At 38.5% G+C, this 253,512-nt stretch overlaps 17 protein-coding genes and 4 long non-coding RNA genes across 44 annotated transcripts; 10 read left to right on the top strand and 11 right to left on the bottom strand.

Moving 5' to 3' along the window:
• Positions 1-315: 315 nt before the first annotated feature.
• si:dkey-238d18.4 (TBC1 domain family member 15) lies at positions 316-6,347 on the bottom strand. Its single transcript, XM_042423473.1, has 10 exons — positions 5,586-6,347; positions 3,989-4,174; positions 3,743-3,858; positions 3,210-3,313; positions 2,466-2,533; positions 2,208-2,354; positions 1,820-1,910; positions 1,538-1,686; positions 1,272-1,413; positions 316-1,177 (listed from the first exon to the last, which is right to left on the bottom strand). The coding sequence occupies exons 1-10, from the start codon at positions 5,773-5,775 to the stop codon at positions 1,009-1,011; spliced, it is 1,362 nt and encodes a 453-aa protein (XP_042279407.1). The 5' UTR covers positions 5,776-6,347; the 3' UTR covers positions 316-1,008.
• Positions 6,348-8,444: 2,097 nt separating this feature from the next.
• On the top strand, positions 8,445-10,799 carry LOC121905331. The gene is made up of 3 exons (XR_006098398.1): positions 8,445-8,810; positions 8,909-8,935; positions 9,130-10,799. It is a non-coding gene; the product is annotated as an uncharacterized LOC121905331 (long non-coding RNA).
• A 701-nt stretch (positions 10,800-11,500) lies between these two features.
• On the top strand, positions 11,501-14,665 carry LOC121905319 (sialic acid-binding Ig-like lectin 10). Its single transcript, XM_042423504.1, has 8 exons — positions 11,501-11,582; positions 11,738-11,798; positions 11,886-12,257; positions 12,356-12,382; positions 12,597-12,708; positions 12,925-12,999; positions 13,186-13,267; positions 13,357-14,665. The coding sequence occupies exons 1-8, from the start codon at positions 11,544-11,546 to the stop codon at positions 13,441-13,443; spliced, it is 855 nt and encodes a 284-aa protein (XP_042279438.1). The 5' UTR covers positions 11,501-11,543; the 3' UTR covers positions 13,444-14,665.
• A 1,442-nt stretch (positions 14,666-16,107) lies between these two features.
• On the top strand, positions 16,108-17,711 carry LOC121905324 (sialic acid-binding Ig-like lectin 14). The gene is made up of 4 exons (XM_042423508.1): positions 16,108-16,244; positions 16,344-16,392; positions 16,463-16,837; positions 16,960-17,711. The coding sequence occupies exons 2-4, from the start codon at positions 16,353-16,355 to the stop codon at positions 17,241-17,243; spliced, it is 699 nt and encodes a 232-aa protein (XP_042279442.1). The 5' UTR covers positions 16,108-16,244; positions 16,344-16,352; the 3' UTR covers positions 17,244-17,711.
• A 1,010-nt stretch (positions 17,712-18,721) lies between these two features.
• Positions 18,722-26,207, bottom strand: LOC121905296 (sialic acid-binding Ig-like lectin 14). Of its 3 annotated transcripts, none has more exons than XM_042423466.1 (10): positions 26,117-26,207; positions 24,640-24,694; positions 24,153-24,515; positions 22,759-23,049; positions 20,633-20,881; positions 20,278-20,538; positions 20,081-20,165; positions 19,606-19,698; positions 19,420-19,483; positions 18,722-19,328 (listed from the first exon to the last, which is right to left on the bottom strand). In XM_042423466.1, exons 2-10 carry the CDS (start codon positions 24,671-24,673, stop codon positions 19,284-19,286), a joined length of 1,485 nt encoding a protein of 494 aa, XP_042279400.1. In that variant the 5' UTR covers positions 24,674-24,694; positions 26,117-26,207; the 3' UTR covers positions 18,722-19,283. The 3 variants fall into 3 exon arrangements, with proteins under 3 accessions (XP_042279400.1, XP_042279403.1, XP_042279402.1); XM_042423469.1 differs by lacking the exon at positions 26,117-26,207 and adding an exon at positions 25,272-25,353; XM_042423468.1 differs by lacking the exon at positions 26,117-26,207 and adding an exon at positions 25,214-25,298.
• LOC121905333 lies at positions 24,677-26,786 on the top strand. Of its 2 annotated transcripts, XR_006098401.1 has the most exons (4): positions 24,677-24,753; positions 24,958-25,561; positions 25,704-25,766; positions 26,701-26,786. It is a non-coding gene; the product is annotated as an uncharacterized LOC121905333 (long non-coding RNA). The 2 variants fall into 2 exon arrangements; XR_006098400.1 differs by having other exon boundaries at positions 24,958-25,766.
• A 1,679-nt stretch (positions 26,787-28,465) lies between these two features.
• On the bottom strand, positions 28,466-37,136 carry LOC121905299 (myelin-associated glycoprotein-like). Of its 2 annotated transcripts, XM_042423474.1 has the most exons (11): positions 37,051-37,136; positions 36,237-36,958; positions 35,279-35,333; positions 34,818-35,180; positions 33,578-33,868; positions 31,483-31,731; positions 31,293-31,388; positions 31,090-31,180; positions 30,656-30,748; positions 30,470-30,533; positions 28,466-30,378 (listed from the first exon to the last, which is right to left on the bottom strand). In XM_042423474.1, the coding sequence occupies exons 3-11, from the start codon at positions 35,310-35,312 to the stop codon at positions 30,334-30,336; spliced, it is 1,326 nt and encodes a 441-aa protein (XP_042279408.1). In that variant the 5' UTR covers positions 35,313-35,333; positions 36,237-36,958; positions 37,051-37,136; the 3' UTR covers positions 28,466-30,333. The 2 variants fall into 2 exon arrangements, with proteins under 2 accessions (XP_042279408.1, XP_042279409.1); XM_042423475.1 differs by lacking the exons at positions 28,466-30,378; positions 30,470-30,533 and having other exon boundaries at positions 30,681-30,766.
• A 1,431-nt stretch (positions 37,137-38,567) lies between these two features.
• Positions 38,568-52,537, bottom strand: LOC121905295 (sialic acid-binding Ig-like lectin 14). The gene is made up of 14 exons (XM_042423465.1): positions 51,225-52,537; positions 50,931-50,976; positions 48,495-48,650; positions 46,483-46,616; positions 45,681-46,402; positions 44,723-44,777; positions 44,262-44,624; positions 42,862-43,152; positions 40,747-40,995; positions 40,392-40,652; positions 40,189-40,279; positions 39,784-39,833; positions 39,608-39,671; positions 38,568-39,516 (listed from the first exon to the last, which is right to left on the bottom strand). The coding sequence occupies exons 6-14, from the start codon at positions 44,754-44,756 to the stop codon at positions 39,399-39,401; spliced, it is 1,521 nt and encodes a 506-aa protein (XP_042279399.1). The 5' UTR covers positions 44,757-44,777; positions 45,681-46,402; positions 46,483-46,616; positions 48,495-48,650; positions 50,931-50,976; positions 51,225-52,537; the 3' UTR covers positions 38,568-39,398.
• A 22-nt stretch (positions 52,538-52,559) lies between these two features.
• Positions 52,560-59,980, bottom strand: LOC121905297 (myelin-associated glycoprotein-like). 3 transcript variants are annotated; one of them, XM_042423471.1, is made up of 9 exons: positions 59,894-59,980; positions 58,941-58,995; positions 58,480-58,842; positions 57,080-57,370; positions 54,971-55,219; positions 54,616-54,876; positions 54,413-54,503; positions 53,836-53,899; positions 52,561-53,744 (listed from the first exon to the last, which is right to left on the bottom strand). In XM_042423471.1, the coding sequence occupies exons 2-9, from the start codon at positions 58,972-58,974 to the stop codon at positions 53,700-53,702; spliced, it is 1,398 nt and encodes a 465-aa protein (XP_042279405.1). In that variant the 5' UTR covers positions 58,975-58,995; positions 59,894-59,980; the 3' UTR covers positions 52,561-53,699. The 3 variants fall into 3 exon arrangements, with proteins under 3 accessions (XP_042279404.1, XP_042279405.1, XP_042279406.1); XM_042423470.1 differs by having other exon boundaries at positions 52,560-53,899; XM_042423472.1 differs by lacking the exons at positions 52,561-53,744; positions 53,836-53,899 and adding an exon at positions 54,072-54,089.
• A 6,069-nt stretch (positions 59,981-66,049) lies between these two features.
• Positions 66,050-73,269, bottom strand: LOC121905302 (myelin-associated glycoprotein-like). Of its 2 annotated transcripts, XM_042423478.1 has the most exons (9): positions 73,178-73,266; positions 72,826-72,880; positions 72,339-72,701; positions 70,949-71,239; positions 68,880-69,140; positions 68,683-68,767; positions 68,235-68,327; positions 68,049-68,112; positions 66,050-67,957 (listed from the first exon to the last, which is right to left on the bottom strand). In XM_042423478.1, exons 2-9 carry the CDS (start codon positions 72,857-72,859, stop codon positions 67,913-67,915), a joined length of 1,236 nt encoding a protein of 411 aa, XP_042279412.1. In that variant the 5' UTR covers positions 72,860-72,880; positions 73,178-73,266; the 3' UTR covers positions 66,050-67,912. The 2 variants fall into 2 exon arrangements, with proteins under 2 accessions (XP_042279412.1, XP_042279413.1); XM_042423479.1 differs by lacking the exons at positions 66,050-67,957; positions 68,049-68,112; positions 68,235-68,327 and adding an exon at positions 68,330-68,345 and having other exon boundaries at positions 73,178-73,269.
• A 9,019-nt stretch (positions 73,270-82,288) lies between these two features.
• LOC121905332 lies at positions 82,289-88,739 on the top strand. Its single transcript, XR_006098399.1, has 3 exons — positions 82,289-82,376; positions 82,869-82,906; positions 87,306-88,739. It is a non-coding gene; the product is annotated as an uncharacterized LOC121905332 (long non-coding RNA).
• A 10,742-nt stretch (positions 88,740-99,481) lies between these two features.
• Positions 99,482-104,491, bottom strand: LOC121905316 (myelin-associated glycoprotein-like). The gene is made up of 9 exons (XM_042423501.1): positions 104,347-104,491; positions 102,533-102,608; positions 102,031-102,426; positions 101,630-101,926; positions 101,185-101,284; positions 100,981-101,016; positions 100,824-100,856; positions 100,471-100,516; positions 99,482-99,713 (listed from the first exon to the last, which is right to left on the bottom strand). The coding sequence occupies exons 2-8, from the start codon at positions 102,576-102,578 to the stop codon at positions 100,507-100,509; spliced, it is 918 nt and encodes a 305-aa protein (XP_042279435.1). The 5' UTR covers positions 102,579-102,608; positions 104,347-104,491; the 3' UTR covers positions 99,482-99,713; positions 100,471-100,506.
• A 6,392-nt stretch (positions 104,492-110,883) lies between these two features.
• Positions 110,884-116,299, top strand: LOC121905303 (myelin-associated glycoprotein-like). The gene is made up of 13 exons (XM_042423481.1): positions 110,884-111,136; positions 111,492-111,567; positions 111,674-112,069; positions 112,174-112,470; positions 112,816-112,915; positions 113,084-113,119; positions 113,551-113,583; positions 113,707-113,748; positions 113,993-114,019; positions 114,250-114,285; positions 114,385-114,456; positions 114,585-114,612; positions 114,709-116,299. Exons 2-13 carry the CDS (start codon positions 111,522-111,524, stop codon positions 114,769-114,771), a joined length of 1,176 nt encoding a protein of 391 aa, XP_042279415.1. The 5' UTR covers positions 110,884-111,136; positions 111,492-111,521; the 3' UTR covers positions 114,772-116,299.
• LOC121905273 lies at positions 115,569-124,559 on the top strand. 8 transcript variants are annotated; one of them, XM_042423420.1, is made up of 19 exons: positions 115,569-115,600; positions 117,770-117,814; positions 117,928-118,311; positions 118,403-118,687; positions 118,772-119,068; positions 119,168-119,545; positions 119,641-119,928; positions 120,018-120,311; positions 120,407-120,451; positions 120,551-120,889; positions 120,999-121,295; positions 121,402-121,516; positions 121,677-121,724; positions 123,049-123,075; positions 123,275-123,301; positions 123,378-123,425; positions 123,742-123,804; positions 123,912-123,960; positions 124,403-124,559. In XM_042423420.1, exons 2-19 carry the CDS (start codon positions 117,778-117,780, stop codon positions 124,427-124,429), a joined length of 3,048 nt encoding a protein of 1,015 aa, XP_042279354.1. In that variant the 5' UTR covers positions 115,569-115,600; positions 117,770-117,777; the 3' UTR covers positions 124,430-124,559. The 8 variants fall into 8 exon arrangements, 4 of the variants coding, with proteins under 4 accessions (XP_042279354.1, XP_042279355.1, XP_042279356.1 ...); XM_042423421.1 differs by having other exon boundaries at positions 123,381-123,425; XM_042423422.1 differs by lacking the exon at positions 123,378-123,425.
• A 2,752-nt stretch (positions 124,560-127,311) lies between these two features.
• Positions 127,312-129,413, bottom strand: LOC121905325 (urokinase plasminogen activator surface receptor-like). Its single transcript, XM_042423509.1, has 4 exons — positions 128,977-129,413; positions 128,734-128,880; positions 127,954-128,064; positions 127,312-127,829 (listed from the first exon to the last, which is right to left on the bottom strand). The coding sequence occupies exons 1-4, from the start codon at positions 129,071-129,073 to the stop codon at positions 127,627-127,629; spliced, it is 558 nt and encodes a 185-aa protein (XP_042279443.1). The 5' UTR covers positions 129,074-129,413; the 3' UTR covers positions 127,312-127,626.
• A 6,918-nt stretch (positions 129,414-136,331) lies between these two features.
• On the bottom strand, positions 136,332-151,071 carry smg9 (SMG9 nonsense mediated mRNA decay factor). 5 transcript variants are annotated; one of them, XM_042423455.1, is made up of 15 exons: positions 150,985-151,071; positions 150,691-150,812; positions 143,034-143,201; positions 142,873-142,947; positions 141,653-141,887; positions 141,420-141,517; positions 141,214-141,326; positions 140,269-140,380; positions 139,965-140,060; positions 139,701-139,786; positions 138,834-138,940; positions 138,627-138,734; positions 138,291-138,416; positions 138,063-138,207; positions 136,332-136,948 (listed from the first exon to the last, which is right to left on the bottom strand). In XM_042423455.1, the coding sequence occupies exons 2-15, from the start codon at positions 150,781-150,783 to the stop codon at positions 136,870-136,872; spliced, it is 1,641 nt and encodes a 546-aa protein (XP_042279389.1). In that variant the 5' UTR covers positions 150,784-150,812; positions 150,985-151,071; the 3' UTR covers positions 136,332-136,869. The 5 variants fall into 5 exon arrangements, with proteins under 5 accessions (XP_042279389.1, XP_042279388.1, XP_042279390.1 ...); XM_042423454.1 differs by having other exon boundaries at positions 150,691-150,786; positions 150,985-151,070; XM_042423456.1 differs by lacking the exon at positions 150,691-150,812 and having other exon boundaries at positions 150,985-151,065.
• si:dkey-79d12.4 (zinc finger protein 585A) lies at positions 144,260-168,840 on the top strand. Of its 2 annotated transcripts, XM_042423438.1 has the most exons (3): positions 144,260-144,342; positions 145,199-147,230; positions 168,597-168,840. In XM_042423438.1, exons 2-3 carry the CDS (start codon positions 145,230-145,232, stop codon positions 168,648-168,650), a joined length of 2,055 nt encoding a protein of 684 aa, XP_042279372.1. In that variant the 5' UTR covers positions 144,260-144,342; positions 145,199-145,229; the 3' UTR covers positions 168,651-168,840. The 2 variants fall into 2 exon arrangements, with proteins under 2 accessions (XP_042279372.1, XP_042279373.1); XM_042423439.1 differs by lacking the exon at positions 168,597-168,840 and having other exon boundaries at positions 145,199-147,555.
• Positions 165,000-167,407, top strand: LOC121905334. The gene is made up of 6 exons (XR_006098402.1): positions 165,000-165,176; positions 165,280-165,423; positions 165,934-166,013; positions 166,121-166,312; positions 166,418-166,501; positions 166,633-167,407. It is a non-coding gene; the product is annotated as an uncharacterized LOC121905334 (long non-coding RNA).
• An 85-nt stretch (positions 168,841-168,925) lies between the features above and the next one.
• kcnn4 (potassium intermediate/small conductance calcium-activated channel, subfamily N, member 4) lies at positions 168,926-192,798 on the bottom strand. Of its 2 annotated transcripts, XM_042423459.1 has the most exons (10): positions 192,034-192,798; positions 185,759-185,854; positions 183,785-184,221; positions 180,531-180,666; positions 178,486-178,503; positions 177,809-177,919; positions 175,090-175,211; positions 171,386-171,455; positions 170,292-170,458; positions 168,926-170,162 (listed from the first exon to the last, which is right to left on the bottom strand). In XM_042423459.1, exons 1-10 carry the CDS (start codon positions 192,484-192,486, stop codon positions 170,159-170,161), a joined length of 1,614 nt encoding a protein of 537 aa, XP_042279393.1. In that variant the 5' UTR covers positions 192,487-192,798; the 3' UTR covers positions 168,926-170,158. The 2 variants fall into 2 exon arrangements, with proteins under 2 accessions (XP_042279393.1, XP_042279394.1); XM_042423460.1 differs by lacking the exon at positions 178,486-178,503.
• A 912-nt stretch (positions 192,799-193,710) lies between these two features.
• On the bottom strand, positions 193,711-201,874 carry si:dkey-79d12.5 (maternal B9.15 protein). The gene is made up of 5 exons (XM_042423503.1): positions 201,691-201,874; positions 197,945-198,122; positions 197,637-197,774; positions 197,074-197,404; positions 193,711-194,996 (listed from the first exon to the last, which is right to left on the bottom strand). Exons 2-5 carry the CDS (start codon positions 198,115-198,117, stop codon positions 194,784-194,786), a joined length of 855 nt encoding a protein of 284 aa, XP_042279437.1. The 5' UTR covers positions 198,118-198,122; positions 201,691-201,874; the 3' UTR covers positions 193,711-194,783.
• A 33,099-nt stretch (positions 201,875-234,973) lies between these two features.
• On the top strand, positions 234,974-239,593 carry LOC121905313 (sperm acrosome membrane-associated protein 6). 4 transcript variants are annotated; one of them, XM_042423494.1, is made up of 9 exons: positions 234,974-235,216; positions 235,386-235,472; positions 235,687-235,758; positions 236,018-236,041; positions 236,131-236,208; positions 236,731-236,834; positions 237,997-238,153; positions 239,063-239,249; positions 239,401-239,525. In XM_042423494.1, exons 1-9 carry the CDS (start codon positions 235,003-235,005, stop codon positions 239,477-239,479), a joined length of 1,002 nt encoding a protein of 333 aa, XP_042279428.1. In that variant the 5' UTR covers positions 234,974-235,002; the 3' UTR covers positions 239,480-239,525. The 4 variants fall into 4 exon arrangements, with proteins under 4 accessions (XP_042279428.1, XP_042279429.1, XP_042279430.1 ...); XM_042423495.1 differs by having other exon boundaries at positions 239,074-239,249; XM_042423497.1 differs by having other exon boundaries at positions 235,124-235,212.
• Positions 239,594-253,512: the final 13,919 nt, after the last annotated feature.

The following is a 253,512-nucleotide window of genomic DNA, read 5'->3' on the forward strand; positions in this document are numbered from 1 at the left end:
TTCTGAAAAACTCTTGATAGCCTTAAACCTCTGGAATCATGTACATAAACACTCAGTGTGCACTTTGTCTTATATAAATGTTTGAGAATAGTAAAAAAAACCCCTCAAATCTCAGTCAGATGTTAATACCATCTGCAGTGTAGGGACTGAAATTTGAGGTAGCTCATATTATTAGCTCACTAGAAATACAACTTGGTAGCAGTGTACATTAATTTATGTACTTGCACAAAAGACACATTTGAAGTTTTTCAGAGGTGGAGATTAAATCAGTAGTTGTAGAAAAACATTGTTTTTTATGTTTCTGTGAAGGATGTTGGAATTTTTTCTAGCACCACATAAAAAACGATCTTCAGTAATTTTATTGAGGTATAATTTTCAATGGAAGACCATTAATAGTGCAGCATTAACATTTTAAGGTTATTTACATTGTGAGTCAAGTAAAACACATGTGCTTCATTCTCTTAGCTGTGCAGTAATAACCAGTCAAACTTTTCCTTTCCCTTACTGCACGCTCCCTCTGCCAGAGCTCAAAAAGCGGATATCTATTCTCGTTACATAGGCCTCTTTGACACATACGCCATCTGGCATTAAATATAACTTCAGTTTGTTAGAACACCGCCTGTTGCACCACACCAGATCTTAGTTATCACATGTGGCAGTCTTGTAGCTGTTTTCTTCCGGTAGCTGAATATTGCATAACCTGCAAAAAATAATCATTTAAGATCTGATTCTGTGGTACTGAGGTATTTGTCGAAAGCTTTTCATATTATGACAGTTTAAGAGAGCAACTGAGACTCACAGTATGTGTTGTTCTACTTTCATACAATAAATACTATACATTTATAATAAACAGCAATAACTCATGAAAAAGTAAGCAGCCATCAGTACATCAGTGTGTTTCCCTCGGTAGTGTAAAGAATATATGCCATCAAAACTCAAAATAGGGATTATCAGTCCCTTGTTTCAAATTACAGTTTCAAAAGGCGTCAGGTATTTAAATAGTAGCTATCACTTTAAAACAAATAAACTACGGAGCTGATAAAGAAAGTCTTCTTCTTTGCTCTTGTGTGCACTACAGCGCCCATTCATGTAGTCCCAAGCACAGCGCTTGCAGTAGTTGTAGAAATGGTGCTCTGCCTTCTTTAGTGTGCTGTTCAGGTCCAGTGTTCCCTGAAGGCTGCACAAAAAGCAAAGTTTTTACCAACACATTCAAAGAGCACAGAGCATTCACAAATGCACAACAATTTGTATGTCTCAGCATACAGACAAACCTGCTTGTAAACTGGATGAGCTGTACATCATCTCGGCACCGCAGCAGAGACTCTCTGTTGTCTAACAGAATGGCTGCACAGATGAAGAGCTCAAAGGTGAAGTCAGTGTTGATGGCCTGCAGTTCCGACTGTGAATTGTCCTCTGCAAACATCAACATCAAGGCAGACATATCACTAAATAAATTAAGACATTTAACAGAGGTAAGTGTTAGTACTTTTCCACATACAGCCTCATTTATTCTGTCAACTTGAACTCTGGATTTCACCTGTGCTGTATTTCCGTGCCAGCCTTTCCTGATAACGGGCTCGGTCTACTTGTTGGGAAATGAGCTCCAGGTGGTCACAGCTCAGGATCTCGAACAAACGTAGAGCGTCACTGTGTTCAAACTCTCTCTGGAAACCCAGCAGTAGCCATCTAGAGGGAGGAGCAACACATTGCACAAACCAAATGTGCATATGTTATATGAACACATACAACCATATGCATATGTAGAGAATTAAAATACAGAATGGTGCCAAAGATGTATACTGCTGTGCTCACGCAATACCTGTGGCAGAAGGTGAAGCTCTCCATGTTGTCTGTGACTAAGTGAGTGTAAAGCTGTGGGTCCAGTTCTTTTAACAGGGCTGCCTCCAACTCTAGAGGACACAAGTGTTTCAATTGCTTGTACATTATACAACATAATCTAAACAATCTATCACTTTCTTATACTTATTTGCAGACAAAAACTTTTGCTCTAGACAGATTTAATTTTTTGAGTCCAAGAACTGTTCAATGTCCTTGTTTTACCACTAGAGGTCCTGAAACTTTTTTGCAATTACAATAGCAGACAATTCTCATTTTCACAACATATTGTGTATATCTTGAGAATATAACTTCTAATAAATAATGTTTTTTCTTTCTTTCTTTCTTTTTGTTCTCTTTGCTGATCTCACCTATTTTTCTGTGCAGACCATCAGCCCTGAAGTCCTTAGAGAACTTCTCCATGTAGCAGGAGAAACTCCAGAAAGTGTCGACCTCAGAGTCGAGGACCTCCAGGAACCGGCTGCACAGGTCATTCATTCCCTGGGCATAACTGACCTCTGGGTCCACAATCAAGGGGTGCACAAAACAAAAGAGTCAGTGTAACAAATACAGGCTATCACTGCTGTCTCATCTGGTCAGTGTCAATAAAACTGAGATGGGTTGCTTACCTGGATGAAAAGCAGCATAAGTGATGAGGATATCTCTCAAAACCAACAGATTGCCTGAACCCTCACCCCTGCAGACACATAAAATATTAGTGTGGCATAAGTGAGCAAGATTAGTTGAAAACCTCAACCTTAATCACTGATACAAAGCCTAAAAGGATATGACAATATTTATAGAGCAGATAACAACAAAGTTAGATTTCCCCAAACATCCTAACATTTAGGAAAGGCAGGAGCAAAACAGTAAGGTTGGTTCTGGAGCCCTGGGGGGCAGGAGAAACAAATATCTCGGTAGCTACAAATCAAGTTAGGTTAGTTTTTTTTCCTATGTTTATCTAAATTCAGAACACATGCATGAAGCATTAAAGTCTGATCCAAAGAGGAACTGCTTGACTCAGCAAGGTCTGAGTGCTTGTGCTGAGTGCTGTGCAATACTATGATTTGTCTTGTGTAAATATTAAAAAGTTGACATGGCTGTAAGTGTTACATAAGAAACTTGTTTTAAAAGCAAATTAAACCTGACATAACACAGTCTATTGCTCTCTTTGTTTGGCTTGTTTCTGTGTCAGCCCAGGGGAGCAGAAAGTCAGTAATCTCTTTTAGCTGCTCAAAACCTCTTGTCCGGATGTTTGCTCCTGCTAACTTCTTGTTAAGGTTCAGCAATCGAACTTCATACATTACTCCATGACACATATCTTAAATCTACTTTGTAATGGGCAAAAAAACACAATAATGGCTACCACTCACTGGTAATAGCTCAGGTCTCTGTTAGTTCTTGGGACATCTTTGTCAATGATTCGTATGGCTTCCCGCAGCTCTTCATGGTCAAAAGTGTCCCGCTCAAACAATATCTGTTAACAGAAAAGAAATGTAGATAATGGAGTAAAAAAAACCTTTTATTCTATCTTGTTTTATTAGAAAAGGGAGTAAAATGTATTGGCTGTAAATTAGTGTCACTAGTTCCTTGTTTTCTAAGTGCTGAACACTTCAGTCTCGCTAGTGCAAGAAGGTCAACTGATACCATAGGTAAATAAATGACAAACAGTGTGTTTAACAAAATTAGATCCTGCTGAGTAATTACCCTGAACATACTCCTCCCAAGTTAAACAGTTTCTTTTCCACCAAACAATGCCAAAGAAAATACATTCACTGGAACCACAGAGATGTAATTAACAGAACCAAAGCAGAAATGTACTGCATAGAAAACAGAAATACATAGAAAATATAAAATACAAATATATAGATTAGAATTATACTAACATATATTTAACATATCAAACCTGTGCCTGCAGCTCTAAGAAAGTCAGCCTGTCCCTGACCTCACTCTGGTCCAGGGCCTGTTGCTGGACCCGTGCTTGCCTCTGGTCGAAGTACCTGACTGCTGCCACCAACTCAGCTGGCATGGAGATGGATGAAGTAGAAGAGAAAGAGAAATCGAGAATGATTAGGTGGACACACTTGAGAGCCAAGTTGACCAAGCCAACTTCCGTCAAGACGACAGAGTTTGTGCATGCTTGGGTGTTTACCATCAGTGCCATTGAGGTGCATCCGCACGGCTGAAGGAAGGAATTGCTGCCACTTTCTCTTCATGACCTGGTAGCGTATGGCCAACTGCTCCTGCAGCAGAGGGCGCTCCAAAGCTGTTGAGCTGCACGGGTACATCCCAAACAGGAAGCGCCACGCCAGGCCACGCTCAGAGGGTGACACGCCACCTTGACAGGGATTGAAAACCTCTGGATCATTTACAGTGGACAAATATATAATTGACTCTTGTGTTTTCAAGCTTGGAGGTTAGACATGTAACAAAGACCATCAGACCAAAACAAATCCTAAATGGGTAACATGTAAGAATCAGAGCTTTGCAGCTAAGAAAAGAAAAGAAATAGAAAACAATAGCTGCTCCTAAATTTGCTGAACTTTCCTCAGTTCTCAGGGGGATTTGAGACAATATCTTATGTAATGTCTTGCTCTGTGGGTTTTTTAATCTTTGGTTTCTTTGTAGGGATGGAATGTGTATAAAGGTCAGAGGGCCACAGAAAAGGAGGCTGAGCTTCCACATTCCTGCTCACAGTTGATAGATTCAGTGTGATGTTTTACCCCAGCGACGACTCCTCTGGTTAGATGTTTATTACCCTGTGACCCAATGTTGCTGAAACCTTGAACATTTGCAGCAAGGAATTACCTTTTATGTACTGGAGACACCTCTGAAACACTAATCCAGTGCTATCCTCATTTCTTAGCTTCACACACTTCACCAGATATCTTTGTCTGACTGTGGAATCTCATGTGATTTTATTCTGCTTCTTAGAAATCTTGCCAACTCTATAAATGGTATTTGTTGTTTTATCAAAGTGGTCACGCTGGGGTTCTTTGCTCGAGGGGGTTCAATGCACACGTAAATGTTAGATTTTAGTGAATGGCTTGACTGTGGCTGAGATAATATCCTGAAGCAAAGCATCACTTGACTTCCTCTTGGTTTGTAGGAATGACTATGATAACAATTCAGCATGTTGGGGCTGACCCCTCATGCATGTGATCATAAAAGGTCCTTCTTGTGTTATTTACTTAAAAGCAATGCTTGTGTGGGCATAGTTTTTATTTGTTTTTTTGCATTTATACAAATTTGCTAAATGCAATGTAAGTCAAAAAGTTTGAAATAAATCAGAATTATCAGTCCTTTCACCTTGTTATGTCCTGTTTAGAATGATATACTGTATGTGCAAGATTACACATGTACATATACATTTCTGTAGATGCAACTATTCAACAGCCTGTGCTGCATGCCAAGCACAATCTCTTGGCTCTTTCCTGTCATTGCATACCCTACTAATACAGAAATGTAAATGTAACAGGATTATCGAAGACTTTATATTTCTAAATGGGCATTATGAGATTACTGAAGATTTCCCTTTGCCCTGGTGTGACCTCATAATACTATACTCTACTGTATCTGACAATTAAGTTAAAACTGAGCCTCTGTCAAATACTCAGCCTATGTTGTATACAAACAGTTCTTGCATATGAATGAAGGTTTTCATTATTTTGTATTTAGGAAAACCACTTATTTAGATAGATAGATAGATAGATAGATAGATAGATAGATAGATAGATAGATAGATCTACCGTTTTTGAAAATGTGCATCCTCAGTCTTGACTCGTCCACCCTCCCCTCAGCGTCCATGACTCCGGGTAAGGTGAGACGTGCAGCGGACAGAGCAGGAGAGCTGACCATGGCTACTCGCCTTTGGAAACAGTGTGAGCTGTCCTCCTCTCCTGCTGTCTGCCGGGGACTCCCGTTAGTCAGATATTCCATCTGTGCCTGCGGTATTCGCAATCACACCGTGCACAGGTGAAGAAAAGTTTGTCTGACGCAGCGCATCCACGGAGCCACAACGGACAAGAAACTGTCATCCTCTTATACTGCCTGAACAACAGCTCTCTTCACGACACCCATCTCCCTGCGTGACCTGGAGGCTGAAACCAGCCAGGACGGATTTCTTCTAACAGAGTCGGATCCTTCAAGAACACGAAACTTAGTTTAGTTTAGAAAGTTAGTTTCAGAAAACCATTTCCAGCTTTGTTGACTCGCATTCAGCCATCTGGGAGTCATATGACTGCACCTTGAGATCCGAGTTTGGCCCACATTCCAGGTGGAGTCCGGACTTCAGTGCCAAAGTTCACTTTGGATTTGCGAGCATGTCTCGCTCCACCTAGTGGTTTTATTTAAGAGCATCAAGCACCAATAGCTTTCCACAACAGTTTTACTCATCAATGGCCCCAACTAATATTAAGTGTTCCTGAATATAGCAGACAGACATCTCAACATAGTTACCTTGCCTTTCTGAGTTTGAAATGTTCTATATGACAAATTAATGCTGATCAGGGTAATATTGTTTTTTCAATTAAGGTTAACTAGAGAATTATGTTATTACACCATACTTACAAAATAAAAACAGGGGCTGTTATAAGAAAATTTGATCACCACTCTTCTTTTAGAAGTGAAAGCAGAATTGAAATGTTATTCATTGTCTACAGTCCTGCATGGCTTTGCTCAACAGTACCAATGACTTTAAGAAATGCTTTAAGAAATGGGCCTCTCAGAGCTAATAGGTCATCTGGTCCAGAGAGCAATCTGGTGGCTCTAAGGTTAACTCCAAATTTGTGAACCAGCTTTCGGTTATGATGGTTAAAACTGCTGGAATACTCTGCCAGATGCCAGTTGTGTACTAATATTGACATTTAAGTAAAAAAAATCTACCTGATCATTCCTTTTCCCCTGCAGCATTAGATTCACTTTTGTTGTTTCCATTTTTAAACAGTATTTAATTGTTTGAATTGCTTCTTTAAACTGCATGGCCAGATTAACCTGTTAGGGGGCCTTGGGGCAACAATTTGCTGATGGGCCCCTTTTGACACCCCACATACCACTCTGTGCATTGTGTATATTTGTACCAGAATGCTACTATTAGCATGGCCCCAGCTTTTCTATGTATTAGTTAATTTGCTGTAATTTGATTAAGTTCAACTTTATTTAGGAATATGCACCGTGTGAGCGCAATATAACCTAAAATAATAAAGGTATTAAAACTGTATTTTGACTCAGGGCCCTTCTACAAGACAGGGGCAAAACATTAGCTGATAATGCAGGACCTATCTTAGTTGAATTGTACTCAAGTGGTGCAAATTTACTAACCAATATGGAGTTATCAACATAGACTGACGTGTGCTTGAGGTCAGGGAAGTTGCCCACTTTGCCCAGTTGTTTGCGCATGTATGAATGTTCTTTGTATTTCTCTCAGAATGAAATGTGGCAATAAATAAAGTTATCCTGCTCACCTTTGCTGATAGAGAAACACAGGAAATGCAGGAATAGCAGATTGAAAAGCTTTTAAATGATCTCATAAATGAATTGCGGTGTACAAGTACAAAAAATATTACATGAGGAAAATAAAGTATCAAAAGCAGGCAACTGGATTAATTTATTTAGTGGCCAAGCAGTTTATGGCCTTTAGATAACATGGTAGAAGGTGACAACCTTTTCACTTTCTTGTTCTCTGTTGCTGTGAATGGATGCATATAACATTTTTCAGTCCTGATACTACTTTTCTTTTCTTTATCACATCTATTCAATGTCTGTGCGTACTGGAAGAGGAATCCCTGCTGCGTTCTGAGAACAGATGTATAATGTCTTATGTGGTTCTGGAAGCAGCTGTCTAAAGATAAAAATCACTGGAGAATTATGGCACTTGATCAATAATACTCATGCATGAAAACAATCAAAACTAGTCTGTGGAGCCAGCATCAACTAAAGGGTCATTGCATAGTCAAACTGCTGAGTAAATGTTGCATTGGAACAAATACACTGTTGTCAATGTTTGACTCAAACGTCTGGTCACATCCTCTTCCACAAAGGCAATGTGTTAAAACATTTAAAGAATTCACTGAAAGGTCAAAGGTCAAGATTTAAGATACTGTAAGCGTTGCCATCACCACTCTCCAATAAAACAGAAGAACTAATACTCTGGCCGTCACATTACATGTCATACTGAAAAATAAATGTCGGCCTCACATAGTGTCTGAGTAGTTTTAGGTCTCTACGTTTCTGTTGATGTGAAATCTCACACATATTATACACTCATGTGATACTGATATCTCTGTCACCTTGAAATGACTTCCTCAGTATCTTTACACTTATGAGTCTTTGTTGTTTTGACGAATGTCAGTGATTGCAAGAGATGTAAAAATACACTTTAGCTTCAAGTGGATAATATCATTTATATCCAGCACACTGTACAGTGTTTGTATTTTTAAATGACATGACAGGTACAGACTATAAGGAACAGCCTTACTGTTTTCTTTCATTATTCTTGATACATTTCTGTATAATGTTTGCCTTCACACTCATCAGGAAAGTTATGCAATGGTCAAAGTTCCCCTTTTTCCTAAAGTAAATGTCAATTCTGCTTTTGAACACAGGTGAAGGCTGGACAGTTAATGTCACCAAAACAATTCATGCAAAATTGGGTGATAATGTGACCATACAATGTACGTTTACATATCCGAAAAAGAACCACACAAAAGAGCCTGAGCTTTACTGGAAATTGCGTAGGGAAAGTAACAAAAAAACCTATGACACGAAGAACGATTCCATATACCTTTATCACCCAAATGAAATACATGTGGAAGAGAAGTACAGAGGAAGGACCAAGCTCATCGGAAACAGCAGTAATGGAAACTGTTCCCTCAAGATCTTCAACATCACGGATAATGAGCCAAATATCTATTTGAGAATTGTTGCACGTGACAACTATAGTTTCTCAAAGACCCCTGTCTCCATTTATGTGTCCGGTAAGAATTTCATTTTAGTTGTGATTTAAAACTATATTTACATGCTTGAGTAAAGTGAAATGTAACTAATACTTCATATGTTTCTCCCACTTGGCCAGGTGCTACACCATTCACCATTAACCCAGGTATAACTTTTACATTTCTATTATCTCATTATTACATGGTTTGTTTCTGTACCCAATAGTTGTAACAAAAATGTGTCACAGGGTAATATATAATCATAATGAAAACAAATGGTAAGTTTGATGTTTGCATTGTTGATTTTAAAGTGAAAAATTTGAAATTCAGTTTCTTTTATTAAAAAGATCACTGTTCACAGCAATCTTCACGGAGACCACACCCCAGCCGCCTTCAGGACCAATGTATGCCGCCATCTTTGTATCAGCTGCTGCAGCTCTGATCATTATTTTTGTCATTGGATTTTTTTTATTCAGACACAAAAGGTGACTTCCCTTTAAGATCAACCAGCATTTATTTCTACTGGATGTATGATTTGCTTGTGTTACATACAGACATGTTGAATTTGATAAATATCTTTAAGGCAGACATACTATGCTAGAACAAGGCCACGATAAACTGTCATGCTCTATATTACAACTTAATGCTGATTAGGGTAGACTTATTGTTTAATTAAGGTTAATTAGGGAATTATGTTATTACACTGTACTTACAAAATATAAACAGGGGTCGTTATAAGAAAATTTGATTACCACTCCTCATCTCTGCCTTGGCTTCCAGTTAGTTTTAGAATTGAATTTGGAATAGAAATGTTATTCATTGTCTACAGTCCTGTATGACTTTGCTGCAATGACGTGCTTTAAAAAATGGGCCTCTCAGAGCTAATAGGTAATCTGGTCCAGAGAGCCATCTAGTGGCTCCAAGGTTGACTCAAAATTTGTAAACCAGCTTTTGGTTTGATGTTTGTAGCTGCTGGAATACTTTGCTTGACATCAGATGTGTACAAATATGGACATTTAAGTCAAAGACAACCTACCTGATCATTCCTTTTCCCCTGCAGCATTAGATTCACTTTTATTGTTTCCATTTTTAAACAGTATTTAATTGTTTGAATTGCTTCTTTAAACCGCATGGCCAGATTAACCTGTTAGGGGGCCTTGGGGCAACAATTTGCTGATGGGTCCCTTTTAACACCCCACATACCACTCTGTGCATTGTGTATATTTGTACCAGAATGCTACTATTAGCATGGCCACAGCTTTTCTATGTATTAGTTAATTTGCTGTAATTTGATTAAGTTCAACTTTATTTAGGAATATGCACCGTGTGAGCGCAATATAACCTAAAATAATAAAGGTATTAAAACTGTATTTTGACTCAGGGCCCTTCTACAAGACAGGGGCAAAACATTAGCTGATAATGCAGGACCTATCTTAGTTGAATTGTACTCAAGTGGTGCAAATTTACTAACCAATATGGAGTTATCAACATAGACTGACGTGTGCTTGAGGTCAGGGAAGTTGCCCACTTTGCCCAGTTGTTTGCGCATGTATGAATGTTCTTTGTATTTCTCTCAGAATGAAATGTGGCAATAAATAAAGTTATCCTGCTCACCTTTGCTGATAGAGAAACACAGGAAATGCAGGAATAGCAGATTGAAAAGCTTTTAAATGATCTCATAAATGAATTGCGGTGTACAAGTACAAAAAATATTACATGAGGAAAATAAAGTATCAAAAGCAGGCAACTGGATTAATTTATTTAGTGGCCAAGCAGTTTATGGCCTTTAGATAACATGGTAGAAGGTGACAACCTTTTCACTTTCTTGTTCTCTGTTGCTGTGAATGGATGCATATAACATTTTTCAGTCCTGATACTACTTTTCTTTTCTTTATCACATCTATTCAATGTCTGTGCGTACTGGAAGAGGAATCCCTGCTGCGTTCTGAGAACAGATGTATAATGTCTTATGTGGTTCTGGAAGCAGCTGTCTAAAGATAAAAATCACTGGAGAATTATGGCACTTGATCAATAATACTCATGCATGAAAACAATCAAAACTAGTCTGTGGAGCCAGCATCAACTAAAGGGTCATTGCATAGTCAAACTGCTGAGTAAATGTTGCATTGGAACAAATACACTGTTGTCAATGTTTGACTCAAACGTCTGGTCACATCCTCTTCCACAAAGACAATGTGTTAAAGCATTTAAAGAATTCACTGAAAGGTCAAAGGTCAATATTTAATATACAGTAAGGTTTGCCTTCACAACTGTGGCCTCGCATAGTGTCTGAATAGTTGCAGGTCTCTACGTTTCTGTTGATGTGAAATCTCACACATATTATACACTCATGTGATACTGATATCTCTGTCACCTTGCAAAGACTTCCTCAGTATCTTTACACTTATGAGTCTTTGTTGTCTTGACAGTGATTGCAAGAAATGTAAAAATACACTTATATAATCATTTATTTACATTTAATCATTTAATACACTAATAATATCATTTATATCCAGCACACTGTACAGTGTTTGTATTTTTAAATGACATGACAGGTACAGACTATAACGAATGGCCTTACTGTTTTCTTTCATTATTCTTGATACATTTCTGTATAATGTTTGCCTTCACACTCAATGTTATACGAAAGTCAAAGTTCACTTTTTTGACCCAACTTCCTTTTTTAAAAAAGAAATTCGTCACAGTTATAGCAACAGGAAACACACCCAAGAATTTCACACCGTGTTAAGATCTAAGACATGTTGCTCATGTCAAATGACAAAGCACCACAACCTCTTCTGGGTCACTCTCACAGTGAGTATTTACTTTTACACAGTGAATGGTGTTTAACTCCAGATTGTTGTAGTTTATGGGCAACCAGATGTGATTGATACAGTTGTAAAAGTGAACTAACTAGTCAGGATTTGAGGATTATGTTGGTTAACCTCAGAATGTCTTCCTTGGATCAGATGAAGCTGCAGCCCCTGGTTGAGCTTAGTCTCATTTTGATCCTGGCCTCTTATGCAAAAGGTGGGTGACGTATTTCAGTGTTTGTTTTGAGGTTTTGCTCATGAAGTATGCACCTAAAGTAAATATCAATTCTGCTTTTGAACACAGGTGAAGGCTGGACAGTTAATGTCACCAAAACAATTCATGCAAAATTGGGTGATAATGTGACCATACCATGTACGTTTACATATCCGAAAAAGAACCACACAAAAGAGCCTGAGCTTTACTGGAAATTGCGTAGGATAAGTAACTATGACAAGTACGACAAGCAGAACAATTCCATATACCTTTATCACCCAAATGAAATACATGTGGAAGAGACGTACAGAGGAAGGACCAAGCTCATTGGAAACAGCAGTAATGGAAACTGCTCCCTCAAGATCTTCAACATCACGGATAATGAGCCAGAGATCTATTTAAGAATTATTGCACATGACAAGTATAGTTTCATAAAGAACCCTGTCTCCATTAATGTGTCTGGTAAGAATTTCATTTTAGTTGTGATTTAAAATTATATTTACATGCTTGAGTAAAGTGAAATGTAACTAATACTTCATATGTTTCTCCCACTTGGCCAGGTGCTACACCAGTCACCTTTAACCCAGGTATAATTTTTACATTTTTATCATCTCATCTTATGTTGTTGTATATATGTTTTTTTCCGTACCCAATAGTTGTGTCACAGGGTAATATATAATCATAATGAAAACAAATGATAAGTTTGATGTTTGCATTGTTGGTTTTAAAGTGAAAAATTTGAAATTCAGTTTCTTTTATTAAAAAGATCACTGTTCACAGCAATGTTAATCTTCTTCACAGAGACCACACCCGAACTGACTTCAGGACCAATGTATGCCGCCATCTTTGTATCAGCTGCTGCAGCTCTGATCATTATTTTTGTCATTGGATTTTTTTTATCCAGGCACAAAAGGTGACTTCCCTTTAAGATCAACCAGCATTTATTTCTGCTGGATGTATGATTTCCTTGTGTTACATACAGACATGTTGAATTTGATAAATATCTTTAAGGCAGACATACTATGCTAGAATATGGCTATAATAAACTGATAGTCATATATCTTTTTTCACAGTTATTTTATAACTTCCAGTAATATACATGCCTCATAGCAATAACCTATCTTCACAGAGAACAATCTTTAACCAGGGAGGATTCTGGATATTATGCAAATTTTAGCAGAGCGTCGTCAAACCAGGCCACAAGGTTTGTGTCATGATACAGCTGCAAACATGTATGTGATGTGTGTGTGTGAGCAATACAGGAAATATTGAAGATGTTTATGGATACCTTTGACTCTATAGGGAACAGTTATTCCACCAGAACAAGTGAATTACAGGCATTTCTAGTGTTCTGTTTCTCAAAACTAGAATTATCTTTTGTCTTTTTTAGAAAAGAATTGTGCAAAAAACAAGACAACAAAGAACTACCTGACCTGAAGACATTCGATGACCCTGTCTACATCAACATGGAGGTACAATACCCCCACTCCATTGGGTTTTCAATAGTAGCTCAGACATGCTCCTTTAATAACTAAAGCTAAACCAACTTCTGTCTTTGCAGGCCCCAGCAGGTCAGATGGACCAACATGTGGATCAAAGTGTGGATCATACAGACAATATATATGCAAATATGGATTATCATAAATAGTTGAAAAGCTGCATCTCACAACTCTATTTGGACTTTATTTTAAATGCTATCTTTGTATTCTGCAATGTTTTGTGTACATGTGTGTGAACATGTGTTGTGTGTAGTAGAATGCATAATGTCAGGATTCTCTTATCATGAGGAAAAAAGGATGCACAGTTTCCTTTACCTGATTTCATCAAAGAAAGACTACATACCACTGCGAAACAAAGACCAGCTAGGTTAGAATGATTACTTATTTACCGACTCATGGATGCAGGATTTGTGAGATGAGAGCCAGAAATAGTTGTGGATTTATAAAACATGAGCATTGTTTGCTTCATAATGTGTTTTAGAGTTTTTGGTGTTTCAGAGAAAAAATCATGTCTGTTATCTTTTTTTTTTTTTTAATGAGGAAGTAACGTACTGTGTATCACAGCTGAGCTAACAATGGTGGTCTCAGTCACCAGTGCGGGGAGCACCACTGCTAAAAGCTACTGATTCAGTACAATCAGTTCAGTTTGATGGTTCAGTGTTAGATATTTGTTTGTACATATTTACTCAACACATATTGTCAAGAATAAACATGTCTTGTCTGGCAATAAGGTTTGCAGCTCAGCCAGCTTACCTGCTTCTACTGCTGCTACATCAAACTCTAGCAGATGCAGCCGGTGAGCATTTACAATGTCATAAACAACTAAAATAATAGTACACAACTCGTAAAAAATAGAATTAGAATAAGAATTTGTAACATTTCCAAACATGATATTATATTCTCAGGTTGTTTTTCAGAGTTGTTTTTTTTTATTATCGTATATTGCAGTTCAGTGAGCACTGAGGCTGCTCAACTTAGTGCTGTGTTGTGCCACTGCAGGACACAGGAAATGATACCAAGCATTTAGCACATCCATTGCGCAAGGTGTTTGTAACAACTGAACTGGAGTTCTGTTTTCTGTAGATTTTTTTCATGTAATCTTAAAAAGACAGTCAAAAGCATGGGAGAGGTTAAAAGCTGTATAACTTTACTTGACACATTTCACATTTGGTGATGTTATAAACTGTGAATTTCTTTTTCTAGTCTTGCTTAATACGTTTGCCAATTCACTTCCTGTGTCATCTGTATTGGAGCAGAAACTTCTGTTTTATTTTCTGATTTGATCTCTTATGCAGAGAGTAAAAGATTATTTGTAATGTGACATTTAATTGAAGGACTGTGCCAAGAATAAAGTGTTACTCCTTGTCTTCAGTGATGTACAGTGTCTAATCTTTTTTTCCACTGCATTGCCAGTTTGGTAAGTGATAGTTTCAGAGGTCCTTGAACTTTGTATTCAGTCCCTTTCACACTTTCAGACTCTATTAAGACACAAATTACAGAAGAAAGAGGTAGTATAGTGTCAGCTACTGTGTAAATGAGTGTGCTGTCAACGCTGATCTAATCATTTCCCGCTTTGTACTTCCTCAACTACAATGATAAGTTATTGATCAGTTAACAGCTGGTGTCCTAATCAAAAAAGATGCATTTTTCAGGGTCACATGTTATAATCTTGTCATAAGGAAGGAATATGAATACTTTATCTAGAAAAACTAAATCCATAAACCGATGAGTCAGACTTGGAAAGCTACTTTATTCCAAACAAGAGAGGCTGAAAAGATTTTGCTGAGGAAGAAGGACCTTGGTTGTATCAATGTCCTGCATACTTGGCCCTAGCTTATCATCATAGCCGAGAGTCTGTCGTCTTCCCACAGTTTGTCTCTCATCCTGTTTCCAGGGTGTTTTCATGCATCCAAACTACAAATGCTTGATACAGAATGGTTGCTGTGGCCCATCAGGTAGAGTGAATTGTCCAGTAATCAAAGGGTTAGCAGTTTGATCCCTGACACTGAACCCTAAATTAGTCATGATTAGACCAATGCCCTCATGTTGTGCAAATGGGTGAATGAGATGCAAATTGTGAAGCACTTTGGTAAAGGCATAGCATTTGTTAAAACAATACCACCTTGATGATGATCATATTACACAATGCTGTAAAGTTATGTCCAAACGAACCATATTTTCAAAATATGGCAATATGCTTTGACAGCAAGGGAAGGGGTATTTCCACAATTTCGATTTCCTGAAAAAGAAAGTTTAGTTAAGTGTGGCATTTCCCTTTAAAAGACTTAAAAATAACTGATTGCTGAAAAGCAAATTGTTCATGTGTTGATGTCTTGAATAAACACATTATTATAATGTGATTAATAATGTTACAATTAATAACATTAACATTACACAATCCTGTAATCAGTCTGTCACGTAATGTAGACTTTGGTGCAGCTTTCTTAGTGATCAGAGTGCCTTTAATTTAAATTACATGAAAAAAAAAATTGTGTTAACAACATGTGATAGCCTTAACCACACAACATCCCTTTACTAACTCCTCTTTTTTTTTTTTTTTTCTTAAAAAAAAAATGTGTCTCTTTTTTCATCTGTAGTTTGGGAAACTGTATCTTCTGTCCACAACTGGAACTCAGTGTTCTGTGAAATTTTTCTGTATTAATTTGTTCATGGTAAAAAAAAAAAAAGTAAAATGTAAAATGTAAAATGTGGAGCAGTGGATAAACAATGAGAGAGTTATCACATATTGCAACAACTTCTGTCTTCTAAGCGTCTGCTGTAGCTGTATGAATACCAAATACTCACACTATGTGTTTGTTAAACACTTGGTAACACTTGCATTTCTAAAGGGCAAAGCTAGACTATAAATATGACATCCAATAACACTGAACACATCTCACCAGCACTGAAGTTAAAGGCACATTCATTCAGCCATTAAAGGGATTCAGAGGTGAGTCAATTATTGGTATATCTGCAACATACAACAACAGAAAAACAATTTACTATGTTTTTGACTGCCTTTGTTTAACTTTAAATTCCATTTCCTCAGTCACCCGTGATGGAGCTGAAGCTTTGGTTTTCCCTCCTGTTCTTACACGGTAAGTTTCAGATTTAAATAAACTCTTCATCTTATAAGAAATGATGACTCAATAGTGTATGTTTTTTTAGTGATCCATGATGCCCAGTCCTCTCGTGGCCTCTGGACAGCAGACGTACCAACAAAGATTCCTGCCCTGCAAGGCTCCTGTGTGGTCATTCCCTGTACCTACACTTACCCCAAGCCTGCTTCAAAGTTACTGAACAGGTGGAGAGGATTCTGGAGAAAAGGGAATAAGATAGTCGCAACCAATCTCCCCAAATGGAAACTGAACGAGGAGTACAAAAAGCGAACCCAGTTTTTGGGAAATCTGAAAACACGCAACTGTACCATGCTGCTGGACGGTATCAGGAAGTCTGATGTTGGTCCGTTTTATTTCAGGATTGAAATGCCACAATACAAAAGCTACTCCTACACAAAAAACATGGTCTCCATTGAGGTTCTACGTAAGTATTGTTTAGAATATTTTGTTTATTTTTGTGGCAATACACCCAACTTTTTATTATTATTATATTTTATTCTAAGTATCACTGTATGAGTCACTTTGGTATAATATTTAAACCAACAGGTGATCCGCAACCACCGTCTCTGTCTGTGAAGGTGGATGATGACAAGGTCACTGCCTCCTGCTCCGTGTCTCACTCCTGCCCATCTATTCCCCCTGAATTTTCCTGGAGTCGCTCTGGAATTGTCACCCGCCGATCCAAGAAGCTGAATAAATGGAAGTGGGAAACGATGTCAACCCTGACCTTTCAACCTCGACCCTCTGACTTCAATAAGCATTTAAACTGCACAGTGCTGTACAGAGGAGGGAAGCAGGCGAAGAACTCCACAATTCTTCAAACATGGTGATCGAGGTGACCCCTGTGCATGACCGAAATATCACTTTTCACTCTGCATGGTAAATTAATTCATGTTGCATATTGTATGTCATGAGATTTTAAAGTCATTGTTCAATGTCTTACAGTTCCTACATTTAGACATGTTTACTGTTCATACAGATTATATGATATATAGTATTATCCTACTGTGGTTTGATGACTGTTGATTGGACCAAAAGTGAATCTACAGAGTACAAACTGTGCACTATGTCTACACTGGGAATTAAGAAACACAATCAGTCCATTAAGCAACACAGAATATTTCACTGCGCACTGTAATGTCTAATCAATGTCACCTTCATGATCAGTTATTCATCACCTCGTATCTAGTGAATCATTGATGATCAGAGCCGTTTTACTCTGTAAATGCTTCACTGTTTAATGCTTCTTTAAAAGTTTTCTGTCTGTCTGATTCACAATAAATACTATTTCAATGTAACTGGTCTTTGTGTATTTACTGTTTTAGACAGAAAACAGAAAACAGAAAAGCCATTGTACAGCAACAATTTTCTTGATTAAAGAAAAATATTAATCATCTAACCACATGAAATACACACACAGCTTTGTGGGGTTTGGTTGGAGGCAGGAGTGGATATTTTATCCATTTGTTTTTTTTTTGTTTATTTTTGTTTAGTTTTGCTTATTCTTACTCAGTAATGCTCAGAAGTACTAGATTTGTGTTTTCTCATGTGGTATAATAATATGCTGCTCATTATGTCTTATTATATAGTTAAATTATAAGGACTGTGCTGGTTGCTGGGTCTATACAGTACTTGTACTTTTCTCCTTGTGATTTATTGCTTCTCTCTCTCTTTTTTGTAACTTGCTAGTAAATGCTTATTTTTACACCCACTGCAATCTAATACAACAGCCCTGCAATAAATCTATTTTCATGAAGGTTATAATGTTGAAGCTGTTTTAGAGTTTGATTCACCTTTACGGTCATTTTTGAGTTTAATGTTTCTGTGTTATGTTGGGAGGTGTCTCTAATATCTGATAAAGAAATACACTGAATGCTTTGTCAAGGCTGACACAGAAGTTGTGCACTAATGTGGGATATGACATTTGGGCTGAAAAGTATCCAAAACAAAAAAGTAGATTTTGATTTACAGTTTATGATCGTTTGAGGTCTGTGAGGTTAGAGAAAGTTGCTTTTTGTGTGTTCATGATGTGTGATGCAATCACTGTTGTGCTCTTATCTATCAGCCAAAATGGTCACCAGCTTCCCCTTTATCTTCCTGTCAGTGTAAACTGAAGCCACATGAGGGTTATCTCCACATTGTCTTGAGCACACGAAGAGTGTTTTCACTTCTACTGTTTTAATTGATGGATGGGTCAATACAGTCTGTGAGGGTGTGTGAACCTGCAGCTGTCATGTCTTCACACATACAGACAAATTTAGCACAGTGACCATGTTGCTTTTCTGACAGTACACAAAAAGGTCAAGACTTTCTTTACCTTATTATTTTATTCAGGGGGAAACAAGCATTACAAAATTCTACTCTTATCTGTCATTCTGATAAAGCTATCGTGAACTCTAAAGAGGAAATTCAAAAGGTGCACTTCAATGTAACTTGTGAAGCAATGTGTGCTGGTAATGGATGACTGATACAGAGCAAAAACAAATAATTATCAAACATATTTACAAGTAAATTAATATATGAATTAAACCGTGATACTTTACAACACACACACACACACACACACACACACACAAGCAATGCAGGTTACTGCAAAACAGTTTTGTTTCTGGACTACAGAGAAACATGCAGACACAAAAGATCATGAATAATAGGATTATTTTCAAACAGAGTACTTATGAAAAATATATGTGAACAGATAATAATAATAATAATAATAATAATAATAATAATAATAATAATAATAATAATGATAATAATAATGATAATAATAATGATAATATTAACCACATAATAATCACATCAGTGAGAGGACACACAGATGGACCGCAGCAGTTCTCTTGGACCAATCAGGAATGTTCTTGTTCACATTATGCATTGGCGTATATTGCATCATCATCTGTTGTCCATTCAGTCTGTTTAAGAAATAAGATGAACTTACTCTCTTCTTTTATGCATGGAAATAATAAAATAAAACTCTTGAGCAATAAAGAAAACATAACATACCTCCATGTTGCCATATATATGATCATTGCTAGGGTACTGTTCATCATCATAGCACATCTCTTTCCTGAGGACAGAAAACAAACACGATTTCACATTAATTACACACACACACTCTCTTGCAAAGTCTTACTGCAAGTTTTGAAACTAATCATTTGTTTATTCTAAACTGAGGTGAATATTTAAAACCTTGGTGTTGTAGAGTAATGGGGGACCTCCACAGTTTTGTGTGTTGTCATGGTCTGCATTTGAGATGGTGGCACACCTCCAGATCTCCCCCTACTGGTAGAATAATGGTATCTAATTTAGGACATTGAAAACCTGTTGACATGCTGAGCACACACTATCACTCTCTAAAAGCACTTGCAAGCTGATCTGCTCTGCAAATTGTGGTCAAAAGCACATGCACCCATTTCCACTCCATACACAGACATACATTTCCGTGCAGTACTAACATATGCATAGACACACATGACCTATATTTGACAAGCAAATTGAGCATTGTCGTACATTGCTGCATACATTGTTGTTCTGAAGTTTTTTTAAAATGCTACACACTTTTTAAATGCAGTTAAATATTGTTAGAAAACATAGCTAAAAAGAGAAACATGATTCTTCTTCTACATACTTTCAATGACATCAAACATTTTCTGTAAAGGCCTACCATTTCTTAACCACTGCCACCACTATTAGTATCACCAAAATCGCAGCTGCAGCTCCACCGGCGATGGCAAGAGTCGGTATCTGACCTGTTTAAACAGAAACCATATGGTGTCAGTTTCCTCTTATCTATATGGTAACAGTCTGGAGGCACATCATACAGACATGTAATACATACTTGAAATTCTAAATATTTCTTACTTTTATCCGGAAAAGTTAGTGTGATGTTGGCATTGCCCACCGTGTTGTTTGCCACACAGTGGATGAATCTAAATGATCCCAAGTTTGCCTGCAGAGTCCCGATGGAAACAGGTCCATGGATTTCTACCTTGGTACTTGACAGGACTCTGTTAGAAAGCAAAAAATGGACCATGCTGGAGGGCTTGGATTCTACAATGCAGATGCACTTCACCATATCCCCCTCTGAGGAGCAGGAAGAGACGTTCTTAATCTCAGGGGCATCTGTAAAACATAAAAATTAGATACCAGATTATAAATTATGAGCCCCCCACACTCAAATCAAATTCTCACCTTCATCATTACACTGTTCACTTACATGACACGTTGAGCTGAACAGGGCTTGATCTGCCTTGTCCCATTTTGTTGATGGCAATACAATACAGGGCACCTGTGTGTCTGGAGACGTTTTTCAGCATGTAGAGGTTTCCCTTGTGCAGTTGAGCACCAGTGTCACTTCGCCACTCAAAGTTGCTGGCAGGGTGAGCATCACTGGTGCATTTCAGCCTCACATCCTCTCCCTCCTTTACATTTGACTTGTATTCAACCTTCACATTCACAGGGGCATCTGAATGGAAACACATAATTAAAGGATATGGCTGGCAATTTTCTATATTTTTCTTGTTATTGATAAATCTCATGTGCAATGCCAAACCAACAATGAACTGAACCCTACTTACAAGTATTGCGTGTGTATCCAAAGCCTGATGTAAGTTCTTTAAGAAATTTACAATGTGGCACAAGTATGATATTTCAGGCTTTGGATACAAACAAAATACTTGTAAGTAGGATCAGTTCATTGGTGCTTTGAGCTAAATGTTAACAATAGCATTGCAACGTCTTTACTGACAATGCCAACATGCTGATGTTCAGCAGGTATGATGTTTAACATGTTAACTATCCTATATCATAGCTCCCTTTAGCGTGTTAGCAAACTGATAATGAGCACTACACACAAAGTGCATCTGAGGCTGGGAATGGTGTATTTAGTCATAAACCAGAGAACCAGACCATTTAAATTTATTTTTGATTTGATGGAAAGGTCAGGGGATTAGCAAAATGATTACAATTCATGCTGAGGGGCAATTAATGTGTGTAATCAATCCATTTGTTGAAAAATCACAAATGTTAACCTCATGGTGTTGCTAGACAAAAAGTCAAGGAATCATCCTTGAATGTTTGTACAAAATTTTATGACAATCCATCCAAGAGAGATATAGCTGAAAGGGGCCAAAATAACTTCATAAAGCCATTAAAGAAAAGGTTCACAATTTTTCAAGTGTGTCTTAAAACAACAGTCAGGTGCCCATATGAACACTGAAAGAGGTTTTCCTTGCAGTAATCATTCCTCCTGTTCATACTGGCCATTAAAAGATCTCCTTCAAATGTACTTTCAATGTAAGTAACAGGGCCAAAATCCACAGTGTGTCCACATGTCATTTTGTGCAAAAGTGCATTTAAAAGTTTATCTGAAGCTGATATGAGGCTTCAGCAGTCTGAGTTAGTCAAATCAAGTGGATATCTGCCACAATTACAGTCTTTTTAGCATCAAATTCCCTCTTTGTGTTTCCTCAGACAGTGTTTCCCTGTTGAGCTGCGGTGGAAGTATAATAACAAAAAGAGGAACTTTGGCACTAAAAAGACTGTAACGTTGAAAGATATCTACTTGATTTGATTAATTTGGGCAGCTGAAGCTTCATATTAGCTTCGGATGAACTTTTAAATATATTTTAGCACATAAGGAGGCTTGTAGAATCGTTGCAACTGTACAATCAACTTTCATTGATTGTACACTTACTTACAAGTACATTATGAGGGGATCTTCTAATGGTCAATATGAACAAGAAGAATGATCATGGCAAGGAAAACATTTCAATGTTTATTTGTGCACCTGACTGTTGTTTTAAGACAGACTTGAAAAATTGGGAACCCATCCTTTAAGCAGGTTTTTAGCTGCAACTGAAGAATCACAGAAGCAGACAGATTGGATGAGATAATGTCTTGATGCAGCCAGCTCATCCAGTGTACAGTAAGTGGTGCAGCATAATGCAGTTTTTCCTACAGTATGAATTCTGTACTTGGAGTCCTCTGATTCATGAAGCCATGGGAGCTTTTTTTATACAGAATGTTTTATATAGTATGTGTGTGGATGTGGGTTGTTAGCTTACACATTGGGAAAAAAAATAATCCAGTATGTATAACAACATATGGTTTGGTTGATTTAAATTTCATTTCAAGATTTATTCTCAAAGGCATTTAACTGATGCCTTTTAACCCTGATTTGGTCTTATTCTTTAACAATTTTCACTTGATTTTGATATTTATTCAAAATCTTTTTGTCATATTTTTGCACTCACTGTAGTGCTATATGAACAAACTTTTACTTACCTACGAAGCATATTTTCAGCACTGGCTTTTATTATTGCCACTGCCATAGACACTTACATTTTACGTTGAGGACCTTGGATGTTTTCTGGTGCTGCCCTCCCTTGTATGTTACGGTGCATTGTAAAGGCTTGTTGTTATCAGTGCGGGTGGGTTGAAAGGTCAGCGTGGACGTTGCTTCCCACTGGCCATTTTCAAGCTGCTGTGGTTGGAAATGTTCTTGTCCAGAGTGACTCCAGGTGAAGACAGGGGGAGAGGCGGGGCAGGAGTGAGACACAGAGCAGGACGCAGACACCTTTACACCCTCCTCCACTTCCTCTTTCACAGAGAAATTGATGGGATTTGGTTCAGCTAGAACAACACACAACAAGTTTCATGATAAGAAAAGATCGTGAAGGCTTTTGTACAGAAAAAGGAGGTGAGAGCACATTGTGTCTTTTATATTCTGTTTATATATTAAATAATTTTATAAGCACTTAAGTTGACAAAGATAAAATAAAAAATCTTGAAAATCACAAATCATGAAATTGCTGGAATGACATAAGGTTACCAAAATACAACACCAGAACTGAATATTAAAATATGTTATGAAGGGATGTGGGGTAAAGGTATAGAAAGATTTTACTGTTTTATTCAGATTTATTCAGTGTTTCCAAAAAATAATAATATATTCAGCTCTTGTCCAAAATTGTATCAGTGTTCTAAAAGTGTAGAAATTATTTTATGTTGCTACCGATCCAACTTTGTTTCACACCCCAATCACATCTCAAATTCAAAGATTTTCTGTCTGATTTTGAGCTTCAGGACAGATAAAAATTGACTCAACTGCCCTGAGACTGAAAGAGCATTTCTGTTGAATCTCATACATCTGTCTGGAGAAATGAAACTGTTTAAATGTTGTATGATCAAAGATATTTAAAGCGAGTGGAGAACACTCCGTTATGATAGCATAAATAAGGAAGTGGGCATAGTTTGCATAGTTGTCGAAATTATAGTGTTTGAAACCTAAATGACCATTATTACCAACAAATGTGTGCTGTTCCTGGACTTTTTTTGAGGAAGTTACAAATGTAACTTTGCAAGAAAGATAACTGAAACAAACCATCGAGGTGAAGGCTGCTGTATGGTTAAAAAGTACCTTTACTGTACCAGTGCTCATGAGCCTTTTTTGCTAATTATTGTAATGGAATCTTGGTTCATTGTAAAAAGTTACTGTAAAATCACATTTGTAAATAAAAAAGGAATTCAATATCATGTGGAAAGCAACCAAATTACTGTAAGATGTTCTTGAGTACTGCACCTCAACCTCATGCTGTTCACTGATCTCTGATCCGAGGAAATGACCAGTGAAGTCAAGAAATGCAAAGTACTTAAAGGAAAACATCATGGGAACAACACTTAGATTAAAGACATACTGTTAAAGATGCTTGTTGAAAGTTGCTAATCCAACTTACTTATCATTGTAATGGAGACTTTGTTCTGCAGGTAAGAAAAACTTTCATAGTTTCCAATTTCGATCCTGAAATGAAAAGGCCCACGGTCACTTTGTTGAAGAGGATCAATCTTCAGTGAACAGTTCTTTTGTCTGACATCTCCCACCAGCTCGGTTCGACCTTGATACTGCTGCATGATTTTAGAGGCAACAGGGTGATAGATAAGCTTATTTGTGTCCTCCTGCCAAATCCCAGTGAATTGAGTGACCGTCTTCCTCGGATCAGGGTAGTTATATGAGCAGGGAATCACCACACAGGATCCAGGGAGGCCTTTAATTGAAGATGGCACCTGAAGCGTCCAAGACGAGGCTTCAGCTTGAATAACTGAAATAAAATGCAAAGGAAAATGAAACTGAGAGAGAGCAGATGAAAAGGTATCTTTACTTGTAATTGTACTTCTTGTGAGCAGTAAATTATTTCTGCTGGATATTCAGAGAATGCGCCATACCTTTCAGGAAAAGGAAGAGAAACAGAGTTTCCATCTTGTTCTCTCACGGTCAGACCTGCAAATAAAGTGACAAATATTTCCAGGCTTGTGTGGCACCACTGTCATTTCCCTCTGGTGAGAGATGACTTGTCAAGTTTCCATTCCACTTTTAATACTCCACACATCCGCAGTGTCAAACACAAAACCAGACTGTTGTCTCATCTGATTTTGATATTGAATTAATCATAATTTATTATAACTTATAATTTAATTTCTGTATTCATTTTTGCCATGTCCTGTGCTCTCAACCATTCTCACCCAAGCTCTATATTTTTTCAGGTTTTAATGTCATACACCAATACATAAAAGAAAAGAAGAAAAGAAGAAAAAAGTGCCCAGTTCCTTCTGATATTTCTTTTAATACAGTTAAAAGCATTGGCTGCAATATGTATCACACTGTGAGTGCCACCCTGCTGCTCCCACTTCCCTCTTCAAATAAAGGCTACAAGATTTTGACTTATTTTAGAAATCCTAACTTCTCCAATTTTGTTTTTTAACCACTTCATGAAACTTTTTTCAGCTCATGTCCACTGACCAACAATCCCAGCCGGCACATTTTATGATATGGAGATCTGAAAACCTCACTTAAGCACCTTTAATTGTTCATTAAGCCTTATAAAGCACTGTATTATGGTGTCATTTGCTATAGTGCTACATATTATAGTTTAGATGCACAGGTTGTATGTGTTGCCTGTGTTTTTTGGCCTTTTCCTCTCCTGTATATTGCTCTACCCAGGTCATCTACACTTAATCAGTCCACAATGAGGTGCACCTGGCCCAGGGAGGAAGAGGTTGAAAGTTCCAGGTTCTTGTTGCAGGGAGAGGCTTCTTGTTCGTGGACTGCTGGTCTTGCCTCTCAACCTGGGATTTTATGTTATTTAGTGTAGTATCTATCTCTTTGATTGTTTATAGTAGTCATTTAATGTCTTGGTTGTTGTGTATGTTTTGTTAATAAATGCCATAGTTTGGGTGTTTTAAAAGGTGTTTTACTTTGGGTAAATGGTGGATTGTTGTTTTCCCCATAGGGCTGGGGCGTAACAGTGCTGAACAAAGAAAACAATACAAAGCAGTAAACAAACCTCAGAGAAGTGAGTATAATTAATGTCAGGTAAATCTCTGCACTAAAATCAAATCAAGAAGCAACACACTCAGCTGGAAGGTTGAATGTATTTGTCCAACAAGCTTGTTTACATATAAGGTAACAAACTGTATTTGCTTCAGAGAAACTATCTCGATAACAGTGTGCTCAGATATAATATAAGATCCAAGTTGAAAGGAAGGGCATATAAACTCATTGAGAGGTCAATGTAAAAAGCAAGTCTTCCATGAGTATTGCCCTTGGTCAATTGTTAATACAAATAACACAGTTATCTTCATTGAGAAGCTCAGTTAATGAGGAGAAAAACTTTTTCTATCAGGAAAATGGCATTTACTGTACCTTACACTGGTATGTGTCTATCACTGATGCAGATGAATCAAGAAAGGATTTTCTTTGCTCACTTGATGTTTACAGATCCTGAAGTCACAGGATGTCTTGTGTCCTGCGTGTATTATTATCTTAACATCGATTTACATCAACATCAAAACTGCATTTGCACCCAGTGCAAAATTAAAAAGAACACCTCTCTACTTTTGCTTCATTCTCCACTCTCACGTTACACTGAGGGCTCACTTCCTGTTCTATTTTTCACTCCTACGGTCCTGTGGTGAGAATGATCACTCTCTTAGCTGAAGCCCTCTATGACAGACATAATCTCTCATGTTACAGGAATATCACAGGTTTTGCTTCTTTGAATATTAAATCCTTGAGGATCTTCTTGCTGAGTTTTTGTGTAGGTTTAATTGTCCACATGGAGTTGAGCAGTTCACGGACCCTGATCTCCAACAAAAGCAGGGTTCAGCATTCTGTCCCTGTTTGGATAAAAACTCTCACTGTCTTGAACAGCTAGGTCAGCATAACGGATGCTGTGTGTGAGGTGGACCTTTTTCACAGAGAAGCTTTTCTTTGTTTTAACACTCCAGAAGTCCTCTTCATATTGTGTCAAGAAATCCTCCAGCTTGACTGCGTCCTCTTTCAGGCGTCCCCAAGACAGTTTCTTAGGAGTAGGAGTGATGAAGCCGGTGGATGCCGAGTTACCCATGACAGGATATTCAATGAGAAAATCTGGGAATTAAAAAACAAAGAAAATGAATGTCTGTTTGTAATTAACTAAAAAATACATGCATGTCAAACTGAAAAATTACCTGAGTTATTACCTGGTTGCCAACAGGTCACAATGATGTCCCCTCTCACCTCTGGTTTAACACTGAATGAAAGGTGGTCAAGCTCCACCATTTTAAAGACAGTTCTGCTGGGCAGATGGACGGCCTGACTCTGTCTGTCATCAAAGGAACAATTAGTCAGATCTCTCTGAATGAGGTTAAACACAGCAGTAACAATGTAAGTTAATCACTTCTGATGAATGGATCTTACAATCAGTTGTTTATATTAATCAGTCAGTCAATCAATCGATCACAAACCCACTCAATCACAAACACACAATCAAAGAATTAAAACATTTCTTTATGACAAAGGTACCCTTTGTGAATATGTATTCACTGTTTCTATACTGTTGCTGTGTACTAAAAACTAGAATAGCTCAATTATATTCACCACATTTGATAGTAAGATCGTATGAATGTTCTATTACCTCTAAATGTCTCAAGAAAGTCTGATAAACATAAAATTATACTGTCACTGCTCTGAGGATCTGTGAAACCATGATTAAAGTAACTCCTAGAAAACAATTTTTCCTTTCAAAGGTCATAACCTGCAAAGAAATACAACGATGTATGATCTAAAGATGTGCAATGTATAACATTATTCATATGTGCGCTTCACTGAACCTTAAGTATCTGTATTTTTGTTTATTACAGAATGTGCGTTTGTGTTGCCGCTGTTACATTTGTCAATAGTTAATTCTCCTTTGACATTTTCAGTTTCAGTTTCCCCATATTTCACATTTCAGCTTTGTTTTCATGTAGATGGGTTGTTTGAATATTATGATCTGTTTCTACAGTGCTAATAAACTATTTTAGCATGACTGGTTTAGGCCTTATCTCCCAAGCTTCAAATAAATATTTACAAACAAAACCAACCATTTTGTTACTTTGCAGCATCTCTACTTTAACTTAAGCTGCAATTAACTGTAAAATAGATCAATTGTTTATTGATCTTTCTGTAGCATCTCACTCCCCAAAGTCAAAAGTCAGTTTTTCTAACCTCCAAGACAGTCTGGAAAGCCGGTTCCACATGCTAAATGTGACCAAAAATTAAAACAATACATAAATCACATTCTCATAATGCCATGTGGAAGAATTGAAGATGCACATCAGTGAAGCACCACACATTGAATCTGATCTACAACCTTTTTGTATTTACCTGCTGTGAGAGAAAATGCAAGAGAGAAATGCTTATTTGTGAAGGAGATGTTCAAATGTTCAGTATATGGATATATGTTCATTAAAGAATGTTTTAATAAATGCCCTGCAATAATGATTTAATCTGCAGGGCCTCTGTCTCTCTGACATTCATGGTCTCTCACAAAAGAGACCATGGTTGCATGATCTGTGCTATTCTATAAGAACTGACTGTTTCCTGTAATCCTTTAAGTTTTTGTTGAGACCGTATCCATGTATACGTTGTGCCAAAAGCTTCTGTGACATCAGATGTTCATTTTCAATAAACTTCATGTATTCAAGTAAGAATCAACTGGAGCCTGTAAAGTTTCTTTATCTTTATTCTTCATCAAAGTGTATATTGGACAGATATTGATCAAGTACAAGATTTCTCCAACAAACTGCCGTTGTCGGCAAGGAATCCAAGACAGACGGACACTGGGTAAGTAATAAGAATTATTTTATTTTCTTTGTCTTACCCTGTGTGCCTCTTGACAATATTCCAAAAAAACAAATTAGAAATTGTACTTAAAAGGAATATTTGGCTTAATATATGTGAATTGCAGTGACTGTTTTTCCCTTGCTTGAAGTGTGCTTAGGGCATGACTCACTCTGGCAGCAGAGAGAAAAAGGAGGGAGAGAAACACACTCTGAGTGTGGTGTAGTAATCCCACAGCCACCACAGATGCCTTTAATTCACAATCTAAATGTAAACCCACAAGAGCATCCAGTTGCATCGAATGTATGAAATATATGTTGTATTGTGTAAGTTGATGCTGCTTTAGTTACCTTACAGGAAACTACCTCATGTTACTCTAACTCATATGATACTGTTTGTTGTTCTCATCCATCTCTTCTAAAATCTGTAAGTACAAAACCTTTTTTCCTTTTGTTTCTTGGTTTATGATCCTCATCCATTGTTACCGTTCAGTAAGTAATGAAATGTGCCTCTAAAACGGCCTCGAACAACACTAAAGCTCAGGCAATAGAAATGACACTTCCGGAAATTCCTAAACACTTACAATCCAAAATAAACCAGATTTGAAGGGAAAAACAAAAGGCAAACAAAGATGTCGCTTTAGAAGCTGGATAGTACATTGTATTGCCCTTTATTTATGAAATAAGTATGTGGACTGACGGAGAATGGCCAATTGCTGGGTCATTCTCCTCCAAAAAGATGAAAATGATGACGGACATCATGAAATCCAGGAAAAGGACAGCTGATTAGGAATATCGGTAAATGTGCAAGTGCATATCACAGTGGGAAAAGATAGCATCAGAAGTCTGCTCTCCAAAGTCACCAAAGACACCTAAAAGCCAACGTGTGTCTTTCTCTGGGTCCCCAGATGACTCAGATGAAGTTAAAATGGTCATATCAAAAATAGATGAAATTTACAAAATATGCACAAAGATAAGCTCCAACACTCTCCCACTGCTTAGTAATGCTATAATGCTGAAACATTCTGAAATATGTCAGATCAAGCTTAAACATCTGAACCAAGTGGAAAAAGAAGCTGCTGCCATGTGCTATGCATGGGCTAATTTGCACCCGCATCCATGGTTTCCTTTTAGTGAGAGTTGTGTTTTTAAAATTGCTGGCCTTCATGCAAAAAGAACAGCTAATCACACTGGCAGTTTATGGTCGTTTATAGAATATGCCACCGCGCTGCTGAACACTGATGTTACAGTCAGGGATACAGATATAAGAGTAACTGCAGGACCCTCTGCACCTCCCTTAGATTGGCCGCCATCTGACAGTGAATCCAGTAGCGCAGGACCAGTTCAGACCTCCGCTCAGACAAGCACTCAGACTATTGCTCAGACAGGTAAAAAGTTAAATAGCTGGGAGAGAGATGCAGACAGAAAAGGTAGAAACTAAAATAGTTAAACCTAGTGACACTGTGGGCAAGAAAACAGACAATAAAGCTTCACAAAAAGCACTAAAACAACAAATAGAACAGGTGACTGCAATAAAGTTTTGTTTCTGGACTACAGAAAAACATGCAGACACAAAAGATCATGAGCAATAGGATTATTTTCAAACACAGTACTTTTGAAAAATATATGTGAACAGAATATATGTGAAATGTACTGTACAGAAAATAGCACATTAACAGTTGTAACTGTCTTGACCCACATAATAATCACATCAGTGAGAGGACACACAGATGGACTGCAGCAGTTCTCCTGGACCAATCAGGAATGTTCTTGTTCATATTATGCATTGGTGTATATTGCATCATCGTTTGTTGTCCATTCAGTCTGTTTAAGAAATAAGATGAACTTACTCTCTTCTTTTATGCATGGAAATAATAAAATAAAACTCTTGAGCAATAAAGAAAACATAACATACCTCCATGTTGCCATATATATGATCATTGCTAGGGTACTGTTCATCATCATAGCACATCTCTTTCCTGAGGACAGAAAACAAACACGATTTCACATTAATTACACACACACACTCTCTTGCAAAGTCTTACTGCAAGTTTTGAAACTAATCATTTGTTTATTCTAAACTGAGGTGAATATTTAAAACCTTGGTGTTGTAGAGTAGTTGGGGACCGCCACAGTTTTGTGTGCTGTCATGGTCTGCATTTGAGATGGTGGCACACCTCCAGATCTCCCCCTACTGGTAGAATAATGGTATCTAATTTAGGACATTGAAAAAAACCTGTTGACATGCTGAGCACACACTATCATGCTCTAAAAGCACTTGCACGCTGATCTGCTCTGCAAATTGTGGTCAAAGGCCCATTTCTGCTCCATAAATAGACATACATTTCCTATGCATAGACACACATGACTTATATTTGACAAGTAGATTGAACATTGTGGTACATTTCTGCATACATTGTTGTTCTGATGTTTATAAAATGTTTCACACTTTTTAAATGCAGTTAAATATAGTTGGAAAACATGATTAAAAAGAGAAACTTAATTAATTTTAGAACATTTTCTGTAAAGGCCTACCATTTCTTAACCACTGCCATCACTATTAGTATCACCAAAATCGCAGCTGCAGCTCCACTGGCGATGGCAAAATAAAGAGTCGGTATCTCACCTGTTTAAACAGAAACCATATGGTGTCATTTTTCTACTGTCTATATGGTAACAGTCTGGAGGCACATCATACAGACATGTAATACATACTTGAAATTCTAAATATTTCTTACTTTTATCCGGTAAAGTTAGTGTGATGTTGGCATTGCCCACCGTGTTGTTTACCACACAGTAGTAGCAGGAAGAGTCATTCCTAATCTCAGGGGCATCTGTAAAACATAAAAATTAGATACCAGATTATAAATTATGAGCCCCCCACACTCAAATCAAATTCTCTCCTTTATCATTACACTGTTCACTTACATGACACGTTGAGCTGAACAGGGCTTGATCTGCCCTGTCCCATTTTGTTGATGGCAATACAATACAGGGCACCTGTGTGTCTGGAGACGTTTTTCAGCATGTAGAGGTTTCCCTTGTGCAGTTGAGCACCAGTGTCACTTCGCCACTCAAAGTTGCTGGCAGGGTGAGCATCACTGGTGCATTTCAGCCTCACATCCTCTCCCTCCTTTACATTTGACTTGTATTCAACCTTCACGTTCACAGGGGCATCTGAATGGAAACACACAATTAAAGGATATGGCTGGCAATTTTCTATATTTTTCTTGTTATTGATAAATCTCATATGCAATGCCAAACCAACAATGAACTGAACCCTACTTACAAGTACTGTGTGTGTATCCAAAGCCTGATGTAAGTTCTTTAAGAAATTTACAATGTGGCACAAGTATGATATTTCAGGCTTTGGATACAAACAAAATACTTGTAAGTAGGATCAGTTCATTGGTGCTTTGAGCTAAATGTTAACAACAGCATTGCAACATCTTTACTGACAATGCCAACATGCTGATGTTCAGCAGGTATGATGTTTAACATGTTAACTGTCCTATATCATAGCTCCCTTTAGCGTGTTGGCAAACTGATAATGAGCACTACACACAAAGTGCATCTGAGGCTGGGAATGGTGTATTTAGTCATAAACCAGAGAACCAGACCATTTAAATTTATTTTTGATTTGATGGAAAGGTCAGGGGATTAGCAAAATGATTACAATTCATGCTGAGGGGCAATTAATGTGTATAATCAATCCATTTGTTGAAAAATCACAAATGTTAACCTCATGGTGTTGCTAGACAAAAAGCCAAGGAATCATCCTTGAATCTTTGTACAAAATTTTATGACAATCCATCCAAGAGAGATATAGATGAAAGGGGCCAAAATAACTTCATAAAGCCATTAAAGAAAAGGTTCACAATTTTTCAAGTGTGTCCTAAAACAACAGTCAGGTGCCCATATGAACACTGAAAGAGGTTTTCCTTGCAGTAATCATTCCTCCTGTTCATACTGGCTATTAAAAGATCTCCTTCAAATGTGCTTTCAATGTAAGTAACAGGGCCAAAAATCCACAGTGTGTCCACACGTCATTTTGTGCAAAAGTGCATTTAAAAATTTATCTGAAGCTGATATGAGGCTTCAGCAGTCTGACTTAGTCAAATCAAGTGGATATCTGCCACAATTACAGTCTTTTTAGCATCAAATTCCCTCTTTGTGTTTCCTCAGACAGTGTTTCCCTGTTGAGCTGCAGTGGAAGAATAGTAACAAAAAGAGGAACTTTGGCACTAAAAAGACTGTAACGTTGAAAGATATCTACTTGATTTGATTAATTTGGGAAGGTGAAGCTTCATATTAGCTTCAGATGAACTTTTAAATATATTTTAGCATATAAAGAGGCTTGTAGATTGAGGCCCCCATCACTTACGTACATTGTACACTTACTTACAAGTACATTATGAGAGGATCTTCTAATGGTCAGTATGAACAAGAACAATGATCACGGCAAGGAAAACATTTCAATGTTCATTTGGGCACCTGACTTGTTTTAAGACAGACTTGAAAAATTGGGAACCCATCCTTTAAGCAGGTTTAAGATGCAACTGAAGAATCACAGAAGCAGACAGATTGGATGAGATAATGTCTTCATGCAGCCAGCTCATCCAGTGTACAGTAAGTGGTGCAGCATAATGCAGTTTTTCCCACACTATGAATTCTGTACTTGGAGTCCTCTGATTCATGAAGCCGTGGTATGTGTGTGCATGTGTGTTGTTAGCTTACACATTGGGAAAAAAATAAATCCAGTATGTATAACAACATATGGTTTGGTTGGTTTAAATTTCATTTCAAGATTTATTCTCAAAGGCATTTAACTGATGCGTTTTAACCCCGATTTGGTCTTATTCTTTAACAATTTTAACTTGATTTTGATATTTATTATATTTATTCAAAGTCTTTTTGCCATATTTTTGCACTCACTGTAGTGCTATATAAACAAACTTTTACTTACCTACATAGCATATTTTCAGCACTGGCTTTTATTATTGCCACTGCCATAGACACTTACATTTTACGTTGAGGACCTTGGATGTTTTCTGGTGCTGCCCTCCCTTGTATGTTACGGTGCATTGTAAAGGCTTGTTGTTATCAGTGCGGGTGGGTTGAAAGGTCAGCGTGGACGTTGCTTCCCACTGGCCATTTTCAAGCTGCTGTGGTTGGAAATGTTCTTGTCCAGAGTGACTCCAGGTGAAGACAGGGGGAGAGGCGGGGCAGGAGTGAGACACAGAGCAGGACGCAGACACCTTTACGCCTTCCTCCACTTCCTCTTTCACAGAGAAATTGATGGGATTTGGTTCAGCTAGAACAACACACAACAAGTTTCATGATAAGAAAAGATCGTGAAGGCTTTTGTACAGAAAAAGGAGGTGAGAGCACATTGTGTCTTTTATATTCTGTTTATATATTAAATAATTTTATAAGCACTTAAGTTGACAAAGATAAAATAAAAAATCTTGAAAATCACAAATCACGAAATTGCTGGAATGACATAAGGTTACCAAAATACAACACCAGAACTGAATACTAAAATATGTTATGAAGGGATGTGGGGTAAAGGTATGGAAAGATTTTACTGTTTTATTCAGATTGTGTTTCCAAAAAATAATAATATATTCAGCTCTTGTCCAAAATTGTATCAGTGTTCTAAAAGTGTAGAACTTATTTTATGTTGCTACCGATCCAACTTTGTTTCACATCCCAATCACATCTCAAATTCAAAGATTTTCTGTCTGATTTTGAGCTTCAGGACAGATAAAAATTGACTCAATTGCCCTGAAACTTTAAGAGCATTTCTGTTGAATCTCATACATCTGTCTGGAGAAATGAAACTTTTTAAATGTTGTATGATCAAAGATATTTAAAGCAAGAGGAGAACAATCCGTTATGATAGCATAAATAAGGAAGTGGGCATAGTTTGCATTGTTACATTACAATATTTGAAACCTAAATGATCATTATTACCAAAAAATGTGTGTTGTCCCTGGACTTTACTTTACTGTACCAGTGCTCATGAGCCTTTTTTGCTAATTATTGTGATGGGCTCTTGGTTCATTGTGCAAAGTTACTGTAAAATCACATTTGTAAATAAAATAGTAATTCAATATCATGTGGAAAGCAACCAAATTACTGTAAGATGACCAGTGAAGTCAAGAAATGCACATTACTTAAAGGAAAACATCATGGGAGCAACACTTAGATTAAAGATATACTGTTAAAGATGCTTGTTGAAAGTTGCTAATCCAACTTACTTATCATTGTAATGGAGACTTTGTTCTGCAGGTAAGAAAAAATGTCATAGTTTCCAATTTCGATCCTGAAATGAAAAGGCCCACGGTCACTTTGTTGAAGAGGATCAATCTTCAGTGAACAGTTCTTTTGTCTGACATCTCCCAGCAGCTCGGTTCGACCTTGATACTGCTGCGTGATTTCAGAGGCAACAGGGTGATAGATAAGCTTATTTGTGTCCTCATGCCAAGTCCCAGTGAATTGAGTGACCGTCTTCCTCGGATCAGGGTAGTTATATGAGCAGGGAATCACCACACAGGATCCAGGGAGGCCTTTAACTGAAGATGGCACCTGAAGCGTCCAAGACAAGGCTTCAGCTTGAATAACTGAAATGAAATGCAGATGAAAAGGTATCTTTACTTGTAATTGTACTTCTTGTGAGCAGTAAATTATTTCTGCTGGATATTCAGAGAATGCGCCATACCTTTCAGGAAAAGGAAGAGAAACAGAGTTTCCATCTTGTTCTCTCACGGTCAGACCTGCAAATAAAGTGACAAATATTTCCAGGCTCGTGTGGCACCACTGTCATTTCCCTTTGGTGAGAGATGACTTGTCAAGTTTGCATTGCACTTTCAATACTCCACACATCCACAGTGTCAAACACAAAACCAGTCCTGTGCTCTCAACCATTCTCACCCAAGCTCTATATTTTTTCAGGTTTTAATGTCATACACCAATACATAAAAGAGAAAAAAATGCTCAATTTTCTCTGATATTATATTTCTTTTAATACAATTACAACAAATACAACTTCAAATATAGGCTACAAGATTTTGACTTATTTTGACCAATTTTATTTTTGTTTTGTTTTGTAAGGCATGTTAACCACTTCATGAAACTTAGACCTCTGTTCAGCTCATGTTCACTGACCAACAATCCCAGCCAGCAAATTTTATTGTATGGAGATCTAAAACCCTCATTTAAGCCCCTTTAATTGTACTTATACAGCACTGTATTATGGTGGTATTTGTTATTTTGCTACATATTATAGTTTAGATGCACAGGCCGTATGTGCTGAACAAAGAAAACAATACAAAGCAGTAAACAAACCTCAGAGAAGTGATTATAATTAATGTCAGGTAAATCTCTGCACTAAAATCAAATCAAGAGGCAACACACTCAGCTGGAAGGTTGAATGTATTTGTCCAACAAGCTTGTTTACATATAAGGTTACAAACTGTATTTGCTTCAGAGAAAATATCTCGATAACAGTGTGCTCAGATATAATATAAGATCCAAGTTAAAAGGAAGGGCATATAAACTCATTGAGAGGTCAATGTAAAAAGCAAATCCTCCTTAAGTATTGCCTTTGGTTAAATGTTAATGCAAATAGTTAATGAGAAGAAAAACTTTTTCTATCAGGAAAATGGCATTTACTGTACCTTACACTGGTATGTGTCTATCACTGATGCAGATGAATCAAGAAAGGATTTTCTTTGCTCACTTGATGTTTACAGATCCTGAAGTCACAGGATGTCTTGTGTCCTGCGCGTATTATTATCTTAACATCGATTTACATCAACATCAAAACTGCATTTGCACCCAGTGCAAAATTAAAAAGAACACCTCTCTACTTTTGCTTCATTCTCCACTCTCACGTTACACTGAGGGCTCACTTCCTGTTCTATTTTTCACTCCTACGGTCTTGTGGTGAGAATGATCACTCTCTTAGCTGAAGCCCTCTATGACAGACATAATCATGTTACAGGAATATCACAGGTTTTGCTTCTTTGAATATTAAATCCTTGAGGATCTTCTTGCTGAGTTTTTGTGTAGGTTTAATTGTCCATATGGAGTTGAGCAGTTCACGGACCCTGATCTCCAACAAAAGCAGGGTTCAGCATTCCGTCCCTGTTTGGATAAAAACTCTCACTGTTTTGAACAGCTAGGTCAGCATAACGGATGCTGTGTGTGAGGTGGACCTTTTTCACAGAGAAGCTTTTCTTTGTTTTAACACTCCAGAAGTCCTCTTCATATTGTGTCAAGAAATCCTCCAGCTTGACTGTGTCCTCTTTCAGGCGTCCCCAAGACAGTTTCTTAGGAGTAGGAGTGATGAAGCCGGTGGATGCCGAGTTACCCATGACAGGATATTCAATGAGAAAATCTGGGAATTAAAAAACAAAGAAAATGAATGTCTGTTTGTAATTAACTAAAAAATACATGCATGTCAAACTGAGAAATTACCTGAGTTATTACCTGGTTGCCAACAGGTCACAGTGATGTCCCCTCTCACCTCTGGTGTAACGTTGAATGAGAGGTGGTCAAGCTCCACCATTTTAAAGATAGTTCTGCTGGGCGGATGGACGGCCTGACTCTGTCTGTCATCAAAGGAACAATTAGTCAGATCTCTCTGAATGAGGTTAAACACAGCAGTAACAATGTAAGTTAATCACTTCTGATGAATGGATCTTACAATCAGTTGTTTATATTAATCAGTCAGTCAATCAATCAATCACAAACCCACTCAATCACAAACACACAATCAAAGAATTAAAACATTTCTTTATGACAAAGGTACCCTTTGTGAATATGTATTCATTGTTTCTATACTGTTGCTGTGTACTAAAAACTAGAATAGCTCAATTATATTCACCACATTTGATAGTAAGATCGTATGAATGTTCTGTTACCTCTAAATGTCTCAAGAAAGTCTGATAAACATAAAATTATACTGTCACTGCTCTGAGGATCTGTGAAACCATGATTAAAGTAACTCCTAGAAAACAATTTTTCCTTTCAAAGGTCATAACCTGCAAAGAAATACAACGATGTATGATCTAAAGATGTGCAATGTATAACATTATTCATATGTGCGCTTCACTGAACCTTAAGTATCTGTATTTTTGTTTATTACAGAATGTGCGTTTGTGTTGCCGCTGTTACATTTGTCAATAGTTAATTCTCCTTTGACATTTTCAGTTTCAGTTTCCCCATATTTCACATTTCAGCTTTGTTTTCATGTAGATGGGTTGTTTGAATATTATGATCTGTTTCTACAGTGCTAATAAACTATTTTAGCATGACTGGTTTAGGCCTTATCTCCCAAGCTTCAAATAAATATTTACAAACAAAACCAACCATTTTGTTACTTTGCAGCGTCTCTACTTTAACTTAAGCTGCAATTAACTGTAAAATAGATCAATTGTTTATTGATCTTTCTGTAGCATCTCACTCCCCAAAGTCAAAAGTCAGTTTTTCTAACCTCCAAGACAGTCTGGAAAGCCGGTTCCACATGCTAAATGTGATCAAAAATTAAAACAATACATAAATCACATTCTCATAATGCCATGTGGAAGAATTGAAGATGCACATCAGTGAAGCACCACACATTGAATCTGATCTACAACCTGCTGTGAGAGAAAATGCATGAGAGAAATGCTTATTTGTGAAGGAGATGTTCAAATGTTCAGTATATGGATATATGTTCATTAAAGAATGTTTTAATAAATGCCCTGCAATAATGATTTAATCTGCAGGGCCTCTGTCTCTCTGACATTCATGGTCTCTCACAAAAGAGACCATGGTTGCATGATCTGTGCTATTCCATAAGAACTGACTGTTTCCTGTAATCCTTTAAGTTTTTGTTGAGACCGTATCCATGTATACGTTGTGCCAAAAGCTTCTGTGACATCAGATGTTCATTTTCAATAAACTTCATGTATTCAAGTAAGAATCAACTGGAGCCTGTAAAGTTTCTTTATCTTTATTCTTCATCAAAGTGTATATTGGACAGATATTGATCAAGTACAAGATTTCTCCAACAAACTGCCGTTGTCGGCAAGGAATCCAAGACAGACGGACACTGGGTAAGTAATAAGAATTATTTTATTTTCTTTGTCTTACCCTGTGTGCCTCTTGACAATATTCCAAAAAAACAAATTAGAAATTGTACTTAAAAGGAATATTTGGCTTAATATATGTGAATTACAGTGACTGCTTTTCCCTTGCTTGAAGTGTGCTTAGGGCATGACTCACTCTGGCAGCAGAGAGAAAAAGGAGAGAGAGAAACACACTTTGAGTGTGGTGTAGTAATCCCACAGCCACCACAGATGCCTTTAATTCACAATGTAAATGTAAACCCACAACAGTCAGGGATACAGATATAAGAGTAACTGCAGGACCCTCTGCACCTCCCATAGATCGGCCGCCATCTGACAGTGAATCCAGTAGCGCAGGACCAGTTCAGACCTCCGCTCAGACAAGCACTCAGACTATTGCTCAGACAGGTAAAAAGTTAAATAGCTGGGAGAGAGATGCAGACAGAAAAGGTAGAAACTAAAATACTTAAACCAAGTGACACTGTGGGCAAGAAAACAGACAATAAAGCTTCACAAAAAGCACTAAAACAACAAATAGAACAGGTGACTGCAATAAAGTTTTGTTTCTGGACTACAGAAAAACATGCAGACACAAAAGATCATGAGTAATAGGATTATTTTCAAACAGAATACTTTTGAAAGATATATGTGAACAGAATATATGTGAACTGTACTGTACAGAAAATAGCACATCAACAGTTGCAACTGTCTTGACCCACATAATAATCACATCAGTGAGAGGACACACAGATGGACTGCAGCAGTTCTCCTGGAGCAATCAGGAATGTTTTTGTTCATATTATGTATTGGCGTATATTGCATCATCGTTTGTTGTCCATTTAGTCTGTTTAAGAAATAAGATGAACTTACTCTCTTCTTTTATGCATGGAAATAATAAAATAAAACTCTTGAGCAATAAAGAGAACATAACATACCTCCATGTTGCCATATATATGATCATTGCTAGGGTACTGTTCATCATCATAGCACGTCTCTTTCCTGAGGACAGAAGACAAACACAATTTCACATTAATTACACAGACACACTCTCTTACTGCAAGTTTTGAAACTAATCATTTGTTTATTCTAAACTGAGGTGAATATTTAAAACCTTGGTGTTGTAGAGTACTGGGTGACCGCACATCTCCAGATCTCCCCCTACTGGTAGAATAATGGTATCTAATTTAGGACATTGAAAAAAACCTGTTGACATGCTGAGCACACACTATCATGCTCTGAAACCACTTGCAAGCTGATCTGCTCTGCAAATTGTGGTCAAAGGCCCATTTCTGCTCCATAAACAGACATACATTTCCACGCAGTACTAACCTATGCATAGACACACATGACCTATATTTGACAAGTAGATTGAACATTGTGATACATTTCTGCATACATTGTTGTTCTGATGTTTATAAAATGTTTCACACTTTTTAAATGCAGTTAAATATAGTTGGAAAACATGATTAAAAAGAGAAACATAATTAATTTTAGAACATTTTCTGTAAAGGCCTACCATTTCTTAACCACTGCCACCACTATTAGTATCACCAAAATCGCAGCTGCAGCTCCACTGGCGATGGCAAGATAAAGAGTCGGTATCTCACCTGTTTAAACAGAAACCATATGGTGTCAGTTTCCTCTTATCTATATGGTAACAGTCTGGAGGCACATCATACAGACATGTAATACATACTTGAAATTCTAAATATTTCTTACTTTTATCCGGTAAAGTTAGTGTGATGTTGGCATTGCCCACCGTGTTGTTTACCACACAGTGGACAAATCCAGATGATCCCAAGTTTGCCTGCAGAGTCCCGATGGTAACAGGGCCATTGATTTCTACCTTGGTGCTTGACAGGACTCTGTTAGAAAGCAAAAAATGGACCATGCTGGAGGGCTTGGACTCTACAATGCAGATGCACTTCACCATATCCCCCTCCGAGGAGCAGGAAGAGACGTTCTTAATCTCAGGGGCATCTGTAAAACATAAAAATTAGATACCAGATTATAAATTATGAGCCCCCCACACTCAAATCAAATTCTCACCTTCATCATTACACTGTTCACTTACATGACACGTTGAGCTGAACAGGGCTTGATCTGCCTTGTCCCATTTTGTTGATGGCAATACAATACAGGGCACCTGTGTGTCTGGAGACGTTTTTCAGCATGTAGAGGTTTCCCTTGTGCAGTTGAGCACCAGTGTCACTTCGCCACTCAAAGTTGCTGGCAGGGTGAGCATCACTGGTGCATTTCAGCCTCACATCCTCTCCCTCCTTTACATTTGACTTGTATTCAACCTTCACATTCACAGGGGCATCTGAATGGAAACACACAATTAAAGGATATGGCTGGCAATTTTCTATATTTTTCTTGTTATTGATAAATCTCATGTGCAATGCCAAACCAACAATGAACTGAACCCTACTTACAAGTATTGTGTGTGTATCCAAAGCCTGATGTAAGTTCTTTTAGAAATTTACAATGTGGCACAAGTATGATATTTCAGGCTTTGGATACAAACAAAATACTTGTAAGTAGGATCAGTTCATTGGTGCTTTGAGCTAAATGTTAACAACAGCATTGCAACGTCTTTACTGACAATGCCAACATGCTGATGTTCAGCAGGTATGATGTTTAACATGTTAACTATCCTATATCATAGCTCCCTTCAGCGTGTTAGCAAACTGATAATGAGCACTACACACAAAGTGCATCTGAGGCTGGGAATGGTGTATTTAGTCATAAACCAGAGAACCAGTTCATTTAAATTTATTTTTGATTTGATGGAAAGGTCAGGGGATTAGCAAAATGATTACAATTCATGCTGAGGGGCAATTAATGTGTGTAATCAATCCATTTGTTGAAAAATCATAAATGTAAACCTCATGGTGTTGCTAGACAAAAAGTTAAGGAATCATCCTTGAATGTTTGTACAAAATTTTATGACAATCCATCCAAGAGAGATATAGATGAAAGGGGCCAAAATAACTTCATAAAGCCATTAAAGAAAAGGTTCACAATTTTTCAAGTGTGTCTTAAAACAACAGTCAGGTGCCCACATGAACACTGAAAGAGGTTTTCCTTGCAGTAATCATTCCTCCTGTTCATACTGGCCATTAAAAGATCTCCTTCAAATGTACTTTCAATGTAAGTAACAGGGCCAGAAATCCACAGTGTGTCCACACGTCATTTTGTGCAAAAGTGCATTTAAAAATTTATCTGAAGCTGATATGAGGCTTCAGCAGTCTGACTTAGTCAAATCAAGTGGATATCTGCCACAATTACAGTCTTTTAGCATCAAATTCCCTCTTTGTGTTTCCTCAGACAGTGTTTCCCTGTTGAGCTGCAGTGGAAGTATAGTAACAAAAAGAGGAACTTTGGCACTAAAAAGACTGTAACGTTGAAAGATATCTACTTGATTTGATTAATTTGGGAAGGTGAAGCTTCATATTAGCTTCAGATGAACTTTTAAATATATTTTAGCATATAAAGAGGCTTGTAGATTGAGGACCCCATCACTTACGTACATCGTACACTTACTTACAAGTACATTATGAGGGGATCTTCTAATGGTCAGTATGAACAAGAAGAATGATCATGGCAAGGAAAACATTTCAATGTTCATTTGGGCACCTGACTTGTTTTAAGACAGACTTGAAAAATTGGGAACCCATCCTTTAAGCAGGTTTAAGATGCAACTGAAGAATCACAGAAGCAGACAGATTGGATGAGATAATATCTTCATGCAGCCAGCTCATCCAGTGTACAGTAAGTGGTGCAGCATAATGCAGTTTTTCCCACACTATGAATTCTGTACTTGGAGTCCTCTGATTCATGAAGCCATGGGAGCTTTTTTTATACAGAATGTTTTATATAGTATGTGTGTGCATGTGTGTTGTTAGCTTACACATTGGGAAAAAATAAATCCAGTATGTATAACAACATATGGTTTGGTTGGTTTAAATTTCATTTCAAGATTTATTCTCAAAGGCATTTAACTGATGCCTTTTAACCCTGATTTGGTCTTATTCTTTAACAATTTTCACTTGATTTTGATATTTATTCAAAGTCTTTTTGCCATATTTTTGCACTCACTGTAGTGCTATATAAACAAACTTTTACTTACCTACGTAGCATATTTTCAGCACTGGCTTTTATTATTGCCACTGCCATAGACACTTACATTTTACGTTGAGGACCTTGGATGTTTTCTGGTGCTGCCCTCCCTTGTATGTTACGGTGCATTGTAAAGGCTTGTTGTTATCAGTGCGGGTGGGTTGAAAGGTCAGCGTGGACGTTGCTTCCCACTGGCCATTTTCAAGCTGCTGTGGTTGGAAATGTTCTTGTCCAGAGTGACTCCAGGTGAAGACAGGGGGAGAGGCGGGGCAGGAGTGAGACACAGAGCAGGACGCAGACACCTTTACGCCCTCCTCCACTTCCTCTTTCACAGAGAAATTGATGGGATTTGGTTCAGCTAGAACAACATACAACAAGTTTCATGATAAGAAAAGATCGTGAAGGCTTTTGTACAGAAAAAGGAGGTGAGAGCACATTGTGTCTTTTATATTCTGTTTATATATTAAATAATTTTATAAGCACTTAAGTTGACAAAGATAAAATAAAAAATCTTGAAAATCACAAATCATGAAATTGCTGGAATGACATAGGGTTACCAAAATACAACACCAGAACTGAATACTAAAATATGTTATGAAGGGATGTGGGTAAAAGGTATAGAAAGATTTTACTGTTTTATTCAGATTTATTCAGTGCTTCCAAAAAATAATAATATATTCAGCTCTTGTCCAAAATTGTATCAGTGTTCTAAAAGTGTAGAACTTATTTTATGTTGCTACCGATTCAACTGTTTCACACCCCAATCACATCTCAAATTCAAAGATTTTCTGTCTGATTTTGAGCTTCAGGACAGATAAAAATTGACTCAACTGCCCTGAGACTTTAAGAGCATTTCTGTTGAATCTCATACATCTGTCTGGAGAAATGAAACTGTTTAAATGTTGTATGATCAAAGATATTTAAAGCAAGAGGAGAACAATCCGTTATGATAGCATAAATAAGGAAGTGGGCATAGTTTGCATAGTTGTCGAAATTATAGTGTTTGAAACCTAAATGACCATTATTACCAAAAAATGTGTGTTGTCTTTGGACTTTTTTTGAGGAAGCTAAAACTGAAATTTTTCAGGAAAAGACAACTGAAATAAACTATAGAGGTGAAGGCTGCTGTATGGTTAAAAAGTACCTTTACTGTACCAGTGCTCATGAGCCTTTTTTGCTAATTATTGTAATGGAATCTTGGTTCATTGTGCAAACTTAAAGTAATATCACATTTGCAAAAATAAAATAAAATAGTAATTCAATATCATGTGGAAAGCAACCAAATTACTGTAAGATGTTCTTGAATACTGCATCCCGACCTCATGCTGTTCATTGATCTCTGATCCGAGGAAATGACCAGTGAAGTCAAGAAATGCAAATTACTTAAAGGAAAACATCATGGGAGCAACACTTAGATTAAAGACATACTGTTAAAGATGCTTGTTGAAAGTTGCTAATCCAACTTACTTATCATTGTAATGGAGACTTTGTTCTGCAGGTAAGAAAAAATGTCATAGTTTCCAATTTCGATCCTGAAATGAAAAGGCCCACGGTCACTTTGTTGAAGAGGATCAATCTTCAGTGAACAGTTCTTTTGTCTGACATCTCCCAGCAGCTCGGTTCGACCTTGATACTGCTGCGTGATTTCAGAGACAACAGGGTAATAGATAAGCTTATTTGTGTCCTCATGCCAAGTCCCAGTGAATTGAGTGACCGTCTTCCTCGGATCAGGGTAGTTATATGAGCAGGGAATCACCACACAGGATCCGGGGAGGCCTTTAACTGAAGATGGCGCCTGAAGCGTCCAAGACGAGGCTTCAGCTTGAATAACTGAAATGAAATGCAGATGAAAAGGTATCTTTACTTGTAATTGTACTTCTTGTGAGCAGTAAATGATTTCTGCTGGATATTCAGAGAATGCGCCATACCTTTCAGGAAAAGGAAGAGAAACAGAGTTTCCATCTTGTTCTCTCACGGTCAGACCTGCAAATAAAGTGACAAATATTTCCAGGCTCGTGTGGCACCACTGTCATTTCCCTTTGGTGAGAGATGACTTGTCAAGTTTGCATTGCACTTTCAATACTCCACACATCCACAGTGTCAAACACAAAACCAGTCCTGTGCTCTCAACCATTCTCACCCAAGCTCTATATTTTTTCAGGTTTTAATGTCATACACCAATACATAAAAGAGAAAAAAATGCTCAATTTTCTCTGATATTATATTTCTTTTAATACAATTACAACAAATACAACTTCAAATATAGGCTACAAGATTTTGACTCATTTTGACCAATTTTATTTTTGTTTTGTTTCATAAGGCATGTTAACCACTTCATGAAACTTAGACCTCTGTTCAGCTCATGTTCACTGACCAACAATCCCAGCCAGCAAATTTTATTGTATGGAGATCTAAAACCCTCATTTAAGCCCCTTTAATTGTACTTATACAGCACTGTATTATGGTGGTATTTGTTATTTTGCTACATATTATAGTTTAGATGCACAGGCCGTATGTGCTGAACAAAGAAAACAATACAAAGCAGTAAACAAACCTCAGAGAAGTGATTATAATTAATGTCAGGTAAATCTCTGCACTAAAATCAAATCAAGAGGCAACACACTCAGCTGGAAGGTTGAATGTATTTGTCCAACAAGCTTGTTCACATATAAGGTAACAAACTGTATTTGCTTCAGAGAAAATATCTCGATAACAGTGTGCTCAGATATAATATAAGATCCAAGTTAAAAGGAAGGGCATATAAACTCATTGAAAAGTCAATGTAAAAAGCAAATCCTCCTTGAGTACTGCCTTTGGTTAAATGTTAATGCAAATAGTTAATGAGAAGAAAAACTTTTTCTATCAGGAAAATGGCATTTACTGTACCTTACACTGGTATGTGTCTATCACTGATGCAGATGAATCAAGAAAGGATTTTCTTTGCTCACTTGATGTTTACAGCTCCTGAAGTCACAGGATGTCTTGTGTCCTGCAAGTATTATTATCTTAACATCGATTTACATCAACATCAAAACTGCATTTGCACCCAGTGCAAAATTAAAAAGAACACCTCTCTACTTTTGCTTCATTTTCCACTCTCACGTTACACTGAGGGCTCACTTCCTGTTCTATTTTTCACACCTATGGTCTTGTGGTGAGAATGATCACTCTCTTAGCTGAAGCCCTCTATGACAGACATAATCATGTTACAGGAATATCACAGGTTTTGCTTCTTTGAATATTAAATCCTTGAGGATCTTCTTGCTGAGTTTTTGTGTAGGTTTAATTGTCCATATGGAGTTGAGCAGTTCACGGACCCTGATCTCCAACAAAAGCAGGGTTCAGCATTCCGTCCCTGTTTGGATAAAAACTCTCACTGTCTTGAACAGCTAGGTCAGCATAACGGATGCTGTGTGTGCGGTGGACCTTTTTCACAGAGAAGCTTTTCTTTGTTTTAACACTCCAGAAGTCCTCTTCATATTGTGTCAAGAAATCCTCCAGCTTGACTGTGTCCTCTTTCAGGCGTCCCCAAGACAGTTTCTTAGGAGTAGGAGTGATGAAGCCGGTGGATGCCGAGTTACCCATGACAGGATATTCAATGAGAAAATCTGGGAATTAAAAAACAAAGAAAATGAATGTCTGTTTGTAATTAACTAAAAAATACATGCATGTCAAACTGAAAAATTACCTGAGTTATTACCTGGTTGCCAACAGGTCACAGTGATGTCCCTTCTCACCTCTGGTGTAACGTTGAATGAAAGGTGGTCAAGCTCCACCATTTTAAAGACAGTTCTGCTGGGCAGATGGACGGCCTGACTCTGTCTGTCATCAAAGGAACAATTAGTCAGATCAGTAACAATACAACTTAATCACTGCTGATTAATACATCTTACAATCAGTTGTTTGTATTAATCAGTCAGTCAATCAATCACTCACAAACCCACCCAATCACAAACACACAATGAATTAAAACTAGAGATGCACGATATTGGATTTTTTGCCGATATCCAAGTCATTGTGGCCGATTGCCGATACTGATATATGCACTTTTTTTTCCAGCTGGCTGAGACTATAATGCATGCAAGCATAGATTGTACTAAGTATGATCAAGAAGGACAATATATGAAGGAAGAACTTAGGAAGACTGGAGTTCAGGAGCTCAGCATTAAAACTTTAATGAACCTGCCAAGTGGGTGGAGCAGTAGAGTTTTCTTTGAGTTTATTAGACAGACAGGATTAATGTGTAGGATTTAATCTCTGGTCCACACTCTGGAGCAGAAGGTGGCGGTAATGCACCTAATACACTGGTTGCCAGCTGCCATTACAAATCAAAATGAAGAAATTTTCCCAAACAGAGTGGTACATCCTGTCAGACGAAGTGTTTCCTATCTGTTTGGCCGAGTATAGCAGCTCCTCGATGGACTGTTTCATCCTGACGGTCTTGGTATTTCCTTCGCAGGCTCTACTTCACTCAAGCTGCCCGTCAGACCAGCTGCTTCTTCCCACAACCAAGCCCCGGTTTGTCACTCAGGTTAAAGTGGGAAGAAGCAGCGGGTCTGACGGACAGCTGAGTGAAGTGGAGCCTGCAAAGGAAGCCCCTGGATTGTCAGGGTGAAACAGTCCGTCGAGGGAAGCACAGTCAAGTGGCATTGGAGAAGGCGACATATCGGCCTCTCAAATCAGCAGACTTTGCTGATGCCGATATTTCATTTTAGAGCTTTTATCGCCCGATACCGATGATGTGCCGATAATATCGTGCATCCCTAATTAAAACATTTCTTTATGACAAAGGTGCCCTTTGTGAATATGTGTTCATTGCCTCTATACTGTTTCTGTGTACTGAAAACTAGAATAGCTCAATTATATTCACCACATTTGATAATAAGATAGTATGAATGTTCTGTTACCCCTAAATACCTCAAGAAAGTCTGATAAACATAAAATTATACAGTCACTGCTCTGAGGATCTTTGAAACCGTGATGAGAGTCACTACAAGAAAATAATTTTACACCTAAAACTGTTCAGTATCCTCCCCAAAGTCATGTCTAGCTCAAAGAATTATCAATGATATGAGGATCCAAACCTCCCTTTCAGAGGTCATAACCCGCAAAGAGATACACTGATGTATGATCTAAAGATGTGTCATGCGTAACGTTATTCATATGTATTTTTGTTTATTATACAATGTGATTTTTGTTGCCACTGTTACATTTGTCAATAGTTAATTCTCCTCCAACATTTTCAGTTTCAGTTTCCCTATATTTCACATTTCAACTTTGTTTTCATGTAGATGGGTTATTTCAATATTATAATCTGTTTCACCAGTGCTAATAAACTATTTTAGCATGACTGCTTTAGGCCTCATCTCCCAAGCTTCAAATAAAGGTTCACAAACAAAACCAACCATTTTGTTACTTGGCAGCATCTCTACTTTAACTTAAGCTGCAGTGTCATAGTGGGCAGAAAGACAAATCAGGGAGCGGTTACTACCCTTCACTCACTTTTGTTAGTTAAATTTGCATCACTATAACCAAACTGCTGCAAGTAAAACATCTCCACAGATTAAATAAAAATAGCCTCCCTCTGCTCAAAGAAAACTTTACTTCAATTCTTCTACGTGCTTCAACTTGAGCTAACTTTAACCAATCTGATGAGAAGAACTACTGAATTTCATGAACTCTTCATCACGCTTCACTTACTGAGTTTGTCTCCAGGCATTGTTTCACTCTTCAGTGACATCTACGGCTGTGTATCAGTCTTAGAGCACCACCATCTGACATGAAGGAGTACTGAAAGTGGCCAATTCATTAAAAACATTCATGGCAGTCGGGGTGTATTTCATCTCATTGTCCACACTGCAAAAAGGAAATTTAAGAAAGTTATATCTTATTTTAGGATGATTAAATCTTATTTTTTCTTGTCAAAGACAAATAATCTTGTCAAGCACCATATGCACTACACATAATGGACTGGATTCAAGGTAACTGGTCTTAATATGCTAGGTTTTGTTGAAATGTTAATATACTATGTATTCCACGTGTTGAAACAGTGCCGCTGCTCTGTATACGCAGAGTATGCAGAGCGCGTGGGGCGCAGTACCAGGCAGGCTGGCCCCCAAAATTGAGGTTGATAAAAATGTCATGATAATTATCACATTATTACATTTTAACACAAATTGAAAAAATATATAAATTACTTATGGACAGGCCCATCGTTGGTTTTTTCATTGTATGTACTCTATCACTCAATTCAGGCAAATTAGATGTTTTTACCCAATGTAAGAAAGGAGCCCCCCCCGAAAATGGTACAACTTTCAAAGCCCTCGTCTGTTCGCTTTGAATGAGGCCATAAGCGGAGAGACTATACTGGTAGAGGGGGTGGCGGCCCCAGGGCCCACGCTCAGTAGGGGCCCGCTGGGGGCGTGGCGGTTGACCTCGCGGGTGCAGCAGGAATAGGAGAACTTAACTCTCTCAGCTTCTTCTATTCACTCTCTATGGTAGTTCTTATCAATGGGTTGCAATGGCAGATGGCGCTGTCCGTATTTCTGCTCGTTAACTCTGCGGGAAGTGAAGACCGCAGAAACAGCGATTCAAAGTTTATGACTGACTTCGCTGAAAACTTTATCCAAAATATATTATATTCGCGTCTTTTTATATTTAAGGTGAATGAAACTTGCCAGACAAAGTTTCAGCCTTCTGAGGCTCATTAAGGGCTATTTGCATTCATGTTTGAATGAGGCCAAACTATCCAACCTCACTTTGCTGTGTGTTGAGCGGGACATAAACACTAATAAGGACTAAATGGTTAGCAGGTTTGCCACCATGAAGGAGAGGAGGATGAAGTTTTAAAAGGGACCGTGAAATGTACAAAGTTTGTTAAACTGTGCGCATTATTTTGCTCCACGGAGGATGGAGAAATACACAAATGGAACTAACGTTACACTAAACTACAGCAGTCTAAGCAGGGGACAACAACTGGTGAGTGAAACATCCATAATTAGTCTTTATTAACATAAAAGTTTTAATGTTAGATTAATGTGTTGTTTAACTCCATGCTTGCCGCATCTCAGCACCTGTCTGTGTCACTGCCTGTGGTGTTGTAGACTGTCCACTTTGTATTTGAATAGGCCTTACAGTGTTGTAGACAGCTGTGTCTATTTTATGTTTGTTATTCCCGTGTTAGAAAGACATGGTACTGAGACAGAGCAGCTGGCTTGTCGCTATCTATTGGTGGTGGTGCTGAACTGTTCGTCAGTCAGTGTATGTAGAGCACCACATGCTGTCCTGAGTGCTGAAACATTTGAATGCGGCTGGCAACCTGTTTTCTTTTTTGTTCTCCAGAACAAGCCTGTCTCAAAGTGGCTTCACTGTATGTTTCCTGAGACATAGGCTTGCATGGCTCAATAACAATTTGTGATTATGAATAGGATATATCAGCTATTTTACAGTTGCGCATTTTAAAATAACTGTTTTAGAAAGGCCCCTTGAGAATGCTTTGCCCCCTCTGTGCTGAGAGTCTAGCTCCGCTCCAACATGAATCTCTGAAAAAAAGCTGAAAAATGGAAGAAGAGAAAACTGGGCCCCCATGACCAATTATGCTCAGGGCCTCCAAATGGTTAGCAGCGGCCCTGTGTTGAAATGTAGATATTCAATGTTCCTGTGGTTTGCAGAAACGTAAACTGCCATGGTTTTATTCTGGTGACCAGGCTGGACATAGCTAATTTAACTAATAACTAAGGGCAAATATGTCAGATTGTGAAATTTTCATGAAATTCGAGTATAGCCATCACTCAAAGTTTACTGAATGTCGAGGGTTTGTCATTCAATACCCCCCTCCCTCCCCCATAGAGGACAAAGGCATTACAATCGAGCAATGATGAAACAACCACTACAGAGAGAAGACAATTCAAGATTTAGGCTAATGCACAAGAATCAAGGTTTACAATACTGAAACAAGAAGTTGTTATTATTAGATGGAAAAACAGGTTTACAACATTTCTCATTTAATGTAGTCACTTGGAGATTAAAAACATTTTTCAATTTGATGTCAAGGTTTATGAAGGTTGTGTGAAAATCACACATTTAAATTAAATTCTTAAATGAAATTCTACATGATGAATCAAGGAAACTTCTCACCTATAGCAGTGAAGTTCTGTTTTTCACTTCTCATGTTTAGACTCTTCTGATTCGTACATAGAAAAAGGAGAACAAAAAATAACAGGATGATATCTGACATATAAATACAAGCACTTGTTTTATCAAAAGTAACAAGAATACACCCAATCAGATGAGTGACGCATTGATGTGTGAAGGTTTGCGGTCAGAACAAACCAGAACTAGTTGACCGTAATTAATTGTAAAATAGATCAATTGTTTATTGATCTTTCTGTAGCATCTCACTCCCCAAAGTCAAAAGCCAGTTTTTCTAACCTCTGAGACAGTCTGGAAAGCCGGTTCCACATGCTAAATGTGACCAAAAAATAAAACAAAAATTAAAACAATACGTAAATCACATTCTCTGTGGAAGAATTGAAAATGCACATCAGTGAAGCACCACACACTGAATCTGATCTACAACCTTTTTGTATTTACCTGCTGTGAGAGAAAATGCAAGAGAGAAATGCTCATTTGTGAAGGAGACGTTCAAATGTTCAGTATATGGATATATGTTCATTAAAGAGTGTTTTAATAAATGCCCTGCAATAATGATTTAATCTGCAGGGCCTCTGTCTCTCTGACATTCATGGTCTCTCACAAAAGATGTTTTATGTTCGGGGCGCCAGCATATGAGATAAGGTGGTAGCCTTGGATGGGTAACAAAGCTATCTTTGTTATTTACAGTTAAAGTTCACTCTGATCCTGTGTGCCGAAGTGTTCCTTCCTTTCAGGTTGAATGATCTGTGCTATATTATAAGAACTGACTGTTTCCTGTAATCCTTTAAGTTTTTGTTGAGACTATATCCATGTATATGTTGGGCCAAAGGCTTCTGTGACGTCAGATGTTCATTTTCAATAAACTTCATGTATTCAAGTAAGAATCAAATGGAGCCTGTAAAGTTTCTTTATCTTTATTCCTCATCAAAGTGTATATTGGACAGATATTGAACAAGTACAAGATTGTTGGCAAGGAATCCAAGACAGACGGACACTGGGTAAGTAAAAAGAATTATTTTATTTTCTTTGTCTTACCCTGTGTGCCTCTTGACAATATTCCAAAAAAACAAATTAGAAATTGTACTTAGAAGGAATATTTGGCTTAATATATGTGAATTGCAGTGACTGCTTTTCCCTTGCTTGAAGTGTGCTTAGGGCATGACTCACTCTGGCAGCAGAGAGAAAAAGGAGGGAGAGAAACACACTCTGAGTGTGGTGTAGTAATCCCACAGCCACCACAGATACCTTTAATTCACAATCTAAATGTAAACCCACAAGAGCATCCAGTTGCACTGAATGTATGAAATATATGTTGTATTGTGTAAGTTGATGCTGCTTTAGTTACCTTACAGGAAACTACCTCATGTTACTCTAACTCATATGATACTGTTTGTTGTTCTCATCCATCTCTTCTAAAATCTGTAAGTACAAAACATTTTTTCCTTTTGTTTCTTGGTTTATGATCCTCATCCATCGTTACTGTTCTGTAAGTAGTGAAATGTGCCTCTAAAACGGCCTCGAACAACACTAAAGCTCAGGCAATAGAAATGACACTTCCTGGAATTCCTAAACACTTACAATCCAAAATAAACCAGATTTGAAGGGAAAAACAAAAGATAAACTTTTAATTCCACCTGGGTCATTCTCCTCCAAAAAAATGAAAATGATGACGGACATCATGTAATCCGGGAAAAGGACAGCTAATTAGGAATATCGGTAAACGTGCAAGTGCACATCACAGTGGGAAAAGATAGCATCAGAAGTCTGCTCTCCAAAGTCACCAAAGACACCTAAAAGCCAACGTGTGTCTTTCTCTGGGTCCCCACCGACGACTCAAGATGACTCAGAGGAAGTTAAAACGGTCATATCAAAAATAGATGAGGCCTTGTGCGCAGAAATTTACAAAATACACGCAAATGTAAGCTCCAACACTCTCCTACTGCTTAGTAATGCTATAATGCTCAAACATTCTGAAATATGTCAGATCAAGCTTAAACATCCAAACCAAGTTGAAAGACAGGCTGCTGCCATGTGCTATGCATGGGCTAATTTGCACCCGCATCCAACCAAAAAGAAACTGCTCCTACAAGTAATCACAGGAGGATTTAGTGCTGAGTGGTTTTCTTTCAGTGAGAGTTGTGTTTTTAAAATTGCTGGCCTTTATGCAAAAAGAACAGCTAATCACATTGGCAGTTTATGGCCGTTTATAGAATATGCCACCGTGCTACTGAACACTGATGTTACCTTCAGGGATACAGACATAAGAGTAACTGCAGGACCCTCTGCACCTCCCTTAGATCAGCCGCCATCCAACAGCGCATCAAGTAATGCAGGACCAGCTCATACTATTGCTCAGATAGTTAAAAAGTCAAACAGTTGGAAGAGAGAGACAGACAGAAAAGGTAGAAACTAAAATACTTAAACCAAGTGACACTGTGGGCAAGAAAACAGACAATAAAGCTTCACAAAAAGCACTAAAACAACAAATAGAACAGGTGACTGCAATAAAGTTTTGTTTCTGGACTACAGAAAAACACGCAGACACAAAAGATCATGAGTAATAGGATTATTTTCAAACACAATACTTTTGAAAAATATATGTAAACTGAATATATGTGAAATGTACTGCACAGAAAATAGCACATCAACAGTTGCAACTGTCTTGACCCACATAATAATCACATCAGTGAGAGGACACACAGATGGACTGCAGCAGTTCTCCTGGACCAATCAGGAATGTTCTTGTTCATATTATGTATTGGCGTATATTGCATCATTGTCTGTTGTCCGTTTAGTCTGTTTAAGAAATAAGATGAACTTACTCTCTTCTTTTATGCATGGAAATAATAAAATAAAACTCTTGAGCAATAAAGAAAACATAACATACCTCCATGTTGCCATATATATGATCATTGCTAGGGTACTGTTCATTATCATAGCACATCTCTTTCCTGAGGACAGAAAACAAACACAATTTCACATTAATTACACACACACACTCTCCTGCAAAGTCTTGCTGCAAGTTTTGAAACTAATCATTTGTTTATTCTAAACTGAGGTGAATATTTAAAAACTTGGTGTTGTAGAGTACTGGGTGACCACACATCTCCAGATCTCCCCCTACTGGTAGAATAATGGTATCTAATTTAGGACATTGAAAAAAACCTGTTGACATGCTGAGCACACACTATCATGCCCTAAAAGCACTTGCACGCTGATCTGCTCTGCAAATTGTGGTCAAAGGCCCATTTCTGCTCCATAAATAGACATACATTTCCTATGCATAGACACACATGACTTATATTTGACAAGTAGATTGAACATTGTGGTACATTTCTGCATACATTGTTGTTCTGATGTTTTTAAAATGTTTCACACTTTTTAAATGCAGTTAAATATAGTTGGAAAACATGATTAAAAAGAGAAACATAATTAATTTTAGAACATTTTCTGCAAAGGCCTACCATTTCTTAACCACTGCCACCACTATTAGTATCACCAAAATCACAGCTGCAGCTCCACTGGCGATGGCAAAATAAAGAGTCGGTATCTCACCTGTTTAAACAGAAACCATACGGTGTCATTTTTCTACTGTCTATATGGTAACAGTCTGGAGGCACATCATACAGACATGTAATACATACTTGAAATTCTAAATATTTCTTACTTTTATCCGGTAAAGTTAGTGTGATGTTGGCATTTCCCACCGTGTTGTTTACCACACAGTGGACAAATCCAGATGATCCAAAGTTTGCCTGCAGAGTCCCGATGGTAACAGGGCCATTGATTTCTACCTTGGTGCTTGACAGGACTCTGTTAGAAAGCAAAAAATGGACCATGCTGGAGGGCTTGGACTCTACAATGCAGATGCACTTCACCATATCCCCCTCCGAGGAGCAGGAAGAGACGTTCTTAATCTCAGGGGCATCTGTAAAACATAAAAATTAGATACCAGATTATGAATTATGAGCCCCCCACACTCAAATCAAATTCTCACCTTCATCATTACACTGTTCACTTACATGACACGTTGAGCTGAACAGGGCTTGATCTGCCCTGTCCCATTTTGTTGATGGCAATACAATACAGGGCACCTGTGTGTCTGGAGACGTTTTTCAGCATGTAGAGGTTTCCCTTGTGCAGTTGAGCACCAGTGTCACTTCGCCATTCAAAGTTGCTGGCAGGGTGAGCATCACTGGTGCATTTCAGCCTCACATCCTCTCCCTCCTTTGCATTTGACTTGTGTTCAACCTTCACGTTCACAGGGGCATCTGAATGGAAACACATAATTAAAGGATATGGCTGGCAATTTTCTATATTTTTCTTGTTATTGATAAATCTCATGTGCAATGTCAAACCAACAATGAACTGAACCCTACTTACAAGTATTGTGTGTGTATCCAAAGCCTGATGTAAATTCTTTAAGAAATTTACAATGTGGCACAAGTATGATATTTCAGGCTTTGGATACAAACAAAATACTTGTAAGTAGGATCAGTTCATTGGTGCTTTGAGCTAAATGTTAACAACAGCATTGCAACATCTTTACTGACAATGCCAACATGCTGATGTTCAGCAGGTATGATGTTTAACATGTTAACTGTCCTATATCATAGCTCCCTTTAGCGTGTTGGCAAACTGATAATGAGCACTACACACAAAGTGCATCTGAGGCTGGGAATGGTGTATTTAGTCATAAACCAGAGAACCAGTTCATTTAAATTTATTTTTGATTTGATGGAAAGGTCAGGGGATTAGCAAAATGATTACAATTCATGCTTAGGGGCAATTAATGTGTGTAATCAATCCATTTGTTGAAAAATCACAAATGTAAACCTCATGGTGTTGCTAGACAAAAAGTCAAGGAATCATCCTTGAATCTTTGTACAAAATTTTATGACAATCCATCCAAGAGAGATATAGATGAAAGGGGCCAAAATAACTTCATAAAGCCATTAAAGAAAAGGTTCACAATTTTTCAAGTGTGTCTTAAAACAACAGTCAGGTGCCCACATGAATACTGAAAGAGGTTTTCCTTGCAGTAATCATTCCTCCTGTTCATACTGGCTATTAAAAGATCTTCAAATGTGCTTTCAATGTAAGTAACAGGGCCAGAAATCCACAGTGTGTCGGCACGTCATTTTGTGCAAAAGTGCATTTAAAAATTTATCTGAAGCTGATATGAGGCTTCAGCAGTCTGAGTTAGTCAAATCAAGTGGATATCTGCCACAATTACAGTCTTTTTAGCATCAAATTCCCTCTTTGTGTTTCCTCAGACAGTGTTTCCCTGTTGAGCTGCAGTGGAAGAATAGTAACAAAAAGAGGAACTTTGGCACTAAAAAGACTGTAACGTTAAAAGATATCTACTTGATTTGATTAATTTGGGAAGGTGAAGCTTCATATTAGCTTCAGATGAACTTTTAAATATATTTTAGCATATAAAGAGGCTTGTAGATTGAGGACCCCATCACTTACGTACATCGTACACTTACTTACAAGTACATTATGAGGGGATCTTCTAATGGTCAGTATGAACAAGAAGAATGATCATGGCAAGGAAAACATTTCAATGTTCATTTGGGCACCTGACTTGTTTTAAGACAGACTTGAAAAATTGGGAACCCATCCTTTAAGCAGGTTTAAGATGCAACTGAAGAATCACAGAAGCAGACAGATTGGATGAGATAATATCTTCATGCAGCCAGCTCATCCAGTGTACAGTAAGTGGTGCAGCATAATGCAGTTTTTCCCACACTATGAATTCTGTACTTGGAGTCCTCTGATTCATGAAGCCATGGGAGCTTTTTTTATACAGAATGTTTTATATAGTATGTGTGTGCATGTGTGTTGTTAGCATATACATTGGGAAAAAATAAATCCAGTAGAACAACATATGGTTTGGTTGGTTTAAATTTCATTTCAAGATTTATTCTCAAAGGCATTAAACTGATGCCTTTTAACCCTGATTTGGTCTTATTCTTTAACAATTTTCACTTGATTTTGATATTTATTCAAAATCTTTTTGTCATATTTTTGCACTCACTGTAGTGCTATATAAACAAACTTTTACTTACCTACGTAGCATATTTTCAGCACTGGCTTTTATTATTGTCACTGCCATAGACACTTACATTTTACTTTGAGGACCTTGGATGTTTTCTGGTGCTGCCCTCCCTTGTATGTTACGGTGCATTGTAAAGGCTTGTTGTTATCAGTGCGGGTGGGTTGAAAGGTCAGCGTGGACGTTGCTTCCCACTGGCCATTTTCAAGCTGCTGTGGTTGGAAATGTTCTTGTCCAGAGTGACTCCAGGTGAAGACAGGGGGAGAGGCGGGGCAGGAGTGAGACACAGAGCAGGACGCAGACACCTTTACGCCCTCCTCCACTTCCTCTTTCACAGCGAAATTGATGGGATTTGGTTCAGCTAGAACAACATACAACAAGTTTCATGATAAGAAAAGATTGTGAAGGCTTTTGTACAGAAAAAGGAGGTGAGAGCACATTGTGTCTTTTATATTCTGTTTATATATTAAATAATTTTATAAGCACTTAAGTTGACAAAGATAAAATAAAAAATCTTGAAAATCACAAATCATGAAATTGCTGGAATGACATAAGGTTACCAAAATACAACACCAGAACTGAATACTAAAATATGTTATGAAGGGATGTGGGGTAAAGGTATACAAAGATTTTACTGTTTTATTCAGATTTATTCAGTGTTTCCAAAAAATAATAATATATTCAGCTCTTGTCCAAAATTGTATCAGTGTTCTAAAAGTGTAGAACTTATTTTATGTTGCTACCGATTCAACTGTTTCACACCCAAATCACATCTCAAATTCAAAGATTTTCTGTCTGATTTTGAGCTTCAGGACAGATAAAAATTGACTCAACTGCCCTGAGACTTTAAGAGCATTTCTGTTGAATCTCATACATCTGTCTGGAGAAATGAAACTGTTTAAATGTTGTATGATCAAAGATATTTAAAGCGAGAGGAGAACAATTCGTTATGATAGCATAAATAAGGAAGTGGGCATAGTTTGCATAGTTGTCGACATTACAGTGTTTGAAACCTAAATGACCATTATTACCAAAAAATGTGTGTTGTCTTTGGACTTTTTTTGAGGACGCTAAAACTGAAATTTTGCAGGAAAAGACAACTGAAATAAACTATAGAGGTGAAGGCTGCTGTATGGTTAAAAAGTACCTTTACTGTACCAGTGCTCATGAGCCTTTTTTGCTAATTATTGTAATGGAATCTTGGTTCATTGTGCAAACTTAAAGTAATATCACATTTGTAAAAATAAAATAAAATAGTAATTCAATATCATGTGGAAAGCAACCAAATTACTGTAAGATGTTCTTGAGTACTGCATCCTGACCTCATGCTGTTCACTGATCTCTGATCCAAGCAAATGACCAGTGAAGTCAAGAAATGGAAAGTACTTAAAGGAAAACATCATGGGAACAACACTTAGATTAAAGACATACTGTTAAAGATGCTTGTTGAAAATTGCTAATCCAACTTACTTATCATTGTAATGGAGACTTTGTTCTGCAGGTAAGAAAAAATGTCATAGTTTCCAATTTCGATCCTGAAGTGAAAAGGCCCACGGTCACTTTGTTGAAGAGGATCAATCTTCAGTGAACAGTTCTTCTGTCTGACATCTCCCAGCAGCTCGGTTCGACCTTGATACTGCTGCGTGATTTCAGAGGCAACAGGGTGATAGATAAGCTTATTTGTGTCCTCATGCCAAGTCCCAGTGAATTGAGTGACCGTCTTCCTCGGATCAGGGTAGTTATATGAGCAGGGAATCACCACACAGGATCCAGGGAGGCCTTTAACTGAAGATGGCACCTGAAGCGTCCAAGACAAGGCTTCAGCTTGAATAACTGAAATGAAATGCAGATGAAAGGGTATCTTTACTTGTAATTGTACTTCTTGTGAGCAGTAAATGATTTCTGCTGGATATTCAGAGAATGCGCCATACCTTTCAGGAAAAGGAAGAGAAACAGAGTTTCCATCTTGTTCTCTCACGGTCAGACCTGCAAATAAAGTGACAAATATTTCCAGGCTCGTGTGGCACCACTGTCATTTCCCTTTGGTGAGAGATGACTTGTCAAGTTTGCATTCCACTTTCAATACTCCTCACATCCACAGTGTCAAACACAAAACCAGTCCTGTGCTCTCAACCATTCTCACCCAAGCTCTATATTTTTTCAGGTTTTAATGTCATACACCAATACATAAAAGAGAAAAATTTTCTCTGATATTATATTTCTTTTAATACAATTACAATTACAACAAATACAACTTCAAATATAGGCTACAAGATTTTGACTTATTTTGACCAATTTTATTTTTGTTTTGTTTTGTAAGGCATGTTAACCACTTCATGAAACTTAGACCTCTGTTCAGCTCATGTTCACTGACCAACAATCCCAGCCAGCAAATTTTATTGTATGGAGATCTAAAACCCTCACTTAAGCCCCTTTAATTGTACTTATACAGCACTGTATTATGGTGGTATTTGTTATATTGCTACATATTATAGTTTAGATGCACAGGCCGTATGTGCTGAACAAAGAAAACAATACAAAGCAGTAAACAAACCTCAGAGAAGTGATTATAATTAATGTCAGGTAAATCTCTGCACAAAAATCAAATCAAGAAGCAACACACTCAGCTGGAAGGTTGAATGTATTTGTCCAACAAGCTTGTTTACATATAAGGTAACAAACTATATTTGCTTCAGAGAAAATATCTCGATAACTGTGCTCAGATATAATATAAGATCCAAGTTGAAAGGAAGGGCATATAAAATCATTGAGAAGTCAATGTAAAAAGCAAATCCTCCTTGAGTATTGCCTTTGGTTAAATGTTAATGCAAATAGTTAATGAGAAGAAAAACTTTTTCTATCAGGAAAATGGCATTTACTGTACCTTACACTGGTATGTGTCTATCACTGATGCAGATGAATCAAGAAAGGATTTTCTTTGCTCACTTGATGTTTACAGCTCCTGAAGTCACAGGATGTCTTGTGTCGTGTGCTTATTATTATCTTAACATCAATTTACATCAACATCAAAACTGCATTTGCACCCAGTGCAAAATTAAAAAGAACACCTCTCTATTTTTGCTTCATTCTCCACTCTCATGTTACACTGAGGGCTCACTTCCTGTTCTTTTTTTCACTCCTACGGTCCTGTGGTGAGAATGATCACTCTCTTAGCTGAAGCCCTCTATGACAGACATAATCTCTCATGTTACAGGAATATCACAGGTTTTGCTTCTTTGAATATTAAATCCTTGAGGATCTTCTTGCTGAGTTTTTGTGTAGGTTTAATTGTCCACATGGAGTTGAGCAGTTCACGGACCCTGATCTCCAACAAAAACAGGGTTCAGCATTCCGTCCCTGTTTGGATAAAAACTCTCACTGTTTTGAACAGCTAGGTCAGCATAACGGATGCTGTGTGTGAGGTGGACCTTTTTCACAGAGAAGCTTTTCTTTGTTTTAACACTCCAGAAGTCCTCTTCATATTGTGTCAAGAAATCCTCCAGCTTGACTGCGTCCTCTTTCAGGCGTCCCCAAGACAGTTTCTTAGGAGTAGGAGTGATGAAGCCGGTGGATGCCGAGTTACCCATGACAGGATATTCAATGAGAAAATCTGGGAATTAAAAAACAAAGAAAATGAATGTCTGTTTGTAATTAACTAAAAAATACATGCATGTCAAACTGAAAAATTACCTGAGTTATTACCTGGTTGCCAACAGGTCACAGTGATGTCCCCTCTCACCTCTGGTGTAACGTTGAATGAGAGGTGGTCAAGCTCCACCATTTTAAAGACAGTTCTGCTGGGCAGATGGACGGCCTGACTCTGTCTGTCATCAAAGGAACAATTAGTCAGATCAGTAACAATACAACTTAATCACTGCTGATTAATACATCTTACAATCAGTTGTTTGCATTAATCAGTCAGTCAATCAATCACTCACAAACCCACCCAATCACAAACACACAATGAATTAAAACTAGAGATGCACGATATTGGATTTTTTGCCGATATCCAAGTCATTGTGGCCGATTGCCGATACTGATATATGCACTTTTTTTTCCAGCTGGCTGAGACTATAATGCATGCAAGCATAGATTGTACTAAGTATGATCAAGAAGGACAATATATGAAGGAAGAACTTAGGAAGACTGGAGTTCAGGAGCTCAGCATTAAAACTTTAATGAACCTGCCAAGTGGGTGGAGCAGTAGAGTTTTCTTTGAGTTAATTAGACAGACAGGATTAATGTGTAGGATTTAATCTCTGGTCCACACTCTGGAGCAGAAGGTGGCGGTAATGCACCTAATACACTGGTTGCCAGCTGCCATTACAAATCAAAATGAAGAAATTTTCCCAAACAGAGTGGTACATCCTGTCAGACGAAGTGTTTCCTATCTGTTTGGCCGAGTATAGCAGCTCCTCGATGGACTGTTTCATCCTGACGGTCTTGGTATTTCCTTCGCAGGCTCTACTTCACTCAAGCTGCCCGTCAGACCAGCTGCTTCTTCCCACAACCAAGCCCCGGTTTGTCACTCAGGTTAAAGTGGGAAGAAGCAGCGGGTCTGACGGACAGCTGAGTGAAGTGGAGCCTGCAGAGGAAACCCCTGGACTGTCAGGGTGAAACAGTCCGTCGAGGGAAGCACAGTCAAGTGGCGTTTGAGAAGGCGACATATCGGCCTCTCAAATCAGCAGACTTTGCTGATGCCGATATTTCATTTTAGAGCTTTTATCGGCCGATACCGATGACGTGCCGATAATATCGTGCATCCCTAATTAAAACATTTCTTTATGACAAAGGTGCCCATTGTGAATATGTGTTCATTGTCTCTATACTGTTGCTGTGTACTGAAAACTAGAATAGCTCAATTATATTCACCACATTTGATAATAAGATAGTATGAATGTTCTGTTACCCCTAAATACCTCAAGAAAGTCTGATAAACATAAAATTATACAGTCACTGCTCTGAGGATCTGTGAAACCGTGATGAGAGTCACTACAAGAAAATAATTTTACACCTAAAACTGTTCAGTATCCTCCCCAAAGTCATGTCTAGCTCAAAGAATTATCAATGATATGAGGATCCAAACCTCCCTTTCAGAGGTCATAACCCGCAAAGAGATACACTGATGTATGATCTAAAGATGTGTCATGCGTAACGTTATTCATATGTATTTTTGTTTATTATACAATGTGATTTTTGTTGCCACTGTTACATTTGTCAATAGTTAATTCTCCTCCAACATTTTCAGTTTCAGTTTCCCTATATTTCACATTTCAACTTTGTTTTCATGTAGATGGGTTATTTGAATATTATAATCTGTTTCACCAGTGCTAATAAACTATTTTAGCATGACTGCTTTAGGCCTCATCTCCCAAGCTTCAAATAAAGGTTCACAAACAAAACCAACCATTTTGTTACTTTGCAGCATCTCTACTTTAACTTAAGCTGCAGTGTCATAGTGGGCAGAAAGACAAATCAGGGAGCGGTTACTACCCTTCACTCACTTTTGTTAGTTAAATTTGCATCACTATAACCAAACTGCTGCAAGTAAAACATCTCCACAGATTAAATAAAAATAGCCTCCATCTGCTCAAAGAAAACTTTACTTCAATTCTTCTACGTGCTTCAACTTGAGCTAACTTTAACCAATCTGATGAGAAGAACTACTGAATTTCATGAACTCTTCATCACGCTTCACTTACTGAGTTTGTCTCCAGGCATTGTTTCACTCTTCAGTGACATCTACGGCTGTGTATCAGTCTTAAAGCACCACCATCTGACATGAAGGAGTACTGAAAGTGGCCAATTCATTAAAAACATTCATGGCAGTCGGGGTGTATTTCATCTCATTGTCCACACTGCAAAAAGGAAATTTAAGAAAGTTATATCTTATTTTAGGATGATTAAATCTTATTTTTTCTTGTCAAAGACAAATAATCTTGTCAAGCACCATATGCACTACATATAATGGACTGGATTCAAGGTAACTGGTCTTAATATGCTAGGTTTTGTTGAAATGTTAATATACTATGTATTCCACGTGTTGAAACAGTGCCGCTGCTCTGTATACGCAGAGTATGCAGAGCGCGTGGGGCGCAATACCAGGCAGGCTGGCCCCCAAAATTGAGGTTGATAAAAATGTCATGATAATTATCACATTATTACATTTTAACACAAATTGAAAAAATATATAAATTACTTATGGACAGGCCCATCGTTGTTTTTTTCATTGTATGTACTCTATCACTCAATTCAGGCAAATTAGATGTTTTTACCCAATGTAAGAAAGGAGCCCCCCCCCCCAAAATGGTACAACCTTCAAAGCCCTCGTCTGTTCGCTTTGAATGAGGCCATAAGCGGAGAGACTATACTGGTAGAGGGGGTGGCGGCCCCAGGGCCCACGCTCAGTAGGGGCCCGCTGGGGGCGTGGCGGTTGACCTCGCGGGTGCAGCAGGAATAGGAGAACTTAACTCTCTCAGCTTCTTCTATTCACTCTCTATGGTAGTTCTTATCAATGGGTTGCAATGGCAGATGGCGCTGTCCGTATTTCTGCTTGTTAACTCTGCGGGAAGTGAAGACCGCAGAAACAGCGATTCAAAGTTTATGACTGACTTCGCTGAAAACTTTATCCAAAATATATTATATTCGCGTCTTTTTATATTTAAGGTGAATGAAACTTGCCAGACAAAGTTTCAGCCTTCTGAGGCTCATTAAGGGCTATTTGCATTCATGTTTGAATGAGGCCAAACTATCCAACCTCACTTTGCTGTGTGTTGAGCGGGACATAAACACTAATAAGGACTAAATGGTTAGCAGGTTTGCCACCATGAAGGAGAGGAGGATGAAGTTTTAAAAGGGACCGTGAAATGTACAAAGTTTGTTAAACTGTGCGCATTATTTTGCTCCACGGAGGATGGAGAAATACACAAATGGAACTAACGTTACACTAAACTACAGCAGTCTAAGCAGGGGACAACAACTGGTGAGTGAAACATCCATAATTAGTCTTTATTAACATAAAAGTTTTAATGTTAGATTAATGTGTTGTTTAACTCCATGCTTGCCGCATCTCAGCACCTGTCTGTGTCACTGCCTGTGGTGTTGTTGACTGTCCACTTTGTATTTGAATAGGCCTTGCAGTGTTGTACACAGCTGTGTCTATTTTATGTTTGTTACTCCCGTGTTAGAAAGACATGGTACTGAGACAGAGCAGCTGGCTTGTCGCTAACTATTGGTGGTGGTGCTGAACTGTTCGTCAGTCAGTGTATGTAGAGCATCACATGCTGTCCTGAGTGCTGAAACATTTGAATGCGGCTGGCAACCTGTTTTCTTTTTTGTTCTCCAGAACAAGCCTGTCTCAAAGTGGCTTCACTGTATGTTTCCTGAGACATAGGCTTGCATGGCTCAATAACAATTTGTGATCATGAATAGGATATATCAGCTATTTTACAGTTGCGCATTTTAAAATAACTGTTTTAGAAAGGCCCCTTGAGAATGCTTTGCCCCCTCTGTGCTGAGAGTCTAGCTCCGCTCCAACATGAATCTCTGAAAAAAAGCTGAAAAATGGAAGAAGAGAAAACTGGGCCCCCATGACCAATTATGCTCAGGGCCTCCAAATGGTTAGCAGCGGCCCTGTGTTGAAATGTAGATATTCAATGTTCCTGTGGTTTGCAGAAACATAAACTGCCATGGTTTTATTCTGGTGACCAGGCTGGACATAGCTAATTTAACTAATAACTAAGGGCAAATATGTCAGATTGTGAAATTTTCATGAAATTCGAGTATAGCCATCACTCAAAGTTTACTGAATGTCGAGGGTTTGTCATTCAATACCCCCCTCCCTCCCCCATAGAGGACAAAGGCATTACAATCGAGCAATGATGAAACAACCACTACAGAGAGAAGACAATTCAAGATTTAGGCTAATGCACAAGAATCAAGGTTTACAATACTGAAACAGGAAGTTGTTATTATTAGATGGAAAAACAGGTTTACAACATTTCTCATTTAATGTAGTCACTTGGAGATTAAAAACATTTTTCAATTTGATGTCAGGGTTTATGAAGGTTGTGTGAAAATCACACATTTAAATTAAATTCTTAAATGAAATTCTACATGATGAATCAAGGAAACTTCTCACCTATAGCAGTGAAGTTCTGTTTTTCACTTCTCATGTTTAGACTCTTCTGATTCGTACATAGAAAAAGGAGAACAAAAAATAACAGGATGATATCTGACATATAAATACAAGCACTTGTTTTATCAAAAGTAACAAGAATACACCCATCAGATGAGTGACGCATTGATGTGTGAAGGTTTGCGGTCAGAACAATACAGAACTAGTTGACCGTAATTAATTGTAAAATAGATCAATTGTTTATTGATCTTTCTGTAGCATCTCACTCCCCAAAGTCAAAAGCCAGTTTTTCTAACCTCTGAGACAGTCTGGAAAGCCGGTTCCACATGCTAAATGTGACCAAAAAATAAAACAAAAATTAAAACAATACGTAAATCACATTCTCTGTGGAAGAATTGAAAATGCACATCAGTGAAGCACCACACACTGAATCTGATCTACAACCTTTTTGTATTTACCTGCTGTGAGAGAAAATGCACGAGAGAAATGCTCATTTGTGAAGGAGACGTTCAAATGTTCAGTATATGGATATATGTTCATTAAAGAATGTTTTAATAAATGCCCTGCAATAATGATTTAATCTGCAGGGCCTCTGTCTCTCTGACATTCATGGTCTCTCACAAAAGATGTTATGTTCGGGGCGCCAGCATATGAGATAAGGTGGTAGCCTTGGATGGGTAACAAAGCTATCTTTGTTATTTACAGTTAAAGTTCACTCTGATGTGTTCCCTCCTTTCAGGTTGCATGATCTGTGCTATATTATAAGAACTGACTGTTTCCTGTAATCCTTTAAGTTTTTGTTGAGACCATATCCATGTATATGTTGTGCCAAAGACTTCTGTGACGTCAGATGTTCATTTTCAATAAACTTCATGTATTCAAGTAAGAATCAAATGGAGCCTGTAAAGTTTCTTTATCTTTATTCTTCATCAAAGTGTGTATTGGACAGATATTGATCAAGTACAAGATTGTTGGCAAGGAATGCAAGACAGACGGACACTGGGTAAGTAAAAAGATTTATTTTATTTTCTTTGTCTTACCCTGTGTGCCTCTTGACAATATTCCAAAAAAACAAATTAGAAATTGTACTTAGAAGGAATATTTGGCTTAATATATGTGAATTGCAGTGACTGCTTTTCCCTTGCTTGAAGTGTGCTTAGGGCATGACTCACTCTGGCAGCAGAGAGAAAAAGGAGAGAGAGAAACACACTTTGAGTGTGGTGTAGTAATCCCACAGCCACCACAGACGCCTTTAATTCACAATCTAAATGTAAACCCACAAGAGCATCCAGTTGCATCGAATGTATGAAATATATGTTGTATTGTGTAAGTTGATGCTGCTTTAGTTACCTTACAGGAAACTACCTCATGTTACTCTAACTCATATGATACTGTTTGTTGTTCTCATCCATCTCTTCTAAAATCTATAAGTACAAAACCTTTTTTCCTTTTGTTTCTTGGTTTATGATCCTCATCCATCGTTACTGCTCTGTAAGTAGTGAAATGTGCTTCTAAAATGGCCTCGAACAACACTAAAGCTCAGGCAATAGAAATGACACTTCCTGGAATTCCTAAACACTTACAATCCAAAATAAACCAGATTTGAAGGGAAAGACAAAAGATAGACAAAGATAAACTTTTAATTCCACCTGGGTCATTCTCCTCCAAAAAGATGAAAATGATGACGGACATCATGAAATCCAGGAAAAGGACAGCTAATTAGGAATATCGGTAAACGTGCGAGTGCACATCACAGTGGGAAAAGATAGCATCAGAAGTCTGCTCTCCAAAGTCACCAAAGACACCTAAAAGCCAACGTGTGTCTTTCTCTGGGTCCCCACCGACGACTCAAGATGACTCAGAGGAAGTTAAAACGGTCATATCAAAAATAGATGAGGCCTTGTGCGCAGAAATTTACAAAGTACACGCAAATGTAAGCTCCAACACTCTCCTACTGCTTAGTAATGCTATAATGCTCAAACATTCTGAAATATGTCAGATCAAGCTTAAACATCCAAACCAAGTTGAAAGACAGGCTGCTGCCATGTGCTATGCATGGGCTAATTTGCACCCACATCCAACCAAAAAGAAACTGCTCCTACAAGTAATCACAGGAGGATTTAGTGCTGAGTGGTTTTCTTTCAGTGAGAGTTGTGTTTTTAAAATTGCTGGCCTTTATGCAAAAAGAACAGCTAATCACATTGGCAGTTTATGGCCGTTTATAGAATATGCCACCGTGCTACTGAACACTGATGTTACCTTCAGGGATACAGACATAAGAGTAACTGCAGGACCCTCTGCACCTCCCTTAGATCAGCCGCCATCCAACAGCGCATCAAGTAATGCAGGACCAGCTCATACTATTGCTCAGATAGTTAAAAAGTCAAACAGTTGGAAGAGAGAGGCAGACAGAAAAGGTAGAAACTAAAATACTTAAACCTAGTGACACTGTGGGCAAGAAAACAGACAATAAAGCTTCACAAAAAGCACTAAAACAACAAATAGAACAGGTGACTGCAATAAAGTTTTGTTTCTGGACTACAGAAAAACATGCAGACACAAAAGATCATGAGTAATAGGATTATTTTCAAACACAATACTTTTGAAAAATATATGTAAACTGAATATATGTGAAATGTACTGCACAGAAAATAGCACATTAACAGTTGTAACTGTCTTGACCCACATAATAATCACATCAGTGAGAGGACACACAGATGGACTGCAGCAGTTCTCCTGGACCAATCAGGAATGTTCTTGTTCATATTATGCATTGGCGTATATTGCATCATCATCAGTTGTCCATTCAGTCTGTTTAAGAAATAAGATGAACTTACTCTCTTCTTTTATGCATGGAAATAATGAAATAAAACTCTTGAGCAATAAAGAGAACATAACATACCTCCATGTTGCCATATATATGATCATTGCTAGGGTACTGTTCATCATCATAGCACATCTCTTTCCTGAGGACAGAAAACAAACACGATTTCACATTAATTACACAGACACACTCTCTTGCAAAGTCTTACTGCAAGTTTTGAAACTGATCATTTGTTTATTCTAAACTGAGGTGAATATTTAAAACCTTGGTGTTGTAGAGTACTGGGGGACCTCCACAGTTTTGTGTGCTGTCATGGTCTGCATTTGAGATGGTGGCACACCTCCAGATCTCCCCCTACTGGTAGAATAATGGTATCTAATTTAGGACATTGAAAAAAACCTGTTGACATGCTGAGCACACACTATCATGCCCTAAAAGCACTTGCACGCTGATCTGCTCTGCAAATTGTGGTCAAAGGCCCATTTCTGCTCCATAAACAGACATACATTTCCACGCAGTACTAACCTATGCATAGACACACATGACTTATATTTGACAAGTAGATTGAACATTGTGGTACATTTCTGCATACATTGTTGTTCTGATGTTTTTAAAATGTTTAACACTTTTTAAATGCAGTTAAATATAGTTGGAAAACATGATTAAAAAGAGAAACATAATTAATTTTAGAACATTTTCTGTAAAGGCCTACCATTTCTTAACCACTGCCACCACTATTAGTATCACCAAAATCGCAGCTGCAGCTCCACTGGCGATGGCAAGAGTCGGTATCTCACCTGTTTAAACAGAACCCATATGGTGTCATTTTTCTACTGTCTATATGGTAACAGTCTGGAGGCACATCATACAGACATGTAATACATACTTGAAATTCTAAATATTTCTTACTTTTATCCGGTAAAGTTAGTGTGATGTTGGCATTGCCCACCGTGTTGTTTGCCACACAGTGGATGATTCTAAATGATCCCAAGTTTGCCTGCAGAGTCCCAATGGACACAGGTCCATGGATTTCTACCTTGGTGCTTGACAGGACTCTGTTAGAAAGCAAAAAATGGACCATGCTGGAGGGCTTGGACTCTACAATGCAGATGCACTTCACCATATCCCCCTCTGAGGAGCAGGAAGAGACGTTCTTAATCTCAGGGGCATCTGTAAAACATAAAAATTAGATAAAAGATTATAAATTATGAGCTCCCCACACTCAAATCAAATTCTCACCTTCATCATTACACTTTTCACTTGACACGTTGAGTGGAACAGGGCTTGATCTGCCTTGTCCCATTTTGTTGATGGCAATACAATACAGGGCACCTGTGTGTCTGGAGACGTTTTTCAGCAACACACAATTAAAGGATATGGCTGGCAATTTTCTATATTTTTCTTGTTATTGATAAATCTCATATGCAATGCCAAACCAACAATGAACTGAACCCTACTTACAAGTACTGTGTGTGTATCCAAAGCCTGATGTAAGTTCTTTAAGAAATTTACAATGTGGCACAAGTATGATATTTCAGGCTTTGGATACAAACAAAATATTTGTAAGTAGGATCAGTTCATTGGTGCTTTGAGCTAAATGTTAACAACAGCATTGCAACATCTTTACTGACAATGCCAACATGCTGATGTTCAGCAGGTATGATGTTTAACATGTTAACTGTCCTATATCATAGCTCCCTTTAGCGTGTTAGCAAACTGTACAAACTCTTTGTACAAAATTTTATGACAATCCATATGATATAGATGAAAGGGGCCAAAGTAACTTCATAAAGCCATTAAAGAAAAGGTTCACAATTTTTCAAGTGTGTCTTAAAACAACAGTCAGGTGCCCATATGAACACTGAAAGAGGTTTTCCTTGCAGTAATCATTCCTCCTGTTCATACTGGCCATTAAAAGATCTTCAAATGTGCTTTCAATGTAAGTAACAGGGCCAGAAATCCACAGTGTGTCCACACGTCATTTTGTGCAAAAGTGCATTTAAAAATTTATCTGAAGCTGATATGAGGCTTCAGCAGTCTGAGTTAGTCAAATCAAGTGGATATCTGCCACAATTACAGTCTTTTTAGCATCAAATTCCCTCTTTGTGTTTCCTCAGACAGTGTTTCCCTGTTGAGCTGCAGTGGAAGTATAATAACAAAAAGAGGAACTTTGGCACTAAAATGACTGTAACGTTAAAAGATATCTACTTGATTTGATTAATTTGGGAAGGTGAAGCTTCATATTAGCTTCAGATGAACTTTTAAATATATTTTAGCATATAAAGAGGCTTGTAGATTGAGGACCCCATCACTTACGTACATTGTACACTTACTTACAAGTACATTATGAGGGGATCTTCTAATGGTCAGTATAAACAAGAAGAATGATCACTGCAAGGAAAACATTTCAATGTTTATTTGGACATCTGACTGTTGTTTTAAGACAGACTTGAAAAATTGGGAACCCATCCTTTAAGCAAGTTTAAGATGCAACTGAAGAATCACAGAAGCAGACAGATTGGATGAGATAATGTCTTGATGCAGCCAGCTCATCCAATGTACAGTAAGTGGTGCAGCATAATGCAGTTTTTCCCACACTATGAATACTGTACTTGGAGTCCTCTGATTCATGAAGCCATGGGAGCTTTTTTTATACAGAATGTTTTATATAGTATGTGTGTGCATGTGTGTTGTTAGCTTACACATTGGGAAAAAATAAATCCAGTATGTATAACAACATATGGTTTGGTTGGTTTAAATTTCATTTCAAGATTTATTCTCAAAGGCATTTAACTGATGCATTTTAACCCCGATTTGGTCTAATTCTTTAACAATTTTGACTTGATTTTGATATTTATTCAAAATCTTTTTGCCATATTTTTGCACTCACTGTAGTGCTATATAAACAAACTTTTACTTACCTACGTAGCATATTTTCAGCACTGGCTTTTATTATTGCCACTGCCATATACACTTACATTTCACTTTGAGGACCTTGGATGTTTTCTGGTGCTGCCCTCCCTTGTATGTTACGGTGCATTGTAAAGGCTTGTTGTTATCAGTGCGGGTGGGTTGAAAGGTCAGCGTGGACGTTGCTTCCCACTGGCCATTTTCAAGCTGCTGTGGTTGGAAATGTTCTTGTCCAGAGTGACTCCAGGTGAAGACAGGGGGAGAGGCGGGGCAGGAGTGAGACACAGAGCAGGACGCAGACACCTTTACGCCCTCTTCCACTTCCTCTTTCACAGAGAAATTGATGGGACTTGGTTCAGCTAGAACAACACACAACAAGTTTCATGATAAGAAAAGATCGTGAAGGCTTTTGCACAGAAAAAGGAAGTGAAAGCACATTGTGTCTTTTTATATTCTGTTTATATATTAAATAATTTTATAAGCACTTAAGTTGACAAAGATAAAATAAAAAATCTTGAAAATCACAAATCATGAAATTGCTGGAATGACATAGGGTTACCAAAATACAACACCAGAACTGAATACTAAAATATGTTATGAAGGGATGTGGGGTAAAGGTATAGAAAGATTTTACTGTTTTATTCAGATTTATTCAGTGTTTCCAAAAAATAATAATATATTCAGCTCTTGTCCAAAATTGTATCAGTGTTCTAAAAGTGTAGAACTTATTTTATGTTGCTACCGATTCAACTGTTTCACACCCCAATCACATCTCAAATTCAAAGATTTTCTGTCTGATTTTGAGCTTCAGGACAGATAAAAATGGACTCAACTGCCCTGAGACTTTAAGAGCATTTCTGTTGAATCTCATACATCTGTCTGGAGAAATGAAACTGTTTAAATGTTGTATGATCAAAGATATTTAAAGCGAGAGGAGAACAATCCGTTATGATAGCATAAATAAGGAAGTGGGCATAGTTTGCATAGTTGTCGACATTACAGTGTTTGAAACCTAAATGACCATTATTACCAAAAAATGTGTGTTGTCTTTGGACTTTTTTTGAGCTAAAACTGAAATTTTGCAGGAAAAGACAACTGAAATAAACTATAGAGGTGAAGGCTGCTGTATGGTTAAAAAGTACCTTTACTGTACCAGTGCTCATGAGCCTTTTTTGCTAATTATTGTAATGAGCTCTTGGTTCATTGTGCAAAGTTACTGTAAAATCACATTTGTAAATAAAATAGTAATTCAATATCATGTGGAAAGCAACCAAATTACTGTAAGATGTTCTTCAGTACTGCATCCCGACCTCATGCTGTTCACTGATCTCTGATCCAAGCAAATGACCAGTGAAATCAGGAAATGCAAATTACTTAAAGGAAAACATCATGAGAGCAACAGTTAGATTAAAGACATACTGTTAAAGATGCTTGTTGAAAGTTGCTAATCCAACTTACTTATCATTGTAATGGAGACTTTGTTCTGCAGGTAAGAAAAACTTTCATAGTTTCCAATTTCGATCCTGAAGTGAAAAGGCCCACGGTCACTTTGTTGAAGAGGATCAATCTTCAGTGAACAGTTCTTCTGTCTGACATCTCCCACCAGCTCGGTTCGACCTTGATACTGCTGCGTGATTTCAGAGGCAACACTGTGATAGATAAGCTTATTTGTGTCCTCCTGCCAAATCCCAGTGAATTGAGTGACCGTCTTCCTCGGATCAGGGTAGTTATATGAGCAGGGAATCACCACACAGGATCCAGGGAGGCCTTTAATTGAAGATGGCACCTGAAGTGTCCAAGACGAGGCTTCAGCTTGAATAACTGAAATAAAATGCAAAGGATAATGAAACTGAGAGAGAGCAGATGAAAAGGTATCTTTACTTGTAATTGTACTTCTTGTGAGCAGTAAATGATTTCTGCTGAATATTCAGAGAATGTACCATACCTTTCAGGAAAAGGAAGAGAAACAGAGTTTCCATCTTGTTCTCTCAGGGTCAGACCTGCAAATAAAGTGACAGATATTTCCAGGCTTGTGTGGCACCACTGTCATTTCCCTCTGGTGAGAGATGACTTGTCTAGTTTGCATTCCACTTTTAATACTCCACACATCCACAGTGTCAAACACAAAACCAGACTGTTGTCTCATCAGATTTTGATATTGAATTAATCATAATTTATTATTACTTATAATTTAATTTCTGTATTCATTTCTGCCATATCCTGTGTCCTGTTAATTACAGTAAATCTTCATTGAGAAGTTCAGTTAATAAAAACTTTGTCTATGACATTTATTGTACCTTACACTGGTATGTGTCTATCACTGATGCAGATGAGTCACGACAGGATTTTCTTCGCTCAGTTGATGTTTACAGCTCCTGAAGTCACAGGATGTCTTGTGCCCTGCTTGTATTATTAATATCTTAACATCGATTTACATCGACATCAATCAAAATTAAAAAGAACACCTCTCTACTTTTGCTTCATTCTCCACCCTCACGTTAAACTGAGGGCTCACTTCCTGTTCTATTGTTCACACCTACGGTTTTGTGGTGAGAATGATCACTCTCTTAGCTGAAGCCCTCTATGACAGACAAAATCATGTTACAGGAATATCACAGATGTTGCTTCTTTGATTATTAAATCCTTGGGTTTTTGTGTAGGTTTAATTGTCCATATGGAGTTGAGCAGTTCACGGACCCTGATCTCCAACAAAAGCAGGGTTCAGCATTCCGTCCGTTTGGATAAAAACTCTCACTGTCTTGAACAGCTAGGTCAGCATAACGGATGCTGTGTGTGAGGTGGACCTTTTTCACAGAGAAGCTCTTCTTTGTTTTAACACCCCAGAAGCCTCTGGTGTAACGTTGAATGAGAGGTGGTCAAGCTCCACCATTTTAAAGACAGTTCTGCTGGGCAGATGGACGGCCTGACTCTGTCTGTCATCAAAGGAACAGTTAGTCAGATCTCTCTGAATGAGGTTAAACACAGCAGTCTTACAATCAGTTGTTTGTATTTATCAGCAGTCAGTCAATCAATCTCTTACAAACCCCACTCAATCATAAACACACAATTAAAATATTAAAACATTTCTTTATGACAAAGACAAGAATAGCTAAATCATATTCACCACTTTTGATAGTAAGATGTATGAATATTCTGTTAGGATCTCTGAAACCATGATGAAAGTACCGGTAACTACTAGAATGCAATTTTACACCTCAAAATGTTCCAGTATCCTCCCCGAAGTGGTCTTTAGCTCAATGAGTTATGAATGATTTGAGGATCCAAACCTTCCTTTCAGAGGTCATAACCTGCAAAGAAATGTACCGATGTATGACCTCAAGATGTGTCATGCATAATGTTATTCATACATGTGCTTCACTGAACTGTAACCCTTGTGCCTGAAGCCATGATTTTTGGCAAAGGTGTGTATTTTTTATCCAATTTTTATTTGATTATATTAAGTCTATAATACACTGTGTAGAAACAATACTAACTTTCAGCATGTTAGGGCCCTTTTAGGTCCCACTGAAACCCATTAAAACCACACATTTTTTGATACCATGGTTGCTACTGCATAAATTCATGCATTCCGTTTTATAAGACTTTAAAACTGAAGCCCTAGCTTCAAAATTTTAGTTTTTACTATTTTTCAGCTGATTGAGCCACTTTCTCTTTTTAAACCCTTTGTGCAAAATGCATGCTACTTTCATGGTTCCACTAGGGGCATTGATCCTTTATTATGATTACTGCAGCCAAGTATATTACAGCTTCAGTGAGTTGTATGTGTGGGTAGGGATGTCTAAATGTGATGTATGTGTGTGTAAGGACAAATTGGTGTGTTTGTGTGTGGCCAAAATACAGACACTCAAATCCTTATGGAAAACAGCCCAATGTAAACCCATACAAACTGTATTTTTTGATCCCCTGGGCCACAATATTGTATAAACATGCATTCTATTATATTAGGCTTTCAAACTGAAACCCTAGCTTCAAAATTGTAGTTTTTACTATTTTCCAGCTGATTTTCTCCTGTTTGCCCTGAAGAACAAATACCATTAGAATTTCTCTCCACTAAGGGCTATGCCAGGGGCATTTCATGCATTATCAAGTTTTGCAAGACATTGTACCAAATTCGTTCATTTAAAAATGGTCTGTTTGTATTGATATGGATGTCCAAGGGTGGTATATGTGTGTGTATGGAAAAACTAGTGTGTGTGTGTGCGCAGATAAAAAGAGGTCATTTATATGGGCTGCAGGACACATTACTCCTTTCTCCCTCTCTCTCTCTCACAGAGACACACATTCACACACCTTCAACCCCCTGCTCGCACTCATACACACATGCACGTGCAGGCCTTCTGACTCAATAAAGGATATTATACCTGATACAGATGCCTACATGAGTTACAGTACAGTATGTGCTATTGAGCTTTGAAGAGGCATGTGTGTGTGTGTGTGTGTTTGTGTGCACGCGCACGTGCATGCTTGGAGTGACAGAACAAGTGCATATCTGTCACTATGTGTGTACGTGTGAAACAAGAAAGCAAGCAAGCAAATTTTATTTATATAACACCTTTCACAGACACCGGTCACAAAGTATTTCGCAGTCAAAGAAATAAAATCAAATACAATCAAAATAAACAAAAACAAAGACACCAGATAAAATATAGTACAGACAAAATAGAAAAATTAAAACGTAAAATTCCACATGCTACCCGATTCCACATGCTACCCAAAAGCCTGTCTGAACAGATGGGTTTTTAGCTGCTTTTTAAAAGAGTCCACAGTATCAAAGGACCTTAAGCTTATTGGGAGACTATTCCAAAGCTTAGGGGCTGCTGACTGGAAGGCACGATATCCCCGAGTCTTAAAATGTATCCGAGGTGCACTTAGAAAGCCCTGGGTGGAGGACCTACGAGCTTGGTTTGTGATGCAGAAAGTCTGTCATATACTGCGGAGCCTGGCCATGTAGGGCTCTATAACTGAGCACCAAAATTTTAAAATTCATTCTAAAATTAACTGGAAGCCAGTGCAGTGAGGTTAAAATAGGAGTAATATGTGACCATCTTTTGGATCATGTTAAGAGCCTAGCAGCAGCAGCAGCATTTTGGACAGTTTGTAAGCAGTGTATGGAAGATTTATTAAGGCAGGTAAAAAGAAAATGACAGTATTCCAAACGTGATGAAATAAAAGCATGTATTAGCATCTCCATTTCATTTCTTGATACAACAGACCAGAGTTTGGCTATGTTTCTCACGTGAAAGAAATCAAGTCAGCGTCTTAATGTGAGCTTCAAAACTCATGAATTAGTCAGTCTATGACACACACACGTATGCATACACGCACACACATGCACAGACACAGACCTACTCACTCACTCATTCATTTCTGTTCTGAATTTTTGAATGTTAAATGTGGAATTTTATTAAATTTTGTAAAATAAATGTTCAAAGTGATTTTGTATTTATGCTATATTTCTAGAGCAAAATAAGGAAATATGCTATTAGAAAGTAAAAACTTTGAAGGGTAATAGAACAATCTTTCATGTTTTGGATTTTATTTATTATAATTTCTTTTTGTTTTTACTTTAAATCAATTTTTAAATTTTGTTTTAAACTGTGCGATATAAATAATTATTATTTAACGTAATGTGAAAAGGGTCACTTGTAGTAACAAACCAACAAAGAATTATCACACAATTCTCTGCAGCCCTCAGACCTTTGTTGCCTCTTTTAGCTAATTGTTTTAAGTGTGTGGACTGCATACTGAGGTCCAATCACAATGACAGCAGAATTATTGATTAATGAAATAATGCTTATTAAATGCAAAGGCCTGCGATCAGATGTCCAATGAGACAATGTTGCTCTGTGTCTGCTAGTTGTGTAAGCAAACAACTGTGTGTGGACCAGCTTGTCTTAGATTTCTTCTGCCTTATTGTGGCCAAAAAAGTATCGATGCAACTTTGTATAATTCTTAAAAAATGCATGTCTGAGTGAAATGTGGTTAAAGTGTAAATTCTACACAATTAATGAAGGAAACTTCTCACCTATAGCAGTGAAGTTCTGTTTTTCACTTCTCATGTTTAGACTCTTCTGATTCGTACATATAAAAAGGGGAACAAAAAGCAACACGATGATATCTGACATATAAATAAAAGCACATATCTTATCAAAAATAACAAGAATACACCTATCAGATCAGTGATGCACTGATGTGTGAAAGTTTGCAGTCAGAACAATACAGAACTAGTTGCTAAAATATCTGTGAAGATACAAAACCCTTACACTGCCTCTTACCTTTGGTAAGAATGGCCGACTGTTATTAACTGTAAAATAGATCAATTGTTTAATGATTTTTCCGTTGCATTTGCATTTTGACTACTTTAAGGATTCAGCACCCTGCTGTATTATTGTGAGTTGAGCACGTTGCATCATAGTTTTCCATGTCTTTCTGTAGCATCTCACTCCCCAAAATCAAAAGCCAGTTTTTCTCATTTCGGAGACCTCTAGAAAGCCACATGCTAAATGAGACAAAAAATTAAAACAATACATAAATCACATTCTCATAATACTGTGGAAGAATTGAAAATGCACATCAGTGAAGCACCACACATTGAATCTGATCTACAACCTTTTTGTACTTACCTGCTGTGAGAGAAAATGCATGAGAGAAATGCTCATTTGTGAAGGAGACGTTCAAATGTTAAGTATATGGATATATGTTCGTAAAAGAATGGTCTAATAAATGCCCTGCCATAATGATTTAATCTACAGGACCTCTGTCTCTCTGACTTTCATGGTGATCTAAAAAAGTCACATCAAAAATAGATGAAGCCTTACACACAGAAATTCACAAAATATGCACAAATGTAAGCTCCATTACTCTCCCGCTGCTTAGTAATGCTCTTATGCTCAAAAATTCTGAAATATATCCGTGGAAGTGGACGTGGTTGATGTTCAGCTGCAGTAGAGAGAGGTGTAGAAATGGCTCAGGAGAGCAGTGCCAGGTGAATTGATTGGCACAGCTGGTGTTTGTTGGCTAATTGTACTCTCCCTTTCAAATGCAGTAGCGTGCAGTAGTGTGCTGGACCTCAGATGACTGCTGCACATCACAGAGACAGACAGGCTAACTGTCAGAGATTGTTTGGTGAAGGCCGAAACTATTATTTGGTGGGACTGAGTTCTCTGTGACTGATCTGTTGTGTTGGTGTTGTATGCTGAGGGAACTCACGGTAGCAGCTAGACTTGCTACAATACCAGATCAAATAAAAACATCCGAACCAAGTGGAAAGACAAGCTACAGCCAAAGAGAAATTGCTCCTACAGGTAATCACAGAAGGATTTGGTGCTGAGTGGTTTCCTTTCAATGAGAGTTGTGCTCTTAACTTTGCCGACCTTTCTTATAAAAAGAACAGCTAATCACACTGACAGTTTATGGCTATTTATAGAATATGCCACTGTGCTGCTGATCACTGATGTTACAGTCAAGGATACAGACACAGGAGTAACTGCAGGGTCCTCTGCACCTCCCATAGATCAGCTGCCATCTGACTGTGCATCCAGTAGCACAGGACCAGCCCAGACCTCCATTCAGACAGTTTATAAAGTCAAACAGCTGGAACAAAGGCCGACAGAAAAAGCAGAAACTAAAATAGGTAAACCTAGCAACAATGTAGTCAAGAAAACAGACAAAGCCACATAAAAAAGCACTAAAACAACAAATGGTTAGCAATGCAACACACCTGCTTTTCTCATACAGAGTCAATATATTTGAATGGATAGTTAGTCATTATTTTATTTTTGTTATCCTCATTTTAGACAAAGAAATATGCCATCATCCTCCACAGAGGCCAAGAGTGAGTATAAATATCATGGAAATATCTGGATATCAGATCTTGCCTATTGTGATTTCAATAGGACATTTTACATACACTTTAAGTCGAAAGTTTTTTTTAAAAATCCTCCTTGCCTTTCATATATAGAAAATATTTCAATGTGTTTTTTTAATAAAAATTAGTGGTATCATCACAAAAACTGGCATTTCAAGGGTTAAAATTCTGAAAATTAATGAATATATGGTAGTCATGATCAGGACTGAAGTTAGTTAAAAAATTAACTCAATCAAAGAGGAAAAAAGTTTGATATATAATATTTTTATGGCAGTTTTTGATGGGGACCTTTTAAGTCCCTAATATGCTCTATTGATACTATAATAAAGCGAGGCCCAAAGGTTAAGTATCTGTAATTTTGTTTATTAATCACAATGTGAGTTTGTGTGCCACTGTTACATTTGTCAATAGATAATTCTCCTCTAACATTTTCAGTTTCCCTGTATTTTGCATTTCAACTTTGTTTTCATGTAGATTTGTTTCATGTAGACCAGTGCTAATAAACTATTTTAGCATGACTGCTTTAGGCCTCATCTCCCAAGCTTCAAATAAATGTTCACAAACAAAACCAACCATTTTGTTACTTGGCAGCATCTCTACTTTAACTTAAGCTGCAGTGTCATAGTGGACAGAAAGACAAATCAGGGAGCGGTTACTACCCTTCACTCACTTTTGTTAGTTAAATTTGCATCACTGTAACCAAACTGCTGCAAGTAAAACATCTCCACAGATTAAATAAAAATAGCCTCCCTCTGCTCAAAGAAAACTTTACTTCAATTCTTCTACATGCTTCAACTTGAACTAACTTTAACCAATCTGAAGAGAAGAAACACTGAATTTCATGAACTCTGCATCACGCTTCACTTACTGAGTTTGTTTCCAGGCATTGTTTCACTCTTCAGTGACATCTGTGGCTGTTGATCAGTCTTAAAGCACCACCATCTGACATGAAGGAGTACTGAAAGTGGCCAATTCATTAAAAAACATTCATGGCAGTCAGAGTGTATTTCATCTCATTGTCCACACTGCAAAAAGGAAAGTTATATATTATTTTAGGATGATTAAATCTTATTTTTTCTTGTCAAAGACAAATAATCTTGTCAAGCATCATATGCACTAAACATAATGGACTTAATTCAAGGTAACTGGTCTTTATTTGTCTTAGTAAGGTATTCAGGGTATTTTTCAGCTGGAGCTGAAAAGAAACAAGTCTGAAAAGTGGATTGTACATTTATCACACTACTATCTCTATTATGAGAGCTTTGCTTATTTAAAAAAATCAGACCACAAACTAAAGAGCTTGAAGATATTAATTCCTAAACTGAGCCAAATCAAAAGGTAGGCCCTGGTAGACTTCTGTTTGAGACGCATGGCACAACTCATTAACTGAGGTGACTTTAAAGACAAAAACTCTAGTTTCAAGCATCTTTAATGTGAATTTCTGACAGTTCATTGCTTACTGTATATGAAATACTAGTTTAAGGTTAGATTGTGTTTGATAGTGACTAGATTATGATGCTAGTTTCAAGAAAACTTAAGTAATGACACATTTTCTTGCTTGAAATGATGAAATTTCAGTAGTTCCAAGAATATGTTGTATTATTTCTATTAGGGGAGTTTTTTTTGTGCAAACAGCAGTTTCTCTGGCACCTCTGGTTTCTGAGCTCCAGATTTGACTCCAGTCAAAAGGCTGTGGAATAAAAAAACTAAGGGATAATATAACTAATAACTAAGGGTAAATATGTCAGACTGTGAAATTTTCATGAAATTCGAGTATAGCCATCACTCAAAGTTTACTGAATGTCAATGGTTTGTCATTCAGTTGACTTTCATGTTTTGGATTTTATTTATTATAATTTCTTTTTGTTTTTACTTTAAATCAATTTTTAAATTCTGTTTTAAACTGTGTGATATAAATAATTATTATTTAACGTAATGTGAAAAGGGTCACTTGTAGCAACAAACCCACAAAAATCACACAACTGTCTGCCACTCTCAGACCTTTGTAGCCTCTTTTAGCTAATTGTTTTAAGTGTGTGGACTGCATACTGAGGTCCAATCACAATGACAGCAGAATTATTGATTAATGAAATCATACTTATTAAATGCAAAGGCCTGCGATCAGATGTCCAATGAGACAAAGTTGTTCTGTGTCTGCTAGTTGTGTAAGCAAACAACTGTGTGTGGACCAGCTTGTCTTAGATTTCTTCTGCGTTATTGTGGCCAAAAAAGTATCAATGCGACTTTGAATAATTCTTAAAAAATGCATGTCTGAGTGAAATGTGGTTAAAGTGTAAATTCTACACAATTAAAGAAGGAAACTTCTCACCTATAGCAGTGAAGTTCTGTTTTTCACTTCTCATGTTTAGACTCTTCTGATTCGTACATATAAAAAGGGGAACATAAAACAACACGATGATATCTGACATATAAATAAAAGCACATATCTTATCAAAAATAACAAGAATACACCCTTCAGATCAGTGATGCACTGATATGTGAAGGTTTGCGGTTGGAACAGTACAGAACTAGTTGCTAAAATATCTGTGAAGATACAAAACCCTTACACTGCCTCTTACCTTTGGTAAGAATGGCCGACTGTTATTAACTGTAAAATAGATCAATTGTTTAATGATTTTTCCGTTGCATTTGCATTTTGACTACTTTAAGGATTCAGCACCCTGCTGTATTATTGTGAGTTGAGCACGTTGCATCATAGTTTTCCATGTCTTTCTGTAGCATCTCACTCCCCAAAATCAAAAGCCAGTTTTTCTCATTTCGGAGGCCTCTAGAAAGCCACATGCTAAATGAGACAAAAAATTAAAACAATACATAAATCACATTCTCATAATACTGTGGAAGAATTGAAAATGCACATCAGTGAAGCACCACACCTTGAATCTGATCTACAATCTTTTTGTACTTACCTGCTGTGAGAGAAAATGCATGAGAGAAATGCTCATTTGTGAAGGAGACGTTCAAATGTTAAGTATATGGATATATGTTCGTAAAAGAATGTTCTAATAAATGCCCTGCCATAATGATTTAATCTACAGGGCCTCTGTCTCTCTGACTTTCATGGTGATCTAAAAAAGTCACATCAAAAATAGATGAAGCCTTACACACAGAAATTCACAAAATATGCACAAATGTAAGCTCCATTACTCTCCCGCTGCTTGGTAATGCTCTTATGCTCAAAAATTCTGAAATATATCCGTGGAAGTGGACGTGGTTGATGTTTAGCTGCAGTAGAGAGAGGTGTAGAAATGGCTCAGGAGAGCAGTGCCAGGTGAATTGATTGGCACAGCTGGTGCTTGTTGGCTAATTGTACTCTCCCTTTCAAATGCAGTAGCGTGCAGTAGTGTGCTGGACCTCAGATGACTGCTGCACATCACAGAGACAGACAGGCTAACTGTCAGAGATTGTTTGGTGAAGGCCGAAACTATTATTTGGTGGGACTGAGTTCTCTGTGACTGATCTGTTGTGTTGGTGTTGTATGCTGAGGGAACTCACGGTAGCAGCTAGACTTGCTACAATACCAGATCAAATAAAAACATCCGAACCAAGTGGAAAGACAAGCTACAGCCAAAGAGAAATTGCTCCTACAGGTAATCACAGAAGGATTTGGTGCTGAGTGGTTTCCTTTCAATGAGAGTTGTGCTCTTAACTTTGCCGACCTTTCTTATAAAAAGAACAGCTAATCACACTGACAGTTTATGGCTATTTATAGAATATGCCACTGTGCTGCTGATCACTGATGTTACAGTCAAGGATACAGACACAGGAGTAACTGCAGGGTCCTCTGCACCTCCCATAGATCAGCTGCCATCTGACTGTGCATCCAGTAGCACAGGACCAGCCCAGACCTCCATTCAGACAGTTTATAAAGTCAAACAGCTGGAACAAAGGCCGACAGAAAAAGCAGAAACTAAAATAGGTAAACCTAGCAACAATGTAGGCAAGAAAACAGACAAAGCCACATAAAAAAGCACTAAAACAACAAATGGTTAGCAATGCAACACACCTGCTTTTCTCATACAGAGTCAATATATTTGAATGGATAGTTAGTCATTATTTTATTTTTGTTATCCTCATTTTAGACAAAGAAATATGCCATCATCCTCCACAGAGGCCAAGAGTGAGTATAAATATCATGGAAGTATCTGGATATCAGATCTTGCCTATTGTGATTTCAATAGGACATTTTACATACACTTTAAGTCGAAAGTTTTTTTTAAAAATCCTCCTTGCCTTTCATATATAGAAAATATTTCAATGTGTTTTTTTAATAAAAATTAGTGGTATCATCACAAAAACTGGCATTTCAAGGGTTAAAATTCTGAAAATTAATGAATATATGGTAGTCATGATCAGGACTGAAGTTAGTTAAAAAATTAACTCAATCAAAGAGGAAAAAAGTTTGATATATAATATTTTTATGGCAGTTTTTGATGGGGACCTTTTAAGTCCCTAATATGCTCTATTGATACTATAATAAAGCGAGGCCCAAAGGTTAAGTATCTGTAATTTTGTTTATTAATCACAATGTGAGTTTGTGTGCCACTGTTGCATTTGTCAATAGATAATTCTCCTCTAACATTTTCAGTTTCCCTGTATTTTGCATTTCAACTTTGTTTTCATGTAGATTTGTTTCATGTAGACCAGTGCTAATAAACTATTTTAGCATGACTGCTTTAGGCCTCATCTCCCAAGCTTCAAATAAATGTTCACAAACAAAACCAACCATTTTGTTACTTGGCAGCATCTCTACTTTGACTTAAGCTGCAGTGTCATAGTGGACAGAAAGACAAATCAGGGAGCGGTTACTACCCTTGACTCACTTTTGTTAGTTAAATTTGCATCACTGTAACCAAACTGCTGCAAGTAAAACATCTCCACAGATTAAATAAAAATAGCCTCCCTCTGCTCAAAGAAAACTTTACTTCAATTCTTCTACATGCTTCAACTTGAACTAACTTTAACCAATCTGAAGAGAAGAAACACTGAATTTCATGAACTCTGCATCACGCTTCACTTACTGAGTTTGTTTCCAGGCATTGTTTCACTCTTCAGTGACATCTGTGGCTGTTGATCAGTCTTAAAGCACCACCATCTGACATGAAGGAGTACTGAAAGTGGCCAATTCATTAAAAAACATTCATGGCAGTCAGAGTGTATTTCATCTCATTGTCCACACTGCAAAAAGGAAAGTTATATATTATTTTAGGATGATTAAATCTTATTTTTTCTTGTCAAAGACAAATAATCTTGTCAAGCACCATATGCACTATACATAATGGAATTAATTCAAGGTAACTGGTCTTTATTTGTCTTAGTAAGGTATTCAGGGTATTTTTCAGCTGGAGCTGACAAGAAACAAGTCTGAAAAGTGGATTGTATAGTTATCACACTACTATCTCTATTATGAGAGAACAAGATTGCTTTGCTTATTTAAAAAAATCAGACCACAAACTAAAGAGCTTGAAGATATTAATTCCTAAACTGAGTCAAATTAAAAGGTAGGCCCTGGTATCCTTCTCATTGAGCCACATGCCACAACTCATAAACTGGGGTGACTTTAAAGACAAAAACTCTAGTTTCAAGCATCTTTAATGTGAATTTCTGACAGTTCATTGCTTACTGTATATGAAATACTAGTTTAAGGTTAGATTGTGTTTGATAGTGACTAGAGTATGATGCTAGTTTCAAGAAAACTTAAGTAATGGCACATTTTCTTGCTTGAAATGATCAAATTTCAGTAGTTCCAAGAATATGTTGTATTATTTCTATTAGGGGAGTTTTTTTCTGTGCAAACAGCAGTTTCTTTGGCACCTCTGGTTTCTGAGCTCCAGATTTGAGTCCAGTCAAAAGGCTGTGGAATAAAAAAACTAAGGGATAATATGACTTCATGAAACTCGAGTATAGCCATCACTCAAAGTTTTCTGAATGTCAATGGTTTGTCATTCAGTTGACTTTCATGTTTTGGATTTTATTTATTATAATTTCTTTTTGTTTTTACTTTAAATCAATTTTTAAATTTTGTTTTAAACTGTGCGATATAAATAATTATTATTTAACGTAATGTGAAAAGGGTCACTTGTAGTAACAAACCCACAAAGAATTATCACACAATTCTCTGCAGCCCTCAGACCTTTGTTGCCTCTTTTAGCTAATTGTTTTAAGTGTGTGGACTGCATACTGAGGTCCAATCACAATGACAGCAGAATTATTGATTAATGAAATAATGCTTATTAAATGCAAAGGCCTGCGATCAGATGTCCAATGAGACAAAGTTGCTCTGTGTCTGCTAGTTGTGTTAGCAAACAACTGTGTGTGGACCAGCTTGTCTTAGATTTCTTCTGCCTTATTGTGGCCAAAAAAGTATCAATGCGACTTTGTATAATTCTTAAAAAATGCATGTCTGAGTGAAATGTGGTTAAAGTGTAAATTCTACACAATTAATGAAGGAAACTTCTCACCTATAGCAGTGAAGTTCTGTTTTTCACTTCTCATGTTTAGACTCTTCTGATTCGTACATATAAAAAGGGGAACAAAAACAACACGATGATATCTGACATATAAATAAAAGCACATATCTTATCAAAAATAACAAGAATACACCCATCAGATGAGTGACGCATTGATATGTGAAGGTTTGCGGTCAGAACAATACAGAACTAGTTGCTAAAATATCTGTGAAGATACAAAACCCTTACACTGCCTCTTACCTTTGGTAAGAATGGCCGACTGTTATTAACTGTAAAATAGATCAATTGTTTAATGATTTTTCCGTTGCATTTGCATTTTGACTACTTTAAGGATTCAGCACCCTGCTGTATTATTGTGAGTTGAGCATGTTGCATCATAGTTTTCCATGTCTTTCTGTAGTATCTCACTCCCCAAAATCAAAAGCCAGTTTTTCTCATTTCGGAGACCTCTAGAAAGCCACATGCTAAATGAGACAAAAAATTAAAACAATACATAAATCACATTCTCATAATACTGTGGAAGAATTGAAAATGCACATCAGTGAAGCACCACACATTGACTCTGATCTACAACCTTTTTGTACTTACCTGCTGTGAGAGAAAATGCATGAGAGAAATGCTCATTTGTGAAGGAGACGTTCAAATGTTAAGTATATGGATATATGTTCGTAAAAGAATGTTCTAATAAATGCCCTGCCATAATGATTTAATCTACAGGACCTCTGTCTCTCTGACTTTCATGGTGATCTAAAAAAGTCACATCAAAAATAGATGAAGCCTTACACACAGAAATTCACAAAATATGCACAAATGTAAGCTCCATTACTCTCCCGCTGCTTAGTAATGCTCTTATGCTCAAAAATTCTGAAATATATCCGTGGAAGTGGACGTGGTTGATGTTCAGCTGCAGTAGAGAGAGGTGTAGAAATGGCTCAGGCGAGCAGTGCCAGGTGAATTGATTGGCACAGCTGGTGCTTGTTGGCTAATTGTACTCTCCCTTTCAAATGCAGTAGCGTGCAGTAGTGTGCTGGACCTCAGATGACTGCTGCACATCACAGAGACAGACAGGCTAACTGTCAGAGATTGTTTGGTGAAGGTCGAAACTATTATTTGGTGGGACTGAGTTCTCTGTGACTGATCTGTTGTGTTGGTGTTGTATGCTGAGGGAACTCACGGTAGCAGCTAGACTTGCTACAATACCAGATCAAATAAAAACATCCGAACCAAGTGGAAAGACAAGCTACAGCCAAAGAGAAATTGCTCCTACAGGTAATCACAGACGGATTTGGTGCTGAGTGGTTTCCTTTCAATGAGAGTTGTGCTCTTAACTTTGCCGACCTTTCTTATAAAAAGAACAGCTAATCACACTGACAGTTTATGGCTATTTATAGAATATGCCACTGTGCTGCTGATCACTGATGTTACAGTCAAGGATACAGACACAGGAGTAACTGCAGGGTCCTCTGCACCTCCCATAGATCAGCTGCCATCTGACTGTGCATCCAGTAGCACAGGACCAGCCCAGACCTCCATTCAGACAGTTTATAAAGTCAAACAGCTGGAACAAAGGCCGACAGAAAAAGCAGAAACTAAAATAGGTAAACCTAGCAACAATGTAGGCAAAAAAACAGACAAAGCCACATAAAAAAGCACTAAAACAACAAATGGTTAGCAATGCAACACACCTGCTTTTCTCATACAGAGTCAATATATTTGAATGGATAGTTAGTCATTATTTTATTTTTGTTATCCTCATTTTCGACAAAGAAATATGCCATCATCCTCCACAGAGGCCAAGAGTGAGTATAAATATCATGGAAATATCTGCCTATTGTGATTTCAGCATAATGTATTTTTTTTTATTTGAGAATGATTTAAACTAACTGCACTTTTTAACATTAAATTACATCCATTATACCCTCATAGAACACACTACCGACTGGTAAAATATGGAAAATAGAAATATAATATAAAATATGTTAAATTTAATAAAACACCAAGTTTTCATAGAAAGGTGATACTGTTTTCTTTTCGTGTTACAATCAACAGGACCCAAAAATAACCAGCTACATTTGCTGTGGGGAAAAACAAACAAAGGGAGATCATCAAGATCAACTTTGGTCTGTATGCCTGGGTCCAGTGGTTCAGCTAGGGGGGCGTGGTTTGGAGAAACCTCCTCCCCTTCTTTCATTGGTGCCTTAGAGGAAGAGCTGTGCCAGATGTCCCGGTGATCCACTGTGGAGAAAATGACCTTGGGAACATCAAGAGCATCAAGCTTGTCGCAGGGATCAAGCAGGACCTGCAAGATCTCCACTGACAACTCCCTCAGATGAAAATCATCTTCTCTGCCATCACCAAGCGATGCTGGTGGAGATCTGCCCACCCTAAGAAGATAGACAAAGCCCGGCGCTTTATTAACAGTGTGATGGTTACCTTTGTTTTGTCTGTAAGTGGAAGCATTGGACAACATACTCAGATAAAGCATCGAGGTCCTAGCAATATTTTGCATGACAGAGTTCATTTCACTGTTCTGGGAAATAATATATTTAACAAATATTGCCCAGTGTCTGAAAGACCAAATCCAATAGGATGATGCTGGATTTGGATTTCCCACTAATGTTTTGGCAGCAAAAAAGAGGCCAGGATTTTACACTTTGTGATGTTTGTGCCTTTTTTTTTTTCTTTTTTTTTTTTTTTCAAACAACATACGAGGGTAGCCATCACACTTGTCAGTTCTGTCACAGCTTTTCCTCTCCCTTCTTCTTCTCCAAACCCTTACCTTTACCCCAGCCATTTCACCTGATGTACTTCCTCAGTTGTTTATCCCCATGGTGAATGCAGCCAGGGGTTTGTGCAGTCAGACAAAAGTTCTGCCTGTTTTTGTGCAAATATTTTTTTTTAACTCTAGTATGCATGCCTCTGATTTACTGTGGTATTACACACTATTAGAAGAACAAACAGTTTATGTGAAAGAATTCCTGGGTAAAGTTTTTTGCTTAACATACAAGTAAAGACCTTTACCTTACATCACATTAGGTTTTATTTAATGCTGTCAAAGAAAACATACATAACAAAACAAATGCATTTCTCATATACCCCTGGGGCAGTTGACAACAGTTAATGTTGAACATGCCTCTCTAAGATCAACTGCTTTTGAACTTTCTTAAACACTGATCTGAGTGACAGTTTATGCCAATAAGTTTAAGGCTAAAGTATTTTTGTCCCTGACTTCCATATGTTGGATTGTTGGACAAATGTGTAGCCCCTCAAGTAAATAAACTCCAAGATGGAATACTTGCACAGTCAACACATGGTTGTTGTTGTTAGGTGCAAACCACTGAGAACCACTTGCGCTTCTGGCAGAATGATGTTTGTGAATAGTGCAGTATACTGATCATTTTCCTGTCCACACACTCAACAGATACAACAGCCAACAAAAACAAATTAAACACAACTTCTAACTTATATTGGTTAACTTTACTTCATTGTCTTGTGTTGGGATACTACATCTTCCTCTCAACTCCTCAAGAGGTCCTCCACTGGAACTGCTCCTGTCCTTATTGGTGTCATCACTGTAGTCTGGGTTCATGTGTGCGAAAGAAAAGAAATGTCAAAAAAAATGTTCTTGAATACAACAAGATGAAATGTTACCTTTGTTCACAAGGTAACAAAGGGAAAATAATCATTTGTGGTAATCAAAAACAAGATATTTGATGAAAACCTGGACTATTAAATGGTAAAATACATTTATTTCAAAGATATAACCAAGAAACACTCAGTCATGACTGAAATAACAGGGAATGAACACAGGTAATTTCTGACCCATGTGCTTTAGAAGGGTAGTGATACAAAAAAGATTTTTATTCAAAAACTAAGAGAGGAAAAATGAAAATAAGGATTTGTGATGATGAATTGAGGAATGCCTGGAATACTGAATGATGAAATTAATTTATTGCAAAAATATAGAAAATAAAAACTCAGTCTGGTCACTTTTCACACATTATGTGCACAAGCATGATAATCGACATAAAATACATAGCTACGTTACCTTTCAAGATGAAATTACTCGCTGCCTGAGAAATCTTCCATTTGTCAGCCTTTCCCCAACTGTGGTGAAACTTTCCAACTTCCAAGTAAACTCGGAGATTCGCTCATTTTTAACTCATATCGGTCTCTGTCTTCTCACATGTATTAATGTTATAGCCTGTAACAAACAGACGAAGATAGTAAATTACACATCGATGGCGGAGACTCAGATGATGTAGTTCAATAGTGCATTCGCGACTCAAATCGATGGTTGAAACTTTTAACGTGACGTGGTTTGTCCAAGTGTTGGTGTACCTAGATGTCAAAAATGGCGGAGCGGCTCACATTGACTCAGATTGCGCAGTGACAATCGTCTTGCACTCACCCAATTCCATATAAAACATGTGTCTGTTGGCATATAACAAATGTCGTGTCCCTCGTTATCTGACCATCAGATGTGTAAAAAGATGTGTGTGTATATGTGCGTGCGTGCGTGCGTGCGTGGGTTAGTTGAAAGAGAGGGAAGAAAGAGGAGGGAAAGCGACCGTGACGGAGAGGGAAGCGGTTCCTTTGTCCACAGAAAGCGCATGTGCGGACGGTAGTCTGTAGCGCACATTGTCTGGTTTCTGATCGACAAAGCAACTTACTATCTCACTCGGGTGTTTGTCCCGAGTGGAACAAACACTAAAACAATCTAGCGTGGGGAACACAACTAAACAGGCAGCAAAGTTCAAATACTCCTCAGAGTAAAGCAGAACAAATGGACTCGGCAGTCCATCAATTCACACAACAAACATAGTGATGAAGCTTAAGAAGCTAAAAGCTAACAACAAGACTGATGCTGAGAATAATACACTATAACACTGTCTCTGCCCAGACTTAAGCCTCTTACTTGGTCGCTTCAGAAAGCGAGCAGGGTGTGTGTTTGGGTCCGTCTCTGGGTCCAGCTCAGTTCCTCGGCTCGGATGTTGACGGGGCCTTCCTCATGCTTTCGGCGGGTTTCACGGCAGCTGGTCCTCGGCGGCGTGGCGAAGAAAACACCAGAGTCGACTCAGTTGAAGAAGTGCGGGGCAGAGAAGTTATCTGCGTCTTCGTGAAGAAAATCCTTTTCTTCATCTGCAGGCAATGAGAGTGCTGGTTGCAGCAGTGGTCTCTCTCGGATCCGGTAATTGTGTTCGGTTGAACACAAGCGAAGTCTCGTCTCGTCCAGCAAGGGGAGAGTCTTCCAGTCGGTGTGGGAAAAGCAAGTGCACGGGGTTACCGCCTTCAGTAAACTGGCTCAAGGAGGCAGCAAGTCTTCCCCTAGGGGTGGTGACGTCAGGGCTGTGTCGCCGGGACTTCCTCTGTGCTGGAGCATCTCTGCCAATGAGAGACTACAGTTGCGACCATTTCTGGTTTAGCACCTAGGTGCGAACTGAACAGTGCATATTGGGTAATGGAGTCTGAAATGGACTTTCTTTGTTCTCAACTGGGTGCCCTTTCCTGTTATCAAGCTGTGTGGGTTGCATGCAGGCCTGCCTTTGTCTCATGCACTGGAGTATAAGGCCCAACAACTTTAATTGTAAATAACGAAGATAGCTTTGTTACCCATCCAATGCTAGCACCTTATCTCATATACTAACGCCCAGAACATAAAACATAGAAAATTTGAACATCTCCTTCCCAAATGAGCATTTTTCTCATGTATTTTCTCTCACACCTGCCTTCCTAACTTTGGAGCTCTGCAATTCGATTCCTCAAGCAGACAGAAAAAAGAATGTGCCTTATATTGAGGAGCACATACTGAACACAAACTTCCATGTGTTAAAAATGAATCCGGGGTGAGAGAAGAGATGTTATTGCTGATCTGATCTGCTCTGTCTGTAAGTTTGTCAATTCAGTTCAATTTTATTTATATAGCGCCAAATCATAAAAGTTATCTCGGGGCACTTTTCACATAGAGCAGGTCTAGACCATACTCTTTAATTTACAGAGACCCAACAATTCCAAAATGAGCAAGCACTTGACCACAGCGGCAAGGAAAATCTCCCCTTTAACAGGAAGAAACCTCAAGCAGAACTGGGCTCTAGGTGGGCAGCCATCTGCCTTGACTGGTTGGGTTGAGAGAGAAAGAACGAGGGAGGGGGAGAGGGGAGAGAGAGACACAGAGAAGCATAATAACAATAACAGTGATAATAATAATAGAGATATGACTAGTGTTGGGACAGGCATTAGTGCGTTTGGTTATTAGCAATAATTCATAATTATCATAGATAATTATGAAATCAAGATATTGTTAACCTTAATCGATAATTCGGGCACCAACTGTTGGATCTGTGAGGAACACAGTTGATTATTTGCAATAATTATCAATTATCAAAGATAATTAACTAATTATAACGATTAATAGAATTATTAATATGAATTAACAAATACGGAGCACCACCCGGAAACCGGGACCAATAACCAAACAAGGTAGTCTCATAAAAGGGAGTTCACCTAGAATGTTAATATCAGAGATATCAACATTCAAGGGTGAACAAAGAAGGGTTGAATTAGAGCTCTGACTCCTTCAATCAGCCACTTTCCACAATATGTTACACACAATAATGACAAAAGAACTTCTCTTTAAAGATATAACAGTGTTTATTAAACTTAGCAAAATTAACAAAGTTAACAAATGCTTCATTCAATAAACAACTATCCTAAAATCTAATCCTACCAAACAAAACACAACAGCTACGTACAGGGTTGGACACATGCAGGGGAATGCATGTATGTGTGTGTGTGTGTGTGTGTGTGCGCGCAAAAAGATGGCGACAGGGCCTGACGTGATGACGTCGTCGGTCTGCGACGTGGACGTGACTATGGGAGGAAGTCACGTCACGTCTCGTGTGACATCCCCCCTTTGGTCTGAAGAGTGGGGTGCTGGCCACAATCTTCAGAGCAACCCAAGGGCCAAGCAGTCCCTGTGGGTTAGAAGTAACCTGGTTGTCACACAGTCCATGTGCTCCAGGGACAGGTGGAAGGCTGGAACAGTCCGTATTTCCTGAGAACAAGAAAAGGTTGAAACAGTCCATACAGTTCACAGAGTTCAGAGTTCAGAGGCTTGTCTGGGCAGCTACTGAGGGAAATCTGAGGCAAAGTTTGAGGCAAAGTCATGCTGGGGTTGGGGGTACAGTCCACCCCCCTTCGATGTGGAGGCTGCTCCATGCGTCTAGGGAGTGGAAATGGCTGAAAAAGCTCAGTCAGGGGGAAGGTCTGGTCATCACCCTTGTGGTTTTGTTTCCCACCCTGCCAGCGAGGTGGTCGGCGCCTGGGAGGTCCTGTTCTGCCATCCATCTTGGCGCGAGGCATCTTGTTGCCTTCCAGCGCTAGGTTGGCATTTCCTGAGGTGTGGATCCACAGGACTCCGGCGTCGTCTTCTTGCCCTCTGGCAGGACGCGTGAGGTGAGGTGACTCACCCTGGTAGCGTTCAACTTCCTGGAGATAGTTGTCGATGTCTGAATCTTGACTATCAGAGTCGAAGCATTCGACGTCGCTTGTGAGGGACTCAAGCTGTCGAGTGCGCAAGCGTTGGCGTCGATGTGGCGGCGGACTGTCTGCAACATCAGAGACTCCAGAGTCGCTCAGGTTGCCATGGCGATGAGGATGACTTCTTCCTCTTCGTGGTGGTGATGGAGTTCTGTGATGGAGTTGGTGCAAGCTCTGCGATGCGTTCAGCTCACTGGAGGCATTCACGCCGCTCTCCTCTTGGGAGTAATCCTCCCCCGTTTGATCTGAGCATGAGAGGGGTGCACCATCAGAGTGAGGGGCACCTCCTTCTACCGGGTGGGCCGATGGAGGCACTTGGCAGTCATCTGGACTGAGGTCGGGGACTGCATCACCAGGGGTCGCTAGGCTACTAGCTTGCATCTCCTGGTGGACTGGGGACAGTCTCTGTAAGAGAATGTGATGGTCAGTGATGTCGAATGCAGCACTAAGATCTAACAAGACAAGTACAAAGAGAAGTCCTTTGTCTGATGCAATTAGGAGATCATTTGTAACTTTCACCAGTGCTATATCTGTTATGATGCTCTCTAAATCCTGACTGAAAAATATGTGAGTGTGTGTGTGTGTATGTGAGTGTGTGTGCGTGTACGTGAGTGTGTCTATAGTTGGCTAAAATGCCTGATTGAAGTTAGTTCAGGGTGACCAATAGGGGAAAAACAGTCTAAATGTACATCAGGTTTTACAGCTGTTTCTAAGGTTCCTGTGTTTGGAGATAGATCTGTGCTTGTTGAGGGCAAAAGGTGATTCATTTTGTCTCTAATAGTTAGAATTTTATCATTAAAGAAGGCAGTGTTTCCCCTATATTCATTCAGCAGCGGCGCACTGCTGCAAAATTATGAGCGCCACTGCTAAAATTTCAGACGATCAATAATATCAATGGGCTACTAATAATTTTCACTTGCACACTGTGCGAGCACAATAACACCCTGCATTATTGTGGAGGTCAAGTGTCAATCGCAGTGAGCCTGCGGCACTATCAACAACATTATCAATATGGGAGGGACTAAAGTTAGCATGAGTAACCTCTTTAGTATTGAGACATGGCATTGAATTCAGTACTGATGGTTTGCTTCCTTAAATTTAGCTATAGCACTATCAGATAGACATTTAGTGAAGAAATTTTTGTCTAATGGCATGTAGTCTAGTAATAGAAATTGAAAAGTTATTAAATAATGGTCTGATAAAATAGGATTTTGTGGAAAGACTATTAAATGTTCAATATTGATGCCATATGTCAGATCAAGGTCGGGGGTGTGGTTAAGACAGTGAGTGGGTTTATTTACACTCTGAGAGAAGTCAATTGAGTCAAATAACGAGATAAATGCTGTGCTAACACACCATTATCGACATCAACTTGAATATTAAAGTCACCTACTATAATTATTTTACCTTTACTAGGACAAAGTTTGATAAAAACTCTGAGAATTCAGATAAAAGTTCAGAGTACGGGCCAGGAGGGTGGTATACTATAACAAATAGAATTAGCTGTAAAGTTTTCCAGGTTGGGTGTGAAAGACTAAGAACAAGGCTTTTAAATGAGTTATAATTATGAAAATCAAAATTAACCACCGCACACTGTAATGACTTTACTGTGACTTTATTAAGAGCGAACAACGTGTTTTGCCTGTAGCCTCTTCAGGTTCGCTCAGCACAACTGCTGAGTAGTAACTTGTAACCTAGTAACTTGGTAACTTGATTAACCAACTCTTAAGAAGGGAGGCATTTTGGATTTATGAATTGAATACTATCAAACCTTATGGACTTTATGAAACACAGGATTTGAGTTTTTGTCTGAGATATGTATATATATATATGTGTATGAGATATTTCATCATCATGATCTTTAATTTCAATCATTTGCATTTGTGGGGCAGCCTTTCTTTAACTTGGGTGAATGAACAGGATATCATGATATCACAGGATGTAACCAGGGCGTTAAGATTTTTGGCAACAGTGGCGGTCCACTCTCCAGTAAACACAGGGCTGCTAATATCTGAAAGAGAGTAACGGAAGATGCAAAGAAACACATTAATTCTGGGAGTTTAACCGGGGTGAGAGAGATTTGAAACAAAGGGGTGACTAATCATGTTACCTGCCAAAAGCAAACAGAATATCATATTTCTCTGATTCTCCATACCTCTCTGACTTGTTGCTGGTGTATTAAACTGTGGGATGTTTAAATGATAATGATCAAAATGACCCTGAACTGACCTCTTTGCAGAGTGGGTGTCAGGACATTACCCATAATTTAAACACTGTGAAAAAATAAGAAACCATTTCTGATCATTATTTGAATTATGACCTGAACTAAAGCATAAGCTGACCCTAAGGCCACTTGGACTGGAGAAAAACCAAACAGCTCCCACCTTAAATGGGACACAGACTCTCTTATCTCACCAGACCAAAGCCATGCTGAGGACTTTTGTGAAGCCTCCCTGCAAATCTGAGCCAAACCTGAATTTCATGTAAATTAAATGTCTAATCATTATGCAAGTTATGTAATGTTATTTGTCATATAAATACATGAAGAATTGTATAACTTTCATAGTTGTGTTGAAAGAGTGTATTGAAAGAGTGAATTTTCTATAGTAACAGGAATGTAAAGATGTAATGTTTGAAGGATTTCAGTTTGAAGTTTTCTTTTATTATCAAACAATAGTTATATTGAATGTTTCATCTTATGAGGTAAGAGTTGTGTTGAATTTATATTTGAATATATACATATACATATATATATATATATATATATATTTTTTTTTTTTTTTTTAATATATATATATTTTTTTTTTTTTTCTGAATGTTCTTTTAAGCTCACTGAATTGCTGCTTTACCTCTGTTATTCACTCTATTACAGCAGGACGGTTATTATCAGAAAATATTATGAAATATTTGAGCATTATGAAAGGAATGTGTTTACAACTTCAATGTTGAAGTGTGAGTTTTGCATGTAGACACTCAGAATTAGACTTCCCCAAAAATTCCTTGTATTTCAGAAGTTTTTGTTGTTGTTTTGTTGTTTGTTTTGTTTTTGTTTTATTTGTAACATTAAGTCTCATGTTTCCACATACAGCATTTTATTTTTCAAGTAAACACTGCTGAAGATTTGAGTGTAGTCAGGTTAAACTTTATTTGGCATTCAGCTCAGATTACTACAAGCCAACCAAAGCCTGAATCCTCAACTTAAACTCCTGAAGAAGAAAACAACGCTCTAACTGGACCTCTGCTTACTTGAGAGAGCAGTATGGCAAATGAGAGTTTAGCTGACTCAAAGACTCACTCTCGAGCAGCCTGAAATGGCTTGACTCCCATCCACCAGTGTAAAAGACCTATGCACCTATGAAGACTCATCTGCAACATGGACCACTCTGCACTGCCAAGCTGGCACTTGCAGCCAACTACCAAAACAACACCGGACCTGCCGAGATGACACCTCTACCACAGCGAAACACGTCAACAGTAAGGCATAACACGGCTTTGTGATCAAGGGTTGATGCTGAATAACATTTATATTAAAAAGATGATTTCTTTAGAGAAGTTGAATTAGCTTTCCCGTTGTAATATGTTAGCTCGAGCCACTCTTATTGAATATTTCTTTATTTTATTTTCACTATCATTTATAGGCCTTATTACTCTGTTTATTTATTATTTTTTTGTGTATTATTCTATGTATATCATGTGCTCTTCAGGCATTTGGCTATATAATACATGTCTGTCTTAATCAAGAAGTTGTTTGCATTCTTCTGAATAAGAAGAAAAGAGTTCACTAATTTTCAAATGAGAGTGATTCATTAATTAAATTGAACAAGAGTTCAAGAGTTGGTGCTTCCTCCTGGCACTAACAAATCCTAACCAAAAAGGAGGTGGTGCTCCCAATAACGAGGTAATTAAATAATAAAGTATTAATACTCCTACACAATAAAGTTGCAAAAGTGACTATGACTCAGTATTGACATGTAGACGTGTTCAGGTCGGGACTCTTATCAAGCATGAGAAATTTGGTGCAGGTTAGACCATGTACATTGAAGTTACAACAACTTCCTGTTTCATGGCGAAACATCGAACAACGGCATTCAATGAAATCTCAAGATTTTAATAACTTTTCATCACAAAGGTCTGTAGATGACACCGATCAATTCTGGAGTCAGGTTAAAACTCTAGGAGGAGTTTATTGTCACACTGTAACAAATTTCCCTGTAAAATTACGGTAAGCTACTGGCAGCTGTAGTTGCCAGCATTTTACCATTTTTTTTAAAGCGTCATCCCTGTAATTTACTTTAACAGTTAATTGCTGTAAAATGATTACAGTGTTCAGCTGTAGAATGTGAGGTTTACAGTTTGATACTGTAGCCAGGCCTGCAGTAATATACTGTATTTTTAGAGTGAGGCTATTGTAATCTACATGAACAGTTTCTTACTGTAAATGTTACAATAAACAACTGAAAAGTTTTATTCTTAGTCATATTAATAAAAACAACTATAAATTGCAGACATGTAAATAACAATAACAGACTGTAAATAGCAATGTGTCCTCAATCTTAGTGGTCCAGTAATGAGATCAGCTCAGTTTTACATTTAAAAACATGTAATTCTTAACATCTAGCACAAAAGAGGATGAGAAAAGTGATAGTTTTATGGAACTGAACATTTAGTTTTCAATACGCTAAGTATATTCAAGTATGCATGTTTGAAAAAATAATTCTCAAGGTGCATGCCCTTTCACAGGGGGTCAATGTAAATCTGTTAATTACAATATCATGAGCTGCCAGTAAAACTTAGTCTCGAGTCTAAACAGCAACTGCTTTGCAAACTACTGTTGAAAAATAACAAATAAACAGATTACAAGATACACAATTTGTAATGCCTTCAAATGTCCTCTGTTATAATTGGCAGAAGGTTGACATTCAGGCTTCCAGGCTCACAGCTCACAATGAAGTACCTGAAAAGAACATGTAAAACTTGTATGAGTGAACAATATTACCTGGAAATCACCTATTAAGTCCCAGGTTTTACCACAGCTTGGCAAAAAACTACAGTTTCTTTGCAGTAACCTAGCTACAGCTCAGAAACACATTTGGGTTGAGCTAAGATAACCAGTATGATCACTCTGTCTTTTGGGGCTCAACAGCAAACATATCTTAGATATCTTACATATTTGAAAAAACTTCAATTGTTGTGTGCTTTAGATAGTAGGCTATTATTAATTATGAAATTCAAGTAGGATAAACAAGGTGTAGGTATAGACAAGGCCGGACTAACATTAGCATTCACTGATGTATAGTTCAACAGAAAACAGTCATCCAAAAATAATCTTTAAACTAGACTTGCAAGCAGCAGTGAAAATAATGTTTAAATACCATAAAGTCAAACTTCCAACTGCTGAAGACAATACCTGAAAATGCTCTCTTCTGCCTGCAAAAATTAAACTTATCAGCCACTAATTGGTTAACCAGATGCACAAATGTAGTTCTATTTTCTGAGTAAGATGTTACTGAACTTTTGGTTTCGATTCCACAAAGGAGGATGAATGATGATTATATGATGATGATGTTGATGGTTACATGTGGCTTCTGTCCCTCCATTACTGCAGCAGAGAAAATGAAAATACTGTATTTTACTGTCAAATCTTACAGTAGCCTATTGTAAATGTCCGTTCTTGGTTTTGGCTCCAAAAAGCATCAAAATTTACATTATTTTAGCGTATTTAGGAAGAACAGTACCTTACTGCTAGAATTTGGCTGTATTTTCTACAGCAGTTTATTACAGTGTATGGCAATCAGGGTGAATTGCATCTCATTTCCCACACTGCAAAAAGGAAATTTAGGAAAGTTGTAGGATTATAGGTTATTTTATAGGTATATAGGTTATGGATGATTAAATTATTAATCATTATTAATTATAATTATTAATTATTACTTATTTTTCTTGTCAAAGACAAATAATCTTGTCAAGCATCATATGCACTATAGATAATAAACTTAATTCAAGGTAACTGGTCTTAATTTGTCTTAGTAAGGTATTCAGGGTATTTTTCAGCTGGAGCTGACAAGAAACAAGTCTGAAAAGTGGATTGTACAGTTATCACACTACTATCTCTATTATAAGAAAACAAGATTGCTTTGCTTATTTAAAAAATTAGACCACAAACTGAAGTGCTTGAAGATATTAATTCCTAAACTGAGCCAAATTAAAAGGTAGGCCCTGGTAGACTTCTGATTGAGACGCATGGCACAACTCATTAACTGAGGTGACTTCAAAGACAAAAAAATCTAGTGTCAAGCATCTTTAACTTGAATTTCTGACAGTTCATTGCGTACCGTATATGAAGCACTAGTTTAAGGTTTGGTAGTGTTTGATAGTGGCTAGATTATTATGCTAGTTTCAAGAACTTATTAAGTCATTTTTTCTTACCCCATTGGCACATTTTCTTGCTTGAAATGATCAAATTTCACTAGTTCCAAGAATACGTTGTATTATTTCTGGTAGTCAAAAGGCTGTGGAATTTAAAAAAACTATGGGCTAATATAACTAATAACTAAGGGTAAATATGTCAGACTGTGAAATTTTCATGAAACTCGAGTATAGCCATCACTCAAAGTTTACTGAATGACAATAGTTTGTCATTCAGTACCTTCCCTCCCCCATAGATGACAAAGGCATCACAATTGATCAATGATGAAACAATCCAAGATTTAATGTACAAGAATCAAGGTTTACAATACTGAAACAGTCATTATTAGATGGAAAAACAGGTTTACAACATTCCTCATTTCATGCAGTTGGAGATTAAAAACATTTTTCATTTCGATGTCAAGTTTGGTGCCCCTCACTGGTGGCATCTGGAGCTACCAGCTGGTGTTTCCTGAAGTTTGGTCACTGCCTTTTATAGTTTCCTTTGATCATCTGAAAGAAGAGGAAAATAATAATAATAATAATAATAATAATAATAATTATTATTATTATTATTATTATTATTATTATTATTATTATTATAAACATTTGATGCAATTAGATTTTTTTAAAACATGTTTGATGTTTAAAGCTGAATTAAGCAATAGTATATTAACTTTGAGTCAAATTATGACCAGCAAACATAGTATCCACTTTTAAATCTCTTCTTAACTGTTTTTTATCTTATGGCTTCTAATAGTTTGAGTAACAATTTTTCAATTTAATTTTTCTTTGTTTGTTTTTACTGTAAATCACTTTTTAATTTTTGTTTTAAACTGTGCAATATAATTAAAATTATTATCATTATTTAATGTAATGTGAAAAGGGTCACTTGTAGCAACAAACCCACAAAAATCACACAACTCTCTGCCACTCTCAGACCTTTGTAGCGTCTTTTAGCTAATTGTTTTAAATGTGTGGACTGCATACTGAGGTCCAATCACAATGACAGCAGAATTATTGATTAATGAAATAATGCTTATTAAATGCAAAAGCCTGCGATCAGATGTCCAATGAGTCAAAGTTGCTCTGTGTCTGCTAGTTGTGTAAGCAAACAACTGTGTGTGGACCAGCTTGTCTTAGATTTCTTCTGCCTTATTGTGGCCAAAAAAGTATCAATGCGACTTTGAATAATTCTTAAAAAATGCATGTCTGAGTGAAATGTGGTTAAAGTGTAAATTCTACACAATTAATGAAGGAAACTTCTCACCTATAGCAGTGAAGTTCTGTTTTTCACTTCTCATGTTTAGACTCTCCTGATTCGTACATATAAAAAGGGGAACAAAAAACAACAGGATGTTATCTGACATAAATACAAGCACGTATTTTATCAAAAATAACAAGAATACACCCATCAGATCAGTGATGCATTGATGTGTGAAGGTTTGCAGTTGGAACAGTACAGAACTAGTTGCTAAAATATGTGTGAAGATACAAAACCCTTACACTGCCTCTTGCCTTTAGTAAGAATGGCCGACTGTAATTAAATGTAAAATAAATCAATTGTTTATTGATCTTTCTGTAGCATCTCACTCCCTAAAATCAAAAGCCAGTTTTTCTCACCTCCGAGACAGTCTGGAAAGCCGGTTCCACATGCTAAATGTGACCAAAAATTAAAACAATACATAAATCACATTCTCATAATAATGTAGAAGAATTGAAAATGCACATCAGTGAAGCACCACACACTGAATCTGATCCACAACCTTTTTGTACTTACCTGCCTTCCTGATTTTGGAGCTCTGCAATGCGATTCCTTGAGCAGACAGGAAAAAAAATTACTTTTTATTGTGGAGCACATACTGAACATAAACTTCACAAACTTTCATGTGTTAAAAATGAAACAGGGTTGAGAGGAGAGATGCTATTGCTGATCTGATGTGCTCTTGCTATCAGTTTATGTCTGTAAAATGAAATAACTCACTTGTATTTTTTCATCATGAAAATGCAGAGGCCTCCAAAGATCACAGCAGTGCCGATCCCCACTACTGCAGGAATGATGATGTGGTTATAGTTTTCTTTACCTGCAAACAGACAGAATTCATATATGAGCAATTCATCCTTTATTGCACAAACAGAGCAGAGACAACATCCAGTATATGCTTCAAAATAATAGACATTCTAAAAATTCAATACAGCCAATGTTAGTATGAGATTATATGTGGATATTATGATGAGCTACACTAAAGCTGATATCAGTATCCTCAGTGTCATGCTTATTAAGCCAATGATCGACTGTTCATGTAATAAATAGCAGCAGGACTTTATCATCATGGACCAATGTTACCTTCAATATGACCACTCCCACTATTAAGCTTAAAAGATTCACAAATATTCTCTATTGGACAAATGAACAAATGAGATCTCACGTTTTATATAAAGTGTCATTTTTTCAGTGGATGTCTTCAGTCCATTAAATTTGGCTGTGCAGGTGATGTCTGTGTGGTCGTCCTTCTCCTCAGGGATGACAATCAGAGTGGACTGAACCTCCCAGAAGCCACCATGAATTTCTCTGTGAAGTTCATTGATATCATCTGCAGTGCCTCTGCTCCATGTGAGTTTAGGTATATGGGAGGGGCAGGTATGGCGGACTGAACAGGTGATGGTGTAGGAACGACCTTGAACTGCTGTCTTTGGGTGAATCAGAGTTGGTTTTGGAGGTTCAGCTATGAATGAAAAAAGGACAAGGCAGAGATAAAGAAAGAGGTACATTGTTGTTACATAGAAAACTGGTATGGATTTAAGAATTGTTGGAAAGTTTGTGACATACTGATCATTTTAAAGCGGACGCAATCGTTAACAAAGGAGAACTTGTCAATTTTGGATGTTTCAGTCCCTGTTGGTACTAATTCAATCCGAAAACAGAAAGGGCCATCATCATGATCTTTAATTTCAGTCATTAGCAAGGTGCAGTTTCTGTCGCCCAAATTTCCCAACAACTCTGTGCGGCCCCGAAAGTTTTCCACGATCTGCGTCTGATCCTCATGATAGATGCAGTCATCTCGGCTTGCTGGACGATGCCAGATCCCCCTGAGTCTGGAGTGGGGCAGCCTTTCTTTAGCTTGGGTGAATGAACAGGGTATCACGACACAGGATGTAACCAGGGCGTCAAGGTTTTTTGGAACAGTTGCCGTCCACTCTCCAGTTAACACAGGGCTGCAAAGAGCTGAAAGAGAGTAACAGAAGATACAAAGAAACAATAACTTCTTGGAGTTTAACTGGGGTGTATATAGGAAAGAAATTTGAAACAAAGGGGCAACTAATCATGTTACCTGCCAAAAGCAGACAGAATATCATCATCTTTGTCTCGTTCTCCATACTTCTCTGACTTGTTGCTGGTGTATTACACTGTGGGATGTTCAAATGATAATGATCAAAATGAAGTGGATGATTTTCAAGCAAGATGACATGCAAATTACAATAAAGTTGCAAAAGTGAAATCTCTTGAAAGGGTATTGGATTCATATCACAAATATGGACATTAATAATATCCTCATATAAGATATATTTATATTAAATAATCAAAAGTGAAAATATTTATTATCTCATTATGTGAACAGGTAATCATGTGACAACAAATTAAAAAGGTATAGTTCACATTAGAGTGGTAAGCAAAACAGAGCAAAAAAATGCTTTTTGTCATGCCAAGTAAATTCATCATGTTACTAAAGTTATCAGTCTTGTATCTTAATTAAAAAAGATAAGTTTTGGACATTATTACATGTTAATTTAAGTCAGTGTAAGCTACAAAACAAGGTAATAAACTCAGCATAATTGTGGATCTGAGCCACTGTGTGAAACAGTTTTGTCAAAATGGAGGTTGTGGGGTAAAATGTGCCAGTGATGTTGGGGCAAGTTGAGTCAATGGCTCAATTTACCCCCCAAAATATTTTCTGATATTCTAGAGACTAGAGACCCTGTTCATGTTAATGTTTGATCATTGTTACAAGTGTTACAATGTTGATGAATAAATACCTAATTGTTGACTAATGTTAAGTTTAAATTAAAGGAAAAGCCAACATAAAGTGTCTTAGTAAGGTGTTGGGCCACCAGAACAGCATCAATACACCTTGACATTGAATCTACAAGTCTCTGAACTCTACTGGAGGGATGAACACCATTTATCCAAAAGATATTCCCTGATGTGGTGTTTAGATGACGGTGGTGGAGAGTGCTGTCTAACACGTCAGTCCACATCTCCCTTAAGTGTTCAGTTGGGTTGAGATCTGGTGACTGTGAAGGCCATAGCATATGATTCACATCATTTTCATAATCATCAAACCATTCAGTGACCCCTTGTGCCCTATGGATGGGGGCATTGTCATCCTGGAAGAGACCACTCCCATCAGGATAGAAATCTTTCATCATAGGATAAAGGTGATCACTCAGAACAACTTTGTATTAATCAGCAGTGACTCTTCCCTCTAAGGCAATAAGTGGACCAAAACAATGCCAGCAAAGTGCCCCCCACAGCATAACAGAGCCCCCAGACCCCCTCACTGTAGGGGTCAAGCATTCAGACCTGTACCAGTTTTTCCTTTAATTTGTCACCTGTCTGTTTACACAAAAGCACACTTACACACACATTCTTTCTGTAACTAACACTCACAGTTTAATCTTTACTGAAAGTGTTGAGGTAACATGTTGAACAACTGGACACAAACATATCATTTTACTTAAAACTATGAGTTTTTGCCTTTGTTAAATTGATTGCATTAATAAAGCTCAGAATTATCTCAAATTTGTTTGATTTTATGTAATTTTTATATCAGTATTTAATGGTAGCACTAATTACCCCTAGAGCACTCAATTTACCCCATCCCCATGCTCATTTTACACCTACCTTGGGGTAAGTTGTGCCATAGGACTAACTTTTTTTGATGGCTCATTGTCCTAAAACCATAATAATTAGATAACTTGTTTTAATTTCTGTGGGTACACAACAACCTGAGGTATATATAGTAACTATTATTTGAAACAAATACACTTTCATTTTGCAGTAAAATCATCAAATGTAAAAAGTGGCTCATGTTACCCCGTTCTCCCTACTATATTTAAGTAAAATGTGGTGTTATCAGAATCTTACCTGATACCGCTGTTGTCTGGATGATCACAGCTGTTTGTGTCTGCTATCCTGGAGTTCAGTTCATGAAGACATGAACTGAAGGGGTTTCAGGAAACACTGTAGGCAAAACAACTAAAAAAATCTTCTTGTGTGCGGTGGGAGGGTTAGAGCAGCTACAGTACTGTATTGTAGAGGCAGTGGCAGTAGAGTTCATGGTCTAGAAGGCAGGAGGTTGTCTCTTCTCTATGTGCATACTACAGTAATACACAAGACCTATCCCTTGGTGTTGTATATACTTTTTTCTTGACTTAGATCTTGGGTTTTAAAATCAACAGCACTCTGGTGGATAATGTGTGATGATCCATGATTCCCATGAGTGCATCTTTAAGACAGAAACCCCTGGCTCTAATTTCATGGACATTCTGACAGTGAAGTCAGAAAGTTGTTTTGGCTCTACACTGGCACACTGGATTTAAAATGAACCAGTGTGTGATGTTTAAGTGACTTTCAGCTTTAAAGGATTTAGCTGGTGATTTTCTTTATTTTTCTTAGTGTCAACAAATCTCACGTCAGAGCCAAACCAAAAATGAACTCATTCTACTTACAAGTACTGTGCATGTATCCAAAGTCTGATGTGTCATATTCCTCTGTGCCATAGACCTCTGTTGTCCAAAAACTATTAAAAACACGTCATGCAGGTGAGTCCTCCAGCCAGCCAATCACAAAGCTTCAAATTCTGGATTCAAAATCCAATTCATCCCCGGGGCACTCTTAAATCTATGTTTTTTTATTGAAAGATCATCATCAAAGAGTTACATAAAATAACACAAATTACATAACAGCTCAAATAATTATTACACTATGCAAAGACAATGATTCAAATAACATGCAGCTGTGTGGTTTCAGCCATAGACTTTAAAAAATATGGACATAGTCGCTGTGATGTCACCCATCGCTTTGTGGACTGCAGTTTTGAATCCTCAAGTTTAGCGTTTTGACCATCACCAACTTGGATTTGAGCTTCGCCATGTTTGATTTTTGGAGCCAGAAGTGACTATATTTGGATGACAGGATGGAGCTGACCTGAGCTCATTTGCAGTCTATGGTTAACTGTGATCATGTTAATAATAATATTAATTTCTGCTTGCAAAAAACAGGCCAGAAACCAATCAAACTAAATATACTTACCAGAGAAACAGAAAGCTGATTCCTAAGAGAGTCTTTTAGTACAACCAAATGCTGAACTATAACACTATTTATAGGTGACGAAAATGTTATGATTAACTTTCATGAACTGAAAGCACATTGTGAAATAACAGCAGCTGTCTTAAGTTCACAAATATCCTTATTTTTTTAAATTCTCAAACTTTAAAAAAACAAAATGTTCTATTCACAAAGTAGTTACAGCACATATTTTCACAGAGGTCAGCAAGTGCTTTTGGTTTTAATTTGTGCTTCTGAGAGTAAAAGGTAAATTGAGGAAAGGTGGAGTTGATCGGATGAACAGTTTAAGAGATATGTGAAGGACATACAGACATATAGAGATTCCCTTTCTGGATAGTTTATAGCCACTTGCTGTAGAATTTTCTGAAGTTATTGAAAATTAATTAACATTTCTTTGGAGTTGTTGATTTATAAGCTGCAAGTGGCATAACAATTAAACATTAACATCAGAGGTTTGGTTGACACTGACATTGTTTTTGTTAACTTTTGTTTTTGCAGGGCAGAACAGGTGCAAAAAGCCCAGGAGGAAAACAAAACCACATGAACGCCTTGGTAAGGGAAAGATAGTCAATTGTTTTCCTCCTGCCAATATTAAAGGAATCTTTAAGCCAATAAACAATAACAAAGCTTTTTTAATTGGCCCACACTAACTATTTTAAAACCCCCAAAATGCTGTGGTAATATGCAAGGTATTCCCTTAATATTTACATGTATAAATCTTTTCAACTAAAATGTTAAATATGCAAATAAATGAGTGATCTGTGAGCCATACACCGGCAAACACCTTTTACAAATCTTGCAAATATTGTGAGTTGGGATGCAGATTTGGTACAAGCAGAGGAAACCATCAGATCAGTGCAGCCATACTTAACATGGTTTCAAAGTTGTAATAAGTCATATTATAAATGTGGAGAAATTGAATTTTTGACCTACAGTTTGGGTTTCTATTTACAATCTGGTTTCTTTTTTTTATAGCGTGTCTCAAAAATGCTGATGAAGGGCTTGATCCCAGGAGGAAACAAAAGCAGCAGTGGTCTCCACCTGAGGTTGCAGCAGCGCTGAGACATTTCAAAGGTCTCATCAACAACGAGAAACTAGCGACAGTGATTGAGTGTCAGCAGTGCAAGACTGCTGAGCATCCTGCTCTAGCCAATCGCACAGTTCAAAACATAAGAGACTTTGTCAGCAATCGTGGCATATCCTTAAAGAAGAAAAGTGGTGACTGAACAGCCGCCATTTTTGTTTTCATTTGTGAAGATCTCCTTATAGTTAAAGCTAAAGGTTTATATCTGAATTATAGAATTGTCATGCTCTGACAAAAAACACAATTAAATTTAAGGCCTTGTTCACTGACTTCTGCATGTGGTTTAATTTCCTTATCTATCATCTATCCATTACAAGGCTGTACCTGATGTAGATAACCAGTTCACATAAAAAGCATCACGTGTTTTAGTAACATGCCAGTATTAGCCCTTTGTTATAAAATGGTCCTCACAGATCAGGTATGTCTTTCCATTTCTCAGTGCTGTTGTGTAAAACAATTTGTCCTCATATATTAGGTGTGTCCTTTTAATGCACACTGCCTTCATTTCAGTGTTTGTGTGAAGCCAAGTTCCATTAAGTCATGATAGACCCTTCAAGTCACTTCAGTGACACGTTTGTGTGTGTGTATATAACCACTGTCCTTATAAACTGACTAGGTCCTTATAGTTTCCATTTTTGTGATAGGCGGGGCTTATGCACCTAATTATCTATGTCCTTACAAGGATGCGTGTTGTCAGGTTGTTATATTTTCAGTTGCTTTGTGTGTATTCAACTTTTGAAGTGAGATTCTGGTAGTATGGCTCAAAATAGATTTTTTGATACTGACCACGTCTTTGTGGAGCAAGTGGAAAGGGGGGTCCATCTAATACAGCAAAAAACTTGTTTGAAAAAAATGTCCTTGTAATACATAAAGGCGGGTATGTGTGTGTGTAAAATAAAACTGGTGGCCTCTGTCTTCCAGTATATCTTCCAGTATATCTGCATATCGTGTGTTTCCACCAAGTGACTACAGGTCACAAACAGCTCTTTGTGTTTGACTGTTATTCTGTTTAAAGTCATGAAGCCATTGCGCTTCCACAGAGGTAGTTGGCAGGAAGAACTGAGACACATATAGTTGAAGTCAATGCAATTTACAAGCATTTTGAAACCCCATGCCACGGCCAGTTGGAGTGTGATTAGAGTGCCAGTGATTTCAGCTTATTGGGAGGACTGGGAGCCCAGCTGGAACTACCTGTGGGCAATATTTGTTTGCAGTAGTGGAAGTAGTCAAGTAGTTTTCATTGGGCCAAAAGTTCATCTTGGTGCCATGATGTTGGCAAGGTGTTGGTAGTTATGTGTGATATTTTGCTAACCTCAGTTGCTTTTGGTTGGTCAGGTGGGACACTGCATGCAAAGGTTCTGGTCCCAAGAACATAGCATTGAGCTTCAGTATTTTGGGGAACCAGGGAAAACAAAAATGTATCACTTCTCTTCATCAAATAAAACATTAAAATGTTTACCATTATGATCATTTTTATACCTTAATAGGGCAAAATATCCTGGGAGATACAATCACAAATCCAAAATATACAAAATATTTAAAAAAAAAAAAAAAAAAAAAGTGTGACAATGCTTTACTTAGGTGCAAATGAGATAAGTAATAATTTTTTACAACTCATTTTCCACTCTTGCCTGTTTAAGGGTTATTGCTCTTTTTACTGTAGTTTCTAAACAAACTACAGTAACCACTGTCTACAGGGACAAAGGAAAATGTCACCCAGTGCAACGGTGTGGTTTGATTTGTTTTTAGTTTTTGGACAGCTCAAGGGAAAAGGCTACACAAGGGAGCCACAATAGGCCCATTCTAAGACAATAGATCTAGTAGAAAAAATAGGAAAAAAGGAAGGAATGAAGAATAGGGATAGGATAGGGACAGACCTTCATGTCTCCAATATCTGACATGCAGGAGAAAATAAAAAATAAAAAAGATGATTTGAAATGCTTAGAGCTTACTCTTACTCTCAATGTTGAATTATGGTTTAAGAACTTTCTATGATTATGTTGATTAATGTTAAAAATCTCTTTTATAATCATGTGTCTTAGAATGACTATATGAAGAGTTGACCATAAATGTACTGTTCAGTGAAAATGAAACTCTTAATGATGGGAAAGTACGGGGGACTTGGGAGCAGATAGACAATCACAAGGAGGCTAAGTGTAGAAGAGGGTAGTGGAAAAAGGAAGTAGCAAAATAGAATGGCACAATTTGTATTTTTATGTCATGACTCACAACGGTGTCAGTTTTCAGTTTTCTTCTTTCTCAGTGACTTTAAGTGTAACATGCTGATTGGCTGTTTACAGTTTGGCATCTTAAAATGATCAGTTAAATAATTTGGTGCATGATTTTCAGTCCACAAGCCATTATTAACGTTATTATTTATCCATATGCTTTTCCTGCTTTGACAAGTCAAAATGTCTGCTGTGAAAGGGTCCATTCTTTCTGCAACTCAGTCTCCCAAAGATTACGTTTTTAAAGGCTACAACTGGGTTATGTTTCACATCAACGTAATGAAGAAATTTTGTTAACCAGCATATCTGGCAAGTCAATGTACTGAATGTTCTGGATATTGAAACTGTTATAGTAAAAGAAGATCTGTCATTAAGTGTTTTACTCTGTATCTTTACAAACAGGTTAATAGGGATGGTAGTGTGAAAGGCTTTCGTAAGAAGATGTTTAATTTGTCTAATTTGGCACATATTTTGTAGGTAAATGGGGACATATTTTTGTTCGGTGCACTTGATGTTACTCACTTCTCTGTTGAAAAGTCCCTGGTGGTTTGATTGGGGCCGTCACCCTTGGAGCAACTGCCTCTCATGCTATGCTTTTTGGTGAAATGCTGCCCAGCAAATACTCTCTGGCCAGGGACCTCCTCGCCACGTAGCCGGGGCTGAAGCCAAAGCCGCAGCATCTGTTGACAGGTGGAGCCCCACCTGTCAACAGATGCTTCAGTTGGGTTTAAAATAACCCCTTGAGCAGTAATGTTGACCAAAAATGGCCCCATTGACTAGTGATAGCGGATTATCCAAAGTGAATCCCAGTTGTCTCCAATAAGAGTCTGTATAACTACCCTTTGTAAAAATAGTAACTATGAGTATGTGCACTCCAGTATCTATATAGAGGGAGAGAGGTCTTGCTAGTAAGCCCTCTCTTCATCGAGCCACCATTTCAGGCCTGCCCAAAAAATCCTGAACACAGAAATGGAGAAAAACAGTTTAGCATTCTAACTCCACAATTCAGTAATACATGGTTCAGTCTTTCCACGTGTTTTCAGCAATTATTTTCCTAACATGTATAATGTGTTTAAAAGTGTGTGTTTAATGTGTTTCTTTTACATGGAGTTTAATACATGACATTTATGTGCCAGAGGGTCCAACCACAGACTTCATGTCTGGGGACCCCAGGTCATATAGAATTCCTTCAAAAGTTTAAGGTACCACTTACACCTCAAAAATATGCCAAGAGCATCATGCAGTGAGATTTTTTGAAGGGGCACAGTTTCACAATGTATATATTAATGTTCCCACCAAATCACGTTGTTACCAGTAATTATCTGCTTTGGCTTCTATGTTTATTGCAATTCTATCAGTAACTATAATTGAATGACACTTATTATTAATGCTATATTGCATTTAATTACAATATTAAACAAGAAAATGCTGGCAAAAAGGCTTTAAACTCAAGAATAACATTAGCTGGTTAACATATAGTGATGTGAGCTCACAAACCACTGTTTTTACTTACACTATTTAGCTCTTGATCATTATTATTGTTGCTCGCTGATGAAACCAAACAGCACATTAACACAATCACCTCATCAAATAAGAAGAAGGCTATTAGAACAATTGCTCTGTTTTGATATATTTATTTATTTATTCATTTATTATCCCTGGTTTATATAATTGTTAATGGCTTTTATGTTTGAATAAAGTTATTAAACAAAAATCAAATGCCCTGTGTACCATTTCTGTAATGTTCTGAAGCCAACTTTCACATCAGGCCAGCTATGCAGAGATGAGAAAAGAGCCAGGGTTTTCACTTCTCTTTCTGTCACTTTTCACATGAACAACCCAGTATGAAACTGTCTTCCAGGAAAGACAGCCTGAATGTACTTATTTCCATTCTGCATTTGCAGTCTTGTTTTTTGGTTTTTTTTGTATACTTCCCTTATTTTACCTGCAATTTTGTCTGTTACCCCCAGAGGTCATATCCTCATAAATTCAATGCCACAACTCTGATATCATGTACACAGAGAAGAGTCCACCCCTTGATTTCTGCACCATTAACTCTACTGCTATTGTCTCGGTTTTCAGAGGAAGTGGCACACTCCCCACACAAAGAAACATAAAGGTATTCTTCTTGCAATTCAGCTTGCAGTTTTTTCTGTTGCCTTTAGAGTTCGTATCTTTGTCAAATCCAAAAAAGCACACCACAGGTCATCACTCTGAGGGAAGTATTTTTAGCCCGTACAAACAGCTCTGACCAGCCAGACAGCAGCTTCACCAGGTAAGATTTGGGTAGCGCTACATTATACAATGTACATTGGTCAGTATATTTTCTTTGTGCTCGGTAATAATTCAGTTGAGCAATTCTGGATATTTGGGTTTGATATATAGGCACCACCACAGGATTTTATTTATCATTGTTGTTTGTTTGGCTGACTGATTGGTTAGAAGGAATAGATAAGAGAGTGCTGGCAATTCACACAATCACGTGAAAAGGAAATATTTCTGATGAGGAATTTTAAATGGTTCATGTATCGTGTTGTTTAGGATGTGTTTCATAACTATGTTGTAACTTGTATGTGGTGATTTAATATGTTATATTTTGTTTGCGTGGATGTCACTTAAACATCCCACAGTACAACACACTTGCAACAAGTCAGAGAAGTATGGAGAACGAGACAAAGATGATGATATTCTGTCTGCTTTTGGCAGGTAACATGATTAGTTGCCCCTTTGTTTCAAATTTCTTTCCTATATACACCCCAGTTAAACTCCAGGAAGTTATTGTTTCTTTGTATCTTCTGTTACTCTCTTTCAGCTCTTTGCAGCCCTGTGTTTACTGGAGAGTGGACGGCAACTATTCCAAAAGACCTTGACGCCCTGGTTACATCCTGTGTCGTGATACCCTGTTCATTCACCCATGCTAAAGAAAGGCTGCCCCATTCCAGACTCAGGGGGAGCTGGCATAGTACAAAAAACAAAGATGACTGCATCTATCATGAGGATCAGACGCAGATCGTGGAAAACTTTCGGGGCCGCACACAGTTGTTGGGAAATTTGGGCGAAGGAAACTGCACCTTGCTAATGACTGAAATTAAAGATCATGATAATGGCCCTTTCTGTTTTCGGATTGAATTAGTACCAACAGGGACTGAAACATCCAAAATTGACAAGTTCTCCTTTGTTAACGATTGCGTCCTCTTTAAAATGATCAGTATGTCACAAACTTTCCAACAATTCTTAAATCCATACCAGTTTTCTATGTAACAACAATGTACCTCTTTCTTTATCTCTGCCTTGTCCTTTTTTCATTCATAGCTGAACCTCCAAAACCAACTCTGATTCACCCAAAGACAGCAGTTCAAGGTCGTCCCTACACCATCACCTGTTCAGTCCGCCATACCTGCCCCTCCCATATACCTAAACTCACATGGAGCAGAGGCACTGCAGATGATATCAATGAACTTCACAGAGAAATTCATGGTGGCTTCTGGGAGGTTCAGTCCACTCTGATTGTCATCCCTGAGGAGAAGGACGACCACACAGACATCACCTGCACAGCCAAATTTAATGGACCGAAGACATCCACTGAAAAAATGACACTTTATATAAAACGTAAGATCTCATTTGTTCATTTGTCCAATAGAGAATATTTGTGAATCTTTTAAGCTTAATAGTGGGAGTGGTCATATTGAAGGTTACATTGGTCCATGATGACAGAGTCCTGCTGCTATTTATTACATGAACAGTCGATCATTGGCTTAATAAGCATGACACTGAGGATACTGATATCAGCTTTAGTGTAGCTCATCATAATATCCACATATAATCTCATACTAACATTAGCTGTATTGAATTTTTAGAATGTCTATTATTTTGAAGCATATACTGGATGTTGTCTCTGCTCTGTTTGTGCAATAAAGGATGAATTGCTCATATATGAATTCTGTCTGTTTGCAGGTAAAGAAAACTATAACCACATCATCATTCCTGCAGTAGTAGGGATCGGCACTGCTGTGATCTTTGGAGGCCTCTGCATTTTCATGATGAAAAAATACAAGTGAGTTAATTCATTTTACAGACATAAACTGATAGCAAGAGCACATCAGATCAGCAATAGCATCTCTCCTCTCAACCCTGTTTCATTTTTAACACATGAAAGTTTGTGAAGTTTATGTTCAGTATGTGCTCCACAATAAAAAGTAATTTTTTTTCCTGTCTGCTCAAGGAATCGCATTGCAGAGCTCCAAAATCAGGAAGGCAGGTAAGTACAAAAAGGTTGTAGATCAGATTCCATTTGTAGTCTACACTGATATCTACCATCAGACGTCACTATAAAGTCCCCCTGACCAAAAAAAAAGAAACACTGGAACTCCTTCATTCCCACTGCCATAGGCATTTTAAACAAACCTTGAAACAACAATGAACTCTTACATATGCACTATGCCACTTTGCACACACAAGTACCATGTTTTTTATTCTGTCAAAGTAATTTGTGTTGTATATTTTATTTTGTTTTAGGTATAGGTATTGTATATTTTAGTAGAGTTTTGTACAGTACGCTGTATGCTGAACCACGTCTAAGACAATTTTCTGTCACAACAGACAATAGTTTTCTGAATCTGAAATCTGAAGCTGAATCTGAATATCTTTATTTTCTGTGATTACTTTAATGTTATTTTCTGTCACATTTAGCATGTGGAACCGGCTTTCCAGGATGTCTCGCAGGTGAGAGAAAACTGTGATTTTGGAGTCTTTTTCTTTTTTCATCCTTAAGAGTTGCCAAGGACAGTGTTATCTTAGTAACTTAGTAACTTTAATAATGACACATTTGATCTGTGGAAATTTCAGGATTCGTTCTGATGGCCCAGGACCATCTCATACTGATCGAAGGCAAGAGGCATTTTAATGTCTTTATCTCTCTAAGTGCGGTACAGAATGTAATTTTATTGACTCATTTTGTACTGTCCCTTCTGCAGCTTTGTACAGACCACAGAATGGTGGTCCCTCTGTGATTTGCATACAAGTGCAGAAGTGTAGTGCAGTTTTTATTTGGTTTAAGGAAGGATAAGATCTTTGCTTTTATTTATATGCCTCACATCATTTGCTTACTTTCTGTTCTCTTTTTTTTGTGCAGAAGATCTATTTGGAGCAGATTTTCGAGGTAAGACATGAAAAACTTTGATGGTAGCACGCTCGCTTCAACTGAGAAGTTTCACAAGTTTCTTCATTGCTTGGTAGTTTTTACAGTTCAAACACACTTGAAGAAACTTTTTTTGTTCTGTTGAAAGTACATCTCTGTATTTTATTCTCTGCATTAATATGTTAATTCTTTTTACTACATTATATACAAAAAAAAAAAAAAAAAAAACAATAAATCTACTTCTTTTACAGAAGGCCTAATGCTGACAGGTCAGATTTGGATCATATGTAAGTGTGTTTTAAAAAAAAAAAAAAAAAAAAGTAAAGAATTTTTAATAGCTAATTGTTTTTTTGTAATTATGTAGTGGAATACATTTTAACCCACAGGCCCAATAACGAAAGTTCAAAATCCGGTGCCTACCAGAAAACCTCCAAGCCTCGTTTCCCATCCCCCAAAAGGTACCTGGCTCACTTCTCTTGAACCTTGGCAAAATATAGACATCATATACAGCAAAAATTGGGTTTTTTTCTAATGCCATTCTTTTTCTCTGTCTTTTTGTGTTGTTGCTGTTGTTAATGGGCCTCAGCCAGCCAAAATCCTACAATTACAAAGAGGTATTGGTGAACTACCAATTATTTCTATTCAAAAATGATATACAATACACTGGCACTATCGACATATGTCACACTAATAACTTTTATCTCCCACAGGACCTTGATGATGGTGATGATTACATAAATACTGCCGACCTCAACGTGTATGGAAACCTCTGAAAAAAGAAAAGCATTTGTACCCACAGCAACCAACAAACCAATCATGCTTACAATGATCATTTGTATTAAGTCCATTTACTGCTAGCAGTTTTGTTCTCTTCCATTAATTATAATAATAACTTTATTTGTATAGCACCTTTCATACAAAAAAAATGCAGCTCAAAGTACTTCACAGCAAAGGAAATTACACACACAAAGTAATTTACATTAAGCACAATATATCTAATTCTGTCACTGTAACTTTATGTTTAAATATACAATATTATATATAGAATGTTTTTGAATGGCTGCCATTATGTTTCTGCATAACTGTAAGTATGCCATGTTTAGGCATGGTGTCACCAATGTTGGTCCTAATCAAAATGCCACAGTGATTTTGAATTAAATAATCTGATAATAAGATGAGGAGATTGATACCACTCTTCTGGCTGTCTGTTAAATGTAAGGCCACAGCCAGCATCTTAGCCAACAAGCACATCTTACACTCATTGTTAACATGCTGTTAATTAGATATATTTTAAAGAGCTGGAAGGCAGTTAGCTGTTTACAGCTGTTTTTATGCTTGGCTGAGCTCCATTAATATCTATTTGCTAGTGCTAATGCTAGTGTATTTTATATTTCACAATCATTTGCAAGAATGTTTCCATGTACTAGCAATGTAAACCAAGTTTGGTCAGATACATGGATTTCATTATAGAATTTAAAAACCCTCCTTGTGGCAAATATCCTCCACCCACGTTTTTGGGGAAGTTAGGCTACTTAAAATGATGCGTGGCCAGGGACTTTTGCTAAAGGTGGTGGAACTCTTCATAAACATTCAACTCTAGTGGTAAGTCATTTTAGTCTTTTAAAAAAAGCTACATAAAAGAAAATTTTCAGCATTCTTAAAGTGTTATTAGTTAATATGCTGAAACACTGTATTTTAAAGCATTTGATCAAATTCATGTATCTATTTTTTTGTGATATCATTGCTTCTGCATAGTGACAAAAAGTAGCACAGACTGGTTTTTATTAGAAATCTGACACAGTTTAGACTAAATTTAAGCGCAGCCAAGCTCAAGAAATCACAGACTTGCATGTTACAAAAATATCTGTCTCTGTCTTACAATTCAAAAACAAAATGTAAAATTCTGATTCCTGTGGGGGAGAAATGCACAAAATAATATTTCTTAATAGCCTGAGATCATTTTGCTTGTAACCATGAGTGTCTCAGGAGTTTTCTCTTCCTGTTTTTCTTTTTTATACCATATTGCCTATAGCAATAACTGGCCTGAACTTAGAACACTCAAATTTTAAGTAAAGCAGTTTAACCGCTTTAGAAAGAAGTGAAATTATCTCAGTCTATTTACAAAATTGGTGTATGTTTTTAGATGTAACATAATGTGGTTTGTTTTTTTTAAGTGCCTTTAGATTGTGTGTTTTCTATGGCATTTCTGTGATAAAAAACAAAAACAAAACATGTATCTCATTATGTTATTTGCTGTTATGTTATTTGTTATTAATATACTTAATATACTGTTTGTCTGCACATCTTTGTCATTGCTGCCTATATTTACCAGTATGTTTAAATCATTAAATCATCATGTTTACCTATTAAAATATGTTTAATTAAATTAAGAATAAAGAAATAAAGAGATTAAATGTGATTTTTTTTTTCAGTACATGTACATAATGTAGCAGGCAGGCGCTGTGTTATTGTGTTATTACTATTTTACAAGCGGTCCATACAAAATCATTTGTGCTGTTCATGTACACACCTGCTGTAACATGCATGTGTGATCTCCCTTTTTAGTATGAGGTTTTTCATTGTTTTTTGGACTTTTTTTCTGTCACAAAAAACCCGTTCTGGTTGAATAGTCAACGGGGCCCTTAAAATGATTCTTCTCCAAAATCAATGTACAAAGAGGAACTCTCTGTAGTCTTGAAAGGTGGCTTTTGGACCTTAACACATACAAGCAAGGATACTTTGGCTTGTACTGCTTTAGCCGCGTTTCCATCAAAAGTCTCAGGGCAGGGACTAGTGTCTAGAATTTGACTGCCCTAGCCGGGGCTGTTTCTGGGCATTTTAGTGCCCTTGGTGAGATGTCTGGCGCCTCTGAGGTAATCAATCCTTTCATTATATTTTGAATTTATTATTAGGACAGCCCCTTGAGATGCAGCATCTCATTTTCAAGGGGTTCCTAAAAACAAAAAATACAAAATATAACACATACATACAGAGACATTGTTACATAATAAACATACATCCTGAAGCGATGGAAAGCGGTAATAGATCTAAGAGAACGAGGAAGATTATTTCAGAATATTTTCTGTCATTTCTGTACTGTGGTGCAAGTATTTTCTGTATGAGACTTTCACTTCTGGCTCCTCTGGCCACAATATTTATTTTAATTCAGTTTTTCCCCTCATTATACAACCTACACAGCGCACTTCAGGCATGCATTAAAATTAGTAAAGTAACTTAGATATGTTTTACAGCAGAATTACATATTAAGATAATTAAGAAACGTGCTTGTTTTCCTCTATTGTCCTATTTATAAATATAATATCTAAGTATCATAAAGTATCTTCGACAATATCCACACAGAGGATCTCAGTGTGAATCTGTTGCGGCAGGATGGTCTAAACAGGATTTCGACAGACAGGAACTGACTTCTGCATCAACAAAATACTGAAGTTTTCTGCCAGCTGCAGCACTTTATGTGGTCGCTCACTGCTGTTGCTTTCATATTATTTAACTGTTTTTATTTGATGCTCCTTAGTTCAGTGATTCACAATGCTGTGCCTTCAGTGTTTCAGCGGGTGATTTTGACAGGTGTCATTCCGGGAACAAACAGCTTTTTAATTGTTTTTAGGGTGAAATCTGTCTTTTCTGGAGAAGGCACTTCTGAGAAATATGAAAAAGGAACCACAGATGTGTATCCTAAGAATATGTTTTATTTCTGGGTGTAAACTTTCAATGCATAATACTAAGATGGACATTTCTCATATGTTTTAGGTCATAAGATGTCTGGCCATTTCCTCCTGAGCTTCTGTGTTCTAGGTACTACAACTTTGTAGTGTGCTGTTCTCTCTAACTTTTGTTTATCAGACATATAAAAACTGACCTGGTCTTCACATTTGTAATTCTCTCTTTGCATAATGGTCCTCTTGCAGGATACCTTTTCAGCAATGTCAGGGCTTGGGTTGTAAAGATGCCAAGCCATATCAAAGGGATGAAGGGTTCCTGCCTTGTCATCCCTTGCACATTTGACTACTATCAATACCCACCCATGAGACCAGACCGTGTGGTTTGGTACCAGTATGTGAACCGCGGATATCCTTTGGTTTATGACAATTGGTATCCAAATGCTGTCATTTGGATATTTAACGGCAAAACAAGTAAATATCCCTCTACATATGGCAAAGACTGCAGTCTTCAAATCAACCCAGTGGATTGGCATCACCACAGACAGAAGATCTACCCCTGGGTAGATCCAGAGAATGTTGGGAAGAGTACCTACCGATTCTATGATACAACTGTAACAATTGAAGTAGTGGGTAAGTTGTCAGGGTGAGCTCATAAAAAATTAAAAATTTAGGTGGATTATATTTATTTTCATTAACACATCTTCACATTTTCTTTGTAAAGACAGGGCAGAGGAACCAGAAATTATGATCTCTGGAGACATGAAGGTGGGACAGTCTGTGACAGTGCAATGCAGTGTTTATCACACCTGTCCCACATATCCACCAAAGCTGAGTCTCAACATCCCAGGACGCACCCGTCTCACTCATAGTTCCCTGTCTGATGGCACATCCAAAACCACCTTGACAATCAAGCTGAACATAGTGAGAGACCAGCAAACTGTGGAGTGTGACGTTCGACACACTGGTGGTCGCACTGCAAAAGCGTCTCGAACCTTTTATGCTCAGTGTAAGTGATGGGTGTGCAAAAATAAAACCAGTTTTCCTTTAATGTTGACCTGAAAATTTAAACCTTTTACCTTTTATATCTCAGGCTCCATTTTACCACTGACTATCAGCGATACATCAGAAGAATTTCTTGAGGGATATCCCAAAAAAATAACCTGCACTTCCTCATACACATGCTCTCAACATAAACCAACTCTCACATGGAACGATGGTAGCATGCCAGCCTCCACTACTGACATCAAGAGTGGAAATGCTCAGTGGCAAACTGTCTCCACGCTGACATTCACAGCATCAACTAATGACCATGGAAGATCTCTGACATGCTATGCACGCTTCAATGGAGGAGAGACGCAGCAAACAAGCATTACCCTACGAGTTAAGAGTGAGTAGAAATAATAATAATCTTTAACAACTGAACTTTATTTACTTGGTTTAACAAATTGGTTCTTCACATAAAATATTTCTTTCTATTTTCTTAAAGGAAATATGCTGTCCCGGGGTTGGTCCTTCACCACCCCTGGCAGCATCACAGGTATGAGAGGTTCCTGTGTCATCATTCCTTGCAGATTCACTTACAGTACCTCTCAACCTGCTGACCTCCAAGTTATATGGTTCTTGTACCAGAGCAATGGATACCCACCTGTATTTAGCCAAAGACAGGATGTTATTAGTAAGTTTCGTGGGATAACCAGCTTGACTGGATCTGTGAGCGAGGGGAATTGTAGTCTTAAGATTGAGAGCCTAGAGATGTCACACAACCAGGAGAGACTTTATCCATGGGTGGATAAGAACCCAATTACCTCCTACCACACCCAAGGTTTCACATTTTATGATAAAACGACTCAACTTATTGTTTCAGGTAAGTATCTGGGTGCATGTTCTCCATCCTCTTATTATATTCCAAATTTCAAAAACGCAGTTATTCAAATACCTATTGATGCTTTGATTTTCTAGACCATGCCCAGGACCCACAGCTGAGTCTCAATGGTATCCCCAGGGTGGGAGAGCAGAGCACAGTGTCCTGCAGTGTGCAGCATACATGTCTCTCTCTTCCACCCATCCTGAGTCTATCTGGCATACCTGGAACCGACCATGTTATGGACACTCTGGTATCTGATGAGATTTGGGAGAGGAAAGTGGAGCGAACATGGAGTGTAACAGAGGAAAACCAGGGTGTGAAGTGTACTGTTAGTTACCATGGTGGTCAGAAAGCCACAAGTGAGCTCAAGCTCAATGTCCAATGTGAGTACAACTTGAGGCGATGTGGTATTTGAATTCAAATGAAAATGCTGTTGTTTAGAGGTCAGCATCACTTTCGCATTTCTGCTCAGGTCCGTATGACGACATCAGGATGGATGAGTGGCAAGGCGAGGCGACAGAGGGTGTGGCAAAGAGTGTGATTTGCTCTGTTTCCTACAAGTGCGAGAAAAATACACCAAACATTGTGTGGAATTACAAAGACATGCAGTATTCATTACACACTGAAGAAATCTCTAGCAACACCTACAAAACAGTGTCAAATCTAACCTTCATTGGCTCTCTAGAGGATGATGGTAAATCTTTGACCTGCACTGCTCGGTTTATCACTGGGGAGACTTCAGACTCTGTAACACTTCATATAAAAAGTGAGTTTCTACATGTCATACATTGTAGTCAATAAAAAATGGGAGAACATTAGAGGAAGATTTTATTGACAGTGCCTTGTTGTCATTTTTTCCAGAATATGAAAAACCAATTGAAGAAACAGATCCACATGAAAGAGACAGTGGGTGTACATCTCATTTAATTCATTTCATTGCCATATTACAACCCAAGTGGACTCATCTTTACAAGCAATCCAACATGGCCTTTTCTCCTTTTACAGTGTTGAGCAATCTGGCTGCTGACGTTCCTTTCAGATTCACCGCCCTAACCCGCTCCTGTGTGGTGATTCCCTGCAGCTTCGAGCACCACGAGGTTCTGCCTATGACACGTGGGATCTGGTCCAAAAAAGCCGGGGGTGTTGTCTATCATAATGGCAAGAGCAATGTGCTTGACCATTTCAAGGATCGCACCAAACTATTAGGACATCTGCAGGAGGGAAACTGCTCACTAGAGATTGATGACATCAAGCCCTTTGACAATGGGCCCTTCTGTTTCCATGCAGAGAGAGGAAACGATGGATACAAATTCAACAACAGCTGTGTTTTTATTGTTATGAAAGGTCTGGAGTCAACACTAACTATTTAGCTTAGTGAAATATGTCAAGCTATTCATCTGTTTGCTTCTAATCTAGAAAAAAAAGTACTCTTCTTTGTGTCTCATTTGCTCAGCTTCCCCAGAAAAACCAGTGATGACCCCAGTCCCAGCAGAAGTCGATGCTGGCTCTACAATCACTGTCTCGTGTTCTGTAACGCACACATGTTCCTCACATCCTCCAGTGTTCTCATGGAGTGTCCATGAACTCACCACTGAGGTCACACACACCTGGACGCCGCAAGGCATCTGGGAGACAACTTCCACAATCACTTTCACAGCTGCTGGAGGAGACGGACCCCAAGACCTAACTTGCACTGCCATGTTCTGGCGTGGAAAGCAACAAGCCAGCACAGTTAAACTGAATGTGAAGGGTTAGAGTAAAAAAATTCATCTGTCATGTTGTAATATTATCATATACTGAGTTGTGTTATTTCCTTAATACATTTGCATGAGACTCAAATGTTCCTTCATCACCAGGATCCCTGATGTACCAGTTGAGAAGAAGTCTCCCAGTAGCTACTCCAGTCTCAATTCTAGTTCTGATTATTATCACCTTAGCTGCAGTGTTTGGAGTGGTCATCTATAGGAGAAGGTAGGTGTCGATTCAGAATGTGCTGATATACTGATAAGATCAGCAATACACTGATGGTGGTACTTGTCTATTTTAGAATGCAAAAGTCAGTATTTACTAGTGTATTGGCTCTAGAGTGAAAACATGACAGATTTTTACAGTATTTTTTTCTAACCAACAGGAGGCATACTGATGATTCTATGAGACCACCTCCTCGACCAGAGAAAAGGTATGTAGTTAAAGGATAGGTTCACAATTTTTCAAGTCTGTCTTAAGACAACAGTTAGGTTCCCATATGATCACTGAAACATGTTTTGTTTGCTGTCATCATTCCTCCTGCTCATACTGACCATTAGAAGATCCACACTGTCTGTCGAGGGGAGACTCGACACACAGTGTTTTCCTGTTCAGCGGCAGTGGAACAATCGTAATAAAAAGAGTGAATTTGGCACCAAAAAGATGGTAACTTTGAAAGATATCGTCTTGATTTGACTTATTTGGATGGCTGCATTTTAGCTTCAAATAAACCTAAATACATTTTTGCACAGAAGGTACATTTTGGATTCTGGCCCCCATCACTTACATTGAAAGTGCATTATGAAGGGATCTCTTAATGGTCAGTGTGAACAGGACGAATAAATACAGCAAGAAAAACATGTGTCAATGTTAATTTGGGCAACTGACTGTTGTTTTAGGGCAGACTTGAAAATTTGTGAACTTATCCTTTAAACCCAAATGTGCAGAATGATGACATTATTGACAACTAGATTTCAGTTAGACACACTTACATCAAGGAATTTAACATTTATAACATAAATTATACAATTAGATTTGACAGAAAAGGCTTTGCTGTTTGAGAGAGGTCTCAAAGAATTGGAGAAGCATCAAGGATTCTGCTGGGAGAATTAATCCCCCTTAAAACACACTCATTAAATCAACAATACTAAAAATACAGCACATGAGAAGGAGGTTCGGGTGGTGGAGGGAATTGCGACAGAAAACAGCAACAGAGTAAAGGTACGGTTTCATTACATCTGTTCAACAAAATTTGCTGGCAGTCGGCTCTGACAAAGGACATTATGTAATGTTTCTGATACTTGCAATAAACAAATATTGATCTGAGCGATCACAAACTGTGAACAGTGTATGAGAGCATCTTCAGCAGAAGCAAATCGGAAATGGAGAGAGTATTCATCGGATGAAGGTGTAATGCGACTATACCTTAATAGTGAGAGGGTTCAGGGCCTAATGGTGGTGCATGAGTAGGCCTATGATTGGACACAACTAGTCAGCTTTACTTGAAGAGTTTACCAACTTTTATGTAAACAGTGTCACGGCTCTTGTCAATCAGATGTAATTGTCTTTTTAATAGTCAGCTGATAGCCAAACTGTTTGTGAATGAGCCAGAGATTGTGAAAAATGTAAATCAGCTAATGCTAACTGTATGCTCCACATACTGAAAACTTGATCTTAATTGTGACTGAACCCACATGTCCTGTATTTCCACCAAAAAGCATTTTAAATATCTGTTTCTGCCATTCAAACATTCACAGGAGATCGCTATGGGGTAGATTATCCAGGTAAGCTTGTTTAATAACTGCCTTTTGTTGGTCCCACATCATGCCAGATAAAAACAATGATTAACTGTAATCTATGTACAGCCTTTTAAACTTGTGTCACTTAAAATAATTCCTCTACAGGCAGCTTTCTTTACAAAGTGGCCAAATACGGTAGACCTATAGTCTTCTAGCAAATAGTAACACTTTGCTCTCCATACAGGCACTCCATTTGGAGCAGATTTTCCCGGTAAGAACACTTTTAATCCACTTTAATTCACTTTTAATCCACAATTGCCTCATGTTTACATTTCTACCCTCTTCAGTAGAGCAGATGATGGTCGCATTGGTTGGCAAGCTGAGAGAAAACCCAAGTAGGTGCTCTCAAATGTTGGTTTTAGTTTCCGCTCTCACTGTTAAAGTGGCTGTCTGTTTTAAATTGAATTGACACTGTTCTCATAGGAATTCTTCAACCTTCTGTTTAATGCAGTTACAGTAAGAAATCTTAAACATAAATTTAAAGTATCAATTACATAATTAACATTAATTACCCTTGCAGACACCAAGGCAACAGTGTGAACCTTGGTGTTGGCTATTCATACATGTTAAACTATGCTACACTGTTACATCAAACAGTCTGAAAAGCAAAGACCAAAACTAATATTGTTCATGTGGATTCCCTCCTCCTAGAAACAACACCACCACTATAAATTACGATCCTCCAATCTCCAAACGTTTTCCTTCCCCAAAGGAGTGAGTTTTAAGTCACTTCTATTTCTTTCTGTTTTAAATGCCTTTCCATTGTTCTTTATATTGTTATGTGTTATTTATTATTCCTCTTATATTTGTGTTTGATCAAGTAATCGGAGACCTCCTCGCCCTGCCAAGCCTGAGGTTAACTATGCAGTGGTGAGTGGAAATGCCCAAATCACATGTACATGAAAAGAAAATTAACTTTTGCCATTACTTTTACTTTCTGGACACAAGCTAGTCATTTCATGTTTCACCACCAACCATTAAGAATAAGACATCCAACCAATAACTCAATCGTTGGTTTTTCAACAATGCTCACCTTTCTGCAAAAAATTTTTTTTTTTTGCGTGAGAAGTGTTACAACCACAGTTTGTGCTGTTAATAACTAACATGTCAAAGCTGTTCCATAAAGAAAATGTGCCTGGTTTCCTCTGTTTACACCACACAGAAACTTTTGGTTTCATCTGACCCAAATGCTTGTTGAAAACAATGTGGTTACATGATGTTTCCTGACCTGACTTATTGCTGTTTTTCTGCAAAGCTACAGAGAACAATTTGAGATTGTAATTAATCTCAATTTTCTTCTAATTTATTGCAGGATTACCAAGTATATGGCAATATTTGAGTTCTTCAAGATATCTTGTGCTCCACGATGATGTTGCTGTTATTATTTTACATTTATATACGCCCCCCCCCCCCGCTGTGTGTTTACAGGTTTAAGTTTGGTTTTGGGTATTGATTTCTATGAGGTTTATATGTTGCTATGTATAATGTGTCAATAAAAATAATACACAAAAAAATGATTTCATATTACTTATTATTATTATTATTATTATTTCTATGAAAGGCAAAAACTTTTTTGTTCCGAGATCTCAGTTTGTTTGTTTTGTTTTGTTTTTATTGTTCTTGTTGGGACCCGAGGCTTAAGAATTGAGGTTGAAGTACACTGGGCTTGAACCTAATTGTCCTAGCTAAATTGGGTTGTCATATTGAAGTTCAATAATTCCTGTCACAAGTACAGTGTAATACTGTAAATGGAAGAACATATGCAAGGTTATTGTTCTAATAACTGAAAAGAAATAAGGTAGGAAAAAGAAAGAATAATACACTACATTTAAACATGAAGGTTTTCAGTTGTTGATGTGAGTTATTAAACGAAGGATTAAGTGATGTCATTGTGTACTATAGATTTTAACACTTTGATGCTCAGGGCCTCAAGATCAGGAACTAATGCAGGACCCAACTTAAAGCTCTTAATGTTAGGCTTTGGTGGAGCATATTCCAATATTCAAAGTTTCCTATTTCGAAATTTAAATTAATATAATTACTGCAGATCAACTGTTGTACAGTTAAGAGGCTTTTTGGACCCTTGGGGGCATAAGCCCCCATGACAGTGGTATGTTTGCCCAGTTGGTAAAGGCTTGGTCACATGAGAATTTAAACCAGTGAAAATCACTTAATTGAATCACCACAATAGATGAATGCGAGCTTTAATATGCATAAACTGAAATTTGACCCTTTGATCAATGTCAAGCCGTCTTGAAAGTATTGACCTTTGAGGGAAGGGAGAGCCAGACAATCCAAAATGGAGAAAGTTATTGTAGCTTATTAGCTGTGTACCATCCACTTTATTTAACCTCCTCTGTTGGAGTATAAACTGTTCCACAAAAGAGGCATGGTTTGCAAGACAGGAATGAGTTAAAATAACTCTAAAATAACTCTCTTGCATGAGATGACTTCCAATGCTTGGAACAAATGCCAATGAGGAGTAGACGGCCCAGTACAGACAAAATAGAAAGAACCCCAAGAGCTTTTGTGGCTGATTAGTGCTAGCATATTCCCAGCTACTTCATCAACTAGCCATACAAATAATCTCTACTTCTAAAGAACCACATATGTTATTGTGTGAAAATGCGCTGATAAAGTTCGCTGTGCCACTGGACTGGAAAATCATCTCTGTAGTTGCTATATAGTCCAAGCTTTTTTGTGATCCATAGGCCTTACTTATTCCCATTTGGCTCAGCACTTAATAATTAACACAATAACATAAATAAATATTTATATATAATATTCTTTATGCAATAGTTATGCACCTATGATACCAAGCCTTGGCTGTAAGCTATGTGTGAATGTACTGTGTCACAAATACAAACCTGTATTAACTGCCTGTTATGAAAACTTTGTCCACTTGATGGGGGTAGACTTTTGATAATTGTTTCCCATAAAGCGTTCCTCTACTCTCTTCAACTGTACTCTCAGTTTTACATGACAAAGACACAGTTAAAGATTGGGGACAGGCTGATCAATATCTGAGGACGATCTATAGATGCAGACATCATCAACAGCTATGAAAATTTTGATGGGGGGCTGTCATCTTTTACAAAAACTATGAAAACTAATACAGTACACACTCTCAAATGGGCCAAGATCCTGCCTGCACTAAATGACATTTAACATTAAAAAACAACAACATACATTTCTTCTGAATCATTCTCTGGAATGATCAAATTAAAGCCATCAGTAGGATAGTCCATTCATAATTCTATACATATTTATCCTGTCACTTTGATATTAATGTAATTTTTTGTCATATAATAAATAGACTGTGAACGGACAAAACAAAAAAATCATAATGTCCACAAAAAAGGTACAAAAATTTAAAAAGCATTTATTATAAGCGGTTACATGATAAAAACAAGACCAACACGCATTGACTGCTTACACATGCATCAAGAGCACTTGATTTGTGTCACATTGTTCTCAGAAGCACTTCCTCATTTGTTTCTCATCAAAAAATCTCAATGTTTGATTTAACCTGTTTAGTCAGTTCAGATCCACAGTTGGTCATTGTGTCTCTCATACAAAGCAGATAACATTTAGAACCTATCAGGCATCTCATTTGACACAGTGAATTACAATAGCTATTTCTAGTTGAAAATCTTAAATTTAAATAAATACATTTTTATATAAATTTATATAATATTTTGAAGACTAAACAACAAAGATCACTGAAACACATGTCTGGAGGCTTTTACAAGGGAAAAACCTCTAGTTATGTCTCTATGTCTCTACAACAACCACAGCCTTTATTATCCTAATTCTTGCTTGTGGGCATTTCACCACTGGGTGTTGGCTCAGTTACAATCACTTATTAATCACTCAAGTTCTGACTTAATTTTACCGTGAACACCCAAGACAGTACACACCAAATTGTCTGATCTTGTCAGTCATACTGGTGCATTTATGCAAATATAATTAGGGATCTTAGCAGATTAGCAGTTTGCTCATTATGAATCTTATCCAAATGACCTTCATTCTACCAACTTTGTATCCTTGTTTTATAACACAAAATTGGGAAGTAAATTTTACATTTTAAACTTTTGAATGAGACTGAGAAAGGATTTGGAAAACTCACAACAGAAATACAGCAGAAATCAGAGCAGAAATTAAAGACATTTATTCATTTCTAATTATATAAAAGTTTTAAGGTTGATGATAGCACTCAAAAACACCAAAATTATACATTAACACACTTTCTCCTTGTTTTACTTAAAAAAAAAACAGAGAGGGCTGTTGCTGACAATTACTCTATGTAAGACAGTTACTAATATCTTTATGGGCATCATGCAAAAAAGGAATCAACCAGTTGGAAACTGTATGAAGCAGGAAACAGAGGAAAAACATAACTTTACTAACTAGTATTGTCATATTTCGCTTGCTATACTTTCTACTTTCTCACTCATCGGTTGAAAAGATAAACAAAGGGGTGTGAGCGACAAGAGGCTATGTGAAGATGAAGAGGAAAACTGAAGAGCGAATCAGTTAAGAGAACAGAACCAAAGAGACCAGCGGGGCCACCAGGAGCAGAAGGCCAGCGCTTGTGCTGCTGGCACTGTTGCAGTAATCGCCCAGACAGCAGCTAACTTCTGCTCCAACGGTCCCTGTCATTTGTGCAGCTAATGCATCAGAGCATATGAGCTTGGATGCACAGCCCTTCACGGTTGTCTTTTGGCCTCCTGCATTCACTGAGAGAATGAAGACATAATGTTTGTGAGTGAGCTTCAAGTTAAAAATCAGAACCACATAACATTCCTCAGAGCAGAAGAAATACGTGGGGCAGAGGTAGAGATAATGCTGTAGGCCAATTACCTGATGTTGAGATGCAGTAGTCCTCATTCCCCTCACAGTTTAGAGTTGCAGTGCACGTTTGTCCATTGCAATGATAGCACTTTTTACCATTGGGATTGGATTTACTGGGCTCTGTAACATAGAACAGACATTGTTCACATTGCTTAGGGAGGGTTTTTGTCTAGCAGGCTATTCTGTGGATATTTCTTGATATTACCCTGCAGATTAAAGTGTAAATAAAATCGTATTATTTTAGAGATAAATAAAATGTAGAGATCTGTCATTTGTTTATTGTCTGTCAAGATGTGATCATGGCCCATTGCCAATGCAAAAAACTAGACCTGGAGATAAATACACACCCTCTCTCTTACAGACAGACAGACACACACACACACAAAACGCTCCACTGTGGCAGTTGGGGGTATCGTGCCCTTAGGCTCCTCTATAGCAGATGGTGATGGAAGGAAAAGTAATTTTCTTTGTCGTGTCTTGGAATTTAAGGCTTGTTCCTCGAACATTGTCTGCTCCAAACCTTTTGTCTCAGGTTTGAATACATGGGACTGGCCTCTAGAGTCCACAATACCTACATTCATATGTCAATATAAACAAAAGAAAATCTGAATTTTATGTTTTAGCCTGAAACAACAGATTCTTTTTAAAATTTCAAACATGAAAAGTTCAACCATTTATTGCGATACCATTTAAAGTTTTTGCTCAGGCAGCTAAATGCCAATTTTCAAACAATGCAGGACTCAGTGCTAAGAAGCAAGTAAATATCAAAAGACAATACAGGTAAGTTACCAGGGACAGGTTCCTTGTTGCAGAGGTCAGTGGTGCAACACTTGCTGGCAATTACAGTTTTGGCCACTCCGAAGTTGACTGACATCTCACCACACTGATCAGCGGTGACACAACTTTTCATTGAGACATCTGACACTTTTTTACCACCTGCAACAAAAAGAGCAGTTTATGTAGACTGAGCCAGCTTGAATCAGTTTTGCAGTATTTTCGGAAATTAAAATAATGTACCACTAAACACCATACCTGCATATGCAAGCATTCTCATTGCACCACACTGCAAGGGGCATTCTTTTGTCTCTGTGCAGCTTCCTGACATTGTCTTTTCACAGTCATAGCACATCAGGGTGTAGGCTGCTAAAATACAAACTCAGATGAGTTTAAAAAAAGAAAAAAAAAACTTCAAACAGTTTTTCTCATCCACAAAGGGTAGACAAAATAATTTCAATGCATTAACTCTGAAGTTACACTGGCAGCACAATTGAAAAGGGGCCGAAACATCTTAGCACAAGCTGTAGGTGAGATGGAACTGAGAGGAATAGCAGTGACCAATGGCAAAATAACATATCAGGTTTGGACACTGCTATTTTTGACACATTTGTACAGGCAAATTTGGCATTTCAAAATGACATAAAGATGAACAAGAGAACAAAATGAAAACTTGCCTTTAGGAAGAAGCACAATCCCAAAGATCAGCGTAAGGAGATGCATTTTGTGATGGTGGGATGCAAATGACTTTTAGTTGTTGTTAGCTGTTACGGCTTTATAGTGTTTCTGAGAAGGAGTGGACTTCATCGCGAAGCCTCCTCCTTCATTCCTCCTCTTCAGTAGTGACAAGATGTGATTCTTAAAAAAAGCCTTGTACATTTACTTGAATGTGGAAATGTATGTGTTTTAGTGCATTTATTTATGTTTTTGTATTCATGTTTTGTAGATTTTAAAGTCATAAAGCCATATAAAGTCTATGGCTACAACAAAGACATAAAAATAGATACAAAAATATAGATACAAAAACTGGTACCTACTGTACAGATAGACCAACTGCAGAACCAATAAAATGCAGAATAAAAGGCATTTACTTTCCATGTTTTACAGCTCCTTTCATGCTGAGCAGCCAGGATCCACCCAGTGTGATTAGCTTTATGCAGTTCAAATCAGCCTTCTGGATGCCTGCACACAAAGCTAAAAGCAACCTATGCACACATACCTAAATGTGTGCACAACCCAGTATGAAGACTCCTTTTCCCCTGAACATTTATTAGTATCACTTCTCATTGACATTCAGCAGTCTGTAAAATCTCATGCCTCTTTTCTGAATCATCTTATCAATTGAGCTTATTACCATTTTAGGAGCATTTTCAAAATGTTTTAGGTACTGGCAGTCTCTCTCTGCAGTATAAATATAGATGTTCAAAACATAACTAAAAAATAGTCACTTCCACTTCTCTACATTGATTGCACAAGGGCATCTCATCAATGTGTACTAAGGCATACCCTGAAAACGCTCAAGGATGTGGGCGGAATTTATCAGACGCCAGTGTAACAACCTCAGCATCTGTGTTATGTGGTCGTAGTTCCTTTTACTAGTTAAAACTCTAGCAGCTGCATTTTGTACTTGCTGCAGTCAAGTAGTCTAGCTCAGGGGTTCTCAACCTTTTGTAACTTAAGGCCCACTTCTGATTGTTGAAAAATTGAAAAAAAGGACCACCTTCCTAAATAAATGAAAAAAAATCAAACAAACAAACAAAAAAAACCATAACATGACAAAAAACTGGGCTGTAAATATTCTGTTTACCCTCAGTGAGACACTTGGGTTTGCCTCTGGGAAAAATCAAGATGTGGTGAGAGGCTGACATGCAGAGTAGCATCCAAGTTGCTTTCAGTTTGCTCCTTGCCTTTGATTTTGTGACACTTTGTGTCACAATGGAAAACTCTGACTCACATAAATAGGTGGTGGTGAAAGGCAACAGAAATTTGATTGCCCATTTTGACAGAGAGAGATATTGACTGGCAGCCATTATCCTGAATGAAGCAAGGTCAACTTGTGTGAGCTGAAGCTTCAAGCTGCTGTTTGCAGATAGTTCCATCAGTTCATTTTCCAACACAGTGGATAGAGCCATGTCTTCTGAAGCAGAATCCACAGAGAAAGCTAGCTGGCTAACAGTGGCAAAACAAGTTTGTCTCTCCCTAATGATGTGTCGTGTTTGGCGTGGTGATATTAAAATGTAACTGGTCATTTAAATTATGCATTTTAATTTGATGTTTTTATTTATTTAGATATAAAAATGACTGGTTTTATAAACTTTGTAAATTATCAGAAAAAATCATTTTAACCATTTGGCAGTACCACTGCTTCCGCGGCCCACTAGATGGCGCTCAGAGCATTTTCAGCATCCTCCTGGATAATTTTAAATATGCTATTAATGTTGAGAGACATTTGTGACAATTTAAAAGAGGTATCCTGTCTGTTAGCTTTTCCCCCAATAACCAGGATTTCTGTCTTGTCACTGTTTAACTGTAAAAAAGGGCTCAGGTTACCGGGGGACAGGGAAATATATGGCTGCATGTTATCAGCATAATTATTGTAACACACATTGAGTTTCTTGATTAGTTGGCCTAGAGGCAACAAGTACAAACTGAACAATAATGGGCCTAAAATTGACCCCTGGGGAACACCGCCTGAGACAATATATATATGTGTGTATATATATATGTGTGTGTGTGTGTGTGTGTGTGTGTGTGTGTGTGTGTGTGTGTAAATATATTTTAAAAAATAGTAATTTGTGTCTCTTCAAATGTAAATTGAACCTAAAAAGGAGCATTTCATGCCTTTAACATTACATCCTACGATTCTTCCTCGTTTATGTATCCTATCTCCTGATTCCTTCACTTACTCTGAAAATAGCCTGAAGCATGATCATCAGAGCATGAAGCAGAACTTCAGTTGCTCGGTGTTAATTACAGTAATTGTTGACAAACGACACACAGTGGGAGTCAAGCTATCCAAACTATCAAGCTACCTTAACATTACTGTAATGTAAAGCAGCACCAGATCAACGGTTAAAACAACACTGTCAATGTGAAACCTTTTTGTCAAACAGATTACTATTTGATGCCGCACGTCAGTTAATATCATCCTCTGAACTCTGATTCATTCGACTGTCCCATGAAAGGGTTTGTTTGTTTTACTTTTCACCTGCGTAGCAAGGGTTGGTGGTGGTTTGTTGGTTGCTCCTTGTTGACAGTAACAGCTGTCTCTGTGTCTCATATGGAGGATACAGTTTTCAAATGGAAAACAAAATGAGCGCTCCTAGAAGCTACATCAGAAACTGCGGTGGGAAGCCAGTCTGACCCAACAGCTGTAAAGTGATGAACAGTCTGCATAAGACTAAACATAAACTAGAAAATGCAATTTCTGTAGGAATTGCGTGTGGTTGCTGAAAGTGGATTTAGATTGCATAACTGGAAGCTGAACACTATTGAAAAATCTAGCAAGATTGAAATCAGCAATGGGTAAAGTTGAACCTACACTCTCATGTTTTTAAGACAGACATGCTATGCACTGAGCTAACATGTCACACAGCAATGTCAGGCCAGATTCTGGTGTTTACTCTGTCAATTGCATGAAATTGACAAAAAAGCAGTCTCATTAAGCAGATTGACATCACCTGGATTCCTTCATCCTACAACTCTACTGAGTTCTGCCCTAAGCGGGGCTTGAACTCACAGTCTTTGGATCTAAAAGGAGTACAGAAATGACATGACCTTAAATCATTGGACTACTCACACATGCTGTTTAGCACTGGAAAAGATGTATTTAACAAGCATATCAATCCATATTTTAAGTAGTAATGTTAAGGTAAGCTAGAGAGGAATTGAATTCTGGTACAGGATAAAGATGCGAGGCTACTTTGTACATGAGAGCAATATTATGAGGAGCACTGCAGTGAGCGGCTATCGAACACACAACCTTGTCATCTAAGGTGAAGTTGATCATGAGAGCAGTGTTATAAACCACTGAGCCAACAGTCATTCACAAAAACAAGAGGAAAAAATCTCCATTTTGATGAGGAAAATGTGTTTGTCTCAAACCAGAGCTTGAAGCCCAGAGATTTGTACATCATTAGTGAAAGCAAGACTAGTTTAACATGAGAATGAATAATATGTGTAAAAAGTGTTTGAAGGAAGAGAGAATCTGTAAGTTTAAGAAACTGCAGTGAGAGAAAACACACATCCTGCAAACTGTATTGCAGTCAATGAGAACATTACAGCGACTCTCTATCAATTAAGGTTCAGATCTCAAAAACTATAAGTCCTATGTGAAATTTATTTACATTTTGAGAGAGAGGAGGCTTGTGGCAACATACTGATATGTGCGCGAGGAGTTAAAATTGTGGAAGTGACAGCTGTTAAGAAAAAAAATTCTGGTCTAAAATTATCTGTGCTCTCCACTGTGCCTGATCACATGATACACTGGTGAGACCTGACAAAGTCTGCAAAACTTTTGGGCTTAAATTGCTGAAAAACTACAAAACAATCTGATAACTTTGAAAGTTCAAAGTTTTGTGAACATTTTACAGTTTGAATGGCTTCTGTACGATAAGGGACCTCTGAGCAGTAGAGTGTCAAAGTGACCAAGGTTCCAACTCAGTTGGACAGTTCGTCCCATAGACTGCCATTATAAATTTTAATGTTTTAAAAAATTATATAAAATTGCTGAAACACGTTACATTTCAGAAAAATACAAGGCACACATCTGCTGAATGAGTTGCACAGACTGACAGTTGAATGGTTTTTATAGCACAAAGTATGCAGCAGTTGAAACGCGGCAAAAAACGTAGGGAAGACGGAAAAAGAATAAAGAGTGAGAAGAACAATGTTCAAATACACCTTGACAAAAGGGCACTTTGGACATCAGGTGAGTTGCCTGCATAAAAACATATCAGAGAAGAGTACTACTGCACCACCATCTCTTCTATCACACCTAAAACTTAAAATATAAAACCTAACTTTATCTTATCTTATGTTTATTAACATTATCAAGTGGGTTTATTTTCCATCTTATGTACATATACATGTTATTATATTAGTTTTATGTCTTTTTTGATGTGAAGAACTTGGTGCGTGTAAATTATTTTGTTGTAAAGCACTTTGAGCTGCATTTTTTTTGTATGAAAGGTGCTATACAGATTAAGTTATTATTAGTATTATTAAAAACATTTTTAAAAAAGTTAAATTTCAGTGGTGATACCTGTTAGTGTAAAACTAGTACTAGAGTCCGGCCAAGTTTCAGTTAAAAGCAATATGTCCAGCTTATGATCTGTACTTAGGTCACTAACCAGTGCAGCCTTTCCTGTGAAAGATCTCACATTTAATAAAGCAAATTTTAATGTTGTCTCATTCAGCCCAGTAGCTGAGACTGCAGTCTGTCAGAGAGAGGCGTTAATCTGAGTCAAAGTTTGATGGTTGGCTGACCTGTGTACAGTTTTCTGTATGATAAAATAGGATCACCTACCTTCAACAACTTGAATAGGCATGATGGGATGGTATAGGGATACAGTCTGTGGGTCATTGTGGTGGGGGATATTACTGATGCCACCTATCCTCCAAACACATCATAGAGACTGCAAATGGAGGACAGTGTTTTTGGTGAACAGTCTGGTGCCTCTATCGTTTGGATGGTTATCACTCCTGTACAGGTTCTTTTGGGTCCAGAAATAGTCAAAATTATTAACAAACCCAATTCCAGTGGCAATACAAAAGTTCAATAGCCATTGGTGAGCACTGAAGAGACAACTGAAATTCCCACAACTTTTCCTCTGAGAGGAAATGGGGCCTGAAAGAATACAGAGCTTTCCATGGCTCTGAATACTATCAGTTAGTGTCTCATAGTCTTGTTGGAGCTTAATTGACTGTTTAAGTCTAATATAATTTGTGCCCACATGAACAATAATAGTATGGGCAGTTGGGTGGATGTCAGTAAGAACAGGGATGAGTTTAATCATGTCCATTATTCTTGGCACCAGGCCAGCATTATGTAATTCCATTTGGCATTTCCACAAACCTGATGATAGAGTCCCCAACTAAGAGAAACTCTGGTTCCTCGTCTGCACAGCCTTTACTGTAGACGGCAAGGTTAACATATTAGAATCAGATAAACTTTTACAAACATTTTTACTCAAAAGAGGGTCTGTGGATTTTGAACAGGATCTTCTAATGGTCAGTATTAACAGGAGGGATGATGAGAGCAAGCAAAACCTATTTCAACATTCATATGACCCTCGACTGTTGTTTTAAGACAGACTTAAACAACAGTGAACCTATATTGTAAAGAAAAAAAAGCTCATCTTAATTAAACTTTTTACAAATTCACGTATTGCATATAAATTTTTTTGCTCACATTTAATTTGTAATATGGTATTAGGTTGTAATCGTTAGTTGCTGTCCACGTAGGGCGGCCTAGATTAGTTAGAAAAGTTATTTATTAGCATTAACCCTGATAACAATGTAGTTGCTCCAGTTAGCCTATATTGATACCTGCTAAAAAAAAAAAAAAGTTTTTTAAAAATGAAGAGATAACTAGAGATGAATTCAACCAGATAAACCTGCCTTTGAGGGGAAGCACATTGCTATGAATCAGTGTGGACTTGAGGTTGAGGAAATGTCACAGGATGACCTTCATCTCTCCAACAAAGGCCTTCAATTCTACAATGAAGGATGGAATTTACATTTAATGTTTTGTTTATTTAAATTAGCTCAACACAGCAAAAGTCAGCATTTCTAGTCTTACTTTAAAGGTAGTTGGATAAGACACATGTACAGAACTTTTCATATGAAAGGCAGCATCTTTCAAGCCTCACTTGACATCTTCATACTTTGTGCATCAGCAGATGAAAGAAGGGACAAATTCTCCTTTTTCTGTAAAATCAATCAACTTCTTGTTTTCAGTTTTTAGAAATATAAACTCTATGGCAATTCTCCAAAAACTTCTGGTAATATAATATTGAATGACCTCATGGTGTTGCAGTAATCCTCTGTTGTTAAGCAACAGAAAATGATGATGATGGTGAATTCTAAACACATATACAACAGGAATTCCCCACTCTTATCTTTATTATGACCTATGCATGCTATCTTAATGTTGGCATATTTGACATGTCTTAACATGTCAAATATCTTAAAACTCTTAACACTCAGCATGTTAAGATTGCTTGGTTGCTATGTAAGTGTTTGCCATCAGCACCAAAACTTAGGTTTCATTTCTGTGTTCTCAAATCAAGCAGCAAACAAAACATTTTGTTCTTATAGCAAAACCACAAGCATGCCACATGTAAATTTGTCTGTGGAAACATTTCCTGTTGGCTGTCAATGATTATAGCTGGTGGGGTGGTGATGAGTTTCACTGTCAGCATTTGTATGACTGTAGAGATGACACCATGTGTGACTATATATGTGAATCACGCCCTGGTTATAATGTTGCTGTAAATATCATGACTTGGGAAAGATTCACAATATGCCAGTGGGCACTTGACCTTTAAGTAAAGACTGAAACAAGCCTGTGCAATGAAAAGCACCCTGCAGATGAAGAACCACAGTCAAAATCTTTTCACTGGTGTTTCCTTTTATTTCTGAGTATGTCACAATTACTCTTTTAAAAGAGGTTTTCAAGAAAATAAAAAATAACTGATTATGGTATTTTTATCATCACAGAAAATATGTCTGCACCACCTGTACAACAAAACTGTAGTTACATCACATAGTCAATAACGGCTTGCATTAATAAAAATGTCATCCCATCTTGCTTGGACATGTGCAGACAACTGTTCTCTCTCGTTCTCACCACTGCTGTACAGGGTGCAGCTGTGCTTGTTGAACATCAAATTTCCTGAGGGCAGGGATAGGCACCTTTCCGACATGGAGCTCCAGGAGTCTGCAGGTTTTTTAATTCCCACCAAAGTCTACAGTAGGCGGTTTCATCCTATCTGACTTTTCACCACCGACCGGGCTTCCAGTTTCACTTGTCCCTCCAGCAGGGCGCAAATGATAGCCTCCATCTCCAGGGCCACATTTTTCATTATGAGTCTTGATTTTTGAACGTACGTGGTTGCACTTCTATACAAAAGCAGATCAACCCTGGTGTTAGCAGAGGAGACGGCTGTATTCGGAGAGCGCCGAGGATTTTTTAACCCCATCCCAGATACGAGCTGCATAGTGAAACCTGTAATAACACAGCAAACACAAAACAAACTCTGTTCAACTCGATAAAACCACTGTGATTTAGGGCTGCAGCTAACCGTATGAATCGTTATAAAATCTCATAAAATTGTGAAAAATGATGACAACATCTTCAAATGTCTTTTTTTTGTCTGGTTTTGTCCCAATTAATAGTCCTTGTTTGTTAGTTTGTTATTTTAAGATAATGTTTTCGGGCATTTTGCTTTTGACACTGATGAGTGTAAAGTAGAGGGGCAGGCAGGAAATGTGGGTAGAAAGAGCGAGAAGAGGGTGATATGCAAGAAGATTCTGTGGTTATTCTTAAGTGCAGATGCAGATCACATCTACCTTAAAAACTCAGACCGACTATGTCTTTGCTATAAAGACTCTGGGAAGCCATCCCCAAGATCGGGGTAGCACCTTCACTAACAAGAATGAAATAAAAAAATTAAAAAAAAAACTTCTTACTTACTTTTTTAATTATTTCAGTTTTTAAATTTTGATTTTGATTTTTGTCCAACTTTTAATCGTGTTATACCAGGGTGTAAATTTGGTTTCAGAAGCAGGGGACACACAACGTCAGAGGTTCATCAGCAACAACAAAATCAAAAAGTGTGAATTTATATACTGTATAAATATATTACATAAATATATATATATTTACTGTATATCTGTATCAATCTAGCAAATCAATTATGACAAAATTAGTTATCATGCTATAATAATGGTAACAAAACAAAAAAAATGAAATTGCTATCTCTGGATTATTATTGCACAAACCCTACTATTATTGGCAGGGACCTGAACCTTTATAATAAATAATGTGTTTTTACACATCAAAAACTGTGTACAGGTATTAGGGAGTACTATCAGAGCTGCCCGCAGTCTAACTAATAGCCTCAGATAAGCAGTATCAACATCATGAAACTCGAAGTGTGGGGGGCAAAAATTTAATTTTAAAAAGTGAGGAGGACATCATGAAAATTACACCCTTGGTGTTTGGGTTTGGTTGTTTTAATTTGTTTTTGTCCCGTAAAGCACCCTGTTTGTGATTAGTGGTATAAGAATGAATTGAATATTCTTCTAAATGGGAAGCGTGCATAGAATGTGATGTTTACCAGTTCTTCTCAGTGAGGATGGTGTGTGACAGCTGACAGCGGGGCATGGCCAGTATTTGGCTGCGGAGCTTGGAAACCATGGTGGAGAAGGCAGGGTGTCCTCTGTACCCCGGGAGCAGAGAGAACAGGGGGTATGTTCCCGGGCCTAAACAGTGTACAATGATTAATTCACTTCTCACCTTACATGAAGGAGGAAAATGTATGTGATCAAGTTAAATTCTCTATGACCTGCTTTAGTCAGATTATCCTCCCCGTCATTCTCCTGCACGGGAAGCAGGAACATGTTGACTTCAGTGTCCAGATAGTCCTGCCCCAGGCCGGGGAAGATATTGCAGTCTAGCATGGACAATGTACCTGAAAACACACCACATATTATGGGAAGACTGCAGGGATGGCATGAATGCTGAAGCAATTTGGTAATCAAATGTCTAAACAAAACACAGATAACAGCCATGGTATTATCTAAACTCAGCTTTTAACATGAAACATGTTGGCCCTTAAAAACAGCCATGGCATCAACAGAATGCATTGATCTATGAAAAAAAGATTCTTCTACTTTTTAACCTTTGTATTTGAGATGAGAGTGGGCCATTAGTTTGTCCACCGCCATATGCATATTCTTCAGATTCCTTGGGCAGAAATCATCCCGTCTAGCCTTATTCTGCAGGAACACTGGATGAAGGAAGAATAAACACTTTCAATTTGATATCATTAAACCTGATTGACGTGTATGTGTGTGTGTGTGTGTGTGTTTCCGTATTAAACAGTCACCTATATGGGGATAGTACTCAGCTCCATCGTCATTGCCTGAAGAACCAGTGCTGTCATGGCTAGCAGATGGAGTGGAAGGTTTCAGCATCTCAGCAGTCTGAAGAAATCTACACAAGAACAAAAAAAAAGTGTGAGAAACAGGAGGTGTAACTAGCACAGCTCATAAAATAACTCTCTGATGAAAGTCATTGATGCAAATGGACCAGATGATCAATATCAAACTTAAAACTAACTTCAACTCTAAACTATTTTTTTAATCCAACTTGATGCAGACAAGTAAAACATGTCCAGTCTGTGATTATAAAACTATCTTCAGCCTGATGTTTCACTACTTGTGCTTGTGGTGTTTTTTTCCACACACATCAAACAGTCAAAAAGGTCATATCACTCAATAGTCAAATATCATTCTTTATAACAAATACATGAATTTACATCCACATAAAATGTCCAACTGTGTCTGCATTGGAAAATGAGTTTTCTTGAACTTTCTATTAATTCTTTTCAACTACAGAGTTTTCAGCATATTTTTCAGTAGTGTGAAAGACAAGTTAAACATTGAAAACTAAATGTAGACTACAGAGCAATCAGCAGTGAGTGCCAGCACATGTTACATGAGAACATTGCCAGTCATTTTCAACAGATCCGGCTTTGCCCGCGTTTGTTGTCTACAAGACCAAATGAAAGGAGAACGTTACTGAACTTATGAAAAGAAAACAAATATCCTCTCACGAAACAAGATGAAATGCTCAGCATTCTTGCGGGAGGAGTTGACTTTCAAATTATCCTCAGAGCCAAGCTTCTCTTTTTGTGCAGTGAACCTTGTCAGTAAGTTTAACACTGATCCACAGAAGATAATCAAGTGTCTACCTGTAGAGGTTTAAGTCAGTGAACCAGTCTTGAACCACAATAACCACATGGCACACTGTAAACAGGAAGGCAGCAATCTGAAGAGACTGTTGACAGATGATAGAGAAAAAAAACTAATGTGGTTATACAAGATCGACCATTAAACCTTTGTTAAACAATGACTCAGAGGACTAAAGGTAAATATTGAACCCTAGATATAACTGACGGTGTTCATATAAACAACTAGTGTTATCAATCAGTAACCCCTGAAGGCCAGACACTGACCTGCATCTCAACATATGTGTAAGGGAGATTGTACTCTGGAGGCAACTTCCGATCGTTGTTGATGAGATGGTCGAGAATAGACGGGCTGAGCATTGGCTGGAGAAACAAACATTGACACACAGCTGCAGAGCTCATCAATCCCCAACCAGACTGATTTAGAAGCTTTCTAGAAACCTGATTTATAGTCCAAGGTTACATTACAATTTAGACAGTTCATGACTTGCCTACATTCTCACATCAAACTGAACAAAGTACAGTACACGAAAGAGAAACTGTCACTGTATCCGTAATACTTGACTTTCACCTGTGTGTCCAAGAAGATGACTCTCTCCTGTGTGATGAAGAAATCGATCCCTGTGCTCTGGTTTCCTCCTCTTTCCTTAATTTCTTGAGTCTGGGCTCTGAATACATATCCCCTGTGCAAACAAAAACATGAACACAAATACATGCTAAATTAAAACAAGGGATACAGCATGTCCTTCATCACTTATTCTTCCACCTAACCTCTCTGGCACCGAAAGTCATGGATATTTTGAGAACCTAAAACCTGGCAATGCGAATTTTCTTGATTTTCCAAAACAATGATTATGCTAGTTAATTAGTCTCACCCATTAGACTGGTTTCAAACATTCTGTGAGACTAGATGAGAATCTGCACTAGCGTCTACAGAAGCAGAAAGGTTTACTATATCGCCTCCATGTGTTTATAAAGGGTACCATCACTTTTTATGTGCAGCTTAAAATTATATGGAAAGAAAATATTTATTTACTATTGATTTGTGTTACCTGTTTGAGCTATTTTAATTTTAAATATTTTGATTATCAATACAAAATGAACAGAATTAGGATTATTTATTTTGCTGGTGCTGCCACTGCTGTAACAACTGCCAAATCAACACTGGTCCCAATATACTGTAGTTTTAGACCAATGTCTAGTAAGGGGACTATCCTCAATAACCTTAACTGGCAGATTTTTACAAAACTGTACACTAAACTAGCATTGGGAACACATTATATTGATTTGTAATTATGAGAGCACCTCATCCTGTTCAGCATCTATTAACACTGGACTTCTTCACGGATCAATTGTCACTATTCTGTTTCCACTTGAATCTATTCCTCAAACTTTTTAAAAAAAAAAAAAAGAGCAAAAGTATATTTAATTATTGATAAATAAAATAAATAACTAATTCACCTAGCTGGTCAATCTCAAAGCTTCATCTTCTTTTTGTTGTTCCTACCAAATTTACCTTTGATCTTCTTCAGCGGTGTTGGCAGATAACAGTGACATGACAGTGGATTTCCCAGTTCCCTGCAGGCCAATGACTCCCACCACCAACATATCTGTCTGGTCCCTCAAGAACTGCAACATATCACAACAAAACATAACATTTTTAAATCCTTAAAAAAAAACAACAGCTCCTCAATCAACTAGGTTCATAAAATATTAACTTACCTCCATGGCACTGTCACACCAATTCATCTGATCATCCACAAGCTTAATACTGTGCTTCATCTTCTCTGGAGGGAGGAGTTTAGACTGGCCAACCATGGCTGGAAGTCATAAGAATAGATTCAAAACTTGCTTTTATTTTCTCTGCATACAAACAATATTTTTGACTTAAATTCTCACTGACATCTACAGGACAAAAAGCAATTGTTCTCTGTGTGGCATCAATAATAACTCACGGTCCACAGCACTGCTCGACGCAGAAGCAGCCATTCCTCTGTTTTGGATCTGGTATACAGGCTGTGTGGGTCGCTGCCCTTCCCTCTCCATCTTGGAGGGCCCAGGACCAGAGGGCTGAGCAGCCGACTCCGTAGGGGTCCCAGGTTTTGCTCCATCGTCCCGGGCTTTCATCAGCATAATGGGCTTCTCAAGGACTGGAGCTCCACTGATGGGTGCATTCTGTGATGGCTTAGCCTTAAAACAGATTCATTTATTAACACAAGTCAACAGATGACTCAACAGATACAGATTGTACTTTCTGCAACTGTAATTCATTTTTAAAGTCCCCATCCATTCAAAAAATGTGTTTTTCTTCTTGTTACTAAAGTTGAATGTTTGAGCGTAACTGTACAGAATGATGCATGTGCAGAGTTTAGCACTAGAAGGTTGTTTTCACATTCATCCCATCTACTGAAAGTGGAAAGTTTCTCTGTGCTCATTGAAAATCTGATTTTAAGGGTGGGCCTTCGAGCATGATTTGTGACATAATAAATAGTTTGGAAGCCAATCTCGATCCAATATTCAACTTAGACGTGTGATGTGTAAACTTAAAACCATCGGTGCACATAAACTGAGAGTTGACTTTTCAGTGAAGTAGGAGACATTTTGTGTCCAGCAGTTAAACTTCTGACATTAAACATATTTGCATAATTATAAATTCTGGAATTTTTAATGAGAAAGAAGGAGTAGATGTAATTTTAAAGGTTTTAACATGGTAATTATACTTTTTTTTAATGCAAAAACCATATCATTCAAAAATTATTATTCAAAGCAGAGGATTTTAGATACATATTAAAACATGTCCGGAGGGGATCTTTAAGTAATGTGAATGCGGTCCTAAATTCTGGAAATAATGATGTAAATGTAAAAGTACATTGCCTTGAACAGAAGCAACTGAATGTAAATTTCTACCAAACTTTGTTCTCATATCTTAAAATATGATGTTTGATGTCACACGTTGCAATCACATTAATGCAACGGCTTACTTTTTAGTCAATCTGACTATCCTGCAAGCAAAGAATATCAATGGTATTTCATATTCTCATAATAAGAAAGCAAATGAAAACATATATCCTGTGATGTAGACATTAAGTCTTTGACCACATGTCTTCAATTATTATTTATGTTCAATAAAGAGAATTACAAAATAGGGCTTCATATCTGAGACAAGCTAACGTACCCTTTCCCCGGGTGGCTTCGCCAGAATGATGGGGGTCTTCTGTATGAGTGGGCCTGGTGGATCCTCGCTCCCATCCTCAACACACAAATGAAAGACACTTTAAGTGCAAAAGTTACACCAGCAATCACAACAACGCAGACTAGAGTAGGTTTTTGTGTTACCCTTCGTTCTCTTGGTTGGTATTCTCGGTCCCGACTGGGTCCGGACAGGTTTTGACCCGGAGGTCCAGCATCCCTGTCGCCCCGTCGTCGCCTCCTCCTGCGTCCCTGCCCGTACATTCCGGGCTGACTGTGGCCGGACTCTGACATGTCGCCGACAATAACGACACACTACAGCAGGACAACAGATGTCAACAGTCAGCTAGCTAGTTGACGTTAGCAGAGGCGAGCTACAGATAGTGTAACTTGCACTGAAATATCTCCGAAACGAGAAATGTGCACTTAGCTAGCAACTCTGTAACCATGACTGTCGTTGATGTTTAAAGATATCTTAACTGCTAGAAGTAAAAACATTTAAATCCAGCCTCTAGCGCTTAAAAAATGAACGTACATCACAGTAGCCTCTGTTTCCCCGCTGGTGTGCTTGTTTCGTAACTCGGCGTTAACCGTTGCTGTGCGGCGTTGGAACGATTGGCGAATTTCGACGCGCCGACAGACGCCCCACCCGCGTGAAATAGTGTTTGATACATTTCAAACACATATCGTCCGGTCTGGTAAATGAAGTCGTCATGAAACATCGGGTTGATATTAGTGGTTCCGCCACTTTAGAGACACTTCGTGTAACCTCGACATACTTTATATTGTACTGTATAAAGGAATAGGGAGCGATACACGACATCTATATTCCATTCATGATTTTCTTGCTTAGTTGTGCTGCTTGTTGTTTGCCTCGAAAGTAAATTGTTGTTAATCACATCCTGGGATGTCAGGTTTCTTAAAGACATAGTTACACATATTTACTGTATGCAGTATTGTTCAAGCGAAGAAAGAGTCTCCTATTTCCCTTGATGTTGATAATTCAAGAACAACCGTGTAAAAATCATTCTACTCATGGATATATTATAAAAACTCTGAACTTATTGCCTACAATTACACTCTTCTGTCGAGATGCATTCTGGGAGATGTAGCCGTTCCCCTTTCCGGTTTAAACAGGATACGGAGGAGGTCGGTGTCCGGACGCCATCAACAACATCACGGGGTTTCTTTTGCTAATGTGTTTAATTATTTCAGTAGTTGCGACACCTGTGCAATTTGGTGCGCTTCTGACACAAATCTTGAAGAAGATGCTTATTTCGCCCAAAACCCACATCATAAGATACAAGTTAACGTTTGCTATTTCTATTTTTTGAAGTAAGTTAACCTTAACATACAGTATAGTAACCTGGACCAGCTGTCACCTTCTACACATTACTTCACCGTTGTTCTGTGCAGCTGGCAGCAGTTTTTGGTCCAGGTTCTGTTGTGGACAGAGGTAAGTAAACTGCTCTCTGTGGGTTAAAGTCTAACGTTAATATACTGGCTCAACTACAACTGACTTCTTACACAAAAACACATGGTGGCCTGTAGAGTTAACTTCAATTAATCAATTAATGGTTTTGGTCTTTCTCACAATTTCCCAGTCCTTCAGGTAACTCATTCAAATGACTTGTTTAGTCCAAATTTCACAGATAATTAATTTACAGTAAAAACAATGATTATAATTATATGACACCAAACCGTGAAAGCTCCCTGTGAAAGTGACTTTTCAGGGAATCAACAAAGACAGAAGGATTCATCCTCTGGGGATCATGAATGTCTGTACCAAATGTTGTGACAGTCCATCTAGTCGATGTTCTGATATTTTATAGGACAAGTGAAAACTTTGACCTGCTGGTGGAGCTAGAAGAAAGGTCAGAGGATCACCAAAGTCATTAGTATTCATCCTTTGGGAATCATGAATGCCTGTACAGAATTTCATGGCAATCCAAACAATAGCCGTTGAGACATTTTAGTCTGGACCAGATATTGCTGTCCATGCAGTTAGCATGGCTACAAACAGAAAATCCTCACATTTGAGAAGCTGGGACCAGAGCAGATGATGTTTGGCATGTAACAGACTCAAACTCTTTGTCAATTATCATTGTTTTTTTTAATAGTTCTCTAGAGATCAACTAAAATATATAGTGTAATTGTTTCAGCTGTAAACCACATACATAATTTCTGTAGGTTGGCTGACTATATTAAAATGAAATAACTATCTCCTGCGATGCTTGTATGAAACCTGTAATAAATATATTCTAACAAACAGAAATTTTAAGAGATGCTCTCCATTGTGCTTTTAATCACAGACCAGCTAGAGATTGCCGGGACCAGCTCCTTATGTCTGAAGACTCGAGCAGCGACGATGAATGGTGTGTTTTCACAAAAAGACAGATGGGTAATGCACACCTGCAGGCAAAATGTTGGGAATGTGGCAAAAAATTCAGAAACATAGCCAACTTGATATCACACTACAAAAGCCACGATATCAAAGCTACCTGCCACATCTGCAAGGTTACTTTCCGACGTCTGACGTCACTCTCCACACACCTGGATAATGCACATTCGCCACCCCTCTGCAGAAAGTGCCATCAGTCTTTCAGTAATGTGTGGGAGTTGAACAAGCACGCAGAGACGCTTTGCATGGGCTCAGCGCCATTTCAAGAAGCCCCCTCTCTGACTTCTGCGGTCATATGTCAGAGTCAGAACAGTGACAGCCTTGCTAATAAGGTGACTGCACAGCAAAGCGCAGACTCAGTGCTACGTGACTCAGAGTCAGAATCAATGCGTCGAGACAGATTTGAGATGAGGCCTGCCACATCTGAAAACAGCGTGGAATATATAGTGGGTGAAGATGATAAAGATATTGAAAGTCCCCATGAAACCGGTTGGGAGGAGGAGGATGACTCAACAAGCTCTTACACTGATGATGAGAATGAAACGCGCTCTGAGCCTGCGGACATGTGTTCAGATGATCCAGAATCAGATGGTGACTCGAACTCATGTGCGACTGATTGTTCCAGTGACTCTTCCAACAGTCCACACTCTAAAAAAACACCAGCAACCCTCCATAATGTTGATAGTTCAGTTTGTTCTGCATGTGGCAGAGGGCCATTCAGGTCACTTAAGGTCCATTTGCTGCACTGTAGTGGTATAAGGGTAAAATATCAGTGTTCACTGTGCAAGATGCTTTTCCCAACGGAGACGTCACTTAACCAACACTACATGCCTTTGTACTCCTGTGACATCTGTGGCCAGGTTTTCTCTCTCGACCACTCGTACAATCAACACCAGTGTCCCAAGGGTGGCAACTCACCCACCATCTTCTTTTGCACTGAGTCGATGCCAAAAGTATGTAACATATGCAGATCTTTTTTTACCTCGGAGAAAACATTGTTAAACCATGTCGCCAGAGTTCACACGTCAGTGTCCAGCACCAAGTTGTCCATTATTACCAATCCGTCTGCATTGACTAATAAAAAGCTTTCACCAGGTGTCTCTGGCACAGCTGCCCGGTCAGCCACCAGTAGTTCTGGGCACGTCCTGGTCTCTAGCAGTGCTACATGTCAAAGTCCCAGTGCAGTCAAACAGGTCGTTAATGGAAAGCTCTCTGTTGGCCAAAACTATGCTGGGACCCTGTCCACTGTTGTGAAGTCCAGCCCTTCCTGTCTTTCAACATCCTCTTTCCACAAAGGCAGACCCCCTGCCCCGACATGCATGACTTCTGCTGCTGGACCTGTTCGATCAGGTCATCCGACCAACCAGCCTTCACGTCTTTCTGCACCATTGTTTTTCCCTCCTAGTGCCACTGACACAACTCCAGTCACCCCAGTCTCTCACCCTGTCTCCCCACCAATTCCTACTATTATGGCCATGTTTGAGAATGACAGCCAAGAGGTGGCTTTGATGAAACGTATGAGCACAGGCTGGCGTTCCAAGGCCCCTTACCCCTGCAGGCAGTGTGGTGCGGTCTTACGGCAGCCCTCCTTCATCATCAGCCACCGCTACCTCCACAGAGGCCGCCGCTCACACCGGTGCCAGTGCGGCCGAGCCTTTAAGCACCGGCTACACCTCCTGCGACATTGTGTTCAGCATGCTGAGGCCATGAGCTACATTTGTGTCAACTGTGGGGAGAGTTTCACAGGAGCAAAACTCTTAGCTGAGCACATGAAGGGCAAATCGCAGAAGAAATCCAGTTCTTCAGGACATACTTGGAAACGGAGAGTAAAGAGAAAATGCAAAATGCCCTTTACATGTGACTGTGGACAACTGTTTTTTAGACCCTCTGCTTACATATGGCATCAACTTAAAAACAAGACAAAAACCAAACAATGGAAGAAGGTGGCTTTGATGAGCACGGGCTGGCGTTCCAAGGCCCACAAACAAAGAGTTTAATCAAAGGGGATTTTTTTTTTTTTTTTTTTTTTTTTTTTTTACACACTGATTGTCGCATTTCTTTGTAAGATGTATTGTGTTCACAAGTGACAAAATCAAAGCAAAATCATATGCACATTCAGTCTTAATGGCTTTTAATTATAAGCATGTCCTGGATAGTTGTTAACATGGTTTTTGTGCAAATGATACACAGTAAACAGGGTTAGAAACTCCTCTTTTGTTCTTCTTTTGACAACATACCAGAATACAAATAAACCCACAAGGAACTTTTTTTCCCGTATTGTATTAAGTTAAAACATCGAAACTCCAGTTTATTCTCCAGAGAGAGGATTAGTCCAGTTTTGCAATATTTCTCACAAAGTGCTTTCTTAACAATGAGGTTTGGTGACATTTGAGGATTTCTGAGTCCTCTTGTTTTCTGTTTTTTCAGATATTGTTTAAGCACAGATGATTCAAATGTTAGGCCCCTATGTGAGACTGTCGGGGTCTTGGTATTCAGGTTGAAAAGTAGCAAATGACATTTCTGTGATTGTTTTATAATGTTTATGATTTTAATGTTAACAGTTCTAAATATTATGACGTTTACTGAATGCATTTCCACTAGATGGAGCTGTTGGGTTGCTAAAAGAACAGCTGAGCCTAAAAGGCAACTTACACCAAAGTTTCACTGTTCTCAGAACAGGTGTAGGTGTTAGATGTATTTCTGTCTACAACCTCAGATGTAGATCAATCAATGATCAATAATCTATGACATCAGTTAAAATCCTGTGGAAATAAGTGTTTCTTCCCACAACACCTGAATTGAAATTTAGTTGTTTGTTTTTTTCATGTTTGAGAGTGAGAACACATTTCATTCATGATTCACTTGGTGGGTTATGAGAAAGCAGAATGATGAGGAATTGTTGTTTTACAGACAAATTCATTAAGCCTGTTTGCAAAAAAAATAATCAGCTGGTAACCATTAAACCTTCTGCTAATGAAAAAGATGATTTACAAGAGGTTTTATAACTCATTAGACACTGTACAATATTGCATTAAATTTAAAATAAAATTACCATTTGAAATTAACAAAACTTATATCTTATTCCACGGGAATAAGGCAGTGATGGAGTCCATCAATGAAAGCTTATAATTAGCAGTTAAAAGAGCAAGTCCTGGAACCTTTGACAGTGTGGATAATAGGTCTCTCCACACATCTTGTACGAGATTAATTCTGTTTTTTTGTGCACAGTCACAAACAGAAGTACTGAAAGCACATCAGATCTGTCAAAATGCACTGTGATTACTCCACAGTTAAATGAAGTCTCATTCTATCTGTATAATTTTACGGCTATGAGTCATTGTGCAGTGCACTCAGCACCGGGCCTGAAGATGAGATCTTTAGTGGGTTATGCCAGTCCTCCAAGCTTGTTAAGAGTGCTGATCATACTTGTGCAATATAACCATCAAAAAGACCATATCACTGCATAGCCAAATATCATTCTTTATAACAAATTTATGTCCACATAAATTACCCAACAGTGTCTGCATTGGAAAATTAGTTTTATTGAACTTTCTGGAAGATTCCTTAACTATTAATTCCTTTCAACCACAGAGTTTTCAGCATATTTTTTAGCAGAGTGAAAGACAAGTTAAACATTGGAAACTAACTTTTGACTACAAAGCTATAAGCAAATATTAGCATACACTAACATAATGTCTTTACCATCAGGCTAGAGTTGTTCAGATCATCCATTATAATTGTTCAGCTGTGCATGTGAGTATCCTCATTCAATAATGGTACACTAGACAAGATGAATGAGTACCAGCACATGTTACATGAGAACATTGCCAGTCATTTTCAACAGGTCCGGCTTTGCCCGCGTTTGTTGTCTACAAGACCAACTGAAAGAAGAACGTTACTGAACTTATGAAAAAGCAGAAAACAAATATCCTCTCACGAAACAAGATGAAATGCTCAGCATTCTTGCGGGAGGAGTTGACCTTCAAATTATCCTCAGAGCCAAGCTTCTCCTTTTGTGCAGTGAACCTTGTCAGTAAGTTTAACACTGATCCACAGAAGATAAACAAGTATCTACCTGTAGAGGTTTAAGTCAGTGAACCAGTCTTGAACCATAATGACCACATGGCACACTGTAAACAAGAAGGCAGCAATCTGAAGAGACTGTTGACAGATGATAGAGAAAAAATCTAATGTGGTTACATGGGACTCACCATTAAACCATTGTTAAATAATGAAACAGAGGATAAAAGGTAAATATTGATCCCTAGATGTTACGAATGGTATGCATATAAACAACTGGTGTTATCATTCTGTAACCCCTGTATGCGGTGGCCGACAAGGGCAAATGCGCTGCAACTTAAGAAACACATGCAAATAGACAAAAAACAAGCAAATTAAGAAAAGATCATCAATTTGACAACACATGCGCAGTATTTAGAATGTGCACTGCCATTACCACAACACAACACATTAACAAAATGCGCTGCAAATACAACACAACACATTACAGAAACAACAACAAAAGTGTTTCCAGAGGACACTTTAGAGTGATGAACACATCAATAACTCATAAGTGAAATGTTGTTAAAACACAAATGAGGCCTCTTTCCTACTGTAGTAAGGTAGGCAACAAGCTACAACCTTATTTTCACCAATTGTGTCTTAATTGTGTTTTCATGGCCTTTGTTATCAAGATTGTACAGCACTTTGGTCAACTGTTGTTTTTAAATGTGCTTCATAAATAAATTTGATTTGATTTGATTTGAAAACGAGCTGTCCTCCGAGCTGGACAAATAACACTGGTCTCTATGTACAGCTGACTGTGAGACGAAGATGCAGGGACCATCTAAAAACTGTGACAACAAAAAGAGATACTTCAAACAATATTCAATAACTTCACTCTTATACATTGCAGTGTCCCCAAAATGACTTCACACATCAATGGTCTCTTGTTGGTTATACTACAACACTTAGAATGGGGGAAAAAAGGGGTAGGGGTTATTGAATATTGTTTGAAGTATCTCTTTTTAGTGTTGCACTTTTTAGACAATCCCTGCATCATCGTCTCTCAGCCAGCTGTACATAGAGACCATTGTTATTTGTCCAGCTCGGAGGACAGCTCGTTTTGGTGAAAATAAGGTTGTAGCTCATTTTCTCCCTTACTACAGTAGGAAAGAGGCATCATTTGTGTTTTAACAACATTTTGCTTATGAGTTATTGATGTGTTTGTCACTCTTAAGTGTCCTTTGGAAACACTTTTGCTGTTGTTTCTGTAATGTGTTGTGGTATTTGCAGTGTGTTTTCTAAGTGCTGCGCATGTGTTGTCAAATTGATGAAGATGTTTTCTTAAGTTGCAGAACATTTGCCCTCGTCAGCCACCATACCTATAGACTGGATACTGACCTGCATCTCAACATATGTGTAAGGGAGATTGTACTCTGGAGGTAACTTCTGATCATTGTTGATGAGATGGTCGAGAATAGACGGGCTGAGCATTGGCTGGAGAAACAAACATTGACACACAGCTGCAGAGCTCATCAATCCCCAACCAGACTGATTTAGAAGCTTTCTAGAAACCTGATTTATAGTCCAAGGTAACATTACAATTTAGACATGCCTACATTCTCACATCAAACTGAACAAAGTACAGCACAAGAGGGAGAAACTGTCACTGTATCCGTAATACTTGACTCTTACCTGTGTGTCCAAGAAGATGACTCTCTCCTGTGTGATGAAGAAATCGATCCCTGTGCTCCGGTTTCCTCCTCTTTCCTTAATTTCTTGAGTCTGGGCTCTGAATACATATCCCCTGTGCAAACAAAAACATGAACACAAATACATACTAAATTAAAACAAGGGACACAGCATGTCCTTCATCACTTATTCTTCCACCTAACCTCTCTGGCACCGAAAGTCATGGATGTTTTGAGAACCTAAAACTTGACAATGCAAATTTTCTTTACAGTCTCACACATTAGACTGGTTGAAAAGTTGTGTGCACTATTAAATACAACATAATGTAAGACTAGAAGAGAATTTCAATTTCAGAGAAATCAGCAGTGAGAGCTTAAATGACTCCGCCCAAGGAGGAGCATGTGCCACCAGGTGCGATCCACTCTGATGAAAGTAGACATCACCAAAGCAATAGGACCGGACAGGGAGGTATATCTCGAGTTACTTAATTGATATTTCCTCGATCCTTGCTTCAATCATTAGTTGTTCTGGTCCGCTATTTTGAAGACCGTCTCAAAGTTCTTATTTTTGCTCTGAGGATCGAGGAGGGATCTCTGAGGAGCCATGAGCTCTTAAGTCTCCTGGGGAAACACTTGTTTTGTGGTATTTGCAATGTGGTTTCTAAATGCTGCGCATGTGTTGTCACATTGATGAAGATGTTTTCTTAAGTTGCAGCATGTTTGCCTTTGTCAGCTACCATACGTGTAGACCGAAGAGCTTGTGTTTTATATTTTATGTATGTCCTGATTCACCATCTTAATTAAACAGCTGTTGTCAGTCTCATTTACAAAAGAACCATAAACAACTCTTTTCATCTATTAGAAAGATTTTTCTTTTCATGATCTGTTATTTCCCCCATTAACTTTTATTATGGATAAAATTAAAGTAAAGGAGAGTCTGTCTGTCAGCAAGAAACACTTTTTAACCACATTTTTATTTTGCATCATTTATCTTCATTTTCATTCAGTCACATGTGAGGCTGAAAACTCCTGAGCGTCGGGTTTGATATGAGTTACATCATTTAAATTTTTCCTGAAACATTTAGCCTAATAAATAATTTCCAGTGTTCAAAAGGCACCCTAATCATATTCTGGGTTATTAAACAATGAATTCACAATCAGAATATCAATAAATAGAGATGCAAATAACTAACAATATAAACTCATTCTGCCAGTAGAAATGGTTCATGTGCCTCTGAGCAGGACACAGTACACAGTATAAATAAAGAATGTTGGTTTTTATTCATGTGCAGGTGTTTGTTAAACACTAACAAGCTACAGAGAAAACAGCTGCTCTGACAGTGATAACAGTGCAACTTTATTAGTATTAGCACAGTACACGTGTGCAGACACAATCCCCATTAAAAGTCGCTACAGCTGTTAAAGCCAACTGACAGCTAATCCAGCTGTGATCAGCTGCCGCCGTCATCAGAAATGGTGACAAACACATACGTCAGGATGTTATTTGTTGACTTTAGCTTTACTTTCAATACTATAATCTCCCCATAAACTGGTAGACAAACTCAACAACCTGGGATTACCCACTTCTTTCTGCTTATGGATAATGGACTTCTTAAATAAAAGACCACAAAATGTCAGAATGGGCAACCACACATCCTCGACCCTCATCCTGACCACAGGTGCACCGCAGAGCTGTGTGCTTAGTCCAGCCCTCTTCAAACACTTCACCCATGACTGCACCTCCATCCACTCCTCTAACACCACTGTGAAGTTTGCTGACAACACCACTAAAGTGGGACTTATTTTTCTTTACTTTTCCTCCTACAAAAACTCAAACAACTTCCCTCTGTGCTACAGTGTGGTATGCCAGCTGCACTGCCGAGAACCAGAAGGACTTGGTCCTGGTGGTAAAAACGGCACAGAAAATTCAGACTGTGGGAACTGTGCTCCCAAACCTGGACACAGTGTATGCTAGCCGTCTACACAAGAAGGCTAGCAACATCAGTAAGCACCCAACCCACCAAGGTCACAGTCTGTTTGTCCCCTTGCCAAGAGATACAGAGCCATCAAAGCCCAAACTAACAGACAAAAGAACAGCTTCTTCCCCACAGCTATAGCCCCCATTACCCCCTATCCTCCCATAGCTGTTGAGGACTGAAAACTATTACCAAGTTAGCCTCCCCCACCCCACCCACCAATTGCTGCTAATGCACTCCAACACTTTATTACATACAATATATATTACATCTGTAATATACTGTACTGTGCAAAAGTTTTAGGCACTTTAGATGTTTAAATTCTTATCCATCATGAAATTCCATCAGAGAGGCGTCAGATCACTTCCGAATTTATTCTGCTGCATGACATCGACCCCAAACATACAGCCAGAGTCATAAAGATCTATTTGCAGTGACAAGAAGAGCAAGGAGTCCTGCAACAGATGGTAAAACTATTGCTAAAACTTTAGCACAGTACTGTATATTCATACTACATTGTATCAATGTTGTAATAACAAGTACCTTATTCATTGTGCAAAGCCCTGTTATACTGCACTGTCACGATTTACCTGCCATGCATGTGCCTTTTGTGTATTATATACAGATAAAGGACACTACTTCTATGCTCACGTCTCTGTTTTCTTTTTGACTAATTTGTTGTGCACTTTATTATCTTGTTTTTATCTTGTTTTCTATTGCTGCTGGTCTCTAAGAGTTGCCAAACATAATTTCATTGTATGCCTACAATGCCAAAAAATTCTTATGTCTTAGAATCTGCACTAGCGTCTACAGAAGCAGAAAGGTTTACTATATCGCCTCCATGTGTTTATAAAGTGTACCATCACTTTTTATGTGCAGCTTAAAATTATATGGAAAGAAAATACTTATTTACTATTGATTTGTGTTACCTGTTTGAGCTATTTTAATTTTGAAATATGTGAACATGAGTTGCTTGTGCAACACTGCTTCTATTTCAATTTAGAATTATCAATACAAAATGAACAGAATGACAAATCAGGACAGTTTACTTCTAGCCCCATTTAACAAGTTTTTGGGGATTATTTGTGTTGCTGGTGCTGCCACTGCTGTAACAATTGACAAATCAACACTGGTTCCAATATACTGTAGTTTTAGACCAATTTCTAGTAAAGGGACTATCCTCAGTAATGTTTACTGGCAGATTTTTACAGAACTTAAATTTCAGTCCTTCTAGATTTAGTCTTATTTACCTCCTTGTACATTAAACTTGCATCAAGAACACATTTTATTGGTTTGTCATGATGAGAACACCTTATGTTCATCGGCATTTATTAACACTGTACTGTCACTATTCTGTTTTCCACTTGAATATATTTCTCAAATGAAGAGCAAACGTATATTTAATTGTTAATTAATAAAATAAATAACTAATTCACCTTGCTCACGGTCCAAAGTGCTGCTCGATGCAGAAGCGGCCATTCCTCTGTTTTGGATCTGGTATATGGGTTGGGTTGGTCACCTCTGGAGGGGTCTCAGGCTTCACTCCATCGTCCTGGGCTTTCATCAGCACGATGAGCTTCTTAAGGACTGGAGGTCCACTGATGGATGCATTCTGTGATGGCCTGGCCTTAAAACAGATTCATTCAACAGCACAAGCCAACAGATCACTCAACAGATACGGCCTGTACTTTCTGCAACTGTGATTCATTTTTAAGTATTGTGAATGCAGCACTAAATTCTGGAAATAATTATGTAAATAATAATAATAGGTTTATTTGTACGGCACCTTTCATGCAAAGATGCAGCCAAAAGTGTTTAACAAAACAAGATCTGATGAAAATAAACATAATAAGTAAAAAAGTTTGATCACAAAAATTAACAACAATAAGTGGGCGAAAACTACGGAAGCCGACAACGACAGTGCTTGCCATAATTTCTTTAATGCCTTTATCTCGAGATCACGAATCTAAAACAAAAGGCCAATTTCTCAAGAAAACAAGATAATTTATTACGAGATTTATCATTGATGGAGCTGATTCTTATTTGTTAATTCCTGTCTTCTCCTCTCCATGTCTGATAGCTCAGCTAATTAGATCAAGCAAAAGAAGCGTTCGGGTGGCTCTTAATGACGGATTCAAGTCTGTCATATGTTGGTTCTTATTCCCTCTCTCTACCCCACTTTCCTTTCTTTCGTTATGTCTAATAAAGTGAAAATGTTTGGTACTTCTCCAGCTCGAAAAACCCCATCATATTATGACCAGGAGTTAATCAACCTGCCATTTTGCCATGACACAGGTGTCACTAATAAAGGTGATGTTGATAATAATGGGTACGCCTTAATCTGACATTTTCAGCTTCTGTATGAGTGGGCCTGGTGGATGTTCGCTCCCATCCTCAACACACAAATGAAAGTGACTTAAAGTACAAAAGTTACACCAGCAGTCACAACAACGCGGACTAGAGTAGGTTTTTGTGTTACCCTTCATTCTCTCGGTTGGTATTCTCAGTCCCGACTGGTTCCAGAGAGGTTTTGTCCCGGAGGTCCATCATCACCTGCTCCTGCGTAACTGCCCGTACATCCCGGGCTGACTGTGGCCGGACTCTGACATGTCGCCGATAATAACGGCACACCACAGCAGCACAACAGATATCATCAGTCAGCTAGCTAGTTAACGTTAGCAGAGACGAGCACCAGATAGTGTTACTTGCACTGAAATATCTCCGAAACGAGAAATTTGCCCTCAGCGAGCAACTTTGTAACCATGGCTCTTGTCGACGTTTAAAGATATTTTAACTGCTTGGGGTAACGGTATTTAAATTCAGCCTCCAGCGTATAAATAAAGGAACGTACATCTCCTTAGGTTCTGTTTTTCGTTGGTTTGCTTGTTTCGTAACTCGGCGTTAACCGCTGCTGTGCGGCGTCGGAACGTTTGGCGAATTTCGACGCGCCGTAAGAAACTCCACCCGCGTGAAATTGTATTTGTTACATATCAAGCGCATTTCGTTCGGTCTGGTAATTGAAGTCGTTATGAAACACCGGGTTGATATCAGTGGTTCCGCACTTTAGAGACAATTCGTGTAACCTCGACATACTTTATATTTTACGTATAAAGGAATAGAGAGCGATACACGACATCTATATTCCTTTCATGTTTTTCTTCTTCTCAGTTCTGCTCCTTTTTGTTTGCCTCGAAAGTAAATTGTTGTTCACATCCTGGGATGTCAGATGACAGTTACACATATTTATTGTATATTTATTTATTTATTGTATACAGTATTATTCAAGCGAATAAAGAGTCTCCTATTTTCCTTCCTATATCTACTCATGTATGTATCATAAGAACTATACTGTCTACAATTACAGTCGAGATGCATTCTGTGTATACTGGTGAATTGTTTGCCATGTTGATGCTATTAGAATAGATTAAACAGGTTAGTTGCAGGAAAATATTAATATTTAGTGAGTCTGTGTCAGCCATGGCATGCCTTAAGACAGATATAAGTCAACATTACAATATATAATAATAACAATAAATTTAAAGTATTTATCAGTCTATGCGTTTATTTGATAGGGACAATTTAAATTCATATGGCACCACTATAAAACTAGACTATTATATTTTATATGGCCTACTTTAAAGGACCAGTGTGTAGGATTTAGTGGTATCTAGCGGTGAGGTTGCAGACTGCAACCCACTGAATACACCTCACCCTCCTCTTCCAAGCATGTAGGAGAACCTACAGTGGCCGTGAAAAACACGAAAGGCCCTCTCTAGAGCCAGTGTTTGGTTTGTCCAGTGTGGGCTATTGTAGAAACATGGTGGTGCAACATGGCGGCCTGTGTAGATATAAAGGGCTCATTCTAAGGGAACAACGACACAACAATCCTTATTTTCAGGCGATTATACACTAATTAAAACATACATATGAATATTATATTCCATTTCTGCCAAGTCCATTCTGAACTAAATTCTACAAATTGCACCTTTAAGGCATGTTGCCCGCTTTTCTGCATAATACAGCACTACTACAATTAAAAACATTGTTAAAGACCAACACCACACATTTAGCTTCTATCTCATCCCTGTAGTTAATGTGTTGTGTTTTTTGAAGTAATGACTCATGTGAAATGCAGTAAATCATGAGCCAGAAACTCGTATGACTATGAATCACTCATCAGGTGTTTGGGTAAAACTGCAAGAGCAGGACCAGGTGTTTTGGTAAAATTGCAAGAGTAGTGTGTAAAACAGCAAGCAAAGGACCAGATGGCTGTAGAAGTTCTATCTTACTGTGCTTGCTCTTGGGAGTCTGTGTGCCAGCACTCTACCAAGCATGCTCGTTCACTTGGGAGATCTTGAAAAAAAGCCAGAGAATCCAGCCAAGTCAGAGAAGATCTGACTAACTCTTGATATGCGAGATGTCACCTGCTGCATGAAGAGGTTAAGTTTGCATTCACATACACATGTTGCAGTTTGCATTCACATACACATGTTGCACCTTCTTCTGCACACCACCTATGGCTCTTCTCATGACACTTGCACTATCATATGTGTAGCCTGGTGAAAATTAAACCGGCACAGGACACAGAAATATCTCTTTGGGGTCTTTATTCTGAACAGGAAAATTTGGTGTTCAGCTAAGATAAAAAAATAAATAAATAAATAAAATAAAAGCTTTAATATAAAACAAGCAGAAGGTTTTCTGCTGTAATTGCAGTCCTTTTATATAAACAAAATCAGTACCAGCAGAGGACTCTCCTCTATCCACTGTAACACTTAAACCTATCTAGTCGCTTAAGGTGAGACACCTAGGCTCTTCACTGTATTCTGTACAGTCGTAGTATCAATAACCATGAACTGCTGATGTTAAATCACCCACTGCCAAATACTGCAGAAACAAGTAGGCTAGTACAAAAGAGTGCAAAAATAACTACAAATATGTAGGCTAGTACAAAAGAGTGCAAAAATAACTATAGTGGCTCATCCCTATAACACACAGAGCCCACAAATTCACAATTATAGTCATACATTCACAGTTGTTGAAATTCTACAATGAATGTGTAAACTAAAATACATGCTGACTTGTGCATCTGTCCAGGAGCACAAACAAAAGAGATGGCGGGACACAATTACCTTGGGTTCCCCACACGACTACGCTCTATACACTGTCTGCATGTCTGTCAACATCCAACAAATACAGAAACATCTTACAATTTGTAGGTATCCATAACTCTTAAATGTGTATCATTTGATATTTCGTATCAACAGTCACATTTTACATGATAATTACCTTCAGAAACAGTCCATAATAACCGGAAAACTTTGCATGCTCACATCACGGTAAAGAAGATGGCTTTTCTCTTCCGGTTCCCTCTCTAAACCGTTTCCCAACATCCTTTTCCCTCACAGGGATTTTCCAAATTTAGACAGTGCCATCTGGTGGCATTAATAGCTACAGTCACATTTTCCCACCTGGCTACATTCTCCCCTGCTATAAAGGCAACGTCCTCAGTGACTTAATTCACACACTTAACTTCATTAACTGCTTCTCTAAAGAACATAGCACCCATACTGGTCAACAGCTGAGACAGTGGACTTAATGTAATAGCATTACAGGCTGACACAGGGATGTGATGTGGGTTTGAATGCACCCCAGCATTTGCTATCTGGCTCCGACGAGGTGCTGGAGTGGGTGCAGCGGATCTATTGCGAGTCACAGGCTCTGGTTCCAACACATGCTCAGTGATAGACGGTGCAGCCACAACGGGCTCATTAATGTCCACAGGCTCTGAGAACCCACTGTTCTGATCAGGAACTTCAACTCTGTCTCTCTCCTGTCTCTGGTCTAGACTCAGGTATGTGGTTTCTTCCAGGACTACATACTCAGGGTCTGGATCTGGGTGGTCTTCTGCAACTTTGGAAGAAGGGGTCTCTATAGCAGTTGGGATGCTGCCTTTGCGTTTCCTGGGTGTAGGAACTGGACCAACACATGGCCTGAGGTTGGCTCTGTGAATCCTTTTAGTCGGGCCACTCTCCACTGGTTCTACTGTATGTGTGCTGCCCTGAACCTCAAGAACCCTGTAAATAGTAGGACTCCAGGCATCTTGAATTTTGTTTCTACCCTGGGGCCAGTGACATAGGTAAACTAGCTGACCTACTTCTACAGGGGGACAGTGCACCTTGCCCTTCTCACGTTCAAGTCTTTCTGGAGCTTTTTGCTCAGCATACAGTCTTGCGCTGTTATGTGCCTCCTTTAAACGCTCCTGATGAAACACTAGCCAATCATGTTTCTTATCCAGCCCTTGCTCCTGACCCAGCAAAGCGTCCACAGGGAGATGTGGGTGTACCCCAAACATGAGGTAGTATGGTGAGTGACCTGTCGTGGCATGGGGAGTTACATTGTATGCATAGACTAGCTCTGGAAAAAACTCAGGCCACTGGCGTTTCTTTTCTGGCGGCAGTGTACGCAAGAGGTCATGTAACGTCCTGTTGAAACGCTCACATTGTGCATTACCCTGAGGGTGATGTGGTGTGGTGCGTGTTTTCCTAACCCCATATAATTTGCACAGCTCCTGAATGACCTCGCTCTCAAAGTTTCTGCCCTGATCTGAATGTAACCTCTCAGGCACCCTATACTTCATAAACCACTCCAGGAGGAGGACCTTGGCAGTGGTATCAGCTTTCTGGTCAAGAGTCAGGAATGCCTGTGAGAACTTGGTGAAAACATCTGTAACCACCAACACATTTTCTCGGCCATCAGAGGCGGGCTCCAACACACTAAAGTCTACTGCAACAACTTCAAGAGGCCGGGTGGCGAGAAAGGGTTTCATAGGGGCACGTATTTTGGGCAGCAGCAACTTGGTGAGCACACATCTCTGGCACTGTTTAAACCACTGCTCCACATCCTCATGCATCCCAACCCAGAAACACCTCTGTCTCAATAGGTTATGTGTGCGTTCTATTCCCTGATGCACCATATTGTTATGGACACTTTCAAGCACAGTCTCTTTTAAACATGCTGACAAAATGAGCTGCTGGCACTCACCAATGTGTCCATCATCTATGACACGATATAGCAACCCATCAACCTCCCTAACACTGGGCCACTGTCTGAGCAGAGAGATAACGGTTTTTGCCAAACTTTTCCTCTGCTGATAGGAGGGCTTTTTCCCAAAAGTGTCAAAAGGACTTAAGTATAGGGTAAGTGTTCTGAAACTGTCGCAACTCATCTTTGGAATAACCTGGCAGAGTTGGTGTGTTACCTTGGGAGTCAGCGACCACAGTATCCTGCTCAACTGCTGTGATACGAGCCTGCGTAACCTGACAACACTTGACACCTGCACTGACTAGGTCTGGCTCTAAAGCTGTTCCTTTCCTGACCATATTGCAGATGGATATACACCCATCAAACTCCTCATTACCATTTGGCTGGGGCTCCCCTGCTAATGGCTGCCTAGAGAGTGTGTCCGCTGCTGTGTTACATCGACCAGGGCAGTACTGGACTTCAAAGTCAAATGAAGCTAGCTGGGCTACCCAGCGCTGTTCAATAGCTCCTAGCCTTGCTGAATTTAGGTGACACAGAGGGTTGTTATCGGTTACTACAGTGAACTCAGACCCCAACAGGTACCCTCTAAATTTCTCTGACACAGTCCATTTGAGAGCAAGGAGCTCTAGTTTCATACTGCTGTAGTTTCTGTCATTTTTTTCTGCACTTCTTAACCTCCTACTGGCGTATGCTATTACACGTTTTTTTCCCCCATGCACTTGATAGAGGATTGCACCTAGCCCTAAAGAGCTGGCGTCGGTCTCTACAATAAATGGAAGGGAGAAATCAGCATAAACAAGTAAAGGGGCGCTGGTAAGTCTCTCTTTAAGTTGATCAAAGGACTCCGTACATGCTTGTGTCCATAGACTGGACAACAGGTTTTTGGACCTGGCAGGGCTGTTTTCTTTGATGCATACATGGACTACATCATGTAAGAGACCTGCCAGCTGGGAAAATCCCTGCAGAAACCTCCTGTAATAGCTGCAGAATCCTAGAAATGACCTCAAGTCTTTAACTGTGGTGGGGACTGGCCACTGTTCCACTGCAGCTACCTTGTCTGGCTCCATACCTATGCCCTCTGCCGAGATCTGATGACCAAGAAAGTGCACGCTAGACTGGAGGGAGTGACATTTTTCCACCTTTACCCTTAACCCCATCTCCCTGAGTCTCTGTAACACAGTCTGAAGCCACGTCAGGTGGTTGTCAAAAGTCGGTGAATAGACTAGAATGTCATCCAAATACACCAGCATGATCTGAAACACTAAATCACTCATTGTTGCCTGTATGAGTCTTTGGAAAGTCGCTGGCCCATTGAAAACACCAAAAGGGAGTCTAGTGTACTCAAACAACCCAAAAGCGGTCGTGAGGGCTGACTTGTGTCTGTCCCTGTCGTGTACTGCCACCTGATGATAGCCACTGGCAAGGTCAATGGTTGAGAAAAACCTGGCGCCATGCAGGGCATCTAAACACTTGTCAATGCGTGGCAAAGGAAATGCGTCACATCTGGTCTTGGAGTTTAGTCGTCTGTAATCTACACAGAGTCTCAAGCTGTTATCGGCCTTCCTCACAAGTACAATGGGTGATGCATTGGCACTAGTGCTCTCTTTGATGACACCTTTTTTGAGAAGTTGGGTTATGTGCTCTCTAACCTCTTTGTACTGCGTTGGAGGTACACGTCAATAGGGCTGGGTGACTGGGATATCATCGACTAGGTGTATCTCATGTTGGACCTTATCAGTATAGCCTAGATCCTCATCCTTAAAGGCGAAAACATCTGCATACTGAGCCAGAAGCACAGCTAACTTAGCCTGTTCATCTGGGAAGCCACCGATATTTAGGCTCTCCAACATGAACTGCAGTTCACAGTCAGATACCCCAGCCTCTTTCCTGTCCACGGACACTTTCTCATGGTCAGCAGAGATGCGATTGAAGTACACCAAGTCTGGCTTTGGGCGGCAACCACAGATCTTCCTGTGAGAAATTCACCACTCGGACTGTGAAAAAATGCTTGTTAGACTCTACCAGGGTAGGAACCAGAACAAGGCCATTAGGTAGGGGTGTGTTGGTAGGCTCTAATAGCATCAAAGTCTGATCAGCAGAGAGTCTCTTGAGCCCTTTCGCATACACTGTGGCAACTGAAGCTGCTGGCACATGCATGGTACCTCTAACTGCTATCCTGGCTGTCGATGACTTTTCCAACACTTCGCATGTCTGCACTCTGAAAAGCTTCTCTCCAAGCAGAGTTTAACTCTTCTCCAAAGGTTGAGTCAAAACTGGCAATAGCCAACTCCCTGCATCTCTTAACTATATTCATTCCAATGAGCACTGAGGGAGGTTTTTCAGGTCTGAGATCTTTCTCTTTGTTCTGCTGCTCTGTGTTTTTCTCTTCTGCCTTAGATTCATCTGAAACAAGCTCTTGGTCCCCTGACCCTGCCTGTTATGTGACAGGATCCCTGACTACCAGAAACCCACACTCAGGTACAGTTAACCCCATAGCCTGCACATCCAGCTCAATGTAACCTATGTAAGGGATTGGCAATGAGTTAGCTGCAGTTAGCTTAAGCCATTTAGCTGTAGAGGTTATGTCCTCATTCTCACCTATTAAGTGTTGTTGGAAAAATGCCTCAGAGATGGTGCTAACCTGGCTCCCAGTATCTAACAGGGCCTTGGCCAGAACTCTGCCCACCTCAACGTCAACTTCTGGACACGTACCTACTGCTCGTTCAAAAAATCTCTCACGAGTAAGGGTCTGGGAGCCTTTAGTCTCACCTCGGATTGCTCGGCTCTCAGCAACCGAGGAAGCTAGTTTCCCTGAGAAGGTGCCTCACAGGCAGTGGACTGACCCTCTGGTTGGCGTGGTCTGCACTCCCTGGCAATGTGTCCTACTCCCTTGCATTTAAAACAGATAGGCCTTCCATCCTCTGCAAACTGAAACTTTGGTCTAGCTTTTCCACCTTTGTATGAGTTTTCACTGAAAGCAACTGCCTCCCTCACCACATTGACTAACTCCCCAATAGCCTTGCCTTGCTCAGAAACCACTTTAAGAATCTCATCTTGTGCACTACCTGTACATTTGCCTCCATTAGCCCCATTATCACATGATATGCTCCTACTCATTACTACTTTAGTGCTACTGGGTGTGTCTTCTAGAGACCAAGCAATAGCCTCCTGACGTACATAAAAAAGTGAGGACTCTGGCTTCTCCCTCACCATTTTGCGAAGCTCCCTTCTGAGAGTGGAATCTTTGACTCCCTCCATAAACTGGTCTCTGACTGCCATTTTTGCATCAGATACCAAATCTGACTTTTGCGTAAGGGCAGAGCAAAAGATTTGGGACAGTGCGTGGGATTACTCAAAGAAATCTTCACCCTCCAGTTGGTGACGACTATAGAAAGTCTGTAAGAGCTGGGCTACACTGCGTTTCTCTCTATAAGCTTCTCTGAGAAAACTGAAAATTTCATCAGGTTCCTTTAATTCACCATCTGTGCACAAACTGACCTCTTCAAGTGCTTAACCTCTAAGGAGAGAGAAAATAAAGTCAACCTGATCATCTTGACCTAGGCCCCTAGCTCTGACAGCCATCTGTACTTCATCCAGGAACTCATCAACAGAACGGCCATCAACTATAGTGTCACCACTAAAAGGTTGGATGGGGCGTTCTCTTGGCAAATACACATACGACCTATTAGCACCACTACTCAGAGCAGTTATCTTGGCCATGGCTTGGTCATGCTTATTACTCAGTTCAAATAATTTGGCATGAAGCTCAGCAACAGGGTTCATCGCCGTATCTTCCTCTGAGCCCTGTTCATTATCACTGTCTGTCTGTGTGTAGCTTTACTCAACGTCAGGATACAAAAAGTCACTTAGAAGCCTGCGCAGCCGGGTTGTGTTAATGTCCTCCACCTCTCCTGTGAAGATCTTCCACCCACGCTGTCGTTGACTGGTCTCAAGCGGCCTTGTCCCAGGTCCCCAACTGCACCTGCAGGAAGGCCTCCACATCGCAGATCTTCTTCAACTCTAGGTGCCGTGGGTCGCTGCCACTACAGTTATTTTTTACACTCTAGCACACTAATGTGCTATAACTCATCCCTATAACACACAGAGCCCACAAATTCACAATTATCAGTCATACATACACAGTTGTTGAAATCTACAATGAATGTGTAAACTAAAATACATACTGACTTGTGCATCTGTCCAGGAGCACAAACAAACGTGATGGCGGGACACAATTACCTCGGGTTCCCCACATGACTACGCTCTATACACTGTCTGCATGTCTGTCAACATCCAACAAATACAGAAACATCAGCGTACAACATCTTACAATTTGTAGGTATCCATAACTCTTAAATGTGTATCATTTGATATTTCATATCAACATTTTACATGATATTTACCTTCAGAAACAGTCTATAATAACCAGATGACATTGCATGCTCACATAGTGGTAAACAAGATGGCTTTTCTCTTCCGGTTTCCTCTCTAAACCGTTTCCCAACATCCTTTTCCATCACAGGGATTTTCCAAATTTAGACAGTGCCATCTAGTGGCTTTAATAGCTACAGTCACGTTTTCCCACCCGGCTGCATATGCCTGGGAAATAAGCTTGTTTTTCTGATCATCAGGGAGAATGGAGCTCAACCTATCCAGAGGTGCTGTGGTGATAGAGCTTGTTTTTTACAGCCATGGCAGGGTATGGGTTGTGCCATAAGGTCTTGCAGTGGCCTCTGATTGAGATCAGTGGTTATGTGCACAAGACTGTTTACTCAGATTAAATGCGATCCAATGAAAGCGATAAGTCTATACTGTTCTTTGACACTTTTGTAAAGATGCTCTGATCACTCATTTGCCCCATGTGTTAGCTTGAAAAACACATTAGTATTTTAATTTTTTTTTTTTATGCATTAATGAACAACCTGTTATCTTCTATTCCAGTTTGTCCTAGACTAGTGTTTGAGATCTTTTGTGGATGGCTCTGTTGACATGCCAGGGGACCGGTTCAGCTTTGGCTTTGTTCTACACCTGGGGAGACGCTAATGCTTTGCGAAAGGAACCATACCATGCTGATGGCCCTCCTCTCACTCCTGATGTAGTTTGCCTACTTGTTCCAAGCAACCACTTGAAGTCCAGCTGCACCACTGAGATGGCTGCTTTGTATCACTGACCCCAGGTAGACTTTCTAATCCAATGTGAGATAAACATATATGTATCCTCAATTCCTGAGTGCACAAACTTTTGTCTACTGTGATGTAACACTTGTTTATTCTTTAAAGCTTTTTGTGTTGGATTTTTCTATTCGTCATGGAGATATTTTTCTGGAGTACCAAATTCATCTTAAAGGAAGAACACCATCAAGTGGCTGCTCAGCTCAATCTCCACTACTGTTCAACAGAAGCTTTCTTTCCATTATGTAATAGGTATGAAAATATGTTGTAATTCATGTTGCTTCATGTGTTATTACTGTACCATAGCCAAACAAATTTTGTCATGTTGTCTATGCATATCTGTACTGTAAATAACATTTCTTACATATACTTGCCCAACTTTTGTTTTTAATACAGGCAACTGTGGTATCAGGATAGTGTTCACCTTAGTGATGACTATGGGATGGACATACTGGCTAATTTGATATGGCAGGTGTCATACTCTGTATTATACGTGCCTGTCATGTACATCCTGTGCACCAACATTGCTGAACAAAATATGGCAAACCAAAGCGCTACAGCCCTCAGCCAGAGCCCAAAAGTCGGCCTCCCACCTGCCGCCCTTCCACATGTGCTTGTTCAGCTCCAAGTGATTACTGTTACAACTGCTTAAGATTGTTTGTTATTACTATGTGCCTAGTCATGATTACTTTGATCACTGCTATTTAACAAATAACAAGAACTCAGTGTTTCCATTTTCTTACTAATTCTGCATGTTTCTAGATACAAGAAGGAGATATTGGGATAGATGGCGATGATTACCAGCACATTTGGCTAAAAAGACGTTCACTGATATTTTCTAGGTACATTTCTTGCAAGGACACAAATTCAGATCTTTCATTTTTACACGGATTCTTCACTCATGTTTTGCAACATGTAATCATCTAACGTAGTTCAACTCTATTCACAGGGTGAAGCTATTCCCATGTACTACCCATTATGTTTCATGGCTGTTGAAGAGCCACTGACAACATTACCTGACCCAGAAGACCTAGTCATCCTGTTAAAGTACACAAACATCCAACATAATGCCAAAAAACAATACAGCACAGTCCTCAACCTCAAATCTGCCACCCTCCCATATCTGCTTTTCCAGCTCCAGGTGACTACTGTTGTGACTATAATAATTTAATGAGTAATACTATACAAATATACAAATGCTCAGCATTTCCATTTTCTTCTTTCTTTCTTTCTTACATGTTTCTAGATGAAAGAATGAATGGCGCATCGGGAACAACATCCATGTTTACCAGCACAAACATCTGAAGAGATGGTCATTGACAGTTGTGAGGTACATTTCTTTCGAGGACACACATTCTGCACATTTATGTGGTTTATGACCTTTACTTTTCCCTCCTATGTGAAATTATGCTACTCTTATCTGGAATTAAATTACTTAACAATGTTAAATTATGTTGACAGGGAGAGTACGTTCCTGTGTGTCATTCACTGCCATTCAAGACTGTTCATGAGCCTTCACCTCACACAAGTGACAACACAAGAACAACCTTACATGTCCATGAAGGAAGTTCTGTTGATCAGGAGTGTGTGATTAGCAGGCTTTTGGATGTTGTGGGTCTGAAGGAGAATACTGTCAAACTGAATGTTATACTGCTAACACACACAGGAACTACCAACATCAATTACACACAACAAAGTAGTAGGACAGTTCTATATTTCGTATTGCTATTTCTTTAAGTGCAAAACATAATATCCGGCTTAAAAGTGGCAACCCCAACAAGGTTGATGGTAACTGCCTATATGAATCTATAATGATTAACATTAATTAAATGAATTGCTTCATTTAAAACCTTACAGAATCACCAGCACATTACAGAATTATGTGGAATACTGTGGGAGAAGATAGAGTAAATTCAAGTCCATACGACCCTGCTAACTATTCAGAAAATCAATGGAAAGATGCATTTCACATCCTCAAAACAACAAACCAATATGTCTTGGAATATTTTGGTGATTTGGCTATTCTTAATTGTGCCCATTCCATAAAAAAAGACATCAATATACCTTGGCAAATAGAAAATGCCAGTGCTGATGGCTCAATAAATGTGATTTATGTTAATGCATTAGATTTATCTAATGTTAGAGACACCAACATTCCTTTGGTGAAAGCTCACAATGGCAATTATTTTGAAAGTTTGATCCCAGTATCTGAAAAGTTATTGAACAAACAATTGATTTGGTATAGGCATTTAAACAAAAGTCATATAAAATTCTAAGGCATTAACATAAATCACATTTATTGAGCATAAATGTGATTTATGTTAATGCATTAGATTTATCTAATGTTAGAGACACCAACATTCCTTTGGTGAAAGCTCACAATGGCAATTATTTTGAAAGTTTGATTCCAGTATCTGACAAAGTTATTGAACAAACAATTGATTTGGTATAGACATTTAAACAAAAGTCATATAAAATTCCTATATACTTGACACCTACAACTTAAATGACAACAATCTCAAAACCAAATCACCTATGACTATGGCAGGAGTATAAAGATAGTCTATTTGATCGATACACTGAAAGTATGCAGAATGTGTGTAAGATCTGTTACAAGCAGTTTAGAAATTTGCAAATACACTTGCAGAAATATAAAACTTGCCAAGCCCATTACAACATGGATCCGAAAACAAGACAGGGCAAAACTAAAATCTAAACATTCTGAAGCTCAGGCATACAGATGAAAACATGCTATGAAGCAGGCTGCTACTGAAAGAAAAATATAGAAAAAGATCCCACACGTGACCAGGTTTTCTCCCATGACCACTCGTACAGTCTCCACCAGTGTCCCAAGGGAGGCAACTCACCTTTTGTCTTCTTTTGCCCTGAGTCAATGCCAAAAGCATGTAACATATGCAGAGCGTTTTTTTTTTATCTTTGAGAAAACTTTGTTAGCTCTTTTTCAGTGTCCAGCACCAAGTTGTGCATTATTACAAATCCACTTGTGTTAACTAATAAAAAGCTTTCACAGGGTGTCTCTGGCAGAGCTGCCTGGTCAGCCACCAGTAGTTCTGGGTGCGTCCTGGTCTCCAGCAGTGCCACATGTCAAATCCCAGTGCAGCCAAACAGGTCGTTAATGGAAAGCTCTCTGTCAGCCAAAAATATGCTGGGTCCCTGTCCACTGTTGTGAAGTCCAGCCCTTCCTCTCTTTCAACATCCTCTTCCCACAAAGGCAGACCCCCAGCATGACTTCTGGTGCTGCACCTGCCAGATCGGGTCATCTAACCAACCAGCCTTCATGTCTTTCTGCACCATTATTTTTCCTTCCTAGTGCCACTGACACAACTTCAGCCACCCCGGTCTCTCACCCTGCCTCCCCACCAATTCCTATTATTATGGCCATGTTTGAGAATGACAGCCAAGAGGTGGCTTTGATGAGCACGGGCTGGCGTTCCAAGGCCCACAAACAAAGAGTTTAATCAAAGGGGATTTTTTTTACACATTGATTGTCGCATTTCTTTGTAAGATGTATTGTGTTCACAAGTGACAAAATCAAAGCAAAATCATATGCACATTCAGTCTTAATGGCTTTTAATTATAAGCATGTCCTGGATAGTTGTTAACATGGTTTTTGTGCAAATGATACACAGTAAACAGGGTTAGAAACTCCTCTTTTGTTCTTCTTTTGACAACATAACAGAATACAAATAAACCCACAAGGAACTTTTTTTCCCGTATTGTATTAAGTTAAAACATCGAAACTCCAGTTTATTCTCCAGAGAGAGAATTAGTCCAGTTTTTCTCACAAAGTGCTTTCTTAACAATGAGGTTTGGTGACATTTGAGGATTTCTGAGTCCTCTTGTTTTCTGTTTTTTCAGATATTGTTTAAGCACAGATGATTCAAATGTTAGGCCCCTATGTGAGACTGTCGGGGTCTTGGTATTCAGGTTGAAAAGTAGCAAATGACATTTCTGTGGTTGTTTTATAATGTTTATGATTTTAATGTTAACGGTTCTAAATATTATGACATTTACTGAATGCATTTCCACTAGATGGAGCTGTTGGGTTGCGAAAAGAACAGCTGAGCCTAAAAGGCAACTTACACCAAAGTTTCACTGTTCTCAGAACAGGTGTAGGTGTTAGATGTATTTCTGTCTACAACCTCAGATATAGATCAATCAATGATCAATAATCTATGACATCAGTTAAAATCCTGTGGAAATAAGTGTTTCTTCCCACAACACCTGAATTGAAATTTAGTTGTTTTTTTTTTTTCATGTTTGAGAGTGAGAACACATTTCATTCATGATTCACTTGGTGGGTTATGAGAAAGCAGAATGATGAGGAATTGATATTGTTTTACAGACAAATTCATTAAGCCTGTTTGCAAAAAAAATAATCAGCTGATAACCATTAAACCTTCTGCTAATGAACAAGAAGATTCGCAAGAGGTTTTTATAAAAACTGATTAGACACTGTACAATATTGCATTAAATTTAAAATAAAATTAACATGTAAAATTAACAAAACTTATATCTTATTCCACAGGAATAAGGCAGTGATGGAGTCCATCAATGAAAGCTTACAATTAGCAGTTAAGAGAGCAAGTCCTGGAACCTTTGACAGTGTGGATAATAAGTCTCTCCACACATCTTGTTCAAGATTAATTCTGTTTTTTGTGCACAGTCACAAACAGAAGTACTGAAAGCACAACAGATCTGTCAAAATGCACTGTGATTACTCCACAGTTAAATGAAGTCTCGTTCTATCTGTATAATTTTACAGCTATGAGTCATTGTGCAGTGCACTCAGCACCGGGCCAGAAGATGAGATCTTTAGTGGGTTATGCCAGTCCTCCAAGTGGTTCAGCATGTTAAGAGTCTGGAGCAGCTCTGGGTGGAGAGGGTTACCGTCTCATTTTCATGGATACTGTAGATGAATACACTGAAGACCATTAAGTTTTTTCATCAAGTATGTATAGCCATGTCACCTGCAAAAAAATAAACAAAAAATTGCCTGTTATTCCCCTTAGCAGACATGTCCTGACTCAGCTTAGATACCACGTCCTGCACTGTGTTGTTAGCAGATCTGCACAGCGTTACTGGTAAGTGTTGTTTACCTGATCTCTGGGTTCCGATTACGCAGGACCTGAGACAGCAGCTCAGAGGTTTGTTGGAAGCAGAGACTCAGCTCTTCAAGCTTCTGCTCCATGGAGAGGATACGCTGCTCCAGCTCCCGATAGGAGTTATTCCAATTGGCACTGAGGTCGCACATAATCATCTGCATCTGTTAAAATCAGCCACACAAAGCAAATGGAGAGATATTTGTATTTATGGGGGCAAAACACTAGGGGGTCAAACTAAATCCATAAATCTTTCTAATATTACTGTATGCTGTGCAATCACTTTTCAGTATAACTGTATGTTGTGTATGGATCTCTTTGCCAGACTTCAGAGGCGTTGCAACTTTATAGAGTTACTAACACACTTTGTTTCAATTTGCATGTGTGACAGTTTCAAGCTAACTCACTGGGGTATTTCTTGAAACAACTCCAAACAGATACAACCTTTAATACCCTCTTTGCAACTTTATTTAAAAATGGCAGCCAACAGCAACAAATCCAGTGACTTTTCAGGCAGACATTAATTTGGAGAGGGTTGCAGACATCACTCAGACAGTCTGAAGTCCTTAATGCTCACTGGCTGTGGCTCAGCTGCATTCAGTCAGTAAGACAGAGCGGCACGGTCAATATAGTGCAGGACAGTCAGACTGAAACAGGTAACTCACTAATTGCAAAGTGACCGTGGTGTTTTCTACTTTTCACATTTACCAAGAGGCTACACTTGCACTGTGGAAAAAATAGGCTTGTTTTCCACATAAATCAATCAAGAAAAAAATGCATTTTAAAATGCACTTTAAATTACACATCAGTGCCTCTCACTGGGTAATGTCTTTATCTTGGGTTTATTCCACATGGAAAACTTTTCTGGGCCTATGAATTCCTGACACAAATGAATCCTGAGACATTTTATGGAGATTTTTTAACAAGCATTTAATGTGTCTGAACACCTAGTGATAAACAGCAGACTGTAAAATACTGCCTAATAGTCTGTAAGTAGTGAGTGTTTTTAAGGGGGATCTTTGTCATCAGATTTGGCATTTACCTTTCCAATGAAACATGTACAAAATATTCCAACGACAGCTATAGTTTACCTTAGGTAGGTCCACCATCTCATTGGCATAATCTCTCAATTTTCTCTGTTTGAGGCGTAAATGCCGAAATCTGTTGAGAAAAAGGTTTGATAGATCTCAGTTATGTGGAAGTATTTGAAACACAATGGCATTTTAATTACATTATTATCTTATTTATTTATTTATTGGGACCATGTACAGTGTTAAACATAAATGTCACCATTTGATGTACTGTACCAGAGTTAGCTTAAAGCAAATTTTCATCTTCAGTCCCTTCAGCAGGTCACAAATAAAACATATAACAGCACAATAAAAAACAGTACAAAGGAAAAAACACATAAGACACATACTACAAAATACAAATCTACACACAATAGCACATCATATACACCCACAATGTCAACTGGAAATTATATGCTCATCAAATTAAAGGCAAGATTATTTGCATTTATGAGAAGGCCATGAGATAAAATGTAAAGTCAGTGGTTACAGAGCAGAGTAGCTTTTAGCAGCCCTTTTAATTTGGTTGTAAACGTACTGATGGAGCTGCAGCTCTTCATGTCAGCAGGTAGGGCAATCCACTGAGTTGTGGCTTTCACAGAGAATGCTGACTGCCCAAATGCAGTACGACAAAATGGTATGGTACAATCTTGTACAGAGGACATTCTGGAGGATCTAATTGAATTTACTGAGCAAGTGTACACAAAGTCACGTAGTAGAGGAGGGCCAAACCATTTGATATTTTATAAACCAGGCACAAATTTGAAAATAATCTAAATTTATCAAAGCTCAGTAAATTTTATTTCTCCAGTACACCGTGATAGAAATACATTGGCTTTTTGTCCGGAGTTTTTTTTAGAGAGAGGTCTTATGGCTGTTTCTCCAGCCTGTCCCCAACATGTAATACAATAAGACATATGGGAAAGAATCATAGCATGCATTATTATCTTGCCTGCATAAAGTTGTACTTTATAGTTTTAACCATTTTTTAACATGTTTCTTAAAGTTCAAATTTGGATCCAGTGTCACACCAAGATATTTAAAATCAGTGACTATGTCAATCCTTTCACCTTTGATGAGAATATCAACTTTAGGAGGTTGTCCCATGGTTTTAGAGAAAAACATACCTTTTGTCTTGTTTACATTAAGACTCAGACATGATTGATCAAGCCAATGTGTGATCCTTTCCAACACAATTGTCCATTTAGCAGCTGCTAACTCAGCTGTTTTTGCATGTGCGTAGACAACAGTGTCATCTGCATACATTTGCAGTTCTACATCATGACACTGTTGAGGGAGATCATTAATATGTAGGCTAAATAACAGGGGACCTAACATTGACCCTTGTGGAACACCCACTGTGCACTTCATGTTACTGGACAGTGTGTCACAAACTTTAACACATTGTATCCTATTAGATAAATGTGAAGACATCCATGCCAACGTTCTAGATGAGAAGTTACATTTAGAGAGTTTCAATATTAAAACATCATGATTGATTGTGTCAAATGCTTTATGCACCAACTACTCCTGCTATATCAAGTCTTGATTTAATTTGCTCTATTAAGTACAAGGTAGCAGTTTTGGTGGAATGATTTCCTCTAAAGACAAATTGCATACAATGTAGACCAAAATTGCTTGTATTAAGAAATGTTGTTCAATGACAACTTTCTCAGCAACCTTAGAGAGTATTGGCAGTATACTTGTTGGTCTGTAGTTACTGGCTTCAAGGTGGTCTCCAGATTTAAAAGTAGGCGTCACAATGGTGCATTTCCAGTCATCAGGAAAGGAGCTTTAGTTAATTAAACAAGCAATGGGAGAAGTTAAAATATCTTTGTGTGATTTAACAAACATGGTGTCAAATTGGAAAGCATCTCTACTTTTGGAGCTTTTTAAAGAGCTGATGAATTTGTTTACTTGTAACTCTTTAGGCTCCACCAGCTTGAAAACTTGGCCTGTAGCATCTATAGGAACAATATCCAGTTTCCTTTTCGTAAATGTTTTTCCTAGCTCATATACAGGCTCAAGAAAATAATTGTTAAAGACAGAAGCAACAGCAAGATGATCCTCAATTAGCTTTCCCTGTACTTTGAGTTTAAAATCTCCCAAGAATTTAGGATCCCTCCTTGTGAGATTATCAATGTTTTTCCATACCAATTTAATGTTGCCTTTTGCCTCATTCAATATGTTGAGACAAAAACTAAATTTAGCTTCTCTTAGCTCTTGGATAACTTTGTTCCTTAAACCTTTATAAATCAGCATGTCAGTGTCTCTTCTAGTTTTAATTGCCTTCCTTAGTGCAGCATCTCTATATTTCATTAGTTTCCACAAATTTTCATTAAACCAAAGTAAATTGTTTTCACTTTTAGATTTTATCTGTAGCCTCACATTAAATCTGAGTTGATTCTGTGAGTAAAAGTATCACAGCCATAGTTCAGATCATCAGAGGACAGTACATCATCCCAGTTCAAGCTATTAATTTCACTGACAAATTCTTCTTGCTTAGCTCTGGGTATGCACTGAAGGATCATTGTCTTAGTTGCTGTGGTCCTAAATCTATTTTTAGTCAGTTTTCTTGCACATACAGTTAGGTTATGATCTGATAAGCCAGTGATTTAATTATAACTTCTAGTTATTCTTTCTGGCTTGTTAGTAAATATCAGACCAATTTGTGTGCTGGAGCATTTTGCAATCTTAGTTGGGCCTTTTACTAGTTGTTAAAACGAATGTTATGCTGAGACACAGAAAGGGTTACAGATCACAGTAATTCAATGTACTGATGCAAGACTATCTGACAAAAAAAAGCAATATAATGTTAGTATGTTTAGAATTCAGGGTTTAAATCATCACTAATAATTCTGAAGTTGTGATTGTATTTCAAGAAGCTTCTTGATATGTAAACGTGGAAAGGGCTACATTTTGATTGATTTTGATTAGATGGATGAAACCAGAAGTACCACCAAAAAAGAAATACAGAAACCAATATAGCAATCAAGCAGCCAGTCTCTGAAGACACGACAAGCATCACAGAGATGGACATAGCACAGCATGGCCTGATTATGGTCTGCTGTTCTCCTGCTCTAACTTTTCACTGTGTATTTATTAATAGTGGTTCTGCCTGGTGTAAAGCAGGAAGTACAATCCCTCCACCCATGCTAACACACATGCACTCATAATCCTGTTGTCAGGATAATGAACCATACAATCACACTTCTGGACTTCCTGTCTTGTGCAATCCACTTGTTCTTGGAAGAGGAGCTCAATAAAAGAAACAAACAACTCAAATGGAAAAACGTGCAGAACGTATAAAGATGGCTCTTCTTTGTAATGGTTTCCATGTTCTCTTTCTTGATGGGTGTCTCAGAACAAGATATGTTGTGGATTACTGTCAAATTATACTGTAATTAGTTAAAAAAGGAGGGTGGGGGGTCATTTAATCAGTTATTTATCAGCAAGAACTTTGCCTAGAATGCTGTATAATAAAAGGGTGGACCCTTGTTCACACATGCCCTGCCCACATAGAAGAGGCAAACAACTCTAATTAGTCATCTAAATTAACCATTAAAAATTGTGACTCTGTGGTTAAGCATGTTGACACTAAGTTAATGACTCGTAAAATACACATGTAAGGCACAAAGACCACCTCCCACTTTTACATCCCTCGTCCAGACACAAATGTACAGACATCCTGCCTGAAGGTATCATTTTGCGATACAGTAACTTACACTCTGATGGCTTCCAGAAGGCATCGCTGGTGTCTTCGGTGCTCACTGCGGTTGCCCTTTGTGAGGTTTGTGCGGTGCAGGAGCCAGCACTCCCTAAGCACATTAGCAGCAGCGTGGCGGATCTGATACAGAAGCATAAAAAAATAAACAATCAAACAAACATGGAGGTTCCAAGAACAGAAGCGTGGTGATAAGACCATCAAGATAAAGTCAATCAAACTTGCAAGCTTGACTGACAAAACCACCAATTTATCATATTTTTTAGACAGAATCCGGTTCATATCAATCATTTTAGATCAGGAAGTTAAAAAAAGTTGTCATCCAAGCCAGCTGATTAAATCTTGATAGTCTTTCCTGTTCTGCCCTTTTGCTCTATGAAACTGATTTCAGATAAAACTGAACTATGAAGGTCTTACTTTTGAGAGCTTTACATACATGAATTCAGAGAACAGGCCCTACTGACTGGAACTGGGGTTTAGACATTCCAGGATTTCTCCAGAAATCACCTTTTTGCACTTTTCTCTTTGATTCTATTCATGTCTGTTTGTCTTCCTGCCCAAATCACTGTAACTGCCCTGTGATGATGTCACTCTGGCCCTGTTGTGAGGGTTATTAATAGAGGCTGTCAGTGTCTGCATCCAGATGTCTTCCCTTGTTCCCATCAGCGTAAATCTGGACTGCACCAGATAGCTCAGAAGGATGCACGCACACACACAAAAACACACACGCAGACCAAAACAACCATGAGCAAGACGAGAAGATGCACCTAGTGACAGGATGCAGCCACCAGAAGAAAGGAAATGGTTGTATCCTCCAAAGCGTGCACCTTCTGCAGACAGGCACTGCTTTACAGTGTGGTGAGAAGCTGTAACACTGCATACGAAGCACAAATTGAATCTAAGATTGTGGGAAACTCTGTCAGTCATTACACATTTATGTTTATTCTTTATTATATTTTATGGCAATGTTTCTTTTGAATCTCTTATTTATCAGGCACCCCCTTCTTCACATCAATAAGTAAACACTTAAATCCTGTCTAATCCTGCAAAAAGAGTGACTCCTCTGCAAGCCACTTACACACCTACATACATGTTAGCTCAACCAGTTTCCTGCCCAGTGCTGCACCGTCCTGAACTGACACAAGTTTCTTTCCTGACAGAGATAAGATTATTTCCTTTGTTTGACGCCTTGAAAAGGCTGTAAAGAGGTTGGCAGACCTCATCTCCCTACTCTTTTCCCACACTATCCTGTCCTCTGTGGCTCTTATTTAAAGAACAACATAATTATAAAAAGACTGAAAAACCAAAACATTCCTGTGACATGGAAAGTATAGTGACGCTTCCATCCTGACAGCTCTATCTGCTTTATCATCTTTCTTGTTTGTCTTGCTACTCTGTAGTAACCTCTGATGGATGGAAGTGTAGTAGACTGTTTAGTAAATGTGTAGGAAGTTTATAGGAAGTTTATTTGACTGTAAGACCAAGGTTATCACAAAATTCAGCAAAAATAAAGTCACAATTTTCAGCTTGTACCGTTCCCATTAGACAACTTTCCTATGTAGAAACTGTACTTAAAATATCTATGTATTATACCTGTTTATTAGACATTTTAATTTATATTTGTATGTATTTTTAAAAGATAAATCTTCCAGGGGCTTAAGCTGCAATTTTGCATTTTCTTCTTCCATATTGGTGGCTGATGGCGGTGGTTATGATTAGAAGGGATGATGTTGGCTGGATGTACACCAACTGTAACTGATGTACATTGTTTTATGTGAGATTGTGTGTTGTGTTTTAACATATGTTTTACATATTTTCCTTATTTGTTTTATGTATTTTATCATGTTTTATGTTCAGGTCTGTGTGTGTTCTGTGTTTCACTTGAAAGTGTCACATGACAACACTTACCCCAAGATGATTTTTTAGGTAGGGGCCAATATCTGACCTGTATCGAGCTGCTATAGTAAAATATTAACATTTATAAATAGAGGCCTCAAATAGTCAGCCCAATTCTAAGCTCATTAAAAAAGCCTCTGAATTATGCTTGTTTTCTTTTTAGAGGTCCATACCAGAGTCTAAAAAAATTTGGCCCTTTTAGTATGAATAAAATATTCTACATAACTGCCAACTTTTTTCCAAAGCAAACAAAAGTGTCTTCATTTTTTTATTGAATTACTTCATTGTCGTCTGGCAATGCAGCACAGATTTTTCAAATCATCCTGCACTTTCAACAGCATTACCAAACAATGTTCCAGTGACTTTGAAAACAACAAACACAGACATAGTGTTGATGGATTATCTAATTTAAAGAAGTTTCAAGTCTCTGCATAGTGATTTTCATACAATTGGATAAATAGAAACAAATAGCTGCCTAGAAAGAAGGAAAGGTACATTCAGAAATCTAAAATACCACAGCACATGTTGAAAGCAAGTTCTCAGTAATGTAAAGAGTATGCATATTTTTGTAGTAAATGGGCCAAAACATGCACAAAAAAAGCCTAGTATGGTCTTTAAAGTGACACTTTGACTGTCAGTATGATGTTAAGGATTCAAAACAACTCCTCCATATACCTGATGAAGAAAACCACGAAACTGTTGCAAAGAATAAACCACAAAGTGTGTATGTTTCGTAGTTTTTTTTTTCATATTCCAGAGTTTTTATAAAATAAACTATAACATTACAGAATACTTTGCTGAATAACGGAGTGTATTGCTCTTACCCTTTTTGAGATCTGGATGTCCAGCATGAAGAAATGCACATGTTTCTCTCCTTTGTTCAACGCCAGCTTCTTAGTAACAACTGCTACCAGCATGGCAGTGCAGGCTACTCCCTAAAATCCAACACACAAACACATACAGCTGTTGGCATGGTTACTGATATATTCACCATCTGCCTGTCATCTCAACAGATTCTCACAGATCATGTAAGCGTTAAAGATTGATCCTGAATACTGAAGTGAGCTCAACAAGACAGAACTGATGTTAACTTAACTTGTTTTTACAATCTGATTTTGTCTCACTCCTAAATCTAGCAGTATGTCTTGTGCCTTTTGCTCCACCATTCCCCCTATGGGAAAGCACTTATTCAGAAAACTGAATGTTGATCTTCATACCTCATATGGTTTTGTCCAATAAATCAAAGTTATATTTATAGAGGGCCAATGGTTAAAAACAAGCCTTTGTGGCACAGCTATAATAGTGTGGATTTCCTCTGAGAATAGATTTGTGCTATTGCTGGACAGCAAACTAGAGTGATGGTGAAGACTCAGATTGGCCCACAGAGCGAATTACATCCACATAGTCACAAAAATACACACGTCACAGGACACACGTACAAAACACTGCACTGATCCCATGTCCACCACAAAATATTGATTAAAGATAACCAGTTTTTTACCTGTTTTCCTCTTTTCAGCTTGCATTCGAAACAGAGAGAAAGAAGGAGAGAGTAAGTACAAGCATGAGCATAAGAGAGCTAGCACCCATTTGACAGAGTTTTAAAAGATATATTTATCTTTCATTCCAACCAGCCACAAAATATCTATCATTACACCGTCTGTGAAACCTGGGAAGTACACACTCTTTCCTTGGATTCCTCTGTACAGTGTTGTCAGGGGTTGACAACACCAAACAGTGTTGTCAACCCCTGAACACAGCTGCAAATTGAGTTATGGCTGGCTCAGGCTGAGCAGAAGAAGTGCTGACCATGGAGGCTTTCAGCCATATTACAGGTGTGAGCATCACTCCATTCACTGGCTCCCACAACTGCCCTGATGGGAGTAGGAATTTTATTTTTTTCCAAATCATGGGCACAGGTTGGCACACCCTCCTGTTGTAGCGGTGCCAAAGGCAATAAACCACCTAAAAATGGATATGGTGGAAAGTTTTCCCATATAAGGGGAGAAGCTTATAAAAACAAGGGAGATGGAGAAATAGAGGAGGAAAAGGTTGTTTTCCACTCTGTCACAGAGGTGTCTAAACCGGACTTGTGCCCACATCCAGCACTGTGGCAGTGACTCTTATCTGCTTGTACCAGAAATTAACAGAGCAGAGGTGAGGTAGTGAACCAAAGTCTATTGCCTATTCAAACATGCAGCCACTCCTTGACTCTTGGGTCTTGACTTACTGTTTATCTTACTTCACTGTAACTTTTGTGTTTTATATAAAGTATAATTTCCCCATTCCTTTAACCCTTTATCTCTCAGTCTGACAGTTTGAACTTTAGGCCCAAGTAAGCAACTCGTCAAGCTCTGAGGTACTTTCTCTCTCTACTTACATTCCTTACTTTTAATCTATGAATTGCAATGCAAAATTTAACTACCAATGTCTACATTTCATGATGTCTCCACAACCTATGACGAAGAGAGAAGTCAGTGAGCACAGCAAAACAATGTCATCACTCAGCAGAAACATCACTCTCCATACAGATGTTTTGTGTGGCCTGCAGAGCACCCTCAGTATGCTGACAGTTTCCCTCCCTGTCCGGCTTTCCTTCACATCTTTTCGTGTGGTGTGAAAGAGTGCCTGGTACCGCTACGTTCCTGCAGGAGCACCGTGCCTCAATTTACAGCTGTGATCTTAATCACACAAACACAGGGGAATGAAGGCATTCAAGTCTGTCAGCACAGTTAGGTTGTACAGCCAGGCAAAGGGGTCTAATGTGTCCAAGATAACTACAATGCAAAAGGCATGGGAGAGAAGTGAACCAAATTGAACTGACCTGAAATTAAATGGGAAAAATTAAATAGGAAAATAGGGGAATAGTTGCTGGATTGGAACGTAACAGAAATGGAAAGGGATGAAACAAACCAGAAAGGAAGATGGAACTGAATAGATAAGAACTAAATAACACAGAACAGATTGCAATAAAATAGAACAAATCAGAACCGAATATAATGGGATGGAAGAGAAGGGACCAGAGTGGAACAGAACAGAACAGAGTGAAATAGAACAGAATGGAACAAAGTGGAATTAAATTGGGTAAAGCAGAACAGAATATGAGTTAATAGAGCAGATCTGCATGGAATGGAATAGAATAGAAGACAGGGAAAATGAATAAAAGGAAAGGTAGGGAGAAATTAAATCTTCACAGAAAGGAACACAAAAGAACAAAATGAAATGAAAATGTTATGAACAGCAAGAGAACATGTTGTGTAGTTCACACTGAGAAATATTAGGTGGTTTGATTGGGAACAAATACAGAAGTGAAACAGAGATATGACATTGTCCATTTTTAGCGCTTATGGAGTCAAGCATTAAATGTCTTTTGTATTAAAAACACTTGTGCTGTGCTGTCTATATAATTCTCTGATAAGAAGCGAAAACAACCACTTGAAACTGAAATAACATTTCACACAAGTATTATGTGTTTTATATACTTCGCAGACATGCACAGAAGTGATCAGTGTAGTTTTCTCAACAAGAAACCCAACCTATAATTACCATGACTCCAGTGAAGAGACACACTGCCTTGCCACAGCAGGTTTTGGGCGCCTCGTCCCCATAGCCCACTGTGAGGAAGGTGATGGCTATGAGCCACAGCGCCTTTTCCATGTGGCCTGTCGATGCTTGGATCTGCCTGCAGGGGAGAGAAAGCAGGACTGAGCCTTTGAAACAAAACGCTTTCAATACATTCTTATTGATCCCCATGTAGAAATGGACAAAGGCGGAAGTACAATCCACATTCTTACCGCAGTGTTAACCATAACCTTACCCAAACTGAATTTTTTGATTTATTTTTATTTGTATGCTTAGCTGAATACAAATTTCAAATTTTTGCATCTTAATTTTACCTGTTGTGCACTGACTTATAAAGACTCTCCTACGCTAGTGTAGCAGTCACATGGTTGTCATTTGTCCTATTGATTGGTTGCCAAACGTCAGGAAGGTTGGTCTTATCTAATATGAACCTGTCAGGGGGCAGATGCCAGAGAGAGAAAGAGAGAGGAGATAGTAGGAAATGAAATTTCCTAGACAAGAAAGTTGGAAAGTTGGAAAACAAGGAAAGTGAGGAACTCCAGGACAGTCATGGGCAACAAATAATAACCCTCATCCCTGAGGTATTTTGGTTTAGTTTCTTTTTGCATTTATATGTTAACCTAAATGAACTGATGGTGACACAAGAAGTCGCAGTGCCTGATCCCACCACCCAATCAAGGGCAGCAACGCCACCGGAGACAAGACAAACTCAATGAGGTTCAGGTATGACACACATTGTTCTAATTCGAATCAGTGGAAAGGTTGGTAAACTTGATGTGTTTTCCCAATGGTTCTGTTTCTTTTCACACAGAAAAAAATCAAGTGAACCAAAATCCATCACAAAAAGCAATGTTGTGTCTGGGGCAGGAGCAAGAACGTAAACACAGGAAGAAGGTCCCAAAAAAGGTCCAGACTGAGACCACTAACTGAAAGGGTCTCGGTGTGGTTGTATTGGTCCAAAACAGAGTATGATTGCTGTGTTCAGATCTGCCCAAACAAATTGTACTAAGAGAGAAAACGAATTAGAGTCCAATTAGACTGGACAAAATGCAGATTTGAAAATACCCTTAGGCTTCGGCAATCACAGGCACTCATATTTGTTGTGGCCTGTTAGTAGTTTGCATAGCTACAAGGTTTAGTGTTAATTAAGTTCCCTAGATGTAAAAACAATAATTTCTCAAGTAAAACTTGTGCCGTGACACTAGCAATTCATCGGAATAACTCTAAGTAATTGGAAGTGTATAAATTGAACTGGCTTGAACCCCTTTGGATCCATAATTCTGTGTCTTAGAAACAGCAACAAACATAACAACCATTTCCTGTGCACAGTAATTCTTATGAGTTTGATAAAGGTGTGGTCTGTTAATGTGTTATCAGTGCTGATGCTCCACAGTACAGTACAGGACATGGGTACCAATGCAAACTTGTAAAACATTTAAGAGTCTACTGCACACTTGGCAGAAACCACACAAAGAGGTCATTCAGTGTGTGTCATTCATCTGTCTTCTGGATGTGGTAATCCAGTTACAACTAACATAAAAATGGCTGTTGAAGCAGTTCAGTGTGAAAAGGTTTGGTGGTCTTATCAGCCTTCAGTCATAAGCTCTTTTATTACTTTTGACAAATCAAAACATACAAAGCCGAGACATGTGAAACCTCCCATTAAGGTTCAAATGAGCAAATGATCTCACAGTGTTCAAACAGCCAAACAGATTGTAGAGGATCAGGTTGACGTTTAGTTGGCTCATGTTAAAGAGCAATTTGTTAGAGTAACAAAATCAAGAATGATGATTATCAAATCAATTGGAAATCCATTCTGAATAGGAAAGTCAAATTGACCATCAAGGTTTGAGGAGGAATGTTAAACTACCGAGGCCTTTTGTTTTTTTTGTTTTAATGTGCAAGTGTGTGTTGGGGACGTGGAAGTTTGGGGGAAGGTACTATAGTAACAAACAGAGTTGTAGTGTATATGTGTGTGTGTGTGTGTGTGTGTGTGTATGTGTGTGTGTGTGTGTGTGTGTGTGTTACTTTCCTAATAGCGAGTAAGAGTGAAAGCAGTAAAACATCAATCATTTGTGTTAATTAAAATAACTTAAATCTTGCAGGTTCTTTTGATTTGATTGCAGGTTCTTTCATTTGTGATGAATACAGTATGTAATTATCACAAATGATTGTTTACCGTATAATTTTAGGACTCTGCAACACCATTCAGAAACATTTTTGTCTGTTTTTTTTTTCAGAAATCAAGGTTTCAAAGATCTTTTCACTGTTTTGCACAGAAGCCTTCAATGACTGAAATCCTGACAAGTCTTCCATTGAAAGAGAAATAAAAACCTGGAATTTGGAAAGCAAACAACTTGCATTCTTTCACGGTTACTTTTTCTGTGTGTCAATATGTGTTGAGCAGGAATGACTCGCATAAAAGGTACAAACACTGGTCTGATATTTCATTTGCAATTCATTTGCAATTTAAAGTTGAGCTTTTAAAAACAAATGTACTCTATTCTATTGTTCTGCTTACAAGTCTGAAAGAAAAATGTACCCATGTTGTATATTTACACATATTATATTTAAGAGGGGAATAGTTCGACATTTTGGGAAAGACGATAAGAAGTTTGATACCACTCTCGTATCTGTGCACTATCTATAAAGCTACAACCAGCATTTGTTTGAACCAGTGAGGAGAACTGTACTGCTAAAAGCTACTGATTCAACAATGTGACTGTTAGCGACATTGGTGATTCAGTATTGTCAGCTGAGTTTCAAGATTTGTTTGTATGTACTGAACATCTCTACATCTCTCATGAAGTAGGTCAGCACATAACCAGCCATGAAACCACAACGTTTAGTTTTTACACTTCACTTTTAGCACAGATTAAACAAACAAGATACAATGTGTTAATTGAGCTTTAGAGGTGCTACTAAACTCAATGGATTTTATTGCCTTTGGACAGAGCCAGACTATTCCTTTAAGAATACTGTCCACTTTCTTTTTTAATTTAACTGCTCCAGATTAAATCTGTAGCATTTTTTATGAATTACCGTATGATTCAGGGTAGGTTGTTTATTATTTCTCATTAATAGCCTACAATTCCAATTTTTGATGGATGTCCATCATAATATCAACAGTCATTCTCCAAGGTTTGTGTTCATTTGTCTCTTATTTGTGAACATGTTGTAATTACACAGTATACAGGGGGATACATTTGCTACTGTACCTCTCACACAGAGTTAGCATCCAGGACGCAGTGAGCCAGAAGAGGAGGATGAAGGCCAGCAGTGTGCGTGCTGGGTATTTGTTCATCAGTACCTTGAGAACAAAGCGGAAGGTAAAGTTGATGTTGTTGAGTGAGCCGATACTCCTGTAGGAGGCACTCAGCAGCACTTTGCTGTGCAGCAGGACGGCTCTGTGCACCAAGTACAAGCGGAGGAACATCAGCACTGATAACAGCAGCTCTATGTCCATCAGGGCATGAACATGGCGGTTGGAATCAGAGAGCGGAGCTGAGGAAGAGGAGTTGACAGGGGGGCCCACCTCCCAGTATGTGCCAACAGGATGGATGGCGCAGACCAACAGCTCAAGAGTGATCACAAGAACCCTGTGGCTGGTCATGGCAATACGCCAGTCCACCTGGTTGTGGTCAATGATGAACAGCTGAAAGACAGAGAGCGAGGGCAGAAGATAAACATTGTGAAAGAACTGTATGAGATGGAGAATAGGGAAAATACAGACACACCTTAAAAGACATAATGTTTGGAAAGTATTATATCTAAATTATCTTTATAAGGATGTGGAGTTGTACGGGATATATCCTCTTTTATTTGGTTATCCAAATAACCAAATTCCACTTTGTTCCATTCAAGTAAATATCTTACATAAAGAACACATAATATGACTTCAATTCAAACTGTTCTGCAATAGTTATAATAATATTAATTTATATATTTTATTACTTTAGAGTAAACAGATTTAATAATTTGGTCTGGACAATTTTTAGTTTGACAAAAATGTAAAAAACCTAAATTTATTCTCATTATGTGGCATTTTAGGATATGCATATTTGTGTGTGTGTGTGTGTGTGTGCATGTGTAAATGTGCTTTCTATCACAAGCAGCAATGTCAAAAATGCTAATAGATAGTTCTCTGTAGTACACCATGCTTGTAAATGGCTGTGGTGAAGAGAAATGTTCTTAAAACCTCTGTAGATATGAAACTGCAGATATCCAACTGAGACGGAAACTGGGGGATGCTTGTATGTGTCGTTCACATGTAAGGAAGTGAGAATACATGTTCATCTCCTTCTGACTATAAAGCTTTATCATACCTGAAGCAGTTAAAAAAGCAAAGCATAACTTTCTCCTCTTCTATTTGTTAAAAAAAAAACATTTCCTTTCTCCACTGAAGCTGGAAGCACCTCAATGTTCTTGGCATGATTTAGTTTGTCACCTCTGACACTAAAGAATTAAAGTTCCACTGCCTGTGTGTTAGTCTCCACCCTAAACCTGCCCTTTCTTATCTACTCTGAACACTTGCATGGACCCCTCCTTGTATCAGACACACAGTACTTGCACTCAAACTAAAAACATTGTAGGTGAGAGTATTAAGTCAGCATCCCAACCAAAAAACAGCATGGGAAACCATGAGAACTACAATATAGTTCAAGGTTTACTGCTACTATGCACACAGTACTTTCTGCACTTGTTGTTCATACTGCACTTAATTGAATATGCATGCTGTGAATGTGGAAGAGGGCAGATGAAAGAATGTTTACTCTGTTCAATTTCAACCAAATCCCTTCATGTATATTGAATTCACACACAACGGCAGCGAGCCATGTGGATTGGAAAAATTTTGCAGCTGCAACATCATGCATGCCTGTGTGGGCCAGGGTTTTCGTCCAGGGTTTTTTACGCACACAGCAAATATAACACAGATAATCAGTGTTGAGGCTGCCATTGATGGGCTCAGGGCTCCTTCTAAAACAATTGCTCTCAAGTACCTCTAACACAGTATAATTTCAACCAAGCTGATTTGGAAAAAAGCATTACTGGTATAAAATGTACAATGCACAAAAATAAGGCAAGTCGCACACCACACCACTGTTAGGGCATCCAAATTACATACTCACACACACCACATCACTGTTAGGGCATCCAAATTGTTGGAAACAAAGGGGAAAAGGCATACTCACCCTGATGTCCTTATAATGGAAAGCTATAATGAGGATCAGGAGACACCCAGTGGACAGGCTGATGGAACAGTTGATGAATAAGGCAATGTTTGAGCCCTGGGAAGGAAATGGAGACATGGGAGATAAGGCATAAAAGGAGGGCTTTCCGTAACAGCCAAGATTTTATTTCTTTCCATTAATGTTCTCCATTATCGCAGTTTTATGAAATAGCTCCTGAATTGTTGGGTCTGGGTGGAAAGAGTACTAAAAATTACTCAAATAAAAACAGCCCACAATAACCATAGACTGCTACTTAGGATATGGTTATTGTAGTTGTTGTGTCCTGACTGTTACCACACTCATGTCATGTCAAACATTTAGCCCATCCCACATAGGATTTCACGGCAACATCATACCTTAAACTAAAAAAAAGGACATAAGACATGTTGAAACACATTTTTTAAAAACATCAGGCATTTCTTTTGTTTATGTGCAAAATTTCAAATACAGTGTGCGCTGTATGGCAGTAGAAAGAAAAGAAATGCTACAAGTCTGAACTTCATCATGGTAAGGGGCTGTTTCCCTCATCTTCCAGGCTCTCTTCAATTAACTGGCTAACTTTAATGGTTTATATGTGAATAGTCAACTCAGTCTTTGTGGATTATCCGTGTTTAAATCTAATATCTGTTTTTATCTTACTTAACATAATATTGTGTGGTTTTCAGTAAAAAGGACAATATAAAACAAAACACATTTTCTATTTTCTTGAGATTATTATTATTTATGATGAGATAAGAAAAACTTTTTGTCCATTTTTATCACAATTCAGAATGGCCATTTTCTCTGAGACATTGTGGATGAGCCAACAAACAGGAGTTGTTAGACTGCAAGCGGGACTTTATCCCTCACCAGCTTCCCACCCAGGAACACTGCCATTGTGCCAAACATTAAACAAGGGTCTCTTTGGTAGTGGTCACCATTGGTACAAATTTCAGTCAAATATCAAAACTACTTTAGTGCTATAATAATTAGTTGATGAATCACCGGCAATTTTGATAACTCTTTAAGACTTTCATTGATAAAAAATGCAAACATTCACCATTTTCACCTTATCAAATGTTAAGATTCGCTGCTGTTCACAGTTTATGTCACTGCAAATTGAATACTCCTGGTTTTTTGGACAGTTGGTCAAACACCATGTTGTGACACTTCATAGACTAAATGATCATCAATTATTGGAAAATAATTGGCAGATTGATCGATCATGAAAATAGTAGTTAGTTGCAGCCCTTCTACCTTGTATGCATATGGAGGATCAGATAGTATACAGATGGGGAATTATGTTATGATACATCTATGGAAAATGTATTTTATATATCTCTATCTTCTAGTGTGAATGTCCAAAATGATAAATCAATCAACTCTCTCCACCTCAGTGATGCTCTCAAAACTATGTTAACCATTTTCTTTATGGTAAAGGATTTGTCAGAGGTTCCCTTTCCATAAAAAGTGATTATAGCTAACTAGCTAATTTAATTAAATATCCTGTTGATTGTGTTGTAACAGCATAACTGTAGGCTATTCTGTCATTCTTGCCTTTCTAAAAGTAGCTTCATTAGAACTTTACAGTACTAAGAAAGTGGCCTAATGAAAGTGGAATTACTGACTTGTAATGTACTCCAAAAAAGTACATAAGAAGCCACTCAATTACAGTAACCAGAGTGCTTGTAATTAAATACTTTCCACTCATGAGACCTGACAGCTGGAGACACAGATACACACACTATGATGGTTTGCACCAAGTTGTCTGACATGTTTTCACAAACTGAATTAACAACTAAGCATAAGCCTCTGCCACACCACCTTGGTCTCAGCAGGTTAAAGAGCACCTATACCTTTCGTTCATGCATCTCAATGCATCTAATGCAACGTCATTGGAAGTTTTTAACGGGAAGTGCAGTTTAATGTGGTTTACAGTTAAAAAGATAATTACAAACTTTCAAACTTGAGGAAACTTGAGCGTGTAGGTGGTATGGTGTGACGCCCGTTGGCATGGTACATCGTTTTCCACAGTTTCTCCCGTAGCATCCACATCATGTCTGTATTTCGTCAAGGGCTAATTAGGAGACTCCACAAAGGTTTAACATTTCACCACATTCCATAACAGAGAGTTCAACAACATGCTTGGAAACAGTAAATTCAAGCCCGGTGAGCCTAATTTGGGTTAACCTTAACACGGATTGTTTCTCATAGTCTTGGACGGACAGTGAACCACCATCACCAGGCCACCCAAGGCATTGCAAGGAAAAAATAAATAAATCAATCAATGAATCCAATGCAAAAGGTTTGTAAGTACTGCAATAAATAAATACTAGCCAAACCAATAATACATGCATCTGACTTTAGTTTTCTAATTTGGTTTGTTAGTCTATGTGGTTTCATTAGCTTTCATGTAGATTCTTGTGCTATAGGTCATGGAACTGGAGGTATCCTGAAAAAAAACGTCAGGATAGGCTTACAAATGTCATTGATAGTGATGCAGTCAGACAGGAAATGAGACATCACTTAAAAGTCTGTTGTATGCTGATGAGTCAGATCCCCTGATGTTTAACTAGCTTCAGGTAGACATCGCACAGGACAGGTGTGGCTGATTAGCTATCAGGGAGGAACAAAAACTTGCTGATCACTTGCCCTCAAGACCACAAGAGTAGGATATCAGTTCACTGCACCCTGTAGAATGGGTTTTTCTGTCCTTTTCCCATTGTGACTCATTGTACTGCTGGTCCACTATAGTTTTCTATAGATCAGCCCCGGATCAGATGTCTGTGATTAGAACTAACCACTGCCCTACATAAATACTACATTGATCTGGTTCATGACCCAACAGTCTGCAGGTTTTCATTCCAACAAATCACCACAGCAGCTCATTTCAACAATTCCTGCTCTCTGGTTATGGATGTGTTAATCAGTGAAACCCAGATAACGTACACATTTGGGCCAGATCTGGGCCACTGCGGGTAATCACTGATCTGTTCCAGCAATGGAAACAGTTTGTGGGTGAGTTTCAGCTTTGGGTTGCTTATGGGCCAGATGTGGCCAATACACTGCATGCTGGTTTTAGGATGACTTGCCATGTGAATCAAAAAGGCCAGATACAGTCCAAACAGCATACTGGTTTGTGGGTAAGTTTTGCCTATTTGAAGATGGGCCACATATAAGTGATACATGGCAAGACATTTTTGTTTTGAGGGCGAGTCGTGACCACATTAGAGCATGCTGTCAAAAAACCAAAAAAAACCCAATTTAAATCCCAGTCACTATACAGAAAATGTGGGCCACAACACAACAGCCTCATATCAATGTATAAAGACCTTTATTTTAACAAAAACTAAGAACACATAGCTACAATTCTACATGCTTAGGTGCTCTGAGGTTATAGGCTATTACTGTATGCTGATCCAATTTTAAATTTCCATTACTCTATTACTGAGGTGAAATGTGAAAGATTTATTGTTTTTAAACATTTAAAATATAAAAAGGAAGGAAAATGAATATACTTTTTTTGCTGAATTTTCAGAATTTTTAGATAATTGCAGTGGCGTGAGTCCAGGCAGAACACATCTGCGCTCTACAGGTGTTGATTTAGCTACTGAGAGGAACATAAAATGAATGACTCATAACTAGCGCTCAAGGAAATCGTCATCCATTATACATCGGCCCCTTTCATCCAACAATTTTCAGCTGTTGTCCTTGGCCAGAAGTTACTTTAAAACAACAAAACAAATAACACACAAAACAGGAGAAAGCAGGCATGAAGTAGCTGAACAGGGAATAAAAAGCAACGAGTGAGGTAAGTGACATCGAAAGTAGGAAATAGCAGTTAAAACATGACAACATACAGAAGACATAGGTGAAATGATCAAGACACAGCATGAAAAGGACAATGGAAACAAGTCCAAAAGATATTTTCCTCCTTGGTACAACAACGTCCTCCTGGTTAGTCTATCCCCAACATTTTCCTGATTTATGAATGTGCTAAGTGGCTGAGGTGCTAATCTGTTAAGTATTTTGTGTATTTAACAAGCATTGTGAGATTTAAATTTAGATTTAGATTTTTCCAGCAAAGGACGTATAGGAAATATATTCCGAAGATGGTAGCTTTTATGTTTATTGTCCAGGACCTCAAGAGCTTGTTTAAACACAGATTTTAAAGTTTTTGTAACTATATCAGTGGTTAAAAAAGGAGAGAGAGACCAAGTGGTTAAAAAGTATGCCATAAGTGAGAGAATCATGGATTAAAATAAATCTTATCAGATGTCAGATATTTGCAATTTATTTGCAAATAAACCAGAAGTTGTAATTTGGTTTTTGCCACAACATGCTTAACTTTTTGGAATGCAAACCTGCAGTCTTATCATCACACATAGTTGCAAACCAGAGTCAATGATAGAGAGAATCAAAGTTATCCACGCAACCCTCTGCTCAAATATCAGGGTACCCTCTTTCTAATATTGGACATCATACTCTGCTTTACAGTCCCAGTAGGTGAATTTCGTGTCGTCAGCGGCACAAAAGAGGACACGAGGTTGCATCCAGGTCAAAGTGCAAACTCCTGGCTTCCAGCACAGCCAAACTAAAGACATAGAGACTCTTAGACTGGCCATGCAAACACTCTAATTATACACTAAATGATGTGGAAAGATAGCCTGAAGTACTGCGAGCAATCTCGCTGTAGGGTAAGAGGTGAAATGTGGAAAAACTTTCCATAAATAGCCCTGTTTTCGTGCATAACCATGAAAAGGTATGCTTAAAATATAACTTTGTAGACTGGCGTTAACTTTGATAGGCCTACAAGTTAGGCAGCTCCAAAATACCCTGCAGCATACTTTAAAATGGTTTTCAAAATAACCAATAACACTTTAGTGCACTACTGGCCACTGCAAGGATGTTGTGTGTTGTTAAGACCCCATGTGACCAGCAGGGAAGGAAGATGTCACAACTCACACTCATGATTCGGACATCACATGAAGTTTAAAGATGCTGACAATGGTTATATAAACTACGGTTAAATCAGCAATGTAGCCTCTCCAAAATAATAAGCTTTAACTGCAGCAGAGAACACTTTTCCAGTGCATCAGCATTTCCATGGTACCGATGCCTGTTGTTAGGAATGGACAGACAACACCTGTTCTTGGTTCGTATTTATAAACTGGAATAGTAATGTCATACTTGTGCCAGTGCCGTTAATTTCACCACCACGTTTCCCAAGGTCCCACTCTCTGAATGCACCAGGGATATTTTTGAAGGTCAGAGCATATTTCCATAGGTTTCTCAAAAGATTGTAGCTGATGTGAGTCAGAAATGTGGGGCTCTTTGACATTGTAATCAATCACTGACTTCACAGCATGGAGGTGGTCTGATGTTTTGCCGCACGCATGAGAACTTTTTTCCACATGTGGAACTGGCGTGTGCTGTAGGAAGCCAGGGGGAGTTAATAATGTGTTGATTGTGTGGCCTGGCATTGTTATCCACTGAGATCTGCATGTTAATGTCATGAGGCTGTGCTACCAAATAGTGTGTCTGGAAATGGACTTACTAATCAGTAGGTCAGGGAGGTTCAAAGCCCAGGTGCAGATTCTGCTGAGCTTGTGCTGTCTGCTAATCAAGGAAGTTGTTATGACAACAAATAGAGACAGTTGTGTAAGAGTGTTTTTTATGCACTAATTGTGGTAAATTTAAGTGCTGAAATATGTCCTGAATAAAAGACTACATGGTTCAATATCAATCTATTGATTTCTATGCATCAGTTCCACACAGAGTCAATGAAACTCTCTGTTTTGACCATTTAACTGCAACATAAGGAATTGAAGAGGAGTTCAGAAGCTGTAGCAGCAAATCAGTTGCTGAAGCAACAAGGTGTTGCTTTTGTTTATTGTTTTATCATTCCATTAAGAGCACAGAATAGAGGCCGACATGACAATGTGTTAAACAACTACAATACAAAGTAAATTTAGGTAATGTTGGTGTTAAAGATTTGGCTGCATCCACTGCTGTGTAACTTTGCAGATGTAGGTTATAACTTAAATTCTCTGCAACATGCACAAGTTCACTAGCTCAAGTTTTGGTTTGATTCGTGATATTCCCAAAAGGCTTAATAATGACACTTATAGTGGAAACTGGTACATGGAGAATATACTGTAGGCTAAGGCTACAGCTCCAAAATGTCAACAAAAAATGTCACGTTTCAAACATTACCAGTCACTGGACAACACATATGGTTAATTTCTTAAACCTACCGGTTCATAAAAGGAGGGACATATCTCGGCGTGGATTATCATGAGCACTATCCCGAGCAGAGCGGTGCCCAAAGCCAACGCGCACAGTCGCTTTTTATCCTCTAATAAAAACTTTCTGTCCCGCAGTCTGTAGAGGTTGTCTCCCTCCATAGGAGTAATCCGCTTCCCGGGAAGTGTCAGCGGCACGGATACTTCTGCCGAGTCCCCGCCGTTTCGACTTATCAAGCCATCGCAATTTACACAATCCACTTTGGAGTCGCCGTGCATGCTGCAGTTTGTCAGCTCCATCTCCAGCGCGCACAGGAGACGGCGGTCGCCTGTCCCGCTCTCCCTGTCGTCGTTCTCCGCTGGCTTTTGCCTGTCCGGTGTCCCCTTTGCTTCCCTCCCGAGTTGGGGAAGGCATAGTCCGATGGGCGCACCGTGTACCAGGCCCGTCTCTCGTTTGTCGCTCATCGAAGTAGCGGGTTCACCAAAACACTTGGCCTCATAATACTACACCCTCACCTTAACACTCCTACCAACCGGCGCGGCGTGGTTACGCGCACTGATGCCATTTGCACACCGCAGCGCCATTTGTTATCTTATTTGCATTGGTTATTATTTTAGGATTGTGCGTCAGTCTGCCGCAGATGAATTCTTTGTGTGTGTGAGTGTGTGTGTGTGTATGTGTGTGTGTATGTGTGTAGGCTGCTCATCTGATTATGCGTGATGCGCTCTCAAGGAATTGCTACGCCTACAGTATTTGCATTTAAGCTCCGGAACTTTTAAAAGACAAGTTACAAGACGTTATTAAACAAGAGGTTATTTTTCTTTCTTTATCCGGCTGAAGACTGGTCAGACAAAATGCTATTTTGTGAAAAGCCGCAGATTTATCACTACTTTAAATGTTTTGTAGTGTAACAATCGGGGAACAATCCACTTGCTTTTCTATTCTGATCAAAAATAAGGTAGACTATGAAGAAAAAAAATACTTTTCTGAACCCACGAGGAACCTCGGGTTACATGTTTTTATTTTGTGGTTACACACGTATCAGTGTTGAGCATAAGTTACCCAACAGCTACAGAGTGACATCTCGTGGTTGAGTAGCCTAAATTCATCCTTCGCCTTGATGTGGTCTTTTTCAAAACATTAGTCAAGGTTCACCGAGATTGGCAATGACTCATGACTGTACCGGCCTTCATTCTTCACTCATCCATTTGTAACCTTTAAAAAATCCTATAAATAGGCCTATACGGCATTCTTTATTATTTATAATTGTGCTTTTCATTTGCGTCTTTGCTCTCTTGGATCAATTGCCATCTTATCCTGAAGTATTTCTAAAAAAGAATAGGCTGCTAAGATGTCCCTTCATTTCCTCTAAATGAATTCGAAATTTAATTCCTTCCTTAAGCCAAAACACTGAAACACAATCTCTACCCTCACCCTCTTTACTAGGCCTGTTTGAGGAGGAACAGCGTCATGACCTTGAGCTAAATGACGCACAAAGGAGTCCTTCCGCTGGAGCATCCTGCTGACGCTAAGATGGTGTGACACTGCGAGTGTTCAGACTGACAGGTGTTTTCTAGGTCAAGTCAGAACATTTATATGAGAGAAAACAAAGACAACACAATTGCCAAATGTTCCACTCAAAAGTATATATATATTACTCCAAAAGACAAAGGAATCACACGTTAGAATTTCAGGTATGAGTTGATTTAATCCTCTGCAATGAGAAAGTAAATGGCTGATCCAAAAGGTGGAAGCAAAACAAAGCTTTGCAGTTGCATGGACAGTAAATAAATATCAAAAATAATTAAATAATCACAGTACGTAAGAATCAGTGTGACATATGTTTGAGTTCAGACCTTACAAAGCAGATTCTCATAGCGAGGATATTTACAGTAAAAACTTTTTAAAAAACATATAACTATAAGCAGCCATAAATCTGATACCCCTAAATAAGGAATTTCTTTATACATTTTACTAACAGCAGAGAAAGTTTAAAAGCATGTATGCTCTGTGAAGTTAGATTTGCAATATACAGCAGACACTGTTAATATAAAAATACACAATTTCATGTATTAGCTGGGAGTTCAGCGCCATCCACTGGTGGCCAAATAAATTACAACAAAAAGACAGTAAGATTAGAAAGTGTGCATCAGTTTGTGGTATCCAAGTTTTGTGTTATTTACAAGCAGTTTAGTAAAAAATAGTTTTCTTAATATACAGATATTGTCACTAGCTACAGTAGATTAAAACCCTGAATCACATTTTACAATGATTAACTGTGATGTATACATAGTGGACCGCTATTTTGCAGCACAAGTGAGACATGAATAAGAGAAATAACACCTGAAAAGACAGTTATTTGGCATTAAGCATATTGCTGAGAGTTCCTGAGTTAGCCAAAGCACCCAGTGACTGCAGTCGTTCATAATGCATACAGTATGTAAAAAAAAAAAAAAAAAAAAAAAAAAAATAGCAGTGCAGACCTGACAGATTCCAAGAAATCAAACTTTTTTTTCACTCCATTATTAAGTACAGTGGCATCTCTGTGCTGAGTACAATTCATCAATAACAAGTCACCACAATTAAAAGGAAAGAAGAGTTATTACAGGTTGTGCAAGGAATAACTTTGAGCTATACAGTTTTTTAAAAAAAAGTTCTTCTTTTGGCCCATGTTTAGCTCAGACACCCGACATGATATCATGGCTCAGTTGAAGGAGCTTATATTGCTCTATCCACCTTCACGCCGCAGCTCCTGGACGGTCTAACCCTGCGCAGCTCCCCATGGCTGCAGAGTGGCTTGAGGCAGAATGAACTGTGGAGACGGCTGCGGCAAGATGTAGTAGCCAAATACCTGCTGAGGCGGAGGCGGCGGTGCCGGAGGGGCACAAACTGTGGTGAGGAACACCGGACCGCCCTTCTTGTACTGAGGCCAAACTGGTGCAGGGTGGTAGTAGTACTGGAGGCTAGCAGGAAGCTGAAATATTGAAAGGAGTGCAAGAGATTAGCGAGGTGGAGACTTTCCAGGATGAGTGTTAGTCACAGTTAGTCCACATGGGAGGATTAGATGGTGCTTTCCTTTCTAGAACATGCAATACTGATAGTGACCAAATACTGTACATTATGCAGAAGAGACACATCCATGGTGTACTTTCTAGGGGTGTAACAAGATTCTTAATTCACTATGAGTATGTATCAAATGATTCACCACATAATTTGTTTAAAAAAAAAATCAACTCAATGCAGTGATATGGTTGCTGAGTCGAAATGGTATCTTCTGTTTTGTTATATTATAAAGCACTGCTGTTCTTGTATTACATATATTGAGAAATCCCTGTAAATCAGTATGACCTACATTTATAAACACACTCCCTTCTCTTCATATAAATGTGTATTGAACCATGAAAGTAGCATTATGAATTAAACCATGAACTCTGTGAACCCGTAGTGCTTCTATATAACTGCTTTACAGTTTTTCTCAGTTGCTTTGGCTCAGTTTTTGAATGACAGTTGAAGTCGTCCAAACAATATGTGAAATTCTTCATATTTTGTTACTTGTGCACAACAGAGAGAGCATTTCTCATTCTTTGTTACCATTTGCTAACGTTTTAGCAAGTTTAGGCAAATGACTAAGTGCAAATGCCTACGATTTGAACAATCATTGGTTGTATATGTCTTTGTGATCAAAATAGATTGTTCTTCTCAGGTGAATAGTTTTATTTTCAAAAATATGTAATACTTTTTTCATTGAGTAAGTCATCACATGCAGAATAGTCCATCTAACTGTCAAAATCTGCTGAACCCCCGTTTCCTAAATTGCACTGATATGGAGTGGTCTGAAAGTCTGCTAAATTGATAAATTTGTTGTCAGGCGAAACTTATGAATGAGGAGTTACTCACATCTTCGGTCAACCAATGGCATGTGCTGTCCAGTTAGCTTACAGGTGTAAGTCATGAGTATGGATATTGTAAAACACATTTATAGAGCTTGAGGGCGACAGAGTTACTACAATTTGTGAACATGGCCTGCTAAGATGAACACTGGACAGGGGCAACAGAGGTGCAAAGTGGAGGTGTAAAGTATAAGATCATCGACCACAAAATCAAATGTCTTTGCTTGCTGCAATGGATGCTGCTTGTGATGACATAATAGCAGAAGCCTGCAGAGGAATGCTGCGGCATACAAGACGATTCTTCCCCCGTTGTTTTGCAAGAGAGAGCATTACGTATGAGGTCGATGAGAATCTGTGGCCAAACAACTTAATTTTGAAACATGAATTCAAGGGTTTGGGTGAGTTACAGATGTTTGCAGGTTAATTATAGTGTTTTGCTGCATGTATGAGCTGTTTTGGGAGATGCATCTTCACTGCTGAGAACTTTAAAAATGTTTCGAGAAATGTGCCAAAGCATTCGAGAACAACTGTAAAGAATAAGAATGATGTTATTTTATTTTCATACTGTCAACAAATCCATGAAAAGACCAAAACCAACAATATATTAGTCTCTCAACTCTCTGAATTCCCTACACTCTGGCCCATTTGTTCCAATTAAAGGCACACAGCTTTTAAAATGGGTCACAAATATTTAGTTTCTTTGTGTGTGTGTGTGTGGCATTTTTGCCTTCATTGGATAGTGAAGTGGCAGACAGAGCAGAGATGGGTATGACATGCAAGAAAGTAGTACCTACTGTAGTATCCAGCAAATGTTACACTAACAGGAATATTTGTTGCACTTGTTGGGGACTATTTCCAACCGTGTAGTAATACACATTTGATGCTCTAGCAGCTGGACAGTGAATGCGGGACTACAGGGCCCGTGTTTATGGTAATGAAAGAGCATGTCACTCTGTGCAATGGTGTGGCTCATTTATGTGTTAATGGTTTTTGGACAACAATGGAAACCTATGGCACAGAGGAGTTGTAGAATTCATTGCTGGTTTTGCTCTAGTCATGTAATTTGATGACAGTAAGATGTATATACTGTAATATTGCCAGCATTTTCCTTTAATTGTTAGATACCAACAGATGGTGCTAAAAAAAGGAAGAAAAAATTACCATATTTCTGACGTATTTGACCTTATTTGGTCCTTCTCCTTGCCGCTTCCGAATCCTGGGCACCATTACGACCGTGTAGGTGTCGCCTTCTGCCGCTTGCTTCTTATTTTTATCTTCTTTTTCTTGCTCCCCCTCCATCTCGCCATCCTTTGTCTCCTCCTCTGTGTCGCTCGACGCGGCGGAACCACAATCAGAAGAGGTAGCAGAGTGGTAATCTGAGGTGTCCAGGTTTATTGAGTCCGTGGAGTCCTGTTCTCCCTTCACATCCTCTTCGTCCGCCTCTTCCTCTTTGAAACAGGCTATCAAGAAGGGCCTGCTGTTCTCTCCAGATCTGTGGACACCACACACACAAACAAACAAACACACACACACACACACACACGTCAGCTTATACTCCTCTTTTGTACTCCCCTTCCACATATTTTTTATTCATCATCTAGTAAAATGCATCATGATGACTCGCACAAAGTCCCGGCAAGAGTGGGAAATGCCTCTTTGTTTTTGAAGCGTGTCTGTCTGTGTCATTCTTTGCCTTCGCCTCAGCAGGCCAGACGGTGACTCACCTTGCGCACACCTCCAGTGGGTCGATCCACAGTGTGACCTCAGACGGGAGACCCAGCTCACTGGGGGTGAGATTACTCTCCTCACATGCCTTCAGTAGCACTTCATCACAGAGTACTCCATTATTTATCCTGATGCATCTGTAAAAGGATTAAACCATAAAGGTTCAGTGTTTTTATATGTGCATCTCAACTTTCAGCTTTCATAAAAATGTTATAAAAATAAAGAGTGATACTATTTATAATGTTTGCAAAGAAAACAAAAAAGACATCCAGTGGCAAATGTGTGGAGTTTTCAAATGGGTAACTACCTGAATGCCTGGCCTTTACTGGGGCAATCAGGGTACCAGTGGTCATCATATTTGTCGCATAAAAGTTTCTGCAGCTTCTCAGCAAATAATTCTGCTTTGGCTTCATCAAGCTTGCCACGTGCCACAGCCAGGCGTTTGAGGAAGTTGACTCCAGCCTTCACCTCTCTTTTCATGATGTCTATACAAACAGAAGAGAAAAGAAGGGGGGGGGGGGGGGATGAGGTCATCAACACATGTATCTGTGATTTTGTGTGTCTATATGAATATGTGGTTCTGTAATCGCACATCGCTGTCAGCTTTCATCTGTAATAACTGCACTCACATTTTTTTTTTTCTGTAAACCAAAGTCTGAGGTGATTTTAGTTTTTGGTAACAGACTCTGACTTCCCTTCACTGAGATGTGGGGGGGGGGGGGGGGGGGGGGGGGAGTTCTGTTGCAGCGATAACAGCATTTCCCTGTTCAGTTGCCCCTGAGCCTTCTATTTTTATTACCTTGAGGGCGGCTAAGTGTTAAATGTGTGTAAAAGAGCGGCAGGCATTTTACAGCTACATGGCTCCATGTTGACAAAAGGAAAGAGTTTGTATACAGGCAAACAAGATGCAAACTAGCACTGGCATGTTGACTTTTTCAACATGCAAATCCAATGAGCTCACTGTGCTGTTTATCTTCCGATAGCATGCCTGTTTGAGTTGGGTGCCAATGTCAGCCTGACCAGAAAAGAAGAGTGTGTTTAATAAAGGCCAAGGCAATTTAAACTTTGCAGCTGAGCTGGCAAATGTTGCGGCTGATGTCCCTGACGAGAAAGTCACGCCTCGAAGTTTGAGGTGCAGACAGTCATTTGTTATTGTGGCTTGAAACACACCACCGTTGCCTCAGTCTGTGTAATGTGTTGTGAGAGAAAATTATTATTTGCTCTGGTAGACATAGCCACACCTCTTCAGAGCAGCCAGTAACACAACCATCCAAAGCAGTAGTAACTTCAAATCCCTTACAAATATGTTTTGCCATTACATGAGCTGTGTGTTTTCAATACTATGTTTTTATGTTCAAACAGCTACTTGGATATTACACTTAGTTATTAGTCTGCAAGGTAAACAGAGTCAAATAGTATGTATTCCTCAGGCTGTTGTTGTTGCTTCTTCAGTTATGCTGTTCTCCATCACTCACCCAGAAACTAAATATGTTCATTCCAACAGTCTCCACCGCCACTAGGTTATATATCTTGCAACTTCTAGTCTGTCCCTTCGTCTGACACTCATACATGAACACAGGTTTTTCTGGTAGGTTTTCCCGTTTCAGATTTTTGCTATGACTCTGAAGAATGTTTGAGCGGCCTTGGACATGAATTCCTCTTAATGCTGTCTTAAAGAGGCCACAGGAATTGAAAACAGATAAGGTGTTTTAGCTGGCAGAGCTTTTAGCAGATGTCTCGAAGCATTCTGGGTTTAGAAGACATTAAAGCTTAATAAATTGTTTATGAATATTACTCTCGTACTATTTTTTTCCTTCTTGATTTTCAAAACTCAGTGTTTGTCTTTCAGCAGAATTGTTTTTTTGACAGAAAAATGATACTGACTTGACATGATCCACATTTGTTTGATCTAAATATGTGATGAAAAGCAAATGCTACTTCAAGGGTTTCAGGAAATAATTTAAAGGTGCAGTGAAATGGAATATAATATGAGTATGTTTTTAATAGCGTATAATCACCTGAAAATAAGAATCATTGTGTTTTCGTTACCTTAGAATGATCTTTATATCTACATAGGGAGCAGGTCCTCTTCCACGGAGGCCACCATGTTGCAGGATTTACTTCTACATACGTTTACCTCATTATTTGAAACTTTGGCTACGTTTAATATGAACATCCGACATTGTACTATGTAATATATATATATATATATATATATATATATATATATATATATGACTGAAAATAAAGAAAAGCATAATGGGTCCCCTTTAATGGGATGACATTAATTTTTATATTTAAGGTGTTATTTTGCATGTTAGCACATCGTTGCTGTAAAGTGAAACCCAAAGATCTCCAAATTTGCTAAAGTTTTCAGTTAAACTGAAGTGGAGCTGCAAGAAATGATAAATATTTTCATTATTTAATCTGACCCTTATTTTCTTGATTAATCAATGACTCATTTGGTTTTAAAAATGTTAGAAAATAGTGAAAAATTACAAACTCACTTTCTTAAACCTCTGTGTTTTGTCTAATTAACAGTCCAAAACCCAAAAGGTATCCAGTTTACTATCATAGAGTGCAAAGAAATCCAGCAAACAAATTGGCACTTTGCCTAAAAATTGACATAAATATTTTTTAAATCAGTTCACTCAACAATAACAACATGTAACATTGTTAAAATGATTTCTTCAGATTATCGTGAGGTCACTTTTTGCCCATATGGCCAGGTGTTCAGTGCCAGCATGTAACTGTGTCACTACTGACTCAGTGTAATGTATTTTACTGTAAACAGCCATGAGTCATAATTTCAACTGGCTTGCATCATACCAAATTAATGATACATGTATGTAGATACTAGAGAAACTCAAAGAAATTCACATGACTGATGGTGCTCGTTTTCACTGATTCTCTAAGTGTCATTTCTTTGATCTAATCAGAGGGTGAGTGATACCATACAAAAGCTTCCAAACGTGACAAGCAGCAGCTTCTCAATCTGCAAACCCTGTTTACTGTCTTTTCACTGAACAGTGATACACTGCCATTATCACAGGCTCTGCAGATACTGTTTTGGATCCTACATGTGAAGACAACAACTTGACCCATTTTGCAAACAGAATTGCCCCCACTTCTGCTTACACAGCATGAATGTGTCCTGTAGTCTCAGTTTTTTTCATACCCGAAAACTACCTGAGTGTTGGTCTTGTATGCGAGGGTAGACTGGAGCTTTTACTTCTGTATGTTACTTGACAGCATGTTGATGTTTCTCCCATAACACCACATATTTATCCCAAACACCCTGTCACATACCAATAAGTGGAATCAGGTCAGAACAGATTTCCAAATGTGAGTGACAGACAGTTTCAAGTGAAACATGTTGAGGTCTTTCCCGTGGTTTCGTCGATATTTAATTTAAGCGACAACGAAACCACCTTGTTTTCGCATCTGCTTGAAACAAAGGACACAACAAAGCAGTAAAGACAGAGCTGTGTGATCCAAGGAGGGGACACGTGTTAGCGTATGCCTGGTCGTGGATAGAAAAATAACAAAAAGATCAAACTACAGCTAATTTATTCTTCACCCCCAAGTCTGTTTCTCGGTCTTTGCTGTGATGAAGGAAACTTCACGCGGCAGGCTGGAAATAACGCATTTGGTTTTTCTAACAGCGCGGAAAGCCCCGAGTGGAAATTTAGAAAGTTAGTAGCAACAGGCCATGACTGTTAAAATTTCGGTAGAAAAGACTGTGGATTAGCCCAACTTGATAAGGCAATTTTCTATTATTTTGTAGGTCATACATTAAAAATTAAGCCCCATTTTAAAATAGTTAGAAGCAGCAAGAAAAAGTTTTTGTTGCGGGTCAAATAAACACACTGTTAAAATAAAATATAGGAATACAATAAACGAACCTTGAGATATAAAAGCGAGTGGCAGATTTATAATTATAACCCCTATCAAAACTGTGACAATGTAACAAACACGAGCTCGATTAACAACCCAGTAAAAGTGATTTAAATCATGTTAAATTCACTACAAAGTTAACAAACAGTGACTCACAGTTTAAAAACTAAAAGAGTCCAGTCTTCAGTCCTCGGCTTCTTGTCTCTTATCGTAGCTGCCTGCCTGTCTGTGCTGATGTGTTGGGAGTTTATGGTCAGCACATGTTGCTTCCTTGTTCTCTCTTGTTCTCTGCTGCTGCAACGGAGACGTAACATTACCGTCAGCGTGACTCACTTCCTTTACTCATCGCGGCGTGAGCAAGAACTGACTGGCTGCCGGGGAGAGCGACACCCCGCCTGGCCCAAATATGGTCAGTCAAGGTAAACAGCTGACTGGGGGATTTCAACATAGCACAACTGTTTATTGTTCACCAATTCCTACTAATCACTTATCATTTTACCGTCCGGTGATGACATCCGATGTAATACTAGTGTTGTTGTGACTTTTTGTAACTTTTTAATAAGCTATTTTTGTCAGAGGGTTGTCTGTGACAGATATAGCGAGCAACAGTAAGGCGACCCTATTGTTCTTACCTATTTTGGTTACCCTTTCTCAAAGACAAAGGACCCTCCTTTAGTTTACTTGCTCAGTTTCGCTCAATTCCTGGATACCTATGGGATCATGATTATGTTATCTGATCCCATAGACACTCAACAGTTGAGGCAAGATAGCCTGATATTGCTTTTTGATATAGGCCTACTTCAGACTAAACCAAATAAATAAAAAAGGTCTTTCTGAAGGCATTTATTACTTTCTGACTCTGTGAAAGTGGGAAAAACAGTAAAATTCCCCAAAACTACTGTATCTCTGAACTATTTCTTTTACCAAGCCACAAACATTTAGGCTATTCTATGTGAGCTCCTTTTGATAAGTAATGTAATAACTAATGTAATATTTTTTCATTTCCATTCACTGAGCTTCACTTGAAACTGTTTGGAGGCCTGCCTCCCACTTTGAAAACCTCTGTTGCAGGCTAATTCATTCCTTAATTAAAGGTTTGACATTCAATTTAAAGAACCATTGTGTAGGATTTAGGGGTATCTATTTGTGGAAATGGAATATAATATTCATACGTATGTTTTCATTAGTGCATTATCTCCTGTATATAAGAATTGTTGTGTTTTTGTTATCTTAGAATGAGCCCTTTATATCTATATAGGGAGTGGGTCCTCTTCCAACAGAGCACAGCATATTGCACCGCCATGTTTGTACAGTAGCCCAGAGCAGATGGCTCTACAGAGGGCCTTTTGCATTTTTCGCGTATTTCATGGCCATCGTAGGTTCTCCTACACGCTTGGAACGGGAGGGGGAGGGGAAGTGTATTCATTTGGTTGCAATCTGCAACCTCACTGCTACATGCTACTAAATCCTACACACTGGTTCTTTCAATCATTTTGATTTTCAGATTGTGAAAAAATCCTTTTGCTTGTTATTAGCACTTGAGGAAGAACTCTGATAACTTAAAAAAGCAATGTAAATGTAACTAAAAGTAATGTATACGGTACCATAATACAAGACAATCTTTGTTAACATGCTGATGTTTAGCAGGCATAATGTTTACTTCACCATCTTAGTTTAGCATGTTAAGAATGGTTCCTTGTGTATGTCTCTGAAGATTGTTGTGTTGTGTTTAAGTTCATTGAGAGCCAGAGTTAAATTCCTTGTATGCATTAACATACTTGGCCAATAAAGATGATTATGATCTCATTCTGATTATAACAGAAAGTAGGTTACAGCTCAGGCTGACAGGAATGTCATTGGCTCAAGTTAAAACTTTCAACCTGATGATGGCCCTAAAGGAAAAGTCATCATATTTATGATTATTCATAAACAAGGGGGCCAATTAGTGCCTGATTCTGTACTATATTTCATGGAAATCCATCTAATAGTTGTCCAGAGGTTTCACTCACAAGCACAAATGTTATGGTTTGCTAGAGGAAAAGTAAGGGGAACACCAAAGTTTTTAGGAGTCACAAACTTGCCTCAAGGGGATTTACAGTCTGACCAATATACAACATCTTCTATTCTTAGAGCCCCCCCCCCTCCCAAAAAATAATTAACAGGGAAAAATTGAAATGGAAGAAACCTCAGGAAGAGCAACAGGGGAGGGATCACTCACTCTTCCACTTCTTCATTTGGACAGACATGCAATAGATGTTGTATGTACAGAATACCAAAAATTACAGTATGGACAAACAGAACAACAAAATTATAAATAAACCGATAACATATATAAAGAATATGATCAGGAGGGCATAAAGCAACTTCCTTGTACCACCAAACAGACAGGACAGAAAAGGGACAGACTACACACACACACACACACACACACATTACACTCATTTATGGTTCCCAGATTCGTCCTCTGGGAACCATAAATGTCAGTACAAAATTTCATGGCAATCCATCCAGTAGTTGTTGAGATATTTGAATCTGGTCCAAAGCGGTCGACAGACCAACAGATCAGCATCGCCATCAATAAAACCAGGCCGCTAACATGGCTAAAAGTAATTTTTTTAAAAATAATCCTGCATTCAAAATTTGGTATATGTGAAAGTTCTGAAGTATCATGATCAAAATGAACGGAGAGTATGAAAAGTAAAGACTCACTATGCAGAATAAATCCTTTCCTCATGTAAAATTTTTATATTATAGCCTATTATTGGATTATTATAAGCCTATGCATTTCATATACTGAATATACTCCAAGTCTCATCTTTAGCATTGTTCTTATAAAAGAATCACATGGTTTGAAGGTAAAATGTAAATGAAAAATATACAATAAAATTAATCTGCAATGTATCTACTGACCATAGCTGCCAGATAATTATGGAGTAAAATACGCAATATTTCCCTGTTTAAAGTGAAAATACTCAAGTAAATTATAAGTACCTTAAAACTGTGTCATTGACTCTGTGTTTCTGGACTTTTTGTGTTTTGTGTTTTTTTAGTGTCGCTCCGTGTGTGTTTTCTGTGCTCTGGTTTACAAGTTGTTTGTAATAACTGCATTAGCCATTTCTGTTTCTTTGTGTAGTGCTTGAACTTGGTGTTGTTTTTTTCCTCTGACTGCAGAGTTTTCTTTGGCTTTAGCTCTGCCTTGCTTTGGTTTTATTCTTGTCAGTTTGTAACTTCCTATGTTCCTCATGTGTTGCCGTCGTCCTGCTCAGGCTGTTTTCCCCTGCACACCTGTTCTGTGTTTAGTCTTGTTAGCCTTACCCTGTTTGTTGCCTGCCACACCCTCATTGTCTTCATTGTTAAACAATCCTTGTGTTTCCCTCTTTATTCCAGCTCCTGCCCCACTCAGCTGTGTCTTGTTCTGTGATTAGTTCCTTGTTTATTTATACCTCTCTGTTCTTTGTCAGTTCATGGTTGATGTATCCCAGTGTTTGCAGTTGTTGTTTTTGTTCCTTGTGTTATGCTCCTTGTGTTTCAAGCCAGTCAGTTCTGTCGCATTCATCTGCCTGCAACCTGAGTCTGGTAATAAATATTGTTTCTTCAGTTCCTGTTGCCTGCCTGTTGCTTCTGCTTTTGGGTTTATCTGCCCACATAAACGTGCCAAACTGTACTTAGAGACATAACTTGAGTATATGTACTTTCCACCACCGCTTTTTTTTTTATTTTTTAGCAATAATGCAGTTATAAATGTTGGTACTTCATTAATAAATACTCGTGAGTTTCTCACTCTCCAATGCGCCATCAAATCTGCAGTTCCAAATGTTAGTAGGTCATCAATAAAGAGTTGTTTTTACCATAATATATCAAGTCCAGTCAAATGGGTTTTAGTTTGAATGTTGTGCTCCTCTTTTCCAGATGATAAGTGGTCAAATTGTCCATTGGAAGGGTTTTCCTCAGGAACTAAAAGGACAAAGTAAGTATCACAGTGAAGGAGAATAAAAACCAACCAAAGAGATTTTTCTTTGTGGCAACCCCCAAATTGTTACTAATGGGTTATAACTGATAAAACTTGAGTAAATATATACTTAGTTACGTTCCATCAGTGGTTTTCTTTATACCCATAATGGAGCCTGATTTTTTGTTTCATCTTAAAATCCTGTTAATGTTGACTATTCAAAACTGTAAAAGGTAGTTTCACTAAAAAAATTCTGCTATGATGTGTTTTCAGGTCAATGCAGCTATTTATTTCATTTCACAAGGAACTGACACCATTTGGCCTAAACTGTGATTCATCTCAATTTCAAAGAACAGTCCAACACAGTTCCTTTTACACACCCAGTGCTCTTTTGACCACAGCGCTACAGCCATAACAGCCTGTGAGTCAGTGTGTTTAAGATCAATAAAACGTCCATAAATACCAGCAGTTCACAGCAACACAGACTGAAAAACTGCAACTCTAAATCACCACATACAGTCTCATGTCATTATTAACAAGATTCTGCAGGAGTCTTTTGTTTGTTCTCTATATTCCCTTTCTTTTGGCAGCGTTGGTGTCTGTATGTGTGTGTGTGACTGTGTGTATCCATCTTTCTTCCTGCTACATAAATCAGTTTTTTGTTGCTGCTATAATATGATCGTTTACTTTTTAGTAGTGGTGGAAGAAATATTTAGATCCTTTACTTAAAATAAATGTAGAAATCCTGCATTTATCCTCCAAGTATTATAAGCTCAGTGTACTTTTGCATAATTGCCACTTTCAAAGTCTTTTTTTTTTTAAATTATGATATTACATTACTGTTTAACCACTGATGAAATATTGCAGCTCATTGGGGTGCAGCTATATCTGTCAGACAGTTTAATCTACAGTATTTTAACAATGCATCACATTTTATAAGCTGCCAAATAAATGGGGATGGAAACACATATCATAAACACATGTTGCATTTCACTCCAGACAAAAGAGTGTTTGTTTCTCTTTGTGACCACTAGAGAGCAGGCTGGTTTCTTTTCTTGGATTTCATCCAGTTAAAGGTGTTAGTGGCACATTTCTACAGCATATTACACTAAAAAAGGAACCACATTAGTAACTTGCTCTTTTTAAGTATTCATTGCTTCATAGTCAGGTATTAACTGTCTTTCTTCATTCTCATATTTTTCAGGTATCATTAACTCTGTGCCCTAATCATCCCATTTGCACTTCTTCAGCAAAATAATCAATCATAAATGTTTTAAATATAGTGTTTTTGCAAAACTTTTGTAGGAAGTGCTGCAGTCTAATATAAGGCTGACATATAAAGAGAAATAATTACCTAATTACTATTTCTTTTCTTTATTTAATTATTTCTGAGTCATAGACTGGTCTCATTTCCTCTGTTCCCCTTTTATTTGTTCTTCCTCTTAACTATGCCCACTTGTACACCCTTCGCCCCTTTCTCTTGCACTAATTTACTCATTAATCACTTGGTTTCTCTGTTTATTCGTTTAAATTTTCTTTTTCTTTCTCCCATCAGTTCCTATTGTATGTGTTAAGGTCAGTGCAGGTATTTGAGGACAGTGTGTCAGATCTGTGTGGATTTTTCTTCACTCCCGCCTCTGCTGGATCACACTCCCTGCCCCAGATGCCAACTCAAGAGTAAATTATTACTGTGAGTGTGTATGAGAGAGATAGAAATAGATAGCTAGAGATAGAGGGATGAGATGAGAGAAGTAGAAAGTGTTGAAGAGTGGGTGTCTTTGGTATTTATTAGTGTTGTTTTGGCGACTGATGGAAACTAAATTACCTTCTGTCTTTATTTCTTTTCTGTCTCTCTTTCTCACTCTTTTGCTCCTCTTGACCTCCATCCCACTCCATCTCTTGAGTTGAACCTCTGTGGGCAACTCCTATTGTTAACTGTAAGACTGATTGCATTACAATGTCTTTAAACAAGCAATTAATTTTCTCTAAGAGTCACGGGTCGTTCTGCTCCCTTCTCTTTTTCTTTCTAATCCAGCCTCTCATAATAGCTTCTCAGGCCTCACAGCTTTTGCACGACTTTCTCCATCTGAAAACTATTGATTTTAGTGTCAGTGTGTCATTTGTGCTCCTCAAACACAGGCCAGGATTTAGCTGTGATAATGGGAACCCAAACTGGGGCGATTCATACACACACTTTTGATGTACATATTTCTCACAAGTGTCATGATTCTGTAGATAAGTATTGGAAATGAAACCAGTGTGATCGCTCTTTTTCAGGAACAGCTTCTCTCTGAACGCATCTGGCGGTATCAATGAAGCCCACACGCATACACCACATGCAGCCTGCTTCGCCTTTAAAAACATATTGATTTCTCTCTTTCGCAGGGAGCTTAATGCGATCGATCGGCCAGGCTCTTTCAAGATCAGCGCCAGTATAAGCATCTCTTCCCCTAACACACATGCTGCCTCTTTCCCCTCAGGTAATGATTGTCCTTGGGCTGGGGGAATAGTTTGTCAGCATTAAGAGAGAGAAGTGTTTCTCGTGGCATCCAGTCCCTCTCCCTTCCTCTCTGGTCCCAGGTAATGTGGTTAAGTATGGGACGTATATTTGCCTCTTTAACAAAAGGTATGAGCGAATGCAGCACACACCTCCTTTGACCTTTATCAACTGCCCCCCCCTCCCTCCCTCCCTCCTCCTCCTTCTTCTCCTCTCCACCTCTCAGCCGGTCGATACCTATTTGTATTTGCAATGCATTAGAGCAGTGGCCTCTTTTTAGATTGAAAAAGTTGTCTTTTCTTAGTTTGGCGCCTTGCGGGCAAATCCCTCCAACAAGACAGATGCTCTTTATGAACACTCTCCACCCATTTCTTATCTTATTAAGGCATATGAAGATCAGTTTGATCACATCCATCTCTGAAGTAGTTCAGCTTCTAAAAACCAGAGATTTAGACCTATTCTAATCCTCAATTGACAAGACAAAGGGTCCAGCCATGCTTGCAGCTCTGTGAGGCCGTAATGCTCATTATACAGAAAACCAAACTGTTAGAAAAAAAATTGTTTATGATCATCAGCTGCCAGGTGAAGTGACGTAAATGTAATATTTGGCTAGAGGGTGGTGTCAGAATGAAAAAAAAGGTCACAGACAAATAATTTGCAAGTAATGGTAAGTGTGGTGCTGCCATGAAAAGTTGTTCAGGTCATTTGCTTCTATTCTTGAATAAGTCTTAGTTTAGTTTGTCTATTTTTAGTTTGTCTGTTTGCACAAGACAAGAAACTGCACCAGTGTGGAGGATTTTAAACGCCTAAATGAAAACAAGTCAGACAGTTGTTGATTTCACTCTGAACAACAAACTCATGTTGGCGCTTGAGGAAAAGTTAGGCGATCACCAAAGTTAGTAGGCTTCATTCTCTGAGGACCATGAATGTCTGTACAAAATTTCATTACACTCCATCAAATAGTTGTTGAGATATCTCTGTTTGGATTTAAGTGGTGGACAGACAGACATTGCCATCCCGCAATTTTGGATCAAGACCTCTTAGAAACAGCCTTTCACCTGCTGCATGGCAGTGGTTCCCAACCTGGCGGTCGAACCTCCCGAAGAAGTCACAGATTAAACCTGAAGTGTCATAAGATGTTTGTAAGATAAGACAGAAGAAGAAAAAACATTTTTGCTACTCAAAGTTTCATACTTTTTCTGACTTTTCTCAAAAAAATGTTCTTGTGAAATGCAGGAGAGTTTTACCTCTTCAGGAATCTAGAAACTATTTAAACAAAACAACCTGAGAATCTTTGGTTGACCTGCTCACAGAGATATGAAACCTGAGACAAGGGGTTGTGAGAAGGAATTTTTTGTAGCTGTGTTCAGTACATGTTCAAACAAACTAAACATCAAGCTGTTGTGAATGAGAAGCAGCTGCTTACTGATGTACAGTGCATTTGCGATGCAATCACTGAACGAATAAAAAAAAAAAAAAGGAACTAATGACACATTTCTACACGAGAATTGTTGCAGTATTTTAAAGGGAAATGTTTCCCAGCGTCACTTAAGTTTTGCAGACGGCCCTTCGCTGTTGGGGTTCAAGCATGTGATGTTGACATTTTCTCTTCATTAATGTAAAGCTGTTTTCTCAGCAGATAACACAGCCTGACATCCACCCTTATATTGTGTTGATCTAAGCCTTAGAAAGGATTAAATCAGCAAGAAAGCCATTTCTCACAAGATTTAATTTGGTTAGTGACTTTAATTGCCTATATTTCAATCCCGCTCTTTGGTTAACATGGCTGCAGTCTAAACACAGCATACATTACAGCTCTACTCAACCACTAAGTGGAGTAGGAATAAACAGAACAATATAGAAAAGAATGAGATTCGGCGGCACTATCAGACACTATATTATGTATAATTTACTGATAATTTTCTGGGAAGTTTCCTGGAAAAACACTGTAATTCAATACTATTTTTTAGGAATTTCCTTTAAAGAAAAGGTCAATTTAAACACAAGTAAATGGTCATTCAAGCTTAATTTATTATTTGAAACTTTATTGTCTGTGTATGTTGAATTGTATGCTTGTCTGTAGAGAAAGTTCACATTTCACAGGCTAGCAACTGAACCAGGAAACGAAATGAAAATGATTCAAAAATTTGAAAAACCAGGTACCCGTTAAACCTTATGAAGGCACAGCTATGACTGCTTTGAAGACTTCTTGACTTCATTCTTTTTCAAACACAGAAATGTGTTTTTCAAAAACCCTCTGATCCTATATTTTCCTGTTAAAAAGTTATAAAATGCGCCCCAATTATATCACTTTGATTTTGAGAGTTTGATGCAAGACATGTTTAGGAAGTCCATTGTTAAAACTCTGGGACCACTTGTATAATGTAGAACAATTTAACATATGCAAGTCCGTGCTCTGAGAGGCATCGGGGTGGTTCAGTTTACAGTGTGCCCCCGCTGGCCTACGATCGAATCCTTCCAGAGCTCCTGACTCCCCTCTGTCTCCCCCTCTGCTGTCTCAACAATTAAATCATTCAAGGTGAGTGGACTGCCCACTCTCTGTCTTTTCTGACCAAAAAAAAGACAAATAGATAAAAGCATAAGCTGGTGTAATAGTCCACTTTATGTCCCACAACACAAATGAGTTGCCTTATTATGAAACATTTCACCTGTGTGTCAGCAGTTGCCATGGAGATTTTGTGCAGATATGTGAGGCTCTGCTTAATGGTCTGACCTTAACCTTGCACTTGCTCAACGGCACGCTTTTATGATGTTACAAACACATACTTTATACCCCAAATCAATATTTCAACAGCAGTTTCTCTTACCTTTCCTTCAAGTGCATTAAACATTCCATTAATATTGATTTAGCCCTCAAAAATAATAAGAAAGATTTTGCTGTGATTAGGATGTTATTTTGCTGTTTATATGTTGTAAATAAAGGGATTCATTGCTTTTAAATGCATTGTCATTTCTTGAACTAAAGTCTTTGCCATAGGCTTGAACCTCCATTTACAAACCTTTCCCTTCCCCCATCTGCATTTCTCTCTCTGCCCCCTTTTGCCCCTCTGTCCTGCTCTCTCTCTCTCTCTCTCTCTCTCTCTCTCTCTCTCTCTCTCTCTCTCTCTCTCTCCTACAAGCTGTGTCTCTTTCCTGTGTGCTGGGGGGCCAGCGGAGGGGAAGTACACTGAGAAAGAAAAGCACTCTGAGTTCAAGTGCACAGGCTTAAAGACACAGCTGGCTCTGACAAAGGGGAATATGACAAGGGGAAAACAGTCATGGAAAGGCAGAATAATGACCTATTGACAAGGCGCTTGTGAACATGCGGACAGTATAGGGATAATTTCACGAAAAAAAGGGGGAAATTTTGAAAAACGTGAACAGGAAAACAGAGAAAAAAATGTCTCCTCCCCTTTTCCTCTCTCCACGTATACTCCTCCTATTCCCTCCCACCTTTCTTTCTTTCAATCTCTGTCCCCCCCCCCCCCCCCCCCCCGCCTCCTTCATTCCTACCCTGCACACACACACACACACACACACACGCAAACACCGACACACACACACACACACGATGACTGATGCCTTCTCCCTCCTTCTCTTGCATTCTCCTTTTCTCAGCTCTAGCTCTCTGCACCGCTGAGACTTTTGTGTGTTTGTCCTCTCTTGTACGGCACGGAGGAACCGGTTCTGCACAGCTCCAGCACATGCTATCCCAGCCACAAACTGAGCAGCAGCTCTGCCTGCCTCTCACTTTGCTGCCTGTGACTTTATCTGCTGCTGTACTTTCCTCACGCCGTTGATTTCCTTTGTCCATAAGGCAATGTTTCCCTTCAAAGTCCTGAGCGTGGAGGGGTGAAGAAAAGAGAAATGGTGTCTGAGGAAGAGGAGATGAGGCAATAGCGGATAAAATGTGACGAGCGGGTAGGCACAAGGCTGGAGTGAAACAGAGATGCAAAGGCTGCAAGTCAAGAGGGAAAGCACTAACTCGAGAGTGAGGAAGAGGGGACAGAGCGGAGGAATCAAGTTGAAATCGGGAAAGAAACGCGGGAAAAGGTAAAAAAAAAAAGAGCTTGACTTATGCAACATAAGTTGGAATTCTCTTATATTTTGTCGTTGCTCTCTCGAACTGTTATTTTGAAAGAAATACATTATTTCTGTCTTTTATTGTTTTTCGCTGTCTATCTCTGCTTCATTTCTGTGTTGGGCTCTGGTTTCGTTTCTGTTGGTTTGTGTACCTAAAGTCATTTTCCTTCCTCCCACTCCTGCTGGAACATTTTCCCTGTCTCCACGCTTCTCCCTTAATCCAGCCATGCCTTTTATCTCCTGTATTTGCTTGACAGAATATGTACGTTAGCTGAGAGAGCTCTCTTGCCTGAAATGAAGCTCAGTATTAGTCAAAGGCTCAGGCTGGTTTTGGGGCCCAGTTGTGTGTGGACGAAGGGGAAGGAAGAACGGGGTCGAGGGCATTCACTTTTGTGCTGTTATTGTGTTCGAACACTGTCTTCACATGTACAGTGTATTGTATTGTATTGTGTACAGTGAGTATTCTGTGACTGAGTGGATGTTTTTTACCCTAGTTTTGGGTCTTAGTTTTAGCTGTTATGAAAGTGTTTAAAAGATGACACTAAGAATTTGAATTATTTGGCCATCATCCTCCACTCTGGCAATGACACGTCCCACCCTCTACTTCCCTTTACTGTTTGTTTGTGTTCTCAATGTGTCCCTGTTATGCTGCACATGACCAAACCCCATCTTTACTGTACGTCTGTCACCTTCCACATACCTTCATGCTTTGTGCCCATGCAGCTCTCACCTAATCCTCGCTCTCCTGTTCGCTCTCAGCCTCCATTGTTTAATATCGACAAGTTACTGTCGTCCTCCACATGTGCGCTTGAGGACCTGTGATATATCCTCATTCTGCTCTTAACAAGTCTATCCATCTCCATGGAGACCTGATATGAGCTCTTAGGCCTTGCACCCCTGACTGCATGCAAACTCACAAAGATACCCTGTTTGTCTCCCTGCCAGGGTGCGCCATTTGGCAGAGGGCAGGAATAGGGCGACTTCGGGGATGGTGGTGCTGGTCTTGATGGCTGTGCCTGTATGCAGGTTCAATTCGAGACTTAATACAGGAACCAAAGTCGCAGACAGCCAACCTTGGTGGTTGCTAGCTGGTTTGTGCCCATGGACAGTTGGTAGAGAAGTGCAGGTACACACAGCCGTGTTTTCTGTAATATGATTAAACGAAGCAGTAAATTTTGTTCCAGATGTTATGATAGTATCCGTGGTCAACTGCAGAGCATGCTCAGTTGCTCACTGGGCCGCACTCATGTGTACAGATTTGAGCATGGAGTCTTAATGTTGAAATATCACCAGTTGAATTTAAGCAAATGCCATAAACCCATTATTCATTTCTATAATTAAGACCATTGTGTTCACAATGGGGAAATATACAGTAGATATTTGAGGAAACACACTGAATAACCTCAAGAAAACCAAGACAGGGACTGTGCTAAAGGGGGGCCAATTCAATAATATTAAAATTATTTTGTTTTAGTGTTTCTTTTTTATTGCTTGTTACTGCATTAACTCATATCAGTATATTTCAGGATTGGTTAGAGGTTTATCGAAAGGCTAAAATGGTTTCATTGAGACCATACACATAAATAAAATGACCAGAGCAGAAATTTTTGTTTGCCTTTGTGTTATCTCTGAAATGCTGTTGTCGTGTGATCTGAACTACTCATAGACCCAAAACACATAAATCCTTTCATAAGTTCTGGGGAGCTCTACCTATAAAATTGCATAATTTAGCTTTCAAGAAACAAATAGAACTGTTGACATTGTACTGTAATATGCTGATGATACATTGCATATAATATTGATATAACAGTCAAATTACAAATCCAACAAATTACAGAAATAATTTGGATTACTACAGCATAGTGACCTTGATGCCTGAACATATGGAGTTGGTGTGATGTTATCCAGCAGTGGGAGTTCAATGGGGCACTTTTGCCTTCACAACTGAAAGTGTAGTTATATATCCACCACCATCATCCATTTCAGCTGTTTGGGGGAGATCTGTCTGTCTCCAGTGGCCATAATACACCTGACAGTTTTTTTTTGCATCAAGCCACTTCTTTTTAACATGATCAGGTTTTGTTCATTAAAGCATCATACTAATGGTCTGTTACATCGTCTGATGTTTAGCTTCTGTAGATAATAGCTTACTGATAGCTCATACATGGCTCTGACCACTGCTGCTCTGTCACAGAATTATTTGGGCGTTTTCGAATGCTAATGAAACATTAGTTGAAAGAAATTTCAAAATTTAAGATCAAACATGACCATTTTTAGTTGTTACAAATAAATCTATGGTTGGGGCACGTTTCATAAATCAAAATCTTTTTTAAAGGAAATTTTCACAAAAGAAAACTTTAATGAATGAAGCTCATTGATTGCTGCTATGACTGTAAGACAGTCTATCATATCATAACACTTAAAGCATGAGCAGTTGAGGCATTTAGTACATCTCCAAAGCACCACTTCTAAACAATAATACTGAATATATTGGTAGAATTAATAGATTACCCTGATTTATTGTACTGACAATGAATGTATCAGTTATTTTAAACCTCTTCAGCTTGAGGTATCCACTTATTGATCCCAGCACATCTAAACTTTAGAGTGCAGTGGAAGCCATTAATGCATTTCACTTTATAAAACATAACTATGCCTTCACTATCAATTATGTAGCTCTGGTGTGAGAGAGACGGGAAAAGGGCCACACACAACAGGCAGCAGGATCCGACAATCCGGCATGGAGAGAGAAAGCGCTGCACCATGTGACCGCTGTGGATGTACTAACGCTCTCTCTCACGGTCTGAGTGAGAGCTATTCCCCCCGGACTCAGTGTTCCAGTTGCATCAGTGTTAGTCTGCCTTCTCTAGGACGTGGGGCTGAAATGGGGCTGGAGCTGAGAGAGCTCCATCTGGATACCCATAGGGCTTTCCTACTTTATAAGCACAGAGCTGATAACGTTTCTCTCTGTCGAACTGAACACAAAGTTTTACCAGTTTGAATCTCAGGAGATGCACGGCTTGATGTTTTTCTCAGTGGTTACACGATGTGTGAGATGGTTGGTTCCTTCAGATGCTTTGTCTCTGTTGAGGTATAGCATCACTGAAACTAGTTACCTTTTTTCAGCATCTTTCACACATCTGAGCTTAATGTTATATTCAGAAACAACAGTACATGGACAACTTGTTAAACAGTACCAGAGTAGTACAGAAATTCCAAAGATGTGTTTGAGGTAGTTTGGAATCAGTCTTTATGAAAGAGTTTATCCACCAGAGAGCAATCATCAAGTTTATTTTTCAGCTGTAAAATGTTTTGTTAAGACATATCTTGATTACATGGTTTTAAAAACACATTTAAGTGATCCTTATCAGAAATCTTTGTTTATGTTATGTCTTTATGTGAAAAAATGCTCATTAGCCGATATATGGTTATCAGATTTTTTTTAATTCTCAACTTTTGCCCTCAAAAATTTGTTGTTCTGATGCGTCAAGGTGGTCTGGGGGCTAAGACATGAACCATGTTGGCAACAATGCAAATCTGATAAATCCAGCAAAGGCCCTTTGTTGCATGTCATCCCCCTTTCTCCCCATATTTCCTGTCTGCCTCTCAACTATATACTGTCAATGAAAGGCAAAAAATGCCCAAATAATACTGAAATAATCCAATTTTAAGTCTGGCTACAGTATGAACTACAGTGTAAGATTAAGGAAACAAGCAGCTTTTATGCTGAATTTTAAATGGTTACAAAAAGAAATCCTGCACATTGTTAATGTATTTTACAATAGTTACTAGATTTCTCTCAGATCAGATACTTTTTAGTTTTATCCAGCTTTTGGTCACAGTAGGTAAGGATTAAGTAAGGTTCCTATACATCGTCAAATAATAAACTAGATTTGGGAGAAAATATTAAAACTTTTTTTAAACAGCAGCAAGCAAAATGGTCCTTGCACATTTGTTTGGATATGTTGTCATGTTAAATGATTTCTGGGTATTGGAGTTCAAATTACCACTCCTTGCCATTTGGCAATGCCCAGGGCACAGAGTACAGTGCCAGGTAATAATGCTGTTTGTGTTTTTCCTCCCTTCCTCAGCAATGTGAGAATTGTTTCCAGTCACCAAGTTGATATCAATGAATGGTTTCCTCATGGAGGGGCCAGGTGGTTGCCTCGTGCATTCAGATGGAGGCAGAGGTGGTGAGGTGGGGGTTAATATTTGCAGGCTGTAGGAATGTGTTTGGAGTCAGCAGTGAGAATTCCTCCGTTCTGCATTAGTAGGTCACAGCGTTGCCTCTTACCTCGCCAGACTATCTCAATCCCCTCTTTTCCCCTCTTCCCCTGTGTCTGTCTCTCCCATCTCCCTTTACCACTCCGTCTCGTATTTGATCTCCGTCTTTATCAGCACGTTCCTACCCCTGTCTCGTTCTCCATGCACGTCTTTTTCTTCTGTGTTCTGTCTCTAGGTTTTGATCCTCACCATCTCCCCTCTCCTCTTGGGCTCTTTAGATGTCTTACAGACATCTTAAGAGCCTCAGGAGTTGGGGGTTGGGTAAAAAGCGCGAGATTGTGAAACTGTGTGTGAGTGTGATAATTCTAGTACAGTGCTCTCTCCGGCTGGCCTCAATCGTGTCCTCTTCAGTACATCGGTCATGTATGATTTATGGAGCAGGTTCCTGAGGAATGGGCTTTGTTGATGTCATCGGACGTTGTCTATTCATATCTTCAACTATAACTAGCCCACACTCTCACTGTCTGTCTGAAATGGAGAAAAGAATCACAGCGTCAGAGAACTCATCATCTTAAAGTCATCATCCTTTAGCAGAACACTTTGTTTTTGACATTTTTCTCAGTGTCAAGTTTTAGAAAAATTAAAAGTTAAGCACTTAATTAATCGTGCTGAAACTAAAGCAGTAGCTTTGGGAAATACGCTTATTCGCTTTCTTGCCAAGAGTTAGGTGAGAAGATTGACACCACACTCATCCATGTCCAGTACATATGGAGCTACAGCCAGCTGCCAATTAGCCTAGCTTAACACAAAGAGCCAGCTCATTAATTAACACATTATTAATCATTAATTAACACATATCTTGTCTGTTTAACCTGTTGTAATACAAAGTGTTAACGTGTTCCTTTATGAGCTTTAGAGGTGCTGGTAGGCAGATTTTGTTACCTTTGCACAAAGCCAGGCTAGCTGTTTCCCCCTGTTTTCAGTCTTTATGCTAAGCTAAGCTAACTAGCTGCTAATGGTAGCTTCATGTTCACTGTACAAACATGTCAGCAGCAGTGTTGATTTTTCTCTTCCAACTCTTGGCAAGAAAGTTAATAAGTATATTCCTCATACTGCTACTTTAATCGTTTTGTCTTCAAGTTTTTTGATAATTGGTTAATCGCTGAAGTCATTTATAAAGCAAAGATGTTAAATATTTGCTGTTTCCAGCCTCTCAATTCTGAGAATTTACTATTTTTGTCTTATGTAATTGTAAATTGAATATCTTTGAGTTTTGGACTGTTGGTTGAAGAAACCAAGCAATTTGAAAAAAATCTAATTTGAATAAAAATCTAATTAATTGATCAATTATTTAAAAAAAATAGTTAGTTATTCATTTGTTATATAAAAATATTGATAAATTGCAGCACCAAAACTGTACAAATACAATGGTTTGTGATTTGATGCCTAAAGTTTGTAGATCAAGAGGTTTGTACTGTCACTACGTGTCCTCTGGCAACATATTGATGGCATTCACAAGGCTCTCATTATGCGATACACATGCTCTGCAGTGGCGTAGGAGGTGTCAGCTGCCCGCATCACACAACGACACCCTCAAGTGTGCCAGCTCTCTGGTGCCAGACAGAGAGGAGGTGGGTATAGTATGAAGAGAGAGGGGAAACGATGAAGACACAAAGAAACACACCGTGTGTGAGGTGGAGGAAAAGTGTTTGATGCAATGGGAGCAAATGCACAAATGAAGGTGAAGGGGAAAATCATTATTTATTGTCTCACTGCTTGGTGAATCATTAGAAAATCACACAGAAAGTCACATCAACAGCTCCTTTGCAATAAAAGTTAGTCAGTCTGATGACAAGTACCAACTGGTAGAAATGAAGTAATGGTCCGTGAACATTACACATCCGTATATTCCAGATCAGAGCAAACAAACCTTTACAAGTCAAAGTTTCAGGAGTCAGGTAGTGGAAGTAAAACCTGCCGGCTGTTCTTTGGTCAGTGTGGGTCGTTGGGGTCACATCTGTAAGATGAAAGGAGAGGCTGCGGGTGGTTGCTTCCACAGAGGGATGGAAAGGTCAGGAAGTGGCCCCAGCATAAACACCAGACTCATTGTTCAAGTTCAAGGTAAAACTGAATGGGGTTTTCTTTCAGTTAGCTCAGCCCTCCGTCCTCTGACAAGTTGCTGTTTTTGAAAGGGTTGTAATTAGGGGAAAACACTGCCTTTGGCAACGGCTGACGTTGGTGTCATGCTGTTATAATTGTAAGCTAATTATGTCGATTTTATTTATTTAATAAGGGGTTTTAGGTGTTGATTGAGCAGAGCGTGCATGGCTCTTTGGTGTAAAATAATTAGCTGCAGAATATCTTTTTAAAAGTCATTTAAAATATTGTGTGTGCTTACACGTGGCATTGGCTCAGGTGTGTCCACTTTCTGCCCTCTCAGACAATGAACAAGGTCACCACCAGAGGGTCAGATGTCAGGGCAGCGTTTCCCCTCCTCCACCTCTAGCAGCCTGACCCCCCTCCCTCCCACCCTCTCTACCTCCCTCCCTCTCTCTCTGTTGTGTCTGTTCGGTCGTCAGCTCCTCATTAACTCCTCACAGGGGATTTCCTGTTCGCCTCCTTCGCTTTCCCGTTCCTGTTGAAAATGGAACGACACATTAGCTCTTTTTACAAAATATGAATAATTAAAATCCTTCACAGTTATTGTGCTGAATATGCAAGCTAACTGCCTAAAAGTTGTAACTACATGCTGGGAACGAAAAAGGTTGTCAGAGCACGATTACAACAGCTACAGTGCCAAACCTTTGTGAAGCCTAGGACTGTAATTGTGCTCTCAATGAGTAGGCTACTGTACAGTACACACACGTACACATCTACGCACACACGTACACACATAATTCAGAGTCTGACTCACCCCCTTTAACAGAAAGTCAATAACAATACAGGAATGATTAATCAGTCCCTCCATGGCCCCTCCCTCTCTACTCACCACCTTCCACTCTCTTGTCTCAACCCTGCTCACCCTCTCTCAGCTTAGTATTGATCTGAATGCATTTGCCTCCCATTTATCCGTTATCCCCCCCTCCGACCCCCATCACGTATACACAGCCACTGCATCGAGCGGTCACAAAGAACCTTTTACACAGGAGTGTCTCCCGTGCACACACACAACACCACACACACACACACACACACACACACACACACACAAGCGCGTGCATGTGCAGCAACACACATCGCTGCACCACACACACACCATCTGATACTCAGATAGGTACCACACTTAACTGCACTGTGGGATTTGACTTGATTATTCTGCAGTGCAGATTTGGAGGGTCCTTTTCTTGGTGCAGGTGCATTATGTGTGTGTGTTTGTGTTTGCATGTTGCACTCACAAGGCAGCATTCTTAAAGGTTTAACTGACAGCTCATTTGACCCCCCTGCTTTCCCCCACTACCATTCTGGTTGGTGGCACACAGGTTGCCATGACACCAGACTGTTTTGTCTGCCCTTTGACCTCTTTAAGGGGTGCTGTGGTCAATCAGGCATTACACGTGAGGGGCAAATAGAAAGGAGGAGAGGGAGGGGGGAAGCATTTCCTCTGTAAAAATGAGGTCCAAAAGGTTCTTCTATACATCCGCTTTGTACAGAGCAGAAGGTGGGGAGCCTCCGAGAGGCTCGCAGTGAAACAAAGACACATGTGCACATACAGACATGGCAGTGCTCTGCAAGGGTAAATGAACTAGGCTGGAGCTCCCAGGGGGTAGGGAGTTATTATGCTCATTGTGCAGTTGGCCAGCTAAAGCTGTTTGGCTGCTTCTTTTGAAGTTATATTTATCAAACCGGAGCAGGAGGCTTAACACTCCAAGCTGATGCATCGCTTTGTCCACGCTGCAGAAAGCATGTGTGCAGAATGCATTTAGATGGCTGTCAGATATTAAGAATTAAACACCCCTCCGATGTTTATCCGCACAATCTCTGACAGAAAGTTACGCACGAAACAGAATTTATGTCAGTTGTGTTGCCACCAGTAATGTCCTTCCCATGACACCTTCAAGCAGTGAAACTGTGAAATGAAAAGTGTCTAATAGGGTTAAACTCAGTCATTTTCTCTCAGCAAACAGCAAGTGTTCACAGTAAGCTTGGTGTTAATGATGTTGGGATAAATTTGTAAATATGTATGTATTAATAGCAGCACTCAAGAAGCCAATCAACGCATTTGAGCATTCGCTAATTATGTCATTTAGTCTGCGGTGTGAATAGGTTTTTTGCACTTTGTCCTTCTGTTCTGTCTGTCAGAATTATTACAAAAGTTACTTTATGTGATGATAATAGATCATGTAATTGGGTCGTTTGGACTGCAGTTGTTTGTCTCAGTTTATGTATTTAATTATGTTCGGCTCAGTATGGATGCTTTCTTCATGTCCTTTCTATTCCTTATATCTAAATACTGACATCACAGTACTCACATTCAATGGAAGGTGTCCATATTACACAAATACACTTTGTAGATTAGATGCTGCCTCAGTGGAAAAGAGCTTTAAAGTCTAAAACACTTTTTTAGATTGTTTTCTCCTGTTTTAAATTACTGAAATTTACTCCAAAAAATTATTTGTGTGTATGTTACATTGTAGTTTTGGGAGCTGATGCTGTTTTCCAGAGCAGCTTATTAGTAAGTCAGTAGCTTTTCCTGGTCATGTGCAGTGACACTTCAGCTGTTGTAGAGCTTGAACCTGTGACCTCTTGGTTAAACAGTCTTTCTATTCACGAGGCCAGCTTGGCTCCCTCTAACCTCTGTGTGTATGTGTGTGTTCTGTGTGTTTGTGTGTTTCAGTGGGCCTTCTCTTCCTGTCAGAGAACACCTGGCACACTTGAACAAGAGAGTGATCTCAAGGTAAAAACTTTTTGATTTTTATACAATATCCTAAGTGATAAAGTTACCACTGTCAACATTTCCATTTACCTATCCACCTCCATTTCCGTTTTCACACACATGAAACAATGGCATAAATAACTACAAAGACGTGAACATGCTGTTAGTTTTGAATGGATGGACTTATCACATACATGTACGCCTACATACACATATACATACTTTTTATTCTTACATTAACACACAACCTCACACTTGCATATCAGTGCATATAAAGTAATGTTCAGTTTTTTTTTTTCTTTTCTGATTCTTTTCTGAAACTGTTTAGTTGCTTTAACCTGAATTTAAAAGTCTAACCAGGGTCAAGGGTTCCAAATAAGCTTCAGCTACACCCCCTATACCCATTACATGTTGCATTATTTCCTCATGAGAGGAAAAATCCACTTATTATCAGGACTTTGATCAATCAATTGTACATAGTAAAACAAACACTGTGCTGACAGAATCTCAAGACAATAGTGCTCAGCTATAGCATTTTAAAAAACCCTGCACTCGCACACAGGTGTTTTCACTTATTCTGGCTAATTAAATTAGTCAGGTTGCAGGTGGGTCGAGCTATGCTGGAATTATGTGAGCTCACCAAACTTTCATGAACCAATGTGCAGGTGCAACTAAACTAACTAGAGGGTCAGACAGATGTCAATCAAGCATAGCACAGTCGTCAGACAGGTCTAATCAAGCAGATAAGTGAAAACACCTGTGTAGGTGGACCATGGGTGTTGAGTGCCCTTAAAATATGCACACAGTATATTGTCCGAAACCCCTTCTATAGGTTACCAGTCACACTGTAGATACAGGCATCATTATAATTTTACTTTGCAGCATCATTCAAGTTAAAGCTCTGCTTCTCAATGCTTCAGTCATGTGTATTGTGTCTTTATAAACTGTTTGGGGAAGCTCCTTGGACATAGATACATTTACAAATTTCCTTTTAACCTTCTATGGCTCCTCTGTAAACCAATAATTCTTAAACTAAAGTGTTTTATTTGTACTTAAGTCAAAAGAAATGACCTCAAGCTTATTAAAAAACCAAATCATGTTTGTCCAAGAATTCAGCAATTTATGCACACAAATTGTCAGAATATTATGCTCTAACTGACCAGATGCTGTGGAAAAACTAAGGTCACAAAATAATTTGTTAAAAAATGAAATTTAGTGCTAAAATACAGAATAGAAGAACTGAATTTCAGGGTAGGATGTAAATGCTTCTGCTCTGTTTTATTTGGCAAAATGATGGGCCTACCGTACACACCTCAACCACTTAATCACCCAAGTATTTAATTTCCACCACAGATACATTCAACCATTATGCCAGCCCAGCATACGTAGATTGACAGATGTGCCATAGCAACAGTTTGGCTAGTTGCCAGGCTGTTTGGGTTGCCAGGCAAAAGGTTCCCATGGCAACATTCATTTTGCCATCTTGGCTGGCGTCAACCAAAGCAGATTAGTGTAGGATCGAGGATAGAGCATCGCTCACACCTGGGGAAAAAAAACACATGCATATTTCAGCAGATCAGAGTGTTACTCTCTTATGTTACAAATGTTGCAACGGTGCTGTGATGGTACACTCAAGTGAAGATGTTGCGTGCCTTACTCCAATGAAAGGGAGTGGCAGAGGCAATACAGATATTTGATATTGAAACTGGGCATCGCTGCTTGCATGGGCACATGTTGAAAATCAGCTGGTTCTGTACATTCTGCCCTGGGAGGAGAGGAGTATTTTCAGTTTCTTTCTGTTTTCCCCGAGTTACATCATGTTCATTTCATCACCTACAGCATGAAAGCATTGAAAGTCAAGTTGTCTGATGTGTCGACCAGCAAGACTGTGAATTTCTTACATGCCTTCAAGAACTGTACCATGAAGCAATAGCCAAATGTGTGTCACTGTATGTGGATGATGATCAAGTATGAGAGGAATTTCGAAGTTGAATTGAGGCCGCCCCATTTATGAATCACCCCAGACATTTTTCATAGTGAAGTAGTCTTTCACTGCTTAGACACTCAGACAGGCCTGCTCAAGGGTGGAGTGAGCAAGAGAGATCGAGAGAGAGAGAGAGATAGCTGACATTGGCACAATTACACTGCATTTCTGCGTGATTTGACTGTGAAAATATTGCAGACGGGGTATAAAGTGGAGGAGGTCGTGGGTATAAAAAAGGCAGAGCGGCATGCATGTGCAGATAGAGAAGGCAGGAGGGGGTATTAAGACAGAGTGGTTAAAAGGGTAAGAGGCGGGAAATGGGGACCCATGAGGGCTGAAGCAGTGAAAAGGTTGAGTGAAGAGAGAGAGAGAGAGAGAGAGAGAGAGAGAGAGAGGGGGAGGGTGCACCTTTGGGACAGGAGATTGAAAGAGACTGGGAGCAGCAGACAGAAGAGGATTAGGACTCTAAACACATACCAAAAAAGAAAAGAGGAGGAAAAGATAGGACGAAAATTCACCTGGCAACATTTTCACAGTCACACCCTGTTGCCCGATTGGTTGGAGGCTTTTAAGTCGGGCTATCTAGTTTCTTTCTCTCTCCCTCTGTCTGCCTATTCTCAAATAGCTGCACAGTTCAACACGAGGTCTGCAGAAGGATAGTTGGGGCAATGCTCGGTCACTGATCTTTACTCGTTTTCTGCATTGTACTGCTTTCTTTGTTGGAAGATGGATTCCTTAAATCCCACATGCCAAGCAGCGTTTTCATGCAGAGAATGTAGAGCTCCCACATACTGCTCTCTTTTGTTGCACTCAGAGGATGGTTTTAACTTGCACAGTTTTCTGAAAGCATCTTTACGTTGATAGCGTTCATTCAACCAAATAATTTGGCTTTTATACATTTGCACACTGCAGCATTTTATCCGAATCAGCTGTCTGATTCTGTTTAATAGCCTCAGCCTGACAGGTTTTCATGGGAGTTAAATGCCATCTGCCATAACACTGTCATCCCAATCAGGTCCACTGTCAGCTGTGATATCTAAATCTGGATGACTTCTGTTCCATGGTCAAAGTGGAATTTCCTTCATGTCAGTGGAAAAAAAAAACTTCTATATTAAAAGGTTTTTGATCTGTGGAAGTCGTGATTGTTGCGTGCAACAGCACCACGTTTGCAGGCTCAATGCTACATTCCAACAGCTGCAAGCCAGGAGTGTTGCGTTACTCTGAGCACAGATTCAGATGTAACAGGGGCAAGATGATGTGCTGCATAAATGCAATTTAAAGAGTTTTAGTAGAACCTTATCAAAACAGAAATATATTAGTAATGAGTTGGACACAATAATAGCTGGTGATTTTTAATGTATAAAGGTCAGAAGCCATGATTTTCAATTTGCTTTCAAGACTTGAAGTATCCTGATGTAAGAAAGGTCCAACCTTGATTGTTCAGAAACAGCATTTTGCAGTTTTTTTTTTCTAATGCCGCTTTATTGCAGAGTCCGGCGGCATTGAAAGAGCAGTGCATGGAAGAGAACAGAGAAGTGAGAGGGAGTTTGCACAGTGACCAGAAGGGGGCAACAACTCCTAAGAAATAAATGAAAATACTATGAATGAACATGGGAAATGAAGCCTTTGTAGTACTTGCCTGCATGAGAGGCTGAGATGTATGGAAATGGATTTTCATAGTTATGTTTAAATGTTGTCCAACTTCAATTTAGGCAGTGTAGTTTTTTCAAAGATACAACATTTGTGCCATATTTTCTTTTATCCAGTTTTACGCTTTCCCACAGTATATTTGATAATGTCAGTCACCTTATCTTTGTCCTCCGCCGGCACCTATTATCTGCGTAAATCCAACTGAGACTCTTTGTGCTTTTATCTACACCTGCTCCACATAACCTGAGCTCCTGCGCTGCGCAGCCACTGCAGCGTTCAGTAGGTGCGTCTTCTGGACCCCAAATGTTAGAACAATCCTCCCAACTTAGTCGTGATTACAAATCCATTTCCCATTTCATGTTTTAGAGCATTAACATGCAAAAACCCTATTAAACTCCTTTTTTCCTGCTATTGATCAAAAAAGTTCCAGTTTATCTACTGTGACCGCTGAGTTCAATGACAAAAGGCAATAATAATAAAAGTTATGTCATAGAATTGAGATTTCTGTGCCTAGATCCAAGCCCAAAGAAAAAATTGCATAAAAATATTCTATTGCATAACAAAACATGCAAAAAAGAAAATCAAAGGGTAAATCTCTTGAGTCTGTATGTCTCAATCTCAAAGAGGAAATTAACTGTTTGAGAATATTGCTCACATCTAGATCGAGGTGAGGCATGAGGTAATTGGCTGACCAGTCGAAAGGAGCCAGACAGGTATATAAAGTTTACAGACAGACACCTACATCCTGCCAGTGAAGATTTTTTCTGGAGAGCAGCTCTACAGCCTGTGCTCTGCAGTGTGAGGTAGTTGGTTGTATGGTTTCGCATAATAAACAGCACGGAGATAACTGTACAACCTTCTAGCTTTCCCTGCGGAGTCACTTCTTGCCACGTCTAACGTACCCCCAGCAGAGAGGTAAGTATGTTGTTACTTCGCCAGAGGGTCTCCTAGTGGTTAATGACATGACTCGTCCTTTTCAAATTGCGTCGCCTCTCATCCTCTCAAGGTCTAATCAGATACTCTCCCTCGGGCAAGTCCTCATGAAAACTTCCCACGAGCTTGTTTGTCATTTTTGTGTGCGATATATGCAGCAAGTGGGCACGTTTGTCAGGTGGAACACCTTCTGCTTGACAGGTTGTTGGTTGTATACTGGCAATCAGCCGCTCACACTGCAGCTGAAATACCTTTAAAAGGGGACGTTGGAGCTGCACTTTTATCCAACAACCTTCTTCGAGGTCAGATAATGAAACACAACCCAATATAGATTATATGAGCCACATACATGATACACCACCTCGCTATAGAAATCATGGTCCTTCTGCTTGTGTTTGGGAGATCAATTTATTTCTGTATAATACAACAGGTAGAATACCCTTCAGTGTGAACCTGATATTGATATTTTTTCAGTGTGTACCTGATATTGTGCTTGCATGTACATACTTCTGCTACTACCATGTTGCCTGCTCGCTGGCATGCCACTTGCCGCTGTCCCCTGCATCCACACTGACACACATATGCGCTAATTTATCCAGTTTCTTAATTGATCCTCCTCCCGTCCCCTCAGCATGTTAGCCTAGTGGTTGAGACAGCAGCCATCTGCAGTGCGTTATAACCAGCTCTCCTCCCCTCCCTAGAAGGGGGAAAAAAGGGGCATATATCAGAATAGTGCTGATTCGGCACTGTCAGTCGTCTTTTTCATCCCCGCATGACGCTGTTGGGGCAATGTGTGTAGGGGCAAGGATAATGTGCGTACACTATCTTCTCTTGCCTCCCTCTGTCACACAGCAATAGAGTAAAGATTGTTTATAGTGATCGGTTACACTTGGCTCATTTTCCATCCTGGCAAATGCTGCACACTGTGCATATGTGTGTGCAGATTGTTATATGAACATATTTTCATACATCCACATGCAGGCTGTTCTAAAAATGTCTTTTAAGGTTGAAACCATGACGAAAACACCAAATTCTCTCCCAGTATAGATAGAGCCCCATGCCTTCCTTGATGCACCTGTGCATGGAAAACAAAAGAAATCCTTCATTACTCTTTGTAAAGCACGGTTTACCCTTTGTTTTGCCTTTGCGCACATATGCTATAAGTTATGAAAACAGGTGTGATGTGCTGCCAAAAGCTGTCTCCGGTCTCCCAGGATCTGACGGCAAACTAGAGCATCCCGATCCTGAGACAGACAAGGCAGACACCATCCCAGACTGATGATGTCATCCCTGTGGAGCACTCCCAGTGCTTTGTCTCTCAGTGGCACTGCAGAGTGCCGCCGCAGGCACGCAAACACACACACATACACACCCAGACACACACACCTGTCTGTGACATTCTGCATTTGTCACTCAGGTTCGGACATTGCTCATTCCAGAAGAAGACTGCGTTTACTTGGTGTTTAAGACAAAATGGCGTCCAGATAGCCACAGTCTTGGAAAGCCGTGCTCCAACGCAGTCTAAATTTACTGGCAAGAGGACAGAGCCTGCAAACACCCCTTGCACTCTATAATGTAGTCACAATCAGAAATCTATGTGCTGTAAATGTATAGGAATTTGTCTTGGTGACATTAATGCAGGATCAGATAGAGTATTCATGCTGCACAAGCACATATTGCATGGGAATTCGCATTCTGTGCAAAGGGACAGTGCAGAACACGCAGTATACATATCACAGCAGATAGTGTAAATACATTCAGCATGTTGTTTCTATGCAAATGCAGGTAGCATGGCATTACAGTATGATTGCAGCCACGGAGGAGGATGTTAAGAGTCCTATAGTGCATGGGAGCTGTGAATAAGACAGTTATAAAGCAGAAAATAAATTTAGCTTTACAGAGTGTGTGTCTGGAATACCTGCTGCTAAAAGTGACAGACTAGTAGGCAATGGGGGTACATCGTGAATATTCATTAGGTATTATGAATGTAGGCTATAGTGTTGTGTTTTTATTCTAACCTATATTTCTGAAAGGTTGGGTCCTCGTCTTGCATATTTATGAAACTGAAGCCTTAACTGAAAGCCATTTTAAGAGAAGGTGAAGATGAGTTTGTCTTAATCTATTTCCATCATATGTTTGCAAGTTTTTGCCTCTCACAGAGAAGGCTTTTAAAATTCTCACTAAATGTTAAAGATCCCCTTCAGACATGTTTTAAGATGCATCTAAAATACTCTACTTTGAATACTCAGTGGTGGAAGAAGTATTCAGATCCTTTACTCAAGTAAAAGTATCAATACAGCAATGTAAAAATACTCCATTACAAGTAAAAGTCCTGCATGAAAAATGCATTGAATTGAATATAGTATTATATATGACATCATTAGATTATTAATACTGAAGCATCAGTGTGTAAGCAGCATGTTGTAGCTGCTGGAGGTGGCGCTAGTTTCAACTACTTTACATACAGTTAGCTAGTTTAGTCCATTGGTTCCCAACTTAGGGTTCGGGCCCCTCCAAAGGGTCACCAGATAAATCTGAGGAGTTGTGAGATTATTCATGGAAGAGGAAAGAAGAAAAAACAAAGTTCTGGTACAGAAATCTGTTTTTAGTTTTTGGACTTTTTCTCTAATCTTTGATTTTTGGTGAAATATTGGATCATTTGAAATTAATTTATTTTTATTGAAATTAAACCATATGAGAAGTTTAGAGGGAAAAATCACCATTTGGTGGAGCTGTTAACAATTGATAGACATCTGTAATGTGACCCCGACTACACACTACTTTTTGTAAGACGTCAAAAGCCAAAAGTTTGGAAACCACTGGTTTCATCTTCAACAATGTGTTGTATTTTAAAAGCTTTTTTAAAAAAAAAAAAAAAAGCACCATTGTGTCAAATCTTCATCTGAAAAGTAACTAAAGCTGTCAAATAAATATAGTGCAGTAGAAAGAACAGTATTTCCCTTGAAATATAGCGGAGTGGAAGTATAAAGTAGCATGAAATGGAAATACTTAAGTACAAATACCTCAAAATTTTACTTAAGTACCACACTTGAGTAAATGTACTTAGTTACTTTCCACCAATGTGAATAATAAGTTGTGTTTGATAGAGTTTTTCCACAAAAAAGTTAAATTATCTTGTTAAAATCCTTAAATGACATTTCCTCCTCCCCCCTCATTAAAAATTACAGAACCTATGAATATGCAAATGTATTTAATTTAAAAAGTTTAACTGCTGGACACAAAATGTAAAGTCCATTCTCAGTGTTTGTGCACTGGAGGCTTCAAGCTTTCACATCACATTTGTATAAGTTGAATATTGGATCAGGATTGACTTCCAAACTATCTGTAATGTCACAAATCATGCTTGTAGGCCCGCCCCCTTAAAGTCAGATTTTCAATGAGCACAGAGAAACTTTCCACCTTCAGCAGATGAAAGTGAAAACAGTCTTCTACTGTCAAACTCTGCACATACATCATTCTGCACAGTGAAGCTCAAACATTCAACTGCAGGAACAAGGAGAAAAACATATGTTTGAGTAGAGAGGGACTTTAAGAGAGATCGATGTGGTTAGTTGCCCTCACATTTTTCTCAATTTCATAGCTTTCTCTTTTTTGTTAGCCAGGGTGTTATCCATCAGAGAGGCGTTATCACAGGCCTCAGTCACCTCTCGCTCCTTCAGGCCAAAGACAATGTATTTTCTTTGTCACATTCTCCCATCATTTGCTCTAAATGTGTGACACGTTGATCATATTCTCTTGTTGTACAACATGGTCAGAACACTTTAGGGCCATTAATGATGCTTACACATCGAGGGTAGTGTTTATGCTCCATCTCGCTGAACAGACAGCCAATCAGTGGGTCTAAATTAGATTTACTTTCATTTCTGAATTTCCCTCAGGGCCGTATGATTTTGTTATCTGGCGACTGCAACGGCAACTCTCTGTCCTCTTGGATATTAAAGCAAGTGTTACAATCAAACTGCCTTTAGACATCTCAGTTGATTGAGCAACAGAGCAGGAATATTAAATATATAAAGCTGTCCGAAGGATTAAAAAATATTATGCAGCAGTAAAATTGTTAAACTGTTGCAATTTCTTTGTTTATGCATGCAAAGAAAAATGTGGGTCTCTATATTTTTTTTAAATCCTGTGCCACCTCTGATGTTAAGCTGTATAATCAACACACGTTCTTGTAATTGGCAAAGCTTTCCACGATGGGTTTATTTAGTGTGTTTGATGTCACTCCAGTGGCAATTTACAGTTGTGTTGGAGCAATGCCATAAATCCTGTAATCAATTTGATGACGGTATGATTGCTGTACACATAGGAGGAGGCAGTAATGTCAGGCTCTCAGGTTCATGAGACTCCTGGGCTTCATATTTTCTCTCTATTCTCATCCTATTAGAGGATTCTGACCCTCCCCCTCCATCCCCACTTTCTGCTAGCCTCTCTGCCACCGTACCCCCCCACCCCCGTTTTTCTCTCTCTCTCTCTCTCTCTCTCTTTCTCTCTCACACACACACATATACAAACACACACACACACACACACGCATGCACTCACTGCACTCTTATTCACTCTCTCTTTCCATCTCTCACACGTTCACACACATAGACGTAGCTCACAGACTTGGGTGTGTGTTTGGAGGGGGGGTGGGAGAGTGGGGGGGGTGGGGGGTGGGGGGGGTTACTGGGCTAGTAGAGACGTGAGGCTTGAAAAACGTGAGAAGAAAAAGAGGGAGATGGAAGGATGACGACTAGAGAGAGTAAAAGAGGGAGAGAGAAAGGAAGAGAAGAGACTTTGAGGTACAATGAATGCAAAGAGAGACGACTGGAGAGCATGAATGCAGCACGGAGGGTAAATGAATGTGTGTGTGTGTGTGTGTGTGTGTGTGTGTGTGTGTGTGTGTGTGTGTGTTGGATAGCATGTGAATCAGGCAGTTTGGTGAGTAAGCGAGCATGTGAATGCACAGGTAAGCAAGCTTTTTCCTCTCTATTTTCTCTTGTTTGCAGCTCCTGCTCACAGCCCTGTGGAGACAAAAGGTGAAGCGCTGTATGGATGTTGGTGTTAGTCAGGTAGGTAGGTAGAGAGCAGAATAATGGAATCAATACTATTGTCTGTAACCTACCTGCCGCTGGGCTCGCTGTCTGGCCCCAGCACAGAAAGAGAGAGAGCTGCTTCAGAGCAGAGGAAACACAGACTCATACTGACTGGGAAAGAAAAGGCAAGAAGAGGCTGACTGTAAGGTGAGCCTCTTTTTTTTACATTTTCACCCATAACATGAATGATTTTTTTATGCAGAGCTGACATGCATTTTTATCTGAAACTTTTGCATCACTAATTCTTTACATATTTTCCTCTAAATAAAGTCATGCTATGCTTTATATGCATGAGTGTGTGCATGCTGCTTTTAATTGTAGAAATGTGGCATTCTGTTTGTGCTTACGCACGCGGAAAAGCCTTTCAATTAGTGTCTGGGCTGCATATTGTAGACAGGTCATGTCTTCGCTTCATGTTTGATCTGAAGCTCTGCATTTTGTTTTAATTCTCATTTTCCTTTAAAAGCCTTATTTGTAAATCTGAAATGAGAAATTATTTGCCTAAAATGTGCTTCAGTGTGATTACCTTTTTACATCTCGGAGGTAAATTAGTAAAATTGGTGGCTGTCATGGAATTTAAATGTTTTTACCGGTAATGTTGTACAATATGTATTTACACCTGCTGTCATTATCATGAATGTGTTCAACACGGAAATTTCCACTTCTCTTGTGTTACGTGGTACGATTAATTCAATTTTGTTTTATTGATACTGACATGAATGAAAGTATTCAAAACAAATCTTAAACACAACCTCGACTGCAAACAAATCATAATTCATTTGCAGGTGAAGTTATGACAAATGTCAGCTATTCCCTCTGGTCTGATCCAGCTGCCATGTCTGGTGCATCCGACATGAACTAAGACAATCTCAAAATCACACCTCTGTCTTCCAAAATCTTGAGGCCTGTAGCTCATGAAGTCAACCTGCACATGTAACGCAGTTCATTTGATGCGACATGTGACGCACACACATTGCACCTTTGTTCACATTCACACTTGTGGTGTTTCATGTGATGAAAACTTATTTCCCTCCTAGTTGTGTTGTAAAATGTGCTTATTTCCCCTTTTCCACATCATATGAACATTATCAGTCTTCCTCAGTCAGTGTGTCGTTCTGTCTGTCTACCAGTAGGTGGCATCAGTTTCTAATATCTCTACGCAATGAATTTTCTTTCTTTCTTCACCAAAATTCACAAAAATACAGTTTGATATTGCTTCAGTTTTAGTCTAAAGTGTCATTATTTTACTTTACATTCACAGGCGGAGTGATGTCTTTCATGCCCTTCTTGTCCCATTCTCCTTCCTCATAACCATCGAAGACTTATATCATCTTAACTGGTAAGTCAGTGCATCAAATATGCACTGGTGAAACATGGTGCAAGATAATCAGAAATGCTGCTTGCGGACACTGTCAAACCTTTAAGAGACCAGTGCAATTTAAAAACTGCACAATTAAAGGAACTTTGGACTGTAAATCCTTTAATTAATCTAAACTGTTATTCTGTGTGCATTTTCTTCTCAGGCAGCTGTGGCGCAAAGATCAAGAATCAAAGATAAATGTCCCTTTTAATGGCGTGTATGGTAAATTCTAGGTTGTAATTCTGCTTTTATGGTTTATGTACGTCTGAAACTGATTTTTAAAACCCTTTCAGCTTACTGAGCTTGGAAAAGCTATTAGACACTGTAATCTGTCAGTAGTAGCTCAATAAATCATGTTCAAAATGTCCATGACATTTAAGTCAGTTTAAGACAGTTTAAAATTAATTGTTTCTCCAAAATTAATTGTGTCTCCTCCTTAATGTGCTCGAATGCTGCATTGCTGAGATATTTGTGCCTGCTGTGAGAAATGTTAGTTTGCCTCTGATTGCTGCCCTGTGAAGCAAAAGATTAGTACAGATGAAATGTAGACAAACACATCATGATTATGTGGTGATTATGCAGTTTATGTTTTAATTGAACTGATCAGTTGTGCCTGATCTGCAGCCAACCAGGAGACTGGTCGGTGCCGCAGAATCCAAATGTCAGATGAGGTCATGTCTTTGTCTCGGTGCAGCGACAATGCAGTTCTTTCTTTTAATACGTTTCATCTTAGAGTTTTGTGTCAGGGTTTTTTGTTGTTGTTGTTTCTTTCAAGTGGCTGTGTATTTAAACCCTCTGTGGTGTATTTTAATTTCACAGTATGCCCCTCTGTCCCTGAGACCCTTAACCTGTGAGGTCAAAGCAGGTCACAGGTGAGGTCCTCGGGAACAGGGCTGCATTCAGTTTCAACGTCCCATAAAAAGGAGCATTTTATACAAATTCTTATTAGACATTCTCTGAAGTCATCTGTGTTGATTTGATGTCTCCTCAAACACAAGAAAACCCTCGGATGATACAATGTGTGTCTTAGTATCCTGCTGTATGTCTCTGCAGTTTGTTGGCTATTTCAGTATGTTTATCTGTCCAGTCATGATTGAAACTTGTCAAACTGGACAAGAAGAAGGCGGTCCCTCGTCTTGCGGCAAAGACACTCTCAGGGGGCCAACCCTATTGGCTGGCTTTGTGTTATAGCCCTCAGTGGGGGCCAATAGGAAGACAGCCGGGGGTTGCGACCCCGTCGTATTTGTCACCTTAAAAAACTGTTGGACTTGTTGCTGCTACATCATATGTATGTTTATGTGCTTTGTGCTGGATACATTGGTATTTGTAATAAAAAAAATGGCCAAAAAAGAAGTTCAGTGTGTAAATTTATGAAAAAAATCTCCATGTCTTGCTCCACAGATGTTAAATTTGCAATCTCTTATAATGTTTACTTTTATCCTCTTATGCATCTTTATGAGACAGAGCCAAATGGACCAGTTTTTATCTGGAGCACCAGTTCTTGAATATAAAGTGCAATTGACAAGGTTTTGTGAAGATTGCTCCCATTTCTTCTTAATGTCTGAGTGTAAAAGTGTGTCCACATAGATAAAGTGTCCTTTTTTTACAAGTAGATTGTGGAGGAGCAGATTTTATGCTCATGTAAATGCTGTAGCTATGCATGAGAAGATACTATTAAAGTGCCCTTGTCGCCACACACACACGCCACACACAAACAGACATAATTAAATGAACTCTCTTACTCTCACACACACACACACATATTTGGGATTTTCCATGTCCGTCTGTCCATCTAGCTATTGGACTTTGGCAGTCCTGGAGCAGACTCTTGCCTAATATTGATTGGCTTGTCTGTATAGAGACAGATGAATGCATTAGTACCCAGCTCACCCTGCCACTGGAAATATATTAAGTTCATATTTTACTAGGCACCCTGTCTGGTTGCCATGGAGATGCACCAGGAGTGAGGGACCAGGGAGGAGTGGGGGGTGGGGGGAGGAAGAGGAGGATGGGAGACGAGTGGGGGATACAGGATGTGATGAGGCAGTCGACTTGATTTGTAGTCCCGCTCCCTCTTCCTCTTTCTCTGCCTCTGTCTGTCACTTGTGTCCTCTCTTACCTTTTTCACCTTCCTCTCTGTTCAACGTGATCTCACAGGATGGCATATTTGCAGCTACTTTTCACATTTTCCAAACTCTACCAGCAAGAATGTGCACTTTCTCTTTCTGGCCACTCACTATACTATTGATTTTGTTGTCCCTTTTGTTCCTCTTTTTCTGTTTGGCTCTCAATCTGCATCTTGCCATCTCCACACCACCAGTTAGACTTTTATTCTTCATATATTTCTTTAAATATTTCTATTGGGTTTTCTTGCCGTCATGCTCCTCACTTTATCCCTCTACTTACATAAGCATTTAACTCCCTCTTCATCTGCCCCTCTCCCCTCCTCCACCCCCCGCCGCTGCCGCCTCCCTCCTTGGCTCACTCCATCTCTGTGCTCTGCAGTAAAACTGGTGCATTGAGGCAGCAGGAAATGGGGGCTAGAGACAATAGAATAGAGGGAAGTATAGAGGGGAGTCTGTGATGCTCTCCCCTCAAACCCGAGCAAAACATGAGCAGGATACTTTCAAAATCTTCCGTTCAATCGCATGTGGGACATGCACATGAAATTCATTTTCAAGGCTTTTGTTTTTCAAGCTTCTCCTAGAATGTGAAATCTTGGAATTTCCACATTTGCAATCACTATGAGATCAACTTTTAAAAAAAAACTGTTTATATACAGAAACCTTTGTCTAGCTTGACGCTCATGCTGAAAAATGTGCACATCTGCTTTGTGGTTCGTGTGTCTTAGCTTGCTATTCAGCACCTCTCTGAGCTGCTATCAGTGCTTCGTTGATGTGCAAGACAGTCTTCGCCTGTGTTGGGGTCACATTTTGACTGAACACAATGTTAGAAATGTTGACGCCTGCTTCAGGAAGCTGGACCGTATATTCAACAACGATCAAAGAGTCATTCAAGCTGGCAGAGTGGGTATGGACAAATGATCTTTCAATATTTTTTACATAATGTTTTAGAATTTGTATTCAAAGCAAGCACAAAAACAATTAGAAAATCATCTGTAAGCAACCATTTGAAACCAATAAGTAAGAACATCTCACAGTAAGGGAGTTGGCTTGTGTGTAATATGTCCCTCTTTCAGGTAAAGGCTATGACAAACAGCTGAAGGAAATTCTGGATGCAGAGATCCTGCCCATGGCAGAGGAGTTCGACAAAAAGCTGAATAACGGTAGCTAAACACCTGCACTGATAGCCTCATTGCTGCTCAAGTAAATGACTCTTTAGAGCATCAGAATTGTTAAGTAAGATCAGAAATGGAGAGGAGTTAGAAATTACAAAATTTCAAAAATGATGCCCTAAAGCACACAATTTCAGCAGAATACATGGAGCCAAATATTTCTGTCCTCCTCCTCCTCCTCCTCCTCCTCCTTTTCATCCATCAGACACAGTGTATGAAGAAAGGTTACAGACAGCAGCAGACAATTTCATCGCAGCTGCCTCTAAACTGCCTAGAGGTGAGACATGGTCTCTTCCCCTTTCCTTCATCTTTTTATCTATAGTAAGGCCTATATTAGGTCATTATAGCTCCCTCTGATCTCTGTTCTCTCTCTGTAATAAGCTAGTTACAGTATGTTATTACAGCCTTTCAAATGCTGTGGAGAATAAAGGAAGCAGTCAGGTTGAACTGTCTTCTGGATGTTGGCACTAAATAAAGTCATCTGATTGAAATTAAATTGGGTAATCTAAGCTCACTATCTTTTGTTTATTTCACAGTCTCTGGATGTTTCCCTCCATGTGGTTAGTGCCTTTTCAATTCCTCAGTTTCATCATTTCTGTCTTTGCAGAATGCCTTTTTTTGGAAACTGAACAATGTTAGTTTCCACCAGGTTTTCAGAGTGCAGGTGCAGTATACAACTGTATTACCTGCCAGTATGACTCCTGCGAATTCCCTCTCGACTGTCCAGGTGAGTATTACTAATGTGTCCAACATATTGGATTACTGATACTGTTGCATCACAATTTTCAAATGGGAAAAAAGGTGTACTAATCCAAACTTGACACATTCTTACATAACTATATTTTCACCTTCATAAGCATTCACTTTTGATCCTTGAAATCCTCTGCTTTTGATCCCTGAAATGCTCTTAGCAGAAAGTCAGGATTTGAAAAAGAGACCGAGGCGATGTTTTATTTCCACACATTATATCTTTTGCACATAGCCCCCAAGGTACTCTTTAAGTCCTTGGCTTCTTTATGCAAGGTGACAGTTGACTCCCACACACTGTGGTGTGCATATCAACCCTGTACAGCACAGCCACTGTTTAGCATATCATCACTTTTACTCCACTCCTCAGAGACTGGGCTTAAGTATTATCATTAAGGAGGGCTCAGACTGCAAGAGCTGCCCCCCTGTGAATGTTATCTGTGTGTATGTATGTGTGCATGTTTCTGCCTGTGTGCATGTGGGTGGCTATATGTTATGTCAGTTAAAGAAATTAAAGTAACAGAGAACAGCAGGACCCGAATGAGGTGCGATGTGCCATTTCCCTTACCAAATGACATCGAGATGGTCTGGAGGTTTGCAGAAGAGGTAGGCTCAGTGTACGGTGGACATTTCAAGGTCACTGCAGTACCTTTAAAGGAACCATTGGACATTATGTGACATACGTACATTTATGCACTTTCTCACCGATTTAGATGAGAAGATCGATACCACTTTCATATCTGTCTGTCAAATACAAAGGTGGATCCAGGAGATGGTTAGCTTAGCTTAGCATAAACACTAAGCAGGAGGAAACTAATTGTGGCTCAATGAATTAAACAAACAAGATAGAATGTGTTAATTAGTGAGCTTTAAAGGTGCTGGGCAGATTATGTTTAGAGAGAGTCAGGCTCAGGGCTGGATTACCAATAGGGCAAAGAAAGGCCCCAAAAGCCCTGGGTTTACTCCATATTATTTGGGCCTAAATTTTTAGAAATTTGTGGCCCTGAAGCACAACAGATCCTCCATCCTCACTCTTGTGGCCCAGCAGGTCTTGAGGAGGGATTTTCTGTCAAAATCCAGTTTTAAGACCTGAATTGTTTTAGTTTATATTGTGTTAATTTGTTATAAAGTTTCATTTTATCAAATAGCACAGAGAAAACTGTGGGCAAGGTAGTATTAATCCATCAAATGAGTACTATAAGGCTGCAACCAACAAACATTTTCATTATAAATAGATCTAACAATTGTTTTCTTTAATAATTAATAAATAATTCATTCTATAGAGTGTTAGAAAAAAGTGAATGATGATGATTATTCCTTGAAGCCCAAGTTAACATATTCAGATGACTTGTTTTGTCTGACCAATAGTCAAAATCCCAAAGATTCTCAGAAAAGTTCTCAGAATTGTTATCAATCAACTTTCTGTTAATTGACTAATCAATTATCATTCCAGCTCTAGAGTACTATGTATAGTGGGGGTCAGTAGGGACCCAACTACAAACTTTTGCCCTGGGATCCCATTGAAGATTCATCTGGCCATGGCCAGGCTAGCTGTTTCCCCCTCCAGTCTGTATGCTAAGCTAAGCTAACCGTCTACTGACTGTAACTTACTATTTAACACACATCTAACAAGAAAGCAGATAAGCATGTTTTCCAAAATGTCACATTATTCCTTTAACACTGCATATTTTCTCATCATATTAAATATGTCTTTGCATCTGTGCAGAAATGATCCCTGTCTACAGTATATGTATTTATTCTTGGACAGGTGAAAACCCAGCAGGTGGATCAGTTTAAAGAAGTGACTGCGGGGGTGGACAGGCTCTATTCCATCCCATCTGCCAGCTTGCAGCATCAGGGCACCTACCAGTGTGAGATCTACTCAGGCCAACGATCTATTGTCAGACTGTACTACTATATCACAGGTAACAGGACACGTTGCTTTAAAGAATTGATGATTGATAGTGATCAGTGCTCACACTTGGAAGATACAGATTCAGTATTTTGCTATCACCAAATAAATATACTAAATATAATTTATCTACATCATCTAAGTCAAAGAAGGCCAACTTCATTCATATAATTTTCTTTATGAAATGTTAAAATCATATTGTATTGGAGTTTAAAAAAAAGAATTACAATGGACATTTTAATGGGTCCAGATTTTACTTTATTCACCTGATTAGGTGTAAGATCATTTATAAAACAGATGAATATTTGCTTACAATATTGAGAATAACGTCTTTAAAAGAAAAAGACATTGGAAGCAAAAGGGAAGCCTAAGTATAGAGAAATTGAAAGAAAATGAAGCAAATTAAAAGAATATAAATTTACTCATAAAATCCAAGAGAATACTGACTGCTTTCAAACATGATGGGCTAAATGATGGCATGCATACATATATATTTACTGTCTTTTCTGACTAAGTATTAATGTAAAAGCTTACTGGCACATCATTTTCTCTCACTTTTCTTGTTCTGTTCTACTGCATATATGCTCTCTTCATGGTTACAGTTCATACTATTACACCTACAACTTCTAAAATATGATCAGTTGGGGTTTATGAACCTAGTAATGGCATAATTAAAATGTGGTAAATGGATGACAGTGAAGTATAAAAACATACACCACTTTCTCAAATATATCTGCGCTAAAATTTCATGAGAAGCTATTACTATATTATTATATTATTATTAAGTAATGAATTTTCTCCCTGGTAAAATAATTTTTGCACCTTCCTTATTCATTCACCTTCATCTTTTACTTTATGTCCTTAATAAGAGTTCAAATCCTCCTCCCTGCATATTTCTCGTCTCAATCTCCTTTTATCGAAGTGACCCCCCAGGTTGTTGCAGGCCACACAGAGCTGCAGGAGATATTCGACCTGTCTCTACTCCCAGGGGGGTGGTTACTCACTGCGCCTGGTGGTCCTCCTCCTCGCTCCCCTCTCCTCCTCCCACCATCACTGCTTCTCACCGTCTGTTTAACTGCTTTGCTGCTGCTACTGTTCCTCTCCTTGGGGTAAAACACAGCTATTATGTGCACAATACCAGACATAAACAGCAAAGAAACTTGTATATGCACACCCTTCCAATGAATTCAAGATGCCCCAGGCAATGATGTATATGTCAGTGTGTTATCATATCTCCCACTTATTCTTTGGCTGTTGCAGGGCTCTGCATTGGTCATCAATACCACAGAAAACAAGTCATGTTGAACAAGCAGCTGGAGATGAAGATTTACGATCCTGAAAGCTGGGAAGATACATGTAGTGCAATAAAGCCATTTCATCAAGCCCCTAGTCTTCCACAGAGTGTTACGTCATAGCTTACAGAAAACCTGTGTGTGTAAGACTCTTTTCACCACTAGAGGGCAGGATGCACAACTTTATCAGTGATGTCCACACACTGTGCTGTATGTTCTACTGAGTTGAACATTTATTTTCATTTGTGTCAGACTGTGGTGGAAAGTAACTAAGCACATTTACTCAATTGCTGCACTTACAGTAATTTTGATGACTTGTACTTTATTTGAATATTTCAATTTTATTATTACTACTTTATACCTCTACTTAACTACATATCAGGGAAGTATTGTACTTTTTACTAGACTGTACTAACCACTAGATTTAACAGCTATAGTGGTTACTTTGCATATTGAGTTTTTACATTCAAAACAAATGATGAACTCATAAAATATGATGCATTGTTGTAGATGAAACTACAAAAATTCAATTCAATTCACTTTTATTTATATAGTGCCAAATCATATCAAAAGTCATCTCAGGGCACTTTTCACATAGAGCAGGTCTAGACTGTACTCTTTAATTGTCAGAGACCCAACAATTCCTCCATGAGCAATCACTCATATATAAGTATATAAAGTAGTTAAAAGTAGATTCAACTAAACCAGCTTCAACAAAATATACTGTATCCATATTAAGGTATCAAATATAATAATCCAATAATATTATATGAGAATCTAAGAGGGACCACTCTGCATAATGGTTGAACTTTTGAGCATGTAGTGCAGGCTCCTTCAGTAAACTCTGGAAAATAGACTGGATAGATTCTGGTCAAAAAAGGACATTTTATATAATTATAATGGTGATTTATGGTCATTTGTGGAATTATTGTTATTTTAAATTTGTTTATTTTGTTTTATTACCACAACTAAGTTAAAAATCTGAATACCTTTTCCACTGTCAAAATTTAAAAAATAAAATATAAGTTTCAGTACAATGCAGTGTCTAGTTTTGTCATGATAAATTCAGGTTTTACTTGAGTTATAAATGTTTTGTCACTTGCATTTTTTCCATCAACCAAATTTTAAAAATAACCTCAAAACAAGCCTACTTTTAGTTACAGCAGCATACCACAGGTTGGCATGCCACACATTCCTATTTATTTTGTTTTTAACCACTGTTGTGAAATGTGTGGTCATTTTTGACAATTCCTGCCCTGGTAACTACTGGATTTTTACAGTAATATCAAGTGTTGCTCAAAAAGATGGCTGTGTGTTCAGATTCATTGGCTGCTCTGTTAGACCTGATCTGGTTCAGCAATAATATTGTGATTGGTGTTATTACATCAGATGGGAGGACAAGGATGCTGCACAGTTCTTGTGAGGATAAAGGGTGATATGGAGAGGACAGCCAAGTCTGCAGACAGGGTGGAAGCTTATGTACATTTTTGGCAGGAGGGAGTGAGGAAGAAACGTCATGGAAGGTCTCCATGACAAGTAGTAGAGGGAGTGAACGGGACTCAGCTTTGAAAGATTTAGCCTTCAGATAGGAAGCATGACGACATGAAATCGACTATATTGAATATGCGTAAGCATGTTTTCCCGCCGGGAATGACTGTTGTGTCTTATGGCTGGGAAAAACCTGAATCAAGAGTGCTGGACGATGGAGTCAGTGAGTCATGTGATGTTGGAAGAAAGATGTAAAGAGTTGATATGATAAGGTTGTAAAGGTTAAATCTTGGTAAAGCTTTTGGGGAAAATATCATTAACTTTTTCTGTTCCACTGGTCTTTCTGGAAGGATACAAAGCAGGCTCACCCAAATGCGGACTGAAATTGGATGATTGACTGTTTGATATGTTTTTCTTTTCTTTTTCTTTTTTTTTTTTTTTAAACATATATGTACTCAGGACACCCTGGAAAGCAGTATTGATAGTGAGTGGATTATCCTGGTAAAATAAAGTAACTTAACCAAACCCTGTTGATCCCTTAGTTGGCCAGAGGGAGGCAGCAAAATGCAGACTACACCTCATGTGTCAGAAAGCACACACAAGAGGTCATCATAGACACATCAGAATATATTTAGCTTAAATTTGAAATTGAACTTTGTTTTTACATTTATATTGTGTCACATCAGGGAGGTTGTCTGGAGAGTATTTGGTTGCTATAACGATACACAGTATCCTCCAAAACAAATCTGAATCATATCTAAGGATGGGGAAGTACTTCGATTGCAAAACCAATTCTTCTAAACATGTGACATACTTTGCCAACATATCCATTGCTAAAGTGAACCCTCAAAGCTGAATGCCTTTCCCAAAACCCTCTGATGTCAGTCTGCCTTTGTGGTCCAGGTCAAGAGCGAATGGCAGAAGTCATTAAGTATTATGTAACAGATTCTATCTATCCTCTTGTACTCTGGTCAGTATGACCTGAAAAAACCTCTCAAGGTGGAAAAATAGCAGGAATCACCTGTGTATACCTTGGACGTTTGATGATTTTTTTTCCAAAGCGAAAGTGTTTGTATACTTTGCCTCTCCTTAAAAAAAAGGAGAGGCAGGCTACACCTGGTTGCTTCAGGTCAATGTGACACACACAAACACAAAAGTACACATGATCACATGTATTCACACTGGCATATGCACATGAAATCCTCTCTCTCATGCTTTATCTCGTGATAAATGTCACTGAAAGGTCAACTGATAAGTCAAAAAAAGTAGAAGTGATCACATAAATATGTGATTACATAAATATAAACATGTATACCCTTTTCCTTTCAGAATTGAAAAAATATTAATGATGACTTTTTTTTTTAGAAAAATATATTTCAAAACATTTTCAAAAAGTAAAAGCTGTCTTTATCAACCTCAGTCTGACTTAGAGTGACAGTCAGAGGTCGGTGGACGACAATTGTGACTAGAAATATGAAAAACATCTGTATACTGTATGTGGCTCAACACTGGGTCGTTCCCCTTTTCAGATCTAGTCTGAGGATAGTATTCAGCCACTAAATATCAATGATATTATGGAAGGTCAAAGAGGTCTGACATTTGTCTGCCCTTCATTTTTAAGCAACGTGGACTCATAGTAACACGATAAATATAAATAAAAGGTAACTGTATTTTAAATATATTTTATCAACAGTTTACAGTTTAATGGGGAAAATGCATATGAAGTGCAAATATAAAGGGGCACTCAACTAACTTCACACATGAAGATTACAGTTATTTTTTACCTGAACATCTCGGTTACTTTTTTAGGGTGAGCAACTTGAAAAATGTGGGCATTTACCAGGCGTGGAAGATCTAATGAAGAGGCACCTTAAAGTTGCATTATGGAAAATGTAGGATACAGTGTTTTTGGAGCATGACCCATGCCAGCAGCTAGAAGTCAGAATATCTCGGTCTCAGCTGCATTGCTTTTTTTCATCTGTGTATGTAAGTCCAATACTAAATCACTGAGTGCCTCAATAACTCAATGTGGTATTTATTTATGTTTTCGTTTACAGCTTTTACTCATTGCTGCATTAGTGGTATTTTTCATTTCTGTGGTTTAATGTAAAAAATTCCACAAGGATTTCTTGATTGTATACAAAGAAAGTAAATGTGCTAGTGTGCAAAATTCAACTAAACAGTCAGGGTTTAATGTGGTTAATGTGGAGGGCTGTTGTACAGGATTTTTCTGATCACTTTGAGTACTGCCCTATGTTTTAGAGTAAACACTGTGCACTTTTTATGGCTGAAAGCAAAGCTGTTGTAAAATATCTTCAGAAACTAATCTACTCAAACGGCACATCATATGTAGTGTCCGTGCTTTGTATTCACTCATAGTTACAGCCTCAGATGGATAAAACTAAATTATACAAATCTACTTAGACTGTCACTAGGTCAAATTAATTAAATAGTTTGGTTTAGATTCATGCTGTGTGTAGATTTTATCCTACTGTATCAAATTAATCTAGAGATGACCAATATTGCTCAACCCGTTTATATGTCATTGGCACCTTGAAATTGCATGGAAATATATTTGACCTACGATGCCAAATGTATTTGCTGGCTGTCATCTCCTATCCAAGCAGTATCATCTTCACTGTTGCTCAATGACATCTTATCTTAGGAGCTGCAGGGGAAAATTTAGTAACACTTGGCTGTAAGAGTGAGATTACATGGACAACAGTAAGTGAGTCCCCAGAGAGGAAACAGAACAGCATGTTTTAAAGCTTGTACACTTTAATGGCCAGCTAATTAGACAAACTGTAGCAAGCAGTCATGTTATTGACAAGTGCTCCGCCACACAGTATTTCACTTTCATTCTTAGTAGTTACATAGTTACCAAGAACCTTCTGTTTTGTTCTGATATTTGCGGGGCAACAGATTGTGGTTGGTGGTTCCAGGTACAAGAAGGAGATATTGAACAACACAGCACAGTCTGCTCTCTTGGGACTCATTCCACACCAGTACCTTTTACTGGAAATCACAACACCCATTTGAAGTGAGAATGGGACTTATATCTTATAGAGAAATTATATACCATCAGAGATTTCCACAGAGACTTTGAGATGAAAAATGAAAAATAAAAAAAGCAAGTCCAAGTCCCCTGAAAGAACCACCCTCTCACCCTCATCCAAGAAAGAAAAAGAAAAGAATAAGGTCATTAAAATGTTTTCATATTGTATTTATTCCTTCAGCAACTAATGTTCTGTGCATTTTATTCCCCAACATAACAAACTAATTGATTTTTTAAATTCAGGAATAAATCAGGTTGCACCGTTCAAACTTAAAAAATGTCTAAACTAGTAATGTGTAAATTGGTTGCTAGGAAACATCTGTTGCACTGTGTAAACAGGAAGTCGCTGTAGCATCGCATGCTCTAACTTCCAAACATAACTTCAGTTTTAGGGAGTTTAGGAAGCCTTTAGAATGAGTGGGAAATATCAGATTATGCTAACCTAACTCACATTGTGGCCATTTAGTGTAACATTATTGGCATCACATTTTATAATTCAAGGTATATCGTGTTATCTTGTCAAATGCAATTTAGAATCTCTCCATCATTATTAATTTTTCAAGTCTGTTTTAAAATAACAGGCAGGTGTCCAAATGAACACTGAAACAGGTTTTTCTTGCCATAATCATTCCTCCTGTTCATACTGGCCATTAGAAGATCCCTTCATAATGCACACAAAGAGGGAATTTGATGCTAAAAAGACTGTAAATGTGGCAGATATCCACTTGATATGACTAAGTCAGACTGCTGAAGTCTCATATAAGCTTCAGAACAACTTTTAAATGCATTTTTGAATAAAATGACTGTGTGGACACGCTGTGGATTTTGGCCACTATCACTTACATTAAAAGCACATTTGAAGAACATCTTTTAATAGCCAGTATGAACAGGAGGAATTATTACAGTGAGGAAAACCTCTTTCAGTGTTTACATGGGTACCTGACTGTTGTTTTAAGACAGACTTTGACAGACTTTCACAAAATTGCGAACTTATCCTTTAAACAGCATTTCAATCAAGTGTCAGGTTAGATGTGTCAACCATATTACCTCTGTAGCTCCTCAGGGTCAAATATTAACAAGCTAACATGACTTTAACCAGTTAGCTACACAACAGTCAACATGTCAGTTACTATTTAATAACAACTAATCTATATGTAAGAACTAGTTTATGTGGTGCAAGCTGTTTTAATTTAGTGATGTTTAAATCTCCACTTCTTTGGCTAAATTTGAATTTACAAACATCTAGTTTTATCCATATATAAAGAATGACAATAACAACTTCATAATATATAGTATAAAAACAATATATTTTAACCAGTTTCCAGTCCATCTACAGTAACTAATAATGACATTTCACTTCTCAGTTCCTTTTGTTATAACCTTCAAATTATTACCTTGACTTATGTCTGATTCCCAAGCTAATGTAGGCTGAAGCTGAAATGCACAAATTTGTGAACTTTCTGCAGCTGTGACAGGTCACAGAAATGATGTTGATGCTGTACTTTGTTGTCATGGTTAGGTGTCTATTCATTTCATTTTCATGTTGTGGTTTATTATTAGTATCAAATAGTTGATTAATATTTCATTTTTAAATTTTTTTTTTTTTTCAGCTACGATCATGCGCCAATTAGTTTTCTTTCTTTCCTTTTGAATTTGGTGTTACTGTCTGATCTCTCATTTCCATAAAAAAATATGTCAAAAACAAGAAAGCTGAAGTGTAAAACTGATGTGTAATTATCCTCTAAAGATTCTAGTTAAAGAACTGATAGCAAAACATTTTACAAATTATTTAAATCTCATAATATGAAGGTTTTTTTCAAGAGTATTCTGTCACACTATGTTGAAATGCAAGCTAGATGATGAGTATGGCATTTTAACCCTATAAGAATCTGTTTATCCATTAAGTTGATTAAATTCCTAACTGTTCCTCTGACTGTTTCAGAAACCTGTGCTAATTCTCCTTCAATGAATGATGTCCTGTTGGTGGAGGAAACACAATGTGAGGACCGAGTGGGATGTCCAAGCCTTATAAAGGATTTGTCGAGTATCTAAATATAGTCAGAGATGACTCAACCCTCAACTTGTCATTTAATGGGCAGATTGCTTGTATTTTTTCCACTGGGTTGCTCTGTTGCCCAGGCAACCAATGATGCACTGTGACAAGACTTACAGCAGGACACGTAAACTTATATTAGCCCATTAGGTCCTATACTGTGTCTTTTACACATTTTATTTTGTTTGGACCTCAACTCACTCTCCCTATCTAAATAGGTAACAGGCAACAGAGAGGAGTGCCTGTGAGGTTAAAAGTATCTTTAAGGTTATATGTCAAAAAAGCTCTTTCAGTAGATGTCACTGCTGACAGTTAGTCATAAAACTTTCTTTTATTTCAGAATTTGTCTGTGGATAAAAGGTGTAATACCTCTGGTTAACTTTGAACTGTTTGAGGCTTTTATTCATGTGTGTAATACTATACATCAGTCACAATGCTAGGAAACAATTGTGGACTACTTACTTGCTTGTTTTGTTGCAATTTGTCATCATTTACAAACACTTTCCAACACTGTAAATAAGCAATTATCGTGTAGAAAATACTGTTATGATGTGAAATGACTTCATTATCACCTTATTTTAAATAGAGCTGACCTTTGGCAAACATGCATGACAGCTTAATTGTTGCCCTGTTGTGTTTTTCCCTGCCTCAGGTGTATATGTCGTACACAGTATCTCAAGCAGAAATCATCTGATTTTGATAAAACCACAGGGAAATATAGTAACTGCTCCATTCTGGCATTTTCAAAATTACACTGACTAGTCTACAACATTTCTTTACTTGTTAGACTAGGTTCTGATAGACATTGGGGTAATAATATATTTTGAAAATGATACATTCGCCAGAAAGAGGCAAACCTCATCATTTGTTCCCTCATCTATATTTCATATAATAAATGATGCACATTGTCATGACATTCTGGCTTTTAAATTAACACTGACAAGCCCAAGCTGAAAACAAGTGACATTTTTCATCACTGATTGCTCCAGACAGTAACTTCAAGAAGTTTGGGAAAAGCTGTGGCCTCTGATTGGTGCCTGCTGGTATGCAATTTAAACCTTTGTGTTTTTGTGCAATTTCCAGTAAATGATCACAGTTCCACCAGTATGAGTGTGCATGTTGGAGCTGACCCTGAGGTAGTCAGATGAAAGGCCGTCTCTGCAGACTGTGGGAACACCCTCGACTTAATTTGTCCAAAGACTGTGTGCCAAAAAATAACTAAATGATTTAACTGAGTTCACTAATCTTGTACTGTGCATTTGTTCATTTGCCATTCTCTTCCCCGTTTAGATTTTTTTTCCAGTACAGGAAGGAGTAAAAGGAAAAAAATAAAATATTGACCATAAATCTAGAGTGGAAAATACTGGAGAGGTAATGGCAACCACAAGCCACAGCAGCAAAAAAAAGTATAAAAAAAAAATGCTGATTCATTGTGCTGTTGTGCTGTACAAAAAAACCCCATGAAACTATTTATAAATTTTAAGCATCATAACAACCCCTATTATACTGATTCCTCGTTAGAATTTTTCGAGTGTTTTATCCCATCATCTTATCTATCACAGTGTGTTACTTCCCTGCATTTCATCTTGTATTAATTATGATGTCAGCGCAGCAGCCATGATGAAAGACATTGTAATTGTGACCACAGCAATGTTTTTTTTTTTTATGCATTCTGAAGAAGCTACTGCAGAATGGTGGGAAAGTTCATATCCCATCCTCTGCGAATTACAGCTTTTTCAAAGACAAAGTGAGCAGCTAAGATGAAATGAATCTGAGACAAAAAGGTTGGTGCTGAAGGTGACACACCACTTTGAGGCCCATACTTCTGTTTCCTATTTGTAACAGATGAAACGTGTGTCCCAACATGTGTGCCAGCTGAAGCTGTTCCTCCTTCCTGATGTCAGGAAGGGAGGCCCAGACAGGGTGGGGGAGGACAAGCTAATTGAAAACAGGCATGAGGGGAAGTGATGTTGGGCTTCGTCAGACTATTGGTTTGGTCCTAAAAAAAAATTCCCCTCTTTCTCTATGGATAATTATCATGTGAAATCTTTCCCCTTGACTCATTAAGGCACTCTAACTGTACAGAAATTGATTCTTTCTAGTAAAGCTCTGAGATCTACCTTGGCTGACTTACAGTCTGCACAGAACATGCATGGCAGATGTTGAAGTCATTGCTGTTAGAGACCAAACACAGAGTACTACTGTGAATTGTGATGATTAATGTTTAAGCTACTCTTGAGGAAATTCAGACACTTTTACTCATGTGAGAAACTGTTCTTGCCTGCCAAACCACAGTTGTTTAACCTCTATCAGAGGTTTTGACTCACTGACTATCTGGCAGATAGTCAAGCAGATAGCGTCTGTTGCGTAGAATTAGAAGTGTTCCCGATGATGATGATGCTAGTGGTCTTGTGGTCTAGTCAACGTCTGCTCTTGCCAAATGTTTATGCACAACAGCTGCTGAGTGACAGTGGAGATGACAGATTCTCATTTCCTCAACTGACATCTCAATGAACGGTTATGCGGGGGAATGCTCAGTTTTGGGACTGCTGAATCTCAGTGCAGCTTTTGACACTGCGGACCAACATATCCTAACTGAGAGACTTTAGCCCTTCATGAATTCATTCATTTGAAAGGGAACGCACAACAGCGCCATCCAGAAAGATGCTGCGGTGACCAATCAAATATATGCAAGCCCACATTCCTTTACATTCACAAAATGATTGCCTCCATGATGACTTTCAAGAGTGCAAAATCCCTCCTTGTAATATTATGACCCACTGTGCAATGTTTTGGCATCTAATAAGCCTTCAGACTCATGGATGTAATACTCTAGTCATCTAGTTGTATTTCATTGTCTCACCAGTACCTGAAACAAAACACCCCCTGCATTTTTTTTTTTTTTTAACACAGGGCTGTTTTTGGTTGGGGTTTTTTTGCCCACGTAGGCAGTAAGTGAATATCAGCTCTTGACTGGTTCTCCTCTTACTTCTCTTAGATGGGTTTTTAATTTTCTATCAGTAACTGTCCTGTGTCCTGTTCTGTTTGCCTTGTATATGCTTCCCCATGGGCAGATAATAAGTATTTTTCTCCTATCACTGCTATGCAGATGATACGTAATACATCTTGTTTGAATTGTCTCTCCATTTTTTTACTTAAGATAGACACTTTGGACACATTTAAAAAACAGCTTAAGACCCACCTGTTTAGATGTGCCTTTGTGTAGCCTACTTCATATGCATTTCTATTTATGTTGTTCTGTCTCTTGGTCTGTATTTTATGTCTGTTGCTATATTTTTTAGATAAAGTAAAGCACTTTATGACATCTGCTTTTCAAATGTACTATATAAACTCACTTACTCACTAGGACAATCACATGGGTCCCAGACTGATTGAATAAAACACAGCATCTTGTATTTAATGACAATGCCAATAAAATAGTGAAGAACAGAAGTTAAATGCCCATGTGCGTGTGGATATCACTAATATATGAGGACAAAAGGTGAATTTACATGGATTTATGGATTCACTGCTGCATAAAGCGAGAGATCATATTCAAGCATATTTCCTCTTGCTGTATATCTAAACTATTATTTTGAATTGCAATCCCATAGAGTTGTAATTATTAACATAAAATTTCCAGTGGGAATCCTCCCCATCCACACCTAACATCAGAATGTATAAATCCATCATCCTTAGTCCTGAAACATAAAGATGACTGACAAATCTGCACTTGACTTTTGAAAAAGGGTCTTTAGGTGGTGATCTGCATGATCAAGAGCCACTTTGATGTTGCAACCGGGAACACCTTATTTATGACAATGTTTCTGTGCTGAACATAAAGATTTTCCTGTTTGTTTAGTCCAGCAAACCCACTATTGATTGTCAGTGGGATTGTGGCAGCCGTGCTGCTCCTCTAGTAACTAAATAACAGCTCCACAATTGTTTGTTTATATTACAAAGTCATTCCCTCTGCACTTTTACTGCTCTTTAAAATGCTATAAACAAGAGCTCCACACTACATGTTATGTAAAAAATATTTTAGATATCGTCACAGTTCCACACAATGTCAAATCATTCACTTGAAGATGATTAAAAACCTGCCGTCCCACCCAGCTCATATAATTGTGAAGTTGGCTTTCATACAGTAGATGTTCATAGATGCTCCTTATACAAAGTCCTGCCCTGAGCATAATACAGATACTGAGCCTGTCAAAATAAATGTACATATTATTTTGCTGTCCTCAAATCATAAGGCACTAAATATGTCTCCGCATGGAATATTTTCTAAAAATAAATTTTATTGTAACATGCAACCATATATAAAATTTACTTTGAAATCTTTTTATTGAACTTTATCAACATGTGAATTAACACACATGTGACACAAATCACAACACCATAACTTCCACAGACTACAGCAAATACACAAATTATCAAGCAAAAATATCACGATAAAAGAACAAAAAGGGGAAAAAAGCTGCCAGATAAAATGAGGGTAGTGGATAAGAAAGGGTGTTAGGGTAATCTATGCTTCATCTTAATTATTTTAAATAATGTTTGTGGTGAATACAGTATATGAGTAAGATTAATAAGTTATTCATAGTTGTGATTTTTTCAAGCTAAAGGTTTTACAAATCACAACTAAGACAAATTTTATTGCAAACCCAAAAAGTGTTTGACAAGTGAATTTTGACTCGCTAGTTTGACAAACTGAACAATTCATTAGCACAAACAAAGCGGTTTCTTTCCTCTAGCATTAATCATTTATAAACAACCTGAGATATTCTGTGTTAATAGTAAAGTTCATATTCAGTGACAGTAAACCAATGTGTACATAAATAAAACAAATTTTCTACATGGCTGTATCCAAACAGCAAACCCAGTTGCTCCATTGGAAAAACTCTGCAATTTGGCAAAAAAAAATGTTGTGAACTGTCCACAGTCACCTCCGTAACCTGGTACACACACCTCTAACAACCCAGAGAGAGCCTTACACTCACTATCTCAGTAACACACCCTTCTATAATTTCACTTTTACTATTTAGCCCTCTGTGTTTGTGTTTACATGGATACTCCCGTTGCCAATTGAATTTCCATTTCAGGGATGGTAATAGTGGTTATCTTGGAGTGGCAGACAGAACCCTGTTAATCTGTGGAAACATAGATATAAGCTATCTAGTGTACATGGAAACTTTTTTTTTCTTGCAATTTATCAGCCTTGATGTACGCTGTTTAACACCCAAATCTATAAATTTATACTGTTTTGGGAGATCCTTGTCACTTAGCCTGATGCCCATCTTAGGACATTTTCACATTTCTCTTATCAGCACAGTCTTGTCAAGATTGTGACTTTGATACACTGTGGACATTCACTGTCTCACTGTGTCCCACTGATGTTAGCAACTATGCTAATGCTAACAAAGAAGAAGAATTCTTTAAAGATCCCCTCCAGACATGTTTTAAGACATATAAAAATACTCAGTAATAATCATTTGGGTCCAATATGTTTTTTCCCACAAAAAAGTTTAATTACCTTGTTAAAATCCTTAAAATGTCATCTCTCTCCCTCATTAAAAATCTATGAATATGCAAATAATTTTCAATTCAAAAGTTTAACTGATGGACACAAGATGCCTCCTAATTCACTTTAAAGTCAATTTTCAGTGCAGTGTGCAATTTGCACTGGAGGTTTCAAATTTTACCCATCACACTTGTGTAAGTTGAATATTGGACCACAATTGGCTCCAAAGTAGATGCAATGTCACGGATCATGGTCGTAGGTATACGCCTTAGTATACTCCGATTTTTGGTCATCACAAAGAAATGTCTGTGAAGATAGTTTTTCAAAGAGGGTTAAATCGAGGGCAGCTGGACTTGGTTGCAGACACTTGTAGACGTTTCACCTCTCATCCAAGAGGTTTCTTCAATTCTAACTGACTGGTGTGGAGTCCCAGGTATTTAACCTCTGTGTGGTCGTTATCAAGGTCATTGATATGACTTAGTTTGTTAGTGCTCCTGGCTATTGTAACGATAGTTGTTAGAATTCTTGGAGTCACCTGAGGCCAAATGTAAACAACATTTGTTGGAGTGATCACATGAGGCCAAATGTGAACAACTCAATATACAGTTTCTCGTTTTAGTGTAAGGCCCCCCTCCCAATGAGCCCACTCTGTTATGATTGGCCAGCTTTAAGTATCAGAGTACTTTACCATCAATGCAAACCAAACATTTCCTGCTTTACTGCTTCAAATTAAAAGCTTTTAAATTACTAACTTATGGGAGACTTTTATTGTGAAGAATTTACAGGAAGTGAGAACGTGTTCCTTACGGAATTAGCAGAGCTTCATTAGCAGCACTAAAAAACAGTCAAAACAACAACATATTGAGCTATTTCGAGCTATTTGTTCAGCGGATCAGTTACAAATAATGCAGGGAGGAATAGCACAAGCAGAAACAGCCACAGTGAGATGTTTTATGAAGAGCTGCAGACAACTAGCACACCTCCAACAGGTTAACTACTTATTTTACTTTGCTGTGCTTTGTAATAGAGTCATGGCTTACTACTTCCGGAGCAGAGTAGTGAACTTGCGCGCTGTGCACATAGCAGATGTCCATATAAAGAAATCTGTCACAAACTGATGTCAGCTCGGGCTGAAAGTAGAAAAAAATGTTGGAAACTTAGCGTTCAGAACAGTCTGAAGCTGGCGCTTTTTGCTCACAGGGATTACTACTACATACGTTTACCTCATTATTTGACACGTCAGCCACTTTTAACATGAACATCCAACATTGTGACATAAATATGTCTGAAAATAAGGAAAAGCATAATACGTCCCCTTTAACAACCTGCAGTGTTGGTGCTCTTCCAGGATCTTGTGGCTGTTTTCACAAAGGCCCAGTCAGGGTATCCACAAGTTTTAAGTGGATCCTCCAGGTGTTTGTGCTTCTTCTCTTGGGCTTGGGCACTTGTTGATACATTATCACCTTGGTGGTGCAGGGTTCTGATAACTCCTAGCTTGTACTCCAGTGGGTGGTGAGAGCCAAAGAGTAAGTATTGGTCTGTGTGTGTGGGTTTCCTGTATACTCCAGTTTGGAAGCCTCTGTTGTCTTTAATGTGCACAGCACAGTCCAAAAAGTTCAAGCTGTTGTTCCTGATGTCCTCTTGTGTGAACGTGAAGTTACTTATTTACAATGAACTGAATGGTTTTAAAATGTGTTTTTACAGTGTTTTCGATCTATTAGCCTAAATGTGATTAACATTTGAAAATCAGTTAAATTTATTGTTTAATTGTAAATCCTAAAATTGACTTATTTACCATCCCTAGAACATTAGTATTGAATTATTTTCTTTCAATCAGTTGGTGTCCAGAAATCTTTATAAGAACGTCTGCACTTACAACCAGCTGGCTGGACCAGAAATTTTGGCCAATTTCAAATGCCAACAGCACACCACAGGATAGAGATACAGACAAAATGACAAC

This window comes from Thunnus maccoyii, chromosome 10 (assembly GCF_910596095.1).
Source record: "Thunnus maccoyii chromosome 10, fThuMac1.1, whole genome shotgun sequence".
Classification (NCBI taxonomy): Eukaryota; Metazoa; Chordata; class Actinopteri; order Scombriformes; family Scombridae; genus Thunnus; species Thunnus maccoyii.

Excerpts from the sequence above, each read along its gene's own strand:
- LOC121905273 (XM_042423420.1), top strand. The coding sequence starts at position 117,778 with ATGTCTGGCCATTTCCTCCTGAGCTTCTGTGTTCTAG. Across the intron at positions 120,890-120,998 it reads TGTTTTTATTGTTATGAAAG|CTTCCCCAGAAAAACCAGTG; the intron begins GTCTGGAGTCAA and ends TCATTTGCTCAG. Across the intron at positions 123,805-123,911 it reads CGTTTTCCTTCCCCAAAGGA|TAATCGGAGACCTCCTCGCC; the intron begins GTGAGTTTTAAG and ends TGTTTGATCAAG.
- si:dkey-238d18.4 (XM_042423473.1), bottom strand. The coding sequence starts at position 5,775 with ATGGAATATCTGACTAACGGGAGTCCCCGGCAGACAGCAGGAGAGGAG. Across the intron at positions 4,175-5,585 it reads GATGCACATTTTCAAAAACG|GTGGCGTGTCACCCTCTGAG; the intron begins GTAGATCTATCT and ends ATCCCTGTCAAG. Across the intron at positions 2,355-2,465 it reads TTATGCTGCTTTTCATCCAG|AGGTCAGTTATGCCCAGGGA; the intron begins GTAAGCAACCCA and ends TTGTGGACCCAG.
- LOC121905324 (XM_042423508.1), top strand. The coding sequence starts at position 16,353 with ATGGAGCTGAAGCTTTGGTTTTCCCTCCTGTTCTTACACG. Across the intron at positions 16,393-16,462 it reads TTCCCTCCTGTTCTTACACG|TGATCCATGATGCCCAGTCC; the intron begins GTAAGTTTCAGA and ends ATGTTTTTTTAG. Across the intron at positions 16,838-16,959 it reads GGTCTCCATTGAGGTTCTAC|GTGATCCGCAACCACCGTCT; the intron begins GTAAGTATTGTT and ends TTAAACCAACAG.
- si:dkey-79d12.4 (XM_042423438.1), top strand. The coding sequence starts at position 145,230 with ATGTCTGAAGACTCGAGCAGCGACGATGAATGGTGTGTTTTCACAAAA. Across the intron at positions 147,231-168,596 it reads AAACCAAACAATGGAAGAAG|GTGGCTTTGATGAGCACGGG; the intron begins GTGGCTTTGATG and ends GACAGCCAAGAG.
- LOC121905299 (XM_042423474.1), bottom strand. The coding sequence starts at position 35,312 with ATGGAAACTCTGTTTCTCTTCCTTTTCCTGAAAG. Across the intron at positions 33,869-34,817 it reads AGTCTCCATTACAATGATAA|CTGAACCAAATCCCATCAAT; the intron begins GTAAGTTGGATT and ends GTGTTGTTCTAG. Across the intron at positions 31,181-31,292 it reads ACTAACTTTACCGGATAAAA|GTGAGATACCGACTCTTTAT; the intron begins GTAAGAAATATT and ends CTGTTTAAACAG.
- smg9 (XM_042423455.1), bottom strand. The coding sequence starts at position 150,783 with ATGCTCAGCCCGTCTATTCTCGACCATCTCATCAACAATGATCAGAAG. Across the intron at positions 140,381-141,213 it reads ACCGCTGAAGAAGATCAAAG|GGGATATGTATTCAGAGCCC; the intron begins GTAAATTTGGTA and ends TTGTTTGCACAG. Across the intron at positions 138,417-138,626 it reads CTCTCATCTCAAATACAAAG|GTACATTGTCCATGCTAGAC; the intron begins GTTAAAAAGTAG and ends GTGTGTTTTCAG.
- si:dkey-79d12.5 (XM_042423503.1), bottom strand. The coding sequence starts at position 198,117 with ATGAAAAGAGAGGTGAAGGCTGGAGTCAACTTCCTCAAACGCCTGGCT. Across the intron at positions 197,775-197,944 it reads AGTAAAGGCCAGGCATTCAG|ATGCATCAGGATAAATAATG; the intron begins GTAGTTACCCAT and ends ATCCTTTTACAG. Across the intron at positions 197,405-197,636 it reads CCACTGGAGGTGTGCGCAAG|ATCTGGAGAGAACAGCAGGC; the intron begins GTGAGTCACCGT and ends TGGTGTCCACAG.
- LOC121905297 (XM_042423470.1), bottom strand. The coding sequence starts at position 58,974 with ATGGAAACTCTGTTTCTCTTCCTTTTCCTGAAAG. Across the intron at positions 54,877-54,970 it reads TGTTCAGCTCAACGTGTCAT|ATGCCCCTGAGATTAAGAAC; the intron begins GTAAGTGAACAG and ends TATGTTTTACAG. Across the intron at positions 53,900-54,412 it reads GTGGCAGTGGTTAAGAAATG|GAAAGAGATGTGCTATGATA; the intron begins GTAGGCCTTTGC and ends TTCTGTCCTCAG.
- LOC121905295 (XM_042423465.1), bottom strand. The coding sequence starts at position 44,756 with ATGGAAACTCTGTTTCTCTTCCTTTTCCTGAAAG. Across the intron at positions 40,653-40,746 it reads TGTTCAGCTCAACGTGTCAT|ATGCCCCTGAGATTAAGAAC; the intron begins GTAAGTGAACAG and ends TATGTTTTACAG. Across the intron at positions 40,280-40,391 it reads ACTAACTTTACCGGATAAAA|GTGAGATACCGACTCTTTAT; the intron begins GTAAGAAATATT and ends CTGTTTAAACAG.
- LOC121905296 (XM_042423466.1), bottom strand. The coding sequence starts at position 24,673 with ATGGAAACTCTGTTTCTCTTCCTTTTCCTGAAAG. Across the intron at positions 19,484-19,605 it reads CATTACTCTACAACACCAAG|GAAAGAGATGTGCTATGATG; the intron begins GTTTTAAATATT and ends TTCTGTCCTCAG. Across the intron at positions 19,329-19,419 it reads ATATATATGGCAACATGGAG|ACTGAATGGACAACAGATGA; the intron begins GTATGTTATGTT and ends TTTCTTAAACAG.
- LOC121905316 (XM_042423501.1), bottom strand. The coding sequence starts at position 102,578 with ATGGAGAACGAGACAAAGATGATGATATTCTGTCTGCTTTTGGCAG. Across the intron at positions 101,927-102,030 it reads CGTCCGCTTTAAAATGATCA|CTGAACCTCCAAAACCAACT; the intron begins GTATGTCACAAA and ends TTTCATTCATAG. Across the intron at positions 100,857-100,980 it reads CTCCAAAATCAGGAAGGCAG|CATGTGGAACCGGCTTTCCA; the intron begins GTAAGTACAAAA and ends GGTCACATTTAG.
- LOC121905319 (XM_042423504.1), top strand. The coding sequence starts at position 11,544 with ATGACAAAGCACCACAACCTCTTCTGGGTCACTCTCACA. Across the intron at positions 11,799-11,885 it reads CCTGGCCTCTTATGCAAAAG|GTGAAGGCTGGACAGTTAAT; the intron begins GTGGGTGACGTA and ends TTTTGAACACAG. Across the intron at positions 12,383-12,596 it reads ACCAGTCACCTTTAACCCAG|AGACCACACCCGAACTGACT; the intron begins GTATAATTTTTA and ends TCTTCTTCACAG.
- kcnn4 (XM_042423459.1), bottom strand. The coding sequence starts at position 192,486 with ATGAGCGACAAACGAGAGACGGGCCTGGTACACGGTGCGCCCATCGGA. Across the intron at positions 171,456-175,089 it reads CTTCTGGAAGCCATCAGAGT|ATTTCGGCATTTACGCCTCA; the intron begins GTAAGTTACTGT and ends TTTTCTCAACAG. Across the intron at positions 170,459-171,385 it reads AGATGGTGGACCTACCTAAG|ATGCAGATGATTATGTGCGA; the intron begins GTAAACTATAGC and ends TGATTTTAACAG.
- LOC121905325 (XM_042423509.1), bottom strand. The coding sequence starts at position 129,073 with ATGTGCTATGACTGTGAAAAGACAATGTCAGGAAGCTGCACAGAGACA. Across the intron at positions 128,881-128,976 it reads GAGAATGCTTGCATATGCAG|GTGGTAAAAAAGTGTCAGAT; the intron begins GTATGGTGTTTA and ends TTTTTGTTGCAG. Across the intron at positions 128,065-128,733 it reads CAACAAGGAACCTGTCCCTG|AGCCCAGTAAATCCAATCCC; the intron begins GTAACTTACCTG and ends TCTATGTTACAG.
- LOC121905313 (XM_042423494.1), top strand. The coding sequence starts at position 235,003 with ATGTGCACATCTGCTTTGTGGTTCGTGTGTCTTAGCTTGCTATTCAGC. Across the intron at positions 235,473-235,686 it reads CGACAAAAAGCTGAATAACG|ACACAGTGTATGAAGAAAGG; the intron begins GTAGCTAAACAC and ends TTCATCCATCAG. Across the intron at positions 236,042-236,130 it reads TGGATGTTTCCCTCCATGTG|GTTTTCAGAGTGCAGGTGCA; the intron begins GTTAGTGCCTTT and ends AGTTTCCACCAG.
- LOC121905302 (XM_042423478.1), bottom strand. The coding sequence starts at position 72,859 with ATGGAAACTCTGTTTCTCTTCCTTTTCCTGAAAG. Across the intron at positions 72,702-72,825 it reads TCTCTTCCTTTTCCTGAAAG|TTATTCAAGCTGAAGCCTCG; the intron begins GTATGGTACATT and ends ATTTTATTTCAG. Across the intron at positions 69,141-70,948 it reads CAAGGTCCTCAAAGTGAAAT|ATGCCCCTGAGATTAAGAAC; the intron begins GTAAGTGTATAT and ends TATGTTTTACAG.
- LOC121905303 (XM_042423481.1), top strand. The coding sequence starts at position 111,522 with ATGGAGAACGAGACAAAGATGATGATATTCTGTCTGCTTTTGGCAG. Across the intron at positions 112,916-113,083 it reads TTCATGATGAAAAAATACAA|GAATCGCATTGCAGAGCTCC; the intron begins GTGAGTTAATTC and ends TGTCTGCTCAAG. Across the intron at positions 113,749-113,992 it reads CCATCTCATACTGATCGAAG|AAGATCTATTTGGAGCAGAT; the intron begins GCAAGAGGCATT and ends TTTTTTGTGCAG.